General features: G+C 40.8%; 9 protein-coding genes and 1 non-coding gene across 22 annotated transcripts; 5 read left to right on the forward strand and 5 right to left on the reverse strand.

Annotated features, from left to right (window-relative positions):
• Positions 1-8,402: 8,402 nt before the first annotated feature.
• Positions 8,403-18,589, forward strand: LOC140316228 (uncharacterized). Its single transcript, XM_072394011.1, has 8 exons — positions 8,403-8,664; positions 13,534-13,809; positions 14,012-14,085; positions 14,910-15,078; positions 16,316-16,381; positions 16,530-16,607; positions 18,004-18,212; positions 18,494-18,589. The coding sequence occupies exons 1-8, from the start codon at positions 8,565-8,567 to the stop codon at positions 18,572-18,574; spliced, it is 1,053 nt and encodes a 350-aa protein (XP_072250112.1). The 5' UTR covers positions 8,403-8,564; the 3' UTR covers positions 18,575-18,589.
• Positions 18,590-23,642: 5,053 nt separating this feature from the next.
• Positions 23,643-75,021, forward strand: ptgfrnb (prostaglandin F2 receptor inhibitor b). Its single transcript, XM_072394129.1, has 15 exons — positions 23,643-24,021; positions 28,552-28,664; positions 28,927-29,185; positions 34,109-34,513; positions 37,603-38,019; positions 48,203-48,349; positions 48,465-48,625; positions 48,823-48,943; positions 49,387-49,606; positions 49,691-49,878; positions 54,737-54,844; positions 70,055-70,241; positions 70,331-70,449; positions 70,656-70,706; positions 71,784-75,021. The coding sequence occupies exons 1-15, from the start codon at positions 23,976-23,978 to the stop codon at positions 71,894-71,896; spliced, it is 2,655 nt and encodes an 884-aa protein (XP_072250230.1). The 5' UTR covers positions 23,643-23,975; the 3' UTR covers positions 71,897-75,021.
• Positions 75,022-110,087: 35,066 nt separating this feature from the next.
• LOC140293678 (sodium/myo-inositol cotransporter-like) lies at positions 110,088-113,401 on the forward strand. Its single transcript, XM_072379549.1, has 4 exons — positions 110,088-110,916; positions 111,018-111,213; positions 111,870-111,997; positions 112,090-113,401. The coding sequence occupies exons 1-4, from the start codon at positions 110,277-110,279 to the stop codon at positions 113,313-113,315; spliced, it is 2,190 nt and encodes a 729-aa protein (XP_072235650.1). The 5' UTR covers positions 110,088-110,276; the 3' UTR covers positions 113,316-113,401.
• A 6,855-nt stretch (positions 113,402-120,256) lies between these two features.
• On the forward strand, positions 120,257-142,278 carry LOC140316893 (ATP-dependent RNA helicase DDX3X-like). Of its 11 annotated transcripts, XM_072394991.1 has the most exons (21): positions 120,257-120,592; positions 122,708-122,759; positions 123,230-123,277; positions 123,625-123,684; positions 125,009-125,194; positions 125,485-125,587; positions 125,773-125,895; positions 126,487-126,586; positions 126,694-126,829; positions 126,974-127,071; positions 127,652-127,750; positions 127,850-128,010; positions 128,104-128,248; positions 128,414-128,558; positions 130,040-130,090; positions 131,259-131,440; positions 131,579-131,696; positions 131,811-131,964; positions 132,688-132,812; positions 132,972-133,038; positions 141,709-142,278. In XM_072394991.1, exons 1-21 carry the CDS (start codon positions 120,548-120,550, stop codon positions 141,779-141,781), a joined length of 2,271 nt encoding a protein of 756 aa, XP_072251092.1. In that variant the 5' UTR covers positions 120,257-120,547; the 3' UTR covers positions 141,782-142,278. The 11 variants fall into 11 exon arrangements, with proteins under 11 accessions (XP_072251092.1, XP_072251177.1, XP_072251160.1 ...); XM_072395076.1 differs by lacking the exon at positions 130,040-130,090 and having other exon boundaries at positions 124,985-125,194; XM_072395059.1 differs by lacking the exon at positions 123,230-123,277 and having other exon boundaries at positions 124,985-125,194.
• A 75-nt stretch (positions 142,279-142,353) lies between these two features.
• LOC140317844 (dTDP-D-glucose 4,6-dehydratase-like) lies at positions 142,354-145,500 on the reverse strand. Its single transcript, XM_072395404.1, has 12 exons — positions 145,275-145,500; positions 145,046-145,112; positions 144,745-144,813; positions 144,473-144,563; positions 144,226-144,374; positions 144,037-144,135; positions 143,900-143,959; positions 143,674-143,717; positions 143,421-143,586; positions 143,266-143,321; positions 143,077-143,174; positions 142,354-142,986 (listed from the first exon to the last, which is right to left on the reverse strand). The coding sequence occupies exons 1-12, from the start codon at positions 145,319-145,321 to the stop codon at positions 142,910-142,912; spliced, it is 1,023 nt and encodes a 340-aa protein (XP_072251505.1). The 5' UTR covers positions 145,322-145,500; the 3' UTR covers positions 142,354-142,909.
• A 762-nt stretch (positions 145,501-146,262) lies between these two features.
• gpr180 (G protein-coupled receptor 180) lies at positions 146,263-151,598 on the forward strand. The gene is made up of 10 exons (XM_072394243.1): positions 146,263-146,456; positions 147,018-147,161; positions 147,242-147,336; positions 147,977-148,082; positions 148,437-148,617; positions 148,772-148,821; positions 149,084-149,241; positions 149,329-149,526; positions 149,596-149,673; positions 149,843-151,598. Exons 1-10 carry the CDS (start codon positions 146,318-146,320, stop codon positions 149,996-149,998), a joined length of 1,305 nt encoding a protein of 434 aa, XP_072250344.1. The 5' UTR covers positions 146,263-146,317; the 3' UTR covers positions 149,999-151,598.
• A 1,958-nt stretch (positions 151,599-153,556) lies between these two features.
• On the reverse strand, positions 153,557-153,638 carry trnas-cga (transfer RNA serine (anticodon CGA)). The gene has a single exon. It is a non-coding gene; the product is annotated as a tRNA-Ser (tRNA).
• A 12,817-nt stretch (positions 153,639-166,455) lies between these two features.
• LOC140316559 (protein NLRC3-like) lies at positions 166,456-178,382 on the reverse strand. The gene is made up of 11 exons (XM_072394475.1): positions 178,295-178,382; positions 177,306-177,416; positions 177,054-177,221; positions 175,375-175,494; positions 172,259-172,337; positions 171,890-172,097; positions 169,986-171,774; positions 169,301-169,474; positions 168,742-168,915; positions 168,320-168,366; positions 166,456-168,193 (listed from the first exon to the last, which is right to left on the reverse strand). The coding sequence occupies exons 2-11, from the start codon at positions 177,371-177,373 to the stop codon at positions 167,655-167,657; spliced, it is 3,366 nt and encodes a 1,121-aa protein (XP_072250576.1). The 5' UTR covers positions 177,374-177,416; positions 178,295-178,382; the 3' UTR covers positions 166,456-167,654.
• A 5,442-nt stretch (positions 178,383-183,824) lies between these two features.
• Positions 183,825-202,203, reverse strand: cacnb4b (calcium channel, voltage-dependent, beta 4b subunit). 3 transcript variants are annotated; one of them, XM_072394588.1, is made up of 14 exons: positions 202,004-202,203; positions 200,505-200,588; positions 194,857-195,027; positions 194,566-194,688; positions 194,300-194,427; positions 191,092-191,168; positions 190,587-190,606; positions 188,993-189,073; positions 187,735-187,793; positions 187,278-187,387; positions 186,965-187,116; positions 186,080-186,175; positions 185,675-185,860; positions 183,825-185,425 (listed from the first exon to the last, which is right to left on the reverse strand). In XM_072394588.1, the coding sequence occupies exons 1-14, from the start codon at positions 202,064-202,066 to the stop codon at positions 185,162-185,164; spliced, it is 1,614 nt and encodes a 537-aa protein (XP_072250689.1). In that variant the 5' UTR covers positions 202,067-202,203; the 3' UTR covers positions 183,825-185,161. The 3 variants fall into 3 exon arrangements, with proteins under 3 accessions (XP_072250689.1, XP_072250767.1, XP_072250845.1); XM_072394666.1 differs by lacking the exon at positions 191,092-191,168 and having other exon boundaries at positions 190,587-190,605; positions 202,004-202,202; XM_072394744.1 differs by lacking the exons at positions 200,505-200,588; positions 202,004-202,203 and adding an exon at positions 197,377-197,861.
• Positions 202,204-206,444: 4,241 nt separating this feature from the next.
• Positions 206,445-231,756, reverse strand: LOC140316830 (semaphorin-5B-like). Its single transcript, XM_072394866.1, has 22 exons — positions 231,668-231,756; positions 223,419-223,606; positions 220,501-220,600; positions 220,273-220,318; positions 219,096-219,158; positions 218,926-219,024; positions 218,533-218,746; positions 218,144-218,429; positions 217,628-217,763; positions 216,863-217,070; positions 216,536-216,743; positions 215,906-216,023; positions 215,633-215,817; positions 215,082-215,225; positions 214,850-214,997; positions 213,753-213,972; positions 213,198-213,419; positions 212,961-213,131; positions 211,827-211,976; positions 211,509-211,544; positions 209,751-209,962; positions 206,445-209,677 (listed from the first exon to the last, which is right to left on the reverse strand). The coding sequence occupies exons 2-22, from the start codon at positions 223,561-223,563 to the stop codon at positions 209,516-209,518; spliced, it is 3,273 nt and encodes a 1,090-aa protein (XP_072250967.1). The 5' UTR covers positions 223,564-223,606; positions 231,668-231,756; the 3' UTR covers positions 206,445-209,515.
• Positions 231,757-238,063: the final 6,307 nt, after the last annotated feature.

Below are 238,063 nucleotides of genomic sequence, written 5' to 3' on the forward strand. Positions count from 1 at the left end.
AGAATATTACAGATTAATTGAATAGCATACAGAAGATGTTATTGCCGCTTATAATGCTTCAAGAATTTACTCCTTTTGTTGATATAATCATCTCAATGATGTATAGTATTTATTAGACAGATAGATGAAGATAAAGAAGGACATTTTAGGGTTGAAGGAGGATGAAGGGAGGGCTTACCCCATCAGCCACATTTACTTTGGAAGAACTGCTGCTGCTGTTGGCAGCTTTACATAAATAATAGTTTTTGTGCTCCCTCTTTCTTCTCCAGATATAGCCAGCTATGTGGCGAAACCCACGACAAGCTTTTCCCCAGACGCCTCTGTCCCAGCGCAGGGTTTTTGTCTGATATGGGCTTTTGAGGACGACGCAGTACTGATGCAACTAGCAACAGTTTGTCTCTGAAACTCACTCGAATGACATTTAAGGGACTATGAATAGAATTTCATAAAGATCAAATTTAGGAAAATCTCATTTAAAAACTCACATGGGTGAACATTCCTTCATGCTGTATTGAGCGGTTCTTATTGTATCTTATCTTATCTTACACTTGAGCCTCACTGGTAGCGGTGTTGAATTTATTAAATGTCCTTCCTCTAAATAGAAGTGTAAGTACTGAATGATGTTCAGTTTACTTCCAAGCAAGACAACCCACTCAAGTGTAAGTTAAGTTGATTGCCAAGTTGAGTTTTTATCTCTATGAAAATTAATCATCACTCCATTTACTGAGCAGCTCGACAAGGAATTGTAACAATTCTGGCACAGTTATGGCTGTATGAACGCTAAGGCTCTGAATCTAATGTGATTATAAGATGGTTTGGATGCTGTGCTGCTGGAATGGTTTCTGCTGGGGCTTCCTCAACATTTATTTCAGTAAAGAGAGATCAAGTGAAAGGTTGACACAAATTTATTGGTGAACAATGAATTCGGATTTCGGATGCTGAATGGTGCTGAATGGTGGAATGATACAGATGACAGGAAAGGTCTGGAGTTTAGATGCTAGTTACGGGCCTTCTATGATGCTCCATCTTGGGCAAGTGGAGAAGGTGGAGTTGTGGAGGAGGTGGTATGTATGATGAACAATCTTGAAGGAGAATGATGAGCTCAGAGTGCTGACATGTATACGGCAGGAATATTTGGAGTGCAGTATTATGTGTTTCACTGAGAAATGGCTGCAGCTGCCCAGACACTAGCGTCTCTGTTAAGTACATGATCTTCAGACTACATGGGCAGACAGAAACAAAGTGGTAAGAGTAAAAAACAGATCCTGGACATGTGACTGAGGAATAGCATCTTTATTGAGGGTTGGCTGTGATTTTCTGTCCATGTTCTCTACTAAGAGTGACATCATCTGCTCAGCTGTTGTTGCCCTGCTATAGATCCCCTCCCCCCATACATCATTCTATTTTTGATCATCTGTATGCAGTAGTATATACATTTTTCAGACAGCAGGCAAATTGGATTTGTTTCTCAGTTCAGAATTTGTGTACTGTGTAAGAACTATTTCTTACAACTAATCAGGTCAGACTTATCTGTCCAATATACTGTATAAAGCCCACTCAGAAAAAGAAAAGATTACACATGCACAGTTGGCTACTGTGTGTGTGTCTGCGTGTGTGTTTACTTATGATTTGAAGCAATAACCATAAAGATCTTTGTAACCAAGAACAAATCAAGTTTTTTGTAGCATGTAGACCTTGGAAATAGTTTTAACCTTAATCATGCATTTATTCCCAACTAAACCTTGGACCCATAAAACGTTTTCATAGGGAGCATTTAAACCCTGCAAACTCCATGTTTTACAGCTAAAAAATCTGTATGATTTGATCTCCGTTTTTCTTTTATGAAAAGTAGGGATCGTTCATTGTTAAAGTCCCCAAAGAACCCTTTTCAGAGTTGAGCTCGTCATAATACTGGATGGATTTCACTGTTCCTCCTGGAGACGTCCAGTCTTAATCTTATAACTTTGTTGCTTTTATCCAACCGAGGCATCCTCAATCAAAACATTGAATCCTCTCCAGCTGCAGGGATACCGTTCTGTTCTGTCCAGGAAGCAATAAAGATTTGTCCCCTGAGGATCACATGACCCACTAGAAAAAAAGAAAAGAAGTGTGTCGTCATCCACTGAGCACTGTCCCAGCTGCCTGAGCAGTATAAAACTACACACATTTCAAGCTCTTGCTTTGCTAAAATAAAGTAGAGCATCCATCATCTGTCACTTTGATCTAATATCAAAGATGCATCGCACTCAGTGGTATTCACATTTCAGCCTTACTGAAATAAGCACACCTCATCTATACTTCTACTTTAAACCAAACACAACCTAATAAGAATGGACCCACAAATCCAACAGTCGTGTTTAGATAACTCAGATGCCTTCTAACCCAGTCTGGTGTACTACAATAGCTGAAAGTAACCACAACATTCTACTTTTGTAACACTAATCCAGTGTACTCCATCTGTGCATTTGCATCATGAAATCATACCCCCTCAACAATAATCACTCAGATCCAGTGCCTCCAAAGGAAGGCATTCCCCAGAGATACCCAGCTACGATCACTCAAATTTGGAATGCCCCTGGAGAGTCGTGCCTCTAAAAATAACACAAAGACAGTAGACTGGATTTTTTTGGCCACACTTGCTATTCCTTCTGAAAATAAAAACCCAGAACGACTGGGACTCATTATCTGATATCTACTCTGATATAAGAGCCACAGTTGCTTCATGCATCAGTTTTGGTTTTATATAAAAAGTGTACCTTTTGTTTCTGGTAAACATGTGTGAGATGCAGTGAAGTGAAGTGAATGTGTGTCCATGTTTTAAGGCCATGATGCTGTGAGCAGAAAATAACGTGCAGGAGTTGATATCATGCAAAATAATTAAAAAGCATCAAGGAGACATTCCTGACTTCCTCTCTCAGTGTTTGTCAGTCGATACTTTGTTTATACTTCAACAAACCACATTTAAAAATCCTCTCTTAGTGCTAAAGAAGAGCTAAAATTATCTCTGTTTGATTCCAGTCAAGCCTCTTGGGAAAGAGTGTGAGACACGAATGGTGCAGCTGTTTTGTTGAGAGCAGAGTTCTGAGGATAGAAAAGTGGGGAAGATGGCTTTGCTGTGTTTTATAAACTGGTTAGAATAAAGTATTTCTATTTATTGGAGCTATAGTTTGCTGAATGCCAGTACCGTTATTACTGTCCCGACTTGAGCCCAAGCTGTCAGGAGTAGAAACTCCAAAGCAGACCAGAAGGAAATAAAGGTAAAATATTTATTAAGAAGAGGGTATAGAAGCCTGTATTCTTTACATTCCATGTCAGAAAGTACTTTATGCTAAGAAACAAAGCCAATCAGTTTGTCAGAAGCCGTTATGGATAATTATCTTTACATGAGCACAAAATCAGCCCAAAACCCTGTACCTAAATATAAAAAACACAGCAAACTGGTGAATGTGCTACCCTCCAGAGGTGGGTTTACTCCATGATGACTCAAAAATGAGTGAGTAAATATTATGTAGACCCAGCACTACTGGGAGGGTGTTTCTTTTCATGAAATTCTGCAGCCTTTTTGTCTCCAAATTTACTTTTGCTCATTGCAACACCAAAGCTACGGTTAAGCTTCACCAGTCCACAGCTTTTGGTTCCTAAATGCATCAGCTTTGTTGTTTAGTTGTTTATTAGCACCCTGCTGCCCCTGACTTTGGTTTTCTCCCATCAAGGTCATGTTTTTGTAGCTGTTGCTGCGCAGTAGAGCGATGCACAGCCACTCCAGAGTTTGCTAAAGTTTGTATTTTAGATCCCATTGTATATACAATGAGAGTTTTTGCAGAACAGTCCATCATTTCATAACATTTGAACCTTTACATGTTAGAAGAATTCAACGTCTGCTGTGTGATAGGTTATTATCATTTAGTGAGGGGCTGTGGATATGATGAACTAGGAGGTATGTATGTGTTTTGACGATCTGTACCTGGAGCGGAGAGCCTTTTTTTAACCAGAACTCAGAAATTTTTGGATATACCTTTTCTCTCCGTACTGTTAGTAGTACTTGACTTCGACTACCAAAGTTCACTGAGTGGATAAATCAAAGTATTATTAAACTGAGTGTCAGTGAATCTGTAACCGTTCCTACTGCGAAGCCCAGAGAGGATTATAGGAAGTATGTTGCAGATAGTCCAGGCTACTAAATGCATAACTGAATGCTCTTATCAGTGGCCTTCAGTAGAGAGCAGTGGGCATTCTTTCCATTGATACAATATTGTCATCACACCGAGTCTATAAAAAGATTCTCTTTTCACAAAGGCAGCTTTACAAGCACAATAATCTGGACTGAATAGAACAGGTTCCAGACAGGTTCCAGACTTTGGTGTTGCTGAGATGCAGCAGTCTCTTTTTTCCCCTCACTACTTTCATGTTAATGAAGTTGTGCTTTGTGCATGGACTCCTGATGAAATAGTGATTTGAGTTAACTTGAGTGTGCGGCAGATTCTTATTGAATTTGCTATGTTCTTGATTAGGTTTTGAGCTGAGTGAAAGACAAACTGTGGTTTTAATACTTTGTAGTACTTGCAGCTTATGCTGCCATAATGGTTTGGGTACTCCACTTACAAATATTCACTCAAACCTCAACTGTAAAAATGAAAGATTGAAATGATTCAACATATAACTATTAGTCTGACCAAAAAAAAATTGCTGCCAAGACAGCATCAAGTGACGAACTGGTTAGAAATGCCGGTAATAAATGTACCAGCATGCCTAACGCGGGCTAACAATCAACCACCTGCGCCTGTAGGACATCAGGATCTACCTGAATGGTGTTTGACCTGCAGTTTCAAAGTTTTTCTAGATGGAGGACAGCCATGTTTCATCCCCAAGCTGATCTAAGATGGAGAACCATTTGGTTTGACACAATCTACATGAAATATCTGATTTGCTGCAGTTATTTGGAGTAGTCCAATACGATAGTCATATAAAGGGCTCTGATTGGCCTTTAAGGTAATATAAAGGGTCGTGATTGGATGCTGGGGTATCCAAAGGGGCTTCTGTGATGTCTTTGACCGAAGTTGGACGAGAGCAGCGGAAAAATATCTGATCTATTTATAAAGGCCCATTTAACAGAAAAGGGTCATCGGTGTGTTTCCGCACTGGAACACCGTCAGCATGTCAACCATGAACCACTCCATCTTAGATGAGCTCTGACTATCTGTGTTGTCTTTTTACACAAAAACGCTGAGAAGTTTTACTTTGTTGGTCCGTCGAATATGTGCACATGCACATATTGAAACTCGACATTCATTCACTTTGTAGCCCTGAACTTAAAGTGAAGTTCTCAAATGGTTTCATATCCTGCTGTATTTAATATAAATTAGAAGTGATTGAATCCTGAGTTACACCTTTAACACAGACTGCTGAACTTCTTGAGGGCTGTGATAAATTACCATGACACTGAATATGTTGTTGAGGTGATACAAAACCTACTAATTTGTCATTAATAAAGGTAATGTCTTTTTTTTTCAGTTCATCCTGCAACAGAGAAAGCCCATACACAAAAAAACAATTTCATCCAATATACTTGAAGCAGAAGCACCTGTTTTTAGCTACGTCCATACATCCGTTTTCTATACTCACTTAATCCAACTCAGGGTCACTGGGGGGCTGGAGCCTATCCCAGCTGGCATTGGGTGAGAGGCATTCACCAGTCCATCACAGGGCTGTTTTAGTTACTTGCACATGTAATACAACAGTGCCACCCCGTGGACGTCTGCATGTACTGTGAAGTCAGTGTATCATTCATAATGTGATCAATTCCCCAGAGATACATTATAGACGTCTGGGGAAAGGAGCAGAGCTAAAGTATATAGTAGTTGAGATATAGACAAGTCGAAATTGTTCATTTTTACAATCCTTGTAAAAGATTGAGGTGTGAGGTTACATCATGGTTAGAAGATAGTTATTGTTGAATGGCCTCCATGTGACTCATGGTTTCATGAAGTTCCCACATCTAACAAACACGGTAAAAACTGTATTTAGTGGTGTGGTGGTTAGCACCGTCGCCTCACAACTCCCGGCTGGGGCCTTTGCATGTTCTCCCCGTGTATGCATGGGTTCTCTCCGGGTACTCCGGCTTCCTCCGGCGCCAAAAACATGTATAAACATGCATGTTAGGTTAATTGGTGACTCTAACGTTGTCCTTAGGAGTGAGTGTGTGTGGTTGTTTGTCTCTGTGTGGCCCTGTCTAGGGTGTACCCCGCCTCTCGCCCAATGACCGCTGGGATAGGCTCCAGCGCCCAACCGACGGATTAAGCAGGTATAGAAAATGAATGGAAACCCTCGATATACTGGGGAACAAAACTGGTCCTGATTCCAATGACACAAAAAGCAGGAACACCGGCGATACGTCCTGGGACTGATTCACAAAAACAGCGACTCCAGGATTCAGTAGTTTAAGTTAGATTATAGTCACACTGGTCTTACGTAGTGGGTGCGTGTGGGGGTGGCAACACCCATTCCGAAATCCCGCCATTCCGACATCCCGCTATTCCGACATCCCACCATTCCGACATCCCGCTATTCCGACATTAAAACGTCCCAGGTGAGTCCCTTCTTCCAGGGACTCACGCACAAGAATCCAAAAGAAACGAAAGTTAACTAAAAGAAAGCAAATAAACAGCATGAAGTGGTCAAAATTGGTTTTACGCATGCCTATATGCGTCTGGCACATGCGTCTTCGGGCTCTCCCACGTTGGAATGTGGATGAAAGCTATATGTTCAGCTGTAATGCCATGTAAAAACAATCTCTACATGACATTTACTCACAGGTGTGACCAGTTAGGACCTTAAGATATCAACAGGCTGTATAAAGCCTTGCGCACCGGCTGTGTGTTTGTGTCAAATGTGCAAAGCCCATCCGCGCTTCCCATAATTGGAGCGAGTACTCATAAATCACGTGAATAACACGAATAAACGTTTTTACTGCATTTTGTTGTGTTTTATACGTTCTATGCTGTCATTTCTCTCCTCTCCTATTGGCAAGGCAAGGCAGAGTGCTCGCAACTGTGTCCTGTGCAGTAGCCGTGATATCTGTAATTGCAATTATTACTTTTGCATAGGATGACACAGCCCACGAACAGCCGTGAGACTGGGTTGGATGACAGCGTGCAAAAGACGCATGGGCTCTGTGGAGAGCTCCGCTCCAGCTGGCTGCTGTGACAGGTCACTGACACTGTATTTCTACTTAATCAGTGTCAGTCTCGCCAGAGTTACATTAATATCTGTATTTTTATATTTGACATTTCAGGGGATTTTGATAATAGATTATTAAAGTTTGTTTGCGAGGCTGATATGCCGGCGCGCGTATTTGCGCCGGCATATCATTAGTGTAAAATGTTTTGGGTAAAAAATAGGCTATTAAAAGGAACTGTCGGAATGGCGGTATGTTAAAAAAAAAAACATACCGCAATTCCGACCATAGGAGGAAAAAAGTGTCAGAATGGCGGGACGTTTAGTAAAAAAAAAGTGTCGCCATTCCGACAATTGGGGGCCAATGTCGGAATGGCGAGATGTCGGAATGGCAGCATGTAACCGGGTGTGGGCAGCCACAATAACGTTAGCCTTAGCTGAGCATGTTTCCAAAATCTAAAGTTTAAACTAGAAGAGGTGGAACGCAAATAGGCTGTCAGTGTTTCAATTGGCTATTCCAAATTAGCCAAAACATATGTTTACCAAAATCCACCATAAAATACAGGTGTCAGCTCCCTTTTAAGCAAGTCTGGCTGTTTCTTTCTTCTTGTTGTGGTAGTGTGTACTTAGGTGTGCAGTTTTGCGCACTGCCTATTTATATCCACACTGACACACATCTTGGTCTTTACCACACAGTTCAGCGATGCTGACACTCTGACACTCCATCCTGTTGAAATCAGCAGAGGTAAGATGTTAAATTGTCTGTTCGACTGGAGTTTTGAGCTTGTAGAATTGCAGCAGACTTAGGAAGTTTCTCATATCAAGGTCCTAAAAGTTTTTAATATCACTATTTTTTTCATTTCTTAAGCTTTTCTCAAATATTTCCAATCAGACAGCTTTTCTTTACAAGGAGCAAACTCACTAAAGATTTGACTCCATGTTCTTTGTAGGTGGCACTTAGTGAGTTTGTGAGTTTGTGACAAGGAAAGTTGGTCTAAATGTTGAAGTATTTCTGCTGACCCAGCATTTACACAACTCCTGAGGAGATTGCCTCACACTGAAACTGTAATTGATACCAATTTATTTTAGCTGGGGCCTGCTTACAGTGGATTTTTAAAAAGTTAGTCACGGTTCTGATGATGCTTTAGCGAATATTATAGATTAAATTTTAAATTGGTCGCTGGAGAAGCATCGGCAACAACATAAAGATTCTTTCTGTTCTAAATTTGACATTTACTGTGCTCGCTGTTCTTTGATTTTGAAAGTAGATGGGGCCCCTTGGATCACTTCCTTTCAAAACCATAAGATGTCTCTCTCACACACACACACACACACACACACTGATGTACCCACATATGACATATGTGCTCTGACAGGAAATAACCTTGATAATGGAAAGAAGTTCTTTTCAGCTCAACATGATGATAAAGATGGCTTCTGTCTCCACCATCTCCGTGTTTCTGCTGTGCCTCTCTGTCATCGAATCCAAAGGTACTGTTCCGACCAATTAAATTATTCTCTGGCGTTAGCTTAGTGACAGTCACAGATGATACAGCATTGGGAATTTTAATGCAAGACAAACCAATATGAACTATATTTTAAGCCTAATATTTATTAACTGTAACTCTTGCTATGCATTCAGCCACAGATGTTTGTTCCTTTACATGTGAAATGTATGCTGTGGTGTTTTGTTTCTATCTGCATTTTTCATTTCAGACCACCAACAGAAATCTGTTCGGTGAATTTATTGAAAATGAATATAAAGTTAACATCATGACTGGTCCTTTAAATGTGATATTCTCATTACCAATTTTTTTCTTCTCATTTCTAAATGAAGCAGATCAAGATTGAATTGATTTTAAAAGTAAAATTCACAGCAAAAGGGAACTGACAAAACGTCCGTGTGGCTGTGCCAACTGTAAAGCTGTAGTTTAATTACAGAAGAGGCAGAAATGTGGATTCAGTTCTCAGTGAGATTGAAAGATATGAATCCTCTTCCATATTTGCACTCACTTCACTTTATCTTATCTTATCTTATCTTATCACTGGATCTTATCTGTTTCCTTTCCTTTACTCCACCCTTTGCTTTTGAACAACGAGCATTTGGGATGTTTGACGAGTGCAAGGTGAAACCTGAGCAAGGAATACATCAGAGTTCGACAAAAGAAATGTAAACTGCACATGAAAAAAGCGCTGCTCTTGAGGTTGTGCTCGTCTAAAATGAGGTTGCACAGGACTAACAGGAAGCAGTGCAAAAGCAGTGAAGTTGAGGTGGCCTACAGAAACAGCAAGGGCTCGATACAGAGAAGTGACTTTAGGATTCCAGCAAGGGACATAAATTTAAGCTGATATATAATATCTATAATAATATTTCATAGTTTGAAAAAGTTTTGCTTTACAAATGAAGATGAAATATGGAGGGTGAAACACTAAAACAATGATTAATACCGGCACATTTTCATTCAAATCTTTCTTTAATTTAAGTCTTTTATTTAAGTGACCGGAACAAAGTAGTTTTAAAAAGTAATGGAACTGTGAAACAGTTTTAAAACTGCATAAGAAATTGATAAGAATGCACACCGTGTAATCAATACTCTGTTGAGCTATGTATCTTTGTACTTCAGGCACTTCAGGTCTTTTTATTATATTTGTATATCGTTACATTTTTACATTGTTTATTTATAACTTTCATGTATGAATCAGCACTAGTTGAAGCTTCCTCTTTCAATTTCCAATTAATTGAGTTGCGCAATATCAACCGGGCAAATTTTTTGTGATTACAGATGAAGAGTTTTAGGATTTTACTTGCTCTAATTTTTAAACTCTTGACTCTAATTTGTAGGAGACATTTGACAGTATTTATAGCTAAGTGTCCTTTACATTCAGCAGTAAAAAAGTAAAAATATTTAGAAAGCATGTGACTCTTAATCCACATGTTTAAAATATCATCGTCTCCCTGAGCATTCTTTCAGTTTCATGGTTAAATATAAAGAGACAATGGTGCAACCCTCTTGTTTTGAGATATCAAACTGGAATATTTATTTTTTAAGTTAACTAATAGCAACTGCGATCAAGCTTAAGAAAAAAAAGTCTCAGAAACGTACATAAACTGGTGAAGAAGTACAGTATCTGATTAAAATCGGATACATTCAGCCCTTAATACAAAGTCATAGTTGTAGCTGAGACTGGGCTTAACTATCTAACTGAGAGTGATTCAGCACGTTAAAGGAGGGCAGTGTGTTGCAACTCTCCAGCTTTTAAATGTCATGAATTTCCTAATTTTGCTTAATTTTAGTTTGATTTCAAAATAAAAAGCAAAACCATACGATCTGTTTTCTTAACCTTTGTGCAATTGGTTTTGAGGAATGTAGAAATTAAGATGTGCAGCATCTCACGGCTCTGGCTTGTGGTTAGATTTAAACAACAGTTTTAGTTGAGTTTAGGGAAGATTGCATTTTTTGTTGCAATTTTAATGGAGTAATATCACTAAAAATCTCTTCTTTTCTAGGGTTCATAAGCAGCTGCCCACTGCTTACTAGATTAAGTCATTTACCCAGTTCAGACAAGAAACTATTCTCAAATTCTGGTTCATGTAACGATTGATTCACTGTGTGTAAAAATGAAACTCAGTCAAACTCATTTGTTAGTTGTCAATAATGTTCAACAAAATGGCTTTTGGTGGTGTTGGTGTTTTTTTCGAGCACCACATGTTCACACAAATTTTCCGCTTGCCTTTGTGTAATTAGAAAAAAATCTGTTTTGCTTCACAGTTGGTGACAAACTTCACCAGCAGACCTCTGTGGTCTGAACAGAGATAACAGGATACAATGCGTACATAATCGGTGCACAATGCACCTCTGCATATTTTGTGCAGCACAACTGCAGTGTTAAGGTTTTTGACTTGACAAGTTCAGATATCACATCCCCGGCTGAGTACAAGCAGCTTTAAAGATTTGAGTGCTTGTTCTCAGTATCTACAATCCCTATTCTCTGCTAACTCTGCTTATATTGATTTCAAACTACTGTATTTATTCCCTAACCCTAACCAGGTATTTTCTTTCCTAACCTTAAAATCCTTCTGTACAAGCTGAAGACATTGTGTGTATATCCAGAAATGTAGAATGGCAGCGTAGTTTTCTGGCAGTTGAGTTGGACTCCATGTAACCTGTGCTGAGACTGGCAGACGGAATTTGGCTAATGGGTGAATTGAGCCCTGGATCTGCTGCGTATTCTCTGAGAACACGACTCAATGTCTGCATTACTGGGAACTTGTGGTTTTCCAAATACCTTCTCAGAGATAATATGGAAGGGAATACCTTTATTTGTAAATGCACGGAGATACAACAGGATTTGTGCATCTACACAGTGGAAGCCTTAAGAATATGAAATGCTAACTATAGTAATACTGATGTTGATAAAAACAGCAACAAAAAACACTAACAGAAAGCAGCATATCACCATAATTATAAAGTGTAACAAATAGTAAGTATATACAGTGTCTTAAAAAACATGAGAAGTTGATGAGGAGTTGATGTAAGTTTATTTAAATGCCATGTAGTCTTCTCCATTGCCCTTTTTCGCATGCATAGACCCTGAATTTTGACTTCAGGATAGTGTTGCTACACTCCGACTGTAAGAAAAGCTTCTAAAATCATAACTTTGTATTTACTAATCTTTAAACTCATATTCTATATATATCTATGCACTGCAAGTAAAAAAACAACACATTTTCAGTATGTTTCAAGATTAAAGGGGACGTTTTTGTTTTTTTAAACCTGAACCTTTTTTGTGGCATGAAATACATTCATCTGCTTACTCGAGATCCACATATATCCATTTAATGGGAGTGAACGGGGTTTGGACAATACAGCCTCTAAATAGGGCATTATCTATCTATATTTCACCAATACTTTAAGCCGAATGAATGAATGAATGAATGAACGCGTACTATTGCACTGTTAGTTCATAGCTGCTGTATTGTTGGTATTGGGGGCTATCGGGAGGGGGGGGCTTTCTACACACGCATCTAGTGGAATGACTTCATCGACGCGCACTGCTGCAGCACAGCTTATTCAGTCCGGTAAGGACGTCCATCGTACTCAAAGTCGTAGTTCACGTCGTCAAAATCTGATAAATATCCTCCCATGTCGCACAAAACTAGCAGTAGCAAACTCCATGAGAAGTTAGCCAACTGTCACAGAGCACGGAGTGAATGAGCAGTGCTGCAGCAGAGCGTGTCGAGGACGTCATCCCATAAGAGGAGTGTGTAGAAAGGCCTCTATAAGCCCCCCGATAGCACCCAATAACAACAACACGGCAGTTATGGACTAACAGTGCAATAGTACGCGTTCATTCATTCATTCGTCTTAAAGTATTGGTGAAATAAAGACAGATAATGCCTTATTTAGAGGCTGTATTGTCTATGCCCCATTCACTGTTATATGGATGTACGCGGCTCTCGAGTTATATAAATATCTTCCGAAGGGACGCCGACTTTCACCAAACTGTTATCGGCGAGTGGATTAACTTATTTTATGCCAGAAATAAGGTCCAGGTTTAAAAAAATAATAAAAAATTCCCCTTTAAAACACATCTTTATTATTAACATAGTGACTCATATAACCCACTGCAAGAGACAGCCAAGAGAAATCTTACCGCTGAGTGTTTGAAAGCATAACGATTTTAATAGATGGGGCTTTTTTTAAAACAAAAAAAAAAGATCAGATTTTGGCATAATCGTAGCTTATCAATTAGCAGATCTTGATTTCAGCAGTGCATTTCTGTAAGGTTCTTTCCTTTTTCCATCTCTTTGACCGTATTTAGCCAAACAAAACAAAAGCTAACATGGCAACAATGGAACGAGACAGAAGTAGTGAGAGAGCAATCCTTACAGGATGGGGCTCCTCTCCCAATGTGCAACACAGCATAACATCCTTCCACACTATATATTAGACGACACACAATGTTTCACCTCTATAGCATTTAGATAAAAAGTGTACAGAGATCCAGTCGAGCGATCAGTCTTTGGCTGATTTAATGACTTTCTACAGTGAATCTTACCAGCATCTAAAGAAATTTTGGGATACTTGGGAAGACTTTGTGGACATATTGATGTCACCAGTGGCTGTGCTGGTTGAAGTCTGTTAGTAAACTGTTTTCCCACCACTCTTTCTTCTCTACATTTGTTACAGTTATGGTCATCTTGGCCATGTTTTGTGTCTTTGAAATGCCACCTGCTGCTGTTGAAGATTAGTCTTCTGGAAAAAGTTAAAATATTGAATTTCACTGTCAGATCTGATTGTCATATGATTGCTAATGGGTGACTGACTTCTGAATTTGTCAACTTATTTATCTTTGAAGATTCTCCAGAGGCATGTAATTTGTACGCTACAAAAGGCGAAACGTTTGTGATCCATCTGGACAAGCCCAAGGACAGCTCGGATGTATTGAAATGGAAGTTCAATGATGTGACCATCTTCAATCGTCACAGAATCAGTGAGAAGCTAAAGTTTGATGAAAATGGATCCCTCACGCTGCCAAGTCCAAATGCGGCTGATGAAGGAAGTTACAAATATGAGGTTTTCGGTAAGGACGGACAACGAAAGGGCTTCAAGGATTATCGTTTATGTGTATTGGGTAGGTAACAGAGAATAATTCCTTTTAGCTTAATGTGCTTCTCTCGTTACTTCTGAAGTGAGTCAACAATAACTGTCTGCTCGCCATCTTACCTTATTTGCTACAAATACCAATTTCTAAATCTCAATGATTACCTGTGTGTGTGCTCACTGCTTTGTTTGTCATGAAACGTTTACTGTGTCATCTAATCAAATGTACTCAGATCCCCTGACGACCCCTACATTGAAGAAGGACTGCACAAAGCAACAAGTCCAATTAACCTGTGAAACTGCTCAGGTGAGAACAAACGTGTTTTATGTACAAAGCAACACTGTTCCAGAACATGTAATGGTTTTAAGTTTACTTAACAGCTTTTAAAACTTTAAAACTTAAAACTTGCAAACTTAAACCACTCATGAAGAATCTGAGATGTTTTTTTTTTTCTTTTTAATACGTCAAAACTGTAACTTCTTATATCAAATAATGAGCGTTTACGTTCACGCTTTGAATATTTCAGTGCCAGCGAGGTGGCCTCCACCAACCACCTCACTATCGTTTTGCTTTATCAAAGTAAAAGCCTTAAGGAATCTTCTAAATAACAGCTAAACATAGAGACTTTAAAACTGTTATTCTGTAGCATAATAAAAAAAAAAAAAACGAGGGAAATCACATATCCTTGAAATGTGTTTGGGATCAGCCTGAGGTTCCAACAACAAGTTTTATGTTTATGTTTATGTATTTAGCAGACGCTTTTATCCAAAGCGACTTACAAATGAAGATTTAACAAGCTATATAAAAGCTAACAAAACTATGACACACTATGTCAGAGGTGACAGAGTAGAGATAGGGTGCAGGCATGGTCATCAATCATGACACCCAAGTTTCTAGCAACCTTTGATGGAGCAAGAGATAGGGATTCGGTTTGGATGCAGATGCTGTGTTGTATGGTTGGTTTGGCTGGGAAGACAAGCAGTTCAGTTTTTGTGAGGTTAAGTTGGAGATGATGGGCTTTCATCCATGCTGATATGTCAGAGAGACAGTCTGAGATTCAAGTTTTAAGTTGTCGTGAAAAGTATTATCATGCTAACTCTAACCTTTCACTTGTTTCTCCTTTCATGTAGAAAAATGTAGTGTTTGCATGGCTTCAGAACAATGACGTGGTGCCAGGGGAGAAAGGTAGTAGTCTGAGGAGGCCAATCAACAAGGAACACAAATTCTCTTGCAAAGTTTCCAACCAATTCAAATCTGTGACCAGTAACGAAGTGACCGGTTCTTGCACCAGCAACCCCAGTGAGTATTATGTGGTGGTTACCAGCAGGGGTGTCATTGTGGGGTGAAAAGTGGGACCAGGGCCCCAAAGGGGGGGGGGTCTGGAATTTTTTTTCTTTTAAATGTTAGTGTCATTTAAAGATTACAGTAAATGTCGCTAACTAATGTAAATTTAATGTTTACGGTTGATTGAATTTTGTGTCCTAGCCTACATGTAGTGTCTGAGGACAGGCACCCTCACCCCTTGCACGAAATGGTTTAGTCCGCCTTCACCGGGCTTTTTAGGCACGCGCGTTTTTTTTTAACTCGGCGTTCATTCTGCTGAAGCAGTAGTGTGCAACCCTTTGAAGATGATACCCAAGAAAGCAAAATCAGGGTTTCAAAAAAGGAAACAGAGGCAGGAAAGAAAAAAAACAGGAAATGAAGGAAAGCAACTGCTGACGAACTTATTTCCCAAGAAACGTGAGCCCAAACGTGAAAGCAAACGGCCTTCATAAATTAACTCCTGTGGAAACGCTTCAATACCACCACGACTGTCAGTGCTAAAAACTGCAGAACACAAAATTAGAAATAACATGATGCCTCATCTGTTATCTGAGTCTAAATATTGTTTTTGCATAGTATACCACACTAATTCAAACATTTAATTAATATTTATTATTGGGCCAAAACATAATCAAGTCAAAGGTTCATAAGGATAGGTTGTCAAACAAGTAGCAAAGCTAACTTGTGAACCATCGGTTTCAGAAAAGGGTGATGCAGGAACAGACCCCTCATCCTCTGATACAGTGGACTTGAAAGAAGGTGGGTTTAAAGTGAAAACACGTCATTTTACCCATTTATACTGTAATGTGTTTAGCAACGCTAACAATAAGAGAGTAAAGGCAGTTACAGCCAAAGTTGAGTGAACTTTTTTGTAACATGTCACACTGTTATCCAAAGCAACTTACACTCATCCCAGGTAGGCAGGTAGCAGAAGGGGGTCTTGCCTAAGGACCTCTACTGGAGGTAGTACCTTTCATGCAGGTGGGTCAGGATTTGAACCCCAGACAGGGTTAATGTAAAAAGCAAGAAGTGGTCCAGTTATTAACCTTAACTGCACATAAAATGGTAAAACAATTTAAATACAAGTATACTGTAGACTGTGATTTATTAATGACTCCAATTACTCGCTATTGTTTACAAGAACCTTTTAAAAAGATTTTTAAAGAAGACATCTTGTTAAGTTTCTTTCTTCTTCTTGTGTTTTCTTTTTAAGGTGGAGGATCTTTCCCAAAAGAGTTGTATGGAATTAGTATTTGGATTTTCGTGGGCGGTGGAGCAGGTATATTAGGTTTTAAACAGACTGAAGTACATAATACCTTATTGCATTAGGTGATACGTGGTTATACTGAAATACACTGAAATTAATGTTGAATTAATCAAAAAATTGTTGAGTTTTATGTCTTATACTACGCTGTCATCCTCATCAGGTATTGTTCTAGTGCTGATTATTATTGTCATTATTTGCTGCATCCGGGCAAAACGGAAAAGGCGTATGCTGCTAGGAGGTAAAGTATTCTTTTTTTTCTTGTTTTTCTTTCATGTTCACAGTTTAACTCAATGAACTGAGGTTGAATCACTTAGAAGCAGTTGAAGCTACTGTAATGACCTGGGTAGCCCCTATTAAAGCATCCAGTACTCTTTATAAAATGCTAACGTAAACTTGTGGAGCACCCCAAGGCTCAGTGTTTGGGCTTGTTATGTTTGTGATATCTATATGTGCAAGAATTGTATTTTCAAAATGTATTCAACGTAATCGACACAAGCTTATTTTACTGAGAGATTATACAAATGCATTTCACTGTGATAAGTTTAATTTTTTTAAATCGCAGGCAGTTAGTTAGAAGAGAGGCTGAGGTCAAGCATTGGTAGTGAAAGTTGTTGTGGAATCAACATTATGTCTGTCAAAGTAAAATTATTGTTTAAAGTTTCAGTGTACTGATACTTTTATACATCTTCTGCTATGTGGAAATGTGTGAAAACATTAAACAGAGAGTCAGTTTTCATGCTTTGAAAGAGATGAATAATGCATACAAAGCTATCTAAAAAGAGCCACGTCAGCTGTGTTTTGAATGAATGTTGTAGATTTTATAGACTTGGCAGAGTTTCAGTCACAACAGATCATGCTTGAGAAAATATCTTGGAAAAGTAGAATAAGTTCATTTCAATGAGAGAAAACATAAAACTCATGTACAACTCCTCGCTCGACACCATTGGAGTTCTCTTTCCATCTTCATTAAATTAGAACCACTTGGCAGAGTGCTCGTTGAGCTGGCTACAATATTTGATATGTTATAATATTCTAGACTTTATGGATTGCTTAACTTTGTTTGAATCGAATGCAACACTATGAAGATTTTCCTGGAAAGACTGAGAACGCAGCCTGTTGTGGTTATATTCAAATGTCATCCTCTCTCAATGAAAACTGTCTCTCTGCTCTTATGTATTAGTTTAGATGTGCTAATATATGAACATATACTATAGTTAATCCTGCTTGGCCCAATTTAAGGGTGCTGTCATGTCAATTGGTGCTTATGGTCTAAACTACTTTTCAGTTCAATCAGTGTACTTGATACATAGGACGCATTGACCTTCGAGGCTGTAGCTGCTTTACTTTTTACGGAGCCGAAGTGTGTATTTAAATGTAAAAGGAAAAATAGATTAGTTAACAAATCATTGGTAGCTTAGAGAGGCCCGAGGATCTAAGCGTTGCACGAATTGTGGTCTGAGCCACTTAAACCCAAGCACACCACAGCATCCTTTGTGCATATCTTGGTTGCTTCTTCTTTAGAAGCATTAGTTTAGCTGATGCACCCTCAACCATTAAAGCTTTGGTCTCTTCGGTGAAGATAAATGGGAACTCCTGATCTGACTCATTATTGATGCTCATTTTCTCCTCAACAGATGAGGAAGAGCTTCGTTTAGGATGGACCAATCCCGAGCAGCAGCATCATCATCACAACCATCCTCCTCTTCCAGATCATCATCACCATCACCAACAGCAGTCAGCCGGCCACACCGGCCCTCGACAAAACCGCTCCAGACAGCAGCGTCCCAGAGCCCCTGAGCCCAACAACGACCGCCCTCAGCCCAGCCCCAGGCGAGCTGCACAGGTAGGAAACTACAACAATTCTTCAACTTGGTCGCTGCTTGTTCGTGGAGCGCTGTTGTTCTGAATGTGAATGGATAATTCTGATTTCATTTCATACTTTTGGCCTCGATTTCTGTAATTTGGCATAAATTGCTGAATGCTGATAAAATGCTGATCTTCGGACGCAACTTTGCCACAATGTTTGACATAGAAAGAAACACAAGCTGGAAAGCTGTTGCACTACACTGCATACCAGATATCAATGTCACATGTGGTCTGAGTCTGTCTTTCACTTCCCTTCAGGACCTGAGACCTGCTAATAACGCTGATGACGAGCAGCCTCCTCCTCTTCCTCAGCCCCGGAAGAAAGCACAAAAAGTGTGACAGCATGTGTGTTTAGCCAGTCGTCTTATTTATCTTATTCTCTTTTTTCATCTCTTTTTTGATCCGGTTGATCCAAATTTTGTCTGGAAATCAATCTGCACAAACTTCAACAAACGTGATCCTCAAAGTAAACTTAAAATTTTTTGTTAAAGCTGAACTCAAACTATAATTCTTTCGAAGCTCACAATTTGTGGATTTCTGTCAAACTTAAGCTTTTGCAAATGCACAGTACAATATCATCTATGTCGTGTGTGGCCTTACTTTTATTTTTGATTCTCAGTAAAAATGAGAAGTAAACTCTTTTTAGGAACTGAAGACGAAAGTGAAATAATGGAACCTAATATCAAACTTTATTCTTAAACTTTTTCAGTCTGTGGATACATGATTAAATTATATCAGATAACACATAAACGCTCTTCAGTGTAGGATAAATGTCTTTTTTTTTCTCATGTGAATGACGTTGCATAAGAGCCTGTTAACTTTTTTTAAGTCTGACTTAATTTCTCTTTTACATTTTATTGTTTTTCTTTTATCTTTTTTTTCTTGATGCAAACAAGTGACAGTATAAATATATAAATACAACATAATAAGAAACCATAGATTAACCACTGATGTCGCCCAACTGGATTGTGGATTAACATTGTGGACACAGCCATCTTGCTTTTGTTTTTGGGTTTTTTTGTCTCCTGAAATGGACCACAATTCAAATTGTTCATGGAAATGAAAGACATTAGAAATCTTAGAATTTGAAAACATAAAATTATACAAAAAATTTAAAAAACTGGAAAAAATATTCATTCCTAAATCAAAGGGAGATGTTGGGGTTGAGTCATTTTCATGTGCGCTGGATTCGCCTCCTGCTGGCCATTAGTGGTAATTCATAATTATATCAGAAGCTCATTTGCATAGACTTCATTTTTCTAATCTATCTTTAATATACAGCTACGCATACCAGAGTCTTCACACAGATTTCTGTCTCAGATATTATAATATTATTATTCAAATGTAACATTAGTTGTCACGGGGGTCCTGCAGGTCGAAACTACCCATTTGTTGAATGTGCAACCCCTAGTGGTCATAAGAGCAACTACATGTAAATTTTAAAAAAGAAAGAAAACATGACGGAGAGGGTTGTTTTGTAAAAAGAATGGATTTTAGCCCCAACTATGACATTTTTCTAACCCTATCCAGTGTTGTATTATTGACTGAGCACAACTTGAGCGTGAACCGACTATCGTCGTTGGACTTGAATGTGTCGTGAACATATTAATAAAAGCGCTGCACATTACCGCATCATCCAACCTCCACCCCTACAGCTTTATGAGGATTATGTGGCTTCCTCAAGGAAGTACTTGATAATAACATCTGCTGTGATGTGGAAACTCTCATATGAGTCATATGTCTCTCCTGCTAATTGTAGAGGCTTTACAGAACAATAGTATGAGTCATATTTACGGGTATGAATAAATTAACTGTATGGTTATTTCAGTTGGAGCACTTGTTGGTATATTCACCTTTTCATTACTAGTTCATCCATATTTACTGCAAAGAGTTGTATCTGGATGAATTCTCAAACAAACATCCATCCTTTTTCTATACCCGCTTAATCCAATTCAGGGTCACTAAGGAGCTGGAGCCTATCCCAGCTGCCATTGGGTCCACCCTGTTGCCAATCCAATACAGAGCTACACTGAGACAAACGAGACAAACGCATGCTCACACTCACTCCCAGGGACAGGTTTAGAGTCGGTCTCAATCATGCATTTGGGAATTCTGATTCTAATTCTATTTTCTTACATAATTCTTATGTAAAATCTTTTCGAAATTGCTCCTCACAGCTTTCAGGATGATATATCCCATACTATCTTCTATGGTTGCACAGAGAAGCTTTACTTTAGCTTCAGAAAACAGTTTCCAAGCTCACCACAGAGCCTCCAGTATGCCCTTTTATTTTATATTCAATATCTTCTTCCCATGCAGGCTGCTGACAAGATATGACATGTTGACGTACTGAGTGAAGCCTTTAAGGTGCAGTTCGGACTTTTTAATGTACATTTGTAAGAGATCTTTTTTTTTATTTTACATATAAATATATGTATATGTATTTGAGTTACATTAATAAGGTTTCTTTGCCGGACAATCTATGTGCCATATATGTTTCATTGTGTAAAATGTGCTGACATATTGATGAAGTCTGTATTTACCTCCTTACCAAACAGGAACATTGTATGTGTCAGAGTATATCATATAAAATGTTAAAATGTCAGTATTATCTGTTTGCAGTCTCAAAATAAATAGTGACTTTTCCCACTGCGTCATTTTCATCTCTCAAGCATCGATGTTCAGGTAGTTTTCATGTTCTGCAACACAATACTGGCAGATGGTGTGTGTGTGCATCTTTTGCATATCCTGTGCATTTTTGCTGAAAAGGTGTTTGTGGTTTGACGTGTGTGTCTGTGCGCTTTGCATGAACTCAGCGCAAAAAAAGCCTTTCTGTGTTTCGTGTACAAGGAGGTGTTTTCCTGCCTTTGCAGCTTTATACCAACAGAAAATGTCCACATTTACCACATATTGCAACATAGCAGTCAACTGATATGAGTACCAGATCTCCTACTGAAGAACAAGTTAAGATAATGGACAAAAAAAATTGTATCATGTGACTTTTTTTTGCCGTTTCTCGTAAGTTTATCTCACCTCTAACACTTGCTGTGGTTTGACACACCAACAAAGTGTTGCATTTTTATGACATTCTTCTCTTGTCTGAAAGACGGTTAGATTAGGCAAATGTAAAACAAGACAATGCACTTCACGTAATGTCATTTGTAACTCAGTATTACGGATTGTACTGCTTTTGATCGTGCCTAATGTGTTTTACTTTCCATTTAGCAACATTGATTCATGATTAATGTATATTTACTCCCCTAAGGTGCAGCTGTGCCTAAAGAGAGACCATGTATCTTAAATATTGTGAGTTTTTTTGTTATTTTTTCGACCAAATGTGAAATAATATAAGCAGCCTTTCCAGGATGACGGTAAACCCAGCAGCACAAGGCTCCCCCTGGTGGCTCTTGTACTGTACTGCAGGGAAGCAACTCATAGATGCCAGGGCAAGTGCTGCTGCTGATTTCCCTCAACTTCTGCAGCACCAAGTGAAACCTGACAGACAGGAAGTGCAAATAAGGTGTGAATGTTTTGAGCTGACATACTTGCCACATATGCACATATAACAATTTTCTGTCTCTTTTGTAACCGTATGCTGAATCATAAGATGTCAAGAGCTGGAATTATGAGGGTTTTTAGCTTGAGCATGCTTGTAAGAGACTCACGCAACCTGGCAGTTGGTTGGCAGTGCGTTGTTAATGGAAAGGTTAAGGAAGCGAAGTCCTTATATGGCACTATCAGTCTTGAATATAATGGCTGGGTTGTTTGCCAAAATTATAACCATTACAACCATACCACCATTTGATGATGGTAGAATGAAGAGGACAATAAATATCTCTTTTGTCTGGTGATCAATTCTTTATCACTGGGGCCATAGCTGTTTCTCATCGTGCAAAACCCAAACTTTCATATCTGCAAGCTGTGAAAGTAATGTTGATTTACTTGTAGCCAGAAGGTGGCGACGTAAGTCCATATTTTTCCAGTTTTTCTAATGTCTCATGTGAACCCAATCCTGAAGTCCGGCTTTAACTGTGAGCCTTTAACCAGGTGTGTCAGGTCTATTTGTTCTTGGCAGCATTAGCATATTTGACTGTGTAGCTTAGCCTAACAGTCTTTTGAAGCTGCTTTCTCATTGCAAACTGAAGAGTCTCAAACAGAAAAGAGATGCTGTGTTTAGTGTAATTTACTGTATAAAATGTATCACTTTTTTATCATAAACCATATGTGGTGCCAAAAATGCATGACCTAGTTAATGACTGACAAGGGAGTGGAGCAGTAAGATAAGGCTATGTGTTTAGTGTGTGGTAGTTGAACAGATGCTGTGTGACAACAGATGCTAAGGTGTTGAGACCACATGGGCTGCTCACACACATCCCTCAGTCTCCACACACATGCAGATTTGCACACCCACATTTTATAAATAGGATAGCAGCCTTTGACCCTGAGGTTGCAAGCCCAAACTTTCCCCCTCCTCTCCACCTCCTGCCTCTCTTTCTCTGCCCACAGAGTGGCTGACTGAGCTGTGAACTTTGGCCTGTGCAGCGGCTCTGTGTAAATTCACAGCATGGGCCTGACCACAGGACCTTAACTGACAACATGAATGTGTCAGCGTTGGTAAAACCTGAAGGGGGAAATACATCATGAGAAGCATGTGAGCATGAAAGTATGGTTATGTTACACTTACAGCATTACATGTTACTTCCCAGATGGTTTTTTTTTTATTGCCAATAAACCCAATTCGGATGAGTGTTTTCCCCCCTCTGTGTAACTGACTCACATGATTATAGAAGAAAATCTGTAAATTACCTTGGAGAGGCCTGGAGGAATGAAGGAACCCGTTCATTAATTCTTCTTCTATATTACGCGCAATAAACTCTCCACTCCATTAAAAATAAAATAAAACTTTTTAAAAACACACACATATATATATATCGCACATGCTGTGCTTTTGTTTCCCACAATTAAAAAAAAAAGCTTATTTTCACCTTTTTTTTCCGTTTATGTGAGTGCATCGGCCCTTTAATTGTGCCTTAAACTCTCATTTTGCTTTTGAGTTTTTCTTTTTTCAGTATCAACCGCATCTTCTTTTCTCGCATGTTCTTTTTTGTACCCAGTCGTGGCACCGGCCAAATCAGTTGTGAGATGATCCATCAGGTCTTTTCGGAGAAATTATACCCCATTTGCGGTTTTTGTTACGCCTGGTTGGTCCTAAATCACTAAGAAATACACCCTAAAGCGAAGCAACACTGATTCAGACCGAGGAATCCATCACATCATCATTTGATAATACGTGACATGTAATGAAGACTAATGTGTGCAGCGGACAACTAGTGGCACAGCAGGAGGAATGATATGGGAATCTCTGTCTCCACCTGGGACCTCCCTGTTTCCTCCACTCCTCCTCCAGACCGTCACCTAACTTCCGGCCACTCTCCCTCCTTCTCCTCAATCAGCCTCTCTCCCCCAGTCAGTGAATATCTCAAACTCATTGCCACAGACACAGGTCTTAAAGCAGCTCTGACTTGTCAGTGTATACACCCTCTCACTAGGACTTCATCTCGCTTTTGGCTTTGCGGCTCCGCCCGGTGTGCGGTGCGGATTGACTGCACACATCTGAGACTTTTATTGGATTGCCCCGCAGGAGCGGCGGGAGAGGACTGGTTTTACCCCAACGCGGGACAAAGGGACCGGGCAAATTAAGAAAAACACAAAATACGTTCGGAATCAAAGAGGAGTGAACATGGACCACTGTCTCCTCACACTCGCCCTTGGTCTTTTAATACTCGGTAAGAGACGTCTCTTCGCTTGACTGGTGATTTCTAATTAACTCCGATAGATGGCATTTTCTTGGATTAAGATGCCAATGTGAAACCCGGTTATGAAATCTGCTAAATGAAGGTTTTTCTACAATAGGCAGATACACAGGCTGTTTTAAAGATGATTTAATGCATTGTTCGTACAATTAACATCTACTAGTCAGTTCGGCCTCAATTAAATTAATAAAGCCGCTCTCATTCGTCATGGATTTTAAACTTTTCCCACAGGTTCTTGCTGCTAGCCGCTACCAGCCGCTGTCTAATCTATGTGAAGAACTCATCGACTGCTGCGAGCGAGTAGATCTAAAAAAGTGGCTATTTTTGTGTTTTAGGGGTTTCGTCTGCTATATTTGATTTTGCCGACTTGAAGGGAGATTCCAAAAACGCTGGAATGAATTAGAAAATTCTGTCAAATAATTGTCTGACCTGAGCAACGAAGAAACCACGTGAAAATTGAATGTTTTCAAATGAAATTTGATTCCATGTTTATTCCTAGTGAAGGTGAAATCAAAATGGTCCCAATTCCTGCTTTGAAACTGACAGGAGGAACAGGGTACAGTGGGACCTTTTTTCTCTCACTTCACTCCCACTTACCTTTTTACAAATTTACTCATTAAATGAGATGTTGTGCTTTAATTCCCCATAAATCAGCAGATTAAAGTCGTTATCCATTGAAATTACTCAATTGCATTTGCTAAACATGACTGTATGGCAGCTGCTACAAAGAGAAAGGGAAAGCAGTTTCAAGTTTAACTTAACACGTTGAAGTTATGGTGCCAAACTCCTTTGAACAACATGACATTTTCACATTCTTCCTGCTTCGTCTCATGCAGTCAACTATGAGATAAATTGTAGATAATTTAATAGATAAAATGTTTTGGGCTCTCTACATTCGGCAACAGTCTGTTTAAACCTCATTAGCCTGGAGGACTGCCCTTAAGGTCAATTTCACCTTCATGAGGTGACGGGACACAATTGTTGGCTGTCTATAAGTGAAACTACCCTGGCCACCATGATTTACAATTTTTTTTTTTTGTTTTGTTTTTTATTCAGCCCAGACTGCTTTTATCAGACTGGTTTGAGGTCAGTCGTTAAGCTGGTTTTTACCACAGGGACAAAGCGAGGCTTGTTCACTGGCCTACCTGAGCACTCAAGGTGCCATATGTTTATTAGCACAGCAGTGAGTGCCGTAGGGGTTCTCCTGCGAGTGCCTGTGTGGGACTTGGCTTAAATTAGTGCAGTGCAAGATGATCAAATGTCGCCAGCACTCATGCGGTGCATTTGTGTAGATGTGCAGGCAATACTGCAGAAGGGAAAGTTGCCATACCATACAAATGATTATTTCCCCTTTATTGTGTTCAACTGCTCCCTATAAAACCACCTAATGCACGCACTGTTGTATCAGTATTTCTGGCTCCACAGAGATGGTTCCTACCCTGTGGTTGCTAATATATCATGCATGCAGTCAGACTCACAAGAGGAGGAAGTTTTGTGGTTAGACCTCTGCTTAATTGCCACTATCAGTTTCCTTTCCTGTAACCTATTTGAATATGACGTTGAGTAAAGTCAGGCGCCATCTTTCAATGGAGACCACTAGGTGTTTGCTGTGTGCGGTAGGGCATTGGAACAAATGGCGTTTATTATGTAGGTGGTTTTAAGTCTTGCGTCCCAACTTATGTTTGTTTAAAGACCCTTGGGTTGGGCAAACAGAGCTGCTAAAAGCAAGGTCCACCGAAGAGCAGCTGGGTTCTTTCAGGACACATCTCTTTTTAAGAGTCACTTGACTAAAAGTTGAGGTGAGCATAGCAGAAGTTGGCTGGCCAAATTTGAGGAAGAAGGGGAGTCCCAGTAATTCCTGTCACGGTATAGTTTAAAACACAAATATAAACCAATGTGCATCACACTCTCTTAAATTCTATGTCGAGTTTAAATTTTTGAGCAAGCAGTCGTTTCTGTATTTTCAAAACTATTGGATCTGATTGCATTTTAGGGCCTAGACTGTCCTGGCAAGTGGCAACCTCCATGTCTGGAACAAGATAACTGGCAAAAACAAACTTCTTCAAGCCTCTATATATCTCTTGTTACTTCAAATCTGTCGCCGCCATAAAGTTCAAAGCCAAATAAGGTTGCTTAAGTGTTTCTCAAAAGGGCAAAGGCAAAGATTCTGAGCCACAGCTCCTGTTTGAATCCAGAGGGTTCTCCGGACATGCCCGCTCATGCCGCTGCTGTGACAGAAAGATGCCCCAATTTTTCAGATCACACCTCGTCGCTGGCTGTGAACTAAACAAACAGGCAGGCAGGAAACTGAGATGGAAGAAAGTACGTCTCCATGGTTTTCAGGTTGCAGTGATAAGTGGCCCACTGACCTTTTCCCTGCATGTGCACACAGGTGCGGGTGGTGTAGCTTTGATAGTCTAAGACCAGTATCTCATTACTGTCTTATCTGACGTAATTCCACCAGTGAATTGATGACAATTTGCTTTTCTTTGCTTTTTTTTTTTTTTAAAGGACACATATTCTGAGTGAGCTACTTGACCCAGCTCTCACCTCTTTTAACTGAACTACAGCTTTCAGTTACTATGCAAACGGGAATCTGGACGCAAATTACACTCAATGACCATTGAAGTTCAGCGTTATCATATCAGAGAGCAAACGGTACGTAGCCTGAGTGCTAACTCTGGACCTCAGACTACCATCCGCCAGACTAGTAAAAAAAGTGCTTGACTGGCACTCAAACTTACATTTCCCATGTTTGCAGTTTGAAAATGGAGCGCTTGTACTGATTTCTCTTTAAGGTACGATCCCTTGGCCCATGTCGTTAAAATGCTGCACCTCAGATAGGTAGGCTGAAATACCCTGAGCTTTAGGTTTCTACTGGCTAATGTTAAGAACTGGCTCCTCTTTAACTAAGTTTTTACTTTTTAGAATTGCATTTGGTGGCAGATCATTTCTTTCCTAAACTCATTTAACTATAACTGTTGGTGATGATTTGTTATGGATAGGTACAACAAATGCAGCATGATTTCAACTTGAAGCTGGGTGGAGATATTTTTGGAGTTGGTAGGGACTTGAGTCACTCAAATACATGCTCTGTAGTTCAAAAAGTTACATTCTATTTAGAAATGTACTTGGAGGGTGAGGGAATGTTTTTGAGTCTTCAGTGATGCACCGGTGTAGAAATATTTAAGTTGGCGAACCTCCTCAGAGTGAATTTTCTTCATTTGAGTCACTTTGTCTTATAAGGTTGCTGTATTGCAACAATTTGGTAGTTAATGAAGTGGTTTGACGTCACAGCTCACCACGTGTTGCATGATTCAGTTCGTTCACTGTGTCAACACATTGCAACTAGTCCGTTTCCCAGGAGACCAAGATGTCGGACATCGAGATCTTTGGCTTGTTTTGTATGGAGTTCATGATGGATCGAACTGTAGAGCACGTCTGACAGAGACTGTGTACTGAAACATGTGGTAGCTTTAATGTGGTTCTTACCACAACGTGTCTTGTTACTTATGCGGCACAAAAAGCCCACACTCAGCATCCTCACACATACACCACCAGGTCAACTGCCTGAAACCCAAGTATTGATGAACTCTTAAGTATTGAGTGACTGTACAAGCACAGAGCTTGTTTATGAAACACTTTCTATAACCAAACTGATCGAGTTACAAGTTTAAAGGTGTTAAGGGCCGAGGAAGAAGAGATTTGCTTTGTAAAGCAAAATTAAAAAAAACCCTTTGATTGTATTGGCATTTCCAGCCTTACCCGAGGAGTACCACCTACTTTGAGTGAACTATTTTCTCCAGTTTGAGCGCTGTGTTAGGTATCCTGCCTGTAAAACCAAAGTGGGGTCTGTTAGAACTCTCACAGCAGCTTGTAGAAGCCTTCCTCTCACATTTAACTGATCTGAGAGCAGAGATCAGTGTCAGAGTTGCTCTGTGGCTGCCAGCCACTAAGCGGTGACGGTTTTGAGTGATGCAAGGTGACTTGTATCAAACTATGCGGTACATAATTTGCGTAGAAACGCACTTGCTTGGAGAGTTGCAGCTCAGGTGTTGGTACCTTCGGCGTCATTCGCATCAACATTGCGTCAGTATGTCCCTCAAGTTGCAACAAGCCCTGCATGTGTCTCTTGGTTTCTGTTGTGCATGTTGGAACAGAGGTGTCCATGTGAGCTTGAGTCAGAACATTTCATACCAGCTTCCAATTTAGAGCACTGTTGGAGTGAGGCAAGTAAGAGGCTGCTACAGTGCTGCTTTAATGCTCATTTTCTCCACAAGTCACCGAGCTTGTTGCTTTTCTTAAGCGTCTCCAGCTTTAGCCACAATTCCTTCTGTGCATTCTAATTTTGTCACACTGCATGTGGGTCCATTCATTGCGTAAAGCGTTGGTTGATATCAGCCGTAATCCAGATCAAAAGGGTTTATTCAGTGGCATGATAGTCTGACTCTGGACATTTTTGTTGAAAGCACTCATTTAAAATTTTTCTCTCTAACCTTCAAGGTGAGTGCTCGGCCCGTGTGGTGACTGTGTCTCCTGGTCCGTTAGTTAGAGTTGAGGGTCAGCTGGTCTCCATTAGATGCGATGTCAACGACTACGGAGGACCTCGCGAACAGGTAAAGAACTACTTTGTCTGATTTTCTGTATTTTTGTTCCTTCCACAGACCGTGTTTTCCTCAACAGCGGACGACTCATCCGAGCACTAAATGGTGTAGAGCTTGGTTATTCTCCGTGAAACTCTTTGTCATTCGCACATGGGTTGCTAAGTGATGCAGCAGTTATTTTACTTGATGGCGGCAGAAGCGACTCATCCTCAGCTGACCATGATCATGCAACGTAAAGTGAATAGAATCATCATAAACCCACTCTGTTCTGCAGGACTTTGAGTGGGAGATGTCCAGGGAGAAGATGGGGCAGAAGATAAAAATAATCTCCACCTTCGATGTCAGTTACTCTGACTCTACGCTCAGCAAGCGCATTGCGTCTGGCGACATCTCGGTGGTGCGGCTCAAAGACAACGAGGCGGAGCTGAAGATCGCTGAGGTGAAGTTGCAGGATGCCGGTTACTACAAGTGTCACACGCCCAGCACCGACGTGGACATCAGTGGCAACTATGAGGCTATGGTCCAGCTCACTGGTAAGAAACAACTGTCTGTGATGTGTTTGTATGTGTCATATATCATTATTTAGATTATGGTATGTAGCTTTTGACCTGATGCTGCTGTAGTTTATTGTATGTGTGTGAAGATGGCTTTGTTGGTTAATTTCACAGCTCCCCCGATGACTAACTAATGCTCTGCTGGTCATGTATATATCCTCCTGTGTGCGTGAATACACACACACACACACACACACACACTGGTTTTAGACAATTACTGGCTCATCATTTGCCTTTCGCATGGACACACAACACACTTCAACACGCTCATGGTGGGGAGCAGATGTCAGGTGGGAGTACTTGGCTTGAGTCTAATGGGGGCCAGAGAGATGGAGATTTGGATGGACTATTAATACCATACCATTGTATGGGAGAACAAACGTGGATGGGATCATTTGATACAACAGAATGATGATTTATTCTATAAGGAGCCTGCTGTGCTTTGCCTGAATTACTGTCATATGTCTGATGTTTGAAAGCTGAGGCAATACGAGAGGAAATTTGATGGCCAAGGCCCCCACTTTGAATTAGGATGTAAAGTATGTGAACACAACAGCAATAAGAGAAACCACCAGATCTGAATCTGAAATCCGATGTAGCAAGATGCTGCTTCCTTTAGTGTAAAATAACTGAGACGTTTACCCATAAGGACGACAGAGATTCGTTTTCAGGACTTACTCTACAAAGTTATATTTTGGGAGGTTTGAGGAGGCAGCTGTGATAAATGGTCGATTATATTAGACCTCACAGCCGGATCAATTGAGGAAATCCTCTTTTAACTTCATACAAACCACTGCCTTGACTTTATCCATATTAACTGTAAAGGGGACAGCACTTGGAGACCAGCACAGTGGTGAAAAAGCAACTGGTTGTAGAAGATTCTAACTGCCTGGAAAAGTCATCTATTTCCAAGTCAAATAGGATCATATCTTACCTGGATCCTCAGAGCAGATAAACTCTTCCTCTTCCTCATCTAACAGTGTCTCTTGAAATAATTTTGTTTGTAAAGCGCTTTGTTTCCCTCCTCATAGCAGAAGGTGAAAGAAAACGGTGTAAATGCTGTTGTGGTTTTGCAGCATTAAAAGGCTGCTGGTCCTGATTCACTCATTGTCCACTGACCGCAGGAGGCGATTCCTTTGCTCTGTTAATGCATCCACATCCCTAAAATACATTAACCACCGACATCTAGTGACGTCTGACGTTGCTGTAGGGTTTATTTCCAGACCTGTTACATATGCCTCTCAGGTATACAGTGCAGAGCTGTGCAAAGTTTACCGTCTAAACTTTCAGCTTGTGCTATTTTCTGACCACGAAACGCGTTTTCAGCATTTTTTTTCTTTTTTGTACATTTTTAATTGGATTTCTTTCTCACCGTTGCAGTTGGTCATTAAACTCGCGCTCATTGTTTTGGGCTTAGACTCAATTTAAACCCACGCCCCGAGCACACAGTCCTTCAGCAAAGGGGCAGTGGTTTGGCTGAGGAAGATTTAATGCTAAAGAAAGCCCAAATTTGAGAGATGAAGTTACAAAGAGCACCAGACAGCAGGTTAGTTGGCTCCATAATGCACCATCATGTTCAGCTGCTCTCCTCTTCCCAGCACGGCTCCCCAGACACCTTGTTAAATTTAGACATGAATTAACTAGGCAGCACTGTTTATATGCGAGAGAGATTGTCGTGTACATGTAGAGCATATGTATCAGCAAGTACAGTGTTTTTCAGGCTATGAAGGAGAGGGTGTCAGCAGAGATTTTCATTAAGAGATGAGTTAGATTTTTCCTCGTTGAGGCTTGTGTACTGCATTCATCAGACTCGTGCTTTACACACACACACACACACACACGCTGCCTTCATTGCCCTGCTGAGGCCGTTTGGTTATGTAAGAAACAAGAAAAGTGGAGGTCACCGAGGGTTTGAAAACTGCTTTCGGGCTAATTCTAATTGATAGAGCAAAAGTTGATCGTTTGTACGGCCTTTGTGGATCACAGCGGCACAACTTTACACTCGAACTTCGCCGGCAGGTCGTTCACGTGTCCAGAGTTTCTCATCAATTTAAAAAAAACTCAAGCATTCAAATGAAAGGCCTTTGCTCTTGTGTCTTTCATGATTATCCATAACGAACTTCTGAGTATCGATAATGAAGATTTGCCAAGGTCAAGCTGACAGTTAAAAGATTGTTGATGAGAACTTTGGTGCCAAATCTCAGAACATGGCACCCTGACAACGCTGAATGGACGAAGGACAACATTGGGACATCTCCACGCCACTGACTTGGTGTGGAGAGCTTTTCCTTTCCCCAGCTTTATCCTGCTTATGAGCCACGGCCAGATTTAAACGTTTTTTTTTCCCAGTGTCCTCTGCCAGCTCCTCCAGGGCTTGCTTCAGTTTTAGGCTCCTGACCCTGCAGTGAGGTTCCAGGGATTTTGCTCGTTGTTGAAGTCCCTGAAGCATTCTTCCTGCCAAATTTAACTCTGCTCGCACATTTCCCTCATGTAGGAGGATCACATTGGTTAAATGTTATTGCACAGTGCAAAGATTCATATTTGGAGGTGTAGATCCTGTTTGCAATCGACGTGGAAACACTATCAAGACAGTCAGAGCAGCTAAAAACCAGCTAAAAACTCTTGTAGAGCAAACAGGCCGGTGGAGGGAAGCTGGTTGAGCATTAATCCTTTAAATTTGTCTACACAAAGACATGTTTACATGATATGCCCCTACGCCCTCCTCCAACTCTCTGTCTTATGGGATGTAAAAGTGGCATCATTGTAATTCCCATAATTCACAGCTACGCGTTTCTTATTCCGAGCCATCTGCCACCTTTTGGATTTATTTTCAACTTGACTAGAATTGGCTTCCAAAGTAGAAAAATTTAGAGATGGATCTTAGTTTAGAGCTGCTATGGCTTTGAAATGATGGGATTGATATTCAGATCTGTAGCATAGCAAGAGAATTTAGAGCTTTACACTTTCATTTTTTGTGTGTTTGTCTCAGACTCGCCTTTACATGGACTCTGTTTATTATTTCTCAGTTTTAATTGAATTTTAGTGCTTTGTGGAGCTGGAGGGACCCTACAGACAAGGAAAAACCATTCCTCACTAAAAGGGCTTGGAACCATACCTCATTTGTACCATCAATGTAATCCAGCAAGAGTCTGGATCTAAGTCCAATAGTTGGAGTTAGTCCTGAAAATTGAATGAAAACAATGCTTTATTATTCCCAATGGGGACCTAAAATAGTGCAGCACTAGTTTTTTACAGTGATTAATTTTAAGGAGTCATTGTGTAATTACCTCCCACGATGCTCTTTGTTTCAACAGAACTGAGGAAGCCTCTGGCTGAGCACATTTAGCTGTTTCGTTCCTATGCCATGTGGACGATGTGCAGCATTTTTCAGTATGTGTCCGGCTGCGTTCTTCTTTTTACAATCGGCTCTTAAGGCTCTGGAGCAGTCACCAGCACAGAGCCAGCCTTCTTTATCAGTTTGTTCAGTTTCTTTGAGTCACTGGCTCTCACGCTGCTGCCCCAACAGATGGCTGCACAGCAGATTGCACTCTCCACCACAGATTTGTAGAAGATATACGACATCTTGGTGCAGACGTTGAAGGACCTCAGCTTCCCCAAGAAGCGCAGCCTGTCATGTCCCTTCTTGTGGACAGCCTCAGAGTTGCGTTTCCTGTCTACTATATTGTCCCTGCAAACTCTCAGGTATCAGAAACACAATCTTTTGCAATTTTGGAGAATTGTGTAGCCTGATAAAGAAGCTAAACTAAATCCTTTTCAGAAAGCGAGGATACAACCCAACCCCCTCTTCCGTTTTTGACATTTTGTGCCAGATATTCAGCACCCCACTCTGAGATTGCTGCTGAACATGGTTATTAACCCCCCATGGCTTCGCTGCTTACATGCAACTCATCAAAGCATCTGTCTTTCCCTCCACTTTGGCTGTTGTGAAAAGATTAAGTAAAACCGTAATTCCTTTCGTCGTGGCTGCATCTGAAAGCAAAGTCCTGCTCCCAACAGGTCACCCAGAAGTCACAAGCTCCCCAATTTCTATTTCTCAAACAGCGTGAGCGTTCTTTTTTTCACTGTATCAGGAGAGAGGGAAGCAAGCAGTGGTAATGGCTGCTCTGTCAAAACCTGCTCGGACACCCGCTTACATTCATTTTTCGAAACAAAAGACGCCCACGATAAAAGAGAGAGGTGAAGCTGTTGTGTGAGAGTGAAAGAGAGTTTACTGGGTTACCTGAACACACCCCTGGGTGTGTTTTGTGCTCGCATACCACACACAATCACAAATTTCCAGCTTTATCTGCAGTTGTTTGTTTTATGATTTCCTCTTGAAGCAGTGACCTTGATGAAAGCGCAGAGACTCATTTTGTTGGCTAACGTCACTACCTGGAAATTTGTCAGTCTCAACTTAACTGTCGAACTGGCCTGCTATGAGAGTCTATGTCGTCAACTCGAAGTGTTGTGTAATGAAATGGAGATTCGTTTTGATTCTGTACCACACCCAGTATAAGGGTGTTGCAACGGCCGAATGTTGAGCCATTTGCCTTTAGTTTAACATCATGGTTCACTTTGAAGTATTTACTAATCAGTAATTCTTCTCAGGCTCATTCATTACCTGCTTTTAGCTCCACAGTGAAGGGGTGGGCTTTCCAGGCTGCACTGGGAAAAATCATTTCTTACTTTTAATGTATTACATCATGCCTTGTTTTGTTTTTTTTTCAACAAATAACTCTGTAAAACCATCCAATATTAAAGTCTAACTATTGAAATGCTGCATCTTAACTAAAGAAGCCACATGAGCTTGCAGTGTTTCTTGTATCTGATGGTCATATTCATTGTCTTGCCACAATATGACTAATATATTCTTATATATTGTCCTTCTTTGTTCCTCGTCAGTCATCCCCAACACCCTCAAGGTCTCCCCCCAGATGCTGCCTCAAGTGATCCCCGAGGGAAGCGATCTTACGCTCTCCTGCAACGTCACCCGGGAGCTCACCCTCCCCACCTACCTGTCCGTCACCTGGTCGGTGAAGAAGGGCGCAACGTCGGAGGAAATTTTGACATTTGGCCCTCAGGGAGACGTGGTCACGGGTGCAAAGTTTGCTCATCGTTATGCAGGCGGGGGCATCCGATTGGTTCCTGGGAGGAATGGAGTGTTTGATCTGGTGATTTCCAGTGTGACGGCATCCGATGAAGGGATTTATGAGTGTAACGGAACAGAGTGGACGCACGAAAGTGGGAAGTGGGTAAAAATTGTGGAGAGAGCAAAAGAAATGGGGACGGTCGGTGTCACTCCTACAGGTAAGAGAAGCCACCCAGCACAAGCATCACTGTCTTAATGTCACTTGATATCCAGCTGTCTCTTGGTCTAACTTTAACGGATTGGCATGAAGTTCAGCAGACAATTTGCTGCTAATCTTTGGTTTACATCGCAACAAAAAAAATCCGATTAACCTCAGTTGTGCTTTGTGTGTTGTATGAATTGGTTGAATACTAGCACATCAAACTCAAGCAGCGACCAGGGAAGACGATGCCTTTGGGGAACATCCGTTTTCCTTGTAGCTGTGCGCCTGTTTGGAATCTGATGCTGTTATTTAAATCAGGGCAGCGCTAACAGAGCTTTTAGCTTGGCTGCAGATTCTCTTGGAAAGAAGCCCATCTCTACTACCTTGAACTTTATAGCGCACACTTTAAAGAATATTTCTAAGTACACGATTAGAGACAACAAAAACCAGATATCTGCTAAGGTTAGCATCCTTCATCATTCTCCTGTTAAATGTTGAAGGTCCTCACTGGGACACAAAGAAAAGGAAAGAATGCCTCAGAAATTTAAGTTTTTTTTTTTTTTTTTTTTAATTTGCTTGAATCCCATCGACTGGCATTACAGTCGAGGTGACTCATTGTTCATCAGCCTGACTGCCCGACGGAGGGGAAAAAAAATCAATTCCTGCAGGTCTGGGCCTTGATGCTTGGCACTTTGTTGCACTGCATAAGCTCCGTGTGTCCTTCACTTAAGAAAAAATAAATGTCCTGCGACTCTGTTGCCTAAAAGAAAAAGGTCATGGATGGTCTGTTTGCGATCCTCAAAGGAAAAAGAAAGCTACAGAATGAGTCACAAGTGCTGCCGTGATCCTATCAGGAGGCTCCCTTTTTGCTGATTATTTTGTCCTTTATTCGTGGGAAGAGGTAACCAAGTGCATGTGTCATTTTCTATGCTAATGTGTTGGATATGTAGTGATTGTAGAAAGGGAAAAAGGAGGGTGAGGAGAGATGGGAACGTGGGAGAGTTCTCACCCTGTTCTGTGGCTGTCTTTGTTTTGAAGGCATCCTCTCTTCTCTGAGTTTTTCTTTTTTAGTCTCTGGGCCTCGCTCTCTCCCGGGAGGTTTGTGACCTTCACTGGCCGTCTCTCGGTGTTATTCCGTCTGTGGAGCAGCCTCCGCGCACACACTCTGTTACTCGTTCATTGCAGTTGCTCTGGTCACCATATCTTGTATCTTTGTAGGTTACCATATCCTCTTAAGTGCTTTAGAACACCCAGCAGTTTGTAATGAAACCAGAGATGAGCAGCGTGCACACACACACCCAAACACAGGTCTCAGTCTCTCATCCATTGTGCCCAAGTCACTTCATATTGACTTACTGACTTGAGTAAAGAGGATGAGAAAAGTCAAACAGAGTTGGCTTTGTCTCCTTTGTCCTTTTCCAGACACCATACAGAGTCTCTTCCCCATATTACTGCTGTTTAAGTTGTTAGTGGAGACCATGTTTAAACTCCCGATCCAAGTTCTGGTTTGAAGATACACACGAAAGATTGACATTTCTAATCCGTTGGTCTTCTTCTTAATAGAAAGGACAGAAAAGGTCTTGTTGAGGATCTCTACGAGAAGAATGTCTTGGGAAAGTAAAGGCATAACCATCATTCCTCAGTTTCCAGTTAGATTTGTTGGTGGTGTTGGAATCGGGATCAACCAAGAAGTTAGGTCCCTAATACAGAGTGGCAATAAGCACAACTTTGGTTACCAGCAACATCCTGCCAAAGTCTCAACTGTTGTTGACCCGTATGTTTACAGACCAGCTAGTCAATAGCAGAATGTCAGTGCTAAAAAAAAAAACAAACCTCAAACTAAATGGAAAAACAACACCTAATGTTTCCATCTGTTTCCTACATAGAAGCTGAAGCCTGTTTAGCAGATACGCTGTAGCACTGCAGCATATCAGGCGTTCATCAGGGTGAAATGCAAGGAATTTTGGGTTGGAGTCGCAGCTCTGTGCACAGGCAACTTAAAACATGATGGGATTCTGCCTTCGCTCTGTAAATGCAGGAAGTTAAAACTGAGAGATGACGTCCTACGGCATTGAGAGCACGGGGAAGTTTGAGAAGCCTTAGACACATAATCAGATTTTATCAACCAAGTCTTACCAGTTAAGACTGGGAACCCGACTGATTAAAATACAGACTAACCTTTTGCATTTGATACACTGCTGCACCTAACGTGTTCATTTCAGTGCACTGTACAAAATCTGGGTGCACTCAGATTACATTGATACGTTCAAGAGTCCTAATTGTACACAGAGACCAAGGTGCAGGGAAATATTGGTCTTTGATTGAGCTACAGCACAAATATGCTGCGATTTACTGGCCCGGTTTGCATTTAACCCATTCCTTTTCCAGAGGATGATTTGTTACTTGGCTTTAGTCAAAAATAATCTCTTCATTGGCTTCGTCCCAAGCAACCTTCACTTTTACCATGGCTGACTCATCGCTGCTTCGGTGTGCCGCTGCCTGACGCACTTTGTTGGACAGCTGTCACAACACATGATGTGTTTGTTTCAGATGTTTGGGGTTTTTTTTCTTACACATTTCAGTTCTTAATGCTGAGGCTCAGAGAACAAAGGCACTGTTGTGTGTGTGTGCCTGAAAGGCCGGTATAAATGGTTATGGTGCTTTATTGATGTCACAATGACTAATGCAGCTAATATAAAGTCTTAACTGTTTGTTATCTCAGAAGAGATAGTTGAAAGGGATGGTTTAACGGTGTTATCCTCTGACGGTATCAGGTCTCGGCCGGACCTCTCCCAGCCAATATTGGGGTTTGTGTATCTTCAGTGTACTGCCTTTGATTGTCGACTAACTTGGCAAAAGTATGTAAAGATTAGAGCCTTTCAGACTGTATGAAACGGATGCTTTTCAAGAAGCTGAAATCTGGTCTCTAACTTGTAGTTGAATGCTTGGAGTGATTCATAAAGTATCTCAACTGTGCAATAAATGTAATGCAGTGTAAAGCAGCGTCTTGAGCAATTAAATGAGTTTTATGTGTGAAAGAATTTTGTTTTGTTCACTTTTATCTTGTTGAATCATTTTATTTGCTGCTGTGTCTGTCTTCTCAAGGCCGTTCCCTCAGCGTGAAGGCTTCATCCTCCTCTACCCCCATGCTTCTCTCCCCCGGAGACACGCTGACCCTGCTCTGCTCGGTCGCCGCCGACAACCTGCCCGCCCTCACCCTGGAGGTGTCCTGGCTGGCCGACAACCGCGAAATCATCACTATGGACCGCAGCGGGGTGGTGATCTCCAACGTGTCATCGGGCGAAGCACAAGGAAAGCGAAGCGAGGCGAGCCTGGAGAGAACGGGAGCCGGGGAGTACAGACTAGGGGTGAGGGGGGTGAGCGGCGAGGACGGAGGGCTTTACACCTGCCGGATCCGAGCATTCATAGAGAAAGGAGGACATAATGCTGGAGGAGGAGGGAGGTGGCATATGGCAGCAGAGAAGCTCTCCAGCGCCGTGACCGTGAAGGTCTCGGAGATCAGTGAGTGTGACCACCTTATCTTGACCAACTCATTCATATAAACATGTTTTATCGTCTTCAGTTAATCAGTTTTTTGGGTCAGAGTGGGCATCCTCTCACAGCCTATCTCCTCATAATATGTATCTTAGTATCGCTCTGCAGCACCTAAACACATTTGTTTTTCTTGTCTTTTTTTTCCGAGTTTATCATAATGTTTTGCAAGGGTTTCCTTCTTGCTTTGTAAATCCTCCGGGCACCTCATTAATCATACATTCTGCTCACTGACCAGTGTGATTTCAGGCAGTAGTTCAGGGGATACATACAAGTTTTTATGATTTTTTTTTTGATGGTGTTGTGGATGTGATGCTTTTCGTTCATTCCCTCCTAAAAGCAGAAGCTTTAGAAACATCACAGTGAAGGTGTTCGTTCTAAGAATATTTTCACAGTCATGGTCGGCCTGTTTCACGACAGTCATGGCGGAGGACCTACTAAAGTGAGATTAAAGTTACTGTGAAAGAGCATGAAGGTGCACGTCTGTGTGATTCCTTCATATGTGGATGTGTAATATTGCTCCGGTGCTACATGTGACTCCGGAGTCTCAAGGGGAAAGTAATCCTCCAGTCAATCTGTTGCCTGCTGCTGTGAGTACGATTGATTAGTCATGCCTGTCCCGCTCTCTGCTACCTCTGGGTTATCCCATTAATGTGTGTGGCTGTGTGCGTGCTTGATGCTGTGATCCTGCCTTGAAGAGCAGTGATGTCAAACACAGTCGACACAGCAATCAATTACTGGCATGGTGGGTGGTCTGTCTGTCTGAGGAGATTCCTTTGACTTCTTCTATTTTTTAACACCACTTTTTCTATACGTTTGAATCTCACACCATGTTGCACTCTCTCTCTAGTTAAGGCGAATGAAGTTGCTGGCAAGGTTATATGTTGATGCTTTCAGATAAAGAATTTTCTCTTTCTCTCCCCTAATTATTCATGATGGGTGAAATGGGATGCTCATTCAAGCGTTCATTTTTGATAACACTCAACGTCTCCATGTTAAGTCAATTCTGTGTTGTGAGCAAATTAAGTCATAGTCTTCATCATCATAGTAGGCCTGATGTTTCTAATGTTTCTGTGCCACAGACGTCTGTTCAAATCAATACTAGCTCAGCGTCTTGTACGGACTACAGCAAAAAAATGTGTATATCAGGGTGTAAAATCAACAGTGTCCCCGTTAACAGTTTTGAACTTACAGTGTTGGTGGGTAAAAAGGTGCATAATGGCTGCTCAAGACTTAGAACACACTCCATGGAAGGAGTCTAAGGTCCTCGTGCTCTTTTTAGCAGGTATGAGGGTTTTCTTTTCTTGTGAGGATGAAGCAGTAGTGGCCATATGGATGACTATCGCCTCCTCTTCTTAATTCCCCAGAGAAAAGGGTTCTTTCCCGTTATTATAGATCAGTAGAGACAAAGGTAGGAATTGGGATTGGGCCTTGAGGTTCATTTATGGTACCTTAACACTCTATGTCACAAACATCTTTTAATGTTTTTAGTGTTTTACAGCAGTCACAGTTTTATGTAGACTAATCGAGAGCATTGCTGCTCCTGCTTGTGTTGGTGCTGTTGTTGGTGCTTTAGCTTTGCTCTGCACTGGAGAGGCAGAAATCATAGTGGCCACAGATCTGGCTTTTTGTTTTTATCGTTTTGTTATTCACACTTTGTCCTCTGTGATTAAATCTGTAGTGATGGTACCATTTCTGGCTCAATCTAACTGTCAACAAATCAACTTTCATTGAGTCAGCCTCGTGCAGCACCATCTTGGGGCTATGCACTGTTGGCTTTTTGAAGAGCTGACACAAGCCCGTCTTCACTGGTGAATTTCCCCAAATCATCTGCATGTGTTGAGAGCAACGCAGTCAGATGCCAACCATAAATTAATCTTTACTTCCACTTAGAAGAAACTGACAAGTGCTCCAGACTTGCTCAGGGCTTATCAGTGAATTCATATTTGCTGTGACAGCTCAGACTGTGCAAAGGACACTGTAAACATTAACATCCGTGGATAGATTCCAAGACAAGAGCCCACAACTTTTTTGGTACAAAACTTCAATCTTCCTGAAAGGGGGGATATTTTAATATTGTGAGCATGAGCATTTTTTGTCTTGCTCAGAAAAGAAGCCAAAACTGACTTAAATTCTTTGAGGGGAAGCATGGAGGTGGGACTGTAATGATATGGAGCTGCTCGAGTGGAAAGGGACGACGTCACAAGTCATATTGTGGCAGAGAGACAGTATTACCGTCTTTGCTTTTCCCTGCTCCTGTTTTTAAATCTAACAAATGCTGACTTCAAAAGCAAACCAAAGGTTCTTCAGTGTTGTTAAGAAATAAAAAGGAAATGGAACATGGAAAGACATTTCCAGGCTGATCAAATGGCTGCTGCTGGATTCACGACCAACTCCCAATTCCCTCAATGAAAGAAACATTTAATGAATAAATAATTGTTACATAATTGCCGTATTCAACCATTTGAGGAATTCTCAACTGGCAAAAAGTTTCTTTTGACATCAAGAGCCCAAGTGTTTCATTTCAGAGAGTGAGCTTTTAGTCTTTTTGTCCCCGTTTCTCTTTCAGGGTGAGCCCACGTTATAGAGAGAGTAAAGGACTTTTAATGATATTTATGGAGTCCAGTTTGCTTTGATGCTTACTGGCTACAGCATTGTCAGCTCAGATCAAAACACCTCATGTATTCCCTCCATGGAGTTTGGAGGAAATGGATGCCAAATAACACTGACATCAAAGGGAAATGTGATAAATTAGACTTGATGGACGTTCAGCTAACATGTTATTAACCCGCAAATCCCTGCACGTCTTAGCAGATTTGGCAGAGAAGGTTCCTGCTGTTGTTCTTGCCAGTAAAACTCCTGCTGTTTGCTTGTTTGTTCATTTGTGTTTGGAAGATCTTGCTCCTTTGGATTTTTGTCTCGTCCCTCCTTTTCTTTTTTTTGGCGTAACGGCAGCATTTTTCACCTGTGCGCCATGTTTTCCTGTTCTAAATGTTTCACACCTCAACGTTTTGTCATGTCAATGCAAAATAAATGCAACACCATTAATTATTGAAAGCCTCTGAAATAGCATTTATCAGGCTTAGAAAACTTAAACTCTCTGAAAGTAGGTCAGTGGAATGAATTTATACATGAAATTAGCCAAACTGACTTGGACTTGTGTATATTGAAGTAACTGCAGGTCCTAATTTGACAGTTTTCTCGTGTGTTATACTGCTATTGCACAGCCAGATAAATCCTCTTTAGTGGCAAATACGTGCTTCCCAATTACAGGCTTTCATATGTAGTAACAGAGCCCAAAAACTTTCTAAAGCCCTGATTTTCAGTTTAGAGCTACAAAGGATGAAAGCTTAGCGACTTAGTTTTAGGGTGGAGATTGTAGCCTGTTTGCCTCGAGGTAACTGCACTATCCAGCGATCAAAGCTGGTAACACTGTGCCTGTGCAAAAACAGCCAAAGGCTACCCTCCGACTCACACCTCAGGTTTGTTTTCTGCAATGCAAACTAACAAGTGCTGCACATTTTATGGTGTGGTCACTGCGGGTGTTTGGAGGCATCTATAAGGTGCGAGTAGAGTGCTTGCATTAGCTGAAATTCTCAGTTTTTATCGTTTTAATAGATTTTTGGAAGCATTTTTTCAAGAATTGTTTTTCCCATTTACGTGATCTGGGTTGACCCAGAAGACCACGTTGCTCTTTTTCACATGAGAAACTTAAATGTCAGTGGCTAACTTGTCCAGCCATCGACCACAAGCATTTTCTCTAAACCAGAACCAGTCGCTCTCAGTGGACAGTAGTGTGTGTGTGTGTGTGTGTGTGTGTGTGTGTGTGTGTGTCTGCTGGCTGCATCACATCCTATGTTAGTATGTCAGCAGGAGCCTTTAGTTAAGATAACAGCCATCTTTTATCCATATATTCGTACCCAGAAGATTCCTTGAGCCTTGAGGATCCATGTTGCATTTAGAAATATCAACCAGGCTTTCCGGGCGTGCTCGCCATCAAAGTCAGTTAGCATGAGGGCACAGCTAAAATATCAAAAGGCGCCATCAAGAACATTTCGTCAGTCTCTGCTTCACTGTTTGGACGTGGTAACATGCGTGCACATTCTATACACATACATGCTCGTGTCTGCTGGGTGCATGAGAGTAAAAGTGGGTTTGTCTCTCCAGAGTAAACGACACACACACACACACACACACATACGTGCTTCAAACCCTACCGTCTGTGTGTCCCACATACTGAGCGTACGAGGCTATTCTCACTGGTGGAACTCCTACATTTTGGCCTGAGGGTACACATTCCTTCACACTGCATCTGCCGAAACACACACACACACAGACAGCGAGAGCAATGTTTCTAATTGCCCATACAGTAACTCATATATTGCATCCCTGCTGCTCTTGAGTGTGAGAATAAATTGCGTCCGTGTGTCACTTTGTGTGTCAGCCAGTCACGTCGCGTTCTACTGTTCTGCAGCCTTGAATTTGGCCCAACTTCCCACGATGCTGTGCTAAGGGCACAGCCTTCCAGGAAATGCAGAGTTGGAAAACTTGTTTAGGAGGTCCCCATGGCAGGAACACACACAGTCGAAGAGGGTGCAGTTCCTCTCACCCTCTGGCTGGAGTGGTGGCAGATGAAACACTTGGACCAAAAAAGGGCTGCTTGTTTTCTTGCAGATTATTTAATCTACTATATATCTGTACATATATTTCATCTTGAACTTTGTGCACGTTTATTTTGTATCCGTTGGTGGGTGTGTGTGTACAAAGGTGTGTGCATGCGCAGCTGTGGCATGTTGTCGGTCAGAGTTCAACCAGGAAGTGAGCCTGGAAGCTGGGATGAATGTTGCAGAAGACATATTCTCTCCAACCCGTTTACTCGAGTTTTCTGCTCATCTGAATTCTTTGTTTTTTTTTTAGTAAGAATAACTTAAAAACTATTGTTGAGAAAATGCACCTGCACCCATGATAAATCCCAGTGATTCTTTCACTTGTGTGGTAAAGGCTTCAGTGGTCTTAAGAGTTATTTTTCTTGACTTATTGAGACAGCGGCCAACATGTTTTTCCCCAGCTGTCTGTGCTGAGGTAATAGGGTGCAAAAGAGACAGGTGGCTACTTGTTTCCTGTGTGGCGCAGCAGTTTGCTTTCAATCAGCCGGTGAGGAGAAGGTATTTGATCGCAGCCTCTGCTGGAGAGGCAGCCCGACACTCAAACTTCGGCTTGTAATCTTCATATGTGGCTGTCACTGGACCTCTCACAAAATTCGAAAATGGCACACAGTCTCTGCTGTTGTACTGCTGTGACTGATAAGCGTGAACTGTTATAGTTTTCAGGCCTATTCACAATCGCACCAAGTTAAAATTCAATGGATGTTTGGCTTCATGATCTCTGAATGAGGATCAGCATTTTCATGTCAGTCCGTTGTGGTTGAGAACAGAAGTCTGAGCAGCTGTAAGCACTTGATCTTTTAGACTCTGACCACCGCACAATGAGGACCTCAGTGCTATGGGCGAACCTCCACACCGAGGGGGGTCAGTGGAAGTGATTTGGGGTCTGAGTGAGGTCGCAGCCCCTCTTCATCGAAGAGTCCCAGCATAACTGACAAGATGCGCAGACCGCCTAAGGGGATGGTGCCCACCAGTTGACATGCCAGAGCCAAATGGAGCCAATAGCCCCATTTTCATGACTGTCAAGTCAATTTGAGGGAAACTTTTGAATGTTGCAAAGAGGAAAATGCAAAATAGGTATGATACTATATAGCAGTTTGGAGTGAAAGTGGAAAGAAATGACAGTCTAGTGTTTTCTGAATGTGTGTAAAAGCAGATTTTCACAAACATGAGTCCTATGTGATGTCAGTAATACATCACTCAAGAAGACGAGCTAAATCAACAGCTAATCTAATTCGCTTTGGCTATCAAAACAATAGATGATTTAGTAGGCTGTCAGCCATGGCGTGCTTGTTGCCAGCTTAAGCCTGCTAATACCCAGCCAAGGGGAGTGTGTTGTCCATTGGGCCACTAGCTTTGACATGCTAGTCTTTAGCTTTGCCATGCTAATTCCAACCAGTCCAGTAGCTGTCATAGATGTCTAAGGTACTGCCCTTGTTGAATAAACTATCGCTTTCTTATTTCAAAGTTGATTTGCATTCAGACAGCTGGAGTACAGATCAGGGTGTGAAATATTTGTTCTTTGCAGACTACACCAGAAGCCCCGAAACACTGGCTGTAGCTTCCTGAGGTGAAGACACTAAACTACAGCCAACGGTGCATAGATTCCTTTAGACAGGTCAGTTGGTATTGGAGGGTTTCTCTCAAAGAAAGCACTCTTGTTTGGTCATTACTTATTTCTTTCTGCTGCTAATGTCAGTTAATATCTGAGCCCCTAAAAAGCCCCTGCAACATACAGTACGTACAGTTTGGGACCCTTGCTGGTTGTTCCGTTGAGGGCTGTATTTGTTGCTCAAATAACTCATTCACAAATTTGATGTCTTATCGTGTGAAAACATCCCACAGTAGTTCAGAACGCTACAGACGAGGATTTCAAAAGTCTAGAAATGGATCAAAAAGTTTTTGGGGTTTTTTCACCATGAACAACCATGGTTGGCTGTAGAAATTCAGCCGTTCACTTAACAAAGCAGTCCGCCCGCAATAAGAGCCTGCGTGAGTTTTACTTTCCGGCGGTTTCTTAGTGAAAAAGGTGAAATTCTAAATTTAAAGCGGCTAAATCCAGGTTTTGCATAGCCTCTGGCTGTAAGAAGCTAAGTTAAGTTAAGCTGCTGCACTGTTTAGTGGCTTTAGTAGCTCATACTACATACCATGCAAGCTTTGCTCTTTTTTTTTTCATTTTAATTTTAACAACCTCCACTGCATGTAGCTTAGAAATACTCTTTAAGAAAGAGTGGTCCGTCTTTTACGTTTTTAAATGTCAGGTAAAGTCTCGGTTTGGTGGAACGTCCTTGTTGTTTTAGCTGTAATCTGTGATGTTGAAAGCACATCTCGCCTCAGTGAGGGTCGGCCCGTTCTTCCCCCATGTCCTTGGAGACACGCTGTGTTTTGACTGAACCAGGGAACAGCTCGACCGGCTTATACATATCTGGTGATACAATCACACACACACACACACACGTGCTCGCACACACGCGCCTGCACGCCGCCGTGAAACCAGAGCGTCTCGCGTGCCCTCTGGTTGTTTTGGCTGAATGCGCTGCTCATGGTTCATGTAAACGCTGATTCTGTCATGGTTGAGTGTTAAACGCCCTGTACAGCTCAACGGCAGCGTCAGTGCTGAGCTTGGAGGTTCCCGAGCTCCTCCTCTTCATGCCGATAGCGGTGTTATTATCATGGCATGCAGCCCACCTGTAAATGAGCCGAAAAGCAGAAAAATACCAAGCAAATGCATTCCAGTCGAAGCCTGGCGTCACGCCTCTTGAGCCAACATTGAAACACTACGGCTGAGTGCTGCTATCTCTTTATTTATCTGCTCTGTTTAGCGTGAGTGTGAAGGCTGGGTGTTATGATTTGTGGGGCAAAAAGCAACAGTGGACCCCAGTTAATAACCCTCCTTTACAGTCATTTTCCCTTGTCTCAAAGTCTGTGATGTTGAATATTTAATCTCAATTTTGACTAAATGACCCTTATATAACCCCGACATTATGAGCATTTTAGCAAACATTTTCTAGAACATCAATCATTTGAAGTTATTTATGAGATAAATGTTCCACGACAGTCACATTTAGTTGTGTAACAGCTTTAAATGTAGGCAAGGGTTGACTGAAAGTTCCTTCTAACCACATGGCAGCTACCATCTTCTCCATATAAGTAATCCAACCACTGTACAATTAATCCAGCAGTAAACGATTAACCGCCCAGTTTTGATAGTTAATTCATTCAAATGTTTTGTGGGGAAATGATGGCAAATTTAGAACCATGTTCCTCAAATGTTTGAGGATGTATGAAAAAATGTGTTTTTAAAAAAGCCTCGTGGGAGCGGACAAGTTTGGCATATAAATGACTTGGTCTCAAGTTCCTTTTCTGTGTTCATGTTGGCATAAAAATAACAATAACCAAATACAATGTGAGAAAACCACATAGTCGCAACACCATAAACTAACGAGTGGATTCTCAGCACGAACACATGGAGTGTGATGAAAGCAGTTTGTTGTTTTGTTGACACTGACCTATTTTCCTCCCTCCGCCTCTCCCAACATCGCACTAATAGAGCCGTTTCGTCTTTGTTAAGCTGGTTTTACACAGTTTTGTGTCTGCTATACTCTACCCAGTGTACGATATCAGAGTGGAGCAGTTCAGGCTGCCAGTCAGACTCAGCTGTGAGGACATGACATGAGGTCATCAACGCCTCCAATATGAAACCTGGCTTTCTTCGTGCAGCAGCAGTCTGCAGGGCGTTGCTTTAATGTTGGCTCTGAGAGGAAGATATTTGCTCTTGCCTTCCATATTTGTGGGATTGCTGTTTTTTATAGTTGGGCGTCTGTGGTTAGTTTTGTCTGTTAAAGTGTTAAATTAATGGTGTAAAAAAAAAAAAAAAGAAATCTTTTTCTTATGATAACGTTTTAGAACTAATTGGGAAAGCACAATAGTGACATTTGTGTGGGATTTTAGCACAAAATGTAGGCGAAAATGTGTTTTTAAACCTGGCAGTGTGAGATCCAATACAATGTTGTGTAGCATCTGATTCCTGCAGCAGTGATGAGTGGTCGTGTAGTTCAACTGAATAAGCCAGCGTCTTGTGTGTGTGTGTGTGTGTGTGTGTGTGTGTGTGAGAGAGAGGGGCGCGTGGCTAATTGGCTGAGAAGCGTCACACATCCTCATTGATCAAAGTGTGTGTCTGTGTTTTACAGCAGATGGTGACAGTGCATGAGTCAGTGTGTGTGTGTGTGTGTGTGTGTGTGTGTGACGTCCAACTGACATCATGCAAGTCACTGCCTTTGCCAAACACACGTATGTTTGTATTTATAGAAATTAGCTTCTTTGTGTCTTGTGGCATGTGCTGATGTGACAAAGCTGGTTTGTGTCGTTCACAGCGTAAGTGTGTTCATATACATTATTCTGTAGATCTACTGGTGTGTGAGTATCTGTGTGTGTTTTCTGCTTATTGGCGTGTAAAGTTGCAATCTGGGTGTCTGGCTGAGAGGACCTGCCTCACCACCTACACACACACACGCTATTAGCACAGTGACACACACCTCATCTCATACAGTAAACAGTGTTATTTCAGGTCTATTTCTGTCCTCTGTCCAACTTGGTTTAAACCTGAAACCAATAAAAGAGGGAAAAAAACGAGGATTCACTGATGTGGGACAGTTTTAACGTAACAAAAGGCTGGCACGAGTGATGGAAGTGAAAGCACGCTGAGATGGGAATCGGTTTTCTGGAATCGATGCATGTTGGAGTCGTTATCATCGGGGGGACTAATTCCCTGCATGAAGCTAGTTTTAATGTCAGCCAAGTTGACTACAGGGCTGGATATTCAACATGTAGACACGTTTGTTTTATGACCAAATGTATGTGGACACACAAAATGAATGTATGTGGTCCAATGACAGCCGAGCATGCGGTTCTGCTGGAGGCAGGTCACATTGAATGAATAATGTGAGACTGAACTTATCATGGATACAATCATAGAAATTTTGAAATTTAGAACTAAGACTTTGATAGATAAAGGTTATACATTTACAGCCCTGTGCCAAGGCACCTCACTGATGGATGAAGCAGTGTCGTTTCTGCACACGGCCAACCTGTCTGTAGGCACAAACTAATCCAAACGGACCCAAAATTCTTTCATTCTTTCTTTTAAAATACTGAAGGCAGCAAACTGTGACGGCATAGATATTTTTGCACCAACAAGGTCACACGACGCTGTCTTGCAGACATGCTAAGCAGAAGCATCTTTGGCTTAATGAGACTGAAAAACGGGAGCAGGCAAATTTATGACTTTATAATCTCAGATTTGAGTCTTGGAAATGTGTGAGTTCTCATATTCTCCCTGGGTTTTCCCCACAATGGCCATAATTTGCCATTGAAGTTTATTTCTTCATAGACTGTAGGCTTTTTAAGGGCCTGTCATTCCGAAAGGACTGACCGTTAAAAACCAAGAAGAAATGCTCAATTTTCTGTTTTCCTTCTCATTCACTTCACAGAGCCGAACTTCACAGTGACCCTCGAAGCCGCCCTGATCCCCCAGATGACAGCAGAACCCACAGAGCTGGCTTGTAACGTGACCAACATCGCCCAGTTGCCTCTGGGAGGCCGACTGGGTGTCAGCTGGGAGCACGTCACACTTCCTGGTACTTTAGACTCCTTTCAAAGATGACATTTTTCTTTCTTTTTTAAATCTTGAAGACTATAAAGCACCACAATACAACCTCCACGTGTCCTCAGATTTTACAATTTCATCTGCAGGCATTGGGGACGATCCTCAGACCTCACATCCCATTGGCTCCTTGGACGGCAACGGCAACCTGTTGCCGGAATCGATGTATGCTGACAGGCTGAGGAGCGGAGCGTTGTCTCTGAGCAGAGTCCGGCCCAGCACATTCAAACTGCGATTTCTCCGCACACAGGTAGGAAAACAGAGCCATGAATGGATGGAAAAGTGTTTGAGATTTTCTTTTTTTTTTTTTTTAATGTTTCATATTAGAGATGTCGGGCTGAGGTTTGGGTGAATGTGTGTAAACTGATGCAGATTGCTGACAGAAATTGGAAATCAAGTCTTGATAGATGGAACTGGTTGGATAACTGAGTGTTTTTCATTCTGCAGGAGGTCGACATGGGCCAGTATGTGTGCACGGTCTCTTCTTGGAGTGTTAGCAGCCAGGGAGACATGGTGAAGACCTCTGAGGTGAAAAGCTCCGCCCTGACTGTACGATGGGACACCAAACGTAAGGAAGCGCCATTCATCCGGTGGATCTTTGTTTGACTGCCATTACTTCAGGTTGTTGAGGTTTTTAGAAGAAATATAGAAAATTGAAACGATTACCTCACATTGATTCTTAACACGCTGCCAGCCAGCCATTGTATCCCTGCTGTTGAGTTTTATGCGTCAGCTCTGATGGGTAGATATCATCCCCAGACTTGACAGAAAGATCCAACAAGAGAGCACTTGTTGTCTCCACTTTTCACTCACAATGCACGCATACATTTAATTCCACTCTATCTTGAACTTACCGACCTCAGTTTAGCTAATTAAGCCATGATGTAACTGCCTTGTTGTGCGAGTGTGTGTGAGCCTGCTTTGAATCGGACGGAGCTCATCGCTTCTCTTCCTGTGGGGGATTTTCCCTCTGGTGTACTTACTGATCGAAAAAGCTGATTGCATTTCCAGGTCCGACTCTGAACGTTGTGGCCAAACGCGTCCGTGAAGCCTCAGTGGGCGGGGCTACCTTTGAAATGAGCTGCACCGTGATCAAGGAGAACCTCGGTGAGGCGGGATACTCGGTGCTCATCCAGTCACAGGAAAGCTTGGAAAGCAAAGTGAGAACCATCATGACTCTGAGTCCAGACAACGTGGTGCAGCACGGAGGAGCCACAGACCCCAACAGGAGGTACGGGCCTGGTTTCACACACATTAACACATTTAATATGAGTCTGCGTTTGATTTTGAAACGTTTCTCCACCTGTTCACTCAGGGATAATCTGGTTCTGACCAAGTCGGGCCCGGAAGAGTTCCGGTTCCGCCTGGCGGGCGTCCAGCTGTCTGACAGAGGTTACTACTGGTGCGACATCACCGCGTGGACAAAACAGCAGCCGGGACAGGCTTGGACCAAAGCCACCAGCTCCGAGTCGAATAAGGTCCAGATCAACTTCGAGGAAAACGGTGAGTCCAGGTTTGGTTGGTGCTCATTCATCTTTCAGTTTAGCACTCGTGAGCTGGACTCGAGAAGTTTTCAGGCTCTTTTATCCTTCCATTTCACTTTTGTGGTGTTCCAGTATTTGTTTTGGAAGACAACTCGGCTCATTTAATGAAATGAAACAGAATCCTTGATGTTGCGGAAATATTTTCCAACATTGTAGTGATCTTCATCAATAATGTACAGACGTTTTCGAATCTTTCAAGCACTTATTCACTTATTCGCTTTCAAAACAGTCTGATCAAATACTAGTGAATGAATTCATTGTATTTATCTTGGAAATCCTGAAGTGACTTCCTACATATTAACAGAAGTATGTCAGCAGCTCTGTTCTGAACATTTCCAGTCACATAATAAACATGCATCCTCCACCCACTCAGCTTTAATAATGAACTACACCAAGTCCCTGATTATATGCAAAAATAAGGATGCACATACACCTCAAGCCCTTGGACGCCCACCACTGCCACTGGCCTACTTAACTTTCTTTGATCTGACTGGGAAGTGGAAGATGATAAAGAGGGAAATAGCAAGGAGGAAGAGGGAGAGAGGGACATAGTGAAAAGGACTGAGGAGGAGGAAAGAGGGAAGGAGAGGGAGGACTGGTAGCAATGTGGGGAGAGTTGAAGGGAGGACATGCACGGAGAAGTAATTGAAGGATGGCATGATGGAGAATGGCAAAATGAGAAAAGGTGGAGGGTCGAAGGGTAATGAGGAAGAAGTGATGCAAAGAAGAGATATTAAGCGGCGTGTGAGGAGAACGAACTGGAAAGATTGTAATTAAAGAGGTAAAGAAAGGAAAATGAGATTTTAAGGCCATGTTTTAGAGTTATTATTGGCTTTCCACAAACAGTAATCATATATTTAAGCTAATATTTAACCACAATATCCAGCACTAAGCTAAATTTTGCAAATGTAGCTTTGATTGAAACTCAACCTGTTGGCTTAACTCGCCTCATCAGAAGTGACACATTTGTTTGCCGTCTTGTTGAGTCAGACTGAAGAGTTTCACTTGTTTGCTGGTTGAGTTTATCCTAACCTGTAGTCTTCCAAGCCCACATAGGTGAGAAGTGCATGTACCGACACCTCTGACATTATTGTTTGCCAGAAAGTACAAAGGACACTCTTGGAGCAGATCCTCAGACCAGTGCTTGATCTTGTAGTTGATAAGATAATCATCTGAATCTGCACCGAAATGTAAGAGTCCTCTACTCCAGTAAGAGTCCTGGGATTTGGTGTGATAGTTTTTGAGTAATCTTGTTGGCAGACGGCACTGAAATCATACCTTGGCTGTGGCTCTCTCCTTGGTTTAGGAATAAAGTGACAGTCCAAGGTGGGTTAGTTGACCTGAGAGACAAGTCACGATGTGGACAAAACAAAAAGGGCAAAATGTCTTCGTTTAGTTTGCAACACCTTATTATCCCATTTAGAAACGCCATCGCTGGCCTAATATTCTCCCCATAACTTTGTGTGTCCAGCAGGGATGTAACTTTAGTCAGGTTTCTGTTGACTGACACAGGAAGTTTGACGCAATCCTTTGAAAGCCCACAAAAAAGAAACATCCCTGGAGGACTTTTTTGCCGATCAAGTCTTTTTCAAAGCAGGCGTAAAAACTTATTTTTGCTGTTTTGTGGAAATTTCTTTTTGTTTTTATCAATTCTTTTCATCTATTCTTTCCGACATCCTTGAAATGCAAATGAGAAATGGCTATAGAAACCTAACTAATGTCCCAAATGAATGACTCAGATCTTTCAGATCTTGACTTTTGAGCCGATTTTCTTTAAACTGCAGGTATGATCGGTCACACAGGACAGTGGACATCTGTGTTGTGGATCTTTTTTTGCTGTATTGCAGGAGTCCACATTTTGAATTGTCTAACAGGTTTGGTGAAGGCAAAGACGCTTTAAGACATTAAGAGCAAAGAGATTGTGCATAAAGAAGAAAACTAGAAGATGAATCGAGTGTCTTTCTCTGAGGAAGGCAGAAGCCCTTGAGCATCACATTGCCTTTCTATCTGTCACTGTTTTGTCCTGCTCTATCTTTGCCATCCTTTCACTCTCACCCTCACTGTCTCCCTCTTCCTCCCTCCATCTCTGTCTGGGACAGCTTCAAAGTTAAGGCCTCTGGCCAATCAGCCAGCTGCTAAGATCTGCACTGGGGCTTTCACATTTCTTTCTCCGCTCACTTAAATGTGTGTGGAATCTTTCAAGTGTTCAAATGTGTTTTTTGAGAGTTGACCCTACAAAGAGCCCCCCCACACACGCACACACACAGGAACACACAAACACGCCCACATTAACAGCGTGAGCTTCAAGCTGAGCAATTTTCAAGAGCCCCTCATACGTGCCTTTAGGGGACCGAGGCTCTGTGCACTCAGTAATGTGTGCGTGTGTTTGAGAATGAGCTTCAAGTGAATACTCAAACTGGCAAATCTCCTAGTCTTCCAGCTGTATCTTGAATGTTTCAGACGTGTTGTGGCATTTCTGACTTTGCAGGGATCTTCTGTGAGGACATATGTGGAAATGCAAAGTCTCACCAGCACATTTCCTCTTGAATAATTCAGCGTTTAAGTGATTTTGCAGGAGGTTGGCAACATGAATATGGAGTGGCCACAGGAAAAACATGTCATCTGTTGACTGTATAAGACCAATATGGATACAAGTCAGTGTCTTCCTCCAAGACTTTACCCTATATGGTCTCTACACTTTTAGAATTTTGCTTTTCGTCCTTGTAGGTTATTCTAATTCTCATCTCCAACTTTAGAGGCAAATTCACAGTTGAAAGTCTTAAGATCAATCGGAAGATCTTCTAAAGACCTTCTAAGGGGTTCTCGAATGCTTCTGTTTGATTGATTTGCTCACCACTGCCAAGACAAAAATAGAACATTCTTTAGCTGCGTAAATATCATGTGGAGTGATGAAGTGCATGCATTTTAAACCACATATGACAGCATTGGGTAACAGAACTTTGTAAGTAAACCTGTCAGAACATATTAAATGCAATGGGAGATTGCTTGACGCACTGAAAGCCTTCGTACCATGACTGCAGCGTCTCATTGGCAATTTTATCACTCTTTTGAAGCAACTTGGTCTCATGAATTTATACATTAGAGTTGTTCCTCTTCAGCTTTGACTTCACTGTTTTGCTGGTCCAAAGACAGCAGTTGGTTCATCTGTCTGTCCGCCAATCCATCTGTCTTCAACGCTTGATTCCAGGACAAGTTACTATGAGGCTGCTTGACTTGTGCAAAGATCATGATGATCGCTAACCCAACCACTTCTGACCAGTGAGACTTTGCAGGTCATCTCAAGTCCAAGGCTTGGCCAGAAATGTCAAAAGAAAACAAAAAAAAAGTCTGTTTTTCACAGAATGGGAGGAAAAGCACAAGTTGTAAATTATAAGATTAGTCCTTCAGGCTCAGTTTCATATCATTATTGGCATTGTGGATTTTGAGATTTTTTTTTTAATGCTGTAGACAAACGAGGTAGCTGAAGGTCCTGTTTAAATGATTTTCTTAGATTTTAAATGGATCTAAAGTAGAATTGGGGGGTGGGGGGGATTTGGGGGGAACTGCTGGCTCATTTGAGAACAAATTTGAGTATCAGAAGGAGAATGGAATGCAAAGCCGTTGTTGCCGGTGATGTTTTTTGTGATGGGCTGCTCCAAATATATTAACAGATAAGAAACGCCTGATTGCTTTGACCACAGTAGATTTCAACCGGTTGCTGTCTACAGGGATGGGTTAGAACCAGTTTAAAGTATGTTTGAGTGAAGAACTGGTTTAGTTTGACACAGCCAGCGAGCTACAACAGGTGTCTGTGTTGCACCACTGTGCTCGAGCCACTGTTTTGGTGGTCAAAACTGAAATGACTGGTTCTAAGTTGGTCTCAATCCAAACCGGCACTCGGAGGAAAATTCCTTTCATTCATCCAGTCTAACGCAAAGTTTTTGCACTGATGTTTTGATGCCTGATGATACCACTTCAGTTTGGTTAGTGTACGGATTTTTGATGCCCGACCAAAGGACCCGATGAGAGAGGAAAAAGAACGATAACAGATGAAACATGAACGGAGTCTCCTGAGTGAAAGTCCCTCTTACCTTCTACCCCCTGAGGCAGAATTTGTTTTCCAAAGTGAAGTAAACTTGAAAGACAAGTGTGATCCCAGGACACTGACAGAAAAGAACAAGCTAACGGAGACAGAAGCACTTCACAACATAGCAGCCCGTATTGTGACACTGATATTATGTGCACTTTTGCATTTTGATGTGAGACTTTTCTGCACTCTCTTCCACTCAACACATGCCATGCAAAAGAGAACCTTTATTTCCTAGATTACATTTCATTATAAGCTAAGTGGAGCCTGTGCAGGGCCTGAAGCTCAAGTCATTTAAAACAGCCCAAACTCAACCTGAGTTAAAGCTGAAATTTAGGGCATCTGTAAGAATCTGCTCATAAATCGTTATAAGTCTGATTAGTTTGCATAATGTTAGCTTTGTAGCACAGGCCTGCTTTTAAAAAAATCAATCGTGGGGGTGTGTAAAAACCTCAGCTCCCATCTGTTTAATCCACATCGTTGCTGTTTTCTTCATGTTGATTTCCGAATATCTGAGAAATCACCGCCTGCGACTTTAAAGCAGTGTTTACTCTCTGAAATCTGCTGTGTCCCTCAGGGACAGGAGTGCTGAATAACAGTATATGTTGGTTTAAAGCGTTCTGCATTTAAGTGAATCTTTTTGAGCTCCGTTTAGTTCCTCTGATGTGTGCTGTCTGTTGTCAAATGATTTTGAATGAAGCTCATTACAGCCGATGTGCTGGTGTTGCAGGCCCATCCTTCAACATCGCCGTCCACTCGGACGCCAGCAGTGTTTATCCGTGGGAAACGGCCAAGATGGAGTGTCTGCTCAGCGTCTCTGGATCCTCACCAAAGACCGGTACAGTACTGGCACACCACACGCACACGCAGACGTGTCCTCACGCACACGCATTAATCACACTCGCCGTTTGTCTTCTTTTTTTCCCGTTTCGGGACTTTTCACGGACATGTGTTGAGAAAAGCTGCTGTGTCTCACACCTGTGCGCACAAAGCATACACAGCAGAACATTTACACTCGCAGAGTTCTTCGCCTGTCAACCTGCCGAGTGATGGGGCTGGAACAATTCAAACGATTTTACACGGGAACTAGTTTCTTGCCTCATTCTTGTAACCACGAACACGTACAAAAAGCTCCATATTGTCTGGCTTTGGCACAAAGTACAGGTTTCTCTTTGTGCTGCAGGTGTTCACAAACATATCTAAACTATTTCCTTTCACACCCTGCTTGTGCTTATTGTTACCAAAAACCTTTTAATCGTATGTCAGACTGCAGATTTACGGCGAGGCAGACCTGTAGTGCACCAGAGGACAGTCTTCGCTTGCTTATCCCTGGGATGTCTTCTATCTCCAGTCAAGGACTCAACTATTTACCGTTAGATCATTTGGACATAGTCTTTTTGCAAATATACTCTGAGCGGAACACCATTTCCTCTGTATGTTTTTACGTGTGCACCTGTGTATTTCAGCCCAACATGAACACACATTCCCTCGCAGCAGAGGGCCTCTGCAGGGGTTGGTGGGTTGGTGTCTGTGGAGTCTGTGCTCACAGACAGCTGCACCGTGGGAAGAAAGTTGCAGTCGGACATGTATTTGTTCACTGCAAGAGAGAGGAAGTGCATGAGGAGCTATTCATCTATTTTTGTTGACCGCTAACCTCTCTGCTCCGTGCAGCTTTAACTTCAGTCTTTTAGGAGTAAATATTGTCCTTTCCCATCAAGTGGATGTGTAGGACCCGTTTCTCAGGGCTCAGCTGGAAACACTATAAGACTCACCCAGTGACAGATTTTTCAACTCGTGGCTAGTTTGCTAGCTTAATTATCTCGCTCCCTGGTTCTGTCTTTTCATGTCTTTCCATCAAAGTTGCACTCCTTGTCAGTAAAACGCATCCATTGTTCTCTTATCTTAGCTTTTCCAATGCAAATCCGACCTGCCTCTGGTTGTGTCTTTACATTTATCTTTACATTAGCTTTGGTCAGGTTTTTCATTTCCAAACTGGGTCCTTCTGTGGACCCAGTCCCACAATCTCTGTGTCGTGATTGCTTAAAGTCTGTTTCGCTCTGGCCATCAAACCCACGGTGACTGTAACACAGCTGGAAATTTCCCCAGAAGAGGAGTAAATGGTAAACATGTTCGGACGATTTACAGCTGTGGTTTGATTTGGTCCTGTGGAAATGATTTATGGCAGCAGTACAGATGCTGTCAAATAAACATTATGTATGTTTATTATTTATGAAAATCAGATTTATTAATGAAGAGATGTGTTGTGCACAGCAGCTTTTTGGCTCAGTGTCTTATCTAGAGCAGGATTTTGGGGGCCGACGCCATTTTTTTTATTTTTTTTCAGTCTTATGTTTTCCAATATCAGTGTATTTAGCAATTTTATCTAAGAGATGTATTAAAATAGAAAAAAGGATAGTTGGTTTACACTCCATAAAAATATTTGGCAAATTAGTTGGCAACTTGCTGTGACGATGCCGTTTGACTCAGCTGTGAAACATGAAGGTTTGAGTCACTCTGCTGAAACTATGACTCCATCTGAATGTCTTCAGAGCTCTAAGCACTGTGTGATCCGTTAAAGTAGGCACGTAAATACTCGTATGGCCAGACAAGAGCATATTTTATTCATCAGTTTGTTTTTAAAGAAACGCTTGAATTAAATGAGCTCTGTAGGTCGCATGTTGGCATAACACGAGGTTATGGGGTCAGTTATAGGTAGCTGGTGTCGAGTAGCATGTGTCAGCAAAGGTGTGGTGGGTTTTGGCTAAGCTTGGCAACAGCCCAACCTTCATTTCCTCAGGTGTTCTTACCTTTATACACACACACGTTTTTGCTGGGTGTAACGACACATTACACTGTAAAGCAGCACCTTTGTTCCCGAGTGTGATCATGATCACTTTATGCGGTTTCTTCCAGTTGAGTAATATAAATTGTGTTACACTGTGCTCTAACATGCCCTGCTGTATGTGTGTGTGCGTGTGTGTGTGTGTGTGTGTTATTGTTGTGGGTTCAGTACATTCCTCAGAAATGGCTGAAAACAGCTCTCATGTCAGAGCTTGTCTTTATGACGGGCAATGGTGAAACAAAATCACTAAATGTGTGTCATTGTTTGTCACAGCTCAGTCAGTTATTACTCTGGTGCTGATTCAGCGCTCCATTAGTGAAGCGAGACACTATTCACAGGTAAATAGATTGCTCACTGTGTGTTACAGAGACGTTACAGTTGCTGCTACACGCAACCTGTACAGCAGAGATGCAGTCTATAAGAGTGACTAAATGCCTTCCAAATGCAGGATTTGAATCATTAAGAAAGTTAGCCACTCTCAAGTTTCTGAGAGTGTTGCTAAAACCGAATTTCGCTCCACCTGCAGGCTTATTACTGGAATTGCTTGGACCAGCGTCTTATCGAACATTTAATTCCACAGCCTCGGGCTTATTGCCATGTTTTTAGTGGCAGTTTTGTCACACATTGTCAAGTGCTTTGGGCTAACCATTGTGCGGCTGAGATTCTTATTATTTATTCTCATGATTTATGCAAAGCATGTTATGATGCAGGTACTACAGCAGGTGCAATCAATGGCGACAGCAATGAAGACGAAACAGCCAGCATTATCCCACTGATTGCTGTAGCATCAGTTCAAATGAGCTAGCAGCTGTGCATCATCTTTGATTTGTTCTCTCTTAAAAGTCTGGTTGGCATGTAAACATTCTCGATGCATGTTGAGCAGCGACTTGACTTCATTATTTGTCCATGCAAACGACTCATATGCATCTCCATTTCGCCTACATGATTTCTGCGTTCTCGTCTTGATATTTTCTCAAACCGAGGGGAAAATATTATTTTGTCAGGGAATATCTTGAGCGGTGTTGTTGAGGCCTAAATCGGAGCTGCTCGGACATGCTGGTTTTTTTATTTTATTTTATTTATTTTTTAGAGCCAGCAGCCAAGGATTGGTGGGGAAAGCTGAGGGTTCCCCCAATCACTGTGGGAGGCTGAGCCAAGACAAAGGAACCAATCTCGGACGGACAGCTGGACAGCTGGTTCTGTGTTCTCAAAAACTATGACAGCAGTTAAGGCAGAGAGAAAGAAGCAGGAGTTGGGTCCTCAACGATTGTAGATGTGACACAGTTTAGCAAAGCTGACCAATCAGAGCACACTGTGCTTTTCAGAATAAAGGCTTCCATTTTTTTATGGACATTTATTATAAAGTCTATTTCTGAGGCTTTATGCCCTTCCTTCAGCGATGACCTGCACATCACGAGGAGGTCCCGGGACTCTCGTGCACTCACTGACGTGCACTGGAAAAACAGCCATGGAAGGCTTTGGTCTCGTAACTTGCACAGAGCAGCTCCACACACTGAGACCCCCACACAGCAGCTGTACTTCTCTTAAATCTGGTTTTGGGTGGGCGCCAGAAAGAGGATCAAACATCAGATTTAAGACCATGTTCAGATTTGTCTTGTAGTCATTGCTTTTATGGCGTGTCAGTATCGACAGCAGGCTTAAATGTGGACGAATGTGTCGGATCTGCAGCTTCTCCTTCGGTCGGGGCTGGAAGTTCTGCCTTCACGCCACTCATTTAGTCACTAGAGTTTAATTTTGCTTGTCAGACATAGGCCCATCTTCTGTGGTGTACTGTTATTGTAGGATTATTGTGGGTTGGTTTAAAGATAAACAAAAGCGGAGGATTTTTTTTGCAAATTGTTGATGCTGCTAAAACAGCAGTGTGTGTGTTTTGGGTGCTATCTCTCTGACCCTGTGTCATTTTGCGTTGATTACCTCAGCGTGCCGCCGCATGCGGACGCACAGCATTCATTACCGAGTGGAATGAGTGGCATGTTATTGCAGTCGTGGAAGCGGGGGCCTGTCAGACGCAGCGCACTAGAAATCGGTAGCAGGGAGATGACATCACCATTAGAGACATTTTTCTTGTGTTTTGTTGCACTGACAGTGTGACAGTTTCACAAGACATTGCCCTTTTCTTTTTTTTTTCTTTCCCACCCTGAAATTCTTTTGTTTAAAAAGAAAAAAACAGCATAACACTCTGTTCCTTCTGTGGGGGAAAAAAAATAAAAATCAAGCTCTGTTCGTGGCTGGTTTTCAAACACAGACTCGTTCTGTCTCCTCTCTGCCTCCAAAGAAGGCAGCGCATGTACAGGAGAACAGGAAAACAAAGCCAATGTTAGATAGCCACAATTATCAGGCGTCAACCACAGTTTCATCCTGATTCGGTGACAAATTGTGAGCTTTAACTTTTACTCGGTTTCTTTGTCTGGAATGAATTCCTCACCATGTTATCACCAGCTGTGATGTCAACTCGACATTTGCTGCATTTGTAGAAAATATGTGCACTCAAGCAGCCTGCAGAATGTTACTGTAGGAAAGTATTTGCATGCTAAAAACCTGCAGGTATCATTTAGGGCTGAGGTAAGTCTGGCATCTCAGACTTACCTCATCCTCATCCAATCCTCCAAAAGTCTCCACGGTCTTCTTTTTTTTCTTCTTTTTTTTTTTTTTTAGAATCGGAGAAATAAACGCTTGTGGTTGTTTTTGATTATCAGATTTTATTTATTTGACACGCTGTGTGGAGCTACGTCACACAGCAAAGTAAATGCCTGCCTCAGTATCAGAAGTTCACTACTAAATAAATGTTCTGAGTTATAGATTTGATTAAAACTGGACTGGTTTTCATGAGTTTTATGTTTGATATAGCATTAATAGGTACAACTGTTAAATGTCTTTGCAGTACTTTTAGGGTTCGTTTCTTTTAGTCCATTCAGAAATTGGCATCAGACTTGGTTTGGTTGGTAGAGATTAATGACATTTAGCAATATCTAGACGCTCAGTTCCTCTGTAAACAACTGAACGGATTAGACTGCTGTGTTTCATCAACCTCTGTGTGAGTCCAGTTAGAAACGGTCCTTTATCTACCTCAACCGCAGAAGGCAACAGGTTTTTGATATGCGACTGATCAGATGGGATCACAGAGCTTTGTTTTGATGTTCTCCAGTTGCAGTTACGAACACAATCTGGAGCTGTGAACAGTTTTTGGGTCGTTTGTTAAACTTAATCCAAAAGTGCTGCTTCTGAACATTTAAACTGATCTTAAGATGTATATCTGAGGATTTCTGCTATTAATAAACGATAGTTGCTGTGGAAGTACGCAAACGGTATTTTTAGCTTGTGAGAAGAGGGGTGCTTTTTATAAACGCCACAGAGGAACAGGTGAAACAATGCCTGAAAACCTGAAACGTCTGCAAACTAATGCAGTGTGATGATGCAGATGTACTGATACATGCTTCTCTCCACTGTTGGCTCCTCTGCTCCTCTTTTCTTCTTCCTTCTCTCCCCCCTCCTCACCAAATTACCCAGCTGTCTTTGCAGGGCCGCCAGGCAGCCGTTAATTAGCCAATCTCACGCTCCGTTAGCCGGCCAGGGAGACCGAACGCGGTAGAGGAAGAATAGATGGCGAATTGGAGAGAGAGGGTAGAGAAGGTGGGAATGAATGGAGGGTGGGGGGGTTGAAGGGAGCTAAACAGAGTGTTAAAAGTGAGCGAGAGTGAATAGAGGAGGCAGTAAATGGGGGACGAGTGGCTCAAGAACACCACACAGTTTCCCAACAAGAAGGATGAGAACGCAATGAAAGAAGTGAATTAAAAGTGGTGAGGATGGGAAGAGACGGGGATGAAGTGCTGAGAACGGATGACAGAGAATGATTCTCACTCCTTTAGCCATTTCTGCTGAACCAATAATGGCTGCAAATAAAAGAACTAACCCCGTGTTGATTCAAAAAGCATCAGTTCATGTTCCACTTTATGGGCGTAATATTGGATCGCTCTCGCTACTGGCTCTCTAAGGACGCCAAATTTGGGCAGTATGTCCATCTGACTGTCCAGGACGAAACAAATTGGTCCAGCAGAGAGGGATTTGGAGGTGAAAGTTCTTGCCCCACAAGCAGTAGCTCACTATGAATTGAACTGAAAAGACTGGAGAAGTTACACATTTTTCCACAGCTTTAAACTGACTAATGAAATGTAATAAATATATTCTACTCCGTATGCACAGGTTTCGGAGCAGCATGTTGCCATCTGGATGATGTCTTTGCTTATTTCAAACAATATGTCACAAAGGTGATGCAACATGGTGGTTAACATGCTTCTATCCTGACGGGATTGTGTAACACCCACAAAATCAGCAAATAATAATCGTGAATCTGAACTCCATTACCTGTGCCAGGAAACCTTATGTTCTTAAATCTTAAATGAACAGTGTAGTTTATCCTTTATCTCAGTCATTGAGGACCAAGGCTATAGAATTTCCACTGTCCAAGTGCCAGTTTAGGTTGTCGCCTCTGAGCGTTGTGGACAAACCGGACAGGAAGTGAGGAATCCAAACTTCACTGAGGGACTGTTAGTATTTTAGTTATTTATGTTCATTCTGTTAAATGTTTCCAGTTGGACCACCTGTGTGCACAGTTTATGAAGGGGCCTTAAAGGAAGCGTGCGAGCGCCTTCAGGGCTGTAAACCTGAAAGAGTTAAGATTTGTAATCATTTGTGAGGAATTCAAATGGCCATTTTGTGTGCAGCTTGTTCTGGCGCTTGCACTGTTTTAACACATTAAGGACATTTCTCACACTCGGCGGCCTCAAGATGATTGGTTTTTAAGTGTTTAGCAGACAGAAAAGAGTGCATTTTGAATATCAAGTGTCATCTTGCTCTGGATGTTTTCACTTTGGTAAAAAGCAGTAAAGCAAATGGCTGCCAACCAAAGCGAGAGACAGAAGAAGAGTATAAAAGCAGGAAAGTGAGAAGAAGAAGAAGAGAGGATCTGACAGAGTGACGATGAAACACAAAGTGAAAATGTAGGGCAGTTAGTGGCAGAGAAGTGCTATCATTTTCAGTCCATTAGCTCTTCCCGTTAAACAGGAGAGGGGGGGAGATGCAGCTTTGAGGGGAGCCCTGGTAAATGGCAGGTTTGGGTGGGAATATAGTGGAGTTAAACCATTGTGACAACACACAGGCGTCGGTGTTCTCTTGTTCGGGTTTGCTGTGGTGGGGGACATTCAACTGTAGGAATGAAAAAGAAAGATGGACATCATCTTGTCATTTTGGGCCTGGGTTGGAGTCCCAGCCTGTGACAGTATGACATCTCTCTCTCTTCCTGCTCTCTTTTCTCTCCCCACTCTGACTTTACAAACGTATAGTTAACAGTCCAGTGATTCCTTTAAATGTGTAAGAGTTACTGTAAATACAGCAAAAACAGTTTGGTCTGAGCTCCTTTATACTTAAACACAGCCTGAACCCTCTGAGACAAGCTTTCTGTCATTTCTTCAGGAATAGTTCTCCAGGCTTCTTGAAGGACATCCCAAAGCTCTCCTTTGGATGTTGGCTGCCTTTTGTTCCGTTCTCTGTCACATTAATCCCACACTGCTTCAATAATGATGAGCTCTGGGGAGGATTCATCCCTCCATAAGACCTGTTGCCACTGATTTTCAGTCCACTTCTTGTGTCATTTGGCATAGCTCAGCCTTTTCTCCCTGTTTCCCTTCCTTAAGAATGGCTTCTTGACAGCCACCCTTCCATGAGACCATTTCTGATGAGGCTTCAGTTAACAGTAGATGGATCAGCTGAAGGTACAGATGCATCTCTCAGGTCTTTGCTGAATATTTTCAGAATTCTTAAGTATATCACTTCCAGCTACTATTATACTGCAGATAGTTTTTTGGTTCTGACACTTCTTATTTTGTCCTCCAGTTGAATTTTTTAAGGACTCACTGCACACCAAGCTCAGATATGCCAAACTTTAGCTAACATCTCTTTAGGAATCATCTTATTGGTGCAGAAATACAATTTTATGTCCTTCAGCCTATGTTATCATTCCTATTTTCTTTGTAGATGCATCTCAAGAAAAGGGACTAAATTATGTCACTGCGACAGGCTGATGGGCACAAAGTGCCTAAAGATACAATTTTCAAGAAATTGGTTCTTTGAGAAGCTTTCTGTAGACACAACACTGGTTCATCTCATGAGTTTGGGGCTTATTTGATACCTGAATGATTCATGGGTCAGTGTTAATGTACCCAAGAAAGAACCCCAAAACACATTAATATGAAATGGGTACAAGTACTGGAGTGAAAATGCTGCCAGTATCCAACCTTTACACGAAAGTCTGGCAGCTTGGAAGCAAACTATCGGCTCAAGTCTTTTGCCCAGCACTGTATGTGTATCTGTGACATGTCTCCTTTGAAGGCATAATTGACCCATGGCGAGAGTATTTACTTATACACACTACAGTAAATAGAATAATGAAATTCTCTTTGGTAGTTTTTACATCCTGCTAATGATAACATTGGAGCGGAGGTGGTTTGACAGTCGAATCTATAAAGCGTCTCAGCATATTGGGAAGTCTAGAAATGTAGGTCTGAGCCTTGTGAAGCTCATATCAGCGTAGCGGTTTGTTCAAAAGGCTGCTGTGTGCAGAACCCCCCAAATATAAAGTGAAGTCTGCCTTCATTTTGGAGCTCTCATTAAGCATGCAGAGAGGAACGAGGGAAACTCTGCTTTGTTTCTGTGGATCTAAATGGTGATTTTATAGTGTTTAGTATTCCACTCTACCAGCACTGTCCTGCTTTATGGAGCAGAGAACACACACACACGGTTTCATTAGAAGCCTTAGTGGTAATTGTCAGTCTTTTGTGTGTCTGAGTGTGTGATTGTGCGTGTGTTTTAGGCAGGTTTTGCGCCACAGACTCTCCTCAAGGGATTAATCCAGAGAAATCCAATCACGGTCTTCATTTCCACCGACAGCCATTTTACTTTTATTAGCGCAGACAAGAGCCAGATATTCTATTAGAGATGCTCTGTAGTTTCTCCTCTGCCATCCAGTCAGCAGAGCGAACACCTCTTTCTTGATGAAGCTTCTGCACCGAGAACAGGTTGGAGTTTTGTGCCATTGTATCAGATTTGATTTGATCTCCCTGCTACCGATTTGGATCGATTTTGAAAATTCAAACCGGACAGATTGCACAGCGTCACTGCCCAGTTTACAGGCAGGAAATAAGCTAGCTTGTGTCACCACATCTAAAGGCAGAAGTGCTTGGATGCATGGCACAAGAGGCCTGCTGTGTTAGGCCACGTTTTGGTGTGTTTTTAGAGAAACGTGCACACGCTTCTGGACCAACTCTCCCTCAGTCTTTTTTTTTTTTATTCTCTCCTCTGTTGCACTGAGTTGCACACATGAAAAGTGATGGAAGTAGTTGTGTGAAGACTGAGAAATGAGGACTTCAGGGAGACGTTGAAATGCTGTTTGACGATCCAGAAAGCTTTTTTTTTTTTTTAAAGCACACTGCAGCCTTTTATGTTGACATGCAACGAGTCTTACTGTGGAGCAGCGATTACTTGTCATGGCCAGATTGTCCCACATTTGGGTTGCAAAGGGCCATCTTCCTCACAAATGTAACCACACAACAGACCTACAATTGCACTTTTTCCTTCTGTAAAATCACTCCTGAAGCATGTTTTTAATGACGTGCCCACATGCAAAGAAAATGTGGCTAGAGTTGTGTGTAGTTTACGTAGCAGCATATGCTCACTTTTCTGTTTGTTCTGGCTGCTCTGTGGGCAGTTTACAGGACAGCCGTAAGGCAGTGGGAGTGAATAGTTTGCAGCTTATCAAGTGACTGCTGGCCTGGAGGTTCAGAAGTTCAGAGGGGATCTAGAAAGGTCTGTATACAGGGACGGCAAAAGACTCCACTGAGCAGAGGAACAGCTGGTGGGGGGATCAGATGTTGCACCTCGCATGAGAAGGAGGGTGGGGGTGTTTCTTGTGAGTCTACAAAGACGCTGCTTGAGATGTAGCTCTCGCTGTTGATTTGCGGCTGTGTATTAAACAAAATAATCTCCTAAGTCACTAAGTATTTCAAATCCCCTTCCCTCCCCTCATTCTCTGTCCGCTCTGCCGTTAAGAACAAAGAAAGTGGAGGGTGGACGCTAACTGTGAGGAAGCAGAGGCTTTTCTAATTATAGCACCATCCCTCAAACATCGGTGCCGTCGCTGAAACAAGCAACCGGAGTTCACACGTCAGTCCTGTGGAATTATGCAAAATGCGTCTTTGATCACTGACGGCGATGTCAGAAACTAGCCTTGTGTTATTGAAATGTCAGAGGCATGCACATCTTTTGACTGTCATCTGGGCTGTTAAATGATAAGAATGGGGGGGAAGGGTAAACATTCTGTGATGTATTAAGATAGTTTTCACACATTCCGTCGTTAGAAAAGATGACAATCATTTCTAGAGCTGAGTAGTCGGTGCAAAAACCACCGGATTTCATGAAGCTTGGAGCGGTTGTAGCACACGGGGAGAAATAAGGGTTTAGTTTCTGTGCCTAGAAGGCACAGTTCTCAAAGTACACTGTGAGGTACAGAAATGGCCCTTCAGATAAATATGTGAACCTTTTATTTGATTTTTAAATACACAAAATCATCTGTGACAACAGGTACCAGTGAAGGTGTCCTTCACAGCTCACACAAGCACATGTTTTCATGTTATAGCAGTTTGCTACCACTAACTGACAGTCTCACAGATATCTGAGGATTGGGCTTCTCTTGGTTAAGTCGATGCTGTTGTTGGTCATTTAGCTTAGATATGCTGTGAGAAAGACTGAAGTCCAAGTGGACAGAGATCTCCTTTGTGGTAGAATGAAACTAAGTGTTAGATAATGAAGATTGTCCAGTATTCTCTTCAAACACTACACACTTTAACACTGAACTTTCTTCTGCGCTGCAGGTCAAACAGGTCTGGTAGTGTGAGAGATGAAAGGTTAACTGTTGTCTGAGCTTTGCACACAACTGGTCAGAAAAGTTTGTGGTTTTATAACACATTTCATTCTGATATTTTGGATCACTACCTCTCCCACCATTTTTAGCATTTCATAGATAAAAAAACACATAAATGAATCATTAATGAAATGTTAAGAGTCCACCCAACTTATGTTCCATATCCTAACTCTGTTATCAGTGCTGCACACGTGCACATCTTGGGTGGACGTTGAAGAGTTTCATTTACAGAACATCCCTTCTTTTTCTCCATCCCTCGGGATGCGAGTCTTGCATCAGGTCACTTTAAGTCTGCAGCCCATGAGACCATTATTTCTATCATCCATCATTAATCTTGTGTAAGAACTCAGTTTGTGTTTCGCAGAAGCGCATACCAGAGGGAACCCTGACTAATAGATGTGTCAGGTTCGAAGGAGGGGTCCTCCCTGTATTTCACCGCGCCTATGTGGGAGAGTGTCTCAGTGGAGGATCAGCTTACTTTGAGGCAAGCCTCAAGGGGACAATATGTCAAAACACTTATTATTCACAGTAAATGTGCTCTCAAATTTGTAAGCTGCAGCGTAAGTCCTGTCAGCGGTTGAGATGGCACCAGGTTACACTCGCTGCCCCTGTACGATATCGCAATCTGTAATCATTTTGAACTTTGTTTTACCTTAAAGGCACCAAGAAGTGACTTCTTCCCTATTTTAATGTGATTACCAGTCGCTGGTTTGGGTGAGTTCGTCACTTAGATTTAAAAACCGGATTTTTTCAAGCATCGCAAAATGTTTCCACTCGCATTTTTCCAAAGCTTCAGGTCACAGCTGATGTACAGCACTGACCAAACTGGCAATAAATCATTTAAAGTCGTATCTTAAGCAAAATGCAAAGACTCTGGTTCCCACTTTTTAAAAGTAGTTGCAAGAAAAGAAGATTTTCTGTTGGGATGAAAGCAGCCGTTGCAGCTCTACTGTAAATTGCTGTAAATGTCTTTAAGCTGCTGTGAGGAAACATCTTGGCTTTCTAAACGATGCCCATAGTTTGAAAACTCCCTTCTTCAGTTGATTCTAGTCGGCGTGCATGCGTGCGTGTGTGTGGTCAGTTGACCCCATCCCTTAGTGTCACCTCCTGTTTCCTCCTCCTTGGTTCGATGGAGCGCTTGGCTACTTGTCTTTGTGGAAGAAAGCGATGCCCCTCTCTGTGCTGTCCTAATACATCTTCATCACCAGCATTATCATCGTCGCCATCAAATTAGTTGCGTTTGATCTTGTAAAGTGTGGGTTTTTATCATTATTGCTAATGCAGATGAGTGGCTGAGCTATTCAAATCTTCTATTTAACTGCTGTAATATATTTTTATAATTGTGTCTTTATCATCTCGGCCTAAATGGAAACGACTGACTTCTCTCCACTGAATGAGAAGCTGATTTGCCAAAATTACGTCCTGGTGTCCAGTGTGTCCACTTGTACACTAACAGGAAGTGATGGATTTAGACTTAAGAGAGAGAAAGACTCCTAACTCGAACTGGAACACTGGATCTTCAACTCCTCAAACTTTCTGAGCTTCAAAAAGTATCTTTATAACAAACTGCACAAAAGAGTGCTTTAAAACATAGAAACTTTTTATTTTTGGTACAATAAATGAAGCTTAAAAGTGTGCGAGTTAGAATTACTTAGTTAGAATTTTACTGTTTATAGAAACTGACCTAAAAAAGATTGTATTCCTCATGAGCAGCAAGGTAATAGATATCCTCTAAGGCCACTTTCTTTCCTGAATTGTTCGTGTCATAGATTCAGACTGGAAATAATCTGCAGAGATTGTACGTAATATGATGCAGCAGATGGACAGTACCGTCGCGCCCTCCATGTTTACATCTCCAAGATGCTTTATTGGATTGGTAACTGGAGGTCAGTGGAGTCCAGGGACTGGGTGAATACAAGCTTTGTGACATGGTGGATTTTACTTGTTTGAAGATACTCTGTGGTCATAAAAGAAAGCAAACTACAGGTGGGTCAAAGTACATCGCTGTCTATATTAAGCCTGCATTAACAGTAGCCTGAATTGTTGAGACGAGCCCAGGTGGATCCATCTTTCTTTATTGGAATTGCAGTATTTTGTGATATTGGGCGATATTTGGCTGTCTGTTGTGCAGGGCAGGCCAGGCAGAATGAAATGGGCCCTACTACCTGCTTCAGAGCTCTCAACTCAGTGAGAATTTTACAGCTAATTATCAGGAAGAAAATAAAAGGCAGCTAGTTGCTCTCAGCGGCTGGCTGGTGTTGGTGAATGTTCAGCGCAGGGTTGCTCAGTGTAAATAAGTGTAATTAATTGTGCTTCGAGATCTACTTCAGTTTCTTTACCTAAAATGAAAAGCCAGCGTTTATCCAGCTGACGCTGACTTACCAACGTAGTTTGTCACATAGAAAAGCCCTTAAACAGATAGCCTAAATCTAATCTAAATTGTGACAAACTAAGTATAAATCAATACGTGTCTGAACTCGTGGGGCTCTGCAGCTTCTGTACAAGTGTTGAATGAAGCAACGGCTTGACGACAACTTATCCCGACAGGTGTAGGGATAAGTTGTGTCCAGAATGAGAACATTAACCAGTTGTAATAACATTTTATTTGGATGTTTCTTGCTCGAGGGCATACATTGATTGTGATGGTTAAACTTGACAGACAGAGGGTGAACGAAACATTGGGATTAGGTTACCATGAATATCTACAGCAAACGAGTGTCGCGTGGAGAGACAAATGGACTGAGGCCAGTGATATTCCTGCTGCTACTACCACTCCTGACTTTTAATGATATAGCACTTGAATATTAAAACCATTATGGAAGAGAGGGGGAGAAAAATTGAGATGTGATTCATTATCCTGGGCGAGTTCACTCCATCTCTTAATTATGTTCGATCCATCCGTTCTCCTCTTTCTTCCTCCCTCTCATTTTCCCGTCTTTCATTCTTTTTCTCATAATTGTTTTTCATCATCGTTTGTCTTTTTTCCCCCCCTTCGATTGTCTTTGGAAAATGTTCCTTTTATTTCTTTTATTTTTTCATCTGGATCCTCTATTTGTCTCCTAAATGACAGACAATGACTCAGACTGCATGGGGTTTTTATTGTGTGTGTGTATGTGTGTGTAGGAGGTACAGTGCTAATAGTCCCTCTCTCCCTGACAGACTAATGACTAGCTTGTGCTTCTGTCTCTCTCACGCTCTCCGTGTCCCTCCCTGCCTCTTTCTCTTGGAAATGATTAGCTTGCTTGCACCCCCTCTCCAAAGATTGCATCTATTGTCAGAAATTTTCCTCAAACTTGTGTCCCTGTTTTCTTTCCTTCATCATCTTTTCTATGACACACGTCCATCCCTGACTTTTTTCATCTCTTCTTCACTGTTTGGGAAAAGGAACGGCAGCTGATAACAAATGTCTTCTGGTTTCTGTATTTCTCCTTTTGGATCTAGAGGAAATTTCTGTAAATAGTACAGAGGGGTGTTGGTTTAAATGTAGGTATTCCGCAGCTACAAATGTGGAAGGGTTGGTTTACTACGTCTTAGCACCTTGAAACGCTTTAGAAGAGCTAACACTTGGGTATTTTTACATCAAAAGGTGACTTAATACTTGGCCTAACGTGTGCTTTTCTTGCTTGAATGAAACCATTAGATCTTACCAAAACACCTGAATCAGTAGGAGTCGTCCTATGAGGGATAATGGGAAACTGTTGAAACGGCGTGCTTCAGTGAAGTAAATGACATGAGCCCAGGCGTGCTGCATTCAGTGTCATTATGGAATTATGGAGCTGTTACCGTTTACTGTTATATTCTCATTGTGTTTTAGTTTAGAATTTTCGGTGTCACATCACTGTGTGCTTAGTTACAATAAGCTGGCGTTTCAGAATCAGGTGAAAGACCACAGCATCACAGGTATGAGTGACGTCACCCACGATGCCGTTCTCCTTACAGCCAAAGATATATTCGCCTCCATGACTACCTCCAATGCTCAAGCAGCGGTGGATCGCGCCATTATGGGGTCATTATGGGTTAAAGACATCTTTGGGGGAAAAACGAAAAATACTGTCCCAAAGTGCAAAAACGAATGAATAAATAGATGAAACATTGGTTGTACAGAGCTGAAGCTATATTATGAACTATATTTATCTCCATCTCTTGGCGATTAATCACCTGCACACCAACAACACTTGAGTTTTTCAAAGTCTTTCTCCATGTTTGTCTCTCAGATGACCTGGCGTACGACGTGAGCTGGTTTTTCACCAGGCTGCGCGGCGGACAGACGGCGATCCATGTAGCCAGCATCGACCGCTTCGGAATTCTGAGGACGAACGACCGGAACTCGTCCAGTGACCTTTCAATCGAGCGCAAAGACACACACACCTACCTGTTGAACATTTTTGGCACTCAGGACAGGTGAGTTGGCCAACGAGTGAACTGATCCATTGTCTTTCATACCCTTTCCACTCATATATGCGTTTGACTGTGCGTTCTGTGGTGTCCAGTGACAGTGGAGAGTATCACTGCACGGCCACTCCTTGGTACCTGTCGGCCTCAACAGGAGCCTGGACTGAAGCTGGAGAGCTGACTTCAGGCCGAGTCTTCCTTACCGTCAAGTTTGCTGGTGAGGAGAGCGTTCCCTTTCCAGTTCCCACATGACTGTGTTCACAGCAATGCAAACCCACTTTAAATCACAGCATTTTGCTTAACAGGTCATAGCGTAGAACCAAACATTAGAGATTATCTCAACAAGTGAAGGAACCACCTGCTGAAAACAGACTATTTCATCATATTTAACAACCAATTTCTCTTCTCTTCCCTCCTCTATAGTGTGGGACTCCCTAAAGTTGCCTCTCCTATATGGTGCAGCAGCCTCACTGGGTAATTATTCATCAGTGATTCTTTTTTTTTTTTTTTTTATATCAGTAATTGCTTTATTTGTTGCTTAATTGTCTATATGCTTTAATTTAATTTAGATTTGACTGTTTTTTGGGGGTTCTGAGGTTCAAAAAAACAAAACTTGATTTGGGGTATATAAGGAACATTTGAATTTAGTACATTTAAGATATTTAGATGAAAATATTTAATTACAAGAATTTGTTTGTCATTCTTTAAAAAAAAATTGCATGCAAGTTATTTTTCTTTTTAATCCTTTAAATATTTAATTGAAGTATACAAAAAGTCATTTATATGCAAAAAAAGTTTTTAAATATTTACATATACAGGAATAAATCTGAAATATTGAAACGCTTATGAATATTTAATCTATCTGCATTTTTATATTCTTATTTATTTCCACATGTATATTTTATTTCTTCCTTTGACTCCAAAGGTTTTGCCAAGTCCTTAAATACAAAGTTTATTTGAACACTTTAACAGGTTTGACAGCAGATTAACTTTGCACTCAGACAAAAACATCAGCTCTGTGCTGCATCTGCTTTCCTTTACTGTTCCATATTGCACTCTCTGTCAAGGTGAGTGTGTATAGACCTTTCATACACTTCTGGATCAATGCCTTTAATGTGATGTTGTTCCTCTGTAAGCTGACCAGTTTAAACATTGATGCAACCTGAGTAAAATCCAAATATAAGCGACAGCAGCAGAAATATGGAACACAAACTAGTTAAATTGACTCACTGATGCTCACTCTTGGTGCTCACATCCTCACTTTAACTCCTGGATCAGGTCTAATAGTGTATAAAGTACATATCTTAACTGGAACTGATGCTGGCTCGCAGTGGCAGTGATGGTCAATGTTGCCGCTGATCGTGAGAAGCTGTGACTTGTCAGCAGTGATTGTTGCTGAAATGGCGGCAGCTGTAACGGATGCAGATGAGGGAAGTCTCTGTGTAGTTTCTTAAAAAGCTCGATTGTGAGCTCCAAACACTCTAAGGTGAGTTGTACTGGTGTTAAGAGAAGAAGACGCTTCCTTGAATTTTTTTTGTTTGTTTTTTTTAGGTGTGGGGCTCTTCTCTCTGATCCTGGGCCTGGTTTGCGCCCAGTGCTGCTGCCGCAACACGACGCACACTCCACGCTCACGCAACAAACTGATGGACCTGGAGATGGACTGACAAACACTTTCCCCCGCACCGACACACTGCAAGAAGCACCAGACGCACAACAGACACACGCCCATCGACCATTTCTGGGAGACCCAGTTGTTTGCGGCCGATGGGCGATGGGAGTAGAAATGACTTTAAAGCCTGACCAAGCGGTCGCAGTGCTTTCAAAGGTGCTCAGGACTTCTCAGCTCTGCAGTGAAGGAGCAGGGGACTTTCACACTCACCAGGGGACAAATAGCCTTTCAGACTTCGGTTTCTGTAAGGAAACCATGGCGCTTCTAGTGAATTTTATGCAGACATATTTGTTCCCTGTTAATATTGCAGCCCTGTTAGAAACTCTGAGGAATTCAGAGCTTCTGAGACGACACTGCCAACTGGGAATAAAGGACGTATTGGCTGCCTCTCTAACCACTAAGAATAACAAATGAAGCGCTCAAGCTGGACTACATGTTTTTGGTTTTTTTTCCTCTTTTTTTTTTTTTTTTTCTTCTAATGCCAAGGGTCGCTGCAAAGTGCAACTTCTCTTTTGAATATGATCGCTATTGGGACTTTCAGCACACCACCTAACCCGGAAAAAGACTAAGGTTTGGAGATTTTACAGGGTACACGACACCTTGACGTATCCCTGAGCCTTTCTTCTGTCCCAGAGCGGATCATGGAGTTCAAATTCTGTTATTTTTGGCCAGAAAATAAGTGCTCCCCACATGAGGTCTTGCACTACCACTCCAGTAATCCCACCTTAACAAGAGGACAGTAATTACCTTTTATTCTCGACTCTAGTTTTTTGAAAATTTAAAGAGATTTTAAAATGAAAGACATTTTTAAGCTTTACAATGAGATATGCAGTTCAGTGTGTTTGTGTGTGAGATATACCGTATCTGGTGCCAATATTTGAAATAACTGAGTGTGCTTGGTTCTTATTGCCAGACCCAACACTTGAATAACCACTAAAAGTGGTGACAGCAAGCACTCTTCTTTCATAAATAATCAAAAATGTATCCAGCTGTTATTTTTGCCTGAGTCTTGTGTGCGTTTCATACGCTGTGTGAGTGTTATGAGACAAAAAGTTGCATGTACTGTTTTGCAAAGACAGTATGATGCCATTCATGAGTAACACAAGTCTTCTTTGTTGGCATCAAAGCCTGCTACATCCAGATTCTGTCATATCGTAACATAGGAAACTCAGTATGTTTTGTTTTTTTTATATCAGGGTGGTGCACAAGAATCGGTTACCGCCACGGTTATCAGTTGCAAAGTTTTGTGGATAATTATGCATGTTTGTGAAACTCGGTTTTCAAAGGTAAAGCTTAACTGCTTGGGGAAATGTCCGTAGCCGGGCTTAGCTTAGCACAAAGATTAGCAACAAGGGAACAGCTAACAACCCAGTGTGAGGACATGACCAAATAACTGCTTCTGGCTTTTACAGCAGTCCCTCATCATTTACATTTCCAAACACGGTTGGTTCCACATCGAAGAGACTGTGAAACTGTTGTTCTTGCCAAAATGATCACTTTTTCTTTCTTTCTTTTTTTGTTTAGCTGGGTTAGAAGTTCAGATCTTTGTGCTAAGCTTGGCTGCGTCCCACTCCAGTATCTGGCAAACAGGAGTATTTTTCAAACTGCCAAACACTTCCTTTAATACTGCTTTCTATTTCAAAAGGATACCAGAAAACTTTCAGAAATTTTAACTCCCAATTTCATTTAAGAAGTTTTGCACCTACTTTTTGGGTGGGTCCTTCCATGCCTCGACTCGCTTGGCGCTACCAGTTCATGTTCTAGATTTTTTTTTTAATGTTAAGTTTCACCCTCAGAGTTAAATGTCATCACTTTTCCCAGCATGAGTTATTGCTCACTTGCCGCTGGATCTGCTTAGAATTTGTACTGAATTTGTATTCTGTGCAGGTACTTGTGAGATGTGATAAGCATCCGGAATCGTCATCGTTTGGTCTGTGCTGGATTTAATTCGACATGTGTATTTCACACATATATATCCATAAAAATCTCCCTCTGTAAAAACCGGGGTTAGGGTTGGAAACTTTCAGATTCAGCAAGTTCAAGATCAGGTATACTTAATAGAAATCTGTCGCGAAATCCCATGACCTGAACTGGGAGGGTTAGATGTGTTGGCATGGAACGGCTCCTCTTGTAGTTGTAGGAAACAGTTAATCTTGCACTTAATCTATCACTCAAAAGAACAACAAATGACAAAAATGTGCAACAACCACCTGGTTGGAAGAGTCTACTCATACCAGATGGCATTTGTTGAGTCATCATGGTATTTCTGTAACTACTTAACTTGTGGTGATTGGTTGATCGTGTTGGCTGCTGTGTGAACGCACACTCAGAATTCCCGTAACAACAGCGAGGAAGTTTCAGTCCAAACGCAGCAGAATTCGGACTGTTTCCTCCTTAAACTAAGTGGGCTTGAATGCAGCTTTGTTTGGTGTGTTTTGAATCAGTTTTAAGGGAATTTTAAGCAACTATTTAAGAGCAATAATGGGACTGAAGTTAGGTTGCAGCTCAGAGAATGCTGTGCTGATTTATTCACCCTCAATCAGAGGAAAACCCTCATTAATGAGTGGGATAAGACATTGGATATTAAAACATTTTATGTTTGTCCCACTGAGTTCTTGCTGCTTTAGATTTAGTCTGACCAGAGAGCCAGTACCTCAAATGTGAAACCTGGAACCAGAGATCTGATGCTGTATACCGAATGGATCTTGGATCATTGCATCATTTCCACATGAATCCTCTTCTGGAGCTGAAAACCGGAGAAACGTGGAAACAGTACAGGTGTTTAGGCTCAATCGACTGTAACTTTAACTTCCGTCTCCCTTAAGCCACTCTACAGGCATGTGTGGTTTTATGCCTCTGCACGCTGTCACAATAATCAAAATCGGTCTCACTCACCACCTTCAGCAACACATCCACAGTCTTTGAGCATAAAGGCAGATGATAGTGCTTTGTGCCAAATCCTCTCAGCAGTAAACCAAACAAAGTAGCATTGATGCATACCACTGAAAAAGTCACTGCAAGGCTTCCCCAATGTCTTTTTATTTTGTTTTTACTGCAGTTAATATGATGAATTCTCATGTTTTTTTTTTCTTTTTTTAATAAATAGATTTGTAAGATGTACTCATTTCGAAGCATTTGATTCTATATGGTCTAATTTTCTTTCATTCTATGCAAAACACAAAAACTACTTTCCTACTAATACGAGTATTGTAATTTGGAGCTTTTCATTACCAGCGTAGCTGGTTTTATGCCCCAACTCCGGATCTGAACACAGTAAACGCAGTAAACCGATATCTGTGGTCTCATATCGCTCTCGTGTAGAGACCCAAATGAGCTCTTTTCCACCACAATGAGCTGATCCTTTATCATCTTCAGCTCTACCTGATTTAGAAGTTCCACAAGGAGGCATTTGGCAGGAATGGTTAGCGAACACAAACTGTTTGTATAAAATAATCAAAAGTACAAATATAGCCATGTAAGATAAGAGTAAGCACACACACCTTTGGGAGTTTTGCGGGTATGTGTTCATAAATCAGTATATTTTAATTGTAATGCATTCTTTGGGAAACATGGATGTCTGAGCAACATTCGTACCAGCTGGTCAGGTTTACCAAAGCAACACTTAAAAAAAAAAAAAGAAAAAAAAGAAAAGCAGTGTAATGTTTGCTGAAAGTGGCGACGGCTGGCTCTGAGTTACATCTCCCTCCTGGTCACGCTGCCATGCTTCGGTAGGGAAGTGCAGGGTTTCACAGGTGCTGTATGTTACCCCAATCCATGATTTATTCCTAAAACTTACAAGAAGAAGTTTGGAGAAGGAGAGGAAAAATAAAAACATTGTCTAAGGCAAAAAAAAGGTGGAAATAAAAATCGTCTTGGGTCTTCTGGACAAAAGTCTATTGATGAATGAATCTACCACCTCAACCGCACTGTAATAACTGCTTGTTTGCTGACTGAAGGTGTGTTTGAGGTGTGCACAGTGCCAGAACAGCTGTAAGAAACCGAAAATTGCTTTCACCTCTTAAGACTGGCTTTACATAGGACATGGAAACCTGCTGATATTATTTACTTGTCAAACCTCTCTTTTACTCTCCCTCCAATGACATCCTATTTGATCTTGAAATCATGGGCTGCATAAAAGGGAGACTTGTGGACTAATTTGAAGCCTTGGTCTTCTACAAATGGACTTTAATGATCCACTGATGAAATCTGTTCTACATTGAGGATGTACAAGTGGAAAGACTGAGCTCAACTCCCAGTGAACAGGAAAATGTGACATATTTTAGTACCTTGGAAATTACACTCTCCCACTCAGAAAGCGGCATGTCAGCAGTAATGCATAACCTGGTTTGTCATCTGTTTTACTCTAATTTGGACCATAATTCAGAAAAATGGACATGTTCTGTTAAATTATCATTTAAGATATTGATTAGCTCTTTAAACTCATTAAAACGTGCCATGGACTTCGATCTGGAAAGATTGTAGTCGTCTCCTGGCTGTAAATAGGATGCATGTTTAAGGCTGCATTATTAACACTGAGATCTACGTCCATCTTTTTTCCAACAGTCTGCGCTCAAAGCTTTAAAAGTAGCTGAGAGATGCTTCAGATGTCGCTGCCGGCTTGTTCTTAAAGTACTCCTGGCCCACAGTTGCACTTTTCCGGTTAAAACGTCGCTAATGACTTATTCTAGAGGCTCTGACATGGCCGTGATCACAGCTCCTTCTTGGAGACTTGTGACAAATGTGGGCCAATTTGGATTTCTTCTCCGTCTCTGGGCAAGCCATCAATCAGGTTTTTCCCGCGCTCCTAAATCCATAGAAAAAAAAGAACTTCTATCAGAATAAATGTTTTATAATTCAATGTTGGATCACAGTTATATCTCACTGTCTATCTGACTGTGCCTTCTATATTCTTGTTATTCCTGTGGGGTTTATGTGTTTTTGCTTTCTTTTTGTCACCTATCTCTCTTGCATCTCGTTTTTTTTTGTCACCACGCTGATCCTTCTTTCACTACCACTCTTGATTGTAAATGCAGATGAGTTTAAACCTCTGTCACCCTCCCGAGTTTTGGTTTTTACACCTCTTTAACAGCAGCCTCTCCACCCACCTCTGTCTTTCTCCACCAGCTTTTCTCTGTCTCTCATCTGCATCTCATGTGGAGATGAGAGGGAAAAAAGATCCACTGTTGATTGGCTTTGGAGCTGTATGTGGCTTCTCCTATCATGCACTTGTTCCCTCTCAGGGTCCATTTGACCCATTTTCCTGTCCCTGCATGTGTGTGTTCAGGACTCTCATGGATCATTTGCTGATGTGGCCTTGTCACAACTGAAACCATTGTCATGTTTAATTGAATCAGTGATGTGTGTGATTAAAAGAAGGAAGAAGAAAAAAGAAAAACGGCACAGGCTAATTTTCACATCTTTCCCCACTTTACGCTCCTGCTGTTTTGGAGATTTGCCGCGGTGTTTCCTCTGGCTCCCTGTCCCACGTGTCGCAGTTTGAGGGATGCTCCACATAACAAAAAAAAAAATCTGAAAATTTTAGCAGCACGTGGAAGTGAGTAAGCAGCCTGTTCTCCCCAGAGCCCACCAGAGGCGACACGTTTTCTCATCTTGGTTGTAATCAGTGCCGATGTCTACAGCAGCTCCTGCTCCATCGCAACAGCCTGCTGACTGTTAACACCCTGTTTCTCCTCCACACTCTCTGCTTAAACACACTGTTTTTCTCCCTTCAGGATGTTTTGGGAACAGATTGGAGATGTCGGTGCTCAGAAAAGTCTTCAGATGGTAGGAATTAAGGATGAATTGATAATGAGCTGTTGATTATGTGCTGTACTCTTTGAAATCAGTTTCTCACATAGAAAACTTCTTTGTTTTCCGTCATTACTAGTTGTATTGCTGCTATTGGCTCTTTAATAGACTTTTTGTGACTGTAAGTGACTGGCATTTGCACTTGTGCAGTGGTTGGAGGGGCTTGTTTGGGGCTGCAAGGTTGTCAGTTCAATCTTGTGACCACAACTGCTGAAACTGAGGATGCAGAAGATGAGGTATACTATAGCTGGAGGTCTTAAATGCTGAATCAGTGAGTTTTTAATGTTGATTCCTATAATCATCTTGCAAAAGCTTTGAGCTTCCTCCACAAACTGATGGACCAGAAGGAGTTGAAACTGCCACCCCACTCTCAGAAGGTCAGTGTCACCACAGCCGCTTCCAACTGCTTGTCATGCTGCACCGGTCCTATCTCAAACAAATCGAATCAATGGCGGCCCGAGCTCCCATCTAACTTAAAGTATCTGCAGCTTACATCCTAATGACTGATACCCTTAGACGTATTGTGGATGTCCATGTCTCAACTTGTCCGAGTTGTTTCAGTGGCACAAGGTGGGCTCACACAGCATGTGGTTCAATGTTGGGGCCAACTGGGGGCACAACTGACGATATTTTTCACAGGTCAGCCCCGACAAGATAGCCAGCAGTTCTTTGGGGCCTACTGCACTCTAACTGCATGGGTATGTCTACACTACAGTTACCCTCAAAGATCGTTTCAGCTCACAAAAACCACAAAGCACGTCTTTTCTGCCGTTAGCATTGAAGCTATGAAATCTGTTTTCAGCAGAGCAGTCAGTGAGATCTCGCTGATCGTGTCAAAGTTCCAGCTTTGCTTCCTCACGCCATTTCACTTTTTCTATCCACCACAGGGGCTTCTGCGCCTTCCATCCTGGCTGTGATTGGTTTAATCTTTACCCAGAGTAGCCCCAAGTCACAGAAACCACTGGTGAAGGCTCAAAGATAACACTATAAGTATTTATACAAGCTGAGACCCCTCAGCTGCAAAGCTTTGCCTTGGATTATTGTGGTCAGTTAAAGAATTTACACGGATATGTATTTGTATGTTAATGTCTGAAGCTCATTGCTTCACTGGAGGTGAGTCTGTACTCTGGCCTATATCTCTCAATTTCCACAGCAACTAGACACAATCAAAATGCAGCACAATCAGCATGTTGCATGTTTCTCTTTTGCAGAACAGAATATACACAGGGTCAACACTGATCAGTTTCCTCTGCGGGAAAAGGGAGCCCCAAAGTATACTCTGCAGCGATCCTGCTCGGGGATTCCATATCTCCAGGGCTAAGACAGCAAATACTTCTTGATTAAAACCAGCACTGAAATAAATTGAATCGCTATGTTGGAACTAAATACAAATATTGAAAAAAAAAAAAAAAAAGTAGTGAACTATTCATATTCTCCAGAGGATGAACCCTTCCCAATTTGGTCTCGGTGAGTTTTCTCCTACCGCCAACTTGTGGTCAAAATTGGAAATATTCTCGGTCCTCTCAGGAATTTCCAGAGGAATTAATCTGGGTGCAGTCCTCTGGACAAAGAGGCCGAGGAAATAAGCTTTTCAACAGACCTGAAAAACAGGCAGTCGGTTGTCTCATGTTGTTTAAAAATCACCACAAAAAAATCCAACTGATGAGCTAAGCCATGCTGAGAAATAAGTCATGTTTCAGCTTTATTAAATTCATTAGTTACTTTTTCCTTTTTCTGATTTCCATTGCATATTGCTGCAAATGAAAATAAACATAATCGCACCCGAATTCTGCAGCAGGCATCCCCCAAAATGCTAAGGTCTCATTGAGGTTATATCCACATTAATATCAACACACGTGAAAATGCTCAACAGATTGCTGTTAACTAATACCAGTGAACATGGGAATTTTAAGAGCTTGCATCTAGGAGCACCTAGGAGATAGTCGTGCATAATGAGAAGATCATTTAACTGCAAAACAGAGGCTAGCATAAGGAAACCGTTCTTAATTATCGATACATTTTTCTTCGAAAACTTTAACATGATACACAGCAACTATAAAATGTACCGTGTGGAAGTATTGTAAGGACTCAATTCAACTTGTTTGGGGATGAGGACGTATCACATTTAGCTTGTTTTTATGATGGTACCCACCTGGAGTTTGCCTTTCATATATGCACAGGCAGCTACAAATGGAGTCATTCTGCACATGCACAGTACAAATTATGGCAGCAGATAAGCGCATAGTCAAAACAAATTTGTCTTGTGCACACCCTCTGAGGATGACATTTATACTAGTCCTCATGGATGCACGAGCCACATTAGACTGACTTGAACCTCTTTGCATTGACAATCGTGCTGTGCAATCAAAGGCACTCCTGCAAAACTCTGCACAATTGTCTGCAAAATATAAGATCAGCTCGAGCGAGGTGCAGCATTTGCCAAACAAACCGGTGCAAGCAGAGACTTTTCAAATTCAGCTTGGGAGTATTATAAACCACAGACTTCATGGATTGTGTTTCACCGTCTCTGTTACACTCCCCACCAAGGCAGCCTCTTATGTTGTTTTAGGCTGTTTCCTGTCTGCGAGTCCTGCCAAAGCTCAAGAAACAGCAAAACTGTCTGTGTGTTGTCAAATTTGACACAAGTGAATTATAGGATGTAATATACAGTCCATCCTCTTGGGGCTGCATGCGCGCGGGCTTGTAGGCCCCAACTGCAAAGAAGTTTCAGCAGTTTATATTCCATTTCAGAGTTGACCTCGAGTCAGCAGTGTCAGGTGGGATGTGAAGGACGGAGGCAGTGAAGGACTGGATCCCACAGCACATTTTACCTACAGGACATCAAAAATGTCTGGGCTGGCCTTTTTTTTTTTTATTGAGGAAGCAGCAGTCGCATATTGGACAGGGAGAGCTGAGAGGGTGTTAACTGACCCCCTCAGAGTAAATGTTAATATGTGTGCCTGTGCGTGTGTGAGAGCATGCTACCAGGAATGCAGTGATGGCTCTCAGCACCTTCCCCTCACCATGGAAACTATGTCAACACATAAGAGGGGGATGGGACGGGAGAGAAAGGCTATATGAGCTAAGAGGTTGCCCTGTGTGTGTGTGTCTCTGTGATTTATTATTAGGTAGAAGATATTTGACCTTAGTTTTCCACAAATCTCTCTCTTGTGCTTTCACTGCTTCTGTCTCACACACACACACACAGTTATGAACTTCAGAGCGGTTGGATCATTTTCAGAGTCACTTTTATCTTCTGTAGACTTTCACTCAGTTGATTTATAAAACATTCAAACACTAACACATTCAGGACATAGCACACGCTCTGAGAAACAGCAGGAAGATTAAAAGGAGTAGAATCACACACACGAGGCCAATGTTATTCTGGTATTACATTGAGGAGTTCTGCCTCGTTTGATGGATTTGATGCAGGATCAGTGATTAGTTGCTTCTGGATTTCTGCAGAAAACTCAAAAACAATTGACTTTGACTGTGGAGTACAGGGTTCACATCCTTATTCTCTTACAGATACCACTATCTACGTTTATCCGTCGCTAACACTGCAGCGCTACCACCCTGGCTGATTCTCCAGCCTTACTTGTCCTTTTATGGAGCTGTGTCTTCAACGTGGCACAGCTCCAGGTTTTCACCAGACACCATATCCTCATAATGCATCCAAGTATACACAAATAAGTGGTACAGCAACTCTACATTGTCTCTCCCCTTCTCTGTTGCCTGTCTGTGGCACGAGGCCTGCTAATATCTCGCTGAAAGACGAGGCTGTAGCAACTGCTTTGCCCTGATGCTGCAAACACTGTTTACCTAAGCATCCACATGGTAAATAAAGCCCAACATTTGATGACAGTTTTGACAGAAAATGTAGGAACAGTCTCTTAGGCTGCCAAAAACGAAGGACCCCTGAAAGAGTTTTGTAACAAACATCAGAAGATGCACTCAATAAATCTCAGAAGACAGAAGTGTCTGATAAAACGAACAATGCTGTCCGTCCAGTTTAACATGAGCGGCATTTTAATGTAGATTGTAAAAGATGCAGCTGCACAAAGTAACCAGGTGAAGTGAGTAACATCTCAACTCATGATAATGTAATGGAAGCTGTAAAACTATGGGTGACTATAAAGACTGGAGCAACCTTAACAAGGGTCAGATTGTCTTTGTGTTAAAGCACAACAAAATTCCAACAACTGACCTTTCAAATATTCCCATTCGTATTTTTGTTAATATGATGACTTAAGCCCTCATTACATCTCTCTACACAAAGGGTTGTTTCTGCCCAGCCAAAGTCTTAATTATGCTTCAAAACACTGAACTTTATCTTCCTACCTCGCCCCAAAACTCTGTCCTGTTTTTCCGCAGCCATCCTTTCTGCACTGAACCTCAGCCAGAGTCAGTGTTGGCCGATCTTGTGACAGAAACAAGCAATCCGATCCATGGAAATGACCCAAAAGAAGCAACGGTTTTCCAAAATAGATATCCAAATTTGCTCATGATGAGATAACTCTAGAGCCTTGAGCATGAGTTGGAAAACAGTAGTGTGTGTCACAATATGCAGTGAAAATCTCAGTCGGATGTAATTGAAATTAAGCTGTGTGCATGTCTGTCTATTGCAAATTAAATCAGCATACTTAAAAATATTTTTATTGCATTATTGCTCGTATTCCAGTTCAAGAGATCAGAAAGTTTGAAGCATCCATTTATGAACCCATATAAGCTGAAGGTGTTGGAGACGTGTGGCTCATTTCCTTGGATCTCTTTTCTTTGGACAAAGCCAACACTCTGATGAGATCTTTCTGGGCTCAGAAGTTATTTTCTGCAAATCAGTCAACTGAGAAAATAACCAGTAAATTAAATTAAAAAATCAGAGTTTGCAGCCCGACAACTAACATAAAGCACCCCATCTCAGTCTGTTTCAACAGTAAAACACGATACTTTTCATTACATTTGCATTTTGACATGCGTAATGATGAAGATGTGACATTGTAAGACTCAGAGGGGATCCATTTTATTGCATATGTAAAAGCTTTTCCACAGTGTTGTTTGCTTACATTTACCTCTGTAAACCCACTGAATACTGATTCCATCTCTGCCAAATTAAGACTTAATGTTAAGGCTGCACATAATGAACTATTAACGAGGAAGCAGGGCTTCAAAACCTGGGACAGATCGATGCAGCTGAAATCTGTTGATTTGTGAAGCAGCTGAGGCTCCCTGCGTTACGTCATTATGCTTTTGGATTGCATTGCTAACAGTTACTGTTTACCTGAGCAACATGCAGCGGCCATAAATTTAATGCTCACACAGTTTCAATCTTCGTGTGTTGTTTTTTTTCATTCGTGGCAATTGTCAAGCCTTGAATGTGCACTGCCAGAAGACCAGAAACTGTTCAGGAGGGGATTAAGGAACATGATAAAGACCTAAATTCCAACTCAGCGATACACCCTCCCACTATATGATAGAGTCTAACTTCATATTTGGTTGTAAAGCAACACTAATGGTAAGATAATAAGCATCATGTTAAAAATATCTCCTCCTTTAGGCAGCGGTAGAATGTGTTCACAGGGAAATTCAGCTCCATAATATGAGCTATCCCATTCTGTTTCATTCATTTTATTTTGAGAAAAACAAACATATTCATTGGTGTGTAAATGTATCTTCATCTCAGACACAAAACGGGTTCTGCATTTGCAGGAAATAAAATGAATGAGCATGAATTGGTGCAGATTTGGTGTGGGAAGGGGTTGTGTAGGGGCTGAAATTGTGAAGAAAAGTCCAAGGTGCTCACATGCCCCAAATGTAGATCTCAGTGTGATCAAGTATCTGTGGGATGAGGTGGGAAACCAGGCCATGCAACCTACAGATCTTAAAGAATCTGCTTTGATGGCTGAGACCAGAAAAAACCTTCAGAGGTCGGGCAGAGTCCATGCACTGCTATGTTAAAGCTGTTTTTGTGTCACCAAAGACATCCAAATGGTTTTAATATAGTGGCTGATGCTTGTGATTTAAGCCAGTCTGCCTAGATAGCTAATATCACCTGATTTTGAGCTTTGATTATCATTTCCACGGCTATGTGTGACAAGTTATAGTATTATCTTATTTGTACACCAAGGTTGGTGGTGCTCTCATATTTCAGGAAATCTTTGGAGAGCTGCAACCTGAGTAGATCTAGTGCACCAAAAGGACTTCAAATCCCTGTGTGTATAATCAGGAACTTTAATCAAATCTATAATATATCACATTTCTGGATTGTATATAAAATCACAGTAACTACAGCTGGCTGTCAAAGGAGTAAAAAGTACAGTATTTCCCTCCAAAATCTAGCATACTAAAATATAGCTATTAGGTATAAGTATATAAATCCTCTTCACCACTGAAAGAAATTCAAGGCTGGACTGGGTCTCGCGTTTGCTTTGGGCCCGAAACAATAACCCCAGTCTGGCCTGAACTCAAGAGTTGACAATCACATCTCTTCAAATTAGTTTAAAGTAGTGAATAGAGAGTACTCAAGACATACACATGCACACTAATCACTGTGCATAACATGTATTGAAGTTATGGATGTAATTCCACGGCTGCAGGGATCAAAGCTAATGCTCCGCAAGGGAGTTTTAAAGCCAAAGGGATGAGGGAAGTCAGAGTGATTCCGACATGACTGCACGTTTGAGGCTGTGTGAGGCTGTCAAGACCCCACAACTGATGTTCGCTGCAGACTTTGCTCGCTTATAATGCCTTTTTACACTTTACACCCATTTTTTGTTTGAGAGCAAGCAGTAATTGTAATGTCCATGACAAACCCAGGATGTAAGATTATGAAAGTTTATTTGCAGGTAATATTTGAACTTTTGAGCTGCATTGTTGCTGTTTTCATCCTGTCATGACTGCAGTTTTTAAGATCACCAAAACAGAAAATTACAGGATAATGGAGGAGAAATGAGCTGGCAGCTCGGAGGCAAACTACAAGTGTGTCATCTAACTGTGTAGTAAACTTTCCCATAAAACTTGACTCAGTCTTCTAATCCTCCGCCCACACAGAACAGCTTTCAAAGGCTCACAACACATCGAGCAGCATTTCTTGGACCTGATTTACACTGAACAACGGACATGATATTTTAAGGAAACTATAGGATCATGTTCAGCGGTGCACAGGAGTCAACCCATTACAGTCGGGTCACCATGTTCGCATTATATCATCACATTACTGCCCGCTTTGAGCTTTCATCCTCACACCCACACAACAGCCAATCAATGAGCCACTAACTTCCTAAAAGCGAGAGTGACTTGATTCTTTTCAATCTTGGTCACCGGACCATTTCACATTGAAGATGATTATAGATTCTATTTCAAACTTCAGTATTTGTTAGAAGATTAATTCTGACTCTAGATGCAGTGAGTGATCACAACATACTAACTCTTGTTCAAAGTGTTGATACCAGCCAAAGAGTTTGTGGTTGTCTATGTGCTTTTACAAGCTTACTGTTTACCTACAATGCTTAATGTAGGTCAGGGATGTCCAAAGTCGGTCCTTGAGGGCCGCTGTCCTGCAGGTTTTTGTTGTTCCCCTGCGTCAGCACACCTGATTCCAATGAAATGGATTGCTTCAAAAGATTAAGTTCTGCACAAGCCTGCTAATGATGCATTGATCTGAGTCAGGTGTGCCGAAGCAGGGAAACATCTAAAACCTGCAGGACAGCGGCCCTCAAGGACTGGTTGTGGACATCCCTGAGCTAGGTGATATGGTTATAGGTGTCAGATAAAACTCGAAATTCTAAATGTTTACCTGTTTTTTGTGAGAAAACCAGCACAATAACCAAAAAATCCTGTGTGGCAGTTGGCTTTGTGCAACTGGCAGAATCCATCTTGGCAGCTCCAAGCAAGGGGCCAAAACATAAAAACTGAGACCAACAAATTTCCCAAAATGACAGATGTGGGCGGATTATAAGTGTGACAACAGAAACCCAGTGGACAGTGATTTTAAACATTTACATAGATACATGCAGTTTTTAATCATTTAATTGTGACAAAATTCAGCATCCATTCAACCAAAATTTGCCCCACAAGTGTGTGTGAAAATGCTGTTACCATGACTACGCCTGCAGTATGAAATTGAGGCTGGTGAAAGATGTCGGACAGCAATATTTACTGTTCTGTGGATTAACACAAAGTAAAATGTGATGTTTGACTTTCTGTGACCCAGATCTGCTGCTTCTGCCATGTTTGGGCAGCGGCACGAAGATGTGGGGCAGCGTGTTTAAACTCAGCCGACTCGCCATCAGTCTCTGCAATTCATGGTCACATAAACCCTCGAGGTGGGGGGAGCAGAGGGGAGAAAACATGTCACAATCTAAACACAGTTACCATCCACTAAATTCTGCATGTCATTACACACCCCCTCATTGGTTACATGTCCCAGTACAAGGGGGCAGCTATAACTTTAATATACCAGAGCATCAGGGGGAAATGTGTCTTTAAAGTGTCACTTCATTTCCATGACAAAGTTCTCCATGCTGGTTTTAAAATTTAATTCCAGGCATTTCTGCAACTTTAATACATTTATGACAATGTTGCAATGTTTAACTTGCTAAATTTTTGCTTTTTAAGTTTATCTCCATACCGCTGTAGCCACGTCACATAATTTTTTTTCTTCTTTTCTGAAAGATGAGCTGATTATGTTTTTGACTATAACAGCGAGTGAGGATCAAGAAACAGAATTCTAATTGTAATGCAGGGGTTGTGGATCTTTTTTCTGTTCAGCACCCAGTGATTGAATGTAAGAGTGAAATTTTATTTTAAAATAAACTACACAAAACAGAAGTGACTCTCAACAAGATTCATGTAAAAAATGGTGACAAACTTAAATTAGTGAGGTCCAGTTTATGCTTTATTGTGACAGGGTTGACTGAAAGCCACACAAAAGAAGATACCATCATTACAAAATACAGATAGATTTAACAGAAACAACAGCTGTCATTACAAAATTATGTATAGGACTTTAAAAAAATGTCCAAATTTCCCATTAGAGAAAAATTAAACAAGATTATATGGAAGTTTGCTGCCCTTAAACACAAGAGAAAAGCTAATTCAAAGTGAAATGCTAGCATATTTAGCATGTTGGAAATAACACCACAAGCCCTAGAAAGTGACAATTTTGTACAATGTCAACATTCTATATGCAGCCATTTTACATTTTTCCTCCTCACACATGGCTTCATCCCTCATGTAGCACACACACACACACACACACACACACACACACACACACAAAGGAGAAAGTTGTATCCAAGGACACAAATCATAGATTATGGACATGCCTCTAAAATCTTTGTGTGAATGCTGTTTAATCAATGTATTTGCATCTTACGGGCAGCTGCACCCTCATTAAAGATGAATGTTGATTTTAGCTTGCAGACAGTTTACATTCAAGATATGTGACATATTTTTTGCAAATGAGTATAAACAATTAGATTTGCAAAAGGTTTATTGAAGAACAAACAGTATCTGAAGACTCCCAAAGTGGAGAGATGATTAATACATGAAGATACATGAGTGTTAATGTTTGCAAAATATATTTTAAGCTTACTTACAATGAGTGTCCAATGTCATTTCTGTTTTAAGAAAATAAATATTTTTACTCACCCAAAAGGGAAATTATATCGTTCCAAGTTTGCTTTTTTTTTAACACTTAATGAAAGCTGTCATTATGCATGATTATTGCTGTAAGTTGTAGCAGCGAAAAAGAAAAGAAATGCAACTAATTAGACTCGTTAAGCCTATGACTGATATGACGTTCCTAGATTTAGATAACAACTCTTACCTTTCTCAAACATTTTACAGACCCTGTCCATACAGATGTCCAAGACGGCTACAGTCTCTCTCCCCGTCACTGTGAGGTAGGAATATGTAAAGTTTCTTATCAGTTTCCCCTCCTGCTATCAAAGTTGTACATTATATTGAAATGTGGAGGCACATCCCACTCACAAACTCTTTCTTACTTGGGAGCCTTGTCCATCAAGATTTCCAAAAAGATTTTGGCCACAAAAAAGCCATCAAAAGCCCACAAAAACATCAAGCAAAACCAAATGTTAAGCTTTAAGGTCCAATGCTTGACCACAACCTACTTTTTTCCTAATAAATTTCTGATTACTGACAAGTGTTAGTGTAAACTCTTTTTGATGTTTTCTCATGACAGTGGTGTGGGGTCTGCTTTAAGGCTGTTGAACAGTTTTACTTAATTGTGTGGGTACCATGTCCTGTAGCTGGAAATGTGAGAGTTGAGAAATGTTGACCTTAAAGGGATTTTTAAATGAGGTTGTGTGAAGTATTTATAAGTAGCCAAGTTTTATTTTTAGGAATTAGAGGAAAACATTGGAATATGCTAGAAAATGGTGGTGAAATGGTTAAAGTGTAAGAAGAGGGTCAAAATGAAAGTTGACATCCTTTAAAGTAATTAATCTTGGGGAGGACAGCGACACTGACTGAGTGTCAGAAGCAGGGAAAGCGACATTTTATAAGATGGGTTTCTTTCTTATAGTAAGGCAGGTTCAAAGCATTGGGCAATAGAAAACCCCTATCAGACAAGTATGCGTCACCTGGTATACATTTGCATCTCCACAGGCCTTAGTCTTTGGGCTTCATTGACTTAACTGCCTTAATTGGCTGCACCTGGTGAGACCTGCCAGACTCCTGCTGGAGCTCAAGAGTTCGTCTTTGAATTGCATCGCTTAGATTTGGACTTTAAAACTCTATATTGATGTAATTGTGTACAAATGCCAAGATGCATCATCATCACAACATTCGACAATGATATCACATATCACGTTTTCCTAATATAGTTCCAGCCCTATTGAACACACAGTCCATGCGTGGCTGCTTCCTCGATCCGCTCCAGTTTACACCTCACAGATCAATGCACTCTACATACATTACACATAGATGCACAGAGTCAGATCTCATCATTATCTTACTGACCTGCCATTATTCTGCTCGTAACTATGCTCAGCTGATGCTCACATTCAGCCTGAGGCCAGCTTACATTAACCTCTTTTCCACTGAGAGCTTGACCCAGTCTAGTTTCTCAACACAATTAAGACTACAGGGTCTGGTGGATGGTGGGTATTGGGGCACGAGCCTTGTGTGCAATCATCTTCATGTGAATGTGTGCTTTTAAAGTAACTTTAATATCTCAGATAGAAAATCTATCTCCATAAATGTGCTCCACCTCTACACTAAAACTCAACAGCAATACAAAGATCCTATTTTTCTCACAGCCCTTCATTTCAGAAACAGATTGGCATGATATCGATATTATTCATAGTGTTTGAACTGTAATGTAATGCGTTGCATCTTTGCTACTGTTGAGTCCTTTCTTTTTCTAAGAATATGAATTCTCTTTTATTCAGTGTGTTATTTATGGAGTGAGATTGTTTAATATGGGCCTAACAAATAGAATTTATATTGACAAAAAGAGAAACTCGACATTTAGCAAAACACAAAAAGATACAATAAAAGATGATGCATCTTTTCCCAAAACGTGACTTTCAACCAACTAAAACAACAAAGCACAAAACTCGACCGTAATTCACAAAACGCAGCAAAGCAGGACATTTTAAAAAACGCAAAGAAACTTTAAACACAAAATAACAAAACTTTGAATGAATAATGTGCCTAATGTTGATCTCTTTTTTCATCTCAGGGCCATCATATATGACTGTGTGCGACCCATGATTTGCTTGCACAGTTCACATCCACATCCAAGCTGTAATTGTGATTGGAATGTTTGTTTTTGTAGCTAAGCTACCGTCTGTTTGACTTGAGGTTTAATACCATGGGTTTGACTGTTGGCGCACACTGACCCCATGTGAACTGAAGTTAGTATTTTTATCCTTCACATGGCAGGTCTACTCTACACTTAAGTTTGTGTGAAACCTGAAAAAGATGATCCAACGCACACGTTTCTGGCTGCTCGAGATGCATTGTAATCTTAGGTAGCCTGAAAATACACCCATCTGTGGAAAGTATCTGAGAATTGTTTGCTGAAGAAATCAATAAGCGTATTTTGGAACTGCAGTCTCACGCTCTTCTTCCTGTAGAAAGAGGCAGGTTATAATGGTTCAATACTGTGAGCTCAACAGAATGCTCAAGGTCTGAATTAAAGACTTAAAGAAAAAAAGAGGGTTGAGAGTTTGTAGTTTCTCTTTTGACATTCAAGAAGTGGGGATCAGTTTCAAGCGAGTCTTTCTGCCATTAAATCAGCCTCAGAGACATTAGATGGCAGCTCAATGATATTCACTTTTTAAAAGTTCAGCCTGCAATCTTCCTTTAAAAGAGAAAAATCTGCAAAGTTGCAGCAAAAAGGAGTTTGAGGGATTGCAAATACTGTATTAATTGCTACATGTACTGCATGATTGAATTTGAAGTCCATTCGGTGGAAATGATCAACTGCAGCATCTCAGAGGTCTGACAGGGATAGATTTCTTAATTTTGTTTTTTCCACATCAGAGTAAAAGTCAAACCGTGCTTCTAGGTATGAAATTCTCCAGCCTCCTTTCTCCTGTCAATGTTCATGCTCTCTGTGTCTGCGCTGCATAACTCCTGTTCTCCTGTGTCGTCTCCTCCAACACTGCATCAATACCGCCTCCAGCAGCATTTTGAATCAAGGAACCGCTTCAACTTTCAAACTTTTATCTGACTGAAGGGATGCTCTCTTTCCCGTACGCAGACCTGGTGTGGTTTACACAACTGCTACGATTACTGCACTGTTTATTGATCTGTACCCCAATTTTTAAAAAATATGACCACATCTGTATAGCCCCGACAACTGGATCCCTTTGTGCGATAAATAATGCACAAAACGCACGTTGAGTGTCTGCACACCTGCGATGAGCTCATCAACAAGTAACTGGGTTCCAATCCAGGCACTAAACATGATTTTTATCCACTTCAAACCATTCAGTTACAGAGTAGAAAGGATAGGAAGGTTTCATCACAGAACAAAAATTATCACAAGCCCTCCCTTCCCACCCAAATTTTCCAGCTGAATTCCCCGTATGGCATAACAGAGCTACCACATCACACTGATCAGGTCAGGCTCAGTAAGAATTAATTTTTTATTAGCTCTGTTTCTCTCTGGTTGGAATAAAATAGTTATTTCTGCACATGCTTGACACATGTGCAGTAAAGTGGGTAAAGTGGCATGAGTTTCAAGGAAGGGTAGAAACATGGCTTCAGGTAATCAACTTTGTTGGAGTAGCAGTGGAAAGACCCCAAAGCCATGCAAAGCTGAGATCCACCCATTCACTGAAAATAATGAATAGGTGGATTTGGTCAAACCACCAGAAAGGCTGAAAGGCAGTTCCAATCCAGACAGTTCCCAAAGGTTTTCACATTTACAGTCCTATGAATCATTTTTAAATGATCATTAAAATGTAGGATGTGTTGGGGCTCTTTTTCGGTTGTCTTTCTGCATTGAATGAGTAGAATTTTATCAATAAAACTGAATTTCCTCTGGATTAGTGGGCAAGAATCGAACCATTAAAGAAATAGAGGCAGAGAAAGATGGTTTTTTCTCTCGATTATTATTAGTATTATTATTGTTATTATTATCACTAGTACTACTTTGGTTAGTAACACAGATGCATATCTGCTATATAAACTGAATTCCCTATTCACAGAATGATGAAATGGTGTAGAGTCAGGCCCATGAAAGGTTTAGCTTTCTATTGCTCATGTTCAATTTTGAGACACCCAGCTGAGGTTTTTGGGGACTGATATCTGCTGGAGTGGGAAATCAAGCTCCTATTGTTTATGCTCTGACATGACTCCTCTAAGGTCACTTATACCGTTTTCAAAACCAACAGTGGCAGAATTAAGCAGGTTTTCAAACATGTGCTAAAAGAAGCCATGCAAAGCCTCTCCCACTGGTGCAGCAACTGGTTTATCATCAGTGCTCTGAACTTCCTGGTGCAGTATACCTCCACCTCCCAGAGGACAGGTGTGTCACTATAAAATAAAGGAATGAATTACACCGTATCCACACTTTGGACCACAGTTTCTGATAGTCATACTCTCTGAGATGATCAGGCTTGTTTACTGCTTTTGTCCGGATCACAGATGTTAGCCCCACAACAGTGGGACAGGGAATTAGCTTCCAGCTGTACAGCAGAGACATTTGACTCTGACATCCAATGAAAGATTTTCACATTGCACTTCATGGCCAAATGTTCAGTATGACCCGTTTTTTGTTTTTTTTTTGTAAAAAAGGGCTATTCCTTTTATTCTTTTGAAACAAAATCTGAATCATGCAGCATATCAGCTTTCTTTGCACACTCCATGTAGCATCACTGGCCACAAGTTACAAAGATGTTCCATGTGGTGCACCTACATGAAAACATATGCATTTACTTAGTTTCTCAACCCATTTATTCAGACTTTCATGTCGTTGTCACCTGTCTCTATGTAAATTGTGCTTATGCTCAAGGCCTAATGGCCTAAATACATAAAACCTAAAGGACATAAACCTTGTATTATCAATATATTGGGCCTTTCTCTGAAGTGGCTGGTGATGTTTTTGCCTGCTGTAACCCGTTGCAGCACCCTTTCATCCTTCCTGATACCTTGTGATTACTGATGGTGAGGTTTCCTTTGAGACCTCACTGAGGCCAAAGCAAGCCGGGTCATGATGTTTATTCCCAGTGAGAGCAGGTCCAGCAGGTCTGTGAACAAAGACGATAGATGTTGCAGGACAACACAACGATAAGTGGGAAATCTGTCCAACCACTGTTTTTTTATGGCTTATAATGAGAAATGTTCTCAGTTTAAGCACTTCATGTGGATTATGATAAGAGGACTCATATGAATGTCTCAACAGATGAGTGTCTCTAACCCTTATCTAACCAGCTGTATATTAACAATAACATCCCGGGGCAAAAACTTCACACACCCTCTCAACTGGAAGCTTCCCAGTAAAACCAGTCTTGGATCACCCACAGCTGGAGTTATGCTACAATTTGACAACTGCCTTCATGACCAGAGGACATGTTCTAAACATAACATCGGTGATGAGACAAGGATGTTTTTCTCAACATTCCCCGCAGCTGCAGCATTTCACCAGTTATGAATCATTAAGATGCTGAATGCTGGCTTTAAATCTCTCAAACGTGTGAATAACTGAAAGGTTTCCTGCAGGTGCTGCACTTAAAGGATACTCAGGAAGAAAAGCCTAGACCAAAGTATGGGTAAAAGTTCTATCTGACATCCATTTAGAATGTTAGCTAAGTTAAGGAGCAGATATATTATAAGCAGAGTGCACAAAAAGTATAAAAAGCTTCAGCAATGCATCATATTTTAAAGTCATGTAAAAAAGAAAGTACACCCTTTTACAGCTCTAAGGTTTTATGTTAAGACATACAAAAAAGATTTCTTCCTAGGTCTTAAGTTTAGATGAATACGTCCTCAGATGAACAACAACACGTGATGGTGTACCCCATGTCTTCATTTATTTAACAAGTGTAACAAATCTTAAACTAAAACAAGGATTCTGTGTGTGGAAAAATGAAATACATGTGGAAACACCTTTAGCAACAGTAACTTGAAGAGATCCTTTTCCATATGACATGTCTCTTATGTTGTTGTGGAAACACTCTTCTTCAGTATGTTCCTTCAGTTCATTGTTGTTTGTGGGCATTCGATCATGCACAGCTCTCTTAAGGTCCCCCTGAGGTCTTTAAATTTTCGGCACCTTGCTGCTTCTCACTGATAGTTTTTCATACACTGTTTCTGCATTTTAGTTTAGTTTTTGTCAGATAAAGTCATGTCATAGTTGTTCATGTGTTGTGGTTACAATCACCTCCTTTTCATACCCGCTAAGAACTAGATGCTTTTATTTTTCTAATGTCCTGAACCTTCTAAATCTTAGAATTGAGAAAGGGTGTGCAAACGTTTTCACATAAATGCTGCTATAGAATGTAGAATACTGATCTGTTGTGCAACTATGCTGTGCAGCAATAAGGTGTGTTCCTAGGTGGGTCTTAAAGCAGCACTGTGGAACATTCTTTAATTTGAATTTCATTCCTCTACACATTAATATATATATATTTCTATATAATTCTTAATGGTGTTAAGATGCTTCCCAATAAATCCGTTATTTTCATAGTGTAGTCACTTTGTGCATTCAAGAGAAGAAACCTTACTCTGTATGTCAAAAGCTGTGCAATGATTTGTTCTGCTCTTCCTTTAAGTTGCTGCAGGAACAAGAATTCATCTTGTTTCATACCAGCTTTTACATTTTACTTGCTCAATATGACAGCCCACACAGCACACTGAGGTTATTTAAGTCTGTCCATATTCACCGTCACTGAGGTCAGGTTCTCTGCATTCAGCAGCTGACTGCTCTTCATCTCTCAGATTGTCCGAATGACTGTATGCACCCAGGACTTACTGGATTAACCTCACACAGAGACGAGACAGAGGATGGGGTGGGGGGCTGGTGGCAACGCAGCCCAGCTCCAGGGACTGTCTCCAAAGAGAAACTTGGCTCGCTGTTGCCAAGTGGGGCTTCGTGACTTTTTGTCTTTATCGTCTGTTGTCACGGAGTTCACTTGTGTCTTGCAGTTAAACTCTGCTACAAGATGTTTTCTACCTTCATTAGGTCTGGACTGACACTTTGATTTATGTTGAGCTCAATTTTTTCTATTTTCTTCATACATTATATTTGTCTTGTCTGCAGTAGCTATTACAGCGAATTCTTACAAAATAAATGCATAATTTCATATCAACGAAGATTCTATGAACTGTTTTATTTCTGTTTCTTTTCTCTCACTTGATTTTCCTCCTGAGTGATTTTATCTTCCAGATATTAGAACAAATCTTAAAAAAGAACCCAGTTTCTTGTTTCCAGCGGATAAATGAGGAGGGATAAGATTAGACCTGCTGTGTTGAAATTATATTGATTTAGAATAAGAACAAGATTTATATGTTATTACTTTAGAAAGGATTCCATTTATAATGAGTTCTCCACAGGGTTTGGAAGTTTAGACACCCCCATAGCCATACATTTCAAGTTCAAACCTTTTTTTTTTTTTTTGTCATCCATTATGAATACCTTTGCCATAAAAAAGATGCCTGGAATCATTTTAACTGTATCATGAATGTGGTTTAATCCATTACAAGTATTGCACAGGAGATTTTTACACAAAGACATGCTGGTGAGCAGGGTGGGGCATCATAAGACCCAAATACAGTTGCACCCTGTACACTAATATAGTTTTAGTTTCCAGTTTATCAAAACATTATCAAGTTAGAGATAAAGTGCTGCTTTACTCTAGTACTCTTACTCTTTACTCATTATCAAGTTTTTAAACTTATTAACATGTCTATAAAGTGTTTTTATGTGTTACATGGCATGATGTATGCAAAATTAGCCAATAATGCTATGGCTGGGGATTGAATCTTGCCATCTACATCCTCAGAAAGGGGAATTCAGACAGCCCACGTGTTCTATGTAGACGACAAGAACCACAAGCTTAGCTAAGAACTAGCTAAAAGGAACTAAGGTGAACAACAGGGATCTCTGAACCAAAGCCAGCTCTTGGTTAAAGAAGCAGCTCCCAGTTGGGGGATCCCATAAGGGTCTGAAGCTACAATCTCATTTTACCAGCCCAGCAACCTCTCGTGCTAGACCCCTTGCTGAGCAAGTCGAGAACTCTGAAGCTGTGGGAGCTCAAAGGTAGCGCTCCCTAGCATTTGACCAAAAACTCATGAGCTTGTTAAGCTAGTGGCTGAATGAGCCAGGACCTACGAGCTGAGACCTCTGTGTTGCATACTCTGCTGAGAACTCATGAGCAATTTAAGCAAGACGACCAAACAAGCAGGACCCACCTGCTGATATGTTTAATTACCCTTTTGTTGCCTGACATTAGGGGTTCTACAGGGCACCACACTAGGCCCCCTGCTCCTCTCACTCTGCACCTGGATGCTCAGCATTGGTGAACACTTTAATGGCATCTATATTTGCTATGCTGTTGCAACACATTCTGACAAGTTTATGAAACTGAAATGTAATCTACACGATAATAATTTCATATGGAAAAACAGCTTTGTGGCATGAAACTCGTTAAACTGGCCAATATGCAACAAAATGTAACAGGGTTACAGACACAGTTTTCTTCTAACTGATCCAATCATTTTCACATCTACTGTACTATGAACACTTTTTTTTCCCATGCGCACTTTACTTCCGCTTTAAGTCACTGTTAGCACTTGGTAAACCTTGGCATTAAGGTTAGGAAAAAATTATGATTATCCTAATTCCAAATCATAGGTACCTTTTAGAAGGGACAGAACTGATCCTTCCTCCCTCTTGCTATGGTCAAGCAATTAACAAGCACTCCTGTATTTAAGGACTGTGTGAGGAACTTCTTTTCATGGTTGAGGCTTCTTCCCTCCGCTTAGGCCTCCCAAAAATGTCTGGGCTGGCCCTGATAGCACATTTTTGTTAAACATTTGAGAACCTCGTACATCTTCTAATACAGCTACACTGATTTGTGTACTGCACAATTATATAGCTGTCATCTGCAGTTTCAAAGCTAAAAGTTTATCTTTCTCAACAAATTGCTTTTGCAATCTGCTTTTAATGAATCACAAGAAAAAATATTCGCAAGCTAAATGCATATAAGCTCACACACACTCACGGGTTGCATAAGAGCTCTGAGTGGTGGTTCACTGCATTAGTTGTTAATTCAAAGAAGGAAAAAACAAAAGAGGAAGTGAGAGGAAAAGGATTGGATTTATACTTCTTCATTCATCTGTCAAGTTCTTTTCTCCCTGTTGTAAAAGAGCTGAGCAAGCATTTGGTGTCAGCATATTTGCGAGCGTGTGCATGACAGCGTGTACGAATGTGTGTGAGAGGATCAAATGTCCCCCAGACAATAAGACGCCTTATTTAAAATAACCAATAGACCAAGAGAAAAAATTGGAAATATGAGAACAGAGAGACTGAGAGATGTTAGATTGAAGCTCTCTCTTGTTGTGTCTGTGCTACTTTTTTCCTATTTTTGGCTCTTTGTGAGACTCAAATCTGGACAAGCTGGTTCCACGGAACTGAAAAGAGTATTTCATATTCTCAAGTTTTTATTTGTTTATTTTTTTTCTGTCAACCATAATTCAAACAAAAAGCAGTACAAAAATGATTCCCTCCTGTATAATGTTAACTTCTACACAACTGTTTAAGGTCCAGACAAACTGGTGCTTGCAGGTCCAGTGTGCCTGGCAAGCAAATATGCTGGTCAGCCAGTCGTGCCTGTGGTTTTGATTGCATGTGTTTCCTACAGTTTGTCCTCGGGATTTTGATTTTTAGTTTTTAGTTGCAAGAAGCTTGAAGTGAGTTTTTAATGTTTGCATCATCTTTTGGTCCTCTTTACAACCAGCTAAAATCCAGTTGCAACATCATGTGTCGTGGAGTTTGCCTCTGCCTAAGCAGCCTTCTTACCTTTCTCTCCATCTCCCTCCCATCCTTCTTAAGTGAACATGATAACAGGAGCAGCGCCAGAGTGCTCCATAAATACCTTGTTGGTTGTTGCATCGACACACAGCCAAACTGTGAACTGGTAGTCAGCCAAAGTTGCTTTATAAGTTATTTACTTTATCTTTACAGTGGCTGAACTCACCAGAACCCCAGCCTAACCCCTTTCTTCTTCTTATCTTGAGAGCTACTGGAACGAGCCTCAGGCCAAGTTACAAGAAATCACTTACCAAATCTACCAAAAACTATATCCTAACCAGATTATGCCAAGCCCAGGGGCCTAGCACATAAATATCTGTGTAGCATTCTTGCTGAAAGAAGTCATGTTCCCAAAATCTGAAAAGTATGTAAACTAAGAAAAATCTACATAATTAAAACAATACACATTCATGCCAAATTGTTTCTTTTAGGAATCCCAACAAATGCACAGTAAGCTCAATACAGTCACACAGCGTAATGATAATTATTGTCATAGATCATGAAGTGGAAAGTAAGAAATCTGGTACCATAGAGAGAGCAGCACAAGGCCATTAAAGTCAAGCAGACTTGGAGAAAAGAGGAAAGGGAGACCAGCAGAGCTGGCCCAGCATCTCCACGGCAGCTGATTGTGCGCTCCTGCAGTGTCCCAAACTCCAGTCCTCACAAATGCTGGAGTCACAGAACAAAATTATTAATACCAGCCTATGAAAGACACCTTCAACGTGTCACAGGGGAATGATGTATTTGGAGGCATCAGTTGCTCACTGAATAAAATGGGTAAAAACACTTGTCCAATTCTTTTTATCACATTCAAACAGGGCCGTGTAGCAGCTGCTTTTTGTCAGGGGGTTTTCCTTTCTGGAGAGATGGAGCTGTGTTTCTGTCATTCATGCTGCTGCGCCTTGCTGTGCAGTTTCTTACATAATATGTTCAAGTCGCAAGAAAGGAAAGACGTGTACAGTTTACTGGCTATCGTGGCTGTGGTTGTGGCAAAGTGAGACAACTGTAGGAAATTATATGTCAGCAGATTTTCAGTGTGTTCAGTAAGACAAGTTATGGATATTGGGGATATCACAGATTAACTGTAATTCTAAAATGTTGATGCCCATTGGGGTTTGGATCTCTGATGCTCATCTAACTTCTTTCGGATTGTCAGACTGATTGTGCATTTGCCTACATAATGATGATTTCGAGCCAAACAACAGTTTGTGAGATGAGCCACACATTTTTGTTACAGCTCACGACTTTGCAGCTCCTCCGGCATATTCTCACGCCACGTTAAGTTTTTATACTGCGTGTGGAAAATGCCGTACATAACCTTTGTGTATATGCAGACAGTTTGTTTTATACATGATCACTTACCTGCACATTCTACTCACTGGATATGAATATATCTAAACCATCCTCCTGTCACTGAGTATGCTTTTGGGTTCTTTTTTATATCTTTATCTAAGCAGTATGGCTTGAATGACTTTTTGTGTTCACTCTGAGGCACCATCTCATCAACTCTGCTGCATGTGGCTGAATCTGGACACACAGTGTATCCCCATACCTGTCAGACTTCATCTAGCTGTTTCTACCTTCCCTCGCATGATCAACACCAGTAATCCAGTGCCATTGGAAGACATGGATGCCCGTGCCATCTCACCACTTTCATCTGTTTTACTGATGATGATGTGTTGTGTTTTGGTATTTGAGGACGCTTTTTTAAATTTATTGGCAAAGCCTAATTCTAGAAGCTTATGAATGGTTTGCACCTTGTGGTGAACCATCTGTTTGCTCCTGAGTATTCTTCTCTTTATTTTAGACTTGGATAATGATATGTCTACTTCTTGGAGAGTGTTTTTTCACTTGGCTGAATGTTGAGAAGGGGAGTTTCTTTCTTATATCATCCTCCACCGCTCATCAGTACGATTTTTGTTTTTACTCAGAATGTACCAGACTCTTCATTTGGCAAACCATTAATGTTCTACCATCTTTCTCTTAATCCCATATCCATTGAATAATTGTAATTCAATAACAAAAACTGTGGCAACAGCAATTGATGTTGCACTGCAGCTAGATTAAAGGCTAATGATATTTTCAGAAGTAACAGTAAAATGTCTCTTTTTTTCTGTGCCACTGTAAGCCTCTTTCTCTGTTTAATTCTCTCTTCATCTATGTGACAGACACGCAAACTGGAAGAGGCTCAGATTGTCTGCTTCATGCTTCGGGGTTGTGTTTGCTGAGGTCACGAAGTCATGTGTGTTTCTCAAGTTTCTCAGCCGCCTCTCTTTCTCTCTATCTCACACACAGGCAGAGGATACACTTATTGTCTTCTCAATAACTTGTTGAGAAGACAGTTGATGCTTTCACACACACACACACACACACACCCCACACACACACACATATCACCATGACATGAAGGTCTTGTCATGGTGACTTAAAACTGATTGTACTAATTCTTTAGAATTGTCAGTCGAATTCTAACTGAACATTTAAAGTATCACCAGATATCAGACGAAAGTCTGAAAAGATGATAAAGAGGTGGGGCAAAATATCATATCGAGCCATGTTTGTAGAGGAAAATCATCCCATATTAAAATGATAAAGGCAAAAGTTAATAAACTTTGAGAAAAAGCAGTGAATTTGAAGGTAATTTTGGTCAAGCGTTTTTAATTGAAAGAATTAAAGTAAATGAACACCTTTATTATTTCAAGAACTGTCTGATTTGCACAGGACTTAAAAGTTTAAGTAAGAATAGAAAAATATGTATGGAAAAATAAAATCACAGATTCCAGTTGAGAACCTTATCACAGGTGTGACACATGGGCCAGTTTGGTTGAATCTGCATCAGGATGGCTTGGTGTCATTGATGGGACAAAAACTTTGGCAAGAATTCGTTGGGAATTCTACAGGGAAAAAAAAAAGTCAAAATCTGACTAATACCTGAATCGTAAGAGAAATTGTACAATGCAACAGGAAACGCCAGTCATTCCACCAGAGCAAAGTTTAGCAGGATTAAAGCTTGGAATGGCCAAGTCCTGAGCAAGAAGTCAAAAAGGTTTATTCATTGTGCTACTCAAAGATATGTAATATCGGATCCTTGTTCTGAGTAAGGGTGTTTTTTGGGGGGGTCATTTGTTTCTTTAATGATGTTTTTCATCTTGTTTATGTTGAACATAGAACATCCTAAAGGGTTATTTAGAGAAAGTTATTTAACATGTTATTGAAACATTTATTATCTTCCCTTAACTTTTTTCCAGTGTGATGATAAAGATATGATATGATGCTGCAATTCGTTTCTCTCAAAAAGCACATGTAGCTAATGCCAAGAGAAAGAATTTAAACATAATACAAGAATAAATAATTGCAATAATTATACAAAGATGAAGCATGAAATCTAAGAGATATAGGTAAAGGAAAGTATACCATCTAGGTCTTGATCAGCTAATGTTGCACACAAAACAGCTGACAACATGATCTAACATCCACCTAGATGACTTCCCTTCCCATGTTCTCTGAGACACACAAGCGACCGACACACAATGTAAAGCCTCAATCTGCTCCACCATGACTGTAGGCGCTTGTGCTTTTTCAAATTCAATCACATTTTTCATTAACCCCAGGGGAAATCATCCCCCTCACACACACATACTCGCACATACACACTCCTTGACGATGATAAACATGTTGGAAGTGATATTTTCATCTGCCTTTCATTCCTCTGCCATCTGCCGTCACCAGCAACTCCGCAAGCCTTAGCTCTGTTAGTGTCAGAAGAATAGCGCCCTTCTCCTCCTCCTCCTCCTCCTCCTCCTCCTCTCAGCTAAGGAGAGATCTCCTCTTCCCATGTCAGTCCTAAATCTGACATCATTACACCAAGTCTCTTCACTGACCCATTACTGACCCCTCCCCCCAATTATTTTTTATTTTCTCATATAGGTACAGGTGCATGTTCTCACTCGAGCTCCACAGCTGCTGATCCAAAGACAAAAAAGAGTAATGCTTTGCTGTTTGTCTGTGTTTGTCAATCATCTGACCACAGAAGTGCAGACGTGTCATGAACTTGGAGGATGCTGAGGGATGCAAGTGTCTTTTATGAGATGTTTTGGTCCCCCTCAGCAGGGATACCCGTGCTTTGTGTGCGTGTTTGATTGACAGAGCATCTTCTTGAAATTTCAAGTCAAGTATTTCAAGTGTTTCACCACAAAAACTGGTCCATTAATGTTTGATGGGTAAAGAGAAAAGCCTGGCCTCTGTTTCTTAGTCCTTTGAAGAGATGTTTTAAGAATGAGCTGAAATGGGAATTACAAAAAAAAAAAGGGATTCACAAATGCAGATGGAGCTCTGATATGGGCTATAGTTTCGAATCCAATCCTTGTCCTAAAGATGTAATCAACTGAAATGATTGTTTACACCGTTCTTTAAAATAACAAACGATATAAAGCCGTTCAAAATCAATCAGCAAAGAAACTTCAGTTGAAAAAAACATGGATATCAAAAGCTGAGTCAGTGATAGTGATTGTTCCGTGCTATGGTGGCGCCATCTACAGACCAACCTATAAAACGGTAGTTATTTCTACAGGAAATAAGTTTCCTGCCAGAAACTTTATCTTATAAGAATCTGCAGCTGCCAAAAAAGACTAACTTCAAGTGTCATTGTAATGTACAATAAAGCCTCCAGAACAGCTTCACTGCTTGTTGGCATTAGATGTTTATGTTTATGGACCCTTTGCAGTATATATGACACCCATTCTTCCAAATTCTTTCATGTTTTCATTATATTAATCCAAAATCTTCTCTAGGCATCAGTAGAAGCAAAACATTCCTACAATCAGAGCCATAAATGCATCCTTCATCCTGGTCTTTGGGTTTTGATCATGTTTTACTTCTTTGATCTGATCTCCATGATCTCTGTGTTCATTAATTCACGTTTGGGTTTTCTGTTTTGCCTCAACCTCTTCCTTGAATTGTGTTGGATTGTTAGTCTCGTCCTCTGTTCTCCCGGCTCACTCAGACTCTATCTGCTAACTACCACACCTGCCTTTTATTAGTCATTAGCTCCCTCAGAATAAATAATCCCTGGTTTTCCTTGTTCAGAGTCAGATCCTCGTCACTACAGTCATAATCACTGTCGCAGCATTCTTCTGCATCTTGCTAGTTTGATTCTTCAGCCTTTTAGATTCCCTGCTTTGGAGCTCATGATTTTGGTTTTTTAAAAAAAGAAGAAGCTCAATAAAAGTCAAGACAAGGCAAGAGGAATTGCTGCCTATTAACCATAGAGATATGCAGACATATATGAAACTATTTGACACACTAAATCAGATTAATTGGACGAGCAAAACAAGCTTCAGTTAAGCCTGTACTGCAGGGAACACATTCTGTGACAGCAAACAAAAGGCCTCCAGCCTGGTTGCGTTTCAGCTTTTAGCTACAGTGCAGTGAGGACCCACACTGTGCTGGAAATATGTGCAATAATGAAAGGAACTGTGGTACAACAACTGTCAGTATGAGTTTTAGGTCTATCCAGTTTGAAAACACAGGAAATTGTTGTCTTTTTCTTGCTTGGTTTAATATAGTCCGTTTACATATTTGAGCATGACTATGTTTGAGTGAATGGTATCTTAATTACATTGTATCTAATAATATCAACCTATGAGACCATAACTTCAGCCACTGATGAGGAGACTTTTTGTCTGAACGTGCTTTCTTTGGCTCTAGACTAATGGTATAATATGTTTTTAGAATGGATATTTAACTTCTTAACTTATATATTTAACTTCCCATTTGTTTAGATTTGCTTTCAAATGAGTTAAATGAAACAGTCTTTATCATGTTCCAATAAATTAGGGGCCTGCTTTTGTTTTCTTCAGTTGGAAATGAAGGTCCTTTTGTTTAAGAAATTGCAATAATCTTTAAGCGGTAAATAAGTTGATTTGAGTTAATCCTAATTTTAAGCCTCAATTCAATGTCTTTTTTTTAATGTTATCCTGTTCAAGAAATGGTGTCGTTATCCTGGTGTGGTGAGACAAGGATTGGTGCAGCTAGGAAGTCATCGTGTCACAATAAGCAGTGATACACTGCTGCTATTGAGTTAGCAAATAAAAACAAAAATTAATGATCAAAACAACCAGTTGTGTCTAGAAACTGATAAGAGGCCACATTAGTAGTTGGAAATGTCTCCTAAATGGAGTTTGGAAGTCCTTAAATCCAATATAAATGATGACTTGAGTGTTTTTTGCAGTCTTTACCATCTTCATCTCTCACTGTTTGTAGCTGTTTTACATCATATTGAGGATTTTTCTGAAAGTCACTATTTGCATCACGAGCTAGGATTAGACAATTCTTTCCATTGCTAGGTGTGTCAGCAGTTTCATACATGTGCTAACCATAGGACTCTTCAAAGGCCCCCACAGAATTCAAATAGGATTAAAATCTTCCCATGTATTTGGTCATTTTTTAAACTTCCTGTTTATTCTTTTTTTCGTTTGTTCAGTCCTTCTTCAGCTCCCAGGCAGATGCCTTTACACCGTCATCAAGCACTGAGGCAGTGAAACCATAACACTTACACCCCCATGCCTGGTTTTGGTATGACCGTCTTTTTGTCTTGAACACTGGCTCCTAATCTGGAACCCTTCATTCTTATGTTATGCATCTGAGTGTGAAATAAAAATACGGATGTACTTTTTCACATGGAACCTTAAGATTTCTAACTGTATAAATTATTAAAATGACAACAAATGGTGTTTTATGCATTATTTGCTTGAGCACAGCCACTCTATGAATGGACACTGATTCAGATGATTGTGTGCTTGTTCAAATATGCTCAAAAATCAGTTTACATGCATTTGACATACCACTGTCCCCGATAATTACATATCATGAAACTAAGTCCCTGCTGCACAATCTCACAACTGCTTGTGCTGCCCACTTTTAGAGAGTTTACAGCACAGATGAGTGGACACACTGCTGTTTTAATATGTAAAGGAAGTATTGTGAGGTATTCACAGCCTTTGCTGTCTCCCAGTCTCTGGGCCTGCAAGTGTCTTTTTCAGTGTGTTAATAAGTAAGTGCAGGTTTGGTTTTTGCCCTTCCTCCTTCATCCTGGTGCCCCAGCAGTGCTTTCCAGTCGATCCAAGGCAGTGACCTGTCGGTTTATTCAATGCAGCTGTGTTCTGGTTTACACTATTATATCACTTTGAATTGCCTTGTGTACGAATTGTGCTCTACAAATAAACTGGCCTTGCCTTGCGTCTTCGGGTCATTGTTTGAATGAACTGGTTGTATATCAGCTTACTTTTGAGAGGCCATGATAAAGCATTCGTTTTTTGGTGGAGATATAGTGTGCACGTTTTTTTGCTGATTTAGTACCCCAATCAAAGCTGAAAAAAAGGGGTGAAACAGAACTTTTAAAAAAACAGAACATTTAAATTTAATGATCTATTTGAATGTCGAAAAACAAAATCACCATTTTTATTCTATTTTAATTGACAACAGATTGAACGCGGATTTAGTTTTATAAATGAATTAAAGCTTATCCGCACATATTTCTTTTTTTAGGATTTACTTGGCACAGGGTTGTTAACTTCATATATTCATGTTTGGGCACAGCCTTTTATAGTAAAATAAAAAAGAAAAGACTGTTTTTTTTACAGTCTTTGAATTGCAGTAAATTGGTACCATCTAGTGGTTGAAGATATAATCAGCAGTCAATTGCTAATACTATCTTAAAAATATTATTTCATAATGTATCTGTTTTATTTATTCCAAATTATTTAAAAAATAATACAAATAAAATTCTTTCTTTTTAAAATGTGAAGTTTTCAAATTGACATTCAATCTACACTTTAGTCTTAACCTGCAGCAAATTCTGCTTCTACTCACACTTATTCTGGTGGTCCGTAAACAACATAAACCGTATATATTTAGACTGTAATTTTGGTGTATATGCCAAAAAAAATGGGTTCTGAAAAGGTGAGCTCCCTTAAGTCATTCATACATGTTTGAAGAGCAGTATTCAGACACATGTAATGGCATACATGTAAGGCTTCCTGCGAGCAAGAGTCTGTTTCAAAATGTGTCATGAATGAATAATATATAGAAGACTTGATCCTTGTGTATGTTTATGTATCTTTAAGCACAATTACACAAGAAGTACCCATTGAAATGTAATGAAACATGGTTTTAAGGTGACACATGGGAAAAACATGAACCCAGATCACTTTCTGTAAAATCTGTCAGGTCCACCTGAGTGTCCCTTTGGTTGCAATTTGTTTTAAAAAATCAGAGATTTGTGGCCAGCAGCTGTTTGTTCCCCTTATGTTTTGGAAATTATGCCACAAAAGGGAGAAAAGGTTGTGCTAGAACTTTAACATGTGCAAGGACAAACAAGGGCACATGTGGGTTCAACGGGTTGAGCATCGTTTAGACAGACGACAAGAAACTAACAAAAGAACAGATGAAATCCTCGATGCAAAGTTTGGTCTGCTCACAAATAACTACTTGTATTATAAGTGTTTAAAAAAAATCTATGCAAAGTTATATTTTATGTATTAAATAATGACACCAAAAGAAGAATCTATAACATTTTCTGATTGGTCGACAAAGTTTTGTTTTTTTTTGCTTTGAAATCAAACTCAAGACACAGCAAAGGAAACTTTGCGTCTCTCATTATTTCAAAGCAACAAGAAAAACAACAAATCTTCCAACCCCAAAGGTGCAAAATCTCCCGTTGGCAGTATTTTTCATGTTGTCTACTATAATATCATTGACTTGTGATCTGATTTGAAGCCCTCCACCTCAGTTTCGCCTGGCTTACTGCTTCAAGTTGATGAAAAGTGCAAAATCATGGTGTGCGTGCAAAAAGCAGCATTGTCCAGTAATACTAAGGTTACCCTACTGTCAGTAATGGGTAATAAGGTGTCCATGGTCGATATACACACACATACACACACACACAGACTCGAAATCACACCACCAGGACAGGTACAAACTGAAATATTTGCATGCACTGATGTGGAATATCAAAGAAGTAAAGTCATCTCAATGCAAAATTGCACAGGTTCATGCAAATTACAAACATTCACCAAAACTCACATGAACTACAAAAATACACATGCAGAGGTGCAGATCAGTGCTCAGTCAGGCCGTGTCCACGTTCTTGCGACTTGCTCATTTCGTGGGTTTATAAGTAACAGTGTGTGAACCAGCACTTGTTCCTTGGGCATGAGCCCAGTTCCTTATGTAAGAGCAAATCTATACATGTGCGTCGGTAGAGCAGATCTGCACAGTGGGATTGTGTTACTTTTATAATGTTCCACACATATATATTTTTTTGGGAACAAAAATAAAGGATCTTTGGTTTATTGATACAGTCTTCAAAGCAGCAGAGTAAAGTGAACACAATCTGATGAGTGCAGTACATGACCGGAACTGTACTGTTATTGTAGTTTTTATTAAAAGTTCCATGATGTATGATAAATAATTATAAACTATGAAAAGTAGTGCTTAATAAGTTGGGCCCTATTGAGCTTATTAACTGAAGCTGATTGATGTGCCTCAATCTGCAACTGGTGGACTTCCGCTCAACAAGATTTAATCGGTCAAGATTGGCAGGCTCACCTCCTCCAACCTGGAGCCCCCTGGGGTTGTGTGCTCAGCCCCCTTCCATTCACTTCATGGACCCATGGCTGCAGATGTGAAGATAACTCTAGTTTCCTGACGGCACCACCATCGTAGGTCCAAATTGACAAAAATGATGAGTGAAAAGGCAATCAACAATCAACAAATGCACACATCATTTTCTACATGACTGGGTCTGAGCTGAGCAGGTGAATATTTCTTAAATTCGGGGATTAAATATAAATGATAACACATTACCATCATCTCACATCTCCACTGAGGTTTGTACTTTCTAAGGAGGATTTCAGCTTTCTGACTTTGGAATATTTGCCCCCAGATGAAAACAATTAAGGCTAAACTTGACTGGCTATTACAGCTGTTTTCACTTTTACATCAGTCAAAACGTCATTCTCTCTGGCATGACGTTTCTACTTTAATCGAAGTCGAGGAGGAGACCTTGGTTTTGTCATTATTCATAAGGAAAAGTTTATCTAAATGTTTGAAATGTTGACGAGCCAAAGAAAGAAAACACAGGATGAGTTTGTTGGTCACCCTGTGATCAGCACTCACATTAAAGGGTCAAATCTACCTTCAGAAAAAATCGGCGCCCACACTGTGAGCGCGGGGGGCGCGTGTTTCCCCTTCACCACTTAATGACGCAGATGCTGTGGGCGGAGCTTCCCGATCCCGTCAATATTAAGATGAAGTCTCGGCAGACACCGACAGTTTTAGACTCTTGACAATACAGTTAAGAACTCGCTGCTTCAAAGACAAACTGGAGACGACCCAGGGGAAAACGTCAGGTAAGTCTGAACTTAGTCTGTTAACTGTTTCTTTCATACATCCTCTTGTGATAAGTTGTGACCTATCAAAATCAGTGTGTTCTCACCTTTATTATCTCTGCTTATTCCCACTTCGAAATATCAAATTTAACAAACATGTTTGTAGTTCTGACACAGAAATTAAAGCGATAAGAGAAACAAAAAGTTAACAGAGAACCGTAACACTTAAAATCCCAAATAACTTGTAGACTGTAAGATTATCCTATTAAACAATAGAGAACTAGTCACTGTAATATTTTATGGAAAAGAAAAATACACAAGTGGATATTGATGACATATGGAAGTTAGGAAAAGTGAAAGCTGAAAGCTTAAGGCTACTTTAATGGGTAACATAAAATGTTCCAATTACCCATCTACAGACCGCTGCAGGATTAAAGAAAAAAGGAATTCCTGCTATATAAAAGTCAAAACTCAGTGCAATATTGTAAGAGTAGTTTTCAGGGTCCTTCAGGTGAAAATAAGTCAGAGTAATGTCTCAGAATTCAATAATCCCACAAAGTTTTACGCATATACTTGTCCTGAAGCAGGAGATTGAAAGACTGTGCAATAACAACTACAATCGACATTACATAACCATCCTGCAGGTTTAAATTTGCTTGACAAGTTTTTTTTAAAAGGCAAGCAAAGAAATAAGTTTCCTCAAAGGACTAAACGCTCAGGTACTAATAATTGGATCTAATAAAACCTGTTCGATCAGCATTCCCCTTTTAAAAAAGTTGCTCTGTCTTATGAAAATAATCTTTACACAAAATGAACTCTTGTGCTGGAAGTATCAGGATTAAACTCCTTAAATTCAAGTTTGTGTCGCATACTCTGCCAATGCTCTTTTTTACCAGCTGTTTGCAGCAGTGAGATGTTCTTGTAAAAGTGAATGAAGTGATGCTGGATGGATTTTTGTTGTTCCAAGACCTTAAACTCTCCAGCACCTCGTGCCCAGCAACAAACATGAGAAACTAATGCAGGATCATCCTACTACAGCCCTGTTTTGTGCCTTTGTAATAGCCTTTCTTCCTAAAATTAGATTAGTTATTACAAGAGAGGAACTAAAATATGTTGTACCTAATCTGCAAGTATCAGAACAACACTGTGAATTGCAAGTTCACCCAGAACCTCAGAGACTTTCATGTGAAATTAGCATGTTCCCAGAAAGCCTGATTTTCTGTATCCTATCTCTCAAATAACCCTTCTCCCCTTTGTAAGAGTTTCTGTAGAAAGCTGTGGTTTACCAGCCAGAGATAACCCAGATGAGACCTGACTGCAGAATTACAGCAAATGCATTACAGAGCTATTCTCACACACTGAAAGTCCCCACAACAGTAAATTGACTTTGACCTGTATTGTTGGTGCAGAGGCACTTCAGCTACCGATTCATTTTATCTTCAAAAGACAGACAATCACCAAATCACGATTTTTATATAGCCTTATCTCCTCTTATTGCGCTTTTTTTCTGACACCTAAAAGGAGCTAGAAGCTTTAGTGTAACTGCACCACTTCTCTTAAACTCAGCATGAATCTGCTCTCTGTCATTTGCAGGCTCCTCTAACCTCTGAAAACTCTGAAGAGCAAAGATGCCCAGCTATATCTAGACTAAACTCTAAGTTTGACTTTCTAAACTCACAAATTAAAATAACTTAAACATGTGTGAAAGGGGCTACACAAACTTCCAGGTCTGGGTTTAACTCCACTGTGGTACAGGGAGCTTTTTGATTATTTGCTTTGCTTTGAGACAGAGTTTGTCCACTTTTGGCAGCTGAGATGCTGGAAAAGCAGGAGCTAATCAGGTGATAATTTGTCATAGTCTGTTTGACGAAACACAATAACTGCTCTTGTTGTCTTAAGGCCAATTCTTGCTTTACTCATCCATGGGTTAATCATCTGCCCTAATCCGCAAGGGTCTGGTTGAACACCTCTGGGTACATCTGCACCCTTTGAAAAGGCAGTAAGAAGAAATTTATTATATAATCTATGTTTTTATGTAAACCAATCAACAATCACCAATGTGCATGGCATGTGTCTTGGTAGCACACTGACCCGTACCATACAGTTGTGGTATGAGTGGAAACGCATGCATGTCTACTATCCTTATGTATGTCACATTGTTCAGTGACCATGTATGCGGAAACTGTGAATTGGCCTTCATCCCATACTTTCACTGTTTACATGTTTAGCTTTCCTTCATAAGATTGAGTGTGTGTGTATGGGTTTCTTGCAGGATCCAGATGATCCATACTCAAGAGTCAGCAAACAATGCACCACCAGTCCGTTAGCTGCCAAAAACACAGCTTCCGTTAAGTGAAAGCTGAGGTTAACTACAACGGGTCAGAAGCTCCGAGACTAAGTATTTTCACAGTCAGATGCTCAGGGAACATTTACATCCTCTTTCTGACTGTTTAAAACCACGTGTAAGAATGTGCAGATAAATGTTTAATCTCCAAATGGCACTGACTGGTTAATTTTCATCATTTTGAATTTAGAAGAACAGAATCTATTTTAAACTTGTTTTAATGGAATGTGTGCCCACACTTACTTTTTATATGTAGCATAAAAATTACATATAAAGTGCAAAAATAAGTTAGCTTAGCTTTGTTAAAGAGCTACAAAAGAGTTCAAACATGGCCCCCAGTGCCACCATGGAAGTGGCGGACATTGTTGTTGTAGTGATCTACTTCCTCTTGGTGCTAGCAATTGGTTTCCTGGCAATGTGGAAAGCCAACCGGAGCACAGTGAATGGCTACTTCCTGGCTGGTCGCTCCATGAACTGGGCTGCTGTAGGAGCGTCTCTCTTTGTCAGCAACATTGGAAGTGAGCATTTCATAGGACTGGCTGGATCGGGCGCTGCGAGCGGGTTTGGCGTGGCTGCGTGGGAATTCAATGCGTTACTACTCCTTCAGCTGTTGGGCTGGGTGTTTATTCCAGTGTACATTCAGTGTGGAGTCTACACAATGCCAGAATACCTGTCGAAACGATATGGAGGGAGGAGGCTGAAGGTGTATTTTGCTGCTTTATCTCTTGTGCTCTACATCTTCACCAAGTTGTCCGTGGACCTTTATTCTGGAGCCTTGTTCATTAAGGAATCTTTAGGGTGGAACCTCTATGTGTCTGTTATCCTCCTCATCACCATGACGGCCTTGCTGACTGTCACTGGAGGCCTGGTTGCTGTCATCTACACAGACACGGTCCAGGCATTCCTTATGATTGCTGGAGCACTCTGTCTCACAGGCATAAGTCTCTTCAAAGTTGGCGGACTTGAAGGTTTTATTTCTCTATTTGTTCTTTTTGCATTCATTTAATGCATTTGTACTTAGTCAGTTTATTTGTCTATGCTAAACCTTGTCTTTCCATGTAATTTTTAGGGTTAAGAACCAAGTACATGGACGCTGCACCAAACGTCACTGCCATCTTGCAGTCTTATCCAAATCTAACATATTCTGACTCTTGCCACGACCATTCCAACCCAAAGCCAGATGCCCTGAAGATCCTGCGAGGCCCGACGGATCCAGACCTGCCTTGGCCTGGTTTCATACTGGGCCAGACTCCTGCCTCAATTTGGTACCGTTTTACATGTACAAAATATACATATATGTACAAAAAGTATACAGGCTCATGTATTTCTCTGCAAAGATTCAGCCATCTGTTTGTGGATCCTTTGTTTCTGCTTATTGTGCTGCGTTTGGGACAATATTTTAGTGACAAACTTCAGGCAGTTAGAAACAGAAGTTAGAAACAGCTCACAGGTGTGAGGGGTAAAAAAAACTGGCAGTTAGGGAATAACACACATCCTTCCCCTGATTTGTTGTCTGGCTATTCAACTCTGATGCACAGTCTCCGTCATAAGGGGACTTTAACGTGAAATCCACTGACACAGCAGGGTTGTGTGAAGGCATATTTATATGTGCTTTAGAGCACAACCCAGTTGAAAACCACCGTTCACTCTCAGGATCATTTGGGGGCTGGAGTGAAAAATTTGAATGCTTTGTTTTCTAACCAAAAGTTGTATCTGAAGTGGCATTTCAGTGAGTTCTAAAGGCACAAATTTCAATGTGATGAATTTCTTTAATATTTCTAGCAAGATCTCTCAATTAACTTTCCTGCCCTCTTATTTCTGCCCTGAGTTTCTGCAATGTAAAGGTTTCTATTTTTTTTTTATCACACAGGTTATTATTAATTAGCAGATTAACACAAATATACTTTACTGTGTGTTTCAGGTACTGGTGTGCAGATCAGGTGATTGTACAGCGAGTTCTGGCAGCCAAGAATATTGCTCATGCCAAAGGGTCTACCATCATGGCAGGCTTCCTCAAAATCCTTCCTATGTTTATCATCGTCATCCCAGGTAGAGCTATTGATCACCCTTTGAATAGCTTACAACTAAAATCCTGACTGCTAATGACTAACTGTCCGATCTGACTCTCATTATGGTTCCAGGGATGATTTCCAGAGTCTTATTTACTGATGAGTTGGCATGCATCAGCCCAGAGCACTGTATGGAAGTGTGCGGCTTTGCAGCTGGCTGCACCAACGTGGCGTACCCGCGACTCGTCATGGCAGTGATGCCCGTCGGCCTTCGCGGGTTGATGATGGCTGTCATGATTGCAGCTCTAATGAGCGACTTGGACTCTATCTTTAACTCTGCGAGCACCATATTCACATTGGATATTTACAAGATGCTACGAAAGCAGGTGTCGTCCAGAGAGCTGGTGATAGTTGGCAGGCTGTTTGTCATGTTCATGGTGATCATCAGCATTGCCTGGGTCCCGGTCATCATCACGATGCAGGGAGGCCAGATGTTCTATTACATCCAAGAGGTATCCGATTATCTGACACCTCCTGTGGCAGCGTTGTTCTTGCTTGGTGTCTTGTGGCACCGTTGTAACGAAACAGGTGCCTTTTGGGGTGGGATGGTAGGGTTTACTTTTGGAATGCTGCGTTTGATTTTGGCATTTGTTTACCGAGAACCACACTGTGACCAGCCCGATGAGCGGCCCTCTTTTATTAAAGATGTCCATTTCATGTATGTGGCAGCCTTCTTGTTTTGGATATCAGCTTTGGTAACCATTGTTGTAAGTCTCTGCACACCTCCACCCAGAAAAGAACAAATCAGAGCAACCACTCTGTGGGGGTTGAAGAAGAGAAAGAAGCTTGGAAAGCAAGACACGGGTGAAGGCAGAGAGGCTTTAAACCTTATTAATAATGTAACCCTAAATGGCAATAGTGTTGGTGAAGAGAAGCATCACAACCACACAAACGAACTCAAAGGCACTGAAAATCTTCATGACAATGTTCGATCAAGCAATGGTAAAACTATCACAGCCCACCATCCAGTCGAGCATAGGCACTATACGCCGATTTCAGACCCCGAAATGGTTGAAGAGGGAGAAAGGAGAGTAGCGGGGGATGGGGAGGGGGGAGAGGAAGATGAGGGCTGCTTTGGAAGTGAAGGAGTGGAGCATGGAAGATGTATGAAGGTCTTAGAGTGGTTTTGTGGCTTCAAGGAGGAACCTTCCAAAGCTCAAGTCTTTACAGCTCAAGAACAGGAGATGATTGTGGATGAGCTTCTTTATGAATCTCCAGGAACCAGAATCATGTTAAACGTTGGACTGGTGGTGATTTGCTCTGTCGGGATCTTCCTCTTTGTCTATTTCTCCTTGTAGGCTCTTTATCAACAAATGAGCATTGCAAACAAGAAAATTAGAAGTTTTTGTTGAGCTGAAATAAGTCATGTTTGGAAAGCGTTGTCATGCACAAGTCTGGTTTATACTCTTAGTTCTGTTTGTTTCATGATGAAACATTTTCATACCACAACATGCAGAAACATCACTCATAAAAATGGTTTCAAGCTGTTTTTGTTTTTAAATCCAAAATTAGTATGTGAATAAGATTATGAGAGAAGTGCAGAGCTTGATTAGTTACTTATTGCTGCATGTTTGACCAGCATCAACTCTGTATATTTTAATGTGCATTTTAAAAAATATGCATGAGGGGAACAGACAAAAAGTCAGGAAAGCTGTTGATGGAGCTTGTATTTCTTGCTCTTTTAGGCACTATTTCTAAGATACAGATCACTTTTCAAAAGGCTGATTAAACGCTAATCGCCATCATATTTTTTCTTTTTTGAGATTTTGTGTGTTTACCAGTGTTTCACCTTCTGCTTTTCACATGAACTGTTTGCCTGGATGCAAGCAAGATCAAACGTGATTGGTCAGCACTGGTGAAACCTCAAACAGAATGGAAAATCACAAAGCTTCTGGTAACAAAATCTTGTCCCTTGTTCACAGATTCTGCATATTCTTATGCAGGTATCTGTTTATGACCAGTGAGTGAGGTATTTACTAAGTACAAGTCACACAAGGACTCTGGTACAGATCCAGTGCTTTGTTTAATACCAAATAGAGTTTAAGATTTTTCTGGAAAGAGCTCTAAAGCTGTTTATGCTGAGTGCTCATTCTGCCAGGGTTAGAAGTTCTTAGAAGTGTAAAACGTGTTACGTTACGCTGTAGGTGGAGTTTTCGGGTGACCATTTCTTATTGAATTTGGTTCCAATTTGTACAAAAACACACTGTTATTTTGTCCACAAACAATAATTACGTTATACGTTGTAACACTGTAGAGCCATAGAAAAAGAAACTGGTATAGATAATAAGCATATAGCCTAACCTGCTACCAACTTTGTCGTTTTGCCATGCTAACTTTGGTGTAAATTAAGTTAATCAAATAAATGTAATAATTCTGTTATTTATACATAAATTATTTTTTTCTGATTTCCCATGAAAAATACAAATTTTAGCCATTGATTAGGTTTTTGTTTTGAATGCCTAGATTTCAACTTTTGTGTGTAGTTCAATAGAAATTGATCTGAAATTGATGCGAGAAGCTCTCTCTTGGTGACGTTACTGTTGTAGGCTACATCACTGTGCGTGCGCACTGTGTGGTTAACGTTGTCAAAGAGAGGAAGCCTAGATGTAACCCAAAGCTATATGCTTTCTTAAATATGATTGAGTGGTTTTGTTACCTAAACTTGTGCAAATGGTTAAATTACCTAATCTAACCAAGCAGTGGCTAAAAAAAGAAAAATCTAAAACAAAAGTGTACCAACAAGTGTTCCAGTCACAGGGCTATACTGAGTGGTCTGGTTAGAGATCCTGTCTTTTATTATTATTACTTAGCGTAGACTTTAATCATTAAAAGTCCCTGCCAAGCAAGAAGCAGATGTGGTGTGCACCGTTTAAGTTTTTGCAAAAGGAATACCAATTGTATTGCAAATGGACACACTCCTGACCAGTCAGTATAACGTGACAAAGTGGGGATGAGTTGAGTAAATCCAACTTAGAATCGGCAACATGAAGAACCTGAAGATGCATGGATAAAAGTACAAGTAAAAGTACTGTAAATGTACTGTACAAAATGCTCAAAAGACTAGTAATAGCTTTCTAATTTAAACAGCTGTTGGTTAACATAGATTTCTAAGTAAACAGCTCAATTGTCTATGCTAAAGCTAATGTTTATGATTATTTACTGCACTTCACAGTTTTTATGGCAGAGAAGGAAGTCATGCACAATATAGCCAAGGTTTGGCAAAGTGTTAGCGCAGAAATGGCAATAGTTTGACATTTTTTTCTCAGTGGGAAATTGTTGCTCAGAATTTTCACTCATATAAAGCACTTACAGGCCATACTTTATCATTTCAGTTGTTGAAATTTAGCTAGCCTGTGACATGTTATCTGTTGTGTACAACTATGACAACAAATTCTTTGAATAATCCCAGAAGGGATGTGCTCATGATATTGAGCGTAAGAAGTGTAACTAAGTGTTTTTATTCTAATATGTGTGACCAGAAGTCATATGTGTACGTTTTTTTCTCAGTCTTGTATTGAGAGGATAGTCATTTTTTTACCTTTATATCACATGCACTTGACACTGTATTTGCTTAGACTGAAATTTTTTTCTGAAATTGATTCCTTTTTTAATTTATTGTTTTCACACATTATAGAACTTGAAGTGTGTTTTCCACTCAAATGATTTTTAAGTTTTAAATAAATTGTGAGTATATAAATTTTGTAATATTGATGTAAACAGATTTAAACCATAATCACAAATGTAAAGGAGGGCCTTGGAATGTGTTCTGCACTCCTCCCATTCTTTATAGTCAGTATCGTGATGGTATTTTTGTATTGTTTGGGTTTTTTTCTAATTTTTATTTTAAGATTATTTTATTCTAAGATTTTATGAGGGAAATTATCATCACACCAAGTGAACTTGATTTTTAGAAGACCAGTATTTCTCACCATGTTGTGAGAATTTTCTCAGGACATATTGGTTATATCACAACTGAGGCCTCAACTGTTGACAGTTATTTCAAACTGTGTAGCAGAATAAAAGATATTATGGAACTACCAGCTTCAGTCCTCTTTTGTTATTTCACTGAAACATCACAATCAGTTTCAATCTGTCCATCATTCTTCAAGGCATCAGCCTTGATGATTTGTTTTTTAATGTTTGCTGACATACCAGTTTGAGATACTGAGGAGATTATTCAGTTTAGTTTGTGAGCAAGATGCCCTCTTCGAAAAAAAGTGTAAGTAAAACTTTTCTGATTGAAGCCTTGAGGCCATAAATCACAAGGACATTGTGAGTGAAGCAGACTACAAATGCTCCTATATAAACCACAACAACTGGCAAAAGTTTGCCACCTGTCAGTCAAGAGTATATTGACACCAGCCCCTGCCACAGTGGAAAGTTACAGACTAGAACTGGAAAGTTACTGGGTAGTTCTTGCACTTGTCTCCACATAAGCTTCAAAAAGGAAAGAAAGGGAAAAAGTTTTTCCTCTGTGTCTCAGGGGCTTAGAAGCCTGCCCTTCAAGCTGCTGTTAGCTCTTACAAAGAAATTCTAACAATATATAAGATAAATGATAAGGCAGGAAACATGTAAACCAAACACAGGAGCAAAAGCATTCTACAAAGATTATGAATTTGAACGGACTGAGTATATTTTACTACCATACTTTGTCCTGTCATAGTAGCACAGCTGCTTTAGCAGATATGACAGTGTGCCAGCATGATGAAAAAGTGAACCCTGAAACTGAAGAACCTGGACTGAATTCATTGTTAGATCAACTTTTTTCACCTGCACTTATTTGAGATGTGTATTTTAATAAGTTTAAAAAGAGTACATCATATCATATTACATGTGATTTGATTGATAAAGAACAGATATGAGAGTGGAAAAAGGTATTCAACTTGCCACAAAAGTTATTTTCTGGAGTTAAAAAAGGACCAGCAGAGTCTAATGTCACATAAAAGTTCAACCTGACCAGGCTAGGAACCTTCAGACCTCTTAGAAATATGTGAGTTTTGTTCAAGGATGCAGAGGTTGGAAATAACTGCAATATTTCTGACTCATAACAAAAGCTTCCTGTACATGACTACTCTACTTCTCTGTGAATCTCAGAAACTAGCATACATCTTGGTTTTGCTATTACGGCTCCTGAGGTTTCCAAAACCAATGGTCAATATGTCCCTATAAACAAAAGTCGTAGAGTAAGCAGGACTGAGGTTGCCTGTATAAATATTAACTAGCTTCTCAACAGCATCTTTTGTTCAGTGAATACACATCCTGTGTATGTGTTTGCCTATGTGTGTGTGGCTCTAAAATCTGCCACAGAAATGGAGCTGAAGAGAAACCACAGAAAACCCGAACGCACATACGAGGAATTTGTATTTGTGGTTTAAAACCAACAACTTGCTCGGAATTCAGGTTGCACTTAATTCGGTCCACCGGATCACCAGATCACCATGGTGAAAGTGGTCATTGACACAAAAAAGGACAAAGATACTGTCACATTTTCTGCACAGCTTTTAGGACAACAGAGTGAATAAAAAATGTCCCCTTCTGTTCAAGTGCTCCACCTGAGGTTTCATACTTTCCCATGATATTGAACTTCTTAGCGCCTTCCTGACTTGTAACTGAGAGTGCTAAAGGCATCAAAGAGGGGGGAACAAATAGCAAAGCTGAATTATTATGTAGTGGCAGCATGCCTGTTTCAGTTTGAACAGCTGTTTTTGTGACCGTGTTTAAATCTCCATGAAGAAAAGGCAAGAAATTGCTTGAAACAATGCTTTGGAGCTCTAGATGTGGTGAAAGCTGATCAAAAGTGCAAACGTGGTTTCAGTTGTATGAATTTAGGCCAGTTTGAGCTATAGTCTGTATCTTCCACAGAGCGTCAGCTACAGCATTTTTTTTTCGTCTTTGTATTGCAATAAAAAATGGGAGCGCTGCCCCTGATTCTTGCATAAAAGTTCTACGTTAATGATAATAATGAGAATTTCTAGTCCTGGAGAAAACATTGTTATTGTGATGCTTATGATGCAAAAAGTTAGATGAATTATAGTTTATACAAATGTCATGGGATAACTGATTTGTGTTTCTTTTTTGCAGATTGATAAATGCAGCTCTAATTTATGCGCCTTAAAAAAGGCTCATGTATGTGTTTCACATGCTCCACATCTAATCAGTCCAGGTCAAGTTGTTTCCAGGTCAGATTATATAGTTCTTTTAAAGAAATATCCAGTGCTCAACATATTTTTTGGGGCTCTTTGAAATGTTTAAGGGAAGTATGTCAACCATAATATCCCACAACTCAACTGTTCTGCCTATACCTTAATTTACTCTCATAGAAGAGCACAATCAAAACAACTCCATCCATGATGCCTTTATTGCCATCAGGTGTGTTCCTACAACAGGATACAGGTAAGGCTTTCACATGGATTCCCACCAGGTATTTTTCTGTCTTGTCTGGATAAGAGAATGTGTCCATGCAGATGTGTCTACCAAAAGATCATACTGGTTTTCTGGCTGTGTGCTGATGTGCTGCCTCTTTTTTCTGTTTTCCCCTACCCTTACAGAGTCAGTTCACACCACTGGTACTTCTGCTCAAAGTGATGCAGTTTAATCAGAAATTTCCCTCAACTTTCTTTTTGAATACATATGGATCTTTAATTTGAGAGTCTTTGTTATCCATTATTGCATCAAACACTCATTGTTTATTTCCTGTGAATGTTGTTTAGAAAAAAACAAACCAAAAAACAGGTTAGTCTCTCAAGAAGTCGTCCGTACATTGAGAAGCATGTGAAAAATCAAACTTAAACAAAAGTAAAGCAACAGTGAAGACAGTCATTACTCATTCTGAACACAACTTGGATGCCTTACTCCAAAGACAGAATCTCAGTATGACAGAATAGTCTCATCATAGTCTGTGAGCTATTATAAACTGCATTATGCAGAGCAATAAACGGCTGTCAACATGCTAAAAGAGAGAGTGATAGTGTGACACACAGTGTTGAACACAAACCAATCCTTAAAACAGACTAGGACTAACGAGAACAAATTTGAAGGCCGAATATATATATATGTATATATATATATATAATATAAAAAGTCTTGAGAAAAGAAAAGAAATAAAATACAAAAAGGAGTTGATATCACAAAACCAGTACACGCACACACATGACAGATGAATAAAGATTGAAGGGAACTGTTTTACAATCTCTATGTGGCACTAAGAAGAAATTTCAATCCAAAAACTGGCAACAAATGTCACACAATGAGTAGATTTTTTTTTTTTTTTTTTCATTTAACTTTATTCAAATGTTCTACATTCATTACAGATGACTGATGCAGACAACACAATCCCAAAGCAAAAAAATATACCAAAGAATAACTGGCTGGAAAACATCCTGGCATCCTGTGGACTACAGGGAACTGGCTGTTCACATTTGGCCTTTAATGAAGGTTTTGACTCAGAGTGAGTGTGACTGCCTGAACTCAGCCAAAACTTTACCAGACATGGCCCAAATATGTATTTCCGTTGGGCCTTTAGGTCGCACCTTGCCCTTGCAACACTTGCCATAACCTTTTTTGTTGTTGTTGTGTGTTTTTATTTTTTATTTGTAAACTCTTTGATAAACATTTGATGACCAAAATGCCCATTTAAGACATAACTCAGTTCAATTACTTTTATCATGGCTTTTACGAACAAAGAAGACATCAAGAATGTAACTGAAAGTCTTAACAGCTAACGTAATATTTAACCGTTTCCTAGCAGTATCGCGACATACTACCACTAAAATCTCGCGATTTCCGAATTAATATTTTGGACGAATCCGTCAAGCTAACTAATAAAAACCAGTAACAATCCGGAAATGTAGAAAATGATGTTTCTTACTACGACAAAGGGAGCTGTTAGCTGATTATAGCTAACTTTGTCTCTGCAAAAAATGTACTCAGCAATGTATACATGCAATAACCTCTAAATTTACTTTTGCACCAGTATGAAAAAGCAAGATATTTAGAGTGTGTCAGGTTTTTTTGTACTTCACTCACATATGAGAAATAAAAATGTTTTTAGTTTGATTTTAATCAAATTAATTTTTTTAATCTAACATAGTGTTATAAACACCAGTTGTCAAAACAACCTCATTTCCATTATTTTACATTTTTTGTGTATGTATTTTCCGAAACGTCACACACACTTTCGTTGAAAAAGACGTTTATTTTTGTAGTTACCGGATGTTTGTACGCTTTGCTTGTTGCTAACTTGATGGATGTATGACGGCTTCATCTCTGCCTCAGCTGAAGAGCAAACCGACGCAGCTGGGTTTGCATCAAGTATCATCTTTAAAGCTAAAATACAGGAATTTAACGCCACGTCAAATTCAAGACTAGCATTTTGCAGAGTTACGTAAAACTGTTAAGCCAATTGAATAAGTGTCAACTGTCGTAACCACAGAAACAGGCTAGAGGCAAACGAAGAAAAAAATAACATCAAACCCGGCAAACAAAGAGGTCCTTTTTCAACGCCAACATTTTTCCTCCATATTCTATAGTTATGAGTCATGTGGCCGTCGAAAATGCCCACGGTCTAGAGCAGCAGGTAAGCCGTGTCTTTAATGTGTCAAATATGTTTAATTAAAAGTGAGACAACAGAAGGGATAAACATTAGCTTGCCGGTTAGCCTAACACCATTAGCGAGATGCTATCGTGCTAGGTAGATTGGGTGCGCTTCAATTGTATCCTCAAAAATGTCTGCGAGCGGGGACCAGAGCAAATGATGTGGAAAATAGTTTCGCAAACATACATATTTCTCTGCTGTTTTTAAATATAGCTGGGTGTGCTAAATCTAATAGTACTAATAATTTAATATGGGTCGCTTTGAATGCGGAAGAACAGCTCTAAATGCTTAATAGTTGCGATGACAAATTACACCCGAGTGGCACCGTCGGCTCGTCCGCGTGAGTACATGTAACGCACCCATCAACTATTATGTTCACTGCGTTTGTCTTGCAGCTTGATCCAGTGATAAAATGGAGGTGAAAAAGGATGGAGCTAGCGGGACTAGCTCATAAACAATGCGGGGTTTTCCCCGTCGGATTTTCTGATTATACGCAGTATATGCAGACTTCTTGGTGGTCTTTAATACGCTCCGCTTTTACAAAAGGGGGGGAAAAAGTAATTTTCATCTGCGTCATCAGAAACGTAGTCAAGCTGTGTCTGCTCAGGCAGTTGGATAGCAACAGAAAAGTACTGCCTGTCCTCAGTTGATATTCTGGTGATAATGTAATTGGCAAATTGTGTTTTTAAAAAATCCCGCAGGTTCTTAAAATCATTTTGTATGCAGAATAAATGAATGAAAAGCTGCTTTATGAGCTTCTGAAGTAGAACCTCGCGATTAAATAGCCAAAGGGTTTTCCTGTGGCACCAGTGACAACGATGACACACTTAACATTAAATCTCTTGCCCATCATCATCAGCTAAGTGCAGTGAGCTGGTTTCAAAATAAGAGTGTGCGTGTCTGGGGTCGAGCCATTTACAGTTCAACATTAAGTCTGAAATAAAATAGAGCCATGGAAATTTCTGTCCTCTTTCTTCAATTGAGCTTCTCATCCTCTGTCCAGTTTTTCTTCCTCAAACATTTGACATTGGGTTAGGGTTATGCCATTGACATTGCTAACCATGATGAATGAGCTTCTATTTATTGCTTTGAGGACAAAGTAGTCTGTAGCAGGGGCGGACTGGGCTAAAGAAATGGCCCGGGAATTTGGTGCTGGTCAGCCCTTAGCAATGTCTGCGAAATATACAAAACGTTAGCTTTTAGTATTAAAAGCCTTTCAAATGTTTCAACGGTAGCCATTAAAGTTCAGGATGGGAGCAGGCTTGTGTTCTCAGAATTATTATTGTACCAGTGAACTGAAAGCCTTTTTCTTTTTAAATACATATTTTAATACCCGAGTTATTGCATCTTTTAAATTGCATTTGTGTGTAATTTAAGTATGTTATAAGTTCCTGATTTTTATCAATAGAAATGTGCAAAAAGTATGATTGAGCATATTATTAATAGAATAAGAACATATTAGTGGCATATTGTCTTAATAGCTGACACCTTTGCAATAACTTTTTTGTATTCGTATAAAAGCAAAGTAAGTAGACTTTATTTTACAAATCAAGCATTTAAATTAGTACACACACACACACACAGCCGTGCACCTAAGTGTACTAAGTATGCTTTAAGTTGTTCTGCTTTAGTACATAAAATACAATAAATGCACTTTAAGTTCTGCTCTTCCACACTTTAATTACAACTTAAATGCACAAAATGGTAAACTTGAAGTTGACTAATAATTACCACTTTTGTAGTTCACTAAAGATTAGTCTGACTGTAAGAATACTCACATATGCAGAAATGTAATATATGTAGTACATTTATTTCTCAGCAGGAAGTAGGAGCAGCACCAAAAGAAAAGTTTTTTGTTTTTTTTAAATACCGTTTTGGCACAGTGTGAGAGGACAATTTAGTTTACAGTAACTACAAGTGGTTTCTTACAAGCAAAAGAGGAGTGAAATGTCACGATTTACAAGTTTGGAGAAGTTGGTTGCTGTCGGACTCCCCCTTCCCTTTACATTAAATTCAAATTAACTTAGAGTTTAGTTAAGAGTGTCAGTTCTGTACAGTTCTGAATTAGGTCTGTTCTGTCTACTTTTGGTTTCTCAGCTCGCCGTCCTGGACTTGAGCGCTCCAGATGGACAAGGTGGAGGTACTAACAGTAAGCAGGTTTTGTTACCATTGTGTTCTTGTTTTCTTTTGGTGCAATGAATCCTGACAACAAGACTGCCCTGAATGCAGTGTAGTTTAAATCGCCGAGAAAAGACACGCTGGTGCGCCAGCACTGGAAAATGTTTGTTTTATAGCTTCAGTTATGCATGAAGGGAACTCTGATTTTTAGAGGAAGACCCTATAGTTTTATCATTCCTGGTCATTTTTCCTTCATGTTAAGGTTTCAATTAGTAGACTTCTGATGGAAGTGTGAAGCATGCACTTATTTTAATGCAGGGAATACATTCAACAAGATCAAATTTGGAAAAAAAAAAAAAAACTTGAACTCTAAACATTGCTTGGTTCTAGGTCTAACAACCTATTGCTACCAAAGTAAATCTAAAAAATTAATACATTTGTGTATGCTCTATGAACATATCCATTATAACTGATGTTGGACTTTGTTGTTCACTGTCGCAGGGCGATACATTCCTCCACATTTACGGAATAAAGACGCATCCAAAAATGGTGAGGGGGTTCAACAAAAAACAGTCTTATACTGTCTGAATACAAAAAAGAAGGTTGCTCGTTAAAAGGGAGCAACTTCCATTTACATTGCATGGTTTTATGAGAGCTTTGCCATGTCTAGTTCTCCCTCTACTTGTTTAAGTATTGCAATGTTTGAGTTACATTACATGCATCAGCTGCATCAGCTATTTAGTGGAATAGTGTGAAGCAGGTGGCATATTGGTTATGAAAATGCTGCCGACCCACTTGAGCAAAACATTCTTTGTTGCAACTGCTTTTTTTTCCCTTTTTTTCTTTTTTCTTTTTACTGACCATAACAGTAATCAAACAACTGTCTTCCTATCTAGTAGGAAATGCCTTTGCTGCTGGACGACAGGGGGCCTACACCATAGCACCTGCAGCTAACTGTAAGTTCCTATCTGAACCTCTACCAAAATCAGAGTAGCCACATTTTGTAGGTATAAGTGTCTTAAAGACCAATGATCAGATGAGCATGTATTAATATGAAGGTGGCCAGCACTTTGACAGATAAAGAATAGTTATAGAGAAGTGTGGGAAATTCATCTTTTTTCCTGATATGGGAATTTAGAGACCTGAATCCACAGATTAAACAGTAAGGAAATAGATTAGATCAGTTTTTATTATTATTGCATAATATTATTTGTAACATTAATTCATCAATCTCTTCATACACTGGTCACTTTTTTGTTAAAGGTCTCTACCCTTTATTCAGATATGCCTGAGAAAATGATGGAAAGAGCCCGAGTGAGAAAGCAATATGGGCAGTACATGAAGTGTGTAGGCTGAGGCTATAATATAATAGTCCTTCACTTTTCTGACAGTCACATGTGATGTTGCCATAACAATCCATGTTAGCTTACCTAGTGCACTGTTTTTATGTGGAACTTGCATTGAAGCAGTAAAAAATATCCCTTTTCTTCATGTTTAATCTTGTTGAACAGCCGGTGTCATACTCATGGGGGTTTAATAACAGTATAGTAACACCATAGCTGTTACCAACTTGAGGAAAACATTGTGTTCGCTTCACCTGGGGGCACCTTCTCGGCACAGTTACAGCGGGTTGTCAGAAGAGAAGCTGCATCTCGACTATAGAAGCACTAAGTCCTTCTAAAGTCACTATTTGACTTTTGTCGTAAGAACTCTTACACGGAGTATTGTGTTAAACAAGACGGTGGTGGATGGAAGAAATTATAATAGAGACATCTGGTCAGATGGAGAGCAGAAGCTTCAGCTACAGTTAAAACAATTTTCTGTCACTCATTTGTCTCAGACGCTTTGGAAAATAACAACTCTGTGCTGCAGCTATATTATTATAGATAAATGTACGGCAGAACAAAGTTTGAGCAACATTTACTTGCACTTGTTTTTCCAACCTAGTAAATGGTGCAGAACTCTCTTCTTTAAATATTTGTTGACTACAGGTGTATATAACAAGTCATTGATTTACAACATCTTGCTTTGAATTTATAGGTCTGTTAAATAAAAAAATAAAGAATCCACAGCTCCTGCCATGCAGACCTTTGAATGTGTCTTACTACATGTTCTATATAAGGTAGAAATGATCTTGATCAGTTTAAGAGCAGACACAAGCACTGAGACTAAATAAGCAGCACATTCACGTTAACAGCTGTGATGATCAATAATCCTGCAGATGTGATATCAATGTCCTCCTGTTTTTTTCCCCAGTTTTTAATCCTCCTTTCTCCTCAGATGGTTGGGACGGAGGGCGCAACAACTTTGTTAACGGCTACCACGACAACCGCATCACTGGAAACTCCTTTAACCGTGGCCCACCTCGCATGGAGAGAGGACGAGGAGGTGTTGGAGGAGGTGGTTACCGCGGCAACAGGGGTGGCTCATTCAACCCCATCAACCCGCCACAGCCCATGGCCTTTGGTGGGTATGGAAATAAAAGTAGGGTTTAGTTGGACTGCATTTAGAAATTAAATTCTGTGCTGTTGACTGTAAATGGAAAATTAGGGAAGGGACTCGCAGGTAACACTGAAAGCCTGTTTTTACTGATAAAATCCAGAGTGATCGCAAATACATTCTGTAAATAATGTTTTAAAGTAAACATTTCTCATGTTTCAATTCAAAGACCATCTGTACTTTTGATTTGAAACTGTTCTGTAATGCTGTATGTGTACAGCCAGCCTCTGATGCTTTCTCATCAATTCTGCTGTTAGACGCAGGTGGCTGGAACACTACCAAGGACGCCTATAACAGTTTCGGCAATAACCGAGGGAAGTCTGCATTCTTTAATGATAGAGGCAATGCTAACAGAGGAAGGTGAGCACTGAAATATCTCCTGTTTGATGCTCCGCAGAACAGAAGGCACCTCAGTTATAATGGCAGAACAGTTCCTCAAATAATGCCTGACATAGCATGCTGTTAAAAAGTAGAGTTGTGTTGGTGTGGTTTGTTGGAAAGCATTTTAGCAACACCATACCTCTGCATTTGTGTGCTGTGCTCAGGTTTGAACATGGTGGATTTGGTGGTGGTGGTGGTGGTGGAGGAGGCAACAGCCGCTGGGTGGAAGAGTCCAGGGATGAAGGAGACTGGTCCAAACCAACACCACGTAACGAACGCCTCGAACAGTGAGTCTGCTTCACCCCATGAACTGGTTGTGCTCCAGATAAGGAGAGATGGATAGCCTAATACGTTTAGTACTTCAGTAGGAGGGTGTCAGTTACCATTCATTTGTAAATGATTTGATTGTAAAATCCCTTTCTCCCTGGTATTGTTGGGATTTTATTGGCTGTGGTGTCATAGAATAACAAGTTGGATTTAGGGAACTGATCAGTTACGAGATCAGTTACCATGCAAAGCTAATAGTTAATTTAAGTGAGAATTGTTACCTAAAAGTCCTTTTTCCTTCAGCACATGGAAATCCTAGTACAGAAACTAAATTCCCTGCAGATGTCTGCAGATTTCAAAATGGAGGCATGACTCAGACTTTGTTGTGGTTCTGACGGTCGTGCAGTTTATCCCAACCCTTACAAAGTATAAGTACCACCAAATAAAAAGATAATTAGTTGACCAGTTCAGCATTTAGACATTGAAATAAAATTCTTCTAAACACCAAACAGCAGTGAGAAATTATATTAAGTCAAAGTAATTCAACCAAACAAATTGATGCAAGTCATAAAATTGTCCAACTCTGACTAACTTGCTCTGTTCTTCTGTAGTGAGTTGTTCTCCGGCAGTAACACTGGGATTAACTTTGAGAAGTATGATGACATTCCTGTCGAGGCAACAGGACAGAACTGCCCTCACCACATTGAGAGTGTAAGCTGCTGGTATTAACTAACAATACAGCGTCATAAATCAGCCGCGGGCTTTGTTTCCAAAACTCTTTTTTGTAAATGTTTCTGTGTGTGTTTGCAATCTAATAGTTCCAAGATGTGGACATGGGTGAGATCATCATGGGCAACATCGCTCTGAGTCGCTACACCAGACCAACTCCTGTTCAGAAATATGCCATTCCTATAATCAAGTCCAAGAGAGACCTCATGGCATGCGCTCAGACAGGTAACACAAATGTAGTGCATCGTGCTTCTGTAAACAAAACAAGAAAATAAATTGGTACTAGATGTTTGACAGAATGCCTTGAAATGATGGCTCTGTTGATGCCGGATGCATGTGATCCTAGATGAGGTTGACATGTTTTTTCAGGCTCTGGGAAGACAGCAGCCTTCCTGCTGCCAATTCTCAGCCAGATTTACACAGATGGACCAGGAGAAGCTATTAACGCAGCTAAAGCCTCGGGACAGGTAAGAAATTCTAACATCCCAAGAACTATTACCTTATTTCCTTGTGGTTTTAAAATGGAATGATCTAGTTTCCAAGAGAATTTTAAAACTGGCTTAAATTGGTTTTAAATATATGTTTTACATGCATGTTTTGCTTTGATTGCTTAAACTCCTGTTGTGTATCCTCCAAATAACAAAAGAAAGATATATTTTTTTAGGTAGAAAAAAGTAATTGGGTACTTTCAGACACCAGGAGCCTTTTCATAGTTCTTCTAACTGTTGAAGGAAGTTCCTCCTCTTTTTTTTGTTTGTGTCCCACAGGAACTGGGATTGTTCTCAGTTTTTAATATTTGTCTCAGTTCTAGCATCGCTATATGATTCCCATTCTGTAATTTTCTTTACTGTTATATTGTAATACCTTTAGGAATGTTGGCTCATAAGTAAAGAACCGTTTGCCAAGTAATTTCAGACCTGTAGCCTGTTATGTATTGATGTGAAGATTACACTTGAGTTTTAGATGGCTCCGTCTTGTACTTTCTTATCCATCATAAGCTAAAAAACTGCAGTTCGACTGACACCTGGTGTTCTCATTGATTTGCAGGAGAATGGAAAGTATGGGCGTCGTAAACAGTACCCGATCGCTCTGGTGCTGGCTCCAACCAGAGAACTGGCTTTGCAGATATATGATGAAGCCAGGAAGGTATATACAAGCAGTGCACATATCTAAAAAAATAAATAAATAAAACAATTTGCAATGAAAAATGACTGTGTATCTTCATCCTTGTTGTTTTCTCGCTAGTTTTCCTACCGCTCCAGAGTGCGTCCTTGCGTCGTGTATGGAGGAGCAGACATTGGGCAGCAGATTAGAGATCTGGAGAGAGGCTGCCACCTGCTGGTGGCCACGCCTGGTAGGCTGGTAGACATGATGGAGAGAGGCAAGATTGGACTGGACTACTGCAAGTAAGGCACAGACATAATTAAGGAGTTCTGGATGAAATGAAGGTGTTCTTTCTGTTTTTAAACTTCTTTCCATTTTTTTTCTGCTCTCTTCAGCTATCTCATCCTTGATGAGGCTGATCGTATGCTGGACATGGGCTTTGAACCACAGATAAGACGCATCGTTGAACAGGACACCATGCCGCACAAAGGCATCAGACAAACCTTGATGTTCAGTGCTACATTTCCTAAAGAGATCCAGGTGTGTTTGTAGTGAGCCCAGTTGCCTGTTCCAGAGATTAATCTCTCCTGCCAGCTCTTGAGCGGCTGCCAGAGCTGACTCAGTAAAACACGAGTTGGAAGCTTGTGTCAGGAAATGAATGTGCAAAGCTAGCCTGGTAAAACCCTACGTTTGCTCCTTCTGCAGATCCTTGCCCGGGATTTCCTGGAGGAGTACATCTTCCTGGCAGTGGGCAGAGTGGGTTCCACCTCAGAGAACATTACTCAGAAAGTAGTTTGGGTTGAAGAGAGCGATAAAAGGTCTTTTCTCCTGGACCTGCTCAGTGCCACAGGTGAGACAATCTATCGGCAATAACGACCGTTACCCATCAGTATTTTAGTTTGCATGTTGTGAGGTGTTGCATTCAAAAATGTTGATGGAAATGGCAACTTTTTCTACTCACTGGGGTGTTTTTTGCCTTTTTTGAAAAAGTGTTAATGCCCATAGTGGGGGAAAAAAAGGGCTTTGTTTGCTTGTTTGTTTCATCTTTGAGCTTTTGATTCAAGTTAGAAACCTTGGTGTATTCTATTATTACTTCCACGTATAACCTCGCCTTCACTGTTACTTTCTGATGACTCTATGGCGCCTTGTTTATTTGTTATCACCCAGTTAATCAATTATCCCAGTTAGCTTATACTGATGTAGATTCTACCACCTGAATGTAGTTTTCTGTGCCCAGTGCAGTTATATTTCCCCTGTCCTTTCGTCATTATCATCCCGTCATCCTGACATGTCAGCCATTCCGTCATTACATGTATCATGCATACCGTAATGTAATGTCCATCAGCGCCCCTTGTCTTTGAACTATTCCATAACATTTAGAAAATATATTTCACAATATTTAACGTCTTGGAAAGTAGGACTGCAAATATATATCAATGGCACTTAAAATTTGTGAATTGAAGCATGAATTTTTCGTTAATTAGCAGACTTTGGGCGAGAAACACCCACCGGGTTTTGTAGTTGACATTTCATCCAGTTGCTCTTGTTTTTCCTTCTTTGGCCTTCAAAACTGCAGTGATCATACCTGAGCATATTTGTGTTGTTTCTCAACAAATATTGAATTACGAATTTAAAGAAAACATTTACAGAAAAAAGGGTTCTAAAAAGTCACGCTTGTGCTTGGGAAAATGGCCATTTTCTTTTCAAAGTCAGTGTTGTTGGGTGCTTCTCAAATTCAAGGAAGGATCCTTTGTCTCAAGGATGCCACGTCGTGAAATCTCAGCAAAGAAGAGTTATGTCAAGAATCCTTTAAAGGACTTAGTCCTTCATTTGGTGAATTTCAAGGATGCTTCTGTGCCTTGACTTTCTCAAAGGACGTCAAGGAATGCATAGACTGGAGATGGATTGAAACTGACGCCATATGCATTTAATTTTTAGTTTTTACTGCAATTGTTGTCACTGTAATGGTGCTTTGTAACGTGCTCCACCAAAGGAAAGCAAAGTTTGATTTGCCAGTAGCAAAGTAGTTAGCTGTTCCTCTACCAGCTGTTTTACAGCCACATCTGTTTTTCCTCTGTTGTACATAGGATATAATTCATGGTGGGGACCATTGTTGTGACCTTGTTAGGTTTGTTCCATGATGTGTTTTGGTTTTTTTCTTTCCCAATTACATGGAATAAGTTTTTCCTATCCTTAAAGGGACATACCTTGAATGCCCTATCTTTCCAAGGAAGCACCCTTGACTTTGAGAAGCATCTATTGAGTAGAGCCGTTAAACCTTTGTAAAACCCAGAAGTATTAGGTATAAAAACTTTGTGGTTTTATCCCAAGTCATCCCCAACGAGGTACAGGACAGTACTGGAGACAACATAGAGAAACCTGGTAAGATCCACAATCAAAAAACTTATATATCTCATTTCATATTCTGATTAAGTTTGCTTGACTTCTTTATTCTTCTCTGTGGACAGAGAATCCTTGTTTATTCGGTTCATTTAGGCTACGTGTACCATTTCACAAGTCAGGTCTGCTTAGCTTAGATTAAACATACCTGGTTTTTTTTGTTTTTTTTTTATAGTTCAGGAGTTTATTGTGACATCTTTATGTACAGTGTGTTGCTGTGGCGTCTTCATGTCAGACCCATGGCCTTGATGGAGAGAGTCTGGTCATGTTGTACTCTTAAGTGTCTTTTTACTAGATGATGGCTTATAGTTGACACGAGGATATAAATGTGGGCCAATAAGTATTGTTGATGGATTATAAAAGTGGGGAAAGAGCAGAGTGACCAAAGTCTTTCCATCTGTGGCAGTAGTAGTCCCTGCATGAAAACTCTGTACTGCAGATGCTGTTTAGTTTGATCCTGCTAGTTGCTTTATTTCTTTATCCACACTGCATCCTCTGTTGCATTATTCTGTTCCTGGAAAAACGTTGACTGTAGTGCGATGTGGTCAGTTTTATCCACGGAACCTGCATGTGTCACATCACCAACTGAGTGACCCTTTCAAATGAATATAGGACCTGCCAGTAATGCTGTGATAATACACTTCGTAACTGAATCGATGCACATATCACACCTAAAGTAACAGGCTTTGCTCTTGTTGTAAAAAAACAGGAAATCAACTGTGTTGATTTGCATGTTGGTGTTTAAATTTTTTACGCAATATGTTTTATTTGTTTATGTGCTCCAGTAATCGAAACAGAAAAGGGCATTTTATACATTCTACAGCCATACCCCAATAGTTAAAGGTCAGATCCGTAACATATAGTAGGATGGGACTGGATCTTTGGATCTTGGCTACTCTTGTAGTATATTTTATGTTAAAAAAAAACAATCCTCCCAGAAAACAATTCTCAATGATTTTGTGTCCCCTTAACTTTCAGATCAACATCTAGTTGACAGAGAGTATAGTCGGTAGTTCATATGGCGTGTGCCTTCGCTTGCACAGGCTTTCTGAACTCAGTTGAATTTCTAATAATCGGTCCAAACATACTGCGACTGTTGTTTTGTATTTTGCAGCATTAACTGCAGGCATCTTCTCTTTCTTTTGACTAGGAAAGGACTCGTTGACTCTGGTTTTTGTGGAGACCAAGAAAGGCGCTGATGCCTTGGAGGACTTCTTGTATCGGGAGGGCTACGCTTGCACCAGTATCCACGGCGATCGTTCCCAGAGAGACAGAGAGGAGGCCTTGAATCAGTTCAGATCAGGAAAATGCCCCATTCTGGTGGCTACAGCGGTCAGTAAAAATAAAACTTAAATTATTTACACACTGATCACTTATCCTCACAAAAATGGATAAACTTACTATTTAATGCAGAGTATTCCATTACTTTATGTGCCTCTTAATGTTTTTGCTTATGTCTTTTGTCCTCAGGTTGCAGCTCGAGGTCTTGACATCTCCAATGTGAAACATGTTATTAACTTTGATCTGCCAAGTGACATAGAGGAATATGTCCATCGTATTGGACGTACAGGACGAGTCGGAAACCTGGGTAAGTCAATGGAAGCAACCCTCTGAGTTACCGTAGCTGTGATTTAAAGCTTTTATAATTCAGCGACTCACAATGTTTTTGGATCCGTTTATATCCCATGTGTGGTCTTTGTAGGGTTGGCCACATCATTCTTCAATGACAAAAATGGAAACATCACTAAAGACCTGCTCGACATTCTAGTAGAGGCTAAACAGGAAGTTCCCTCATGGCTGGAGAGTCTAGCCTATGAACACCAGCATAAGAGCAGCAACCGAGGACGCTCCAAGAGGTGCGCACATACAGGGTCTCCTTTTAGAATGAAAATATACTACTGTGCAAAAGTATACTTTACCTCAGCATGGTGAGCAGTGTAGCCTTAAAAAATCTGAGCAAATTGGATATATAGAGAAGACAAGAAATTAGAATGGATGAACTGTATCTGAAAGTGATTCATCTACTGTTAACTGAAGCCTCATCAGAAATGGTCTCCATGGAAGGGTGGCTGTCAAAAAGCCCTTCTTAAGGAAGGGAAACAGGGAGAAAAGGCTGAGGTGGCAACAGGTCTTATGGAGGGATGAATCCTCCCCATTGCTGAAGCAGTGTAGGATTAGCGTGACAGAGAACAGAACAAAAGGCAGCCAACATCCAAAGAAGAGCTTTGGGATGTCCTTCAAGAAGCCTATTCCTGAAGACTACTTAAAGAAATGACAGAAAGCTTGTCTAAGAGGGTTCAGGCTGTGTTGAAGAATAAGGGTGCTTTTACAAAATATTTACTTTCAAGCTCAAAGAAAATGTATAAACTCTGATTTTTCCTAACAAACTTAATTTCTATTGCACAAAATTGCTGCACCAAATTGTTTTTTTTCCTGGCAATATATCAAGAAATGATGAGTGGCTCATTTCAAGACTTTTGCACAGTATTGTATAAATATCAGAAAATCAGAAAAGCTTTTTCAAAATGCAATGAAGTTTATTTTGTGCATGACTGAGATCTGGTGATTTTTTTCGCCAGGTTCTCTGGTGGTTTTGGAGCCCGCGATTATCGTCAAACGGCTGCTGGAGGCAACGCTGGAGGATTCGGAGGGCGTGGAGGACGCAACCAGGTCGGACATGGAGGGAACCGCGGCTTTGGAGGAGGTGAGGAGGCTTAGGTGGCAAAAGACCTACAAAGCTAACATTTATGAGCACAATTGGACGACTTCCAGCACTTCTGGAATGAACTGCAGCACAACTTGAACTTATACACGAGGGAAAGCGTTTTACTTCATTAAGTTTCCTCTTTCTCCTTCTTCTCAGGTGGTTTTGGCAATTTCTACACAAGTGACGGCTACGGAGGCAACTACTCACACTCTCAAGTTGACTGGTGGGGCAACTAGGTGTCTCCATCCCCTCTTCACTCATCTCTCTTCTTCTCACTCACCCTCCATCCTTTCTCTACACTCTCCTCTTCATCCTGTTTGTCTTGTCATCTCCATTATTCCCCACAACTCACATGCATGTTATTAAACTATTTATACTCATTTATATAGCCCTCCACCCCCACTCACTCATGTCTTTTTCTTAGTTTAGATTTTTCTTGAGCTTTCCATCTCCGCCTTTGTTTCTACAAAGGTTTCTTGTTTCTTTCTTAATCTCACCTTTTAATATAGGCCACATTTAAAGGAATTCTTGAATTTTTCTTGGTTACATTTCAACACTGGACACAGATTTGTATTGGCTTCCAATAAGTAACAATCTTTGGTCTCAGAGAGGAACTTTTTAGCTTTTTTCTGGAAGAAAACAACCAGTTAAAGTTCAATTTGTTTCTCAAAGGCCCTAAGATAGGACGTGTTAAGATTTAAAATGTGTGGACTTCTCTTAAACAGCTGTAGAAAGAGCAAAATCTTTTTCTTTCTTTTTTTTTTTTTCCCCCACTTCCGATTTGAGTTTTGGCTTCATTGTTTTTGTCTGCATTCACCCAAAGCCAGTCGGGCTTCCTGTGTAACTCACATCCTCTTTGTATTTAACGCATGGCCATGTTGTAAATCACCGGCCAAAACCTTTTCTAAAGTATAGAGATAGGCAAGACGTCAAAGGAAAATGTCTGCATATAAATTCAAATATAAGAACTGGCTGAGGTCTCCTACACTTATACATACATAAAAGAGACCAGGGAAACAGCTTTGTTTGTTGTTTTTTTTGTTTGTTTTTTTTCTTTCCACTTTTTAAAATGTTGTTATATTGACTTACTGAGGTCTGAGAAGGAAAAGAACGAGGGGCTGGTCAAACTGAAGTTCCCCATCAGTGGAATGCAGAAGAAGTTAGTGCGAGCTCGCACTGATGCCAGCAAGCAGTCTTAAGACACGGGGTCTTTAATTATAGCCCACTTTTCTTTGTTTTAAACAAAAAAAATATGGAGAATCATTTGTTTATGTACTGTGCCTTTAAGAATTTGAATTATGTCTCTTATTGTCATTATTTTTAATGCCATGATGCATTGCTGGCTACAACTATAGGCCAAGGGTGACTTAAAAAAAAAGTGTATTTGATGCCATGTGTGGGTTTAAATATGTATTACTTCATTCCCATTTGGAAGGAAACAAACTTAGCTTGAACTAAATCAAACCTTGGCAAAAACAAAAACTTAAAAACCGCGATGAGGGAACTCAAACCAATTCCTCGTCATCTCTTGGTGTTGAAATTCATCAGAAACACTGATGAGCTGATTCCCCAAAGCATGGAACCGCTGCAAACATACGGTCATTTAGGGAGACTCGCATTGGTCCGAAATGACATTACAGTAATTGTGGGAAAGAAATTGCAAAAACAGTTTGGAACATTACTCAAAAAGCAGATATTACCACAGTGGTTTTATGCTTTTGGGAAATAAGAGTTCTGCTCATTTGACCCATGTGTCGCATCTACCGCTCTGCTTTGAGCTTGCAGTTTGGTTTCTCAGAGTCGATGTGACACTAATTGTTGGGTGACTTGAGCTACTAACAAAACCCATGTGGGCAGCAGCAGTAGTCGTGTGCTTTTGCTTCTCCCACTTACTGTAAAGAAATAACTTTCTTTGAGTCCAATTTTAAGTTACTTTCACTGGTAAAACAGTTGGAAGTGTATTGGCTCCCGGTTGTAGACATTACAAAGAGTTCACGGCTGCTTCTGCATGACCAAATCGGGGCGAGTGGCTCTCTTCATCTTACTCTTAGTGCCTCCATGCTCATGGGAAACTGGATCTGCTTCCACCAAAGAGGCTGTCGACCTTGTTTTGTCAAAATCTTCTTTCAAGTGGATACACAACAAAAGGATAAAAAGCTCAAAACTTTCATGCTCACTCTATCCTGGAGAGTTAAGTGAAAAAGAGTCTTCTCTAAAAATAAATCTTTCCAGTTTATTTGTTTGGTCTCTTAATATTCGTTGAGGTCAGGGTTTAAAGTAAAGACCTTACTTATTTGACTCCATTGACAGCTGGGGCTTTCCAAGGACATAATGCCACATTTTCAGAGCACTCTTGAGCAATCTCCTGTATCCACTCTAAGGTATTGTTTTAAACGCAGAGCTTAACTTTAGTCTCTTCCGAATCAGAGGGGCTGCACATTTTACATTCTTTCTATGATATTCTGTGAACAGATGCTGTCCCTCTTTGCTTAGCCTCATGTTTATGTTAAGCTCACTTTCTGCGCTGGACTTCTTGTAATAATATATAAATACAATTTTCATCCAACCTGCAACTCTAACACACTGGCAACATGTGGCAAGTTTCAGGGCCCATATTCTTCAGATTGGCGCACTCAGGAGAGGCAGCAGTTTTGGTCTCTGGACTGGCAGCTACCACAATTTATCCACCCTCAGTCTGCATGGCTGTCCAAAACGACATAAATGACTGAAAGCATAGCCAGTGCGTGCTGAGCCTGGGCCCTGCTAGGAAGGTTCAGTGCATGACTTGGCTTTGTGGATCACAGTAAGAAACAGAGAAGCTAAATTGTGCTCATGAAAAAGTGGCATAACGGAACCGATGGCATTAACGATGTCCTTGGTTAGCCCCGCTTGGCTCTGCTGTAGATGTCAAAGGGCAGTCGTTGAGCTGCGCCCAGGATCTCGATGTTTTATCCCCGATAGAGTCTGTAAAGGGAGCTCCACTGCACGTTTGGACGGTTTAATGGTCCAATCCCGCCGCTGTGTCACTTAACAGCAGAACGAGCCAAAAAAAGTAGCTCTGTCGTTGTGTAGTGGGAAAAATAGCTTTTTTATTTTTCTTATATCGGGCTCTTAATTTATTTTGTTTACATAAAGAACGTAGATTAAATGTAAATAGTTCCACTCTTCTTAAAACAACAAGAGAGGACCATCCACAGAAAACGAATGTGAAATCATTGAAACGTACAGAATTGCATTGGATCACTCAACATTGAACCAGACGGTGTCTGGTAAGCTTTGTTCAGTGGGCACTTTGAGCTCAGTTGACAAACCTCGGAATTCGTTGGAGATATTAAATCTGGAAAATTTGCTGTGTTCAAGCTCAAGTTTACCAGTAGGAGTTGATGATCACGAGGCAGCTCTCCTCAAATTGCCCACTGACTTTGACAAGTGACAAAGCTGGACCAAGACAATAAAACATATGCAAGTGTTGTTGTTTTTTTGGTCAAGGAGTTAAAAAAAAAAAAAAAAAAACGCCAAGCGAATGGATGCAATTTTACAGCAGGCTTTGGTGGTTTTTAGAAATCGATCAGATTTTCGTCTCCTTTTTTTCTTTTATTTCTTTTTTAACGTTTTGAATAAGCGTTCCTCGTTTTCCAGATTCATTTCCCTCGAGGACATGCTGGAGGGAGGTCAGATGAACTAGTTGGCTTTAACATTTCTAAAGACGGGCAGAGGATTCACACAGACAGCAAGTCGCATAAGGATACAGGTCTCTTAAGTTAGAATTCATGGTACGGGATCTCTCGTTAAACGTAAAGGGACGACCCACCGTTAAAGGATGGCACAACGCTCTTTGCCATATTCAGTGAGTTGCTCTCTTTGTCTGGTTATAAACGACATTAAAAAAAACAGAAACTTACTTTTTATTTGCTCTCAGCTACTTGCAAGTGTGGTCAGATAAACAGCTCTTGTAGCACGAGGAGTTGTATTGTAACTGCAGTTGAAATTGCAGTGTAATACAGGCTCTACTACAACGGGCATTGGTTGGACTAGTTGTAAAATTGCTGACCAGAACTGTTAGAGGTGTCCCAATGGAGGAGTTTAGCATCTGTTAGCGAATTAAGGGTTTTTATTTATTTTTTTTGTTGTTGTTGTTTTGTTTTTTTTTGTTTTTTTTTATTCTGCAGCCATGGTATGAATACACCCTTTATTTTCTCCTGCAGCAATGGTGGATAGTCTCCATCTTAGATTAGAGCTGTCGCCAAGTACTGAGGTAAAACCAGCAGCAAACCTGAATCCGTAAAGGGACAGTAAGTTGCAAATGACAATCATTTATGAAGGATAACGATTAGCTTAAAATCACGTCACTTGCGATTAATTTCCTTCTTTTTTTTTTAGGTTCTGCGGTCACCTTCACAGGTATATTTATCAAGCAGCTGTCATGGTCATTGGTAGTTATTTGGTAGCTGTCAGACTATAAACTTGCACCTTTAACTTGTGTCTTCCACGATTGAGAACACTGATATGCATCAGCTGATATGAACACCAAAGTGATGCCGTTACATCTGTTACAAAAATGAGACACATTTTACCTTGCGATGCTGACTGAATAACACAATTTTGACGCCTGACTGAGATGTCGGCTGACACTGGAAATACTCTCAGCATTTATTACTTGAATCCGTAGCTGCTGCTGCTTCCAACCACAGACTTGGCAGGCAGATAGTGCAGACTTGTGTGTTTTGATATAAATGCTAAACTTGCTAAAGTACTCTTATGAAGGATAATCTGTGTGATAAATATTTTTTGCTTGAATTTGGTTTAGGTTATAAATGTTGCCGTGCCTTCTACCAACCACGAGAGGGTGATGAAGTAAAGGGCACATGGTCAGCTGCTGCTAGCTTGATCATTTTTTGTTTGTTTTAGCTTCTTTTTTTTTCTTTTTTTCTTTTCTTTTTAATGGCAGTCATGGAAGGTGAAATATAAACAAACCACTTTTTTTTTTTCAGATTGTTCTTAGATCAGTCCGTTCATAGATTTTTCTGAGAATGACACAAATATGCAATGTGTTTGGGCCTTTTATTTTTTTTTAGTGATTATTACCAGATGAACCATGTTTGGGCCACACTTGACTAACACTTGACTGTGCCCCAAATTACCGCCCTGCTTCATCAAAAATACCCCCCCACCCCAGGCATTGAACTTCAACCAAAGCAAAGTAACATTACTTGCTTTGACTTTATGGATTACTTTTGTGGTTTTATTTATTTTTTCTGTGCTCAGTTTGTATCGGAGCACAGTGAAACAACAATGAAATCAGACCAAATTCTGACCAATGCACAGTGCCTTGTTATGACTGCATCACTGATTCCTGAAAGACTGAGATACATAGGTTTAGGGCTGGGTATTTTTCAGTCAGATGTAAAATCCAAACAATTTCTGGAGTGGAAGAAATTTAGGAACATTATTTCATCACAAAGTGTGCAAGTGGGAATGTCATACATTGACTACCTCAAGGTACGATCACAATAAGCAGCTTAACTTTTGGAAAACCCCAGAGGCCAGAGCCCCATTTTCTCTTTTAAAGAAAAGGAATTGAATTCAGTTCCATAGTTTAAGAGTTTAAGGGTTTTTACCAATGTACAGAGTTTCCTGGAATTCACTATTGTTAGCTTTTCCATCTTACAGACAGACAGATAAGCAAACAGAAATGGTCACATAGGAAAATGTAACAATTCATGAAGGTTTATGCTTTCTGCAGATCTGTGACACAAACAGATTCAGGGAAGATTCAGGCACAATTTATACTAACAAGTAATTCCTCATGCTCCTTGAACTTTGAGATTTATCTTTTGTTCCGCTAATAATGTGATATATTAGTTTCATTGTTGTTTTTTAAAAGCTCTGTTTCAGGCAAGGCATTACAGATTGAAATGTAAGTCGGTCTCTTTGTCTGCCACATTGCCCCAATTGCAGTCGGTAGAAAGTCTGAATTTTAATGATTGAACTTGCTTGGACCGCCATCGTCGCTTGATTTAAAAAAAAAAAATAAATAAATAAAATGTATTCAATGTTTTGATGAAAAGGCCACTAGCAAAACCCTTGTTGTCATCACCTGTTAATTGGCAAATGCTTGCTTAGATGCTAATGGAAAGCAGTACCTTCTAAAAGAAACGCAAACAGGTTATCAGTCAGTATCTTTTTCTATTGATAATATTTGTCTAATTGGATGAACACACCCAGATAATGCTTTTGGAAGTGAAATTACTCCTGTTTGTATAAATACAATCTGACCCAAACTACCTTAGGTGCGGACTTTGACCAGTGAGTAACAGAAGAGGCCGATTAGAACGGAGAGTAGCCCCACGGGATGGCTGTAATCCTATCCGGTGTGCAGTTGGATATGACACTAATGTGCCACCAGCTAAATTCTTTCTCAACTGTTTTTTTGTTTCAGACATAATGGGTCAGCTGGTCAAGGGGGAAAAAAGATGCTAACAAGCTAAAAGGGGTCACCACGTAATGGAGTAGAGAAAGGCAAACTTCCATTGATGAACGGATTCCCCTCCCGTGCTTGTGTCCTTGTATCATGGGACAAGATAAGTGGTCTGATTTAATGGCCCAGCCAAGTGATAACTGTAGCTCAGCTTAACTTTGCGTGAAAACATACCAAGCTTCATTGTGTGCTTGTTCGTGTTTACCTGTACCTATGCAGAAACCACAGCAGGCCTGTTTTAGCCACCCTTTTGTTGTGGGGCGCTTGTATGACATGAATCTATCCCGACTTGTTTTAACCATGCTCCTTTTAATTTCCTCTGGATGAAAGTTCTCATTTCCAAGTCCAGCACTTTAAGTTTACAATTATTTCCAAAACCTTTTGATGCCTTAAAGTCAACAGTGATACCCAGCCCTAATGGAGCAGATAGCTGAGTTAATTGGCTTGATGTACAGCAATTAACTATGGTAACAGGCAAACTGATCATTTGCTGTGGTAACACTATGGTTACATGCTAGCAAGCAGGAGTGTTTCGATAGAGATGGAGAACAAATAATGGTGCTATGCTCCCATTGCTGCGGCCTGCAGGCCCCTCTGTAGTAGAAAGATGTAAAATCCTGACAGTTTTACAGAAAATCCTTCTGTTGGTTTGAAGTTTGTTTACCTTGAGTCTCCTGTAGCACACATCCTTCACACCTCTGATAGGGTATGTACGAATGAGAGTGATAGCAGTGTCGCACAGACAGGTGTTTAATAAGAGAGGTGTGTCCGGCACAGTGTGTGTGTGTGTGTTTGTGTTGTATGGAAAGGTTCTTCCAAATAAGAAACTTTTTTTGTTTGTTTGTTTTTTTCTTGTTTTGTTTTTATTTTTATGGGACCAGGTGGAGTTCTAGTTCACAGCAACTGTTGGATTCAGCTGTTTGCACACAGAGTTCTCGAGTCTACTTTCGCTGCTAGTTTGTGTAATTTATCGAGCATTTTTGAGAAATATTTATTTTTATAAGCCTAATACAAAAGTCGATGTTTTACAAAGTGACTTGACCAAAAGACAGTAAACAAAAACACTGGCACTTGAATGTTGAATGTCATTGGTATGAGTGAAAATTTCTGTTTTTCTGGGGTAGTGTGAGCTTTTTAATGTTAAAGATGCAACGAGTGGGGCTTTCACCTTCATCATGTCACTGTAACGGGATGCGTTGACGTCTGCTATCGTTGGTGCCAAAGTCACCTGATTGTCGGACACACGGCAGCAGTGCAAAACGACTCGTGCTGCGTGCACATCGTCTCCTGTAACTCAACAGTTCTTACCAACACGGTGGTCCGTCTTCATTGTCCGTTTCTGCTGTGCAAAACAGGATTTTGAACTCTGAAAGACAGGGAGAGGAGGATGGTAACCACAAGGCTTTCTGGTTCTTTATAGCCCGTGTTGGTTCGATAAGAAGATTACCAGCTCAGCCATTGTCAGACTTTCAGTTGCGCCCGTCAGAAGGTTTAGTAAGAAAAGTAAGAAAGCACTAAAGACCAATTCAACCATTTAAGCATCATTGTTTGAAAACCAACTCCTGAAACTAGAGGGCTTCCTGAAAGTCTTTCATTCTCAGCATCTGACGCAGTTGGAAAGATCAAATGAAGACCATTTAAGGGTTTAAACCTGATGTTAATCAACAAAAGAAAGATATTGGTGGCATGTCTTGAATAATGGCATCATAAAAACACACTCTCATCAGCTCAGGCATTAAAGGGAGAAGCACACAGGTGTTCTGTTGTTTGTAAAGTGATGCATGTGTACATTTTGTGTCTGAACCTTTTGGGATTAAAATAGCTACAAAAGGCCCTCTGTAACATTTACAAAATCCAACAACGTGCACTAGGTGTCCCGTGAAGCTAAAGGTGAAGCGCCGACTGTTGTGTTACAGATGTGACCGTGACATGTGAAGAGAAACGCCCCACACCGGTTTACCTTTAAAGTCACATTTCTGATCCATAAATCTGTTCGTGCGACAGATTCCGTCGCCAATAATTTGACGTTTCAATTGACCGTAAATGGCCATTTTTTTAAATTGGCAAACACATTCGAGGAAATGCCATAAATGCCAAGGTTTGGATTAAATAAATAAAAAAATTAAAAAAATTACAGATGTTATGATCAATGACCATTTTTGTAAAAAAGAAAAAAAAAAAGTAAAAAAGATTAAATAAAAAAGCGACACACAGTACAAAAAACAAGTATCCAGATTCTCTCCAAGTCCAATTTTTAATTATTTTTTTCCCCTTTTGTTTCTGGAATCTTTACACTTTCCTTCTTGTTAAAACCCTTGTTGTGAATGTTTGGCAAAGTGGCCATCTTTGAAGTCTTCATCACACAGAATTAACTGTGGTTCTATTGCTACGTTGTTGTGATTTGCATATTTTCAGGCCGCGGTGCGCTCATGCTGTCACAGCGGAGGCTCTGGCCAGTCAGAAATGGGGATCGGTTTGGCTGTCTTAAACCTAAGAATGACATGACCTGCATGAGAACAATGTAAATCTTTACTGTAGGTCCACAAAGCAACCGGTGCGCTGATACCGGGGGGCTTATTTGTTTGACTGTTGCCTCGGTTGGGAATCCAAAGCGTTTCCAACAAAGCCGCCATCAACAGGTTGGATCATCTCCAACCTGCTGATGAATCACACTTTACGGCTTCTATGTGCACTAATAGCATTTTGAGCAGGCACTCCAGGAAACAAAGTGCACAGAAACCTTTCAATGTCATGAAGAAGATCATCCGAAATGAATGAAGAGGCGATTGTATATAGTCATCATTACCGAATGGCCAGACCCCTCAGTGTGACGTTGCAGCAGCGCCGGCCTGGTAGTTAGTATTTGCTTTATGTATTAGTTTAGCAGTTGTGCACGAAGAGCACTGCACGAAGAGAAAAAAAAAAAAGAAACTGTGCAACTATTCTGATTTTACCACAATTAAAGGTTTGGATTTGCAGATGTGATTGGTGTTCTAGTCTGTTTTTTTTCATGTGTCTGCGAGAGCATTTAGATGTTTGAGAGAACAATGAACTGCATGATGAAGCTATTAAAGTGTTTATTAAACAGATTCAATGGCATCAATTTAAAAAACAGCCGTTTGTACAGAATTCTCCTGGGTGAATGACTCCAGTTCCCTTCTTATATCACAAGGCAACTGTTAAAACACAAGAAGTAGATGTAGATTGTAAAAGATCCAGTTTGAAATGTTGCTGATGATGCTATTCAACCTCACTGAGTATGAGGAGATGGACAAAGCTTTTTAAGATGAGTTTGTAAAAATAACAAGCCGAGACTTCTCGACATCGTGTAAAAATATTTAATGTAAAGTGCAGGTGAGACTGCTTTGGTTGAAGGGAGGCTCTGCCTTCCTTTTGTCTGGCACTTCAGGGCCAGCTGGTCCAGCACTCATCACATCAGAGAACACGACCTGTTCAGTAAGACTGGGGTTTGCAGCACTTATTTGAGCTGTTAGTCGACCATGATGGTGTCTGTAAATGCACAAAAAAAAAAGAACAGAAGAAAACTGTGTTCATTCTGCTCCCTCTCAGTCTAGCTGCAGGGCTGACTGAGACCAGGTATGCGTTTGTTGCTATTTCAAGCTTGCTTCTGATTCGTTGGTCCTCCCTCATTTACGTCTGACCAGAAGTTTGGGTTGTCCTGGTACCATTTGACTGTAAGACACACACAAAACAAGAATTAATATTCATTACAGAAGGGAAATTGTAACTGTAATGACACTTCTAATTTTTTGGTTAGCGCACCGGTCTGTCTGATCCCTTCAGCCCATGACACCTCTGCTCTCCAGCCCAGCTGCTGCAGTTTCTCACATTTGATTGGGTAACGCAGGTCAACCCGTGGCCTACAGGATTGAACCATAAATATGGCTTAAGGTGAAAAGAGAAAACATTTTTTAAATGGTTACATATCCTGGTAGCCACAGCTTTGCTCACCTTTCGGCCACAAACTCGAGCCAATCCTTCACCTCTGAGTCAGGCACATTTTTCACCTGAGAAAAAAAAAACAGCTGTATAAGCTGGTCTTCTTTACACTATATATCTTTGTGAAACTGTCAAATCTTGCTCTGTATCGTAGAGCCTGAACTCACCGTCCTAACAAGTTCCTGTGCCAGCTGAACAATGGGAATCTCACAGCTTGTCCCCACATTGTAGATCTCTCCCACAATCCCTTTCTCTAGGACCAGACGGAAGGCGTTGATGGCATCACTGACGAAGAGAAAATGGCGGGAAATAGGGAGGGTGCCCTCAATGGTGCTGTGGCAGAGAGGTGAGACTAAAATTACTCTGATTTGCCTTTTTATGCCCCAGAACTACAAGGCTGCTTGGTCATTTCAAACACACCATTTCTTGTTCATTTGCAGGAGGGTCAGAAACCTTGGAATAACCTTAAAGATAAAGAACAACATGCAATGTTCATGCAAGTAAGGACAGTTACACATAAAGCCGCTTCATGTTACGGATATCTTTTATAGACCCTGGAATATACAAAATACCAATAACAGAATTCCTATTCTCATCAAAATGGAATTTATTGTTGTTGGGAGTCGGTCACTAAAATATCTGGAACCTTCTCAGTGAACTGCCTGGGCCCGTAGATGTTGTTGCTTCTGGTAATGATGATGGGAAACTGGCAACACAAAAACAAGAGAAATCAGAATCTGATGGAAGAGGAGCACAAAACTTGCAAACCTTACACCCGTCTACCTGGTACTTGTCCCAGTATGATCTGACCAGATACTCTGCAGCTGCTTTTGTGGCAGCGTACGGGTTGGTGGGCCTCATCGGACTGCTCTCATCGAACACCTAAAGAGCAAAAGTCACAAAGTGATCCATAATCCCGCACTAAAACGCCCATTCAGCAACCCATCAGCTGGATCAGAAAACAACGCTGACCTCCTCCAGACTGGCTCCGTACACCTCATCGGTGCTGACGTAGATGAAGCGCTGCGGCTGGTGTCGAGCCTGATGGGCGGCTGCCAGTAGAGCTCTGGTCCCGTCAACGTTGACCCGCTGGAAAGTGGGCGGGAATTTAAAGGAAGACTCTGAGGCGAGAAAGAAAAGCAGAGTGAAGGCTCACTTGGCTGGAAAGAATTAGCAGCAGTGTTAGAGCGTCACTTTAATCGGAACAACTGCTGCTCACCGACGTGCGTTTTGGCTGCCAGGTGAAAGATGACATCGATGTTTTCTGTGTTGAAAATGTGATTCACCAGCCGTGAGTTGCACACATCTCCCTGTGAGAGACGAGGAATCCGTTTATGTTATTATGTACTTTAAAACTTGTAAAAGACACATTACTGTATGAAATTACCTTAATCTGCCTTAAAGGTGGTTAGAACTTCTCAACCTTTGAATAATAAGTATTCCTGAACATTTTCATTGAGGAAACCAAATTAGACTCCCATCTGTTTTTACCCTGATAAAGGTGTAGTTGGTTCGGTCTTCGATGCTCTCCAGACTCCTGGGGCTGCAGCAGTAATCCAGCTACAAGACGACATGAGTTATTCTCTTATTTCACAGCAGCCTCAACAAGTCAAATAAATTGGAGTTTGACTCGATAGTCAAACTCCAATTGGCTTGAATTAGTCTATTTTTACATTTTTTGTAGTTTGGCACAATACAAATAAACTGAATTGAATTGAAATAAGGAAAGGCTTCACAACCGACAGAATAATGTGGTTGTGAACACCGACAAGGTTCCACGTTGAAAACTTACATTATCCAAGTTAATAATCCTCCATTCTGGGTGTCCGTTGACCAGTGAACACACCAAATGGGAGCCACTGCAAGTACAGAGATGGACATTCATTACACCTATCTGAACTTTGTCCAACTGTCCCTCCACCCGAGCATACACGTGTTACAGCGTTATCAGTGCTTCAGCTTATATCTCTATTGCTTTTATGCCACGAAATGCCTCGTCCATCGATTTAAAATTAACTCACATGAATCCAGAGCCTCCAGTCACCAAGACAGTCCTTTTGAAGTCCATCGTTTGGTCTTCCGGTTTCTGTCACTTCATATTGAGGTCACCGACAGACGTAAAACGACATTTTAATCGTCGTTGTGCTCCAATGTCGACACAACAGCTCAACAAACTAATTGAAAGTACAGAAGTGTTCTATTTTCCCTCGGACAGTGGTGGCATTGTGTAGCGCACGACAGTCTCAAGCTGTTTTACGGCAATGTTGACACGTTGAAAATGGGCGGAACGTATAGCGTTTGTAGACTGCTTTCGGCTCTCTGATTGGTTAATGCATAAGACGAAAAAAACTCATGGGTAATTTGATTGTGTTACTGCCGTGTCAATCAAACTGTCAAACGATGGCGAGTAAGTAAAGCGACAGTTGTGACCGAGCTAAAATAATGATGCATTACCGGGATATTCTTTTCAAAATATGAGTATTTGGTCAGGGGTCCAGTCCTTTCTGGATTAAATCATGGACATTTAAATGTCTTGCTCTGGTCTTATTTCAGATTTTTATTTTTATTTTTTTAAAGACGGATAAAACAACAAATTAAGATGTTACACAACATGGGCAGAGTAACAATTCACTCAACAAATTCGCCTCAAAAATGACAAAGCTTGGGAAAATCATATAATTTTAAAAGAAGACACATAGGCAAAAGAAGAGGCACAATTAGCACATTTAGTAAATCACAATAACTCTAAACAAAACATTGATTGTCTACTGAGAGATTCAGAATTATTATTATGATTATTATTATTAATATTATTGAGCAATAAAATGTGATATCAATTTAATTGTTCAAAACTGAACATTTTTCTCATTTTACAAAATAACAACTCACTTCGTTGCTGTCCTCCGCCCAAAAATGAGCTTTTATTTATCACTTCCGGTTTCTTCCTGGCTAACGGAAGACGTCTTGACGCAGCTGGGCTTTTTTTCACTACTGGCTTCGTGGCTCATTGAATCGACCAGCAAACGTTGTTTGTGTGTTTCTCTGTCGATACAGTCAAAGGGAAATGTGGCGCTTATTGGCGACTCTCGCAGCCGCGGCGCTGCTCAGTTCGGAGGCTTCTGGGAAAACTGTGAGCGGACTTTTTAAGAGCGAAGCGGCGAGGCAGCAGAAGGGCCAGTTCATCACTAAATTCATGTACCAAGGTAACGATGCTGATGTGCTGCCTCTGCTGCTGCTAACGTGTCAGTTTCGCGTAGACACAGACAGCTAATCTGCAGTAGAAACTTTCACCATGAGTTGATTCAAAACACAGCCTCTGTTTGGTTCTCTGGTGTTTTCATTTGCCTGTGCTTTTTTTTTTTTTTTTTTGTGTTTAACCAAGTAACGTCTGCACTGATTGTTCTCCTTTTACAGATAATGTTGAATGGATGTTTAGTCCAAGTTTTTCATTCTTATTGAGGTTAACCTCTCCAGATGGTCAGTGCAGTTTTCCTTATGCCATCTTATTATTGTTATTATTATTTTTTTTTAATGTGTTTGAGCCATAAAGACCTCCAGCTTTAGGGTCCATCCTTCTTGGAGCACCAGTGCTCCATAAGTCACTCAGATCCTGAATGAGGGTGTCGTTTCTGACACTTGTCAGAAGATCTGGTGTTTGAGAAGGTGCTTCTGGAAGAGAAGCAGCCAGAGACGAGCAGTGTGCGATCACAAATATGTGGTCATCCTGTTGTGATTTTCACCATTAAGGAGTTGTGTTTACCCAGGTGACAGCGGTCTGTTGATGTGCCGGCTGGACAACCCTTCGTTGGCTGCAGAGAAGGAGTCCAGACTGCTGCTGTATCAGGACATGGACTCGGACCTGGATAACCTGAGCTGCTCCGAGAGGCTCGGCAAAGCCCAGTTCACCCGTAAGAACTGGGGGGTTCGGTGATAAAACTGCTGAATGTAGTCCGGCTGTATTGATTTATTCTTCTTCCTCCTGCTTCAGTTTCTCTCAGCCGGGAAGAGCACAACCAGACGATCCCTCATCAGTCTGCCCCCACAGCCTGGCAGGTCCTGTACGCCGACAGATACACTTGTCAGGTAAAGGGAAATATTCCCCTTCGAACCAACTCACACATTGACTGAGGAGGACATTGATGGACAGGCAGTGTCCACTAGTGTGAATGTGACTGGCTACATTTGATCATCTGAGAACGCTCATTAGCTGATCCAAGCACCATTTCTGAGCTTACTGTCCCACCGAGCTCCCTTTGCTTTAGTAGTGATGAAATCAACTGAAAACATCCCCGGGAGCAAAGCTCGACTTCTTTTGGAGTAATTTTGGTCTAATCCTTTCAGTATGAGGGATGGAGTTGAGGCGCGTTACATTGTTTTAGGATATTTTACATCACAGTGTGAAACAATCGGAGAACATACATTTTGGGTGCTCCATGTTGGCAGAAAGCCTGTTAATAAACGCTGGTCAGTCAAAGAGTTTTATTCTTAAGAGTATTGAAGCTTTTCGCTAATACTTAAAAAAGGTTCCTGTTTATCAGAAGCTCAATCAGCAATCAGTTTTCTGCTGCAGGGCGAACGCACCCACAACCATTTGCATTAATAGCAGCAGTGATGAAATATGAGTAGCAACAGCCGTTAGGGCTGTAGACGTTCCTTGATAATCTTTCTCCAATGGGAGTTAGACTGAGTATTTCTCTCTCTCGTGCTTCTGTTTCCCCTCCAGGAAAATGATGTGATTCCATCTCATGGAGATCTCACTTTTACTGTCCTGCTGTTTAACGCCGACTCTGCGGGAAACCCTCTGGAGCACTTCAGTGCCGAGGAGGCAGGTGAGACGTCACAAACTCTCCTGTTGCTGGCAGACATTATTGAGTTTGGAGACGCGGGTGAAATTGGATCCAGCTGCTTGCATCAGGAGCCTGGGAGATGCTGCGTTTCAGTGTTGATTCATTAAGTTACGAGCAGATGAAATCAGCAAACTCCAAACCTCTTTCCTTTTAAATGCGTGTCCATTTCTGGTCTAACTGCATAATGGCTTGCAAGATGCTGTGTCAGATCTGAGCTCTGTGCAGGTTTTTACATGATAACTGTACCACAACTCGAGTGTATTAAATGTAAACTCTGTGGGGATCAATCCTGTGGGGCTGCATGGTTCACGTGAGATGTCTGTTTCGCTCCCTCAGGTCTGCACAGCTTCTACTTCCTCCTGCTGCTGGCCTACTTCATAGCCTGCTGCATCTACATCCAGCCTCTGTACCATGCTCTGAGGAAAGGGGGTCCCATGCACACAGTCCTCAACGTGCTGACAACCGCACTGGCTTTGCAGGGCTGCTCTTCCCTCTGCAACTACATCCACTTAGCCAGGTAGATGCAGGAGTCAGTGAATCCCAGTTATTTATCACTGACGTTTCCTTCTCATTCTCTCTCTCTCTCTCTCGATCTAAGTCACCTTAAAATCACATTAAATGTGTGCAAATGAAAATCTGCTCACGTTGGTCCTCGTCCCTGCTCTCTGCAGGTACTCCAGAGACGGTACTGGTATCCCCCTGATGGGCAGCCTGGCAGAGTGTATGTTGTAATGTTTCACATTTGACTCTCTTTCCTGTTATACGCGATACACAGATGTGTGCAAAAGCTTTGGCCACTCGATTTAGACTTGGATCAATCAGGCAACAGCACTTTCAGTCAATAATGCGTCTTTTCCCAAATAAAAAGTCGGGACGCTATTTAAAAGGCAAATTTAATTTTCATTCTGAACACACCAAAATGAATCCTTTTCGATAAGGCCATTTTGTTTTTTGTCTTCCTCACTGTGCGGCTCACTGAGCAGTCTGGGATATGGTGTCCCAGGTGTCCATGCTGTACATGTTACTGAGTCTGTGTATGGGCTGGACTCTGAGTCGAGGCAGGAAGCCTCAGTCCAGACCCCTGCAGTGGGAGCGGTCTCCGGCCTCCACAGCTGTCGCTGTCGGTGGAGTCATCGTACAGGTAAAAGCAGGTTTATACTTTAACTTTGTAAACAGGACAAAGGATAAGAGAAGATCTGACAAGAGCGATCATGCTGTCCCTTCCCAGGGGGTGCTGCTGCTCTGGGAGCAGTATTCCGAGTCGGAGAGTGAACATCACAGCTACCACGCCCAGCGGAGTCTGGCAGGTCTCCTCCTCATAGCTCTTAGAGTGGGCCTGGCCCTCCTGCTGGCCTCCATCCTCTACCAGATCATCTCCACCGAGAGGAGCACCCTGAAGAGAGACTTCTACCTCAGTTTCGCTAAGGTAACGACTCTGTGCACAACAGCCACTGGACATGAAAACTGTATGCCTCATCATGTCTGCTCTCTGCAGGGCTGCTTCCTGTGGTTCCTCTGTCATCCCGTCCTCGTACTCACATCTGTAATCTTCAACGAGCACCAGAAGGAGAAGGTTTGAGCCAATTTCTTTGAACCATGTTTTGTCGCTGTTTTTTCCACTAACTTACGGATCATTCTTGCATTTCTGGAACAGTTCACCAGAAAGACTTAATTCTGGATGTATTTTCAGTTTGTTCATGTGGCTCCAAAACCACACCCAAACAAGTCTTCCCTCTCTGTAGGTGGTGACAATCGGTGTGATCCTCTGCCAGTCCATCGCCATGGTGATCCTCTACCAGCTCTTCCTGTCTCGATCTCTCTACTGGGAGGTGTCCTCCCTCTCCTCTGTGTCTCTGCCTCTCACCATGTCCAGAACGAACCACAGGGGGCGTTACTGAGCACAGCCGCCGTCACTATTAACGTGATCATAGGAAGCACGGGAGGACCGAGGCTGAGTCTCCCTCTGTGTCAGAGCAGGGAGACCTCCTGAGTGCAATGATGACAAAAAGTGCTGGAAGTGTTCTCCTGTGCTGCCAACTGCTGCCTGGGAGAACAGTTATAGCCACTTGTAAGCAAGTTACCAGGGAAACGCTGGAGGAGAGTGACCAGAGGACAATATTTACTGCCACAACTACCTCTGTTTTTGCCTGGAACTAGCATCATGACTGCTGAGCAAGAATAGGGAGAATCAATGGAGCACCATTTAGGGTTTTTGAGTGGTTTCTTTGCCTCTCCTTGAAATTGGTGTGAAATCACTTCACCGACAGAGAAGCATGGCCAGCATGTGTCAACTGGTGAGGTAGATGTGAGTGAAAGACGGGAAAGATCCCCCCCATGTCAGGGCAGGACAAAACAGAAGGGCATGCTTGAGAAGTTTATTACCGGCCTTCTCTTTGACTACAAGGCAAACAGCAGAATCGCACCAGAACAGGGTGGCGTTGGAACACTGTTAAGTCATGGATTTAGGGTAAAGATGCCGGGAGTTAATTTAGTCTGCTGCGAGGAGTCCTCTGTTGGCACGAGTCGCATAAATCATCCACATGATTGAACTCGTTTAAGCCTTCGATTTGCCAATGTTTGTGAGATCATTTACACTAATTATAAAAGACTGAAAGACGTGTGGATTTATACACATTTGAATGGGTAGCTGCAAGACTGTGTAGGATTGATTGATTGATGTAATATACACGACAAGAGCAGAATTTGAATTCACTGCAGCGTGTGCCCCATTGTTGGTCTTCAAATGGTGATGACAGTGAGAGAAGTGATAGATGGGTCAGTATGTGTGACAAGATGAAGACGTTTGTTGGTGCAGGTGACAGGTCAAAGGAGTGAAGGGATGATTAATAAAGATGGCTAGATCAGTCAGTGGAACGCCGGATAGTTAATTAGACTTTGTGAGAATGGATGGGGCATGTGTAAAGAAATGGGGAATGGACTCGTTTTTGTCAACAAACAGCCAAAGCGGTAATTTCTGAGCTGAGCTGTACCTTCTGTCACTGTGGACATGACATTATGAGCCGACAGCATGTAGGACCCGAGCCTTTTATATCCCTTTAACTTTATGTAGCTGCAGAACAATGCATGACTTCAGTTATTTTCAAATCTCTAAGGAAACTGACCGCTTTTCTATTTATTTGTCAACTATTTATTTTTTTAACGATGAAGCAACTACGCTTACTGTGCAGTTTGAGGCTTGATTAAATTTTTTGTCAGTCACAAAAAGAGCATGATACTTTCAACATGCTACAATCACATCATCATCCACCTCACATATTATACTTGAATACGCCGCCTTTTTCGGTGGTTTGTTAAGTCTGGGATCTTGTGGGCTGGTTTGCACTAAAAAGGTGCATGTGTCAGTCGTTTCATTTTGTCTTTTTTTTTTTTTTAAATCACACAAAGACTAGCAATGTTTTCAATGGTTCATCCTTAAACCGTGACGTCATCTCCAGATCATATATTGCTTTTTCATGTAACCTTGTGATCATGCCATCTATAAGATCTATAATTGATAAAGTTCACTTTAAACCCTTTCTTCTGTCTTCTGTCCCTTGTGAAACTTGTACAAGTAAATTACTTTGAATTCTGAAAACTGCAATCATTGAGCCCAGGCCTGGATTAAGAATTCAGAGGCCCTTGGGCCAGACTCTTGGAGGCCCTCACACACACTCACACAGCTGATCAACCATGGAGCTGCCAGTACACATACATACTTGTACGTGCACTAACAAAACAGACTACTTAGTTTACTAGTGCACAAGTGTGGGCCTAGTAGTTGTTGGAAACACCTGCACTTGCACAGGATTTGCACTGAATGACAGCTTATTATAAACTTATTCCTGTTTTGCGAAAACATCTGCTTGTAGAGGAAGAACAAAAGTTATGCAAAGACTGTAAAGTGTCAAAGTAGTGCCCAGCCACGGGGCTGCTGGTGTTGACTCCAACTAAATTTAGCGAGTGAGCGACACACAGAACATAATGAATTAAAGGATTTCGCTTCTTCAGATGTGTTTAGAGTCCATTGTACTTCCCAGACATGTTACCTGCGTGATCGTATGACTGTCCCCTGCAATTTGACAGCTCCAAGCCTAAACTGGCAACCATAGCAACAACACATTCAGCCAAACTTTCACCAGTGTGGCTTTTGGTTGACTCAAAAGTCAGAAAACGTTCAACAATTTTGCCTTCTTTGTTTACAAACCTGAAAAAATATGCCCAGTCAAAAATGGATCAAACTGAGAAATCAGTTCCAATATACCAAGTAAATTTCCATGAGATGACCCCAGCAATTCACTATCTCCTCTAAATGGAAGCCCCCTCTTCCCCAGAAACGTTATGACAGCAACAATTTCTGGTCCCATTTCTGTTGCCACAGAAACGTCAACAGTCCCGATGCCCTTGCCCCTGTGGCGTAACCGGGCGCTCACACCGCTCACACCAAAAGCGTCTTGAACGGCCGTGGTCGCTCAGGGCGCTCACAAGAAGCCGAAGCGGCCGAAGGGGCGGGGCTTTCAAATAGCAGGCATATATAATAATCCATCTATATATCGGTTTCTGCAATAATAAGTTTCTCCTCCATGGTTTTCCTCTCGCTCTGCCCTTTTCCGCCTTTTTCCGCCTTCGGAATCCAGATCGGCTGTGTCGCGTCGCTGCTCATTTGCATAAAGTTGAGCCTCTCTCAACTTTAGAAGCTCACGACGCTCAAGAAGCTCACAACGCCGGCCGCTCGTCGACGCCAGCTACATTGAAAATGAATGGCAGCTGTCCGCCTGGGCCGCTCAAGACGCTTTTGGTGTGAGCGCCCGGTTATGCTCTTCATTCCTTTCATGGCCCCCGATGCGTTCTGAATGTTTCCAGTCACTAAATCCCTCAACAAACTGATGATGACGCTTAGAGAAAATATATTTCCATTTAACTGTAACTCATCACACACTCAATGAGTTCTCCTCACAAAAAAAGTGACGGAGGCCTCTGGGAGCTCAAGGCCCCCGGGCTCAGGATCCGGGTTCGATTGAGCCGCTCGCGAAAAATAATGTTTGATTTAGGAAAGTTGCTCGACTCGTGATGTGAAGCAGTTCACTGTAAGCTTACCCGTAAGCGACCCAATCCATGTTTTTTGCACACCGAGCTGACAGTCGTCACAATGCCTCATGAAGAATCTGATATGTATATAAATCTGGAGGCGATTATACAACTACCATTTAGCTTTTGGATAAAGAATTGATGCATCAGCATTGAGGGGTGCTTCGATTTTATATAAAAATAAAAAAGATCGATTTAATGTCCATTGACATTTATCTTGGTAATGCAGCAATTGCAGCAAACAGCCGTGACTAATAATTAATATTATTATCACGATATATCTAAAGTAATTTCGATCAGGCTCGTTCATTTAAGCACGTTCATCCTTGGCTTTGAGCTAAAAACAATAACTAAAAAAAAAAATGTAACTTCGTCACGAACAGGATTCGAACCTGTGCGGGGAAACCCCATTGGATTTCGAGTCCAACGCCTTAACCTCTCGGCCACCGTGACTACGTATGCTCATGCGTCATTACAACACTATTTGGAGTCAAATCCAACCCTAACTCTAACCCTAACCCTAACCCTAACCCTAACCCTAGGTCAACTCTATGTGCCATATCCCTAACCCTTACAGAGAAATTGTTTACAAGTCAAAACTTTAAGTGGGTGGAAAATGTACATGCCACAGCGGGTAGATCGTCGTTGCCACCATTTTCCATCGTGTACGTAAAACTATGACTGAACCTCGACAACCTTCAAGGAGGTTCTACGTCTATGGGTTGTACAAGGCACTAGCGTGGTGGAGATAGAGATGTATTCAACTAAATAGTTCATGAAATAATCTGAAAACATTTGCGAACTCATCGGACATACTGAAATAGTTTGTTATACCTTGTGTATATAACATCAGGTTTCACTGTTAACAAGTGAATCTCTTCAATACTTCGAAGTCTGATTGACATGATTAATTTCTTTGTGTCCTTTTCCAAATTCAACGCCTGTATAAATGTAGCTTTTCCTGTGAGTCATGAATGCAGCACCAATGACGTCTAACAAATATTACATTTCTATTGGCCTGTTAGTTCAAGTCCCACCTTCTTCAGACGAGCATTTATATTATAGCTCTGTGGCTGTTTTAGTGTACAGGAACGTCAATATTACAGCAGCAAAGATGATCAATTGGAAGGTAAATAAGCTAATATGTATTATTTTACACTGAGCAACGTCACGCTTTGTTGATACTTTACCACTGTTGTTTCCTGTAAGGCGCCATATTTTTCATAATTTGTCGAAACTGTCTGTAGCACAAAGCTAATGTTCCCACATTGGATTTTTGAAGGACTAACATCTGCTGACAAAACTTCGTATTTGCACAATTAAGCCACGCTGTGCTTAAATAGCGCATGTCTATTTCACGGGGTCTTTTTTGTCCTTGAATTTTTGCTGGAGAATTGTAGAACTGATCTGTGAGTTGCCGTCCTTTACCATTTCACTGAGTTGGTGGACTTCTGTACAATTCTGACTTTTTTGGAAATGCGTCAACATCAGTGTTAGAAACTGGTCCAGAAAAACAACCAAAGACTTGAGAATTTATGGCTACAGCAGTCAAGTATTGAGTAGCCAGTACGCCGAATTTAAGAGTGCACAGTACGAACTGGAGAGCCTGCAGTGCTGTTTTAGATTGAGTTTTGGACAGTGTAAAGTGCATGCATGCATGGTCTGTTACAACTATAGCTTCGGACGCACACAGGCTGCAGCTGCTTCCCTCTTTCACACACCGCCTCCCCTCTCTGTTACCAAATTAACTCCTACCTCCCGCCTACAGTAGACAGCTGAGGCCTCTGGTGACAGGAAAGGGTTTAAAAAAAACCCATCTTCTTCAGGGTCCCTGATTGTTCCAGAAATTTCTTTTCCACTGTAGTTGTAAAAGGAAGCAAATCAATTGAAAAGTCCACTCTTTCTGTCTTCAGGCTTTGGACAACGTGCCCCTTCTCTTCTACATCCTGGCTCTGAAGACAATGCTGCTGTGTTTGGGTTTTGCAGGGGTCAAGATCTACCAAAGTAAGAAAGCCGAGGCGGCCCTGAAGAAGCAACAGGCTGAGAGGAGGAGGCTGGCCCAAAATACCCAGGAGCTCATCGACAACTTGAAGGAAGACTGAGAAGAGGGAGGTATGACACCGATTTGGTCAATTTTGTTTTCTTCTTGCTATTGTATTGTTTTGTATATTGCATTGTTATATTGTCAAACAAATAAACTTTTGTTGTTTTCTTCAGAGAAATGTGTTGCTGACCAGAGCCACTTTCTCTGAACGTGGGCCAGATTTCTGATTCAGAAACAGCTGGTGTTTATGTTCCAGAACTGAAATTACAGCAAAAAGCCACGCAGACCTCTAAATGGAGACTGAGATGAGTTTCTTTTTTGTTTGTTTTTTTCTAAACTTTAAGAGGATTTGACCAGTGAGAACCTCGGCATCAACTTGTGAGACATACTCTACATTGGAAGCTCAAACATCATCTGCTTCAACAGACTTGAACAAACCTCACTTTGTCAACCACACAGAAGATGGTCATATCAGCTTCTCTTTCTCTGAATACAGCATTGTATTTGTCACTGAGATACTTTGTAATTTGTGAAGCAGCTTTGTGTCTATTTTTGTAGTGGTATTAAAAGTTTCCTTCCACATGCAACAGTGTCATCGTTCATTCCCCGTTGATACCTGAGGAAAATCTTTAAACCTCCAGTACTGCCATTCACAATGACAATCCTAACACTGAAATTTCCAAAACGATCCACTGGGTGACAGCAAAGACAAACTATTTATTACAGCTAAAATAACCCATTTCAAACCAGGAAACCAGAATATATCCAAAATGTTTAACACAGTAATTAACGTACACATGCATTACTATGAGTTACACTGTGTACATCTCCAGCTTGGTCCAAAACTGTTGATGAGAAAGCATTGTTTGCTAGCATCTGCTGCTAACTTACAGCTACACTGTAAAACACATCTCAAGACACTTCAATAATATAATCCAGTTAGATCAATTCATTCACACAGAGCCTATTCAAAAACAATTTCCTAACCAGGGAAACCAACAAAGTGCACACAAACTTCTCTTCAGTCCAGCTGTGGGAAGAAGAAACCTGCATCAGAACCAGGAAGGGCAGCTGGGGGCTGAGAAGACAGGAAAGAGGGGATAACGAACACCAGGCCAGGGATACCTGCTGAGACAGGGAAACTCTGCAGGAAAAATATCCAACTGTGCCACCTTTAAGACATGATGGAGCTTGTTCATCAAGAGTTTTATATGTGAGGAGAATAATCTAAAATTCTATTCTGAATTTAACAGGGAGATAATGAAAAAGAAGCTAAAACTGGAGAAATCTCATAAGAAAGCTTTTCAGTTTTCAAGGTAAACACAAGAAACTTGTGCTAAAGAAAAATGAACCAGACTCAGTGAATAATTCCCTATAATCCCTATATAGACCAATGAGCAGTGCTGACCAACATGTCATTAGGGTCTTCAGGTTGAGAACCTCCTTTCATCAGTGTTTAATCTAGTTGGGCCCACAACATCTGCAGGAGGCTAGACAGTGATCACTGGCGTCCAAGAGTAACTCCCTTAATGCCAGCTATCACTGCTCCTCACACCACAGCAACCATCTTTTTTTTCCACAGCCACAAGCTACCCTAGCCTCTCACCAACTGCACACCAGTCATAGCGGGGTGGAGAAACAAACCCTGGTTCAGGTAGGGGGTAGAAATAGAAGAGGTAAAGATAAGTAGGAATGGGATTCAAACAGGGATAAACAGGCTGCCCATGAGTTTGATGCAGGGCTCTAATGGGTGCCAGGTGGGCCTTTTGTGTGTTTCCTAATTTATTTTCTAAACCAAATGGACCCTGTTTGTATTCACCCTTTTGAACAATCACACAACTTTCCCAGTATTCACTCAGGTGGGCACACCTGGATTTTCCCATGGGGGATTTGACCTTTTTACACGTGTATTTTCTGCCTTATTTGATTAGCTAAATACAGATACAAAAACAGATTTGGGTCTTTTCCCAATTCCCCCCTTGGCCCCTTTTCTTTTGGGGATCAACTCTTTGAAACTGGGACATTGGGAGCTGTTGGGAGATTAGGAGATTTAAAAAGTGTCTTCGGGGAAGGCAAGCTGTCCTTGTGGATCTGAAGGTATCTGGAGTGTGGGACATGAGCTGAGGCAGGAAAAGGAAAACTAGTTTCATATTCATGTCTTCTAAATGATAACTCCAAATAAAAACAAAACAACCAACATCAAATATGTGGACTTGGAATATCTTATATACAAAAAATAGTAAATTTCTTAAGAAAAATACGTTGTTATATTACAAACATAAATATAGGATTAAAAAAAGCGTTTACAATTATTTTGGAGGCTTTTATTTTTATATCCTCAGCGGAGGTGATATCTAATTGCGTAGCTGCTAGCTTGATGATCTCTCTGCATCTGTCTCTATACTTCCCTCTGGTGGTTATAAGCTGTAACTACATCAAAGTCAGTAGTACGAACATTGAAATGTGGTAAATCTTTATGAAATTAGGTTTTATGATGGAAGACAGCAGACCTACCAATGCTCATGTTAACTCTACAAATGTTGTACCCGTATTAGACTCAGTGTTGTGTCTACTTTGCTGTTAGCTGTTTGGAGATTTGGTGTCAAAGCTTGTGACTAAAACATTTCCATGCTTAACTCTCAAATTAAAGAGTCCTCTTAGACCAGATAGTCCAGGATGCTAGAAAGAAGCTTGGTGTTGCAGAGTTTTCAGGTTCAAATCTTCACAAGGTGCAGATACTTTAGGAAACCAAAGGCAGAGTCCTTATGACTGAGAGCCCTCCTGTAACTTTGTCAAAGCACCAAGAATGAATGAGGGAAATGCTCTCAGAAAGAAGTTTGCTTCAGCAGCTCAGGCTGTCAGCATAAGGATTTGAGTCTGAAAGGAATTTTCTGAAGGCTGAAGTGTGCTCAAGAAGATGCTCACCTGTCAGCTCACATCGTGCAAGCTGTTAGAGATCAGCTTGGGACGGCAGAGGGACCGAGTTCAAGTCTTTACCAGGTTCCATTTTGAAGGACAAAACTCCAAATAAAGAGACAAAAGCTTCAAGAAAGACAAAACTTCTGTCAGGAAGTACAACTCCAGCTGTTAGATATCGGCTTGGGACGGCAGAGGGACAGAGTTCAAGTCTTTACCAGGTTCCATTTTGAAGGACAAAACTAAAAAAAAAGAGACAAAAGCTTCGAGAAAGACAAAAGCTTCTATCAGGAAGAACAACTCCAGCTGTTAGAGATCAGCTTGGGACGGCAGAGGGACAGAGTTCAAGTCTTTACCAGGTTCCATTTTGAAGGACAAAACTAAAAAAAAAGAGACAAAAGCTTCGAGAAAGACAAAAGCTTCTATCAGGAAGAACAACTCCAGCTGTTAGAGATCAGCTTGGGACGGCAGAGGGACCGAGTTCAAGTCTTTACCAGGTTCCATTTTGAAGGACAAAACTCCAAATAAAGAGACAAAAGCTTCAAGAAGGACAAAACTTCTGTCAGGAAGTACAACTCCAGCTGTTAGATATCAGCTTGGGACGGCAGAGGGACCGAGTTCAAGTCTTTACCAGGTTCCATTTTGAAGGACAAAACTCCAAATAAAGAGACAAAAGCTTCAAGAAAGACAAAACTTCTGTCAGGAAGTACAACTCCAGCTGTTAGATATCGGCTTGGGACGGCAGAGGGACCGAGTTCAAGTCTTTACCAGGTTCCATTTTGAAGGACAAAACTAAAAAAAAAAGAGACAAAAGCTTCGAGAAAAACAAAAGGTTCTATCAGGAAGAACAACTCCAGCTGTTAAAGATTAGCTTGGGACGGCAGAGGGACCGAGTTCAAGTCTTTACCAGGTTCCATTTTGAAGGACAAAACTAAAAAAAAAGAGACAAAAGCTTCGAGAAAGACGAAAGCTTCTATCAGGAAGAACAACTCCAGCTGTTAGAGATCAGCTTGGGACGGCAGAGGGACCGAGTTCAAGTCTTTACCAGGTTCCATTTTGAAGGACAAAACTCCAAATAAAGAGACAAAAGCTTCAAGAAGGACAAAACTTCTGTCAGGAAGTACAACTCCAGCTGTTAGATATCAGCTTGGGACGGCAGAGGGACCGAGTTCAAGTCTTTACCAGGTTCCATTTTGAAGGACAAAACTCACAAAAATAGACAAAACCTTCAAGAAAGACTAACCTTCTGTCAGGAAGAACAACTCCAGTTCTTAGAGATCAGCTTGGGACGGCGGAGGGACCGAGTTCAAGTCTTTACCAGGTTCCATTTTGAAGGACAAAACTCCAAAAAAAGAGACAAAAGCTTCAAGAAAGACTAACCTTCAGTCAGGAAGAACAACTCCAGTTCTTAGAGATCAGCTTGGGACAGCAGAGGGACCGAGTTCAAGTCTTTACCAGGTTCCATTTTGAAGGACAAAACTCCAAAAAAATAGACAAAAGCTTCGAGAAAGACAAAACATCTGTCAGGAAGAAGAACTCCAGCTGTTAGAGATCAGCTTGGGAAGGCAGAGGGACCGAGTTCAAGTCTTTACCAGGTTCCATTTTGAAGGACAAAACTCCAAAAAAAGAGACAAAAGCTTCGAGAAAGACAAAACATCTGTCAGGAAGAAGAACTCCAGCTGTTAGAGATCAGCTTGGGAAGGCAGAGGGACCCAGTTCAAGTCTTTACCAGGTTCCACTCAAGCATCTCTTCAACTTCTAAACCAACAACTCAACTGAAGAGATAAAAGCTTCTGGATGGAGGAAGCTGCAGAGTGGATGATTAGCTCAGGCTGCTGCATAAATGTTTCTGGTTTGGAGGATGCTGGTTCAATGCCCACAGTCAAAGCAGCATCTGCTTATTGTATTAGACTATTCTAATGAGTCTAAACGAGTTTTTATGAGACAGAAAATGACTGATTCCACCCTCTGAAGTGTGACGGAGTAGCTCAGGATAATGGGACCCTGCCTGGGGTTGGACTCATCATGGGTTCAATTCCCTCAGGTTCTCTGTGGGCTGCCAGCTTTCATTCTTTAAGGAATATAATCATAATTTCTTACAGAGACCAACAACCAAAGTGAGGTTTGTGTGAGAGTGTTAAAGGGCAGATAGCTCAGGCTGATAAAATGCTGAGCTGCTGTTTGGAAGAGTTGGGATCAAAGCCCACAGCTGCAAAGGCTCCCGCTGTGGCTGCTGTTAGGTGGAGAGTTTAAACTGAGATTCAGTGAATTTTACAGGCCAACACCTAGAATGAAGACTTTAAAAGCGCCCAGATCATTGTCAATGGTGAGGGGACTCGGTGGTGTAATGGAGATGTTGCTGACCGTGAGCTGCCTGTGCAGAAGTCCCCGGTTTGAATCCTGCCTGTGCCACTGTGGAAGTGGTGAAGAAGAAGAGGAGGTGGAAGAAGAAGAGGAGGAACAAGAACAAGAGCAAGAAGAAGAGGAGGAACAAGAAGAAGAAGAAGAGGAGGAACAAGAAGAAAAATAATAAATGGGTTGTATTTATAATTGGTTGTAAATTAATTTCAAGCATGCACTAACATTACATACATTGATTCATACATAAATTGACTCCTGGACGCTCATCAAGAAGAGGACCAAGGAGGACTGAAGAAGAAGAAGAAGAAGACGAGGACCAGAGAAGAAGAAGAGGACCAGAGAAAAAGAGGAAACCAAGCGCATCTCAACAGGCAGTTTTAGTTTTTGTTTTTATTTTTAAGGATTGCAGTTGAATGTTTGTAATTCATTCTCATATAAAATTACATATAAAATTTAGCATAACCCCCTGCTTTTACCTCTGGGAACTTCGGGGGGCCACTTGGCCCCCTCTCTGTCTTCTTCTCTTCTTCACCAGCATCTTCTTGTTCTCTCTCTCCCTCTCTCTAACCACTCCTCTTCTTCCTGCCCCTCTAACTATCTCTATCTCAGCCTCTCCTCCCCCCTCTTCTCCTCTCTGCCCACTGTTATTCTTCTCTGACAGTTCCTGGACTCAAACCAGGTCTATCTCTACCTTTCTCTCTCTCTCTCTCTCTTAACTGTCTAATCTCTATCTTCTTCTCCCCCCCTCTCTTCTCTGCCCACTGTTATTCTTCTCTGACAGCTCCTGGACTCAAACCAGGTCTATCTCTACCTTTCTCTCTCTCTCTCTCTTAACTGTCTAATCTCTATCTTCTTCTCCCCCCCCCTCTTCTCTGCCCACTGTTATTCTTCTCTGACAGCTCCTGGACTCAAACCAGGTCTATCTCTACCTTTCTCTCTCTCAACTGTCTAATCTCTATCTTCTTCTCCCCCCCTCTCTTCTCTGCCCACTGTTATTCTTCTCTGACAGCTCCTGGACTCAAACCAGGTCTATCTCTACCTTTCTCTCTCTCTCTCTCTTAACTGTCTAATCTCTATCTTCTTCTCCCCCCCCCTCTTCTCTGCCCACTGTTATTCTTCTCTGACAGCTCCTGGACTCAAACCAGGTCTATCTCTACCTTTCTCTCTCTCTTAACTGTCTAATCTCTATCTTCTTCTCCCCCCCTCTCTTCTCTGCCCACTGTTATTCTTCTCTGACAGCTCCTGGACTCAAACCAGGTCTATCTCTACCTTTCTCTCTCTCTCTCTCTCTTAACTGTCTAATCTCTATCTTCTTCTCCCCCCCTCTCTTCTCTGCCCACTGTTATTCTTCTCTGACAGCTCCTGGACTCAAACCAGGTCTATCTCTACCTTTCTCTCTTAACCGTCTAATCTCTATCTTCTTCTCCCCCCCTCTCTTCTCTGCCTACTGTTATTCTTCTCTGACAGCTCCTGGACTCAAACCAGGTCTTCTCCAGCAACAGCTCACTGTCTCTGACATCTACCATCATGCCGCCAAGCCCTCTGGGCATTGAGAGATGTTCTCGGAGCGCTTTTAAATCTTCATCCAGGTTTTGGACTGTAAAACTCATTAAGTCAGTCTCCAAAGCTGAAATCCTCCCCCTAACAGCAGCCACAGCTGGAGCTTTGATGCCCAACTCTCCCAAACAGCAGCTCAGTGTTTTATTATCTGTTGGTCTCTGTAAGAAATGATGATTATATTCCTTAAAGAACGAAAGCTGGCAGCCCACAGAGAACCTGAGGGAACTGAACCCATGATGAGTCCAACCCCAGGCAGCGTCCCATTATCCTGAGCTACTCCGTCACACTTCAGAGGGTGGAATCAGTCATTTTCTGTCTCATAAAAACTCGTTTAGACTCATTAGAATAGTCTAATACAATAAGCAGATGCTGCTTTGACTGTGGGCATTGAACCAGCATCCTTCAAACCAGAAACATTTATGCAGCAGCCTGAGCTAATCATCCACTCTGCAGCTTCCTCCGGCCAGAAGCTTTTATCTCTTCAGTTGAGTTGTTGGTTTAGAAGTTGAAGAGATGCTTGAGTGGAACCTGGTAAAGACTTGAACTGGGTCCCTCTGCCTTCCCAAGCTGATCTCTAACAGCTGGAGTTGTTCTTCCTGACAGAAGTTTTGTCTTTCTTGAAGCTTTTGTCTCTTTTTTTGGAGTTTTGTCCTTCAAAATGGAACCTGGTAAAGACTTGATCTCGGTCCCTCTACCATCTCAAGCTGATCTCTAACAGCTTGCACTATGTGAGTTCACAGCTGAGCTGCTTCTTGAGCACACTTCAGCCTTCAGAAAATCCCTTTCAGACTTAAAGCCTTCTGCTGACAGCCTGAGCTGCTGAAGCAAACTTCTTTCTGAGAGCATTTCACTCTTTCTTTCATTCTTGGTGCTTTGACAAAGTTACAGGAGGGCTCTCAGTCATAAGGACTCTGCCTTTCCTTTGCTAAAGTATCTGATGATGAAGAGGAGGTGAAGAGTTCTCTGTATTTATTCTGAATGTCGTCTCAGGGTAACGATGCAGCAACTGAACACTCAGGAAAAGACATGTTAAAACGGTTAGTAACGCCCACCTTATTCCCACACACCTGAGGGGAAAAGAGCGAAGAAAAGTAATAATGTGGAAAATAAATTAATTAATACATGTGGAAATTAATAGATAAATAAAAATAAAGGTGGACAAATATAAAGTAAGTAAAGAATAAACTGGTAGATAAATGGAAAAACACATAATTAATGATTAATTTATGTTATTTTGATGATGGCAGCTTTGGTCCTCGATGCAGCAGAAGGACGACATGATCATTACTGGCTGATCCCAAAAAGAAAAGGGACACCTGACCTCTGCAGGACAGAAGCCAAAAGGAGGAGTTTGTCCTCAGTCGTCCACCTCATGGTCGTCCTCAATGTCTGAAGAGAAGTCAACCAGACTTCTCCGCCTTCTCGATGGCGTTTCAGCTCTCATGCAGGAGACTTCTCCACCTTCTCAATGGCGTTTCAGCTCTCATGCAGGAGACTTCTCCACCTTCTCGATGGCGTTTCAGCTCTCATGCAGGAGACTTCTCCACCTTCTCGATGGCGTTTCAGCTCTCATGCAGGAGACTTCTCCACCTTCTCGATGGCGTTTCAGCTCTCATGCAGGAGACTTCTCCACCTTCTCAATGGCGTTTCAGCTCTCATGCAGGAGACTTCTCCGCCTTCTCGATGGCGTTTCAGCTCTCATGCAGGAGACTTCTCCGCCTTCTCGATGGCGTTTCAGCTCTCATGCAGGAGACTTCTCCACCTTCTCGATGGCGTTTCAGCTCTCATGCAGGAGACTTCTCCGCCTTCTCGATGGCGTTTCAGCTCTCATGCAGGAGACTTCTCCGCCTTCTCGATGGCGTTTCAGCTCTCATGCAGGAGACTTCTCCACCTTCTCGATGGCGTTTCAGCTCTCATGCAGGAGACTTCTCCGCCTTCTCGATGGCGTTTCAGCTCTCATGCAGGAGACTTCTCCGCCTTCTCGATGGCGTTTCAGCTCTCATGCAGGAGACTTCTCCACCTTCAGCCTTTGATGGGGAGTTGGACACATTTCCACTCCTGTGGGCTCATTCACTCCTTCGGTCATTCAGCTGCTACGTTGCCAACATTTGGACTCAATATAGATGGAGGTGACTCTGACACGTGTCCGATGGCTAAAATGAAAAGTTCATCTGTATCGATGGTGAATATTTTGCTCAGTTTAGCTGAACGGTTGCATGTAAAGTATAAACACATCGTCTCACGTGAGGGAAAGTAAATAAGTGTCCCAGTTAGAAGTAATGTGGACAAATAAAATCTTCGTATGATTGAATAAGCACAAAAGGTTTCCTTCCAAAGAGATTGATCTGATACTGACTGATAACAGTCGAGACCGATGGACAATCCCTGCACTCACACAGATCTCAAGCCTGTGGTCAACAGGATGCTGAGCTGGATCAGTGACACGAGGAACTTTAACCACTCTGAACAAGCTAAAGCCAACATTTTCAGCAAGTTGTTCAGCAAACAAAGGACCAAAGCAGAAGCCTCTTTCAGCTCCAGATATACTCAGATATATAATTTCAGCTCCTCATTCAGTCAGTTTGATGTCTTTATAGATTCAAAGTCACTGTTTCTGAGTGAGATCGAAGTGCAGTTACCCAACGTTTGATCCATATGTTCCCATCTATCTATCTATCTATCTATCTATCTATCTGTCTGTCTGTCTATCGATCTATCATCATCATCCATCCATCTGCAGGTGAAACTCCAGACTGACAGACAGGAAGTGGAAGATTCCAATCACATTTATAGAGGAGGGATCCAGATTGTACCAAGAACAGGTTCACTGGCAGCTGGAAAACCAGCTTAAAGGTGGATTGTTGCCACCAAGTGGGCTGGAGTGTGGGACAGTAATGTCTGCTGTCCCATCATAACCATCATCCTGAGCTACTCTCTCTGAGTATCTGTGCAGAACTTTAAAGTTCCAGAAATAAGGTCCAGGTTTAAAAATACCGGCGTTCCCCTTTAATAGTTCCACTTTGCATCACCCAACCAACCTTTGTGTGTGGCGATAAACAGGCTGTGAAATAGACATACTGGGTTATCCATGTTGCCTTATGAGTTTGATGCAGGGCTCTTATTACCATATACATTGGGGGGGGGGTATTCAGACGCTCAAAATACCCCCCCCCCCTTTTTTTTTTCTGTGTTTCCTCATTTATTTTCTAAAGCCAAATGGACCCTGTTTGTATTCCCCCTTTTGAGCAATCACACAACTTCCCCAGTAGTGGCTCAAGTGGGCACACCTGGATTTTCTCACATGGATTTGACCTTTTTACACGTGTATTTTTAGCCTTATTTGATTAGCTAACTACAGATACAAAAACAGATTTGGGTCCTTTCCCAATTCCCCCCTTGGCCCCTTTTCTTTTGGGGATCAACTCTTTGAAACTGGGACATTGGGAGCTGTTGGGAGATTGGGAGATTTAAAAAATGTCTTCGGGGAAGGCAAGCTGTCCTTGTGGATCTGAAGGTATCTGGAGTGTGGGACATGAGCTGAGGCAGGAAAAGGAAAACTAGTTTCATATTCATGTCTTATAAATGATAACTCCAAGTAAAAACAAAACAACCAACATCAAACATGTGGACTTGGAATATCTTATATACAAAAAATTGTAAATTTTTAAAGAAAAATACGTTGTTATATTACAAACATAAATATAGGATTTAAAAAATCGTTTACAATTATTTTGGAGGCTTTTATTTTTATATCTTCACCGGAGGTGATATCTAATTGCGTAGCTGCTAGCTTGACGATCTCTCTGCATCTGTCTCTATACTTCCCCCTGGTGGTTATAAGCTGTAACTACACCATCAAAGTCAGTAGTACGAACATTGAAATGTGGTAAATCTTTGCAGGAAAACTATTTCTGGCAGCAGTTTCAGAGCAGTCGCGACCTTCTTCTTAACCAGCTCCAACATGATTGACTCGAATTTTGCCACAATATCAGTTCGTTGTTTGTCCATCATTACTTTAATGATACGTAGCATCTCTTCATTAGCGCCTCAGGTGACGCGGGCTCCGAGGGCTGGTGTTGCGGCCTGTTCTGTCCGGACTTCGTTGACTCATTCTTCGCACCACAATAATGTGGTTCCGACTCTCAAAATGCAGGTCTGTTATAAAACATTCAATCACCTTGAATGTGGAGACAGTTGACAAACTTCGAATGATATTAAAACTATATCATAAGCACATTCCCGAGGAGCGGCCGAAAAACACGTCATCGTTCGTGTCTCCGCAGTGCGCCCCCGTGACTTTCACTCCTGATCGCAGCAATAAAGATGCAACAAACATGCAGATTGCACAAACATGTTGACTGTGTCGCACGTAGATTGATCTGCCACTTTATTTCACATTCTGTTCCTTGTTGGATGTATTTTTTTTACTCCAACATTATAGCTGCTTGGATATCCAGCAACACAGTTAAACACGCATTTTATTCAGAATTGACTAACAATAGAAATCACTAAACGTTCGATTTTATTTAGTTCTGCATTACATTTACTTTATATATAATTACTGTCTACGTGTGTACACAAACAGACAACTAAAGCATGTAAATGTATGAAAACCCTGTAATGTCCACATCTTTTCACTTTAAATCATGTGATCAGAGCAATCTATACATTTCACACAACAGTAAATATTTTCCAACTCTTCCCTCTGAACATGAAAGCATCACAGAAGAAAGTAACATGGAAAACTTAGCCAGCTACTCATTTTAAAGATATGTCAAATGTTGTCCATCTGTCTGGAGGACATCCCCAAATTCATCTACCACTTCAAAAAAGCTCATTTTCACACCAGCGTTCACAAATACAAGCATGTACTGAGAGAAAGAGGAAGAGTCTCTGCAACATCTGGATCCAAACAACAGCAGTGAGGAAAACCGGCTGAGACATTCAACGTTTGGAACTTTCAGTCCAAAGCAGATGTTGTGGACTGTTAAGTTCAAATATTGTTTGTGAAGGATAATTTCAGTCCCCTTTGTGAGCGTTCAACAACAACATTTAGCAACATTCTGCCATCGGAAACTAGTTCCAGTCCAGTTGTCATTTCATCATCTAACAGGAAGTGAATCTGAAGAAACATCAGGATGAACTCTGGCTGTTCACCAAACTCTTGCTCATTGGAGCAGAATCAGTGAAGATCTGTCAGCAGGTTGGAAATTCATCTTGGCTGATAGCAGCTCAGGGATTCCTCTCTGATACCACAGTTTGTCACATGTGCAGCAAACTAACTGCAGCTGACATGAACCTAATGGTCTCAGTTGAAGTGAGCTGCAGAGAAACACAACATACTGATATTCAATGGGAAGCTTTGACTGGAAACACGCAGAAAAACAACATCCTGGAAGAATGACAGCTTCCATCTCTAAAGGACTGGAAGAGGAAGAAGTTTCCAAGGAATCATTGAGAAGAGTTTCAAACAAAAATTGACTGAATCCACAAATCTGGAAAGGTGTTTCTGAGTGAAAGAAACAGACGTGTACAGACTGAACTATCTGTTCAACAGTGATTATCTGACAGGAGGAAACTCTTTATACTCAACACAGAGACACTGAGGAACCAGATAACCAGGACCCGAACCCAAATCCAGGATGCAGAGGTTCTTCAGTGAATGTGTTGTTGAAGGTGTGGAGGTGGATCAGTGTGTCAGAGGAGACTCTGTAGAAGGACAGAGTGCCAGCAGGATGGTCCACATACACTGCTGCTCTGTTAGAGACAGAGGAGGAGGAGGAGGAGGAAATGGTTGTTTGTCTGTTATTGTGCCAGACAGAGTAACCTCCATCAGAGCAGCTCAGACTCCAGGACTGATCATTACATCCAAGCCCACAGTCTCTGTCTCCTCTCCTGCTGATTCCTCTGTAACTCACTGACATATAAACATGTCCTCTCCACTCGACCTCCCAGTAACAGCGACCAGTCAGAACATTTCTACACAGCAGCTGAGGTCGGTCATCAAATCTGTCTGGATGATCAGGATATGACTGAACCTCCTCCACCCGCGTCACCTTCCTGTTGTTGTCAGACAGTTTCAGGTTTCTGTTCACTGTGTTTGTGTCGATGGTGAGTTGACAGGAATCTGATGCAGAGAACAAACACAATCCAGCTGCAGTTATTGATCTATCATCTGTTCACTTTGGTCAATGAGTGATGTGACAGTGTGAAGATGGATTGATGTCATGAATCAGATGAAGAACACACTTACACTTCCTCAGACCTGGTGTCAACCATCGTTCTCCAGCAGGCTCCACCCTGAAAGGGGGGGGGGGTGGGGGGGGGGTCAGAGCAGCACAGTCTCTTTCAGCATGCAAACATGGACATGACATGGCTCTCACACACATTTTGTTCTACAACAGCTCACATGAATATTGGATTGGTAAAGTCTGAACTGACAACTACACTTCAATGATGGTTAAGATGGAGATAAGCTAATTATTTCCCTGTGCTTCCAGTCGACAAGTTAAGTGAGGCTAAACTGTTCAAATCTCAGTAAAAAGGAAAATGTGAAGTAGGCCTCTAACAAACCCGAGTTTGTGTGGGTAGTGACTTAATGAACACAGCTTCTCATAAAGACTGAGTGAAAAGCAGATCAAGTGTTTCCAGCTCCTCCTACTCGAACAGACATACATGAGAGTTTCCAGTTTGCAGTTTGGATCTTCCAGTTGAGCAATGAGCAGCTTCACTCCTGAGTCTCCTGGATGGTTGTAGCTCAGGTCCAGCTCTCTCAGATGGGAGGGGTTGGAGGTCACAGCTCCAGCCAGAGAAACAGAGCCTTCCTCTTTGATCAGACAGCCCGACAGGCTGCAGACACACAAAACAACACAGAAACTCTGACAGAACTGCTCTGAAACTGAAGCTGAATGTCATCAAATGTTGACCTGATGATGGCACAAAATAAAAGTCAGAGAATCATCAACTACTGGAACTGGTCCCTCTGAGGACGACGTGAAACAAATAACATCACAATCTATGAGATGTTGAGACATTTCAGACTGATGGAGGTTTCTTCCTGTTAAAAGGGATTTTTTTCTTTCCACAGCCTCGTGCACGCTCAGGATGGGAGATTGGATCAAAGAGAAGTTTCAGTGTGATAACAGATCAACAGATCAACCTGTTTCATTGATGAAGGTATTGATGGAAGTCAGAATTCTATCAACTCTCAGCTGAAAAGTTTATGAATCCTTACCCGAGTGTTTCCAGTCTGCAGTTTGGACTCTTCAGTCCAGCAGAAAGCTGCTTCACTCCTGAATCCTGCAGGTTGTTGTTACTCAGGTCCAGTTCTGTCAGACTGCAGGATTGGGAGCTGAGAGCTGAGGACAGAGCTTTACAACTTTTCTTTGAGAGGTTACAGCCACTCAGTCTGAGGAGGAAATGAGATGGAAGGAAATAACTTGATCGATTCATCAACCAAACTACATTCGTATTTGATTATTTGATTCGTGGAAGAATTCTGTTTCCCTGTTTGTTTCTGTTTATTTGTCCATGGAAATAAATGATAGAAATAAAATAAAATAAGCTAAATAGAGTTTTTAGAGTCTCTCATGTTTTAAACACAACAAAACAGACAGCAAAACCAAATCTACATCTGTCTAATTCACATTGATTGTAAGAGTTAGTTAAGCCAGATAACTTACTAATGAGACAGAAGAGCAAATAAACTGATTTAATTTATTAATCAATCAAACAAATTAACTCTAAAATTGATAAATAACAGTTAAGTATCATCTCACATCACTTGTAAGATGATATTTTGTTGTGAACTTTATAAATAAGTTAATTTGAAACTGAGTTTAACGCTGATTCTGCTGTTTTTCTCCAGTTAATAAGTAAACAATGTATTTAAAGAGAAATATATCTATGTTTGTACTTACAGAGCTTTTTTGGAGGCTTTGACCACTGGCAGCAGCCTCAGAAGAGCCTCTTCTGAATCAGAGTATTTCTTCAGGTCAAACACATGCAGATCTTTTTCTGATGACAGTAAGATGAAGACCAGAGCTGACCACTGAGCAGGAGACAGTTTATCTGTGGAGAGACTTCCTGAACTCAGGTAACGTTGGATCTCCTCCACCAGAGAACGATCATTCAGTTCATTCAGACAGTGGAACAGATTGATGCTTCTCTCTGCAGACAGATTCTTACTGATCTTCTTCTTGATGTACTCGACTGTTTTCTTATTGGTCTGTGAGCTACTTCCTGTCTGTGTCAGCAGGCCTCGTAAGAGGCTCTGATTGGTCTGCAGTGAAAAACCCAGGAGGAAGCGGAGGAACAGGTCCAGGTGTCCATTTGGACTCTGTAAGGCCTTGTTCACAGCACTCTGGTAGAGGAGAGTCTCTTTTAGTGTTTTAGACTCCTGAGACTGTGATTGTTCTCCCATCAGGTTGACTCCTGAGTTGATAAAGGTCAGATGGACATGAAGAGCAGCCAGAAACTCCTGAACACTCAGATGGATGAAGCAGAACACCTTCTCCTGGTACAGCCCTCTCTCCTCTTTAAAGATCTGTGTGAACACTCCTGAGTACACTGAGGCTGCTGAGATATCGATGCCACACTCTGTCAGGTCTGATTCATAGAAGATCAGGTTTCCTTTCTGCAGCTGCTCAAAAGCCATTTTTCCCAGAGACTCAATCATCTTCCTGCTCTCTGGACTCCAGTGTGGATCTGTCTCAGCTCCTCCATCATACTTGACCTTCTTCACTTTGGCCTGAACAACCAGGAAGTGGGTGTACATCTCAGTCAGGGTCTTAGGTAGCTTTCCTCCCTCTCTGGTTTTCAACACATCCTCCAGAACTGTAGCAGTGATCCAGCAGAAGACTGGGATGTGGCACATGATGTGGAGGCTTCGTGATGTCTTGATGTGGGAGATGATCCTGCTGGCCTGCTTCTCATTTCTGAATCTCTTCCTGAAGTACTCCTCCTTCTGTGGGTCAGTGAACCCTCTGACCTCTGTCACCATGCCAACACAGCCAGGAGGGATCTGATTGGCTGCTGCAGGTCGTGTGGTTATCCAGAGGCGAGCAGAGGGAAGCAGTTTCCCCCTGATGAGGTTTGTCAGCAGCACATCCACTGAGGTGGACTCTGTAACATCAGTCAGGGGCTCTTTGTTGTGGAAGTCCAGAGGAAGTCGACACTCATCCAGACCGTCAAAGATGAACACAACCTGGAACTCTTCAAAGCTGCAGATTCCTGCTTCTCTGGTTTCAGTAAAGAAGTGATGAACAAGTTCCACCAAGCTGAACTTTTTCTCTTTCAGCACATTCAGCTCTCTGAAAGTGAATGGAAACAGGAACTGGATGTCCTGGTTGGCTTTGCCTTCAGCCCAGTCCAGAGTGAACTTCTGTGTTAAGACTGTTTTCCCAATGCCAGCCACTCCCTTTGTCATCACTGTTCTGATTGGTTCATATCTTCCAGGTGGGAGTTTAAAGATGTCTTCTTGTCTGATGGATGTTTCTGCTCTGTCTGCTTTCCTGGATGCTGTTTCAATCTGTCTGATTTCATGTTCATCATTGACCTCTCCAGTCCCTCCTTCTGTGATGTAGAGCTCTGTGTAGATCTGATTCAGAAGGGTTGGGTTTCCTGATTTAGGAATCCCCTCAAACACACACTGGAACTTCCTCCTCAGAGCAGATTTAAGTTTACGTCCACAAACAGCAGCAGTAAGTTCTGAATGAAGACAACAAATAACATTAGTAATTAACAGGTTGTTGTTCTGTGTGTTGAGACATCAGTAAATGTGTCATTTATCCAGCAGGTTAAATCTTTAGAGAAATCCTCTTACTGCTCTGCAGACGGTCAGCCAGCTCCTCCTGCTTCATTCTCCTCAGGAAGTGAACTGTGATCTTCCCTAGTGCCTCTCTGCTGCTCCTCTGCTCTTCATCCTCATCCTCCCTCTGACTCACTAAGCATTCTGGGTAATTTGGACTCAGAACCTTCTGGATCTTCCTCAGCTCCTCCTTCACAAAAGTGACCATGTTGTCCTCCAGCAGCTGGAACAGAATACTATATGAATGAGCCAATCGACTGAACTCATGGAGTCAAACATCAGATCCATGTTGGACACTCTGACAAGCCACTGGTCTACAAAGTGCAGCATGGAGATGACTGTGAACAGAATAGATGGAAAAGTAGTTGTTGTACATGTACAGACCATAAATATGGAGTGCAGCTGTGTTTGATGCTGCTGGGCAGACTGACTACTGGGAACCTCTGAGCTCTGCTGGTCCACTCTGTGGAAGAATCATGAAGAATGAGCTCACATTCTGTCTGTCCACACAGAGACAAACACAAGGTAAAGGTCCTATTAGTTATATTATTGATTACAACTCTGTCAAAGGTTGTTGTCAACAGTGAAATATCATTTCTGTCTGTATTTCAGTGGAGCTTCAGTAGCTTCCATTTTATTGTGTTGGTTTATCAGCCTGACTAATGAAGTTCCTCCAGCTTTTATTGACCTTTTTAATGCCGTGGACAAGTCATTCAACATGTGCCTGTTTTTCTTCTTTTGCTTTAAACAGAGCTTGAAGATGCCACTAGCTTTACACAGGACCATTGTTAATATAACCTATAGTCTTTTTATGCATTAGATGATATTCTGCTGTGGTAGAGGAGCACTATGCTGTCATCTCTTACATGTGATGGACACAACAGGTCCAGCAGTAAAACCCATTCATCCCTCTCTCCAACAACTCTCTCCAGCATGTCCTGGGGGATCCTGGAGGTGTACCCAGGTCAGATGGGACATATAATCCCTCCAGTTTGTTCTAAGTCCCCTTTGGGGTCTTCTAACAACAACAATATCTTCTTCTAAACCATCAACTTGTATTTTAGACCCAATCCCAACCAGACTGTTCAAGAAGATTTCCCTCTAAACCAACACTTCCATATTGAATTTGATCCATCTGTCTTTGTTGAGATATGTACCTCAGAGTTTTAACAACACACTGAAGGATGCACATCTTTTACAATTTTCTGGACTGACTGGGAGGCAGAACAGGCCTTTGGGTAACAGAAACATGTTTAAGGCTCACCAGTGATCAATCTGCAAAACTGTCTCGAAGTGTCCAGAATTACATTTTAGTGAATCTCAAAAATCTCAAAATGAATCTGACGGAGCACTTTGTTATGATTTTAAAAATCTTTCTTACCTCTTTGCTACCTGTTGGTATCCATATCTGTCAGATATGAGAGGATTCTTCATGGAGAACCAGCTGGGTTCAGCACTCTCCAGCTTCCTCCTGATTAAAAAAACATAGATTATAATCTTCACTGCACTCAGAACACAGTCAGGATGTACGTTTACTTAATATATCTGAACAAGCAAATACCCAATCCTGTTTAAAACTCAGAAGGTGATCAACTCAAAATGTCACATGTTGCATTTAATCTAAACCATTTAAATTAAAAATCTGGAAATAAAACTAAATAACAGATTGTATGTGTATGAACATAAATAATAAACAAAGATTACAAACCCTCCGCCTTGCTTTTGTAAAGTAAAAGAAGAAGCGATCATTTCTATGTTCTACAAACTGAGTCCTACATCCATCAAACACACATGTTCAAATCCATCAAACGAGAGTTGGGGTTCCAGGTTTGGTGCCAAGTACTAGAACCTTTATATCTACAGACAGGTGAAGAGGTCTTATTCAAACCTCTGATGCAGAATGTCTGCAGTTCCATTTGCTGTAGAAGTGTGTGTTGTGATAAAAGGTCATCAGAAGAAAAGGTTGTGGATTTCAAAATGAAGAATTCAAAATGAAGCCAGAATCACTTCAACTGAGTCATACATGTGTCCAGAAAATCACCAACAACTAGTGTAAGTCTCCACGTGTTGGTGTCAAAATGCTGTATCACCAGTTAGAAAGACAAATTGTCACATTGTGACAAATGTCACAATATTTTTTTCCATTCATTTTTCACCAAGAGCTTGTCGTGACGATGGGAGAGTGGGACTGCTGCTGAAGTCTTCTCCAGCACATCCCAAAGATTGTCCATGGGGTTAAAGTCTGGACTCTGTGGGGGCCAACCCATGAGGGAAAATGATGTCTCAGGCTCCCTGAACCACTCTTTCACAATATAAGCCCTATGAATCCTGGCATTGTCATCTTGGAATTTGCCCACGCCACCAAAGAGTAAAAATCCACTGATGGACTGACCTGGTCGTTCAGTATATTCAGGTAGTCAGCTGATCTCATTCTTTGGGCCCATAACGTTGCTGAACCTCGACCTGACCACCTGCAGCAGCCCCAGATCATAGCACTGCTCCCACAGGCTTGTACGGTAGGCACCAGGCATGATGGGTGCATCACTTCATCCACCTCTCTTTTTATCCTGATGCTCCCATCACTCTGGAACTGGGTAAATCTGGACTCATCAGACCACATGACCTCCTTTGATCACTCCAGAGTCAAATCTTTATGCTCCCTTGCAAACTGAATCCTTTTTTCCTGATCAGTCTCACTGATAAGTGATTTTCATCAGGCTACACAACTGTTTAATCTCAATCCCTTGGTTTTCCTTCTCATTGTGCATGTGGAAATGTTCTTATTTTCACTATTAAACAGAGCTGTGAGTTCTCCTTTCGTTTTATGATTCGATGTCACCAAACATTTCAGTGATCACGTGATTTGCTTAGTTCAATCCAGGTGGTGACTTATTTTTGGACGGGAAGTCTATAATCATGTCAGAACTGCCAATCTTAAAATGTATCATAAGAATACATGAACAAAATACATTTCTAACACTTTTTTGCATAGTTGACTTGATGCGAGTTCTTCAGGTTTTTCTGCTAATGATGTTTGAACATAGTTGAAGTACGAAGAAGCAAATTATTTGTTCCTCAAGTTAGCTATCAACGTTTAGTTTAACTGATAAGGAGCAGCTGTTTTCAGACAGACAACGCTGTAAAAAGAAATAAAAAATAAATATTTTGAAGGGGCGAACCCTAAAACAGAGAAAATCCAGAAACAAGGGGCAGATAAACAAATAAAAAGATTTGTTTGAATAAAGTCAATATTTCCCATGAAATTCTACCACAAAAAAAAGTTGTTTTAATAAATACTGTGAGATAAAAATATAATTACAGACTCAGTTGACTAATTTATGAGCAGTTGTCAATAAAAGATCACAAGATCTACTGCTACAGACTGAAGAAAAGTTCATTTCCAGCACAATGGAGAAATGGATGTGAAACAGAGCTGAGCTCACATTAAACACATGTTGGACTAAAAACTGACTCTGTTACAACATCTACACTCAGCTCACCTCTTAAAGGATGGATGTTGGTCTGATTTGAAGTCAAGAGGAGGATCCATTGAACAGTCACTCTTAAAGGACACACAGCTGGGTTCTGGTTCAGGTTTACGTTTGGATCTCTGATGGATCCTGAGAGAAATCATTTGTTCTATTAAAACTCACAAATTTCCTGAAATTCAACCACAGTAAAAACAACATAGTTTTAATAAAGACTTTGACTCAGACTTAGACTCAACGTTATTTACCCCTTGGGATGACTCCTTCAAGGAAATTCAAGTTGTTGTTTTTTTAGACCAAAAGTATAATCACAGATCTGGTGGACCGAATTATTGAAAAATATGAATAAAGGATTAAAACATCAAAGATCTGAACAATTATAATTAATTCATTTTAAACCAATAATATCTTCCTTTGATCTTTAATTTATAAGTTAAATGTATCTCTACTAGGGGTGGGCATTCGATTAAATTTTCTTAATCGATCGTCGGGAGAATTAACGATCAAGTTTCGATTAATCATCACATTTTTTTTAATAATTAAAAAACATTTTTTAACTTTTTATATATCAAAATGCAATGAAAATACAAAAAACAACGTGTTTTCCTCGATGAGATCTTTATAAGGAGAAGAATAACTCTTGTGGGAGTTAAACTGACGTTCAATGGTTACGCTTGAAGATGTGCGCTGTGGCGCTCTAAAGCCTGCAGCTGCGAGCCGGCGCTCTTAAACACAATTGACCCTCGTTTGTTCCAAAATAATAACAATTTAAAAAATCACGTTAAACAATAACTAAACCAAAAACATAGCAATACTTAGGTCTGACAGGTTTTGCCAAAATGTAACTCATAAACTATCCAAAAGGCACGGAGTCTAAAAGAGGGTGAGAGATAGCCTACCTAAAAACTGATTAGGCTACTTAACAAAGCCTCGTAAAAATAACTAGTAAGCCCAACTCACATACCACTTCAGCACCAGTCTGATGGTGTTTTGTTGATAAAGATAAGCATGTTAACATGCTCTGGGGTCAGACGCGACCGCAGCCTGGTGACCGTCAGTCCAGCCGCCGAAAACACGCGCTCTGAGGGGACTGATGCTGCTGGGATGCAGGTACCTCCGCGCGGAACTATTTTCCATTCACATTCCACCAGTCATTAAACTAAATGTTTAATTGCTGGCACACACTAACATTTATTGCACTGCTTCTAGACTCCCACTACGCAACACAACTAGCATTTTATCGATAAAATAAATAACGCGATCGACGAAATTCTTAAAGGTTAATTATAAATTCCTCGATTAATCATGCCCATCCCTAATCTCTACTTAATTTCTATTCAGGCCACATAATCTTAAAGTAAACCTCCATGGTGTTCTCCCACCTATTCCTTCTTTCTGAGTGTTTATTCCTGCTTTCAGTGTTCTTTAATGTTCATCACACACCACCCTTAGACACTGATTTATGTTTAGAACTCCTCATAAATGTCGATTTATGTTACTCTGTTGTGTTGGGTGTTTCTCATAATTCCCTCACACTTGATCTGTGAAGGTATGATCATTAACAACATTTCCCTTTATAAATCAATTAATTATTGCTTACTGCTACAGACCAAAGAACAGTGAACTTCTAGAGCAACATGGACTCTTTCCTTCTTCAACATGGACACTGTTACTGTCTACACTCAGCTCACCTCTTAAAGGATGGATGTTGGTCTGATTTGAAGTCAAGAGGAGGATCCATTGAACAGTCACTCTTAAAGGACACGCAGCTGGGTTCAGGTTCAGGTTCAGGTTCAGGTTCAGGTTCAGGTTCAGGTTCAGGTTCAGGTTCAGGTTCAGGTTCTGGTTCTGATTGGCTCCTGTGAATAAAGGTGGTTTGGTGATGTGAGTCCGGAGCTCTGACATGGAGAAGAGTCATGGACAGTTAGAGATGCTCATCTCACCTCTGAGCTTTGCTCTGGCTCTCATGTTCCCCACACAGAGTGGTTTTAGTGTCCTCACACTGGTCCATGCTGCTGAATTCACATCAGCTCACACACACTTTCTACCTTCATCTGCAGAGGAAACACAAGTCATTCATCTGCACATCAACTCAAATCCTCCTTTTCATCATTTGGGCTTTACAAAGATCAGCTGCTCTACTTCCATCAGTCCACTAGATGGAGTCATGGAGCTACCACCCAGACCTCATGATGATGGACCATTACGTACATTTACTGACATGAAACAGGACGGAGATCAGCTGATTTAATGTCTGAACCAGAAACGGACTAATATGCTGTTAATAACAGAACCTTCTACCCTGGGAAGGTTCCATCTTTGTCTGCAGGTTCCATCTTGTGTTTAAAAGTACAAATAAAATGTCCCTGATAAAAACTTGAATGAAACGTTTTAACTTTTGGTTGAATTCAATAAACAAAAAGAAACAAAGATGAAAGATTTTTACTTGCATATAAAGGAAAGGAAAAAGCTGAATAAGACATCACACATTGATCAATAAAGTAGACAGAACATCTGAATCTACTTCATTTCATCATTAGACAATATTAGTAATTATATGTTCCATCAAAGCTGCACACAGCTTCATAACTGATTAGTCAGACACATTTTAACTGACATTCGTGTTATTTTAATCTGAAAGGTGACACAGGAAGCAGCAGGAAGCTGCGGTGTCTGACTGTAATGGAGGAGCTGTCTTTAATTCTATGAAGATCAGTTCTTAATGAAGAAAACAAACATCATCAGCTGATCATCGAGTTGCTTGATTCCAGTTCATCAATAAGCTGATAATCATGTAGATTTGTCTTAAAACTCAAAAGCGATCAAAGTTTCCTCTGAAATAAGAAGTGAACACGTTCCCCAAACATTACAGAGCAGAAACAAACAGCTTAAAGGTTCCAAACAAGTTACTTAAGACAGATTTCATACTTACAGTCTGTTCAAACTGTACAAAATGTTGAAGAAGACATCGCTCTTCAAACTGACACAGTGAGCTGTTTCCTGGAGTTAGTCAGGAGCTCCGCCCCTGGTGGAGAGGTGGAGGGGATTCCCAGTAAGAACAGGTTTTACAGGAGCTCAGGTGAGAAAACAATCTGCTTCTACACAAACCACAGCTGAATATTTCACACACAACATCCAGTCATTTAATTCAATGTTTCAATTAAATACAAAAGTGATTTCTAAAAAACAATAAATATGACCTTTCTGTAAATCTGTGTGTAAAGTCATTCTCAGCTCAACCAATTTTTCCAGCCCATGAATTTGATTAGCTGAGGATTTAAAAGTGAAAACGTTCCTAATCCAAGTTTACCTTCATCTGAACAGCAGCAACAAGTCTCTGAAGGCCACAACAACTTTCTGTGATGCCCAAACAAGCGTTTCTGTGAGGAGATGCAGAGCAATAAAAAAAGTCACCGATCTCCTCTGAAATGGAAGACATGCAAAGTTTAAACGTGAAAATTGTTGAGGAAAGCTAAAGTACTTGAAGAAGAGCAAATGTACCTTAATGCTTTGAACACATCAAGTAACACCCGCTTAATCCGTCGGTCGGGTCGCAGGGAGGCTGGAGCCTATCCCAGCGGTCATCAGGCACAAGGCGGAGTACACCCTGGTCAGGTCGCCAGTCCACCATCCCAGGGCCACACAGAGACAAACGAGACAAACAACCATCCACGCTGGCACTCACTCCTCAGGACAATTTTAGAAACGACCAAACATGCATGTTTTTGGACGGTGGGAGGAAGCCGGAGTACCCGGAGAGAACCCACACATACACCTCTAATATTTTATAAGTCAGAACACAGTACTAGATGTTGAATCTGCATCTCCTGCAGAGGGCTCTGCTGCTCAGTCAGTCCAAGACTTTTTAATGATCTGTTTACTTTTCATTTAAAAGCCTGTTAAAAACCTTTAAGGATGAAACTTTTCACAAAGATTGTTGTACTTCGTTAGTCTGAATGTTTTACTGAAAGCATTGTTGTCCCGTTGTGTCTGAAATGGAGGGAAATCTGTTTGTTACAAAGTAATTTTGTTCATATGATGACGACAACCAGTTGCAGTCTACAGATTCAGGCTTTATACTGTGAGCAGGACGTTTATGCCCTCTAGTGTCCACAAAAGGTATCTACAGAAAATGAAATATTAGATATTATAAATGACTGTCACTTCCTGTAGAGCCTTTCAAAATAAAAATGCTATTAACGGACGCAATATAAAGCTATTTGAGCTGATAACAGCGGATACTTGTTTGACTTAGGAGTGACTGAATGTAAATAAATACTGATTACATGTTGTCCATGAACTGAGCTGTCAGATTAAAAAACGTCTTTCTTGACAGCACCCTTTCTGGTGTCTGGAAAAATAGCTCAGACTGTTGGGCGAAGGCTTTGAAGGAAGAGAGAGGGAGGGAAGGGAAGGATTCAGTCTCCCTCCTATCCTCCCACCCTGCTTCCTTCCTTCTTCTCTGACTCCCTTCCATTGACAAGAATGGAAGGTCAATGGAAGGAAGTTTTAGTGTCTAAAAACCATTCAGTCATAAGGCTCGAACCCGCAGCCTCTGAACTTCAAAGCCTTCACTGAAAGGCTGAGACAGTAACGTGCAACTATCTATCCTATTTTTAAAAAATGTTGCCGAAAAGCAATTAATTAAACAGATCCTTCTTCTACTTCTCCTGTACAACCAGCAGAGGGCGCTACCACTCAGTCAATGGCGACACAACTGAATATGCGAGCGTCCTTAAAAGATTTGGCATTTTACGAGTAAGTTAGCCCTGCAAAATGTCACAGTTGTCATAAAGTTGGTACACTGTAGTGATTTTCTCCAGTGTGAGCAACAGAGAGGCCATAAGAAAAGCACTAAAACATCACGTTCTCCGAGACCGGAGTGCACCAACATTTAAAAGGAGGTTGGTCTGGGTTTCAATTAACATTTATTTCTCTTAGTCCATCTTAGACTAGTATCAACACCCAGACACATGCATATATTTAATCCAACTTTCACACCTTGAGTCACAAACAAACCCCAACAATTCGCTTTAAACATCACAAAATGACACCGAGAATAATTCCAGTTTTTCTTTTTCTTCAGCCTTTAAAGTAAGTCATTGATAGTCGTTAAAAACACAATTCAAACAGTATTTGCTACTATCCAATTCGGCATACTTTAAAATGTGCTGATACAAACAGATGATCGACAATTTAAGCTAAAACAAAAGTACAAGGCTCACCGGCACACACAGGTGTAGTACCCGTATTTCAGCACTAGGTGCCAGGCATGACGCCGGCTCAGTAATTTAAAGCAAATTTTCTACAAATCCTCCAAATTTTGACTTTTGTGTTGGTCATTTAATCCTTTACAGTAAAGCAAAACACGGCATACAACTTTAGAACAACTTTTATTTGGAAAAGGGAAATGATTTAAGTCACTGTTAGCTTTGCCTGAAACACAATCACCTCCAAATTCATATTTTTTTCTTCTTCGTTCAATCCTTTTAATAAATTAGAATGGTATATCATGCATGCAATACTGCATTAGCCGCTTAAAATATTATCTTCCACAGAAAAGGACAAAAGAAAGAAAAGAAGAAAAAAAAAAGAGGATTCAACACAAAAAATCCCTCTGAAGTCCAGATGAAGCTGCTTGGAAAAGGGGGGTGTTGGAGAAGCCATAGCATGAAGCGATGTACACAGTTTGCGGTTGCATAGTACAGTACATGAAGTTCCTCATTTTAAAACAGCATGCCGTTTTGTATTGCACATTACTGAAACTTTGTATACTGAACCTTGCTGTTGTTCCAAGTGTCCCACATGGGTGATCTTTGATTTCAGCACATGTATACAGCAAACAGCATCTCTCAGAGACGTTATGTACATTTATTTCTTATAAAAATAATCGCCAGCAAATATTCATCTATTACTTTTCTACTGGAATAAATGTTTGCTCTTTTGCATCTTATGTTTCTTTTCTTTTTTTTTTTTGTTTAATGTGTGTGTGTCAATTTACATTTTACCAAAGAAAGTCCTCCCTTTTGTGTGATTTAATTTGTGATCACCTTGAGATTATTACCAGTGGAAAAATAAATAAATTGGTGACAAACGCCTTGTTTGGCCACAAGGCAAAAGAAAAAAGTAAATAAGGTTGTTTTTTTTGTGAGAGTGTGATGTTATTTGTGTTTGGGTCTATTCTATAAGTTAAAAAAAAGATATTTCTCATCATTTGGGGTGTCACACAGAGGATGGAGGGGCGCTAGTCTGGAAATCCCTTCTGATTGTCTCAATTACCCCCGGCTCAACATCGGTTGGTATGATCTTCCAACGTTAAATGGCTCCCTGTCCAATCAACAAATGAGATCTTGATGCTATGGGGTACGATGAGACACTCGAAGCTGCTGGTCCTGGTGTTTCCAACAGTGTGCAACAAAGACCAAAAGAAAAGGAAAAGAGGGCAAAAAATGGGGGATTCTTGAAGTAATCTGTGCCCATGTACCAGCTTCACATTGAAGGAACAAAACCGCCTCAGTTTTTATTTTCTTTGTCTTTTTTCTCGCTTGCTCTCTTGTACTGTACAGGTTAATATTCTACCTTCTATCCAGATCTATACAAAGCGGTCTATTACATCATATTGAGGATAGAACTTATTACACCAAGAACTGGTTTTAAATTGGGGGGGGGGGGAATGTAGGTATTTCTTGCCAGGTCAGGAAGTCACACGAGGAGAAGAAGGGGAATTCAGCCGTAAAGTCCCTCTTTTTCAGAGTTTGCCTAAGTAGGACTTGTAAATTAACAAAACTTCTCAAAACTGTGCCAGGCAAATGTCAAATGCCTCTTATATAGGACAGAATCAAATCGACTTTGGCGACGAGTCAAATAAGCACTTTTTTCCTTTTTAGGACACAGTAAAAACTTTTCCTGGCCGACTGAAGCAGATATTATGAATATCAGAAGTTTAAAGCTCTGTGAGCGACTTCCTGTCACAAACCTCCCATCTACACGATAAGCGTTTACTTTTACGTGTTATTCAAGAGTAACTCAGAACTTCCTGAACCCCCCCCCCCCCCCCCCCCCCCTTTGCTACATCAACTCAACAACAAAGTAAATGGTTTTCATTTACTCTTTGAAGAGGAGCCATGCTGAGCTGAACACGTGCTGCTGTTACATCACAATTTGGTGTGTCCACTCCATCATTCTCCACCAAATCACACACAACAGTAACTTTGTGTTTCTGACTCGACCAACGACGAGGACGCGTTTCTGCGGGTTAGGTTGAGGCCACGCTGCGTTTTGGGCTCAAAATAGGAGATAAAGACATGGCGGCCTCCAGCAGTGTGTCCCTACAGTGGTGAGGACGTGCTATATGTGCCCCCCCCCCCCCCCCCGAACATTTCACCACACCAAACCTAAATGTTAAGTTAGTGTTCTGTACACATGAAGCTGAAGTTGCTCTAACATGCTGTATAAAAAAAACTCTACATCAGCAAACCCAAACGGATCTTTTCTTCTTTTTAAAGCGGTTTCTGGTCATGCTTGAGGTTCAAATCCCATCAACCCATTTAGATTACACTTTGTATAGATCTGACGAACACAAAGTCGCACTTTTTTTTTTTGCCAGAAGTCTCAACATGCCAAAGAAAAAGCTTCATTTCTCCCAGCGTGTCTGGCGAGATTAGAAGGAGCAAACTGGGCCGACGAGTGAGTTAGGTGACATTTTAAGGGATTTCTTACGGTTTGAATCACGTAAAAATACGTTTTGATGTGAAACTTTCTCATTCTTAACTGAATAAACACTGTTAGTTGGTTTAATATCAACTAGGGAAATAAATACAAATCTAATAATTGACAATTTCTGATTGTGTTAATCTGTTAATAACCCCCCCCCCCCCCCCCCCCCCCCCCCCCGTGGATTACACGGTCTTGCCATTAGAAAGGTTAGCCTGTTGTAGTACAGGCTTTATGTTAATCACTTTTAGCTAACTGCCAGTAAAACGTGGATGAGAAAATAAAAATCTGGTGAAGAAATCCGGTGATTTCATCATAATAAGATGGTTGATCTTAAAGGAAGAATCTATGTACAGTAAATCAGTATAAGAGTTTTAACACCATCATCATCAGCAGCAGCAGCTCTGTTTCTATACAAAGCACCATGTGGGTTCAGTAAACTCGGGCTGTGTCCGATGTTTCAGTGCAGATTCCATCATTTAACATAACTACGAACAAATAGAAACTCATAATTAAGGTGGCTCAACTATTTTTTTACATCATGCAACATCATCTGACTGACATACACACACTTCCTAACATATTTTTTCCATGTGCCTGTTCGATGATTGACTTACAAACTCCAGGGATCCAGAAATATCATTCATCTGTAGTTTGAGATTGAATTTTCTTCTCTTATTTTTCACTTTTTTAAAAGACTTTTTCTAATTTTTTTTATTATTTTTTTCTCCATTTCATTACTCACTTATTTATCTTTTTTTTTTTTTTTTAGAGGGAGGTGCCCCCGCACTTCTACAAACATCAAGTTGAGTACAGCGGGGTTTCTACTTAACGTTTGGAGGGAACATGCTCTGCAGTCGGGACAACATGCCAGCTACACAGAGAATGAACGTGATGCAACCGCTCCCGCCATGTCGCATTCTTACAGTTTTAATCCCCTTAAACCGTCTCAAGAATTTATTCACAGCGATTAACTGACGCTGTGATGTTCAGGTAATCGACACCCGTCTACGTGACTTCGACTTCAATGCTAATAAATGCAAAACAACCTGTAGATGCTCTTTAAGGTCTATGAACAAACGAACAAAAACAGTTGCCGATCCCATTATTTGCTCTGGGCGTGGCAAACATGTCAGACAGAACATCCCAACCTGATTGGTCGGGTTTAATCCCAGACCCTAAAACCAACGACGTCAAATGCATCTCAAATAGTATTTTGCTATTGTGTTTCACTACGCTATCAGGCAGACTCACAAGCAGTATTGCCTTCTCCTAAAGTGTAGCTCAGATCTGATCCCGGCACCGTCAGCATCTGCTCTCTTTGTGTACATGAGGGTCTTCGCCCCGAATGAGATGCTAAAGCTGTGCTACAGAAAAGCTGGCCTTGCTCAAAGTGACTTTGAAAACAGCAAAATAGTTAAGGAATGCGAAGCACCAGTGTTCAAAGGTATCTGCAAATACACCCACAAACCCCGACACCAACCACTGATCTACAACCAGGTGATTTAGAAAACTGAACCTCCTCGTGGGATAATCCAGAATGCTAAGTACAAAATATCAGTTAAGTGGATGCGGAGGTTGATCATCTATCAGCATGCAATAAGCTAAATGGTGAGAGGATTTATACACGGCCCAGGGTAGGGGCAGCAGCCTGTGTGCAGTGGGCTTCCCTCCGACCTGTTGCGTTGCTCCAGGCACACAGAAGTCCATTCGTCATCACCATCTGACCATTATCCGTAATTAGCTTGTTGACAGAGGCAACAAGCACAATTTGCGCTGCACATCTGCTGAGCATTGTGTTAGCATGATCCCAGAAGGTCCCAGAAACATAATCTAAAAGGAATTCACTTTACAGTATTGGTTAGTGTTGGCATCCTGAACCTGATTAACGGGGCTTGCCCTGACAGCTTCATTAAAAACAAATAGCTAAAAAAAAATTTTTCTATTTGACTTTCAAAGAAAAAAAATTAATGAATAAATAAAGAATTAAAAAAAAAGATACAATTTGGGACCATCTTGGCTCTATTGCAGCGTTTATAATGTGTGGAATCTGGGTCATAAGGGCCCTGGTGCTGATAAAGTGGGCTCAGAGCCGGTGCCTGGAGTCATGGCTGTAGCTGCCCGGTGAACTGCGATTACGATGTGGCTTGTATGCATCCTGATAGGGGTCCTGGTAGTCCTGGTAGGGGTCCTGCTGCTCCCGGCTGTGCTGCGAGCCAGAAGACATGCGGTTACGTCCCTTATGTGCTCGCTCGTTGTGGTAATTTTCATCGGATGTCATCAGGTTGCGTCGTTCGTTCGGGGTAGAATGGTCTCCTGTGTGGTTGCTCTGTCGCATTCTTTGGCTCTGCTAAATCACATGAGCATACCGATGACACACGTGAGGAACAACACTGACATTTTGAAAACTGTTCGTATTGATTTAACTCCAAGGTAAAGACTTAACGGCAGCTTAGTTTCTTAACAAACGAAGCAATGAAAGATGAACAACACATCTTTGCAGGGATGAAAGGGGAGGGTCACATGTCTTCCACAGCCTGTCAGCAGAAAGGAAACCTTTTTCCTACAAATATTCCCACAAGCAGCCTGAGATTAGTACCTGCAGCCCAGAGATGCTGGTGGGGTAAGGGGTGAGCGTGGTGGGGCCCAGGTTACGTCCCAGCAGAGGGTTTAGGGGCGTTGCCAACGAGGTATGGGTCGCTTTCCAGTAAGCCTCGAGGTATTCGGCGAGATGCTCGCAGGCGTCCTCCAGCTGGTTTTCATCCAAGATGATGTCAAACATTTCCTGTTGGCAGCAGATGGGAACCGAGAGAAAAGTGAAGGCCTTTTCACACTTCAACTTCATTCAGACCATCTTTGTCAGACAGAGCACAAGCTAAGCTTAAGAAAAGGTGACTCTCAGCTCATAAAACATATTTGAGATACATTTCTGGATGTAGGGGAAATAAAAGCATCGTCACGGGTCCAATGATCTATCGACCAGTACATGAGGACGGCCACTTACTGGTGGACACTGGGCTAATTTGTCTGCTGCCACAAGCTGGACGTTCAGGTGTTTGCTCTGGGATTTCCCTCTGGACTTAACTAACCTCTGCAGAACCTTGATGACAGAGAGAGACAGAATAGATGACCTTCGAACAAAGCTGCAGGAGGACTCTTTCAGCTCACCTCGTAGCCCGTCGTCACCACATGAGACACACAAAGTAACGGGCTCTGCAGACATCGAGCAGTGCTTGTCAGCATAAATCATGCCCAATACAATGGCATCGTGTGTTTTGGAGAATGTCCAAATTGTTCTTTAGCAATTTCCAAATAAATATCTAAAACAGAAATGATTTGCCGTTTTGTAGTGGGCCAGTGATACAGTTAGCTCCGTTATCCAGAGCATTTCTCACATGCTATGGGAGAGTGTAGCCTGACAACATATACAAGCTTCACCTGATTAGTACGAGACCATTCTCTAAGGAGTGAGCCGTTTCAGTCGAAGAAGCTAAAACTTAAGTAAAACAGTGACAATTTGTGCAAACATGTCACTTAGATTAGCCCCCCCGTGCATTGGATGTATCTTTCCATGCAAAGGTGAAGAGGTGCAGATCTGAAGCTAGTCCAGCTGTTAAAATAAGAAACCCCTGCATGATCAGATGCTAATATTCAATGCTGGTTTTGGGGTTGTGCTTGTGATGTGCTGCTGCACTCACGGGGGGCTAAAACGGCAACCCATTACCTTTAAAAGTCTAGATTCTCTTGCCGTTTATCCCCACCCGAGTGTCGTTTTCGAACATCAGCTGTGGAAATCATATTATAAGCAGCTTTATCCGGCGTTTATCCATGTAACCCCAAACCAACTAAACAGACTTTAATCTGATCCTGCTGCTGTGACATCCAGTACCTTTGGCGAGGAGACTTTAACATGGACGATGATGGGGGCCAGAGAGGTCTTGAGGAGCTGGGCCGGGTGGTTGATGGTGTCAGCATCCAGGACCACCAGCTGCAGAGAGCGAGCCAACTCAAAGATCCTCTCAATCTCACTTTGCACCTCAGCTGTGGGCACAAATTATAATTGCAATAAGAACTGCAATAAAAAGCAGCATTTCCAAACTGATTGTCCATTAGGTGAATTAGCTCTGGCTCAAACAGAAAAAATATCTTTGCTTTAATGCGTTTGCCGACATGTAAATAATGGGAAGTGGAAGTGTTCGCACCTAAGCTGGAGCGAGTGTTGGATCTTTCAATGATGGCCCGTTTACTGGGGTTGTTGAGAACAGACCTTTTGGCTAATGATATATCTGCTGTGACTCGTGTTATAGTTATCCTGAAAAAAATAAGAGACACATTGTTAAACAAGGGAACAGAATCACTTTGGTGCACTGGTGATGAATTTCCTTGGTCAAAGACAACATTTCTATTTTTTTCCTCCTGCCTAAGTAATGAGTTTGGTTCGCTTTTTTGTTGAGGATGGACTGAAAAGATTATGGGTAGATTTGAATGAAGATTTTAACAGAGCTGGGGCACGGTGATTAGCTTTCGATGTTGTCTGGAACAAAAGATTTCAATCTTGGTGGAGGTATACAATCCTTTCTCCTACTTTTGGAGGTGGACTAGATGTGTAATTTGGCAGAATATCAAACACTCACTTAACCAACTGCTGCTTTTTCTTACCTGCCATCAAATCTGTGCTTGAGGAAGTCAAATAGTGCCTTCTGCATCATATCCGTAACCTGCATGGAGGAAAAAAACAAACAAAAAAAAAGGTTTGCAAATGTAAATAAGGAGTTCAGTTTTGAACAATTCTTTCTTAGCAGTCCTGAAAGCAAAGTCTATTGTTTTCATGCTCATCTGTCAAAACAGCTAAATATGTTCCTGGACACGCCGACAACAAAGGTGCGTTTTAACTAAGGTGCTATTTTGTTATTCGTCACTTCATAACTGGAGCATTTTTTAGTGTAATGTCTTATCATTCCTCAACTAAAAAAAATATTTTTGCTCGCACACATGGAATAAAACGTGTGTGCTAGCAATGGAGAAAAGACTTTCTAGTTAAAGTGAAAATAAATTTGCAGTATTTGTACCCATCTTTTATTCTTAGCTCTGGTTCTGACCGCAGTTTGTGCCTCTGCCTCTGAACCGAACTGTCCGTCCCAGTGCATGCTGGGATAGACTCCACCTGCCTCCTTGATTCTCCGTACAAACCAGCCATCAGGCAAACAAACCTATTGAAATCTGATGCCTCATCTGAATTAACAGGATGGATGTGACATTATCAACTCAAACGAAATGTACTGTCACCAACTATGGTATAAACTGGTGACATTTACAGCTGCACATGAGTATTTTGATAGATATTTGAAACCAACATACAACTCAAACAACTTTTTCAGAGCTTGACCATTTACAATATTAACAGAATATTGCATGACTAACGTTAAAGGGGTCAGGAAAGGTTTTATCACCAGACTCAGACTGTGTTTCACCACAGTTTGAAAGTTTTAGCTTCATTGAGCCGTTTTCATTTCACAGCCTGCATTTTTACCGTTCTGGTTTCCTCTCGTCGAGCCGTAAAATTTAGGTATTCAGTGCAGTCTTCGTCTGTGCTACAATTATAGAGAGTAACGGAGGCAATAAGGCTGCTGAAAGAAGGATGCTCCTCACAGCAAAGTCAAAATCTGCCAATTACTCAACATATTTTCCTCTGACCTCTTAGTCTCCTCAGTAGTCTGGCAGCAATCTGGATGTTACGTGGGTGATGACACACTCCTAATTAATTGTGCCAACAGCGAGCTATATTTGGGGAATCAGGGACATCAAGGTTGATCTGCTGTCTGTAGGTTTATCCTTTTTGCATATTTAATATTCATCTTAATAATTCACATTGCGTTCAAGAATTCTCATGATTTAAGCGCAAGTGCACCCAGCTTACCTCATAACCCTTCAGTGAGGGTCCCACCAGCACTACAGGCCTCATGGAGGGAACCACATCGTACGGGGGGATGTGCTCCGTCTGTTCAAACAAGAAAGCAGCAGCAGTGGGCTTATCACCAACATGGAGACGGACCCAAAATAACTTCAAAGAAGACACGGCTTTCTATTCTAATCACGTGTTAAACGGGAGGAGTTTTGTCATGTAACAAATGATAAGTTCCTCTGTTAAAGTACTAATAAAGACAATCTGTAAAATACATCAAAACATCTTGACCAAGATTGTTTCAATCTATAAAAACACAACATATAATGACAAGATATTATTCAGTGTCTTAAACAACACATTAACAGTTTTAGTTCCAAATACGCAGTTTTTACATTCTGACGAGAAACAAATGTTTTATCATTTGCTACGTAGATGGATGGATATGGCTGACCACTGCCCACAGACGCTGTAGAATAGTCACAAAACTAGGGTCTAACCTGATTTCACAATAAGAATCTGCACCACATCACAGTAACTGGACTAAAATGGAAACACAAGATCTTATGTAGTGATGTAAATCAATGCATTAAAAAGGTGGAGCGACGACAAGCAAAATAAAACCTTTCCACTCCTAGAAATGTACGAGTAAAGTGATACTAAACACAGTTATTTATTAACATTTTTGAATGAGTCAAGACAGTTAGTTGCCATATTTTATAGGAAAAAAAGGGTTAGGGTTAATTTCTAACAACTAAAGGTTGCCATAGCAGCAGATGGAGGGATCATACACACACATTACCAACAACATACTTGGTTTTTTTGCAGGACTGTCAACTGCATCTCAGAGTGTTTTTTGTGAATGGAATTTTCTTCAGTTGCCATGGAGATAGTTTGCACAGAGGCAGTTTTTTTTTCCCCCCAGACGTCTGAAAAAACGTCACTGAGCTCTCTACATGACAGCTCAGTGAGGTCTATCCAATAAGAAAAACTGAGATACCTTTGAGAAAATTCTGGAAAAAGCAAGTTAGTTAATCTTGTGTCAAGATATTGTGTATGTATGTTCCAGCTGCAAAGTCACCATTCGACTACATGAACAACAAACAATAGTAATAGTTTGGTTTGCTTCATTTGAAATTATGTACTGTAATTTCATGAAGGGGGATTTGATAGATGGTTCAACCAGTAAAGGAGCAAACTTTTCAACTAATAATTCTCAATAATGAGAGGCAGGCTAACCACGTTTCTCAAAGTTTTGATTTACTTAATGAATCATCAGTGAACGCATCCACCAATGAATTTTATCAGCTCAAATCAGAATCAAATCGCATTTCATCTAGCACAACAATCTGGACACATCTGAAGCAACACTAACAGAAAGGCTCAATGGACAGCTACAAAATTCTGTCTATAACTTCTTATTCTTGTTTTGAACAAATTAAGGTATCAGCTGTAGTTTCTCATGTATCAAAAAGACAGAAAACCAGGGGTGTTGTATGGCATCAGGCTATAACTTCCCGTCAGTCCTGCTATTTCCTGTCATTTTAAGATGGCGCCAACAAGAGTCAAGTGCATGGTAGATGAGTGGGTTTTACTGTCACCAACTTACCACTTTCTGTTTCTGCTTTCCTGTAGGAGGGGAGAGAAGACAGTGAAAGTGTCGTCAGTAGCTGCAGTAGCAGGAAGAGTCGCCACAATATCTCAGAAGCACTTATAAAACATGCTTCACTTAAGGAACATTTCATCATGATTCATAACAAATGAAACCTATCAAAGATAAAGTGACATATGAAACAAATAAAAAGTATTTCTATTGTCCTAAGGTTATATTCACAAAGTCACATGAGTGCAGTTCAGAGAGGGGTCATAGTCTTGTCGTTGGGTTCACACTGTGGTTAGCCCCAGTCTCAGAGCGCCTGCAGTCCTCAACTGGAGGAAGAGGAGGATCATGGGATAATGTACCAGCAACTCTACGCAGTGAACTTATGCTCTATGTGGAGACATGGGAAGGCTTTAGAGTCTTATTCTATCTATGTTGTTGTGGTTCAGGAACTTTGGCTCTAATCTGGCAGGCTGGCTACCAACAGCCCTCTCCCCCTGTCCGACGCCCTCACCTGCTGAGGATATGAGTGGTCGGATAGAGGCAGAAACCTCATCCTCTACACTGGAAGAGGAGTTCCCTCCAGACTTACTGGAAAAGACAAGAGGGGATAAAAGAAAAACAAAAAGACAGAAAAGAAACAGTGGCATTAATGCAGAAATCAACTGGAAATAAGATGTAAAAACTTTATTTGCTGCAGAAGAACGGAATACTTCAGCGTAATCTATATACAGCGAATCACCAGTAAGATAAATAATGAGCAGAGTTTTCATCATAATGTGCTGGAGGCACAAAAATACATCTTCTAGTCACCAGACCTACATACTTATATATAAACATATTTATTCAGCTGTAGCCTGACTGGTACAAATTGATGGCAGCAGAGGATGAAAATGTAAAGCGAACGTATAAGAGATAGATTATTGCTAAGCACCAAGACCAGCTCATTCAACACATGATACATTTTGTAGTAACATAAGGGGAAAAGCTCCTAAAACTAAAAGATACACTGCTAAAATTCAATAAAACATACTTTTAAATAACATTTCAATTCTAAGGTACACATAATGTAAATGGCATGAGAATATCAGTCTGAAGTTATCGATGGAGATGTAGAGAAAGTTTGCAGAACCTCAGTCATTAACTCAGGGAACAGAAGTATCTACTGTGCAATATTCCTGAGCCACCCCTCCTTTTTGGTATTTTGCTTCCAAGTAGTCACACTTCTTTCTAGTATTTTGAAGTGACCTCCATTTTCAGTCCAGTCCTTGTGCCAGACCATTTCCAGGGGAATGTTTCTTCTTCTTCATAAGAAACCTAACATTGACCTACAAAATATTTAAGCCTAAAAGAGGCATCGAACTCAAAGGATAAACTTGTGTTCTGCCGATACATAACTGACAACTTTGCAAACTTAGTATATTGTAGTACGGGGTGCAGTGTGTTCTTAATAAATTTGAGGAAAGTGGACAAGTGGATGAAATAAGAAGACGTGGCAAACCTGAAAAAAAAATCTCCACAGCAGGAAAGAAAATCGAAGCAAAGACCTCCATGGAAGGGTGGCTGTCAAGAAGCCATTCTTAAGGTAGGGAAACAGGGAGGAAAGGCTGAGCTATGCCAAATGACACAAAAAGTGGACTGAAAATCAGTGGCAACAGGTCTTATGGAGGGATGAATCCTCCCCAGAGCTCATCGTTACTGAAGCAGTGTGGGATCATCTTGACAGAGAACAGAACAAAAGGCAGCCAACATCCAAAGAAGAGCTTTGGGATGTCCTTCAAGAAGCCTATTCCTGAAGACTACTTAAAGAAAAGAAAGAAAGCTCATCTAAGAGGGTTCAAGCTGTGTTAAATAATAAAGGTGCTCATACTGGCTTTCAAGTTAGTGAGAACTGTGCGGACTCTGTCAGCTTATACGCTGCATTTCCATTTGTCTACAACTTTCCATAAATCGCTGCACCTATTTCACATTTTCCTGGAAATATAAAGAAATGAGAGTTGGGTCAAGACTTTGGCAGAACGGTAATGCTATCTAATTGCTGCATTTCATTGTCAAGTCATTTCAAAACTATTTCTTGGTGACTACTAAAGCAACAGCATGGAAATTCTTATTGTGATACAGATTTCAAAGCTTCAACTGACATTTAATGCAGAATCCCTTTATACAAAACCAAAGCTAAAATAGTCAAAGACATTTTTCTTTCCTACTTCTGGTTAATGGGGTTAGCATGTCTCTCTTTGTCTGTGGGGCTTGGTGACAAAAAGCCACAGAGGCCACTCATAAGTGAAGCACTGAAGCACTCCAGTCTGGGAAGATTAGTATAAACCTCAACAGCAGGGCTTGAGGAGGTGCAAGTGAGTTCTAGTACAAACTCTGGATGACAGAACATTCAAGACACATTATACACACAAGGAAGCGAGTGGGGGTGATAGGTGTGCTAATTACAGCTACTGATGCCGTTTGACCAGTACAAGCAGCACGAGTAGATGGGTATGAGTCATTGGCAGACCTCGGTCAAAGCAGAGTTTCAGAGAAATCACTGAAAGACTGACATAGTTGAAGAGATTGTAAAAGTTGTGTTGATGGCTGCTATGATTTGCATTTGGTCTGCGTCAGTCTATCCCAGATCTCCACATGAACAGTGAAGAGTTGAGTGCATTTTGGGTTTAAAGCACTGACTGTCGTTAGTTATTCACTTCATTTAGTCATTTACAATATTAATGCCTCATAACAAACCCAAAGTGCTACAACACAAATCACCTGCTTTAGAATACATCAAAGGGCACCCGCCCACACACACACACACGTGTGTGTGATTTATATTGACAGTGGGGACTCTACACTGACACAATACCCTGCATAACCACCCTACCCTAACCCTTGCCCTTGCAACCAAATACCGAACCCTGAAAGAAAAAAAGAAAAAAGAAAAAATCACCTTGAACCCATGGGGACAAAATAGCTGTCCCCATGTTCACAGGAGCAGTTAACTTTTCATCCCAATCATATCAGAAAAACAAGTACATACATATACACACACACAACAAAAATAATCAAAATACAACCCTGCCACTGTTCTAATTGCAGCCGTAGATATTATTTTTCATTATCAATTCATCTGTCAATTGTTTAATCAATTGAACAAACATTTCACCTACGTTGTCAGATCCAAGCTAGTGTTAATATTCTATCAAATGTACAAAAACAACTAATCTTAAATCTGGATGAGGTGGAAACAGAAAATGTTCCACATTTTTATTTGAAATTATTATAAAAACAATGTCACAATCGTCCATTAAAATAATCAATGTTTTGCTAATTTCACCTCTTCCTACAGGTATTTCATCCAAGGATGGCCTAAAATACCGGTTAAAAGGTGCTTTAAATGGTATTATTCCAGTTTAAAGAGGTAAATATCACATTAATTTAATCAAAACTCCACCGAGGTGAATTGTGTACTGTAGAATATTAACTTCTCCAGCGCTCCTTTCAAACTTGGCTTATCAAACACCCCCAAATTATTCTGCGATTCAACAAGCCACCTTTAAACTTTAACCACCGATCCTCACCAAGTTGTCTGATGAAAAAATGACAAAAATGACTGAAACCAGATGAAATAAAATGAGAAAAGACATTTCTCCAACAAGAAAACTAAATGGCGTGTTCTGTGTGTATGCTTTGTGAAACAACGGTGAGACGGGAGGGTTTTTTCTGTCACTCACCCTTGGACTCGTCCTCTCTTTTGCTCCTGCTGGAGCCGGATGTTCTCAAGCTTCAGAGGGCTGGGAATGAAGCCGATCTCGCAGCCCTCTTTCACTAACCGACCAATCCACCAGTCATTGTTGAACTTCTGCACAAGTCAACACAAAAGAGGAGAAAAAAACAAAATCTTTCATCAGCATTTGACAAATCATTTAGGAGAGCTTTATATCAAGAACGATCCCCATATGCTGTGGTGATCCTGTTTAATGATAAAGTGCGCGTGTACCTCTTTTATGTGGAGAAAGTCCTTGGCGTCAAAAGAGATGGCTGTGGCTGGCACTGGAACATCTTCATCCAGTGCGCCACAGTAGCTGACATTGGTCCTTACAGCAAATGCCACAGGTTTAGTCTAAAGGACAGAAACATGTACGCAACACACAGTTTACAAGTTTTGATCATTTTTACAGACCTAAACAAACTTTTTATAGGTCTGCAAAGCCATTTCATATGCAACACGTCTGTCGGGTGTAGTGCATCTGTGGTTGAATTTCTTTAAGCCGTTTCACAGGTTGGCTACCTTGGCTCTTTCCAGTTGAACGGCAGCCTGTTGCTCCCTTTCCTGACGGCTCTGTCCCGGTCCTTGGCTCTGGCTTGGGCTCTGGCTCTGGACCTGGGCCTGCACCTCCCGCTCCTCCTCCAGAGATACATCTGAGTCTGATGGTCTGCTAGTATATGAATCAGCTGAGCCCTACAAACAGAAACAACATCATGGGTTACTAAAAACTGGGCAAGCTGAGGATATCTTATGACAAGTATTGAGACGATTTTATCACCATTAAAGTCCGAAACAATGAGAAAACATCCCAACAAAGTGCTAAACCTCCTTATATTGCAGCTTCGATCACCTCGACTTTTAGGCGAGCCAGAGTTGCTGTAAAATTGTCGCCAAATTGACCAAAAACTGTCTTTCTGACAAAGACCCTAAGGATCATCAAAACATACTGTAGCTTTATACCGAAGTATTTGAAACTTCTTGGCATAACAAGGTTAAAAATCCTTTTTGGAATCATTTACTGAGGTTTTTTGGGTTAAAATCGATTTGCAAAGTGCCAAGTCTGGAGTGATGGCTTGGCCCTCTGAATGCAGAACAGGTGAAATAGATGATACAGAAAAGAGGTGGCTGCCAGGAGCATCTCAGACAAAGTGAAATTTCCAGTCCTGTGCCGTCAGCATTTTGGACGACCGCACGCTTACTCATTACACATTCTGGATAGTGATGACTACAACCCCGGTTCCCAGGAAGAGGAAGACCGTTTTCTACTCTTTGAATTTTCTTCTTCAAATTTACAAGACAACAAGTGAAATATAAATATCCTCCACATCAGGAATGGACCTCATTGTAAAGTTCTGATCTAAAAACTTTAATTACAAGTACAAATACTGCCAAAAATATGGTTTCTCTTTAATAAACTAGTGAATCCCGACCACTCTGCTAACTAATTTTGTGTTTTACCTAACAAGGTAATTCCTGAGTTGCATTATTGGGACAAAGGGGAGTATTTCCTGTCACTGAGCTGTTTTTAGTCTTTAATCTTGCACACTATCGATGTAATTATTGCAGATGTAACACGTCTCACATTGTACATCAGTCAGAATTTCCTAAACGCAGCTTTTTTCCCTCCATTTTTCTCTGCTGGCACAATTGCTTTCTTCTGCCGTTTTAATTTGTACAATCAACCACTAATGATGATTCAGTTAAGGAGGGCCATTAGTCACAAGGAGATCAATCAAATAAGTCATCACAGCTAAGCACTTTCTATTTCTTTTAAAGGCAAGACAGCAGTAGCAAAGCCTGACTTCAGCACACTGTTCATCTGGACTGTGTGCATCCCATCTCAGACTTGCTTGGCATATGCAGCATTTCTGCTGGCTGTTCATGATTTCTTCAGCTCTGTTAAGCTGTTAGTCCATAAAATTTCAACAATCTGCTCGGTTTACTCGAGAGGAGTACTATTCAGCATGTGAGAACAGCTGCATAATGTCCTCTGTAGGTGGAGCTTTTGTCAGGTCTGGGAAAAACATCCCTGTTAACACAGTCTGAGCTTTGAGACTTCAAATTCAGAAAATTAAGCCTAAGCTTCATATGAAAGGGTGTGGACTCTGAAAGATATAGACAAATACCTGATGCAGAGGGTCTAGAAAGATGCAACTAAGTTACATTCTGAGGTTCCAGTTCTTAGGAGGCAAAAAGCAGAAATACCTTGGCTTCTGCTTTTCCAATTTTCACCATCTTTCATAATATATAATCAGTCTTTTATAAGTCTGGCAGCCTGCTAGAAAGTCAAACATACCAACTACATTTGACCCATTTATGGAAGCACATGTGTAAATGCAATCACTCATTTTTTCCCTTTCAAGCACCAACAAGTCATGTCACGAATCTGTGAGGAAGATTTGAGGGTGCACTGTAGCATCCCAGCTATTATCCAATGGAGTAGCTTCAGCATGTGACTCATCAACATCAGAATCCACTTAATGACATCACGATGCATGTTTTACCAAGCCTCGCCAGAGCCTGTATACCATGCAGTCACAAGGCCAGATGTAGGATACTCAGCTGGATATTTCTGAGTGAAATGCTTTGCCATTTCAAATCACAGCCTTAAGGGGAGGGATGGGTTATTTACACCTTCCAATCTGAATCAAAGAGTACAGAGTGTGATGAACAATAAATGGCTCCTCCTGGCTCTGGTGGTTTTGGATCTTTCAGCCTTACAGGCAGATCACAGCCACTTATATATAACACACACGACACACACATGTAGATAAAGGAAATAATGAAATAAATTGTCACACATCGGAAGCCGCCTGCTTAATGTGCACCCCCGCTTTATACACACCCACCCAACCCCCTTCCAGCCAAGCATAGCCTCAGATCACGCTACACTGTACCGTTGGCTAACCCATCAAAGGCCTCTTACGTGTGTGTGCATGCGTGTGTGTCTGGTGTGTGTGCAGTGAGCTACTTCCATCAATAAACACACTGCCAGCAAGAGAGAACGAAAGCAGATTCTCTCAGACACAAGCGAACACTCACCGCCTCCGAGTCTTCAAATCCATGCAGGTACAAATTGTCATACATGGAGGTTTGATATTCCAACGAGCGCCTCTAGAAGAATGAGGGGGAAAAAAAAAAAGAAAAAAGAGTGGAGGCGGAGGAGAAAGGAGGGGGCACCAGAGAGAGAAAAAAGGATGGATGGGGGGGATGACGACAATCCTTTCTCTCCACAGCAGAAAAGAATGATCTAAAAAAAAAAAAAAAAAGAAAAAAAAATATCTCCCCTCCCGCTGGATCACGCCTGGTCCTCCGGAGGCGCGTCGCTAGATGGATGCAGCTTCTCCCTGATCCCGGAGTGCTGCTGGGTGCCTCACATTATAGGATGGAGATGCTCTCCCTGGAGGTAGCCCAATCCTGGCAATTCATTTTTATCAGGCTTCCACGCACACAAAACCAACACAGACACACTGAGAGCAGCACAAGCAGCAACAGCAGCAGCAGCAGAAGAAGAAGAGCAGTGGATCCTTCCTCAATATCCAAGCCTGATGACAGAGCCAGTGTGCAAGGAGCTGATTGGCTGGCTGGCTGTCCACTCAGCCTGGATGAGCGATCAGCTTTTTTTCTTTTTTTCAGCGCAGTGAGGTAGAAGGAATCAGAGGAGGGGGATGAAGGTGTAAAAAAAAAAAAAGAAAAAAAAGAGGGAGCAGCACCCTGCATGTCTCTGTTACCTTTCAACCTCAACCTGCTAATAAATAAACTGGATTTGGATCTAATAACACAGTGGCCTAAAGAATGTGTGAATTGAATCACTACATTTAAACGAAGGGCATTTCTTTTCCTCTAGTGAATCAGATTTGTTGACATACCTATGCAACTGATGACTAAAATTAGACGTTTTTTTTATTTTTTTTTATCCGTTTTCTGTTACTTTTTAGATTTAAATGTTGAGTTGCATTTTTTGGAAATTCCTAAAAAGGAGGGCTAAACACTGTCTCAGATAATTAGCATCTTCATCGTCACTGATTTTTTTACGTTTTGGACCACAGGACAATAAGAGTCATATAAATGCAGGACTTTTTCTGTCTTAGATATTTAATTTGTCAAACAACTGCTTGTTGGGTCGGACATACATCCGAACAATTAACTGATAAAGACAAAATCTAGCACATATAATCAAAAACTGTCAAGCATGAAAGCCTGTATTGAACACTGCCGTGAGTTCTGGTGCCTTGATTAGACATTTCCTGATTTCATTAATAACCCTAACCTTTTTGCTTTAAGTCCCTCACCTGGCATTTACTAATCTCTTAAAATACAACTTTACCTGATCTTAAATGCTCAGAACTGTGAATAAATCAACAAGACCTCCATCTCCCAAACTCATCTGACGACAGCTGCTCACTCACACTCTGCACTCCTCAAATTGACTCTTCAGCTCAACTACATTAGTTCCGGTCACCAGCTCTGACAATACAGAACAAGCAACTGGACAGAATTGATTTATATGTTTGGGGTGTTACAACCTGTGGCTGAGTCTGCCTTAGCCTGTCTGTGATGAAAAGTAGTGTGTCTGGGTTATTGTTGTTCTTTTTCCAAGTTATCACTTTAAAAACTTAGGTTAAGATCAATGAAATTGACAACATGTCAAGATATTGGATAACAGTTCAACAGGAGAACGGATTTGTCTCTGTATTTGTCTTTGATATAGAACATCAGAAGTCTATTGGGCAGCTTGTAAGTTCTTTATCCCACAATCTTGCCTTTGGTCATATAAACTTGGTAGGTCTTTGTACACCTGACTGTTTTTTCCCTTAAAAAAAAAAAAAAAGCTGTGTACTTCTCCAAATTTAAATTTCATACAGAATGAGGTAAAAACCAAATTCCCCTCTTACATACACATTTAATTTTACTGTCCAACTGATTGATAAACTTACAGTTTTAAATCTACAGCTACATAAAAAAAAACACATCGACTGTAGCTTAGCTTAATATCAGCCAACATCGGCTCAGACCCAACAGTGTCATCAACAAACTGACAAACAGCTCCAAAGACAGAGATATTTTTACTCCTAAAAGTCTGCACTCCAACTGTAACACACCTCAGTTGCAAACATACTTCACTGCTAAAGTATTAGCATAATACAGAGCCAGGATTCATTCCCCGCAAACATTGTTGTCACATGAGCTGCTGTTTGGAAAGCAAAGGGAGCAGCTTCTGTACAAGAGCTGAACACCTTGAGCTACTTTGAGGGCTAATGACCGAAATACAAGTAACACAACATCGACTGAAGTTTCAAACACCTCTCACAACACGCCACGGAAATCATTTGTGGACTGGCGACGTTTCAATCTGACTTGGATCTTCATGAGGTTGGAAACCAGGCCGATGTTTATATGTTAAGCAGTGGCTAAAAATACAAAGCAACCCGGGTGGAAAAAAACCCCAGAACACATAAAAAAATGTGTAAGATACAGAGCATATATATATATATATATATATATATATATATACACACACATATACATATACATACAACCCACTATAGACGAAACAAAGCATGATTACACCCCCGAAAAGTGAGCCACGCTCTTCTATCTATATACATATACATATACATATATATATAGATAGAAGAGCGTGGCTCACTTTTCGGGGGTGTAATCATGCTTTGTTTCGTCTATAGTGGCTTGAAATTTTATGTCCTTTTGCATTTGTGCTCTGCAACCTTCTAGCAGCAGCTTGTTGGCCCCCTGCAGCCTGTCGTGATGTGGGCCACATCACACTCGTATCGGCAATGCAACAACTGCAAAACATGGTCAATAAATCCATGATATACAGCACCAACATAGTTAAAAAATAAACGCCATAAATGAATCCCCTCTTAAGGTTTTAGGAACTTTCTCACCGTGTGCTTCAAAATACAACATAGAATAATCCTGAAAGTATGGCCTTAAATCTAGGAAGTGACTACTTTAGACAGAAAAAGAAAGAAAGAAATAGAAAAAAGAAAGAAAGAAATAGGCCAGAGTGAGTGATTGTTGCATCTAATATGGTATAATAATACAACACACTTCTAAAAGGCGGACAAATGTCTCCATCAGACCCAGCTCGTGACAACCACCGCTTTCTATTTTTACATTCCAGGTCTTCCCTTGTAGTGCAGTACCTGTCTGAGGATGAAGCTGGTGGAGGTGGTACTTCCATCAGACCTCTTGAGGCGGCTCCTCCGGGAATAAGTCCCTCGGTTGACCTGTATGAAATAACAAAAACTAGGCCAGTGTTCTACAGATGTTTTGTCACCATATCAGGTGAACATGACACAAATGACACTCATGAACATCATAATCAGACAGCTGGAGGATGCTCTTTTCCTGAGCAGTTCAGGTGGCACAATCAGGTCAACTTTACAGGAAGAATATAAGTACACAGTAGTGTTGGCAGCACACACATGACACATGTACAGGGAAGACAATCAATTCTACATCGTTTATTTGTCTTGCCAACTATTCTTCTTACCTCTGGACTTTGTTTCTCTCCTCCAAAAAAATAAAATAAAATCTAAATATACCAACAGAGCTCATCTCTGGGGAACTAAATTAATTATCTCACAGTGATTTGCCCCATTTCTGTTCAAGTCTCCAGAGGTAATGACAATGTCACTGTTAAAAAGTCAGAGCCTACTTCCCTGAATTTATGAAACAGGGCCATTAATCTGGGTCACCATCTTTCTTCTGCCTCTCAAGTGAAGCAAGCAGCAAAGAAAAAAAAAGCCAGTGGTAGGAAAGATGTAGTCTGTTAATATCCTGTAGCTAATATGCACATCGAACCCTCCGATGATCAATATTCGTAACGGAAAAATAACTAATCAGCTGTCATGTGAGATTAACTTAACAGCCAGATACAGCTAGAGTATTTAAGATAGACCAAATCAGATGTGATTAAAGACTATGGTTAAAAACTGCACAAGGATTAAAAGTATAACATGATATGGCTTTTCAAACAAGTTTTAAATTCAATGATTATTACACTGACTATTTGAAGTATTTTTCTGAAGCAAAATGATCACATCTTTATTCATTAAAGTCAATACATGATATCATGTACAAAAAGAAAGGAAGAAAGCTAACTGCACAAAATCTGTACTTTAATAAACCCTATTTAAATGAGTGAAATACAACTAACCTTATTCATATTTATACTTTTAAATATCACATGATTGTCAAAGCTGGAGCTTCAGTGGCTAAGTGTACTAATAATAATAATGGTGATGATAATAGAACAAATAAATCCGTAATTGCTCACCTGCTTCTTGTATTATTTGTTCCCATGATCACAATGTTTGGTATTTAACAGAAATGTAAAACCTGAAGTTATTAAGTACTAATGTGTTCTTGGCTAAACAAAACAACTCTTTGCTAACATAACTTTATTTCCGGGAACTTGCAATGACGTTTTGTACATTCAACTACATATTTTGAATTATTTATGTACAGTAGACAGACTATATAAACGTGTATACCTAAAATAATTATCTTCTTACTCTTGAGGGGAAAAAAGTCCGAAACCAACTCTGGTCTTCCCTCTTATCTACATATTCGTACCTCCAGGTGTTCTCGCTGCTTATTAGCAACGGTCAAAGCTGTAGTCCAGCTCCACTTGACCTACCTGAAAGATGGGCGCTTGGATACCCTCGCCTATCTTGTTCCTTATGTAGATGTGTCGGGACATTTCGGCCAGGACATCGGTCCAGAGGGCTGGCTGATCCGGTCCAGCCCAGCGCAGGGGTGGCGGGTTCCGGGCTGCGTGCTCCAGCTTCACACAACACAGAAGAACATGAGAGCTCCCGAGCAGCTTTCTCAACTGTCCGCCACTAGACAGGTGTTCCCGTTTGCTCCTGCTGCGCGCGCCGGGAGGTACGTCAGACCCACTGCTGCAGTTCGCGCCACTCAAAAGCAGATGCGTCCCGATGATGGACGGTACTATTTTAGAAACAAAGGAGGGGGTGTTACCCTTTGAGACCCTCCGGGTGGCTAATTAAGATCCAACAAGTAGCTATTTTAGGCTCAAGCGAGAAACACGAGCTACAATTAATAGTTTGAAATATTAAAGAGCTTAACCAATTTTGAAATATTGTGGCTTAATATCCAACAAGAACAACAAATGTCTAATGCCCTGAAGGTTTAGATGTTATTGTCACGTAATTGGCCATATGTCATTTAATTTAAGCAGGCTTATGGACACAATATTATCCAGTGAATTACAAAAAAAGCAAAGATTTGAGAAATGTCCAAAATGCTTTTCTCTACCTTCGCATTTCCCATGTGTACGTCATGTTTATTTTGTGTTCCCTGGAAGTTAACTACACTCAGGTTGGCCTTGCCCACAGGCTTTCAATTAAAACTCAACCAATCTTACTGTATTAATTCTTAAGTCTGTGATGGACTAACAATTTTGGATGTTGGTGTAGTTGGTATTGAAAAATATTATATATTGTACATATGCTTCACTGCTTAACGGTTGCACAGCATTTCCAAAAGCTTTTGGGTTATTTTCAGAAACTGTTGAAAGGCGGCTCAAAGGCTACATTTTTGTTTGAAACCGTGCCATGAACAGATTTTTATTTGATCCATTTTGACTTAGCGGCCAATGTTAACATTAAGGTGGTGCGAAATTGTATTTTCAGTTAAAAAATAAACCCGTTGTGTTGTGCCATCCTTTGCCCAGCAGATGGCAGCATTATCAAAAACAAGCAATACAACAGGTAGCGGAATCATTGGGAGGTTGAAAAGGGTTCTCACTGCAGCAAATCTCTCTTTCTGGGCAAATCATTTCGAAAAGAGATACATTTAGTAACACATTCCACATATGTAAATACTAAATCATAAAATGTATCCTCAAAATCACTTAAAACTCTGTTCTTTGTACATTGTTTGGGTCTTTAAACTGAAGGGAATTTTGTTTAAGAATGGTAAAAATCCATTCATTCATTTCAAGGTTGCAGGGGGATAAAATCTATCTCATGTACTATTGTTCAAGAGGCAGGGGACACCACTGATGAATCACCAGTCCATCACAGGGCCAACACAGAGACAAACAACCGTGCACACTTACACTTAATACCACAACATAATACCAACCAAGTTTTAGTCAATTGGGCAAATACAGGAGGATTCTTTCTGTTAGTGGTCTGGCCATGTTTTGCTGTTACAGGACATATCACGCTAAGGCCCTTTAAACAAACTCATACAATAACTTCATTCTGCGTTTCATAAACAGTAAGATGGAAGTTGGATCCCTGAGTTTTATGTAGCAAAAGTACATAGTATTACAGTTCACTACAGTTTTAAAGTACTGTTTCAGTCACCTTGGAACTTGAAGACATTGGGTGGACATGTAGCCTTGCTTTCTGACAGAGACTTTAAATGTGTTTTTTAAAGAAAGTTGAAGCTCCTCCATTAGTCAAACATCTGAAACACAGAGTGGTCCTTACCTGTGGTTTACCTGACCAACATCAAAGTAATATCAGACAGCCTAAAAATATTTTAGTCACTACGCTTTAAAAAAAACATCTCCTCCTTCATGCAATCAAGAAGAAAAAGAACACAGACACACCACTTTGTTGCTCAACATTGCATGAATCCATTAAGAAAACTCCATGGACGTAAACATCCTGCTCCATCCACCGGCACAAACAACAAAGAGAAGTGGTAACCTTATTTTTGGCTCAAAAAGAGGAAGCATGTGATGTACGGTGTCCCAGAGGTTCTCTGTGTCTAAGCATTTTCAGTTAATTGCTCAACAAATGAAAAGCAGCCAGTTCATTTCACAGACTTATGTCTGCACATGTTCAGACACACTTTGATCAGACAAATCTTCTAACAAGTGAATGTGACGGATTATGCAACTTTAAAGTGGAAGGATTAAGTTGACAGATCAGCTCCCTTACCGACCTCATTGATTAATATGAAATGAAACACAACATAATTTGCAAAAATCTTTGTAAATGGTGACATGTAATGGAACAGTGATGTAAGCTATGGTTCATTTTGTATAAAAGAAAAAAACAAAAGGTCAAATAGCTACAGTTTAAGGAGATTTTCATGCTCTGAATTTGCTAAATGTGTTGGGATTGTAGCTGAAGTTGGGTGAGGGTGGGCCATTTTCCACTTCCACCACAACAGATATGTGACAAAGAAAAAGAAAAACAGAGAATTTGTTTTGAATGACACAAAGACAGTCTCCCAAAACATAACATGGGTGTGCAAGCAGCCATGAATGAAACCGCCTTCATGAATGTTGTCTGTTCAATATTTATGGACTTCATGCTCTAGTAAGAAATTCACGCAAATAAATAAATTAATGAAGGGCACAAGGTTTGTCCATTTTGGCGAGCTAGTGGTTTTGCCAGCAGATTAGACTGTTAGACAGCGGAAAAGTGCTGCTCACTGGACTGTGAACAATAAACACTGCAGTGTTGTCGTTTCAGAGCAGGGATGTCAGAACTAAACCATTTGGGAGGAAATAGCTGGGCATTGGTCTTACATTAGAAAGGGTGCAATATGCCTTTATTAAAATAGTCTAATCCAAACCAGTTCATGAGTTTAAGAAATTCACACTGGAAAAGTTATGTCGATTTCAAGCTGTACACACATGTAGTGCCTGAAAATAGTTTTTTTTTCCCTTCCTATGGGGATGTGCTGTTAATGCCACAATCAGGCTTCCCTGCTCAACCACTCACCCAATGTCAGAGGGAAACTCAAACAGGATTAAAGTCAGGATTTCTAAGAACTCAACCTCTCAGCGCCTTTTATCTCAAGAAGTAATAATCCCACTGGCAGTAAAAGGCCAAAGTAAATTAAGCAGCAGGACCTGATTGAAGCCCTGAATTCCTTCCAGCCTGAGATTACTGCATCACTTTCTGCAGAAACATGTCGTCTGTAACGTAGCATGCACTCCATGTTGTTTGCTGATACGGGCTAAAAGTTCAGTTCACTCATCCACAGGTAGGCTCTCCTTATTCAGGAGCTTCTGTTGCTTTATTATTCATCAGTTAGGTACTTTTAACTTGCTGTTACAAGAAACAGAAGCACAATCACCATGGAGTAGAGGACAAAAAAGTAGACCTCCAGGTATACCTGTGTGCCTTTCGCTCTCATCTACCATTCAACATAAATTGTTAAAGACTTAGCCTAAAGGAAGAGGAGGGAGTTAAGTCACTAAAAGACAAGCACCTTGTGAACTTTGTCTTTCTGCTCGTCCATCCATCCATTAGATATAACCTTTTTATCCCATAAAAGACTGTGGGAGCTGGAGCTATCCCAGCTGGCACTGAGGCATGAGTTGAGCCGGTCAACAGTCCATTACAGAACTAATACAGGGACAGAAAACCCAAGACATCAACTGAGCTAAACATGCATGTCTTTGGGCCAGGAGGGGACAGGAGTACCTGAGAAAAAACCCATGCATGAAAGTACAGATGGAGTACTTTGACTTTATGATTCCTCTCTACATTATTTGTTGTCATTTGTAATCATCAATCGCTCTAATAACTGTAAGCTCACATCCCTATTTCCTCAAAATGTGTCAACAAGATCAGTATAGCAACAGTATCCTAATATTTTGCCCAAATTATAGAGGTGCACAGAGCAATATCAGGACTGCAGTATCTCAGCTTTTGGCCTTGTGCCCTCACTGCGGCACTTCAGCTTTATTAATTAGCATTTATGGCTGTGGGAACAACCACAGTATGAGAATAAAGAGCTTGGTTTATTTGGAGAAGGTCCGCCACACGTGAGTGGCAACAGGATAGTTGTGGTGAAAAATGGAAGGTTTTCACTCAACTTTTAAAGTAAATCACATCAAGTAAAGGCAGTTTTGATTTTCATTAGCAGCTCGACCAATTAGCTGATCCTTCAACCATTGGATTTGAACAGAAACAGAACATTGATCAGCAGCCAAATGTTTGCAGTTCAACAGCTAATCTCAAGGGTTTAAGTATAAGTATATATATATATATATATATATATATATATATATATATATATATATATATATATATATATATATATATATATATAGCAAGCTTCTACAAAGAGTAACCAAAGTATTGGCATCAAAACTGATTTATTCATCTTGATTATTTTTTACAGTGCACATTATACAAAAATATAGAGTACCAAAAGTTTACAGTGTCCAAAAGACAGTGTTCAGTCAAATTCACATCAAGCAAGTGTTGTTTTTGGGAGCAAGACAAAGGCTCATTCAGAGATCCTTGGACAAACTAGGATTTATTGTATTCAATGAGGAGCAAATTGCACCAAACGATGTTTCCTGCTCCACGCGGGGTGAGATGCCCCCTGTGAATACATTAAATTTCTTGGCCAAATACATACAAACAAACCATATTTGTACAGTTTACAAAAGCATGAACTATATATTCATGAGTGTCAGAGCATGCAGTATTTGTATGCAAGAGCCCCAACATAAACAGAAACTGGTATTTACATCAGAGTTGTTCGTTTTATGCTACATGACGCAGGAAAATGGTGGGAAACAGCTCAGCTAAATTTCCTGGTGCTCCACAATGTTTAAAAATAACTAAATATCAACAAATTGTTCTGGAATATTGGCAGATTTTTTTTCCATAAATAAATATACTGTAAAATCCCAAAATTTTCCAACTGCGTTTAGTTTTGTTTGTAGAACAATGGTCTTTTTGCTACTACCCATCAAATACATCTTAAAATTGTGGGCCGTGGCCTAAATTGTCCACAATATTGGACTTTTTCCAACAGCACAACTTGTAGTTTTGCTTTGTTCTTGGGATACTCCATCATTTCTTAGAAATTTAGGAAAGATTACTGACAAAGAACAACATTATTTGGCACTAAAGATAAAACAAAACCCATGTTCAAACGGTACACTTTCCAGTTCATTCGTTTGAATTAACGACCTTTCGGTCATTCTGCAGCATGTCAGCTGAAAGTGCAAAAACAAACTTTGTCCATACTCAGTACAGTTTGTTTTCAGTTTATTAGCTACACCTTGCCAAAATTAATGCACACTAATACAAAAGTCCTGCAACAGCTTCTCCTTTTAAGACGCTTTTATTGTTTGGGAGATGTGATGTTCTGCTGGTGCTGCTAAACCCCACTGAATTAAAGCATGACGGTGGTCAAAATAATTAAACAGCACCACAAGCTTCACGACAGGCAGGACTGCCACACCATTAGACTGCATTAGTTTCAACTCGGTGCCTCAGATAAACTTGCAACTGTGGGAGTATGTTTCCAAAAATAAAGGAAAATGTAATAACTGGCTTATCAGTTTATCAGAAAACAGGCAACGGTTTGAAAATCGTTTTAAAAATACGTCAGAGTTTAGGGAGCATATCACATGTTGAAGCAGGTGACAGATGTAAAAGATACAGTTTTTCTACAGGCACCTGTGATGTTCTCACGATAATGAAATGCTCCACCCAGGAGACAGCAAACACAGACAACTTTAAAACGTTTGACAACATTTATGTGGAATTTTGAGTATCACACTTGCATGTTCTTGGGCTCTGGTATGAAACGTAGAGTGACCAAAATAGCATTCATTCATTTCAATATTTGATTGTTTGAGGAAATAAAACAGCATGCTTTTTTAATAGAAAAACAAATGTTCAGCACATTTGATCTAAAAAGACAAAGATTAAATGAATGTCATTGGTATGGAACACCTTCTACAAATCAAAGGCGTTGACATTTCCAGCTTCTGGGCAGCCATTGTTGTTGCTGTTAGATACTGAAAGTCTGGATTAAATGACTAAAATATACAGTACACATATGATTGGATTGAATTTGGTGATTTTTGTGATGTTAGTTGTAGCGAGTGCCCCAGATGTTTATAAATTTTGAACACGTTTCAGCAGCTAGAGATACTCACAGTGTCATCTGTGAACACCCCTAAAATAATCACTTCAATCTGCTCATAGAAAATTCAGCAAACATCTTTAACAATATACAGTACATAGTGAGACGTGCCAAAAATGGCCTTCAGTGATTTTTTTTTTTTTGTGAGCTTAACGTGAGCTTTAAAGCAAGTATGCCATAGATTCATTCATCTCTTCATTCCATTCAGTGTGTGTGTGTGTGTGTGTGTGTGTGTTTCTTATGCATCCAAGCCGGTACCCAAGAAGCCTGAAGAACACGCTACAAGATCAATGAGTTTTCTGAACTTACTGGCCAAAAATGTATAAAGTCCCAATAACTGGTGTCTGGTTTTCCACTAAATGCGGTCAATCCAGGTATGTACAATGTCCCCGGTCTCATTTGAGCCCTGGCGGTTTGAGTCCTGCTTTCACACTGTCCTGAGCACAGGCAGATTACCTCAGGGGGGGGCGAAGAAAGAGTCAGGGTACGCCTAGGTGCTGAATTAAAAAAGGAGTCCTCCTTGGGGAGGTAAAGGCTGCTGCACTCTTTCTCTTTGTGGCTCGCCCACAGATGACCACACACACCTCCATAATGATGATTGACTTGTTGTCTGTGCAACCAATAAACCAGTATCTTCCTCCTCTGCTTCAAAATAAACAAGCAACTAGATCTTTAGGCTCACATACAGTAAATTCAATTTCTTTCTCGTTAATCTGTCACCTGATTCGTAGAATATTCCACTTCCAGACTCAGACTGTGGGGATTTTTGTTGATGAACATTTTTCTTCAGTGCAGTGACATTTTAAATGCCAGTGCTCTAAAAACTAAAACCTGTTTGCACGACTTAGCAGCTCCTTAAAGAAAAACTGCCCATATTGTGGCCAGGCACATTACTTTGAATTGCTAAACATACCTGGAAAGTACTTGTTCGACTGTTTGCTTTGAGGTGTGTGGATTATGTAGCATTAAAATCAAGTTTCCTAAAAACAAACAGATGTTGCTGCTGATTTTTTAAAAAGCAATTTTTGTTTTTGCTGGTAAGCAAAAATTTAGATGACCTAAGCAAGTAAAGTGAGCCTTGGGCTAACTGAGCTATTGAGAATTCACGCTGACCAACCAGGAAATTTGACTGGAAAACAAGAATGATTTTGGTGTTTACTTTCAGACTATTTTTAAAAGCCTTCTCCATTTTGCAGAACGAGGAAACGTTTCATGAAAGTGAATACCAAGGCCCAGTTTGGTGTTGGAGCCCCGCCTCCTCTCAGCTGTGCATGTAGGTCCTGCAGGGGGACTCAGGATGGAAGTCATACTTGCTCACACAGGGAGGGTAGTAGGTGGTGGTGAACATGTTGCTGGACGGCAGAGGTGAGGAGAAATGGTTGCACGTCTCGTCGTTCACGTGAAGGTTGTTCTTGTTTAGCGTCTGCAGAATGGTTAAATGTTTAAAGAATAAAACATGGACAAAGAAAAATGATAGAAGTACTGCACTAGCCCACCTTAAACTCCATGGGGATGTACTTCTCATTCTTTGGCGTGGCCTTGCCCGGCTTGTTGTATGTGAGGTGGTTGGGTGTGCTGGGGTGGATCACCGCTGACTCCGCTGATGGTCGCTTCAGGTGGTGGCAGTATGAATAAGCCAACCCTGACAGGAGGGCTGCAGCAAAAAAGCTGGCTGAGCCCACAGCTACCAGCTGGAATAAAGTAAAGGCTAAAAGAAGAAATGCATCATTGTAAACCACTGAGACAAAGAAATGTAGGTTAAAGGTCTGTAAGAAGATAAGATGAGATCATACTTTTCTACGAAGATAAAAAAATAAAAATAAACGCTTTCAGGAGATTGAGGTCACTACATGAACATTGATGTCATTTGCAGTTTTTGGTGTGAACCACCCTCTTCAGTCCCTTTAAAGCTTTCTTTGAGCATGCTACAGCACAATAATCAAGCTATCTTCCTGTAACGTTGTCATCTCAAAAGATCAAAGTTTGAGAAGGAGGGCAGAAAAGGGACATTTTTAATTTTTTTTTTAAGATCTATAGAAACCTTAGAAAAGGTCCAGACTGCTCATATATGGATTGTATTTTCCAACAGATAGTATAAAGTCTTTAAAACACAGTTTGTGATTTGTGAGATTTATTTATTCTTGTTGTGAAAAAAAAAGAATATGCATATGAACTACTTCAGACCAGATCCAGTAAAAAAAAAAAAAACACTAAACACACACCAGACAAATATGGACTAGATTATCCAACAGATACCACGGACTCTTTGAAAAAAATGTTTTGTTCATTCACAAATCACAAACTAAAGAATGAGTTTCCTCTGCAGGATAATCCAGTCCAGATTTAAAGAGTCCAAGTCTTTTAGTTAAAGAAATTGGACTTGTTTCTTGCACTTTGCGTTGCAGCACATAGTAGGCAGTGACTAGCACAGCTCAAGGAAAGCAGCTGGAGTGGGACAGGTGAGAGTGGCACACAGCAGAAACGATAAATGTGGAGTTTTGTACAACAACAAGCACGAACTGTATTTCCTGTCATCTCTGGAAAGTGACACTTAGCTCGGTTTCTTGAAATTTTGCTGCGTTTTCTCTCTTAGTGTTCACAGCAAATTAATGGGTATGTGGATGTCCACACAAACCTATGATAAAGAGGATGTGGTTTCTAGCTGTCATGAGAACAACTGCATATGAACTGTAAAAAATAGTGTGTCAGTGTAGAAAGAATGTATTTTAGTTCTTACAATCACCAAATCATATGAGGATCATAAATAGCTGATGGTCACAACAGCCCAAAGCTAGTTCAGCCTCTGGACACTCTGAGATAACCACAATAACATCCCATTTTGACACTTGAATGTCCACAGTAAACAGTAATCCCGAATGCTCTAAAAGGAGTGAGTTTTGGCTGCTTTTGGACAAGATCCACACTGCTCTAGTATGTATGTACATGAACATCAGCTGCACTGTACACGGGACAGGAGAGAATAAACTTCCATCACTGATGTCACCTTTTGCCTGCATTTAAACTTTCTCAAAAGACCAAAAATGAACTCATTTTAGTCAGCCCTCTGCGACATGGGGCAAAAGTCAGAATGGCTCTGTTAAATACAAATCAACAGAATAACTTTGTGAGCATTCAACAGTAGAGTAAGTTAGAGGCTGGAGTTAAATCAAGAAGACATTGTGTGAGACAGACAGCACTGGGAACAATGTACCATTATTTGGGCAGAGTGAACAAAAGCACCCATTTTCACTCACTTCCACAGCTCTGGTCCTCTTGTCCGGGTAAAATGACTGGAGAAAAATCAGAGACAAGAAATATATATATATATAAAAGATCAAACAACAAGAATGACAGAAGCAGTTGATTTCTCTCCTAGTTTTTGAGGGAGGTGCACTGCCGACACCTCCGTTAATTGGTCTTTTTAATTTCCATGAATGCACAGTGAACAAGTCAGTGTTTATTAAGTCAGATTACACTTTTGTGAGCGTTTCTGCAGCTTATATCAGGATCTGTCTGCTGCAATTTACTACACAACGCTGTCCAGCAGTTTACCAGTGAAAGCATGAGTTTACCTGGCACCTCGTGGGGCTGGCATGGTCTGGACTGAGTGACATTGCCATGACAGAGGCTGACTTCAGGCTCCTGATCCTCACCACAACGACGAGTGCGATGCTGCAGGCCCTCCTCGTCACAACCCCCCCAGTCTGTCCATTCACTCCAACCTGAATGAAAAGAATGAAAGATGTGGCAATGTTTTATGGGAAATCTTTACATCCAAGAAGCAGATACGTTTTTTTTACGCCACACCGAGGCACAAACACAGATTTGTCTTCCGATCTGAGATCGATAAATGTGTCTATCCAAGTTCAACATAAATGTATATCTTCAGTATTTAAAGTGGCTGAATTTCAGATTCAATTTCAATCATCAGCTAACAATCGAACACAGTTCTCCTTGTGTGTCTGCCCAGGTTATCTTATTTAGTGAACAAAACAGGTAAAGAGTTAAGGATAAAATTGTAGCCTTCATCCATGACCTGGTAAAATTAAATTTTAATTTTCTGACTTTCAAAACACGCGAGCTAGATTAAGCTTCAACGGCCACATTGTTTGCCTTCTCGGTGCAAATATTGGTTTATACGCTCACTGTGTGGAGAATTCTCATCACAGTCCATGTAAGCACTGTTATTTATTCTATGGAGACAGACTGAATCTGTTGAATGTATTTATGGTGTAACAATCATGACAAATTACATTTCTAAACGGCAGTTATGATTTCATTAGATGTTTCAATACGAAGATAAGTGGGAATATTTGTAAGGCAGAGCATCTGCATATGAATATGCGTTGGTCTATATTTAGGCTTGAGGAATATTCTTAAGAAAATCTAAAGAAAATTGAAAATGCTGATGAAAGACATTTCATGCATTTTGGAATATAGGGAAACTTTAATCCTTTTTACATTATAGTTCTCTTTGTAAAACAGGCCTTCATGCAGCAAGGTGACATATTAAGCTGCATATTATAGAGTTCAGTGTAAAACACTAATGGGAACATAATTCAAAATTTCATAGTATAATTATACACTTTTTAAAATCAAACTTTGAGAAAAGAAAGTCTGAGTTCATTGATCTGGGTCCGACTGTGGGCCACTTGTCATCTGCTTCTACAAAGAAATCCTTCCATACTTTCCATGTGCTTTCATACCTTCACAGGCGTGTATGTTACAGAGGGCCTCTTCAGTATGCAGGCCTATACAGATGTCTCCTCCATTTGCAGGGGGCGGGCTGCTGCATGTCCGAGTCCGCTGGTAGTGCCCGCCTCCACAGCTGGATGAGCACTGGGACCAGGAGGACCAGCAAGACCAGGCTCCACTCACTGCAATGCATTCATTGTAAAGTATTGTACAATTCTAGCTACACTAAGTAGGAACATCTTTTTTACCTGGGCAGGGGTGCGTGTTGCAGTCCTGATACTCCACCGGGGATCCTACACAGGCGCCCGGGTTGGTCCGGCCCTCTGGCGTAGAGCAGCTACGTTTACGTGTTCGAAAACCTCTGGAACACTGCTGGGAACAGCTGGACCACGTTTCCCAGGATCCCCATTGGGCACCTTGCAGCGTAGGCAGACTCCGGCCACTAGGCTTCACTAAATCTTCAACCTGAGCTGGAAATACAAATAAAACCTTTTTTTTGTTGTTTTTTTTTGTAGCTGGGAGAGTGTTATGAAACATTAATTAGCAAGATGTGCAGTGGGTCAAGCTGAATAACTAAGCAGATTTCCCTCAGCACCCAAATAAACAGACACAGTTACTCAGGCACCCACAATCACAAATTATTTACATATGAATCAGGAGTACCTCCCCAGGCTTCCAAACAAGGCAAGTAGACACATCTCATTCAGATTTTCAATTTTGTATCTGAGGACTTGAGAGCAGTCGCAAAACTGCAGATGAACAATGCCCCATCACCTTTGTTCCAACTCATAACCAGTACTCACTGTCAGTCTGGCAAGATCCAGAGCTGGGACAGAACCGGGTCTCCAGCTTCTTCTTGCTCAGCTGGAGCTGCTGGGGATCATGCAGCAGCGCTCGGCAGGTGTACCTGAACCTCTGCTCTTGCCTTGAACCATCCTGACTGACATTGACTGGCAGCCAGGGGGTCCAGGGGGTGTTGCGGCGAACTTCTGGGCAAGCCTCCAGGTTACAGGCCTTGTACTCCTGTAAAAACAGGATTGAGGGAGCTCATCATCACCTCGAAGATTTTGTATAAACAACTTGCAGAGGCAGGGTAGCCTTATACACCAAGCCAAACAACAAATACAAGAAAAATATTTCTGAAATAGCTTAATTAAGGAACTATTTTCTGTCTTTAATGGCTGCTTTGGATTTTCCAGTTGGAGAACAGAACAAAATTCACAGTAAAGGGAAGTTTTCAGTAGCAGCACTTCAGGCTTATCTGTTTGGTAAATTGTATGACACACCCTACAAGTAACACACCCTGCACAGACCAATGGAGATAAGTGGCAGGGCTTTTTTTCCCCTCTGTAAATTAGATTTGATCTAATGTATCATAAGAAAACCAGATCTTATCAGGGGCTTTATTATTATCAGATTAATTGGACAAAGAATAGAAGATTTAGGCACATTTTTTAAAAATATCTAAAAAAAAAAAAGATTAATCAAACGAGATAAATAAACAAAAAGAGAGTACAGCACGAACTTGCGGTACAACAACCCCAATTCCAAAAAAGTTGAGGCGCTGTGTAAAATGTAAATATCCAAATTACAATGATTTGCAAATGTCTCTATACAATTCTAAGTAATATAAAATGCATTGGCACTATATGTATAAATCATATATGCACAAGTACTGCACTACAACATTTTTCAAAGCTCCACTAACTCTGTACTTGACTAACGTTAATGTAAACCAAAGAATTTATCAGAAATGTGTCTTATCTCTCATTCATGTAGGTGGGCAGGAATCATCTTAACCAGCTGACTTTTCAGCTAGTTCTTCCAGGTACATTTTCCACCCATGCTTTAAATGGCTTACAGACTGATATGATGTTCTTTAATAAAGCTATTACAATACCGTTGCACATCCCGGACAGCTGTTCCCATTCTCACAGGTTCTAGTCCTTGAGTGGACCCCCCCTCCACATTCAGCACTGCAGTGAGCCCAGGGGCCCCACGCTGTCCACAGCACAGGCAGAGGACACGGCTTTTTCTCATTGCACAGCCTGGAAGCAGAAAAACAAGTCATGACTCTTCTCACAAATGCTTTGATAACATTCCCCTCTTTGTGGCAACTCATTCCTCCTCACCTCTCCTCCCGACCCTGGCCGACGCAGATTCGACCTCCGTGGCGAGGTGCGGGGTTGTTGCAGGACCGCTGCCTCACCTCAAATCCGATGCCACAACTGCTGCTGCACTGGCTCCAGGAAGACCAGGGAGTCCAGCCACCATTCCTGGGAAGCGGACAGGAAACAAATGCCATGTTATGCAGGCATACGCGAGGATCCAGCAGCATTTCAATACCAGTAAAGTTGCTGTGTGACTTTTGTTTTATGAACTATCTAACTCCCTGTCCAACTTCCCCAACATTAATGAGTTAATTATGTAATATTTAGGTCTGATTATACAGGCGCCATTCGTTCAGTTGCAATCGTCTATGAATCTTTGGCACTCACTTAATGAAGTTCTTTGATAAGAATTGATGAGTTGTACTGATATACCACTTTGAAGACTTACAGGACGTCGTTTTGCACTGCTATGAAAGACTGAGAATCAGCAGCTTAGGTTAATTACTCAGTTTGCTCGGGTTGATTTTAGATGAACAGAGTGATTCTGAATATCTGCATAAAAAGAAATGTACCTGGAACAGTTTGCCACTTGGATGGTCGGCCCTTTGCAGTCGACCCCTCCGCATCTGGGCACTGGTCCGTCGCACGAGCGGGATCGGCACATGCAGCTGCTAAAAAAGCCCTCGCCATCGTCATGGTTACAAGGCTGCCAAGGTGCCCAAGGACCAAAACCACCATCCTGAGTTAAGTTTCTCACCTTCAGAGAGAATTTGAGAGGGTATGTGATTCTAATGCATCTGTTTATAAGCACAAATATTAGTGTACTACATACAGCTTGCTCTTACTGGGCATTCAGTGATGTTTTGGACCCATTGGCTCATGTCGGAGCTCTCCTCGATGGTGGTGCAGCGCTTCTGTTTGTGATCCCAACCACAGTAAGGGTCCCGAGCCTCCATGCAGTCACTAATGTCACAAAAAGATAGGAGCAGTGGATTTGAGACATAGTTATATTCAACTAGTAGTCTGTACATGTTTCTGTGCTATGGCCAGCAGTTGAGTTGTCTCTATATCGAAGAACCTGAAAGAGCTGCTACTGGGCATGACTTTAAAAACCCAAAGTTCAGTTAATCATAAAATATCTGTTCTGGAAGTGCGTTATTAACAAATCCATTATGTAATGTTTGCTTTGAGCTGTACCAAACAATAGCCTGACAGTTCAAAAGCAGCCTCTTTGCAAGTGAAAATAAACAAGGCTTTTAACATAATCCTTTTAGACTTGGACACCCACACGTGTTTAATGGCACTGAATTAATTAATCAGTTTAGTACTTTTAAGTTGAGACAATAAATTAGCACAACACCAAAAACCATACACTTTTTTACATAAACCTGACAGCTTTTTAATTTGCTTTACAGCATACAGATCTGCCTTAAGTTAATCCTGACTCCTTTAGTTTCATGGCTGTATTCTCTCACCTCTCGGATGGATAGTTGGAGCAGCGCTCTAACGGTATCTTCACCAATCGGTCATTGAGCCCCACATACAGAGATCTGTCATTGTGAAGGATTTGCAGACTCTTTATTGGTCCCATTTGCCCCTCAGGGAGAATTCTGAGCTCCTCCAGGTAGCAACCGTGAAGGCTTTTATTGGTTGTGGCAAGAGCCTTCAGAATGGTGCCATATTCTGATGGGACAAGAAGAAAAGCAGGGAAGCACACTTGTTGGTAGATTAGCTTGAAAGAATGAACACCCTGATTTAAAAGTTAAATAGTGCTTATTTCATTCGATTGCCCCCTTGTTCACCAGTGCCGATGTACATGACATGGTAGAGAGCGTCTCGGCCCTGCACGATGTCCACCACCAGTTTGGAAAAGCGCACGTTGTCCTGGGTGAGCAGGGGGTTGATGGTGACCGGTTGGACCACGTCGCTCATGAGGAAGAGTCGCTGGGCATCTTGGAGGTTTCTCTCGGTCAGGTTTCCCCCAGGGCCATCCTCCTCCAGTGTGCCGCACTGAAAAGTTAAAAAGGAGGGACCAGTCAGGTATTTCATTTGTAGACTTTTTCAAAGCAGTCCAGTGGGATGCCTTTACAGATGAATACACCTTCATCCTGGGAGGGTAAACTAGAACCTCTGTCGACATTTAATGAATTGTTTACACCCTCGTATTCAGTCGTGGCTTCACAATTGTTGTCACTGCTGCTACACCAGTGGGCTGCCCTCTTGTTTTCTGATCGGGCCAAAATTTCTGCATTGAGCGAGCTGACAGGCAGAAGACTATGATAATGTATGTTGAACCTCGATTGTGTGTTTTGAATTTGAATACAACACACTGCAGTAATGAAGAGCCTTGGATAGTCAAGAGTCAACAATCAAGAATTACAGGAAATAAAAGGAAATCCTGTTTTTAAAATAGTTAAATAGTCTTAAATTGTTTAATAGTTTCCCTAGATGCATTTCAAGTATTGTACATGCTTTCCAGATGACAAAAACACCAGATAGTACAGCAGTTGGACTGAATGAGATGTACTACTTTAAAATCTTTCTGTTTGTTTTCATAAGTGAATTACCTGAAAATTGGGTAAAGGGTTTGGGGTTGAGAGCCAAGCAGTGCGGGGGTTCTCCTGGTAGCGAAAGGGTCCATTGAAAGCCAAGGTGACAGAGCTCAGATTGAAGGCGCAGACAGCAGAAGCAGAGATGCTGTTCCTGGAGGAGGGAGAGATATTAATCACGGCGAAATCTTGGCAATTCAGTGAGAGGGAAAACAAGGAAGAGAAATGTTTACAGTCTTCAGGTGTAGCTCAGTTAAAACATTCCCCTAAATGTCAAAATAATATTGAATAATTGTAAGTCAGTCAGGCTACTTCAGCTCTTCTGCAAAAAGGACCAGAACATAACAAAAAGTCATTCCTGCCCACCCACTTACACAATAAATCTCTACTGATATCTGATATATCGTCTATAAATATTCTGATCTATTTAAAATCATTAACTGAGATTTTCACTGAGTACGCCTTGATTTGTAAACTAATTTTGACACAAAGTAAAATCCTCCTTTAAAAATCCTGAGAATGAGCAGTACTCACACATTAGTGGTGAAGATGCCGTAAATCAGGTCTTGCTCTGGTAAGTAGAAGGTGCTCTGCAGCTCGTTGAAGTAAAAGGGGATCTCTCCTGAGCGTGAGCAGTTGAGGCGGGCCTTCATGAAGGTGGTCCAGGTGTCTTCCAAAAGAAAGCGTCCACCTACGTCGTTCTTACAGACCCGCGCCACCCGAGAGAACACCATCTTACCGCAATCGTTTTCAACAGCTGTTTCTCTCAGGAAGAAGTAGGCAAACCGGCCAATCTCGTAAGCAGACACGAAATGAGGCTCTGGAAGGCCGGAGAGTCGAGAGTAAAAAATAGAAACTAGTCTCAAAGACATGGGTTAAAACAAAGCTGAAGGGAAGCAAAACTGCTGTGGTGCTTTATTAACCATTGAGCCACTTGGAGTTGTACTGGGCGGAGCGCAGTGGTGGCATATTCCCCAGGCTCCTGTATATAACCGGGTCACGTCCGGAGAAATCAATCACCGTGGCGGCATACAATTCACCCTTCCCCGTCACCATGGCAGTGGAGTTGTGGCGCGGGTCGTAGGGACATCGGGCTACACCGTTCACTGTGTCCAACACCTGACTGATGTTAGAAATCTGACAGAGAGAATAAAACGTATTTAACATTTCATTCACTTTATTTCAAAAGATTTCATCTTCATCAAGAACTTTTTTGACAGTCAGTAAAATGATCTGACAAACATTTTCAGTTTCACATGAAAACAACAGGTAACACTGGGAGATGGTAACCTGTCGTGACAAAGTAGGGTACCAACCTGCCTGGTCATGCACACAGGTGTAAAAGCGTTGGTCCCACATGTGAAGAGCGTCCTCCCACTTATCAGCAAAACCCGGATATAATTCTGACATTCGTCCTGCAGAAAAACACAACTCATGTCACTAAAATATGACCAACGACGAAGTTGATCTGATTTTGTGACGCTACCTCAGATTTGCCTTTGCTCTGACATGAACGCTTTGTGTCTTCATCAGGTGCCCATTCTGTTGCCTGAGAGAAATACATTTGGGATTATTAACAGAATATTTTGTAATTACAATTAACAAAACATGCAGTAATATAAAAATTGTGCTTTTTACAAAGCTATGTCTGTTTGCTGGCTACAGCTTCATATTAAATGGACAGAAATTAGTATTCTTACAGTATCTTGACTTTTAACAAATTTTTTTTTTTTTTTAAAGTAAATGGGACCAAAGTCAGTAATTTTGATCAAAATTGATCTGAAGTTCAGAAAGGAAGATATGTTCCCCGTCATTCTGTCTGGTTAACTTGGAATAGGTCTGGTTACTCCTTCAGGTCCATTCCCTTTGTAACGTCCACTTTTCCCACTCCTCATCCGGCCACTGGTTCTATTCCTGTCTCATATCATCATCCAGGAAAACTTTGTTTATAAGATGTTGCTGCTCATAAAAGTCTAAGCATCAATGTTTATTCATTATAGATGCCTGTGTTTTTCAGTAAAACATTTTCTCAAAGTGGTTTCTACTTTATGGAGATGTAGCAGTCCTCATAGAGAGGAAGGAGTGGTGGTTGAATAGATAAAATGAGCCCTTCACTCAGAAGATCGGGGTTAATATCCCTTTTAAAACCAAAAGCCAATTTTTAGGCTTCAGTGACTTCTTTCCCCAGCTTACATTAGACAGGAAAGCTTACTAAAACAAAACTAACCTAGAGTTTTGTTGCCTAAGTCTGTCTAAACTGGCACAAAAAGCCAGAATTTTAAAAAGGAAAACAAAGTTAAATAAAATCTAGTTGGGAGTCCTAAAATAATATGCTTTTGGTGTCAAATAAGACTTACAGGACTGTGTTTGACCTATTTATCAGTCACAGCCTCCTCGCACATGGACTTTGTATATTCCTTCCAAATTTTCAACAGAAAGCAATGACGACAAACTTCCCCCAACATTTTGCTTGCTTTTATGTAATGGCAGCAGGAGTCAAGACATTTTGTTCCACCCGTTTCATGGATGATGATTTCGATATATATATATATATATATATATATATATATATATACACACATACACACACACACACGTATATGAAACCAGCTATTATTTTGTCATGATAAACCATTGTAGTCCGGTCATTACCATGACCTTACCTGTATGAGGGAGACGTTGCTTAATCTCAGCCGGAAAAGGAAGTTTCTGTAAAAGACATTCTTCCAGTTAAAGAGGTAAAACAGGAGACATACTGCAGACAGCAGAAATTAATTGAATGTAGATGGATTGTACCAATTATATATACTGTACATTCAAATTGTATTCTGACAACGACTGGCTGTTGTCTGAGTTGTGTCTGCTTGGCAGTATAGGCTGTTATTGGTCACCTTGCTCCAACAATGAGCTGGTTTCTGCTCAGGTCCATGGCCAGCTGCGAGAAATCCTTCACTTCTGGATGGAAGAACTCAGACACCCATGACCTCAGTGCTGAAGATAAAGGAGGAACAGAAGGATGCATGAGGAGGAGGAGCGGGTGGAAAAGAAATCAAGAGAGGGAGAGAGGAAGAAACGTGAGAGACAAGTGTGAGAAAATGAAAATAAAATCTTTTTTCACCACAGGGTACCTTGCTCACAGCTCCAGCCTCAGTTAAGCTCCTATTTTTAAGTGATTACTCACATATCTCTGCAACATCTCATCTGACTGCCTGATCTCTGAGTTTGACAGCTTCCCAGCCTCCCGTTAACCACTGAGTCTGACACCAGCCTGACATCAAGGCTTTAACACCAACCAAATTTCTTGATTTCGTTTCCAAAATTGATGAGCAGAACATAAACGAAGTCAGGTGATCTTCCCTCAAGTAGATATGACCAAGATGTGAAGAAATATTGAAAATGATAGAACTGAAATGACATTTTTAAGTAATAGTTCATATAGTTGTTTATCTGTTGGTAAGAGCCATCTGTCGTGCAAGACGTAGTTCTGATGTGTTAATGTTAACATTTTGCTCCACACATTTGATAATGAGACAAATATATGAATAACTATAAATACATGGGTCACCAGGTGCTCAGTTTGATTGGAAACTGACATCCAATGACTTGACTCCAATGAGTTGCTAAACAGCTACAGAATGTTTAATGAGGCTATACTGGAAACATACAATCAATGTAATTCAATACAAATCATTATATGACTGAGTGTTGCTGACTTATGAAGCATAAATCCAAAACATCTCTAACTTTCACTGTGTGCCATTACAAGCCTTCATGCACAGTATAAACGCAGCAGAGGGATGTTGATTAATGCCACCTGAGTGGATTTAAATGCTACCAGACTTTTATTATCTTTCATTAAACTTGGAGCTCAAACTTTCAAAAAGTTTTTCGCCATTGATCTCACAGAACTTGAGAAATAACACTTTGAAAGGTTATGAGCAACCACTGTGTCAACAGGCTTATTAGAAATTAAAGCAAGTGTCATTCTTCAGTTCTACTTTGTGAAGATCTGATAGAGGGCAACAGTAAGACATGAATACAAGCCATCACTTGAACGGCAGTGATTTTCAGAGAGCTGCTGAACACAAATAGCTTTTGTGCACTTTGCGAAATGCAGACAATCCATGCACGCGCTCCCGTTCAAAACACTAATCCTGCAGCTCAGAGAAATTATTTGTTTGTTTTGCTGCAACAGACGTGGTCTAATTCCTCAGTCTTTAACCCCTTCAGTTAACAACATGGTGTTGGAAATTTAGACTCCACTTGACAATGCACTTGAATTGCTTACATTGGAAAACACGCATATCTGTCATCAGTGTACTGATGCACAGCTGTTTCATCCACCCTTTATTTCATACACACAAAATTTTAAATGAATGTGGTTAACATCCAGCAAACACCATGTGTTCTGCTGCCTAATTGTGTCCACCCCATCTACCTGTTGTAACTCCAAATTAAGTGCTTGTGTTGGCGTTTCTGTTGGCTCATTAGCATTACTCTGCTGTGGAAAAGGTTGAAGTTATCCTGTGTGGATGTTCAGTGCACTTATTGTTTGTGTTTTCCTCCTGAGCTTTATTTTCATGCTTCTTCCTCTTTGTAATGTTTCCTGTTGTGGTCATCCACTTTCCAGTTCAAGCTAACATTCAACCATTCAGCATCCGTAGAGTCATCTCCGAGTGCCAAGCACTGCTAACTTTCTGAGGACTGCACGCCCCATCCTTCAAAAATGCCCAGCGTCTTTAAGCATCTTTGTTGTCATAAATGGAATCTCATGAACTCGACAACTTCATGTCTCTGGAGTTCAAGTTCCTCAGTTGGCACAAAAGGTCTTTGTCATTATCACAGCAGGATTTCTGGAGGCCTTTTCCACGAACCACAATTTAGCTAGTGATGGCAGAAGATCCTCCAGACTCAGACTGAATGCCTTGTTGTAGTCTCACACCTATTCTTTTAATCATTGCAACATTATTTTGCATAATCAACACAGGTAGATTTCTCTAATATGTGTTGAATAAGAAATAGTTTGGTACTAATAGCTAAAATGACAGCTAAATGAAGGAGGACACCATGGCGTCGTGTGTATATACATATACTGTATGTATATATATATATACACACACACACACATATTGTAGTGCTGTCTGGATAAAGAGTGAGATTACAAATACTCTTTGTATTAAACTCAAAGTGTCCCATAATCAGTGGACACTAACTGAACAAATATTTAAAACTCGTACACTAAGAAGTATCTAATATTAAATAATAATATATAATAATAATATTTCCTCATTACTGTGGAAACAAGACTAATAAAATGAGTTGTGGTGCCAAAATCATGTGTTAAATGTGATATGATAAAATGTAAACAGCGTAGAAAGTTGTTATACACATGGCTTTTAGTAATTCATTTTAGTAATAAAGGCATTTAGTGAATATTTATTCTAGTAAAAAAAAAAGTTTTAATATGATCAGAACATCACAAGAATGCATACCAGTATTGATCAGGTGCCTCACTCACGACTCACGACAAAATGACCTGAATAGGTTTTTTTTTTATAACGATCATGAGCCTTGCTACACAGTCTTCTACGTGTCACTAAGAATTAGTGAAAGAGTGTTTTTGCATATATTTACATCCAGTTATGCTGTCACCAGCCCCTTGTCACAAGAGGAAGTGTGCTTCCCCTGGAGCACTGATATGGTTGGTGACTGTAGATGAGCGGAGAAAAAAATATGTACTAAAAAATGTACCTCCTTCATTATGGTGTAGCGTGACAGAAGACAAGCAGACTGGTGTTGATGCGCTCACCTTGGTAGGAGGCAATAGGATGTTCCTTTTTGCTGCAGTCTTCTGGTTTGATGTGTGGCTGCTGGGACAGACACATAGACCAACAGATGACCAGCACCAGGCCACAGGGGGAGAGGGTCCACGCCCCCCACCCTGACGCAACCATAGTTACAACCACATTCAGTCCTCTTTCAAGTCCTTAGAATCACCTGCCAGAGAAGAAGCAGTATCTGTCACTCTAAGCACATGACCAGAATCAACAAATCAGTTTGGTTAGCAGTCATCTATTAAATTGTAATTCAAAATATATCTGTTAGACTGAAAATTACACCGGTACACCCTCCCTTATCTCTGTCTCCCTCTCCATCCATCAAAATTAGTGTTGCCAGACCACCATTTCCATAGTCCCCTTGCTGCCTCCGTCTATCTGCTCCGAGTGTTCAGCCTCTTGCTGTCAGCGGGACTCTGTCATGGCTAATTCACCTCAAAAGGCCAGGGCAGCCAATCTCTCCAAAGCAAACTCTCTAGCCGAGGGTGCCATCAACATAGCTCTTTCTGACAGAGGGAAGCCATTCAGAGATGAGGATGAGTTCACAGCCAAACAGAGGGCGTGAACTTTGAACTGTGAGCCACACATGGGGTTTTGTGTCAGCATAAAAATCAGTTTATTTACATCTGCACAAAGCTGCTCAAGAAATCACATCACTGCCCAAAAAGAACAGAAAACAACATTCTGAAAAACATTTCACAAAAGTACAGATGCAGAAGACTAGATGAATATATAAACACATGTGACTTAAGCCCCTCCCACACTGTCTGTTGAAGGCATGACTGAACACTGCTGTCACTCAGCTGAGGCTGCGTTATTGGCTGCCTTGTTGAATTCACACACTGACACGAACGACAGCGGATTAATGAGAATGCCTTTTGCACACCATAAGCTACAGCGGCCTTCTGAAAAAGGGCTTTAGATTCTGTTCAGTCACAACTAACAGTCGTTCCTCTTTTCTGCAAAATCAAAATGTTTGTTCAGTTTACTTGTTGAGTTTTCTAACATTTAGTTGTGCTTTCTATTTTGTTTTTTTTTTCTAAAATGTTGTTGGTTGTGTTTTCAGAGGTCTTTTAATGTTTTCTGTTTCTTGAAATGTGATTTTATTTAAAAAAGTTAATTTTTTGTTACAATGTTAAACTGTTTTTGTTAGCTTTTTGGTGTTTCTTTTCTGGGTGTTGTTTTTCTAGTTTTGTGAACTGTTTTCGAAGTTATTTTTGACATTTTGTTTGAGTGTTCAGCTGCCAGCTGAATGGTCATTTGAAAGTGAGCACTGAAACAGCAGGTGAGGGGGAGCTGCTGAGATATGCAGTGATATTACAGAGATACCTGTGGCATGAGAGCGATTTATGGGGCGCTGCAAGCAGTTGTGTGGGAAGACATGTTGGACTGATGCATAGCTTTGACAATTAAATTGTTGGATCTGAGAAATTAACAAGTTTAAAAAGAGAGTCTTCTCTTTTCGAAAATCCAGACAGATGTACGTTTGTGGCTGCTACGGGCAATGAGAACAGAGGCAGTGAATGCCTGCCTGTCTACTGCTCACTGAGAGGACAGAATGTGTATGGAAGCAGAAGTTTTCCAACCTGCTGGGTCTTACATTGCTGCTTAATGAAGCGACAGGAACAGAGCCTCCACCACTGGCCTCACTTTTGTTATGGGGCTATGCTCCTCTCACCGTGTGAAGGCCGGCCAGTGAGAGGCCTAATGTTCTGGGATTTGTCTATTCAGTACAATGACGGCTGGAAGAAGCAGACGTCAGTCTGATTCTTAGGGGTGCTCGACAATGTACGCATGCAGACACTCACACTGTCTTACATAAAAGGAAAGACTGCATGCTCATTGTCAACCGTCTACATGACAGAATAGGTTCCAAACAAGCCAGCATTTTCAGATGTGCTGGTCATTACAATGTGACAAAGAGAGGTCACTTGTCAGCATTACTGTCTCCTAAGCATTGACTCACTAAAATGCTAGCACAGATGTAGACAGTTTGATTATTAAAACTATGAATTATTACAATAACAAAAAAAAGAGAAAGATGATGACCTTTTTATAGCGCCTCCAAATATGGCTCGACTGATCAGCCATAATATTTTGTCTATTTGGATGAGCCGAAACAAATATAATTCAGCTCTTCTGGATTTGATAGAAAACCAACTTTAAACGTTAAAAGTATAAAAAGTAGGAAGTAAAAGCAGAAACCCAACAAGCGCAACACTGACTCCCTGTAGCCACGAGCATGTCAGAGCATTCATTCATTCGTGTCGCTGACTGTGTAGGAAAAACACCACAAAGCCATAACAACTTGTGAGGAGATTAGAAATACAGTCCCCAATTCATGTGATCTGTGCGTGTTTGGATTTGGGGGGGGGGGGGTCAGTAACACGAAGCAAACATGTGACCTTGGAGGAATCCTGACAAGATTTTAACCGAGAAACCTGCTGCAGGGAGCCGTACCGCATAAAACTCAATTAATCCGTCTACACTAAATCATTCTGCAACATGCATGTGAGCATTTATTGCATCAACCAGAAGGAAACCGTGTGGCTCAGAATAAGTTACGACATGGAAAATGCACTTTACACAACAAACAAGCCTTTCCTGATCCTGGTAAGAAGTCTTGATGGTCAAAGTAATCACCATATATAGACTATAAGGTATCTTCATCTTGAGAGAGGGGTCTGTTGTCCATCATCTCCTCAAATGTAAACACAGAATCAGCTCTGCTCATCTCCTTGTTAAAACCAGTGTCCATGTATAGACACCTCATCTGCCAGTGAAACACTCACCATACAGCTGGCTGCAAAACAAGCCTAAAGCATAACTGATGCACCCTTCTCCTAGAGAGGTGTGTTCTGAAAGGTCTGTTAATCGTGGCAAAAAAAAAAAAAAAAAAAAGTATTTTAACTTCATTAAAAAAAAAACAAAAAAAACATGTTAGTTTAGTGTGATTACACACAGTGCACCACCACTGCAGTATCTGATAAATCTCCCTCGAGGTGTTTTATAGTCAAACTGAGGCTTTGATTTGCACGATTATTAAGATTAGAGAGATTTCTAAGTCTTCCAGATTTCCGCTTTTGAGTTCACCGTTCCTGTTAGTAGCGATTTCCTAAGTACATTTCAAACTAAGGAAATGGCTACCTGAAAACACTGCTACGCTCTTGAGGCTTTCTCCTCCATTGTGGGCATTAATTATCTTAATTTAGTCCTTTAAGGGCTCCTCTAAGCACCTGCTTGGAGCCTATTTAGAAAATTATGGCTCATTATTATTCGTTGCATTAGGTCTACAGTAGTTTTTCTTTTTTCCTCCCTCAGATTATGTAATTACATTCTTTTTTGGTCATAGAAATAAATGTGAAAATAATGAAAAAAGACTTTTCAGAAAGATTTGTCATGCTTTACAACCTAATTAATCAGTTCACAACCCCTACCTGCTGCTGCTGAAGTTTAGAAGAACTCTAAAGCTGTTGCCTCCAGAGTATTTCCTTTAGTTCAGCAACTGAACACAGATGTTGTGACACATTATCTGTCTGGACAGAGTAAAGACTTTGATTCAAACCTCCCTACAAAAGAGAATGGCTAAATTCAGAGAGATTAGGGTGCATTTCTCTTCCATCCCTTATTCCAAAAAATTTTAATAATGCGTGATTTACAAATCATTTAAACCCTACATGTAACTAAATATTTTCTAATTACATTCATTTAGATACTTGGATCAGATTATAACTGAGAAAGGATGCACGATGATATCAGTTGGTATCAGCTGAAATAGACTTGACACGCAGATAAGGTCAAATTTGGTGTGGCTGTGGCTAATTTCACAATTTTCACAAGGGAAGGACAGTGTTGCTCAAAAATGTCATAAAGTAAACACATCGTGATTTAAATGGAAATTAAAGTAGTTTTTAAATATATTTTTTCCAGTGACTAAGCTTTGAAAAGTGCAAGCTTTGGGGAGTTTAAGCTAAAAGATGTCAGTTCCTCTACAGAAAAGGTCTGATCTGTAATTCGTCAAAATCAGGTGAAAAATATCTGCATGTTGGATATGGATTAAAAAAAACAAAATTTCATAGCTTCCACAACTAATGTATTGTCTTTTAGTGGTTTTGATTATTTGCAAATCATTTTGTTTGGCTTTTAGTTACATTTCTCAGGGTTGTGACTTTTTCAGAAACGCAGAAGTACATATGGCTATAACCACCCTCTTCATCCTCACCCCCCTCCCTCACTTGGATAACTACCCGCTGCTTGTTTATAAAAGAGTTGATTTGATGAAGGGAAGAGTAAGGCGTGGATGAACCTCTTTTGTGGCCTGAGCTTGACAACTGACAGTGAGGAGGCGCAGCGTCTCTGTCTGTTATTCTCTCTCTTCTTACAAAACAGCTATTATAGATAATTATATATATTTTGCAATATGACTGCAAATGGTGCACTTTTTTCCAGAAAGCTTTGGAAATGCATTATAGTGCTTCCACAAGTAATGTGCAGGCTACAGAAGGAGCATGCTGAGACATTGGTGTACACGTTAAGTGTGCTTCATTAAAATCCGGACAAATCCTCTTTAGTGAGGCGATGTATGACAGGGGAAATAATTACAAGTAATCATTTGTTCATTCAGAAGCCCTGCAATTTGTTCCTCCCAGGCATCAAAAATAAAAAAAGAGGGGGTCCAGCATCTGACCCTTGTATATCACCCTCTTGTTTACACCAATCCTTGGACTCAGTCCAAATATCATGAAAGGAAACTGAACTCCCACTCACCTCTCTACTCACAAAAACCTGGGATTCTAAACTCCAATCTTAAATTAAAAAAAAAAAAAAAAAAAAAAAAAAAAAAAAAGCTTACTAAACACCCAAAAGAGATTCCTAAAATTCTCTTCCTGCCTGCAGCTCCAACTTTACAGCAAGCAAGCCCTCAGCTATAAAGAGTAGCAATATTAATCACCAGTGGAGTCAGTTCATGGAGATTTGTTGAAGCAAACCGACTCTAAGAGGGCACACAAAGTCTCTCCATCAAAATATTCAGAGAGGACCATTTCCGAGGCAGTGTTCTCAGCTCCTTCCTACCGGGGTGAATGGCCTCTCTGTGCAACCTGCCAACTATCTGCCAATGGCTGCTCTCTTTTACAAGTGAATAGACTGAGTTTAGCCACAGTTAAAAAGACACACTAACGTGCCATGGCTGTCCCAACAATGGCCGCTCGGGTAGTGAGCCAAACCTAATGATGCCGGTTTGGCTCCGGCAAGAGGAGGTAGAGAGCAGGAATCTTAAAGAGGCACACAGCTGCACTGATACTTCGCATCCCATCTCCCTGCGCTCCTCCATCAGTCCTCTTCTCATGAACGCAATTTCTTTTGATTTCTGAAATCAATGACACAATCAGGATGTTTAACCAAATGCAGCAATCTGTCCCGGTCAATACCGCAATCCCGCATGAAAGAAAACAGTCTGTCAGTAGACGTTATTGAAAATGAATGGTCTGTTAGTCCATTCCAAGCAACATAGAAATCAGAGACGGTTGAATTTTAAGCACATGAGGCAAATTTATTTCCCATTTCTAACCAAGAAGATTTTAGTCTTACCCATTAAGCAGTTGTTGAGATAATAGTTAAAATTGTGCTGATCATTATTTCTGTATGAGTGAATGCTATAATCACTATCCTACAGTTCATCTTTTTATATTAAGGATTTGAGCATTTTAGTGAGATGGTGCCAAAAACCTTGCACAGAAGTTGATGGAAACCAGAACAAAATGAGAAGGAAAAATAATTCTATCTAAATGTGGGCATAGATTATAAGCGCTGATTTTGAGAGATATTAGTGGTGCATTAAATGTGCAAGTGCATCTACGACTTTGGCTTAAAGAGACATTGTCCACAAGAACAGATAAAAATACATCCAAGTGCAATTGGTTGTCTGAAATAAAAGTTAAATGGAAAGGTCATAAAATGAGGATTAATAAGGGACATCTGATTAAATCCTAAAAACTGTCTAAAAAAATTAAAAAATTCAGAGAAATATCAAATGAGTTTGGTGGACTTTGGTAGTTTATGCTGTATCAGATTATCACATGGGTGCATCTTGAGGCAGGATACTTTTCATTTTCATTCAAACCTGGGAAAGGAAATGTAAAACCATTTTTACCACCCATTCAAGTGCACATTAATGCATCTGTGTGGATGTAACTGATTGGTATAAAAGTATCTTTTTTCAGTTTTACACTCCCCTAATTAAATGCTGAATGTTGGATATTTCATAATAAATCATTATTTTCGTCTGACCAAAACCGTCACGCAAACATGTTAGTTCAAGAAGAATTATATGAAATCAAGATTGATTAATGCTCTAAAGTTCCATCTTTTGCAAGTGCTGGAAACTGATTGAAAAGCAGCCAGTGAAGACTTTGTGTCAATATGTGGTCACTATAGGGATTTCCAGACTGTCGCTCTGCTCTAACAAAATCTGGATTTTATAACCACAGCGTCATCTTACCCTTCAAATAAGTTAAAGACCAAATCTGTGCCGTGCATTCCACTATACTTAAATATACAATGATCTCCCACAGGGGAAGTTAGAAGTGGCAGAATGCCTTGAATGCAGATTTTTTTGCCTAATAATTATTCTCTTTTTTTTTTTTGCATTTGTGTACAAGAAAAAACAAACAAACAGAAATTAATCACCTCCAAGACACTAAATCAACAAGTTATGTTTTTTCAGTTAAAGGAAGTGTCATGGCAATGTGTTATCAAACGTTATGTTGTCATAGTGCACAATGTAATATGAAAAGTTAGTTTTACTTTGGCCTTTAACTCATTTAGATTGATGGCTACCCCCAAACTGCTGGCAAATACTGATTAGTGCAGCTTCTAAGCTAGTTTCAGTCCAATGGTTATATTGATGCAAAATTTAAATGACAATAAATATATTTTACTCTTGTGCAGAATGGTTCATTTAGAAATAATTCCCAATGCAGCTGTTGAAGTGAAGTGAATTCTTTGGGGAAAACAAAAAGAAAAGTCATCTCATGCATGACATCACATATCAAACAGCATTCCTTTAAAAGGCACATACAGTTCACACATCTGTTACAACACAAAGTGAAGTTGCCAAAATGTACTCTGACCCACGCATCTCTAATCTGCAGTAACTACTCCTTCACATACTAAAACAGACAGTGGACAAAAAGCAGGCATCAAGAACATTTAGGACCATCTCCGAACACCAGGACAGAATAAACCATTTCAAACAACCTGACACGACATGACTGATGCTTCCCGTTTCAGACACACAATGATCAGTGACGACTGAGATCAAACTGTCACTTCAGTCTTGATACAGTTCTGCTTTAATGCAAATGGACAACATTTTTTCAAGCAACTGGAAATGTTTGGTATTCTACAATAGATCAATAAGTGAACATGAACTTTAACTGTACTTTAAACTGGATTACTGTTCTGCAGAGACTAAAAGTGCAGTCACAAAGAAAAAAAAATGCAATTTAAGATTGAGATTCATTAAAATTAAGGTTACTGCATAAAATGGTTGAACTATTCTCATGGAATCTATTCTTTATCACCCTCCAAAACAAGCTTTGATACATTGCGTTTATTATTAAAAAAAAAAAAAGAACAAATTGACCACTAGTCAATGGGAGTAATAAGGGACATTTGCATGAAAAAAATGGAATTTTTTCATGCAAATGTTTAGGCACCAACTGTTGCTGCTCCAGAGATGTTAGCTTCAGCATTCTGAGAACATTGTCCATCGCAAAATGGGAAACATCATAATCCATGCTGAGGCGACTGATCCAGGGTTAGAAGCCCCCTGCCTCACCTCTCTCACACACTCTTCTCATGCCCAATTTAACACTCCATGCCTCAAACAGAACAAAGGAAACATCCATCACACACCTAAACATGTTGCTGTGTCCAAGGCTGCATAGAAAAGAAGGATGAACGTGAAAAGGGAGGTGGGTGACGGGAAGGGTCATATCATAGATCATTTAAGGAGGAATTAGTCTAATGAACGGGAACAGACAAACTGGCAGACATGCACGAAAAAACGAGAGTTAGACAAAGATGGAAAGGAAAAGAAAAGAAGTAACTGCACTGACACAGACAACCTCTGCAAGGGACACATGCAAGCTTTCATACACTGCTCATTTATACCAAAAACATTGTAAATAATAAAATAAAACAAAATAAAAGAACTTACTTGCACACCAACATGCAGATTTGGTTGAAAAATAACCAGCACAGATCCCAACTCTTCACATGGCGGGAGAGGAAGAAAGAGGTATGAAAAACACCCAAGAGAGAACGTGCTACACATGGACTCACAGTGGCACGCTGACCAGAGTGAGTGCAGGGAGGCGGGGGAAGGTTAATGGGTGAGAGTGCGAGATGGAGGGGTAGTGAGTTTTTGTTTGTGCACAGCAAACTGCTAACTCCCTCAATGGAGAAGGATGTTCTGCCCTGTGTGGGATCCAATTTTAGATTTAGTTAAAAAATTAGGTCACAATAAGCTGATAACCAGGTCCAGCATTTAAAAGAGTTATATTTTGTTCTTATTTGGTTGCACAGACTCACTATCGTGTTGTTTTTTTTAACTGCATTTACTTTGGAGTTTTTATAAATTCCCATTATCTCTAGAAACTATTATCCCTTAAGATGTATTGGAAGCGGTTTATCAGTAGCTGATATTAAGCAAATTAATTGCATACAGCAACCCATTGGTACACGCATAATCCGACCCAAGCCAAACCTACTTACACTGTTCCCTGCTTAACTTCTGCTAGAGCTTTTGTAGATAGTTTGTTTCATCTCCTCTGTATGAGAACATTGAGATGGGCAGATGTAGCAAGTTTTACCCCAACTGGTGGAAGCCACATTAAAACCGATGTAGAAACTATACATTGTACATTTATTTTTCTCCAAATGTTGCCACAGTCTGAATATTTCAATAATAAGTTTGAGTGTAATGTGAGTGCATTTTCCTACAGAAATAGATTTATCATGAGATTCACTGCGCTTTTGGTTGAATGTGTTAGTAGAAGCCATGTGAAACATCTTTTTGTCCTGAATCTAGGGATGGTTCATATTATTCATCATACATGTTAAATATGATCAATTTTCCAGGTGTTCAACATGTTACAAACCAAGTGAATAACTAATAAATAAAAAGTAATATACAAAGAAATAATGGATAAAAAAGTATTACTATAGTTAAAGTAAAGTCTACATCAACACATCTATCTGTGGGTATGAAGTCCGACAAGAAAATAAGGATCCTGAGGTTCCTTTTAAATTGTTTTGATCCCAGATGAGACTAAGTGTCGAGCAAACAAATAATCTATCTTAAATCCAGAGATGCCTCCAGAGTAATTTCTGACAGCCAACAGAAAACTCTGTTTGAAGGTGACAGATCAGCATTTCTAAAATCCTCTCTGTATCTATAGCCACTTTACAACAAAATACTGAGATGTCAGAGAATAATAAAACAACATTTAAGACTCTATTAATAGATTTATGTGTGCTGTTGAATCTCTCAGCTGAAACGCATTCTTTTCCTCATTCCTCTGAGGTCTTTGGTTTGCTACACATTCGTGATGTTTGCTTTAGCAACACAGCTGCTGGCAAGCTGCTGGATGGCTGAGACAAGTACCCTAAAGATATCAATTGTAGCTAGATGACAACCCAAAATACGTCACACAGAAAGCAAGCCTTGAGTTTTTAGTATTTTGCTCTAAACAAGGTGTTGCAGAAATCAGAATTAAACACTGAAGAGACATGTTTAACAAGGATGAAATGGATGCACATCATTTTTTGCACATATACACTATGTTGCAGCCTTGTGTGGACGTCCTCAATCAACTCATCTTTGTTAACAAGCTGGAAATATGACAGATCCTCATTCTGTCGTCTCAGACAGCAATCAGGCCTGGCTATAGAAGTGGCTGCCAATCTGATAAGGTGAGGGAGTGACCTATCATTTGGAAAGTAATAGCTGCAATAAATCATACACATTGACACCCGACAGGCTCATTTAGCTTCCCATGTGCCCAGCAGAGCATAGGAGACAAATAACACTTCCAGGCCTCATCCCCATACTTTTACAAAGCGGGATATTCATCTCTCTCAGCCTCAGTCTCACCACAGCAGAGTACCAAACCCCCCTGAGAGGATGAATGGCTCGTTCCTCTGCAAACTTCTTGATGACCTCCTCCGGCTCTGTTTTTACAGCCCTCCCGTCACCGCCGTGGCTGAAAGATTGCAGGCACAGTGAGACCCAGGGGACAGCTGAGAGAAAGCCAAGCCAGGACCAGTGAAAGATGGTCAGCTTTCAAGAGGATGGTGGAGTTCAGGAGGGTCAAAATGCAGCCTGCAAGCTACCACCAAAACAAGTGGATATGACAGTAACTTCTATATCATCTTTCAAGAATTTGAAAATATATCAGTACGGCTTTTGGGGCTCTTTCAGTCACCTCTGAAAGTGTCTTTTGAGAGTGAGTCGACTTCTAAGAGCATTAAGTTAATAGGAAGCCGTTATGAGCGCATTCTTAATGTTACTGCTACATCTGCACCGATTTCATGAGTTTTTCCTTTGCTCTTGCATTACCTCTGCAAAATTTGACTGTAGTTTTTGTGTAATCTTGGTGACAAACTTAAAATCTACAATTCATACGCATTTGGTTGGTATGAGTTTATCGCAGAGGAAATATAGCTTTTTTTTTTTTTCCCCAGAAAAAGGTTTCCTGACACCCTCATAGCCCAACTGGTCTTTATTAATTAATTGAAAACCACCATCAATCTTCAATGGTCCCAATTAATCTATAACAAGTGGGGAAGGAGGCCTGCAGTGGTTACCCAATAACTCTTAACCCCCAAAACCAGCACCTCCACCTCCTGCCCCCCCCCCCCCACGTACCGGCCTTCAATGGACACCTTGTGTTGCACATAGAGCTCCTCTGTGAAACAGGTCTGTGTCACAGAGAAATATTGACTTTTAATACTTCAAACATGCAGCTCGCTCTGTTTTAAGGATGGACTGTGTTGATCTTTGAAAGGCCCAGCAGTCACTGAGGTTCACCTTTCTACTGGAGCGACAGAAACCACACAGACACACACAAGTTGTTTACACAAGATGGAGGTTAGAGAAGCAGCCCAAAGACACTTATTGTGGATCATAAATTAAACTGCATGACTTGCAAAGTAATGGCCTAATGAGGAATGTTATGAGCAATGTGCTAAAACAACATATCAAACATGTAGATTAACCAGCTTAACATGAAGCCATCAAAGTGGGAAATTATTGTTCCAAGTCCTCCAAAATATCTTAGTTACACTTTATTTACAGAAGTGGAAATAGAACTGAGGGACTGTTGTTTTAGGCAACAGGTAGACTTTGGGCTATTTCTTGACCGAGGTTTACAGTTAGCGTCTCGTGAAACATCTTAAACGTTCTCAGAACTGTCACCTGCCTTTGAAAAGTTGCTGGTTAAAAATCCCTGAACAAGCTGAGAAATTGTTTATCAATGTTGTTATTTGCGGTTTTCCTTTCTGCGGCTCCCCCAGTAAATACTATCATAATCCTGTTCACATGGTGCACCAAATGCTCATGTGCCGACACTGAAACCCTATTTTCAACCGAGTTTTCCAGGAAAGAAATGAAGCCTTAACATAATTTCTTGTATAAATAATGGTTAAGCAAACACTGCCTGTCCATCACAACCTCAGCACTAAACTGGCTCTTTTTCTCCCTTTCCACTTCAGCCTCGACTTCAGGTGAAACAGGGACCCAGTTTAATGAGTTATGGCCGCTTCCATTTAGAGGGTTATACATTAGCAGCAGTGGGGCTGTTGTGTGGAGCGAGGGCAGTCAGCAGATATGTTTCCATTAAGCACTGAGGCAGATTTAACTGATGATTAAAAGGTGGTGTAAAACAAAATTCCCTTTACTCTTAAACAGCAATAAAAACATTTCTTAAATCAAAACCTGCCTGTCTGACACTATATAATTCCCAAACCCCATAGTGACATTTTGAATCTCTTTAATCACATTCAATCAGTGGTTAACTATATATTTAGCCAGGATTTATGAGCAAACCGATAAGAATAACAGCACGTATGGGGTTCATTATGATCAATTTCCCTTTGAATTAATTAAATCAGTAATGTTCAGACGTGATGTGGTTTTTTTTTTTTTTAAGTCGCACAGAAACAACACTAATTCTTTAATGTTCAACTGATAGAAATATTTGTTCAAACGTGTATTTGGTAGATTTGTCACGTGGGTATAATAGAAGCAGCGCTGTGTTGTTCATCCCACCTCCAACAGCGAGTGATGAAAAAGAAGAGCGATGTCAGTTTTTTAGCTTTCCATATGCAGTAATCTGAATTTTTGAATGCCAACTTATTGTGTGTTAGCAGGAAATATACCACATACAAACAGTTCAACCAGAACTGATTCATCAATATTCCACATTTTGATTAAGTGTAGACGCCACTCATTTCTTCATATATTGGGAAAACATAGCTCTTTGCCAAGTTATCCGTTATGCGTAGACACAACACTGGCTGAGTTAAGTGCCTTTTTTTTTTTTTCTTTTAAATGCCTGAGTGATTAATAGGTCAATGTTAAGTGGATTAACAGAACACTTCCCCTGAAAGTGGTCAGGTGCAAGGAGAGAGAAAAAAAAAACAAAAAAAAACAGCAAACATCCAAAGAAAAACTTTTAAAGACCTTCAGAAAGCCTGGATAACTATTGCTCAAGGCCACTTCAAAAGATTACAAGAAAGTCTGGCTGCTTGGAAGCAAAGTATAAAGAATGGAGGGATCACTCAAGACATTTGCATAGTACAGCATCATGAAATTTTATTTGACAAATCTGTATCCTCTGGCTGTAAATGAGATGTTCAGGGTTCAATAATAAGCTGTGCTTTGTGGCAGTCTATGAAATAACTTAAAACAGTAGCAGAGGTAAGCGAGTAAATAATGTCCAAAGAAATGCACTTTCTGCAGGAGACATTTCACTACTCACTCATTTCACATGAACACACAGCAGCCCACTTCTTCTTTTAAAGCAGGCTGCTGTGTGCCACACAACCACCCAACAAAAATCACTGAAGTAAAAGTAGCTGTAGCAATATTACATGAAGATCAGACAAAAAAAAAAACTTGTCATTTTTTGTCATTTTTCTTGGAATACAATCAGCAGGGATTGTGTTGGAAGTAAATGTTGGTTATGTTTAATGACCACAGTGGATATAGGATTTTACTGCTTCTGCAGGAGCTCCGACTCTATAGTGCAGCTCTGGCCGCTCGGTCTCCCACATAATTCAAATCTGGAGTCTAGGTCTGAGTCTGCACGACTTTTAAATGTTTCTTTTGGCATCTGCACTATATTTGAGACTTATCACTCAATGAGCTAGAAAAAGTCACTTTAAAAGGGGTCTATTTCCAAGAATTTAAGGCCACACTTGTCCCAATGAAGTGTGCCAAAGACCTGAGAGCACATAGGAGATGTGGTCTAAAATTCCAATTTAGACATGCAGGAAGCTTGTCAGCATGTTTATCTTTTGAGAAGTGTTGACTTGTCAGGTGTCCTCAAGGATTTGGCTGATGCTTTTCCCAAATTTATTCGGCGGGCTAATCTGGATCACACTGGATGACACGCAGGTAGCACACTGAACCACAAGCAAAGGCTTAATACAAACTATATGCATGCAGCCATTCACGCTCTTGCATGGCAGTTAAGGCTTGCACTCCCAGTGCTGCATATATTTTGTCTTTAGGATGGAGAAAAACATTACCCTGAGACAGTGGCGGCCAGCTCACTGTCACCCTTACTTAAGAATCATAAAGACAGTCAACCATTGTCTGCACCCAAAGTTTTAAAATCGTTTTAAATGTTAGCTTTTTGTGTGTCGGGTGCTTTATGGTGAAGTATTAATGATCTGAGGACGTGTTTAAACCAGCATTAAATTACGATTACTTTTTCTTGGCGTAATTGTCTTGGTGAAGTGAAGTATGGTTTCTGGACAGTTAACATGTCTGCCAGTTTAAATACAAGTTCAGAAACATGGACAATGTGTCAATTCAAAGAACTATGATGAGCAACATTACACTCCATTATTACATTACACCGTCTGGATTATTTTTCAGTTTCCTACAAAACCTGTTTCTTAGTCTAGCGCCGAACTGAAGTGAGGACATTAATTACAGGTTTTTCTAAATGTTCGAGCCAAAAATTCTCTTTACAAATGGCTTTAATGGCTGAACTGAGTTAATTGATTTTGATGCCAAGTCCCTCAAAGCCGCGGCAAAAACAAAACAAAACGCGCGTCTGATTGGCGGATGAATTTTACAATCTCGCCCATGACATAAAGTTATTTAATCTAATCTGATCTGATCCATGACAATTTAGAATGAATGATAGGTTTACCTTTCACATTGGAGTCATCGCAGGCTTCCCGCTGATTGAACTCGTCTGCGTTGAGAAGCAGCAGCGGATTCACGGCAGTCTGCTGTCCACAGCCTGCAGGGGTGCTGTCAACACACAAGACAAAGGCACCACACTTTGTAACAGCAGCCTCCAGAGGTGCCAGTGAT

Source organism: Leuresthes tenuis, unplaced genomic scaffold (assembly GCF_036924035.1).
Source record: "Leuresthes tenuis unplaced genomic scaffold, fLeuTen1.0.hap1 SCAF_1, whole genome shotgun sequence".
Taxonomy (NCBI): Eukaryota; Metazoa; Chordata; class Actinopteri; order Atheriniformes; family Atherinopsidae; genus Leuresthes; species Leuresthes tenuis.

Bases quoted from the DNA above. Each gene is read 5' to 3' on its own strand.
- LOC140316228 (XM_072394011.1), top strand. From the start codon at position 8,565: ATGGAAAGAAGTTCTTTTCAGCTCAACATGATGATAAAGATGGCTTCT. The intron at 16,608-18,003 runs GTAAAGTATTCT...TCTCCTCAACAG, and splicing joins AAGGCGTATGCTGCTAGGAG to ATGAGGAAGAGCTTCGTTTA. The intron at 18,213-18,493 runs GTAGGAAACTAC...ACTTCCCTTCAG, and splicing joins GCCCCAGGCGAGCTGCACAG to GACCTGAGACCTGCTAATAA.
- ptgfrnb (XM_072394129.1), top strand. From the start codon at position 23,976: ATGGACCACTGTCTCCTCACACTCGCCCTTGGTCTTTTAATACTCG. The intron at 28,665-28,926 runs GTAAAGAACTAC...TCTGTTCTGCAG, and splicing joins ACGGAGGACCTCGCGAACAG to GACTTTGAGTGGGAGATGTC. The intron at 34,514-37,602 runs GTAAGAGAAGCC...TGTCTTCTCAAG, and splicing joins GGTCGGTGTCACTCCTACAG to GCCGTTCCCTCAGCGTGAAG.
- LOC140293678 (XM_072379549.1), top strand. From the start codon at position 110,277: ATGGCCCCCAGTGCCACCATGGAAGTGGCGGACATTGTTGTTGTAGTG. The intron at 110,917-111,017 runs GTTTTATTTCTC...TGTAATTTTTAG, and splicing joins CAAAGTTGGCGGACTTGAAG to GGTTAAGAACCAAGTACATG. The intron at 111,998-112,089 runs GTAGAGCTATTG...TTATGGTTCCAG, and splicing joins GTTTATCATCGTCATCCCAG to GGATGATTTCCAGAGTCTTA.
- LOC140316893 (XM_072394991.1), top strand. From the start codon at position 120,548: ATGAGTCATGTGGCCGTCGAAAATGCCCACGGTCTAGAGCAGCAG. The intron at 120,593-122,707 runs GTAAGCCGTGTC...TTGGTTTCTCAG, and splicing joins CCCACGGTCTAGAGCAGCAG to CTCGCCGTCCTGGACTTGAG. The intron at 128,249-128,413 runs GTGTGTTTGTAG...CTCCTTCTGCAG, and splicing joins CATTTCCTAAAGAGATCCAG to ATCCTTGCCCGGGATTTCCT.
- LOC140317844 (XM_072395404.1), bottom strand. From the start codon at position 145,321: ATGGACTTCAAAAGGACTGTCTTGGTGACTGGAGGCTCTGGATTCAT. The intron at 144,375-144,472 runs GTGAGCAGCAGT...TTCTCGCCTCAG, and splicing joins GGCAGCCAAAACGCACGTCG to AGTCTTCCTTTAAATTCCCG. The intron at 143,587-143,673 runs GTGTGTTTGAAA...TCTCTGCCACAG, and splicing joins CTGCAAATGAACAAGAAATG to CACCATTGAGGGCACCCTCC.
- gpr180 (XM_072394243.1), top strand. From the start codon at position 146,318: ATGTGGCGCTTATTGGCGACTCTCGCAGCCGCGGCGCTGCTCAGTTCG. The intron at 148,618-148,771 runs GTAGATGCAGGA...TGCTCTCTGCAG, and splicing joins AACTACATCCACTTAGCCAG to GTACTCCAGAGACGGTACTG. The intron at 149,242-149,328 runs GTAAAAGCAGGT...GTCCCTTCCCAG, and splicing joins TCGGTGGAGTCATCGTACAG to GGGGTGCTGCTGCTCTGGGA.
- LOC140316559 (XM_072394475.1), bottom strand. From the start codon at position 177,373: ATGGACCAGTGTGAGGACACTAAAACCACTCTGTGTGGGGAACATGAG. The intron at 172,338-175,374 runs GTGAGCTGAGTG...ATTCTTCCACAG, and splicing joins CAACATCCATCCTTTAAGAG to AGTGGACCAGCAGAGCTCAG. The intron at 168,367-168,741 runs GTATGTCTGTTC...CCCCCCTTTCAG, and splicing joins TGCAAACTGGAAACTCTCAT to GGTGGAGCCTGCTGGAGAAC.
- cacnb4b (XM_072394588.1), bottom strand. From the start codon at position 202,066: ATGTCCCGACACATCTACATAAGGAACAAGATAGGCGAGGGTATCCAA. The intron at 187,117-187,277 runs GTGCGAACACTT...TTGTGCCCACAG, and splicing joins CAACACTCGCTCCAGCTTAG to CTGAGGTGCAAAGTGAGATT. The intron at 185,861-186,079 runs GTAAGTGGCCGT...TGCTGCCAACAG, and splicing joins AATTAGCCCAGTGTCCACCA to GAAATGTTTGACATCATCTT.
- LOC140316830 (XM_072394866.1), bottom strand. From the start codon at position 223,563: ATGGTTGCGTCAGGGTGGGGGGCGTGGACCCTCTCCCCCTGTGGCCTG. The intron at 217,764-218,143 runs GTGAGTACTGCT...TCCCTCCTCCAG, and splicing joins GGCATCTTCACCACTAATGT to GAACAGCATCTCTGCTTCTG. The intron at 215,226-215,632 runs GTACATTTCTTT...TCCGCTTCCCAG, and splicing joins CAAGTGGCAAACTGTTCCAG to GAATGGTGGCTGGACTCCCT.